Source organism: Drosophila serrata, unplaced genomic scaffold (genome assembly GCF_035046125.1).
Source record: "Drosophila serrata isolate PLE 108 unplaced genomic scaffold, ASM3504612v1 contig_184, whole genome shotgun sequence".
In the NCBI taxonomy this organism is placed as follows: domain Eukaryota; kingdom Metazoa; phylum Arthropoda; class Insecta; order Diptera; family Drosophilidae; genus Drosophila; species Drosophila serrata.
This window is the reverse complement of record NW_028257082.1, coordinates 9,720,229-9,964,021: the sequence shown is the minus strand read 5'-3', so window position 1 is coordinate 9,964,021 and position 243,793 is coordinate 9,720,229. Positions and strand designations below refer to the sequence as shown.

At 41.7% G+C, this 243,793-nt stretch overlaps 21 protein-coding genes, 1 long non-coding RNA gene and 1 other non-coding gene across 54 annotated transcripts; 11 read left to right on the top strand and 12 right to left on the bottom strand.

Moving 5' to 3' along the window:
• Nucleotides 1-7,099: 7,099 nt before the first annotated feature.
• Nucleotides 7,100-8,093, top strand: Pgam5-2 (Phosphoglycerate mutase 5-2). The gene has a single exon (XM_020947168.2). It carries the CDS (start codon nucleotides 7,221-7,223, stop codon nucleotides 8,046-8,048), a length of 828 nt encoding a protein of 275 aa, XP_020802827.2. The 5' UTR covers nucleotides 7,100-7,220; the 3' UTR covers nucleotides 8,049-8,093.
• Nucleotides 8,094-8,848: 755 nt separating this feature from the next.
• On the top strand, nucleotides 8,849-10,359 carry LOC110179398 (chymotrypsin-2). 2 transcript variants are annotated; one of them, XM_020946926.2, is made up of 4 exons: nucleotides 8,849-9,051; nucleotides 9,135-9,402; nucleotides 9,461-9,740; nucleotides 9,797-10,359. In XM_020946926.2, exons 1-4 carry the CDS (start codon nucleotides 9,045-9,047, stop codon nucleotides 10,187-10,189), a joined length of 948 nt encoding a protein of 315 aa, XP_020802585.2. In that variant the 5' UTR covers nucleotides 8,849-9,044; the 3' UTR covers nucleotides 10,190-10,359. The 2 variants fall into 2 exon arrangements, with proteins under 2 accessions (XP_020802585.2, XP_020802592.2); XM_020946933.2 differs by having other exon boundaries at nucleotides 8,850-9,051; nucleotides 9,107-9,402.
• Nucleotides 10,360-11,449: 1,090 nt separating this feature from the next.
• prom (prominin) lies at nucleotides 11,450-26,174 on the top strand. Of its 15 annotated transcripts, none has more exons than XM_020943149.2 (19): nucleotides 11,450-11,655; nucleotides 14,378-14,769; nucleotides 16,680-16,735; nucleotides 16,804-17,036; nucleotides 17,100-17,287; nucleotides 17,466-17,561; nucleotides 18,498-18,709; nucleotides 19,154-19,310; nucleotides 19,736-20,261; nucleotides 21,554-21,845; nucleotides 21,991-22,244; nucleotides 23,453-23,881; nucleotides 24,067-24,297; nucleotides 24,362-24,502; nucleotides 24,573-24,767; nucleotides 24,861-25,052; nucleotides 25,203-25,286; nucleotides 25,594-25,659; nucleotides 25,904-26,174. In XM_020943149.2, the coding sequence occupies exons 2-19, from the start codon at nucleotides 14,442-14,444 to the stop codon at nucleotides 26,004-26,006; spliced, it is 3,783 nt and encodes a 1,260-aa protein (XP_020798808.2). In that variant the 5' UTR covers nucleotides 11,450-11,655; nucleotides 14,378-14,441; the 3' UTR covers nucleotides 26,007-26,174. The 15 variants fall into 15 exon arrangements, with proteins under 15 accessions (XP_020798808.2, XP_020798823.2, XP_020798832.2 ...); XM_020943164.2 differs by having other exon boundaries at nucleotides 25,831-26,174; XM_020943156.2 differs by having other exon boundaries at nucleotides 11,493-11,587.
• LOC110176743 (UBX domain-containing protein 2B) lies at nucleotides 14,944-16,635 on the top strand. Its single transcript, XM_020943191.2, has one exon. It carries the CDS (start codon nucleotides 15,470-15,472, stop codon nucleotides 16,556-16,558), a length of 1,089 nt encoding a protein of 362 aa, XP_020798850.1. The 5' UTR covers nucleotides 14,944-15,469; the 3' UTR covers nucleotides 16,559-16,635.
• Nucleotides 26,175-26,221: 47 nt separating the features above from the next.
• On the top strand, nucleotides 26,222-27,544 carry LOC110180008 (serine protease inhibitor 42Dd-like). The gene is made up of 2 exons (XM_020947600.2): nucleotides 26,222-27,229; nucleotides 27,292-27,544. Exons 1-2 carry the CDS (start codon nucleotides 26,224-26,226, stop codon nucleotides 27,534-27,536), a joined length of 1,251 nt encoding a protein of 416 aa, XP_020803259.2. The 5' UTR covers nucleotides 26,222-26,223; the 3' UTR covers nucleotides 27,537-27,544.
• A 61-nt stretch (nucleotides 27,545-27,605) lies between these two features.
• On the bottom strand, nucleotides 27,606-28,377 carry LOC110180022 (uncharacterized). Its single transcript, XM_020947626.2, has 2 exons — nucleotides 28,090-28,377; nucleotides 27,606-28,021 (listed from the first exon to the last, which is right to left on the bottom strand). Exons 1-2 carry the CDS (start codon nucleotides 28,093-28,095, stop codon nucleotides 27,683-27,685), a joined length of 345 nt encoding a protein of 114 aa, XP_020803285.1. The 5' UTR covers nucleotides 28,096-28,377; the 3' UTR covers nucleotides 27,606-27,682.
• Nucleotides 28,378-28,499: 122 nt separating this feature from the next.
• Nucleotides 28,500-31,077, bottom strand: PIG-Z (phosphatidylinositol glycan anchor biosynthesis class Z). Its single transcript, XM_020947613.2, has 2 exons — nucleotides 30,773-31,077; nucleotides 28,500-30,714 (listed from the first exon to the last, which is right to left on the bottom strand). The coding sequence occupies exons 1-2, from the start codon at nucleotides 30,927-30,929 to the stop codon at nucleotides 28,775-28,777; spliced, it is 2,097 nt and encodes a 698-aa protein (XP_020803272.1). The 5' UTR covers nucleotides 30,930-31,077; the 3' UTR covers nucleotides 28,500-28,774.
• A 1,222-nt stretch (nucleotides 31,078-32,299) lies between these two features.
• On the top strand, nucleotides 32,300-41,135 carry SerT (Serotonin transporter). The gene is made up of 8 exons (XM_086829087.1): nucleotides 32,300-33,406; nucleotides 34,593-35,122; nucleotides 36,160-36,436; nucleotides 37,908-38,118; nucleotides 38,173-38,625; nucleotides 38,739-39,033; nucleotides 39,782-39,982; nucleotides 40,045-41,135. The coding sequence occupies exons 2-8, from the start codon at nucleotides 34,916-34,918 to the stop codon at nucleotides 40,288-40,290; spliced, it is 1,890 nt and encodes a 629-aa protein (XP_086685213.1). The 5' UTR covers nucleotides 32,300-33,406; nucleotides 34,593-34,915; the 3' UTR covers nucleotides 40,291-41,135.
• Nucleotides 41,136-41,270: 135 nt separating this feature from the next.
• Rpn8 (regulatory particle non-ATPase 8) lies at nucleotides 41,271-42,911 on the bottom strand. The gene is made up of 2 exons (XM_020942653.2): nucleotides 42,452-42,911; nucleotides 41,271-42,392 (listed from the first exon to the last, which is right to left on the bottom strand). Exons 1-2 carry the CDS (start codon nucleotides 42,624-42,626, stop codon nucleotides 41,557-41,559), a joined length of 1,011 nt encoding a protein of 336 aa, XP_020798312.1. The 5' UTR covers nucleotides 42,627-42,911; the 3' UTR covers nucleotides 41,271-41,556.
• Nucleotides 42,912-44,062: 1,151 nt separating this feature from the next.
• Slik (Sterile20-like kinase) lies at nucleotides 44,063-54,852 on the top strand. Of its 10 annotated transcripts, none has more exons than XR_015270751.1 (14): nucleotides 44,063-44,236; nucleotides 45,060-45,266; nucleotides 45,444-45,889; nucleotides 45,954-46,152; nucleotides 46,213-46,523; nucleotides 46,587-46,727; nucleotides 47,064-47,105; nucleotides 47,755-47,830; nucleotides 47,893-48,245; nucleotides 48,312-50,543; nucleotides 50,599-50,705; nucleotides 50,772-50,904; nucleotides 51,653-53,517; nucleotides 53,749-54,849. XR_015270751.1 is itself a non-coding variant. In XM_086829085.1 (14 exons), exons 3-14 carry the CDS (start codon nucleotides 45,566-45,568, stop codon nucleotides 53,896-53,898), a joined length of 5,130 nt encoding a protein of 1,709 aa, XP_086685211.1. In that variant the 5' UTR covers nucleotides 44,063-44,236; nucleotides 45,060-45,266; nucleotides 45,444-45,565; the 3' UTR covers nucleotides 53,899-54,848. The 10 variants fall into 10 exon arrangements, 6 of the variants coding, with proteins under 6 accessions (XP_086685211.1, XP_086685212.1, XP_086685207.1 ...); XM_086829085.1 differs by lacking the exon at nucleotides 47,064-47,105 and having other exon boundaries at nucleotides 51,653-52,641; nucleotides 53,490-53,604; nucleotides 53,749-54,848; XM_086829086.1 differs by having other exon boundaries at nucleotides 53,491-53,517; nucleotides 53,749-54,848.
• Nucleotides 54,853-58,331: 3,479 nt separating this feature from the next.
• Nucleotides 58,332-72,756, top strand: mAChR-A (muscarinic Acetylcholine Receptor, A-type). 4 transcript variants are annotated; one of them, XM_020947703.2, is made up of 5 exons: nucleotides 58,332-59,257; nucleotides 65,379-66,544; nucleotides 66,617-66,800; nucleotides 66,856-66,992; nucleotides 69,109-72,756. In XM_020947703.2, the coding sequence occupies exons 2-5, from the start codon at nucleotides 65,595-65,597 to the stop codon at nucleotides 70,241-70,243; spliced, it is 2,406 nt and encodes an 801-aa protein (XP_020803362.2). In that variant the 5' UTR covers nucleotides 58,332-59,257; nucleotides 65,379-65,594; the 3' UTR covers nucleotides 70,244-72,756. The 4 variants fall into 4 exon arrangements, with proteins under 4 accessions (XP_020803362.2, XP_086685202.1, XP_086685204.1 ...); XM_086829076.1 differs by having other exon boundaries at nucleotides 66,856-67,043; XM_086829078.1 differs by lacking the exon at nucleotides 58,332-59,257 and adding an exon at nucleotides 60,592-60,761.
• LOC110181075 (uncharacterized) lies at nucleotides 72,636-73,565 on the bottom strand. Its single transcript, XM_086829079.1, has 2 exons — nucleotides 73,130-73,565; nucleotides 72,636-73,074 (listed from the first exon to the last, which is right to left on the bottom strand). The coding sequence occupies exons 1-2, from the start codon at nucleotides 73,227-73,229 to the stop codon at nucleotides 72,764-72,766; spliced, it is 411 nt and encodes a 136-aa protein (XP_086685205.1). The 5' UTR covers nucleotides 73,230-73,565; the 3' UTR covers nucleotides 72,636-72,763.
• Nucleotides 73,566-74,969: 1,404 nt separating this feature from the next.
• bs (serum response factor blistered) lies at nucleotides 74,970-108,811 on the bottom strand. The gene is made up of 4 exons (XM_020946513.2): nucleotides 106,807-108,811; nucleotides 100,847-101,095; nucleotides 75,751-76,147; nucleotides 74,970-75,690 (listed from the first exon to the last, which is right to left on the bottom strand). Exons 1-4 carry the CDS (start codon nucleotides 107,422-107,424, stop codon nucleotides 75,512-75,514), a joined length of 1,443 nt encoding a protein of 480 aa, XP_020802172.2. The 5' UTR covers nucleotides 107,425-108,811; the 3' UTR covers nucleotides 74,970-75,511.
• On the bottom strand, nucleotides 77,417-77,490 carry TRNAN-GUU (transfer RNA asparagine (anticodon GUU)). The gene has a single exon. It is a non-coding gene; the product is annotated as a tRNA-Asn (tRNA).
• On the top strand, nucleotides 83,704-97,570 carry LOC147644437 (uncharacterized). The gene is made up of 2 exons (XR_015270747.1): nucleotides 83,704-83,982; nucleotides 96,101-97,570. It is a non-coding gene; the product is annotated as an uncharacterized LOC147644437 (long non-coding RNA).
• An 11,349-nt stretch (nucleotides 108,812-120,160) lies between the features above and the next one.
• Nucleotides 120,161-122,692, top strand: slbo (CCAAT enhancer binding protein alpha slow border cells). The gene has a single exon (XM_020944993.2). The coding sequence runs from the start codon at nucleotides 120,743-120,745 to the stop codon at nucleotides 122,126-122,128; it is 1,386 nt and encodes a 461-aa protein (XP_020800652.1). The 5' UTR covers nucleotides 120,161-120,742; the 3' UTR covers nucleotides 122,129-122,692.
• A 27,718-nt stretch (nucleotides 122,693-150,410) lies between these two features.
• betaTub60D (beta-Tubulin at 60D) lies at nucleotides 150,411-158,655 on the bottom strand. Of its 2 annotated transcripts, none has more exons than XM_020943731.2 (4): nucleotides 158,304-158,655; nucleotides 152,779-152,887; nucleotides 152,476-152,720; nucleotides 150,411-152,406 (listed from the first exon to the last, which is right to left on the bottom strand). In XM_020943731.2, exons 1-4 carry the CDS (start codon nucleotides 158,358-158,360, stop codon nucleotides 151,453-151,455), a joined length of 1,365 nt encoding a protein of 454 aa, XP_020799390.1. In that variant the 5' UTR covers nucleotides 158,361-158,655; the 3' UTR covers nucleotides 150,411-151,452. The 2 variants fall into 2 exon arrangements, with proteins under 2 accessions (XP_020799390.1, XP_020799398.1); XM_020943739.2 differs by having other exon boundaries at nucleotides 152,476-152,717; nucleotides 158,304-158,617.
• A 9,950-nt stretch (nucleotides 158,656-168,605) lies between these two features.
• Nucleotides 168,606-172,600, bottom strand: Fatp3 (Fatty acid transport protein 3). The gene is made up of 4 exons (XM_020961649.2): nucleotides 172,484-172,600; nucleotides 170,740-170,989; nucleotides 169,202-170,678; nucleotides 168,606-169,016 (listed from the first exon to the last, which is right to left on the bottom strand). Coding segments are annotated over exons 1-4 (2,037 nt in total). The 5' UTR covers nucleotides 172,485-172,600; the 3' UTR covers nucleotides 168,606-168,707.
• Nucleotides 172,601-176,820: 4,220 nt separating this feature from the next.
• Nucleotides 176,821-195,419, bottom strand: nvy (CBFA2/RUNX1 partner transcriptional co-repressor nervy). Its single transcript, XM_020944159.2, has 6 exons — nucleotides 195,035-195,419; nucleotides 183,878-184,145; nucleotides 178,572-179,887; nucleotides 178,325-178,504; nucleotides 178,137-178,262; nucleotides 176,821-178,015 (listed from the first exon to the last, which is right to left on the bottom strand). The coding sequence occupies exons 1-6, from the start codon at nucleotides 195,035-195,037 to the stop codon at nucleotides 177,653-177,655; spliced, it is 2,256 nt and encodes a 751-aa protein (XP_020799818.2). The 5' UTR covers nucleotides 195,038-195,419; the 3' UTR covers nucleotides 176,821-177,652.
• Nucleotides 195,420-204,618: 9,199 nt separating this feature from the next.
• On the bottom strand, nucleotides 204,619-212,070 carry LOC110187977 (sphingomyelin phosphodiesterase). 2 transcript variants are annotated; one of them, XM_020957536.2, is made up of 7 exons: nucleotides 211,626-212,070; nucleotides 207,757-207,950; nucleotides 206,396-207,698; nucleotides 206,120-206,328; nucleotides 205,766-206,060; nucleotides 205,513-205,698; nucleotides 204,619-205,087 (listed from the first exon to the last, which is right to left on the bottom strand). In XM_020957536.2, exons 2-7 carry the CDS (start codon nucleotides 207,839-207,841, stop codon nucleotides 205,030-205,032), a joined length of 2,136 nt encoding a protein of 711 aa, XP_020813195.1. In that variant the 5' UTR covers nucleotides 207,842-207,950; nucleotides 211,626-212,070; the 3' UTR covers nucleotides 204,619-205,029. The 2 variants fall into 2 exon arrangements, with proteins under 2 accessions (XP_020813195.1, XP_020813275.2); XM_020957616.2 differs by lacking the exon at nucleotides 204,619-205,087 and adding an exon at nucleotides 205,124-205,289.
• Nucleotides 212,071-213,371: 1,301 nt separating this feature from the next.
• Nucleotides 213,372-215,581, bottom strand: LOC110181273 (uncharacterized). The gene is made up of 3 exons (XM_020948988.2): nucleotides 215,192-215,581; nucleotides 214,741-215,097; nucleotides 213,372-214,590 (listed from the first exon to the last, which is right to left on the bottom strand). The coding sequence occupies exons 1-3, from the start codon at nucleotides 215,543-215,545 to the stop codon at nucleotides 213,673-213,675; spliced, it is 1,629 nt and encodes a 542-aa protein (XP_020804647.2). The 5' UTR covers nucleotides 215,546-215,581; the 3' UTR covers nucleotides 213,372-213,672.
• A 300-nt stretch (nucleotides 215,582-215,881) lies between these two features.
• On the bottom strand, nucleotides 215,882-229,791 carry nord (neuron derived neurotrophic factor nord). Of its 3 annotated transcripts, none has more exons than XM_020943283.2 (8): nucleotides 229,504-229,791; nucleotides 228,194-228,596; nucleotides 218,461-218,546; nucleotides 218,145-218,394; nucleotides 217,340-218,018; nucleotides 217,141-217,274; nucleotides 216,941-217,081; nucleotides 215,882-216,879 (listed from the first exon to the last, which is right to left on the bottom strand). In XM_020943283.2, exons 2-8 carry the CDS (start codon nucleotides 228,499-228,501, stop codon nucleotides 216,714-216,716), a joined length of 1,764 nt encoding a protein of 587 aa, XP_020798942.2. In that variant the 5' UTR covers nucleotides 228,502-228,596; nucleotides 229,504-229,791; the 3' UTR covers nucleotides 215,882-216,713. The 3 variants fall into 3 exon arrangements, with proteins under 3 accessions (XP_020798942.2, XP_020798951.2, XP_086685200.1); XM_020943292.2 differs by having other exon boundaries at nucleotides 228,194-228,570; XM_086829074.1 differs by having other exon boundaries at nucleotides 229,593-229,787.
• On the top strand, nucleotides 220,641-222,872 carry Ir60a (Ionotropic receptor 60a). Its single transcript, XM_020943272.2, has 2 exons — nucleotides 220,641-221,459; nucleotides 221,514-222,872. Exons 1-2 carry the CDS (start codon nucleotides 220,656-220,658, stop codon nucleotides 222,747-222,749), a joined length of 2,040 nt encoding a protein of 679 aa, XP_020798931.2. The 5' UTR covers nucleotides 220,641-220,655; the 3' UTR covers nucleotides 222,750-222,872.
• Nucleotides 229,792-243,793: the final 14,002 nt, after the last annotated feature.

The following is a 243,793-nucleotide window of genomic DNA, read 5'->3' as shown; positions in this document are numbered from 1 at the left end:
ATTGAGGCTATCAACTGCTCCTGCATACGTTGCGAATGCAAATGAAACAAAGCCAGAGCAGTGCTACTATATATACCAATATACTCGTGTATACCCATCGAGTAACGGAGATGGATGGCGCTGAGCTATTTAGCTAAAATACTTTGTAGGCCGGCTGCTGGAATAAATAATTTAAAGGAATTCATGTAAGCCTGGGGTAGAAAGGGAAATTGAACATCCGCTGCAGGGCGGAGAGAGCTAGAGCTAAAATAGGAGAACTAGAGCTGAAGAGGAGGCCAAAAAAAGAAGCGGACATGGCCACGGACGGAAGTCATCCGTAAAGCCCAGCTCAACTATCACACGGCTGGCATGTTCTACACACAGGCCAACTTAGCTTAACTCAACTGAACTGAGCGAGGATGCACCGAAAACTAAATAATGTTTGTGCTAGGGTGGCCCTTGTGAATGTCCTGCCAGTGAGTCATATGGCGATGAGTAACAAATTTAAATTAATATTTACTTATCAATTTCCTAACTTTACCATGTTCAATTAAAGCTTAAAAGATAAATGTTTTTTCAGCGCACCACATGGCGTATGAGTAATATCACTCATACGCCATGTGGCCACCTGCTTGCATTTATATTTAATATTCGAAAAAGAATGGAAGATTTTGATTGACATTAAATCGATATTATTAAAAGATTTTTTTTTGGTAAATCAAAGTTTTTCATATACCATAAATCAGCCAAAGATGCATAAAATTCAATTCGGAAACCCGTTCTGTGCTGGTTTTTGCAAGGTTAACAAAACTGCATATAAGTTTCAAAAATTTTTAAGAATTAAATATTTTGTAAAATTTTGACAATTTTTCCGATGCAACCTCTTTTTAGAATATTTTTCTTTCAAACCTAACATAATCGACTCAGCTTTCAATGCTGATCAAGAATATATGTGATTTATAGGGTAGCTGCGTTGCAAGCTTCTGACTGAAATTTTAGTACCCTGCAGAGATATAAAAATATCAGCTTTTTTCTGTGTATTTGCCAAGGCTCACCCCACCATATAAATATATATATAAAGTATATATATATATATAGTGGCTGATAATGCTGATGACTCCAAGCCTCTTGGAGATACTCGCATTTTCGGGCCGCCGTTGATGACGCTGCCGGCGGACGAGCGTGAGAAAATCCAAACTCAAAGCGGCAGGGGAAATGGATAACCATGAATGAATGAAAGGCGGATGTTCACCACCAAGCCGCCGTCAGCAGAGCAGCGATTACACCAACAATTAGGGCCAAAAACGGGAGCTAAGCGCCGGAATCAGATGGAGTAGAAAGAGCGCCAGAGACATTCAGCAGTTAGGAGGCCAAGTACCAAGGATCCAAAGAGGATGGAGGATGGAGGATGCAGGAGAAGTCCTGCCACAGTTTAGGACTGTGGGGATAAGCAAAATAATGTGACAAGGCTAAATGGCGGAGCTGACATTGCACAACTCCGGCTGCTTGGCTGCTTGGTTGGTCGGTTGGTTGGTTGGTTGACTTGGCATGGCCCAGAGCCAGGAGCCAACTGAGTGTGAAGCGGGAAGGTGACCTGAGAGTTGTCGTCGTCGTCTCATGGCGGCGCGGACTGGATTCCCATATTTTAAACTGACTAAGCCGAACTTTTGTGACTTTTAATTGCAGTTAAATGTAATTACATCCCGGCCCGAGTGCATTTTCGCTTTCCTTGCCATTCAAAAGATTGGGAAATCTAAGACTGGTAATTAAAATGGATTTTTGGAAAGCCAAATTACAATTCTAAATGGTTTTCCATATATAAAATCATATTTAGCTAGTCTTTTGCAAAACTTTGACTATTAGATTGTTAATAAATATTTAAATGAAACAAATCAAAGTCTTCTTTTTCCTGCGGCGTCCTGTCATCTGAAAGTGACTTATGGCCATGTATCGCGAATAAATGTAGATTCCTTAAAGTCATAAATTAAGCAAAATGTATTTTGTAAATTATTCTCCAAAAACTAAGCTTTCAATCGCCAAACTAAACACTAAAATCGATGCCAAGGCAGTCATGCATAAGACCTACAATCGACATGTTTCAATCGAGGATAAAACACTCTAGCACTCTTGCAGCCACACCCACACACAAGGCACAAGTCCTGGTTACAAGGATTACATTGCTTAACTGTCTGTACTTTGGAACTTGGTCGAACATACTTATTCAAATGCATTGTAACTTTACTGTTGCCGCTGCTGTGGCTGTGCGGATTGTGTGTGTGAACTGAGTGTATGTTCAGCTTAAAAAGTTACCACGACTTTCGGGCAGAACCATTATTAAGAGGTATTTAAAAGAGTCAAAGTACATTGATTTTTTACTAGGCAAATAATGTTTTGGAAATATAAATATTAATTCAATTTGATATAAAAAAAGGATAAACCAATAATCCAATAATAAATAGTACAAATTTACTTTGGAAAATAATTAAATATCAATCATATATTTTTATAGTAATATCCAATATTATATTCATAACTGAAGCTCAGTCGAATCTACCTTTTATTCCCCATTACTCCCTAAACTCCCAGTCAATGCCGCACTATATTCTATATAGTATATATATTTCACATATGCAGGGTTCGCCCCCAAAGAATTGTTCAATTGCCAGAACATAAACGTGTGCGTGCATTTTTTTTTGTTCGCCCATTCGCCCATTGTTAGTTTGATTTAGGCGGCAGTATATATGAATTATTATTGTTAAATATGAATATTTATTGCACTTTCCAGACCGATTGTTGTAATGCGAAACTGCAGCTGAGGCACAAAGCCCTTGATCTGCTGGACAATGTCGCAACACACACAGACTCTGAATATTCTCGTGTATTAGAATTTTATGGCCCAACATAATGGGATAGAATTTTCGGTTCCATTCAGCAGAACTTTGCCTCATTTCAGTCATATTTATTTCTTTCGAGTGCTTTGCCGAGTGCTCCCCAAAAATTTAATTGCACAAAAGTTTCTGTAGAAAGCCAAAAATGCTGATGATGAAATGAGCAAGTTTCTTCGTTATGGGCTAATCAAAAAATGTTGCCAGTAGTGCTTTTTAATTGAAAATTGTGGGTCCAATATCAAAGGCACCAGCTCCGGAGTGCAATGAACGCAATTAGTTTTAAAGCGCAATGTAATTTGATTGCCATTAGGCAGCCAAAAAGGGAAATTAAAAGTGAACAACCAGAGAGCCCAATTGCAAGTGCACAGAGGAAGCACAGCTTCAGCTTCAGCTTGAGACAAAACGCAAATATAAAATGTATATGGTGAGAGGAGCACATTGTAAATAAGTAAATGGGGGATAGGGCGATGGCTGCGTCCTGGTTTCGACCCGGATACGGACATAGCCCTTGGCTTGAGCCATAAATTGTAACGGCTTTTGGCCCTACCTTATGCAGATTTGTTTAACTTCAAAAGAATACAACAAATTGCCCAGATGCCGGGATCGGTAGCTCGTACATACACACTGTACTTTATTTTTATTCCCATTCTCCTCCCCCCTGAGCTATGCTGACTTTTATTTAGCTTTCGTTTCGTGTTTCAGTTTTCTTATTTTCATTTTCCACGTTTTTATTTCCCTCCTCTCAAACATTAATCCACTAAACCGTAAACAAACGAGGCAGTCAACAAAGGACCTACATGGCGTATGAGCTATTAAGTGTGGCCCATGTGTGAGTGTGCGTGGAGTCTAGCCAGGGACAACCCTGCACTGGGCAACCCTGCTACTTCCGCATCCTAAACACCGTTATATCGCCAGTGCAACTGCAGTTTCCATTTCCAATTGTGTATGCGCCTCCTGCGATTTATGATCCTGCGAAAGCCATTAAAATACAAATTTAAAAAAACAATTCTTCAAGCTTAAGGAAAGCTTTGCAGAAAAACCAAATATAAGTATGTAATTTAATATTTCTCTTAAAAAAACAAGTAAACTAAATAACGAAAGCAGCTCGAAGGATTATGAGCACACAAAGCAATAGCAATCACTTTAGTTTATTGTTTAATTTCCCAGTAATCCAATTTAATTCAATCCCAGCAAAGGCACAAAATGTTTCAGAATGCACTTGCGTTGTGCGAAGCGGGAACCAAAACTTGAAAATTGAAAAATTAAATATTTATTTGCTCGCTGAAAAGTTTGAGGACCCCCCAAAAGTGCTTATCCTTTCGGCACACTCGTACCACTCGCACAAGGTCGAACCACAGTTGGAAACTTGCCTTTCATTGGCAATCCCTATTCGTATTTGTGTTTCTGTTGTTGCTTTATTATACTCGGCCAAGTATTTTTATTCGAGAACAAACTGAAGCTGAAGCTGAAGCTGAAGCTGAAGCTGAAGCACAAGCACAAACAAAAGCAGCGGCAATGAAAGTTAAACAATGTTTGCGGCTTTGCTATCCGTTTCCGCAATAATTTCTCGGATCCGGCTGCGAGCGTTTTGTGCCCTTGACACGATTTCCACAGCAGCCCCGAGAGCGGAAAACTTTTGATTTCGCCACAAGATAATTTGCCCAGCTAGTCAAGGATCTGCCAGGGGTTGGGCTGCCAGTGGGCGTGGCACTGGGTCGCGGCCACTTAAAGTAATGCAAAAAAGAGAGAGAGACAGAAGGCAGCGCGGCAATCCAAATAAGGAAATCAAAATGGCAAAGCAACATAAAAGACGAGCGAAAATTGAACATCCTGCTGCAGGATGCGTTGCGGGCAGCCCCGGGAGGGGGGTTGCGGGAAAAGATGGCAGCAGGGCAAGAAGATGCTTCCCAGTGCCTGTTCCTGTCCCGGCCAAGACGAACACCATAATTATGGGTGACCGCGATAAGGAGCAGCTCTGAATGTAAGGGAATTGTGCGAGACCACTCTACGTTGCACGGGACAATTGCGGCCAAGGACTACCTCGAATAGTGCTGCCCAAGAACCTATTTCAAAAGGATACCTTTATTATAAAAGAGCTGCACAAAAAAGGATAGTATTAACAAAAGACGGATAACAAAATTGAAGAGAACCAATTGAAGGATATTATGATATTTGAGGGTTCCTTTATTATTTTAAAAGTAAGCCAGTTTGGTTTCGAACTACCTATGTACTTTATAACTAAATCTGTTAAAAAAATTAGAGTTTCAAAGTAGTGAATCAATATATTCTCATAATAAAATACAATTTGCCAGCACTATTTGCCTCTGGGTGTTCCCAGGCAAAACTGGGTGGCACTGGCTCCTCAATCTCGGACGAGTGGTCACCCTGTATGGAAGCTGCTGGTGTGCCACTTTGTGCAATGAGAAATTTCCGCTTGCTCGGTCCTTTTGCTTGAAGGATGACATTTTTGCAAATTGCCATCATAATAATAATCAAATTCGTGTAAATTTGTTTGCAAATTCAAGAAGGAAATGGTGTCAGCTGCCCCAGTTCCCTTTGCCAGTTACAGATGGTCTGGGATTATCAAGTTAATAGCTTTTCTCGTTCCTCATCTCGTCTTAATGTGGATGAAATTGAAAACATAAACTACCGAAAATACACAGAGCAGAACGTACATATATTTGTATGTAGGCAGACCTTTGTGGAATACAAACAGCAAATTATTTTCCATATGCAACGGAAGGATATTAATTAATTCAGTTTAATTGGAAAAGCAAAACGGGTCAAATATTGCAATTATAAATATTTAAGGGTACACTTAACTGTTCTGTCAACAAACTGATTTCATTTAAACAAACTATGAATATTAAATAAATAACCAAAGTTAAGTACAATTTGGTCTTTTTTACTTCAGTCGTAATTATAATATTTTAAATTGAACCAGAAGATTCACTTTTCCCAACTCAACATAAATAAATGTAAAGGCTGTAATGATTAATCCCATTTTCAGATATTAAATTCAGCACAATAAATTTACAAACTAAGACCGCAGGCAGGAAATATTTCAATGGAGCGCCGAACAAGTTGTCAGGATATGAATTACAACATTGAATTGACTTTCTCCGGCATTCATTTCCTGCTGCCTTTCACACCTACATACCTAATACACACTCATTTATTCAGACACCTTGCAAGAGTAATCCTTCCCTTCGTATTCTAGGCCACACAATGCGAGATCTGCTTTATGGCAACGTCAAGTGGCTTATTGCGAATAGGCCCTCTCAGGGAGCAGCAGCTGAATGTGTGCCAGCGGACAAGGACAAACCTGACAACAGGGCAGGAGTGTGTCCCCCAAAGCCTCTTTGGGGACTTTTAAGGGCCGATAAATCGGCATTAGTTCGTTCTCGTTCAGGGAAACTCGCTTAATTTCAATTCCAGGCGGCCGCCAATCGATGGGGTTGGACTTGCCGCTACTTCTGAACCTTGGCAGTCCGCACATCCCTCCGGTGGCTTGGTGGCATGTCAAAAGTTTCAGTCAACTTCATTAGGCCAAATCTGACGGCCAACAGACCAGGCGGCAGAAGGGAGCATGGTCAGCCAGCCACTTGTGGATATCCTTTGCATTTTTGCCGTTGGCGTTGAAATTAAATGAAGCAAAAACTTGGGCCAAAGTTATTTAACCAGCGATAGGCCGCCGACTTGCCCTTTTCTGGCTGACTGGCTGGCTGGCTGACTGGCAAGAATTAAATACCGTGGCGATTTAAAGGCAAACATTACTTGTACTCGAACTCCTTGTCCTCGTCCTCGTCCTCTTGCTAGTCCTCGTCCTTTGGTTGAGTGAATTCACAGTTCGTTTTCCATGGCATCACCTTGCTAACTTATTCGGCTTTTTGCCGGCTGATTGTGGAGGGCGCAAAGTTTGCCGCTCAGAAAGTTGTCCTCGAGTACCCTGCCGAGGGTAAAATAACTTTGACACAAAAGTTCCCCGGCCAGAACCTTTCAAGCGTCCACTTCCCCAAACTCTTTTGCCACGCCCCGAATGCTAATCAAGGAAGGGAACTTGAGTCCGAATCTGAATAAACTTTGAAAAGTGCAACAAGACTCACCGCCGGGCCCAAAGGAGTCGAAGTTGATTGCCATTGCAATGGAGCTTAACCAATAATTGTCCAATTCTTGGACAGCTTATTAATGAGTGATGAAAGGGAAATCTTAATACTCTCTATTTAGCAGTAATAATAAAAAATCCAAGTAGCCTTTTCTAGAATAAATATTTTACTAAAATCCACTGTATAAATCATTGCTTTTTTGGGGAAATAAATCAATTGGCATTAATACTGGCTTCACATTGTTTCAATGAGATTGAAAGTCCTTAGGCATTCGCTGATAGCCATGAGCTGCGGCTCCCTGGTCACCTACCTGGCCATTCGTCTGCTCGAAGGAGAAATGGCTACACTTCAGGATCGAGATGAGGCCTTGAGCCTGGTGGGCAATGGATCCTGGCTGCACCATTGGGATCGCCGAAAGCCCACGCTGGAGCAGTTAGACAGTAGCTTTAAAAAAAATGAGCCCTCCGCCCTGCGTCACATCATCCTGGTGCGGCACGGCGAATACTTCAAGACCGTGCACGGCAGCCACCTCACGGAACGGGGACGCCTGCAGGCCCAGAGAACGGGCAAGAGACTGCGAGAAATGGGCATGTCCTGGGACCAAATAGTAACCTCCACGATGACGCGGGCTGAGGAAACAGCAACGATCATCCTCAAAGAGCTAGAGATCGATACGAATAAGATGAAGCACGACTCGCTGCTGCGCGAGGGAATCCCCTATCCGGCGGATACTCTGTACAGCAATGGTCACCGCGAGAATTTGGCCTACCAACGTGATGGTCCCCGGATCGATGCCGCCTTCCAGCAGTACTTCTTCCGAGCCACTCCGGAGCAGAAGCACGATTCCTATTTACTAATTGTGGGCCATTCGAATGTGATCCGATACCTGATCCTGAGGGCTCTCCAACTGCCACCGGTTGCCTGGAAGCGTCTCCATCTAAACCATAGCTCCATTACCTGGCTGACAGTGCATCCAACGGGTTACGTGACCCTTCGCTGCCTGGGCGACACCGGCTTCATCCCCGTGGCCCAGGTGACCAACCGGAGGCCGAAAAAATTAGATAATAGTGACTAACATAGTAACTAGCTCATGATTAAAGCACTTCTATGCGGAATACGTCATTTTACATCAGGCGAAGTGGATACGTGACTTCCTGCGCAATTTTGTCGCAGCTGAAAAACCACTTTAACTTTGGCCAAAATCACTTGGCCAACACATGTAGCTACAGCTGCGTTGGCATTGGCATGGGTATGGGCATCTCTGCATCTGCATGTATGCATTCCCTCTCCAGTGGCCAAATCCACATTCCACATCCACATCCATAGACAGGCAGCCGCCTGGTCGTTGGCACATTTGCGCCACTCTTTTGGGATTGTCTCTGCTCATTAGTGCGGCTTTAATTTTGGTTATTGCGCCTGTCCCATGTTGTTCGGTTTTGGTTTCCGGTTTCGGCTTTCGGTTTTGCTGGCTTTGCCTTCGCTTGGGTTTTGAGTTTGAGTTTTGCCTGGCTTTTGCCAATGTTGCTGCCGTCTTTGCCGTTGGCGTTTCATTAAATTTGCATCCGTCCACAATTTGAATTTAATTTGTTGGGGTGGCTGAAAATTGCATTATACGTGGAGCAGCCAAAGCAGCGAAAGCCTCCGGAGCAGACCAAGCTTCTCAACTGCCACTCACAACGAGTGTCAGCTGCTAAATATTTGCCACAGAAATTCTAGAGCATAAAAAAAGGGAAAATGTTTACTTTATGGCCCTGTTATTGCTGCTGCGGTTGGCTGCCTCACAATGGCTGCCCTCATCGACCCTCAACGTCCCATAAATGTGCATACATAATACGGAAGCCGGGGAGCGATTATTCCATCAGCTGTGGATTGGGGGCAACAGAGTGGATTATTTAAGGGCATACTGATTTATTGACATTAAATTGATAAGACCATAAATGACTTTGATTTAAGGTCCTCTTTACTTAAGTTTTGAATTCCGGAATTTGAGATTTATATTTTTAGGGGGAAATCATTTCAATTTGACAATTTAAAAACATACACATAAAGGGACTATAGCTCAAATTTCAAAATGACAGGTAAGTAACACTCGCATTTAAGTTTATACTATTCATTTACATACATCTGCTTAAGTTTGTCGTTTTTCGAATTTACATAAAAGAAAGTCGAAAAATGCACTTCTGGTTTCTCTGGCTTACCCTACTTCGATTCATGGTCAGGGCGGATCACGGTGTCATTTCCGATGTTAGCGATGAAACCTTCGAGTTCCTGATCTCTGGCGGCTATAAGTCGCACGAAAACAGATGGAGCCGCCACGTGGTCTCCATCAGGACGATCAACTATATAAAGTCCACCGGTGACAATCACTTTTGCGCCGGTATCCTAATTAGCAGCCGAGCCGTGCTAACCGCCGCCCACTGTCTGACGGAGTAAGTGTCCTTGATTTCCTTCTATCTCTGAAATAATGGTAATAATAATCACTCGCAGCCAGTACAAGGCCACACTGAAACCGCGTGGCATTCAGGTGGTATTCGGTCACCTTAACCGCCTGGACAACTATAATATCAAGTCCGACAGCCGGACAGCAGATCGCCTGATGGTGCATCCGGATTACGAGCGCTACAAGAAGCACGATCTGGCCATCATCCGGCTCCATCAGCGAATCCCCAGATACAATCCCGACGTGCAGCCAATCATGATACGCAGAGTGGCAAACTTGACCATTAACAATACTTGTGTTACCATGGGCTGGGGTCAGCTGTATCAGGTGAGAACCTATGCTATTCATTCGGGAAAATAATGCAAATTGTTAACTACTTTCAGCATGGACCGTACTCGGATGAAATTCTTTTTCTGAACGTTCTGGTTAGTCCGCCGTCAGAATGCCAAAATATATTGGATACGTACACTGAGGGGGACATATGTGTGCATCCCGATACCAAGGGTAAGATGTGCGCCGGTGACATGGGCGGACCTCTTATATGTCAGGGAGCTCTCGCTGGAGTCATTGCCGGAACTCTAGGCTGTGCTGAGGGCCAGGCCATGAAGTTTGTTAGCTTTCTGCGCTACAAAGGTTGGGTCGAGAAGACAGTTTTACAATTCAGAAATGGTGGCGGTACATTCTCCATAGACATTCTGCTCTTTTGGAGTTGGCTGGGCACTCAACTCTACCTGCTCTTTCACTATCAAAGTCGTCAGGAAAGGAGAGAGTTATAGTTTAGTCCTGGCAGTAAGTGTATCGCTGATGTGCCCCCTTGTGAGCTCTGGGCATTGTAGGTCAGCATTACCAAATGGATCTAATCCATCTGGTAACTGGTTTCTTATTCAAGTAATCCCATTAGGGAACCACAGAAATCGCTTTTCAATAAAGTACATAAGAAACCAAATTTATACATTTTCTGTTAAGTAAATACACAGATTTCCTGTGCTTGTGCTGCTCCCCAGTGCCCCCAGGTAATTGCATTCACAGGAACTGACACAAAAGAGTCACATATATGTACATAAAGTACAATCAAAGGACCTATCAATGTGGTCTAGCCACTGTTTCCAGCCAGAAACAAACATACCTTTGCTGGGTCATCATTTGCGTTTGATACAGACTCCAGACTTTGCCGACTTTAAGTTTGAAAAGCCCTTCAGGGCAGCGTGCAAATCTGACATAAAATGCATAAATCAAAGGCAAATTGAATTTTAGCCATGAAAGGCACTTCTGGCACGGAGGCATTGCAGCTACCAAGGCCCACAGTTTGCAGGCAATGTCGTCGTTGGTCGTTGTCGTTGCCGTTTTCGTTGTCGTTGTCATTGGCGTCTCCCGCTGAGAGCTCTGACAATATGTTGAGGAAAATTCCGAGGAAAATGACAGTTTTACCCAGCTTTCGTCCCCGATTCACGCTCAACTTTATTCCGCTCACCGCTTTTGGATCTGGCTAAAAACTTTGCCTGGCTTGGCCCGGCGTTGATGCAACTTTAAAGTAAAGTCTACTTAATGCAAAGCTCAAGGCGCCTGCCGCTAACACAAACAAAAACTGCGAAATTGGTCGTTACTACTTATAAGATATATATTTGGCATTTTCACGAGAACTAAAGAGCTTTTAGTCAGGCTTTGCAGAAGATCTAGAGTGACATGGTGCATGGGTACTAAATGGCAGATGGTTCTCAAGAGGTCTTAGGAAAATATAAATTGCATTTTGAGAGGAAAATATTGTCATATGAGGACATATTGCTTTTATTGCCTTTACACCAAATGAGAGTACTGCAAATATACCTGTGATTCTTAAAATATAAAGATGATAAATCATATATATAGGTATGTAAACTTGTACTGTTTGGCGAGACTACCTTTTAGGTAAATTCTTTAAATCTAGTTTAAATATTTTCCCGCCATTTCATCCATGTGTTTTTCCCCCCACAACCGGAAAAGTGTCACCCAGCCATTATTCACCATACGCCTCTTGTCCATATTCACTCGCTGTGTCTGTTGACTAATGCAAAATAGTAAAATAGGGAAAAATTTCTAAGTTTTCTTCGCTGATTATTTGGGCCTAACACCTTTTCAGCGTTCAGTCGTCTGGCGGCGCTGGTCGAGCTTTGTGCTGAAATCGCGAAACAAGTCAAGTGAGAAGGATATATATACATATATATATATATATATATATTAAAACAACCATAATTGATTCCCTCTGGTACGATTCTACTAATTATGTGAACATGAATAATTAATTGTCTGACAATTGCCGGATATGATTGCATGTGCAAAGTAAATAGCGAAAAATTTTCGCAAAACGCGATCCAAAAACCCTCGTGGCCCTCGTTATATATATATTTGCAAATCGATATCGATATCAACTCAATTTCGGGTTTCGGTATTCGCAATGTTCAAATAAACGAAACGAATCAACATATCAAACTAATTGCATTCGAATTTAAATATAACGTTCAATTAAAAGCATGATTTGCAAAGCCAAACCCCCATAATCACACCATATGCATGGATGGGCAAGTGTGCAGGGAGTGTGTGCGTGTGTATAGGGAGTGTGTGTTCAGGGAGTGTGTGCGAGTGAGTCTATAGACAGAGACAGAGACAGAGACAGAGAGAGAGAGAGAGAGAGTGTGTGCGAGAGAGCCAGGGCTTTGGTTCGACATCAATCAATTAATTGGGGAATCCAAACGAGGTGCGTAAGTTCATTTGGCGTGCAATTTGTTAATTAATCAAATTCAATGCATTAGCAAAAACTGGAGCGTTAAGTCTGACTCATTATCGGGGAAGTTAAATGAATGCCAACAACAACAAAAGGGAGTTTTGTGGTTCAGTAATGTCATAAAATAAGGTTTAAATCAAAATAATGTTATCTTGAGGTTTTAAAACAATGCTTCAGATGCCTAAATGTAAGCCACAAATGAAACAATTAAATTTTCTTGCTTAGGAGAGTCATATTTGGCCATATTTTTAAGTAATTAAATTTTCATACCCCTTTTTTTAAGCAAACCTGTAATTATTCTACACACATAATAAAGTTTTCAAATCTCCTAACAATTAATAAAACACCTTTAGAATGCACATGTGTTATTTATCACTAAAAATATTTTATTTTACTTTATTTATATGTTCAATAAATTATAGCATACTTATACGAAACCCTTTAAAGTTCTTAAGATGTTCCATTATTCAAAATCATTTCTCCAGGTCCCAAAGTTTTTAGTTTATACTGAAATATACAACTTATTTGTTACTGCTTTCGTTTACTTACTACTCTTTTCTTGGTACAAGACAAATACCAAGCACATTGTTGAATAACTTTATTGTAAGCCCCACAGAGAAAAGCCCTTTCAGTCACTGTTGACCCAATGCATTGAACTCTGCCACCTCGCTCCATAATACTTCGTTTGTTATCATTGTAACGGCTTTTACTAATAGCTCCCTGCCAAGCATGGCAACAGCCACACATATAGCTGCAATAATAGGGAGATAATAGCCGACAACAAGTACCAGTATCGTTGCGTATCGAGTTGCTTTTTGCAATAGCTTGGTCAGCAGCAGCAGCAGCACATTCGAACGCCTTGACTCGTAGCCACTTGGCTAACATAATCGCACATGCAGAGCAAACAGAAGAGATCCATATGTACATATATTCTATATAGAAAGAGGGTTGGGTGAGTTGGGAAGGTAAAAGGTGCCAACACATATGTATATAGGGGGGCGGGGGGAGGACACATTGCAAGAACCAACATCAATGCATCGGGGTATCGAGTTTTAATGACCCACTTTCGGGCTCAAGACTATTTAAGTTTGGTCTAATTCTGCAAGTCCCACGACGGAGCAATTAGTGTGGCCAATGGCCAATGGTCAGCATGAATGGGCGATAAAGGCGGCAAAACGACGCACGTCGTATTGTCAAGGAAAACAAATGAGTTGAGTTTTCCAGCGGCGAAACTTGAGGGGCTTCTTCACGGCTTTGGCCGCCTCCCCTTCTAGAAGAGAAAGAGACATGTTCATTCCCAGACACAGAGAAGTCCAGAGATGTGGTAAAAGAGAAATGGAGAAAAAGAGATAGTGGAGGAGTCTATGAAAGTCATTACCCATTGATATGTGTGTGTGTGGGCGGTGAAAAAGAGACATTTTCGTTGCTTTTTTGTTTCTCTTTCGAAAATGTGTTGACAGCATTGGAAAGGGCAAAGACAGCGCAAGACAGCAACAAAAGCGAAACATGAAATTAATAGAATTAAGAGGTGAAGAATTCGATTCAAGGCAACATTCAGGGACGGCAATTAAATGGAACAGAACCTTGTCAGGCTATTCCATACAGCTGGTCAGCTAGCGGGCACACATGGCGTATACTTAACGTGCAAAACCCTTAAATTAAGTATACGCCATGTGAGTCTCAAGAGAGAATAGTTTACAATAGTTGTTGAAGATTTGTAGTTTTAGAATGTTATTACCCTGCAAGGGTATATGAAATAACTTTGAGGAGTTAAAGACCCACTATTTCTGGCCAACACTACGTATACGTAATATAGAAAACCCCACTTACGGGCACCTTTAAGTTGACCCGCATCAAAAAGAGGTCACTGCTAGGATAATAAATACAATGTAAGACCCACAAAAAATTAATTTGTTTGGAAAATATGTGAAAATTCCTCACGACTCTGGCATATTCATTAATTTGGTGAATGTCACATAGTTCCAGTGAGTTGCTAGCGAAGGCCCCCAGGCTAGTTACTTGGGGATATACCCCATACATACATATGAATGCATAATTGGAACATAAAATTCCGAAAATATTTTACAACATCTCCCTGGTACCCAAGCATGTTTGCCTGTGTGTGGTGTGTGTGTCTATTTTTTTTTTTTTTTTGTTTAGCTGGATCCCTCATGGTTGTGCCTGTTCCGCATTAATTCATTTGCAGGAGGCGAACCCTGGCCGACAGCAGCGAGAGTTAAGGCCAAGTTAAGGCAGCCATCCGGCCGAAGATGGACCAGCGTAATCTAACACTGCCAACGCCAGCCGCAACAACAATTATGTCCTCGTCATCCGCAGCAACAGCGGCAGCAGCAGCAATGGCCAGCTTCGTATCCGGATCCGGAGTACCGACCACATCTGCGATGGCGGCCACGACACTGGCATTAGCAAATGCAACAACATCAACGGCAACAGCAACGGCGGTGGCCACAGCACCAACAACGCCAGCCACATTTTTTACCTACAGCATACCAGGCATGGACATAGCGCCAGGACCATTTATATTCACCTACGTTAGTGAATTTTTATCGCTTATCACGCCCGAGGAATTGCCGCTGGGTGAGTCCTCACTCCTCACTCCTCCAAAATGGGCGTGTCCTTCTGGACTGTATAGTGTCCCTGAATCCATGTGTGTGTGTGTGTGTGTGTGGTGTCCATGTACCCATGGATGGGCATTCACGCCCTCTGGTCAGCACGACAACAATAAAGGCATTAGAGATGTAAATTCAGGACAGCATTTGGAGGATAGGCAAGTTATTCGGGACAGATGGAAATTCCCAGTTAAATAGTGCACAGGAATAAATAATGCTATAATTTTGGGAATTTAATTAATGAAGCTATACCAAGGTTTCAAATCATATTTACATACTTTTTTTTCATTGAAAAGCTTGACTAATACTATCAATAAGTACCTAAACAATATATTATATGGAATTTAAGGAAACATTTTTTCCTCTGCACTAATACTTTGGTTTCGGTTTAAAACAATCAAGGCTTAAATAGTTTCTGTTGCTGCAAAAACCTGAATAGAGGCTACCGCAGCCGTGAACCTTTTTCCATTAAATTTGCATGTAGGGCGAGAGGATGTGGCTATGGATGTGGCTTTGGTCACCCACATGGATTTTCACTACACAGCCTAGCTTAGGCGGCCTTGCCACAGTGGTCAGGCCATTAAAAAAAATATATATATATATTATATAACATGAGTCTGTAAGTTCTATCCATCGAAATTGCCCCAAAATTGGGCGTGCCAGTTCAGATGGCCGATGAGCAGAAGCTGAACACCTTCATGAAGCGCTATGGCGTAGAGAAGGAGGTAGCTCGTCGGTATTTAAGCTCCAACAACTGGTCTCTGGAGGTGGCCAGTAATAGCTACGAGTCCGAGATGCAAACAGAGAAATCCAAAACCACAGAAGTTCAGGAAAGACCAACCACACAGGAGGATAGCCAAAGGGACCTCCAATCACTAATAAGTCAACATTCCCGTAAGCGGGAGGTTGACCAAACTGGCTACCAGGCTGGCACTTCGAATGACTCCAACTCGGACAATGAACCCACCGTGGAAAAGCATGTGGCCATCGGCAACTCCACACCCGCCCTGACCACCATCGACAGCGATCGGAGTTTGCGAATCTGGGGCCATGGTGTGCCTCTGGGCAGTGCTCACCCCTTCAATCCACCGCCAGCGCGTCGGCCAGGCGAGGACTCGGACAACGAGAACACCGAAGATGAGCATACCATAGTGGTGTTACACCTCTGGTCCGAGGGTTTCTCCCTAGATGATGGGTCCCTCAGGCTCTATACCCTGCCCGAGAACGAACGCTTCCTACGCGCTGTTCTCCGTGGAGATTACCCCGAGGAGATGCTGGACCATAACCCCCGGCTACAGCTCAGCGTTCAGAATCACACAAATGAATCCTTTCGCAACCTATCGCGAAAGCAGTTTATGGGGCCAGGTCGATCCCTGAGCAGTCCCACTCCCCGGATTGCTGTAGGTGGCACCTCGCAGGTGCAGTTGCCAGTTGCGGTGCAAGTCAACGAGGGAGCAGCCATTACTGTCGTTCAGCTAAGACTTGCCGACGGAAGCCGCGTAACTGGACGCTTTAATCTCACCCACAACATAGGAGATTTGTATCGATATGTACGACTGGCCAGGCCACAGTATTCCTCGAGGAACTTTGTCCTGATGACGGCCTTTCCCCGCCAAGAGCTCCTCGAGACGGACACACGCAGCTTGGTGCAGGCCAATCTGTGCAATGTGGTGGTCATACAGCACCTGAACGATGACCAGGCAACGCAGCTATCCAGTGATAATTCCGAGCTTATACCGAAATCAAAGTCTATCTAGGAATGGGGTTACTCTTAGGATGTTTAGGTGTTTGAAAAAGTGAAATAAAAATTTAATATATGCCATTTAAGAAATTTAACTTATGGAAAAAGTTTTATAATTCTTTAACTATACATTGCAGATTCCATTCGCGATGTTCTACACAAAAATGTCAGCCTGCTGGACTTTGCCTCCAATGTGAGTTGCCCATTGACTTGGTGGTGCATTTCCAAAATTTCCTGTTACTGCTTCCGTATCCCATTTAGGCCATTAAAATCGAGTCCGGCTTCATAGCTCTGATGAGCGTGTTCGCCATTTTGGCCCTTGTGCCGCTGATTGCCACCTGTGCCTGGTGCTGCGGTCGTCGGTCCACGCAGGAGGAGGTGGACCACATACGGAATGCACCGTGCAACATCCGCGACGAGGCGCTGGAGGAAAGCTTGCGATGCCGCAAGAGTGCCGGCCTGGTTACCCTTTGGATTGTGTTCGTGCTGCTAACGTGGGTTAAAGCTCTTCGAATGGAACATTTACGAAGTAGTTGAAAGGTTCAATCCCATTGCAGGTTGAGCGACTTTAGTATATTCTACGCTAATAGTCGCCTATCCGCCGGAATTGAAATGACGCCCAAAATGGTCCAGTCAGCCGTTCACGATGTGGAGGTCTTCCTGAAGGACACGCATCTGCAAATCAAACACAAACTGGATAATGGCTTTCACGTTTCCGTGGAGCGGGTCGTCAAAGACTTGGAAGGTCAGTGGGGCGACGAATAAGTTTGTGGCATTCGGCATTCGACAATCGCTTTGCCAACTTTGTACTCGAAGCCGTGCACTTACGGCCTTCGATCCATGCATTATTCTCAAACTTTACCAAATGTATGAATTTATATATGAAGCTCATATGTGCGTTTGTGTGTTTCTCCTCTCCGCAGACGTGGACGTCCTCCTTGGCGAGCCGATTCAAGCGGAAATATCTGCACACACTGGCCTTGAGCTGGCGTATGATTCACTGACGACACTCAGCCTGGGTGAGTACGGATACGAGTAGTGGTAGTGGTAGTAGTGGTGGTACCAGGGCGCTCTGGTTAAGTGCTCCCATGCGATTGCCATGCGATTGTCTGGTTACGGACTTGACCCAAATTCCATTGTTCGTGGCAAGGCGAACATGGCCAGTAGACCTAGTAGATGTGCCATCACTTCCCTCCACCCTCGAACCAACGAACCACCAAAATCCCATTCCCCAGTTGGCCAAACATGACAATAAACCAGCCCCAATAAATTACAGCTAAAATGGGTGTGACCTTTCATTGGCGAGAACGGGTTGTGCCGGCTGCTCAGAGTGGGCGTTGTAAATTTTTCACATTTCTCTTGGTTTAATTTCCATTGATTCTATTGATTTGTGTGCTAAATTAAAGTTTCTATAAAGCAAGTTAAGGATTTAAAGAGTACGAATCTCATTAATATAAATCCTATAGAGTATAAAAAAAAACACTTTAAAAATCCACTAAACATTTTTTTAAACAATCTGTTAAGAAAGTTAAGGCTTCAAATAGTAAGAATCTCATTAATTAAAATCCTTTAAAAACCCACTCAACATTTATACGAGAAATCTGTACAAATCCCAACCAAAAACATCTTGAACACCGCAAATAGAAGGCTGAAAACCAATGGTAAATATATAGTATCTATAGCCAGAAACGATTGTTTGCGCCCAATTTCATTTTCGAGGAATGCAAACGGAGAATCGTGGAGGATCCGGCCGAGAGTCCTCCTCGCGCACAATTGCCAAGATGACAACTCCATTATGGTTCGCCTTCGAACACAATGTGTAATTTGGAATCATGCTATCCTTTGACTCCTTGACTCCCGTCCGCTGCTCCCTCTCTCTCATCCGTCCTGTCCAAATAAAACACGCTACAATAACGCTGCAAATAATAATATTTTCGTGCATTTGTCGCTGTCAGCGAACGCGGAGCTCATCTATCGCGTCCTCATGCTCCAGGAGACGGTCGGCCGGGCACTGAAGCTGTCCCAGGAGGCGGCCGCCCGGATGGAGGAGCTGCAGATCCAGTTGTCCGTGCTGCAGCGCCAGTGCACGTACCGCGACCGCCCGCTTTGCGATACATTGCGTATACGTAGCTTCGAGGAAAACGGCGTGGTGGACGCACTGAAGACTGTGAGTCCTTTATGGCATAGAGCATAGAGCCAGTCGATTATAAAACGTTTTTATACACTATTTTGTAGGGGGTACCTCTATGGGTTTGAGGGTTTTAAAGATACAAATTAAGATATTTATTAAAGCCCTTTGAATGCTTCATATCTGGAAATGGTGCTAGATATATTTTAACACGCAATAATTGTGGACTAAAACCACAGCTATATACTTAAGCTTATTCCGTAAAATTAACTCACCTTTAAGGGTATTCCAAGATTCGGTTATCGAGCTTAGCCTTCAATTTCATGTTCTACGTATAAATAATTTGTACTTTTACTTCCTGTTCACCCCTTTTTTTCTCCCTCCACTGCACTGTTTTTCTAATTTCACCCGCAATATCTTATTTCCTGGACAACTGCAACGACGACAACGACGACATCGCCGACATCGCCGACAATTTGTCAGCTGCAAGAGGACCAGAGCATCTTCCGTATGCGCTACTTGGGTGAAATTGAATTTGGGGCCACTGTCAAAAATCTGACATCGGAAGTTGGCGTGTCACGTTCCATTTTCAGCAATTTCCCGCAACAAGTTAAACATGACACGGCATATGAGCGGAACTGTGAGTAGAGCAATCAAAGAAAATGCGACAGTCGGTTGCGTATTAATAGAGTTCATCACAACATCCAGCAGTGGCAAATTTACCACTCTTGTATCCATCTCTCGAAACAGAATCCTAGTCCCTATTAATCGGCTTCAAAATCCATATTGTTGCCTTCGGCCCAAACTCAATTATGGGACCGAGCTAAATGTACAATTCAATCAATAGACCAGGTGTTGGGCTTCCCATTCAGGCCATAACATTCCCATGAATCTGGCAATGCAATTTCCGAAACACACCAACCAAAGAGATATCCAGATATACATAGAGCTGGGAGGGCACAAAATACTCATAACTCGAGTTTAGTCCCAATATTAATTAGTGTCATTCGGTTCTGCTCTGTGGCTGCTAATTGAATTGGCCACAAAAACTTTTCTATCCCGCAGACACGCTGGAGCAACTGGCGAGCATTCGGCATCGGACAACGGCCAATGCCCAGCAGCTGACCTCCATCGTGAACGCACTGCTCCGGCGACTGGAGGGCACATGGCCCTCTATGCAGCCGGCGTACAATGAGCTCAAGGAATGGGCGGACGCCTACTGGAGTGTGGGCTGGATTGCCGGCATGGTGATCGTCTGGGTGATGCTCTTCATGCTGATGTCCTACTGCTGTTTCCTCTGCGAGTCGAACTCCAAGTCGGGTGTGGTCTTCTTTATTGCTGTGATGCTCATCTGTCTGGCCAGCATTGGTCTTACCATTTATGGTGTGTTTTCTCTGGCCATTGGTGGCAACGCCGAGGTCTTTGTCTGCCGATCGCTGTACGATGAGGATTACTCCACGCTGAGCAAGCTGCTGGATAAGCCGGGCTACGCATACGCCCGGGAGCCCCAGACGGGCATTATTGGTGAGCTCTTACGTCCCGCTGGCGTCAATCGCTCCGTGGTCAATGTGGGCCTCGGTCAGGCCCTCAGGTGAGTTCACTAATGTATGTTCATGTGCGTGTGTATCCAGACTTCCCCCAGGTAGCCCAAGCCCCAAGTCCAAGCCAACGCCGAGTAACGAATTTTGTTATCCAATTACTTTGATACTGTACGTGCCTGTAATTTTGATTGCCCCCCAGAGACCATAGAAAAGACTTGCTGCCTCTTGGTGTGTGAAAGAAAAGCAAAATGTACTCCAAATTTTATGATCGAATCGATTAGCAATTGAGAGGGAAGTTAAGTCAAACAGGAAGCCAAAGTAATGGCAATATATGCTCTTAAATTTACTGTGATCTTACTTGAAAGCAAAACAAAGATTTCGTAATAAATTCTTTGCTTAAATTTTTCTCTTTTGGATTAGATACTACTTCCTATTCAAAATCAAAACATTTAAGGCTTATATTTTAAAGAAAATTTAAAGGAAATCCATAAACTTTCTCTTTTAATTTTCACTTCATTAAAATTTAATTGCAGCGTATTCTCAATCCCACTTAAAACGTATTTCTGCTCAATCTAGACCCTCGAAAAGCACTTAATCGATTCCACTGTGATTACCCATTTCAGTGATTATTGTTGCCACACTTTGAAACTTTTCCTTGCCTGAAACTTGGGCAACCGCAACGCAGTGCCAAGCACCACACTCTCTATCTTCCTACCGCTCTCGACTTGCGAAGTTATTCGGCTTCGAAATGCCAAGCGAATCCATGCCATGCCTTACTGAAGGGTACCACTAAGCACCTACCTAACTCTTCCCACCCATCTACCTACCTTACTACACAGCAGCCCCAAGCCACAAAGTTTTGAAAGCCCAATGAAATTTTGCTAGCCACATGGCACTCAATTTTGCAGGGAACACGCCAATGCCAATGCCAATTCAACTAGCCGCACGCACCACCCACGGACCGAGAGCCCAGTACCCAGTACCCAGAACCAAAAACCTATAGACCCAGGCCCACACCCATCCGACATCCCCGTTGTAACCGCAAATTTTAAGCACGATTCCAATTATCCGGGCAGAATACAAAATGCACATGCAGGCGGAGCAGTGGGGAGTAGGGGCATAAATTGCCAAAATTTGCCAGGATGCATAGCCGCAACCCTGCCCCTGTATCCTTGCTCCCCTGTGCACCCGATGCCACGTAGATATCATGGGCTTATCCGGTTCAACAACTGAGGACCCAAAAAAAAAACAAAAAAGTAGCTCCGCCCTTGGTCCAACCAGTGCACCAGTGCCTGCCCCTTTTGGTATTTTGACGTTTCTCTTTGACAACCTTTTGAAACAGAGGCTGCGAGCAAAATCAAGCATCGTACAATGTCTTTCAATTGGATGCATTCGTGAATACCACCAAAATAGCCGATTTGAAGCAGTTCCCCAAAGTGTCCACCGCCATCGATGCGATATCCGTGTCCGGGCGTACGCTCCTCTCGCTGACGCAGTCCATTCAGAACATACTGGAGAACATGCTGCAGACGTCCTCGTTCAATTTAACCACGTACCGCAGCAGCGTGGGTGCACCCACGCCCGAAAAGGATTTGGCCACGTTCATTGATCAGATGCAGCGGGTGGCCCTGCAGGTGAGTGCATCTAACAGGGAAAGAGCAAAAGCACCTGGCACCCCGCCTGATTAGTTTCAATTAAGAGGGTGGCAGCGGATCTACGTGCAGGGCATAATGTAACCGCCATGCCATTCAATTCGCTCATCCGATTTGTATTTGCCAGATTCAGGATGTGGCCACGTCCTCGCGCATGACCACGCTGGGTAGCAGGGCCAAGCGGTTACAGGCCGCGATTCTCCAGCCGCTGGAGAACCTGCAAAATGAGATACTCTATCACCTGACCGCACTGGAGCTGCAGCGGGATCCCTGGGCCAAGCAGGTCAACCAGACGCTCAACCACCTGAAGAGTATCCAGGGTTATTTGGAAAACAAGGCCGGCGAGATATGTCACAATATGACACGGACCTATACAGATCGGTGAGTTGATATTTTGGAGGAATATATAAAAGAATCTTGTTTAGTTAGAGTAAAAAATCCCTCAAGGATTAACATTAATCTTTTTGCTTAATCTATGTGTTAATTTAGAATATATATAATATTTGTATCCCTTGTATAATTTATAACAGAGAACTCTTTACCGATTTCAAAGCAATTTTTAAGCTTCTTAACGGATTACTTAATTTATTCCAACAATGAAGATACCTTCGCCTTTGAAACAAGTTCAAGTAATGGTTATTTAAATTAGAAAACTGTTTGTAAATTGTAATGAAATCCCCACAAACATTTAATATAAATACATAGTTAACAGGGCTATAAAAATATAACCCATAGTTATTTTGTTTTTCCACCTGTGCAAAATCAACTCACCTGTTCAGGCCCATGCACACAGTTTTGTGAAAAAGTTAATTGCGGTAAATTCTCAGTGATTTTAAACCGAAAAGTTAGGGGGTTTGATATCCCACCACCTACCATTCCGCACTCTCGAAAATGCTCCGCTTTTCCAGCCACTTTCCCCACCGCCTGTGGCACTTGGAGCTGCATTCTCCGTCTGTCCGTATGTCTGCGTGTTTGAGTTTTATTATTGTGTTGCTCTTTCGGTAGCTGGCAGAGAAACAAACAACTTGAACAATTGCTGTGCAGCTGAGAACCCCCGGAAAACTCCACATAGTTTCTGGCTTTATCAGATAATTGAAAGTCCTAATCGTTTGATTAAGTTTGCCAAGTGTCATGATTGCATTTTCAGTGTTTTTCCAAGTGTACACTTAAGGTGCCACACACATGCACTCAAAGGTAGCCCAGGAATGCAAAATATTTTGTTTTACTGAAACTGGTGAATGTGCGATGACAAATTCCTTGTGCAATTTATAATGCTTTTGAAATTGTTACAGCCACTTAAGAGATGAAGGTCTCTTCTCTAAGCTAAAGGGACAATAAACAAATAGGTTTTACTTTAATATTGAAGTGAACTTAAGCATAATCTTGTAAGTGCTTGGTTATTTTTTTAATTAAATGGAATTACTGGAGAGTCTGTCGATTGGTAAGAAACAATTTCTGATGCCCAAAGTTTCATTACAAAAATGGAAATTTAAAAAAATCAGCAGACATATTTTTCATCAAGCCTTTCCTGATTGATTCGATTACTTTCTGGAATATATTTCCCAACACTCTCTCCATCTCCATCACAGCCTGAAGGCCTACCTGACCAGCAGTCGTGCCACCATGGAGTCCCAGCTGGGCGATACCACCACCAAGTGCCGACCCTTCTACGACACCTTCGATGCCAGCCGCTCCTTCCTCTGTCGCAACATGGTGGACTTCATCAACGGCCTGACCTTCTTCATTTTCCTCACTCTGCTCCTCTGGGCCATAGGCACTCCGGTTGGCCTTAATTTGATTACCGTCCAAACCCGTCTGAATGCCATGCAGGCGGCCCAAACGCGCAGCAAGAACCGCCATAGGCGGAGCGACCGGAGTCCGGAGCAGGAGCAGCGCGGCGAGAGTCGTGGCAGGAAGAAGCAGCGAACCAGCAGTGCCGCGGCCAGCGGCAGGAGCGGCAAGCGGGAGAAGAGCCGGGAAAGGAGCACCAGCAGCACGGCACGACCAAAGCCACCACTGTAAGTCATGGGTAGGGAACACACTCTCATCAATCCAAATTGAAGCAGTCGGTGCTAGGGGTTTTTCTCTTTTTTGTAATATTAATTTTTATGTAAATTTAAAGGATGTCTGAAAAACGAACAAATGACCCGACCCTTGCTCTCTATACGGAACTATTAACATATAGACCTCACCTTTTTCACAGACGACGCACTGCCACCGAGGAAACCCTGGACCTGGCTGACGAAGATTCTACCCCATCAAGGGAACAGCAGCAACAGCATCAGCAGCAGCGGCGGCAGGAGCAGAACCAGCGGGAAACGGATAGGGAGCGGGAGCGGATCAGGGATCAGAGGAGTCGGGAGCGTGAACTGAGCCGTGGCCGCGACGTTTCCGCCTTGAACACGCCGGTGCGCAGCCGTAGTCGCCAGCAGCTGTGAGTAGAGTAGAGATTCCCCATTGAGGCGCCGCATCTCAAGCTCATTCAATCATTGCATTAGGCGCCACGACCCCGAGGATGACAATTGGGGTTCGTCCAGTGGACCCAGTAGGGCCAATTCCCATGAAAGGGAACGTGAAACCAGTCAGACTAGAAAGATTCTGAATATTTGGCAGTCGCGTAATAAGATCAAGCCGCCGCTGTAAGTTGAGGGCCGCCCGAAACCCTAGTAATCCCGCCTCTGATAATTATTCCCTCTCTCTGAAAAACAGTGGCCGGCAGGGCACTGAGGAGTTCGACTTTGAAGATCATCCCGAGGACAGTGGTTGGCGTAGCCAGAATCAGACTCAGAGCCTGAACCAGAATCAGAGTCACAGCCATACCCATAATCAGTCCAGTGTTAGTCCAGAGCAACGACCCACAGATCCGCGCAGCCATCGCCCCAATCTTCGTACTAAGCCAAAGTTGTAAGTGACTCTGACCCTGACCTCTCCCCTGATTGAGGTCCGCAGCATCCCACTCACTCTGATTGCCCCAAAAACAAACTCTCTGCATGCCAGACGTAGTACTCGCACCAACGCGGATAGAGCTAGCAGTGAAATGGTCCGGCGTCCTGTAACCCCCGTGCTTCGCGTCAATCCGGACATTCCGGCCGCCGTTCCGATGCCCCGCACGCCGATGCGATTGAAGAGCAAGGTATCACTGACCGCCCGAGCCGTGCAGGACATTGTCAACAAGCGGAATCAGCGCCTGTGAGTGTCCCATTGCCAGTCCCAGGACTCCAAAAAGCAATCCCTAGGCCAGTTAGAGAAGAGCACCCACTACACTCACCCCGTCCATTGGCCTATATTTATCTAGGAATATATATATTACAAGATGCACTAATCTTATATATTCCACAGCCAACGCACTGGCACCGATGAATTCGACCTGGACGAAAGCGATGCCTACGGTGCTGGAGCTCATATGGATGCGGACGTTGCGGCGTAAGTATGAGGGAGAGGGATAAGGGGTGACAGAAATCTTTTACAATAAGGTCTCTCCAAGACATTGAGTACCTCAAGCTCACTCCGATTTACCTATGAATGAATAAATATCTGAACAATGACGATATCAATTACTCAGCAAAGTTCTGAATACTCAGACCTCTAAACCTCATGGATTTCTCAAGGGGTTCAGCGAACCAATCGGTCTGTCGAGATTTCTGTGACACCCGGATAACTGAATAATTAGAGATAATGAGCTAATGGTAACTTATCCAATAACAAATATTAATATTCTCTCCTTTTTCAGCGCTCGACGCACTCCGCCCAGGGGCGCTCCGCCGCCACCGCCTCCGCCAGCGGCCGGCATGAACAGGTTCTACCAACGTTATTAACCGTATTCAGTTGCCAAAAAAATGAGTTTGTTTTTTGCCTTGCGTTTGATTTTGATTTTGAATTTTTTGATTGATTTAATCGAATCTTGTGCACATGCCAGAGACAAGAGTACCAACCGAAAAACACACACAAATTCTTATTGTGTTCACAGCGACAAAGTCTATATATTCTGAACTTACTTTCTCTCCCCGAAAACCGATCTCGCTTTCTCCCGATGGTAATAGCGATCGCACGGTGCGCTGGAACGAGGACGAAACCGAGGACTTTGAGTTCGAGGAGGCCGACGCACCGAAGAGTCCCATGTATCTGAGCCACAACCTTCACTGAGGAACCCATCGATCTTCTTCTCAAGTCCCCCATCTCAAATATATATTGGAGTTTCTTTTGTATTTCGCTTCTATCGCTCCCTAGTATATAAGTGAAATGTAGTTATAGTATCGAACCAATATGTTGTAGGCATTTAACAACCGTAATAAATCAATAATCTATAACGAATGAATACTTTACAACCATCAGTGGTCCATTTTGTGCAGTCCCCCCAAATATGTTGAAGATAATAGTGTACAGCCTTCTGCTCCTGGCTTGCATAGCAAATCATGTGCAATCGAAACGATTCACCTCCGTCCAAATGTTTAGTCAGGTGATAAACGATCTACCCGATGACAATGTTAACGTATGCCCTCCGGCGATAGAACTGGCCCTGACCCAACTTTACCTTGCAGCCGGAGGAGCAACCGAGAGCGAACTGAAAAATGACCTGGAAATCAATGGTAGCTCAAAGGGAAGTATATACGAGAGACCCCTTCCACCGTTGGCCTCAGAGGGAAATCCACGGATTCGGGTTGCCGGTCGATACTATACACGGAAGGGAACCCAGATCCAATCGACTTATCAGACTACCCATGCAAAATATCTTAAATCCGAAATCGAAAACGTCGATGACAGTGACAAATGGCCCGCGACGATTAACAAGTGGGTTACTTCGAAAACGGAAAACGATCTTGAGGACCTCATTGACCCGCTACAGGTCGAGGATTCGAGAAGTCTTTTTATGACTAGTACCGTCAATTTTTCTGGCTCATGGAAGCAACCCTTCAAGCCCACTGCTAATGCCATGTTTTATATAGCGGACGAAAGTCGTTCGGAATCGGTTAAAATGATGCAAGTGCTGGGCAACTTTAAATACACTTTTGAAACCGGCATAGACTGCCACACGGTGGTCATTCCACTTTCCAAATCAACAGTAGACCTGGTCCTGCTAATTCCCAGAACCTTTTATGAGATTGCAAAAATAGAAGAGGGTCTGAAGAACATAGATGTTCGTAAAACAGAATTCAGAAATGTCAATCTCTCCCTGCCTCAGTTCAAATTCCGGTATAGCCGAGATATGGTCCAAACTCTGATCGATATAGGAATAACTGAGACGGTTTTTGACGACACAAATCTCTCAGATCTTATCCAGATTAATAAGAAATTGAATATCGACAGCATAATGCACTCGACTGTCATTCAGGTTGACACAGAAGGAATCAAGTCATCTTCCGCCACAGGTTCGATATTATCACAAAGACATGGAAGTACTTATGCATAACAATTTTATCTTCATTTTAAGGCATCGACGTGCTATCCTCCTTAAAATCGCGCACTGATTCCAATCAGTTTCTGTCAGAAATAGAAAATGGTTCGATATCATCATCAATTTTAAATCAATTTTTAGATCGCAAGAAGAGGTCCCCACAAGCTGCGCAGGCACTATCGTATGTAAATTTAGTGGTTAATCGTCCTTTCTTGTTCATCGTAAGGGACGCTAAAACCATTTACTTCTTCGGTAGGTACAGTCATCCTTCTGGGATATAAAATAAAAAATAAATATAATATTCCGAAACGATCATAGAATCCAAGGTGCTCGAAATAAGTTCACATATATTCGCTTGAATAGGCGTTTTATTTAGTTATCAAATCGTTTGGATGGATCAATGGGTGCATGTCTGGCAACTTCCCGTTTACTTCTTCTTCAGGAAGGGGCTGACAATGGCTGGAGCAGCATAGGTGGAAATGGGAGCAGTGTAGGCGGTCACGGGAGCGGTATAGGCCGGAGCGCTGTACACCGAAGCGGTGTAGGCGGGAGCAGCGGCAGCATAGGTGGAGTAGGCAGGAGCAGCGGCAGCATAAGTGGAGTAAGCAGGAGCAGCAGCAGCATAGGTGGTCACGGGAGCGGTGTAGGCCACAGGAGCAGCGGCGGCATAGGTGGCGGCGTAAGGAGCAGCAGCATAGGTGGTCACCGGAGAGGCGATGAAGCCAGCCTGGGCGGCGGCAATGCAGAGAGCCAAGCAGATGAGGAACTACGGGAATACAAAACAGAATCCTTTAGCATTCTATCATTCATCCTGAATGGCAGGCTACGGCTTACCTTCATGTTGATTTGGTTGGCTTGGGTTTGTTGGTTTGTCAGCAACTGATGCTGTTAGCCACTTTTCTCTGCCATTTTATAGGCCAATTTTCGCCACTTTGGCCAAAACGGGTTTCCGGCTTAGGCAGCCCCAAAATTCAAAAAAATCTAAATTAGAACACAATTGCGTCCGCAGCTCAAGATTTCTGCCAGGTAACGTTCAATGAACGCGGATGCCGCGCCTCGCACCGGCGTGTCAAATGGATTACTCTTTTCCAGCATTCACGGCAAGAGATCTGATGGCGACAACTGAAATGGACAGGGAATTAGAATTACGATTCTGATTACTGATTACCTTTGACGAAACAATTCGGTGTGTGGGCAGACTCACCTCTCCGCTGGGATTTCCACTTCAGCTACTCCGCTTTATCTTTGGTCACTACCTATTATTATTCTATGGATTGGCTCAAGTACTTGTCAAAACTTAATTGATAGTTAAAGATTAAGTAGCTATTTGGTAATGACTAGGAGTATTTATAAAGTATTTTTAAAGTATTCTGTGCGGTTAGCAGGAATGTCTACGGAATATTGTCCGCATAGTTTATAATCTACCGTGAAATACAAAAAGGTAGCTTAGTTTTAAATGGCTAATCTTAGCCTACGACTTTGGTTCAAGGCACTTGGAATTATTGAAGAATAGGTCGCCCTACGCCTTAGTTTCCGGCAATGTGGCTTTTATCTTCACTTCCACTGAACTTGGCGGCTTCTTGCGTCTCACATCGATCTCGTAAAGTGCCAGTCCCAGTTGATGGACAAAGGAACTAAATTGCTTGTTCAAGTAAGCAAAGCTCAGAGCTGGCGGCTGCTCCACAGCGCAGGTTCCTCGAAGATCATCGTGAGCCCAGTGGGGAGCGTCCACATCGCAGGGATGTCTGCCCTTTAGACGAGGAAACGCCTCCGTGGAGAGATGCGGATAAAACACTTTCAGCAACTCAAAATTGAGATAGCTGCTGGCATTGGACTGAACTAGTGCCTCATGGAGATCGGCGCTGAGAGAGGCGGGTATGGCCAAGTAAAGCTTGTAGCGCAGGCGACTTGGTCCGGACTGTTTCACCTCGCAATTGCCACTGATGAGCTTCACCTTCTTCATCAGGGTATCCAGGGAGAGGCCACCGTATTCGTATAAATAAAAGTCCCTCTGGCGGCGATAGCGCTGATGCGTTTGCCTATTAAAGTGCAGCACTCGGGAGCTGGGAATGTTGAGCAGGTGCAGTGGCAGGCTGTAGATGTGCGAGGTCATCAGGTGGACGTGAGTGGCCGCCGGCTTGGTAGCCATCACATGCGACATGTCTGCTGCCAGGGGATAAACCCCTGCCTGATGAATGAAACCGAAGAAGAGGGTGAGCGCCACATTGCTCACATACCAGATCTTCAGGAGATACGGACCGGAAGCCTTGTTCGAGAGCCATCTGTCGTAGAACCAACGCAACAGCGGGTGTTCTTTCTGGAAGGGATACTTGGCACTAAATCCGGTAATCAGCTTGGGAGCGTGTAGCAGTAGCAGTGGGAAAGTCACTGGCAGCAGGAAGCGCGCCTCCTGATGGTTGATTAGTGATAGAAAGAATAGCGGCACGAAGATGGCTCCTGACATGAGCGACACAATGCTTTGGAAGCGCGGCAGCACTTGGTACTCAGCCCTGAAAAAGCGCAGCAGCAACTGGGCAAAGGCACCCAGCGAAGCCAGGGCCAGGACATTGAAGAGCATCGGCATGTTGACCATCAGATGAACGTAACAGGGATGCACACCATGGCTGGCCGTTTGCGCAGAGTCCAGGTTCGCTTTTATGAAGTTCCAGGGCGTGAATACAAAATTATCGATGTTCAGGTGCATCATGTGCAGCTCGCCCACGGTCAGGTGCTGGTAGTATAGCGAATCGCAGAAGATGAATACCACGAGAGCAGGCAGCGCACACAAACAGAAGAGCATTATGCGCAGATTAAAATCCCGGAAGGTGACGGTCCGCGTGCCCATCCCGCGCAGCAGCCAGAAGAAGACCATGGGTGCTCCAAAGAGCAGGAAGGTGGGCCGATTGAATACCCCGGCTACACAGATCGTGGACATGGCCAGCAGATGCTGCAGATTATGCGGCGGCAGGGCGTTCTTTAGCTTCCAGATGCGCACACGCTCGCTAATTGACTCCGCCTTGTCGTACTTCTCCTCGAGGAACTCCTTCTTGTACACCACCGTGTTCGTGCGCAGCATGCATTCCGAAACCAAACAAAGCAGCCACGAACACATGGCCATTTCCAAGCTGTTGGAGAAGGTGCGCGTCCCGAAGACTAGCAGCACCCAGGAGCTGCCCAAGGCCAGGAGACGGATCTCGAAGCGCAGTCCGTATAGCCGGCAAATCCTGTACAGACACCAATCGTTGCTGTACGAGATTAGGGTGTAGACAAGCCGCGGAAATACCACGTAAGCATACGTGCCCAGCAGCTCCACATCCCACCAGGTGCGCAGGTACATTGCTATGAACTCGTAGAAACTCCAAGGCACACGGAGCAGTGCAAATGGCAACGTTATGCTCCTCACCGGCATCGAGTTGTTGAACTCCCAGGCGCGCGTGTGCTCCAGCCGAAAGTGGTCGCCTGCAAAGGGTATATATTAAAGAACCACTCTTTACCTAAATTAATTTTCAATCCTCACCAGTCATTACTTCAACGCTCTGGAAGAACTCATCCGGGTGCACATAGCCCAATTGGGGCACGAAAACCAGCAGAAGGCGGACCGCCGCAAAGCACAGATATGTGCTCAGGTGACGGTCACCCGGTGACCGATTCTGCCACAGCTTGGTTAAACGCATTTTGTAACGGTTATCAACTATAAACTACGGAAACTCCACTAGTTTTACGGATATTTTTGATAAGAAAATTAACGCGATTGCATTTGTTTTGGTTTTTTGTTGTTTTTGTTTTTACATCAAATATCTGACCGCACGACTGCTGGTCACATTAAAATTTCGTGATGCCATACCTTGCAATAAAGTTTGCTCCTCTTTTCCTGTTTCCGCTCTTGTACCTTTTTAGCCAAAAAAAATCCTTGATATGGATGCGAATTTTTGGCCACGTCAGAATCAAATGTAACTTTCTTAAGGAAAACAAATAAAAGACCCTAAATAAATAGGCATTGAGAACTCAGAATCGTTAATAAAACGTTGCCAGACCCTGAAATATACCACCACACGAAAAATACTAACATTTGATTCTACAAGACAGTTTAAGGACAACTGTACGTATTTGGCGCTAAAGTTTGAGAGTAATTGTGAATTTAAAATAGAATGTTTCTACAATAAATAAATATTAAGCTTTCATTTTGAAAATTTTACAATATTCCTTTATTTTCATGTGCTTTAGGTTCGTTTTAAGAAATGTATATAATCCACTTGGTAACTATAAGGTTGTATTTAATTTTCAGGCTCCATTTTACCTTTAAATAGGCTTTGTTAGTAACTGTTGAATACTTTTCTATGTCTCTTAACCTTCATTTATGGTTTGAACAATTAATATCCCATTAATTTGCATTAACTAATCATTTGTTTTAACCCGTTTTAAACCTATCACCTCCACCACCACCTGATCCCACCGATCAATTGCAATCCATTCAGCTGTCGCGCCTTCCGTTTGCTTATTTTACGTTCGAGCCGATGACGTAGTTTGCGGCTTGGCTAGGAAATTTGATATTAAGTTACAGTTACATAAGCCCCAGGTCTGTGGCCAAATAGTTCATAAACGCACAGCGATGATACGTCGATGAATAATACTCGAACAACCGAGGCACTGCATCTGTAGTCCAACAACCATTGACAGACAGAGCAGCGTCTAAGGGCAGACAGGAAAAGTAAAAAAAAAGAAGTGTACATTGTTATTAAAATGTTAGAGAATAAATATACAAATATATTTATAACATATATAAGACTTTAGCTTGTTTTGCGTTTCTTGTTTATTTTAATTTGAAACCCAATAAAATTGACACTCATTTCCATTTAATAAATATTCCGGTGTATTTTTATATGGTGGGGATCGGGATCGGGATCGGTACCGCCTACCCCAACCACAGAAAACGTGTGCAGCCCATGACGAAGGCGGCCAGTTGACTCCATATGAGTCTAACGCCTCCGCGAAGTCCCCCGATCCGCGATTCGCAATTCGCGATTTGCAATTACGTAGAATTACCCACTTGACAAACCGTGTCGAGTGTGCGCGCAACGCTCGCGGCATCTGGGCTCGCAATAATTAGCAAAAATAAATACATATAAATAAACAAACAAACAAAAACTCAAATTAAATTCCAACTTTTTGTTCGAGAAAAAAAAAACTCTAATCATTCTCTCGGAAATCAAGTGAAGCATCGCCGACAATTTGAGAGTCAGATAGCAAAAGCTATTCAAAGGGTAAACAACTGGGAATATCCGCAACGAAAGAGTGTTGAAACCGATTTCAACCGAATTTTGACTATCTTGTTAGTTAATTGGGATTGTCAATCATATTTCTAGGGAACTATAAATTATTTTCTTATATAAAATTATTTAGAGAGTGAAAACTAACAAGCAAGTGAAGGGAGCTCAAGTGAAAAGTAAAGAAAGTGCCCAAAAATGTTCTAAAATGTTCAAGTCCATCTTAAACTAAATAAAATATGTGCTAAGTTGAATATTTTGTGATGTAACTAAGTGATTGTTATAATAACTAAATAAACAAAATATATACAATAATGTTTGTTAATTTACCGTGTGACCTGCTGCTTCCTCAATTATCTATTTCAACTTGAAACTGAATTAGTGAAATGAAACTTTTCCTCTTGTCAAGCGGATGGACAGTTTAGTAATGTGGCAAGCATTTAACAAGGCTTCTAGGCAAACTTAATGGGCCACGCCCCCTGCTCCAGCCCCCACCCCCCAGCGCCCATTAAACAACTTCGATGAGCAACAGTTGGCTGCAATTTAAGTTACACTTTTTGCCACCTGTCGGACCCAGTTCCTCACTGAGCCGCCCCAGCTGCAACCCCAAAAGGATAGCCGAAGCTGATTCGCCTCGTCGTCCTGCCAACGAACTCCTGGCGCCCGCCTGCGCAGCGCGTGTATAAAAGGAGGACTCCGGCCGGAGGATTCATCAGTTGGCCCAGCGGAGCGGCGCGCGTCTCTCAGATCGGACGCCAGAAGGAAGCCAAGCTCGAGGAATTTGTTTTAGTTTTGTGCAGTGCCATGGACATGTAATAAATTAAAGTGTTATCGGTTAAAAGAAATTAGTGCAAACTTTAAACATATTTAACAGTTTTATTAAAAAAGTAAGTGAATTATTTTACAAGCTTTTAAAAACACATTTAGTTTTCTTAAATTTATTATTTTATAATTATTTTGCCAGCAAATACTAAATTTTACATAGACAAATTTTACAAATTCTTTTAAAAACTCAGAAAGTAGAAAAAGATTTTTATTTATTATATATACTCCAGAAATATCAAAATTTTAAAGAATTTTGGAATAAAGTGTGCATTTTATGCATATATTTGGTAGATTTATAATATTTCGGCTTAGAGTTATTATTATTTCAAAATCTAAGCAATTTTTTTTAATAGAAAGCATTTCTCTTTTTATATTGAATTTGGATTATACAGTTTTTACCTTAAAAAGAAAGAATTTCTTTTTTATATAATTTAAGTGAACACTTCCCAAAAATATTAAACGCTATAAATCTCTTAATATATATACAACAGTCATTTACCCTATATTAAAATTAAACTTAGTTCGTCAGTGAAACAAATAATTTAAATTAAAAGCGTATTAATATTTTAATTCCCTTATCTGTTGAGAAGCATCTGGCAAAGATTATTTCGGCCACCATATCTCAAAGTGCTTTTTGATTGTTTTGCATTTTTTTTTAGCACCTCGGTTTGTATTCTTAGTACTTGTCTTATCAAAACGATTTAAATTTTGAAATTCCAACTTGCGTACGACTTTCTCTCTTGGCTTTATCATTGCTGTGGCTTCGCGTGTGGGTAACAATTAAATGGTAATTAAAAAGCTAAAATGGATGGCGATGGGGTAAACCCCGTCGCGTAGACCGTGTGCGCTTCGTTACTCATACGCCCTGGTGTTCCACAGAAGGTGTGCCATTTAGGATTTATCGTCAAATAAAATATAAGTTTAAAGCTGAACAATAGTCAGGGAATTGCATTTACCACGACATTGACATTGAAAGTGAGTTTTTTTATTTTTTTTTTTTTTTTGGAGGCCACCATTAAAGGACATTGCGGATGTTCGAAATCAGAACTCGATGCGGTCAGGGGCATTTACATTTTGCGATTTTTCGTTTTGTATTTACCATTAAAAATCTCTTGCTGGAACTGCAACATGCAAAAATATCTGTGTTAATTTCAATGCCTCCCTTGGGGCCGTCAATAAATGGCCACCATTAGCCAGGCCCCATTTAATACGGTTTTCGCTTTAAATCCGATTTCATTTATTGACCAGCCCAATCGTAGTTGTCGTCATCATCGGCGGCAGATCCAGCATGTGAAGTGAGCCGTAGGGAAAATGCAATTTCCACGAACGCACACACGCTAAACGGGGTGACGGGACAAGCGGGAAAAGTGGAAAACAGGAAAGGTGGAAGAGCGGAAAAGCGAGCGAAGCAGAACAGATCGCCAAAGGACAACGGTGAGTCGCAGTGTTACCTTCCTGGGCCGCGGACCGAGTGCAGAGTTCGGCTGGCTACGCTCGTGCCGCGATCGGCGTACACTGCCACGCCCCCCGGCACAACGCCCACGCCCAGGTCCCCGGCACGCCGCCTCAGCATGGATCGCAGCGGAAGCGCAAACAATGGCTCCGAATTTGGCGCCTCCGTCGGTGCCGCTACCACGACGGGTCGAGCCAACAACGCTCCTTGGAGCAATGACAAGGAGTCGCCAAATAATGAGGATGACTCCAACGAGGATGACGGCGATAATGCATCGCCAGCTAAAGTTACCGATCCACTGGCCCCACGATTGGCCAACAACGAGGTGAGTTCTGTGGAAACTACCCATTGCTTATTGTTAATTGTATATTGTTTATTTCAAAGTATACTTCCTTTATTGTTTTTAATAATACCTTAAGAAATATAAAAATTAAATTAAGTAAAAATAATTAATAGACCAATCTAAGTCATACATTATATAAAGTATATATCGAAATAATTACAACAGGAAAGGAAGGTAACTTCGGCACGCCGAAGTTTGTGTACCCTTGCAGACTGAAATTCTATGACTAGGAATTAAGCCAATATAAATTATATATATTTATCTATATAATTTGATGAAAATTTAAAACTGGAAAAGTTTGTATACCCTTGCTGACTGAAATTCAATGACTAGGAAATAATCCAATATAAATTATATATATTATATATATTTATCTATATAATTTGATGAAAATCTTAAACTGGAAAAGTTATAATTTTTTTTCTTTAAATATTTAGGTTGTTCCTATGGCAGCTATATATATGTATACATATATATAGTCCACCAATTCGCCATGCTCCCTCTTATATACTAGTAAAATTATATAGGCAAATAATTCCATAGTTTCATTAAAATAGCTTAACTTAAATTTGTTCCAAAAGAAGTCTCGCACATCTGTGCATATGATTCCCAACTGGTTCTAACATCCCCGGAACGAAGTGTGTTCTGCCAGACGAGTCTTAGAAATGTGTTGTGTTACAAAGTTGCAAGTCATTGTTTATTAGTGTTTAAGGATACTTACTGGTCATAGATACCTACTGGTCAAAGTTACTTACTTTTCATTGGTACTTACTAATCAGAGTTAATTACTGATCATAGTTACTTATTGATCTTAGTTACTTACTGGTCATAGATACTTACTGTTCAGAGTTACTTACTGCTCATAGATAATTACTGATCAAAGTTATTTACTGATCATAGGTACTTCAGATAGCTTTAAATCTAATTATATAAAAATATGTTAAAAACTTCCTATTATTATTGCATTTTTTTACTATTTAAAATTTATTTTCTAATTCATTTTATCCTTGCAATTACAGCGAATTTTGGTGGTATCTGTGACTGAGAGGACTCGAGAGACTTGGGGCCAAAAGGCGGAATTCCTGCTGGCCGTGATTGGATTTGCCGTTGACCTGGGCAATGTGTGGCGATTTCCGTACATTTGCTATCAAAACGGAGGAGGTGCCTTCCTGGTGCCCTACTGCCTCTTCCTCATCTTTGGGGGTTTGCCCCTTTTCTACATGGAACTGGCCCTAGGACAGTTCCATCGTTGTGGCTGCCTCAGCATCTGGAAGCGTATCTGTCCGGCCCTGAAAGGTGAGTGAAAAGCCCCATAAGGAAACCTGTATTCAAAATGGCATCAAAATAAATTCCATAAAAAACTCCGCCACATGAGTTTTAAAAAAAATGATGTACAAATAAATGTGATGATGCCTGGGAGCTATCAAATAGGATACAAGATTAAATGGCAATTTAAATGAATTACAAATATTGAGTTTTAGTCGCATATTATAAAAAAAGAAAGAAAAAAATGCGTGATTGCATATTGGTATCCATAAAGCCATTCAATATTTGCGCAGAACGAAGGCCTAACGCCGGAGGGGCTAGCATTTTGTAATGAGAAATTAAGTATACGCAGCGGGGACATGTGATGTTGCCGGGGCATGTGTGTGTTGTTGATGCCTGATATTTCGCGCTTGGCCGAGCATTATTGTCTCAGCCAGATTCTGTGTTAGCCCGCACTTGTGCTGGCCCAAAAAGGACAAAGGACCAAAGTTGCTACTGCATTGTTTCCCTTTTTCGGCGAAGGGATATATGGATATCTGACTTTAAAATCCGTAACCCGGGGAGGAAGCATACAATTGTGTGTCAGCGACATTATCAGGCAGTCGAATGGATAAGAGTCGCCAGTTTATGTTGCAACAATTAACAGCGCATTCAAGTGGAACGCACAAAGCCCAAATCAGGACCTACATCCGGGCCTGGGGCGCACCAGCTTCTCAGTTCTTCAACTCAAGGCCTAATTAAATTGTCCTCAAATTGATTTACAGCCATGAAAAGATACACCCACCCAAGGGGAACTTCTATTCAAAGTTTGCATATCGAGTTGATAATTTCATTAGGTGACAAACAAAATGTATTATGGCCGGGATCTGCGATGGTCTCCCGCTTAAAGCCTGAATCAAAAAACTTTGCCAAGTCACTACTGGTCTAGGCCAAATCCCACCCTCCTATTCAAAAGTCGAAGAGCAAACATCACTTTGTGGCAGTCATCATTTGCTCAACAAGTGTTTGCTTTGGCGAACCTTTTGCCAAGCGACTCGAGCGTCTTTAGTCCTTCGAAATGAATGGAAAAAGCAGCCGGAAAGCCGAGAGCAAAGCGAGTGGAAACTGAAAGGAGGGAAAAATCACGTGACGTGTCTTATTGGCCTCATAAGTAAACTGGCAGTAGAAAGTAAAAAAACGGTTTGTTCAATGGCTGAAACATGAGAATTGTCACGCGGGAATATTCCAATTTCTTTTTCCTTTCTGGGTCTCATTGTGCCGGCTTTCAATCAGGAATATTGGCATTCCCAGGCTAAAAGGAGCAGGCTTTTAAGTGCTACCTGTTGATTTGCATGCTGTTGTGGCCTTGTTAACAGGAACAATCAGCGAAATTAATGGTGAAAAATATGGATTCTTGGGGGTGCTTCTGAAATGTTTAACCTGTTGCTACCTAGAACTTAACTAAATTAATTAAGGGGGAGTCTTAAACTTAACCTAAATATTATATATTAATTTCCCGCAGGTGTTGGCTATGCGATCTGCCTGATTGACATTTATATGGGCATGTACTATAACACGATTATTGGCTGGGCGGTGTATTATCTCTTTGCCTCGTTCACCTCCAAACTGCCCTGGACGTCCTGCGATAATCCTTGGAACACCAATAACTGTATGCCAGTGACCAGCGAGAATTTCACCGAATTGTCCACCTCACCGGCCAAGGAGTTCTTTGAGTGAGTACCTCTTATATCCTGTTAAACGGTATCCTTTAAGGATTATCTTCACAGACGACGAGTGCTGGAGAGCTACAAGGGCAATGGGTTGGACTTTATGGGTCCTGTGAAGCCTACGCTGGCACTTTGTGTCTTTGGCGTCTTCGTCTTGGTGTATTTCTCTCTGTGGAAGGGAGTACGGAGTGCTGGTAAGGTGGTTTGGGTAACCGCACTGGCACCCTATGTGGTGCTGATTATCCTCCTGGTTCGAGGAGTATCTCTGCCCGGAGCGGACGAGGGCATCAAGTATTATTTGACACCGGAGTGGCATAAGCTGAAGAATTCCAAGGTGTGGATAGATGCCGCCTCGCAGATATTCTTCTCCTTGGGTCCTGGCTTCGGGACACTGCTGGCCCTGTCCAGCTATAATAAGTTTAATAACAATTGCTACCGGGATGCCCTCATCACGAGCAGCATTAATTGTTTGACCAGTTTTTTGGCCGGATTTGTCATCTTCTCCGTGCTGGGGTGAGTAAAGAGTTATTTAAATAATATATATGTAGAATAAAATTAATTTAAAGAATTCGTACAATACTATTATTAATATATGTTTATAAATCTCTCATATTTAATTTAACCAGGTACATGGCTTACGTCCAAAAGACCTCCATTGATAAAGTGGGACTGGAAGGTCCTGGCTTGGTATTCATTGTATATCCGGAGGCCATAGCCACAATGAGTGGCTCTGTGTTTTGGAGCATCATCTTCTTCCTGATGCTTATTACACTGGGTTTGGACAGCACCTTTGGCGGACTGGAGGCGATGATTACAGCACTGTGTGATGAGTATCCACGTGTGATTGGACGACGAAGAGAGCTATTCGTCCTGCTGCTGCTGGCCTTCATCTTCCTGTGTGCTCTGCCAACGATGACCTACGTAAGTGACCACAGTCTGAGGACTCCCCTGGGCTGTGATTCGGTTAATTAACTCCTAAGCACCCCTAATACATATGCATGGATGTCCAACTAGCCCATTTAACGCACCATCTAGCAGAGATGGCACCTCTCCCTCTTCCTGTTTAGATATGCCAGCTCCGAGTCGATGGATTGCCGTGTTAAGTGCTTTTTATCGTTCGCCAGTTAATCTCACACACTGGCCACCCTCCCAGCCGGGCGGCAAGCCACCCTACCTCTTCTGCATTTTTATCACCTGTCAAGAGCAGTGGGCTTGTTTGCCTTTTACCTGGCCAAACATCCACCGACAAGTTGCCAATGGCTGCTGCTGCTCCTGTTGCTGCGACGTTCAAACACTTGGCTGGCAGCCAGTTCGGTCTACCTCCCGCCACTTTATCTGATTACATTTGAAATTGTAATTTTCTGCCTTCTTTATTTCTGCCTGTTTCCTGGTCACTTGGCCACACGGAGTGACCAGTATCGGTCAAGGGATCAAGCTATTCAATAACTCAGCCGCCATCCATTAATCAGTGCCAGTTTAAGTGGAGATCTTCCTTCGGAATGGTTGAAGGTGTTATAAAAGTAATCTAAAAAGGTTATTCTTATGGAAAATAAAACCAAGGAAAAACCTTAATAAGGAAACCAAAAAGATAATTAAACACTTGCTAAAATTTAATATTACTCAAATAATTAATTTTAAAAAATATATATATGTTTATGCTTTCTTTCAGGGCGGCGTGGTGCTGGTCAACTTCCTGAATGTCTATGGACCCGGCTTGGCCATTCTTTTTGTGGTCTTTGTTGAGGCAGCCGGAGTTTTTTGGTTCTATGGAGTGGACCGTTTTAGCTCCGATGTGGAGCAGATGCTGGGCTCCAAGCCCGGCCTCTTCTGGCGCATCTGCTGGACCTACATCAGTCCCGTGTTCCTGCTGGTTAGTTTTAATCAAGAGCTCGACAAAAAGAAATATTCCAATACAAATTCTTCCCCTGACAGACCATCTTCATCTTCTCCATACTGGGTTACAAGGAAATGCTTGGCGAGGAATACTACTACCCCGACTGGAGCTTCCAGGTGGGCTGGGCTGTCACTTGCTCCTCGGTGCTGTGCATTCCCATGTACATCATCTACAAGTTGTTCTTCGCCTCGAAGGGCGGCTGCCGGCAGCGGTTGCAAGAGTCCTTCAAACCGGACGATAGCTGCGGATCGGTGGTGCCCGGCCAGCAGGGCACCTCGGTGTGACATGACCACGCCCAGGTACACCTCAACATCCGCACCAGCTGCACCAGCATCAAGATCTACAACCTCAACTGCAGCAGCAACAACAGCTTGTCACCAACAACCTCAGGGGCCGACGCTCTCCACACAAAAAATCTCAACTGCAACTGCAACCACAGCTTCCCGCTGCCGCCGGAGGATCCGCCTCAGTACCGTAGTAGCCGGTATCAGCATCGGATTAGCAGCGATATTATAAGTGCTAGTCTTAGGCAGTCGCATAGCCATAGTTTAAGCCTCTGCTCGGTGCAGAGCAATCCCATGGCGACCACAAGGATGCCACTTGCTGCCGAGGACAATAACTGCTCGCTAAGACTCAGTAGATTCCAGCCGCTCAAGTTCCCGCTGGCCAGCGAGTGGCTGGTCTAAGGGGGAGTCATAACCCTTCTGTTGGGAGTCCTGCAAAGCAGCCATTTTGCAGGGCTCCTCATGAATGGTACAATATCAATCACCACAGGGAGAGGCATACAAGAGGCCGAGGAACTCAACGTTAAATCTAGTTTGATTGCTTCGCAAGCACACATAGTGAACCTAAGTATTCTAGTTGTCCAGCCTTCAGTGGCAGTAGCCTTAGTTCGTAAGCGTTAACTAGCTTAGCTGTAAGTGAAGTGAAATTTGGTAAAATGCTTTCTAAGTAATAACTGCTCTACGATAGAGATAACGCCCTGTACAATGCATTACTCACACACACATTTTTCGCATGCCTGGGAAAGGCAATCGTAAGACAGCCACTTGCATTGCTTTTCCTACATGCTCGTTGATTTGGTTTTCAATTAAATATATAATTTCGGTTTTACGAAATAAGAAACAAAGGAGTAGTGTGGCTTTCTTCAATGGGAATATGATTGAAAACTCGATATTATTGAGAGATGTATAGTCATTAGAGATTTCTGACTTAAAAGTGTTCAACGTATACCCTTAAAATCCATCTTTAAAAAAACACATTATTTAAATTATTTAATTTTTAATTACATAAACTTGCCTTTAGTTAGTTACGCGTAGCTGGCGAAATAATAAACAGGGAGCTTGATTTCATGGGAGGAGCGACTATGAACGATGAAATGGTAGCAATGTTTGATTTTCGGAGGCCATTGCGCACACCCACGCCGAGTGTAGACACACTGTATATTTTGGAGGCGGCTGGTCCCAGTTCCTACGGATCGGAGGCAGCTGCTAATCCTGCGGCGCCTGCTTCTTTCGCTTGCGACGAGGCTTGCGCTTCTTCTTCCGCTCCTATTTCCGGGACCCCTTGCCGCCCTCGTCCTTGCCCTTGTCGGTCTTCTCCTCCGTCTTCTTGCCATCCTTGGTCTCCTTGTTATCCTTATCCTTGCTCTCCTTATTCTTTTCCTTGGCATCCTTGCTGTCGCTCTTGCCCTCCTCAGCGTCACGATTCGCCAGCTTGTTGTTGATCAGGTTATGCAGCGCAATGATCGAGCGCACCATGGAGGCCAGATAAACGACCAGCATCTGGTCGTTGGTCTTCACGTACATGGTGCCAGTGAACTGGTCGTTGGTGATGTCCGGCAGCAGGTTGAAGATGTCCTGAAGCTGGTACACAATCTGGTGGTTGATGGGCATCTTGCCATCACCCACGCGCTGCAGATACTGCTTGATGTCGCGCAGCTGGGCGTTCAAGCCCTTGAGACCCATCAGCTGGTTGGTGATCTTCTGCGAGAGGCTGCCCACCGTGGTGTCCTTAATGTCGCGCAACAGATGCTCTACGCCCACTTCCTCAGCCTCTTCAGCTCCGATTTCGCTGGGCACGTGTTCGAAGGTTTTGCTGGTGGGCGAACCGTCGTCGTGAACCTCCTCCACGGATATGTACGCCTCGGTGGGCAGTCCCAAATCCTTAGGCTTGGCGTCGATGATCACCAGCACAGAGTTGGGGCAGTAGCGGCGGATGAGCTCGTTGATGGCAATGTCGTTCTGGTGCAGCTTGGGACCCGTGTGGTACCAGCCCACGACGCGCTCCCTGGCGTTAACCTTCTTGAACATGCCGTACATGTTCTCCAGGTAGTCGTGGTCCAGGAACCACACCGACTTGTCTTTGTCGTCCTCATCAAACGGCACTGAAAAAGGCAGGAGTCTCTAGGTCATTGTTTCGCTTCAGATTCGACCATGTACTAACCTGCAAAGCTGTTGGACACGTCCAGAACTCCCTTGGAGCGCCAGCAGCCCAGAAGAACGCCCACGACGCGCTTCTGGTTGCCAATCTTGCCCATGCGATTGAAGTGATCCACCACGGACAGCAGGACCAGCGGATGCACAATCACTTTGTTTACGCTCACCTCCAGCGACGGCATGTTTGTTGTTTTTCTCGGTTTTCGGTTAAGGGACTCCTATAATGTGTGCACCGCTTGCTAGGTGCCAGGCTGCTCTGTGTTTTGAAGGTAGTTTCCTGCCTGGCGATTATATATTTCGCGAAATTTGTAGCGTTTTGCGGCAAAAATTGAGAGCAAAATGACAAGCAGAAACGATTCTTCCAGTGTGACCGCAGCACGCCTGTTCCGGTAAACCATGGTATTTAAAAATATACCGAAAGGAGGAGTATATTTGAACAGCACGTTTCCACTACGATCGCGTCTAAGCTGTTAGTGTTGTAAAAATATATACATATATATGTATGTATATGCTTGTTTATAAAGTCACCAAATAAGGAATAACCTATTAATTTATAAACACTTTGATTTTATTTATTTTCATACAAGAAACATAAATGTTTCCAACCTGTATCGAATATTCCAGGTCTCCCTGGAGGCCTAAGATTGTGATTAACAGAAGTCATATATATTTCGATTCGACATAATCGTATTATTAAATAAAAAATACAAATTTAAGAAAACAATTTAATAATTTTATTCGCTTTTGCAAAATTTTAAAAATTGGCAAAAATGTCAAAAATTTAGCAAAGTTTTCACAAAAAAATAAATAGAAATGTAATTAAGAGTGTGAATTTATTAACCTAATAAAAACTAAAGTATATAAGCTCTGCGAATTGATTTATTGACTAAATAATCATATTTTTATATTTTGATGTATTAAAAAAATTATTTTTATATATTAATTCCACATCAACTTTAATGTTTTTGGTTTTCTTGAGGATATAAGATTTCCGAAGAGCTAGAGATTTTGTTTTTATAAAGAATAAAATTAAATTAAAATAAATACAAATTCAGAATTCAGGAAAATATTGGTGCAGCGACATTGGAAAACACCCCACTTATCTTAGAACTATCGAAACAAAAAGTTTTGGACGAACAATTTCGAGTTTATATTCATTAACACAATAGAAACGTACACATGAAAGCTTTCTTAAATAAAACAAAACCTTTTTGGCTTAGTTTTGATATTCCTAACCTCTGATTTACTAAAAATGTTTTATAAAAAAAATATCGCTTTTAGCATATTAAGTGTTTTTTGAATTTATAAGATGTCCAAAATGCTTTCATTTATGTTTTTTACGTAACAAAAACCTAATATTAAAATAATTTATATTTATAAATTTCAAGGTTGTCAAAAATATGGGTTTTATTAATTATGAAAACAGCCAACCTATCTACGAAGTATCGAGTAGTTGAAATCTAGTAAAAGTTAATTTCAATGGATTTATAAATTCCTGCTGTATTTATTACTGTTAATTTGCATTTTTGTCAGTTAAAAAATCAGATACAAATTATGAATTAAAATCGAACAATATAATCCTATTATGATTTAGTGACACGAGTGCAGTCGCATCTCTAGTTCTAAATTTGTGGCGCAGCCAATTGGTATTTTTCAACGGCCAAGTCGCGGTCACACCGGTGCGCAATCTCGAGTGGAAAAATCATGAAAAAAACGCCGTGCAAACAGTTGGAAAGTGCGAAAATCAACAAACAGTGATCCTGCAATTGCTGCACTTCGACTAATTACAAAAGTAAACAGACGCTAACTGCCAAATTAATCATCTTTTCCGCCTGCGTGCGTGTTCAAGTGTGTGCTAGTGTGTGTTGTTTCTGTTTTTGCCCTTGGCGAAGGCAATCCATCGTGCCGTTCTCCTCGCACCCAGGGCTGCCAGATGACCTAAACGCCATTTTTGAGCGCAATGGCGGCGAGTTGGCAGCACCGGGCGCGAGAGAAATTACAAATTGCTTAGCTGCGCGTTCGCCCGATTGGGGAAAATACGTTTTTATCGCTGCCGAAAGGGTGCGGGCGGCAGGCAAAAAGGCCAAAACAACAACTGCGAGCGTTGGCGTAGCACCTGATATCAGCGGACAACTGGTGAATGAGGTGCGGATGAGGTAATTCCCTGGCTGCGTGCGTCTACAGTTTCACGCCCATCCGCCGTCGCCGCCACTGCCGCCGCTCGTAATTATCAATGAGTCGCAGTGCTGCTGCGTCCACTTTAAACTCGGATTCGTGCGCGTGTTGTTTACAAATTCCGGAGCTGCATTGTGCGATTCAAGGCGCCGTCTGGCCGTTAAAATTATTTGCTTAGTGGCCCCTCGAAGGCATCCAAGTTTCGCCGAGATTTCGGCCAAAAAACACAGTGGGGATAGTTCGTTCGCTTGTGAATGGAGATGGGGGGACTGTAAAAGCCCAGAGACCAGCTCACAAATACTTAGAGAAAGACGACACACACACGCGCGCACTCACACATGGACGCAGGCAGAGCTACGCTCTTTTGTCTACGTCTTTGACTTTTTCTCGTTTGTAATCATTTTCCTCCCATTCGTACGTGTTTTTTCTACAAATATTAGAGCTCGCGAGCTGCTAATTAAATTATAAAACATACAGAAGCGTTAAAGACTGCGAAGACGACGACGACAACGGCGGAATCCCAACCAAGCCCACAATCCCCGCTCGTTGGCCCATTTTCGCTGGAAGAGCGCACTAAACACTAAACACTGAATGCGGAACGCTCTGAAAGGCGAGGAGGAGAGAGTGTCAAAAGCAACGGCTAATAGGTGAGTGTAGTTTAAACTGGGCTACGGAATAGTTTCGCTACGTTACGCTTACGGGGCTTACTGCTCCCCCGGACTTGAAACCCTGCCAACTCTACTTCTACCGCTGCTGGTGCTGGTGCTGGTGCAAAAACCAATCAATAACCACTCGCCAATGTCCAATGTGTCGTCGCCCCGCAGCTTTCACCAAATCTAGTTTTCCTGGTTGGACTCTCGCCCAGGAGCTCAGCTATGTAGAAGCCAGAGACTGAGCGAACAGCAGCAGGGGAAATCTACAGAAAGAGACACCACACACCACCGCCATGTCGTTCATCACCAACCTAAAGAAGGTCTTCCACCTCGGCGGGGGTGAGGCCAAAAAGAAGCGACTGTTCAATAACATCAAAATGGACACCGATCCGGCGGAGGTCTGGGAAATGGTTGGCGAGCTGGGCGATGGCGCCTTCGGCAAGGTGTACAAGGCCCAGCACAGAGAGCAGAAGCGCTTCGCCGCCGCCAAGATGTGCCAGCTGGAGGATGAGGAGAATCTCAGCGATCACATGGTTGAGATTGATATTCTCTCGGAAATCAAGCACCCCAACGTGGTGGAGCTGTACGAGGCCTTCTCCATCGATGATAAGCTCTGGGTGAGTAATCGTTAATTGGTTTTTTAGTTTGGCTGCAGAGTAACCCTTCTGTGATCCCTACCAGATGCTCATCGAGTACTGCGATGGCGGGGCCCTGGACAGCATCATGGTGGAGCTGGAAAAGCCACTGACTGAGCCGCAAATTGCCTATGTCTGCAAACACATGACCGAGGGCCTCACCTTTCTGCACCGAAACAAAGTCATCCATCGTGATCTGAAGGCCGGCAACGTCCTGCTTACCATGGAGGGTGGCGTAAAGCTGGGTAAGTTTATCTTTTATCTTAATCTGAACTATGTTTCATAGAAGTTTCCTGACCTTTTAGCCGACTTTGGCGTTTCGGCCAAGAACAAGCACACGATGCAGAAGCATGACACCTTCATTGGCACTCCTTACTGGATGGCGCCGGAGCTGGTGCTTTGCGAAACGTTCCGGGACAATCCGTACGATCACAAAGTAGATGTCTGGTCACTTGGCATCACGCTCATCGAGCTGGCACAGATGGAGCCGCCCAACAGCGAGATGTCGCCCATGCGTGTGCTCCTCAAAATCCAGAAGAGCGAGCCGCCCAAGCTGGAGCAACCGACCAGGTGGAGCAAGGAATTCAATGACTTCCTCAAGAAGTCTTTAGTCAAGGTAAATAGCTTGCTCTTGTACTCTTCCTTTGCCATACTTGAATGTGTGTTTTGGCATCAACAGGACCCGCAAATGAGGCCTACGACGGATGTGCTGCTGCAGCATAGCTTTATCAGCAGGGATTTGGACGCCAAGCCTATTAAGGACCTGCTCCTCGAGTACAAGGCCGAGGTCGTGGAGGAGGTGGTGGACGATGAGGCCGAGGTGAGTGTGTGTCGCCATAGTGATCTCTTCCATCTCTGTGCCCTGCACTGCACCCTTGTAGTCCAAGTGCTAGATGTGATGATAATCTCAACGTTCTCTCACCTCTCCAACTGCTCTCTCTTCTCTCTTACACGCTGCCGCCTTTCAACCCAACCAAAAAAATCAAAATCTCGCACCGTGCGATAAATTATTCTTATACTTTTATCTTGGTTTATTCTCTGCCTTGCGTTATATTCGGTATTATTTTCTGTTGTGTTCTGTTCCACTCTGCCAAAATGTCGCAATGTTTGTGCTTATCATTTCTGTATGTGGTTACTTGGAAAATAATTGATATAGAAGCTTAAGCGCCAAGTGAAGCGGCGATCGCTCTATCAGAGGGTTGGTAAGTCGTTCTACAGCAACCCGTTTAGCGCGCTCCGTCCGTTCCTGCCACCAGCACCCCGCTCCAACCGTCTTTCCGTCCACCCAGCCAACCCATCCGGCACTGCATCCCCGGCACCGGGCATTCCGATAGCGGGCCCTCAGCAAATTAGTTTACTTATTTTTATCAGCATTGCCAAATGCTGCTTATCACGACGAGGCATTCCTCTTAGTATTGTATATATGTTGTGTATGTAAAGCCTTGCGGCTGCTATCAGTTTCTTGTGGTAATTATAGCAAGCACACTTTCCAACATACACAGGGTTTTAGGTTACTAATCAGTCTGACCAGCCAATGGCTGACAACTGTGTGTCTTTTTCACTATCTATGCCTATTAGATCAAGGCCCAGATATCTAGTTTGTGGGACAATAACAGATGGAATTTGCAAATACGTTTGAGTCTCACAGTTGGATGTAAACAATCATGCTTCGATATTTAAAAATAGCAATTACGCAAAATTGTCACCGTTCTCGGGCATTCGAAGAACTTTCACAATGCCGCTGAAGTAGTTATAGCCAAGTAGCACCGCTAGCTGAACAGCTGTTTTAGGAAGTAATTGAAATGACAATTGACTAATGGGGATTTCCCGCATCTTAACCCACACAGGAACCCCGCAACTCGGCGCTCCAGCTCGACCTGGACGATGACTCTGCTTCGCTGCAGAGCCAAGACATTGACAAACGTAAGTTTTCCTCAATGTTGTATATTAAGACAATCAATTTACCATTTTTTGTTGATCAACAGTTCCAGGTACACCTACATCCATTTTGCGGGATGCCAAAGAGCAGTCCCAACCAAGTAGCAGTTTACCAATCGCAGCAGCGGCAACAGCAGCAGCAGCAACTAAAGCCACCACTCCGGACAGACCAAACCACACAAAGGATGACAATGCTGAAGCGGCAGTCCAGCAGCCGCTGCCGCCGCCGCATACCAAAGTGCCTGCTCCAGCGCCGCCTTCGCCCCAGCAAACGCCTCCACCACAAGTCCAGCAGCCATCAACTCCGCCAGCAGCAGCAGCTGCTGCTGCGCTGCAAAAGATACCCGAGGATGGGGCAGCTGTCTCGGAGGCAACTGAAAAAACTGAGTCCGACAAGAAGGTATATTCCACTTTTTTGCATTTCACTTTTCCAAATCGATTTTAATATATCCCTCTTCATCCACAGCACTTTGTCAAAAAGGAAAAGGGCAAGGCGCCGCCACCACCTTCTCCCTTGGGCCTTACAAACTCAAAGCAACCGGCCCAGAAATTGGCCTCACCCGAACCCGCTGTTTCCCCGGTCACCACAGCCATTGAGGTGGCCATTGGCCAAGAGGCAGCAGAGCAGAAACCGCAGCCGCCCTCGCCCACCGCCTCGTCCATTGTGTCTGTGCAATCGGTGGCATCGTCCAGCTCCTCGGGCAGCATTTCCAACGCTGTCCTCAGCTCGAGTACATCCCTGATCACCATCAACAGTGATGCGCCAACACCACAACATCAGCAGCATCAGTTGCAACCACAGCATGTGGTGTTGCCAAACAGCCTGGAGTCAGTGAGCCAGATTACTGTGGTCACCAGCACTCATCCGCCGGTGATCATCGACAACTCTGTGCCGCCGCCGCCACAGCTGCAGAGCGAAGTGATTATTGTGTCCAACGATCTGAACAAGAGCACGCACTTGCACGAGTCCTCGACGGACGACGATTTCCCCTCGCTGGACGACAGTTTGGGTGATTCCAGCACGCCGCCACACAAACAATCCTCCATGATATTGGCTGTCAATGAGCCGGCAGGAGTTGTTCCCGTGCCGCCGCCTCAGCCGCAAAACTCTTCCACAGTCCATGCCCGCAAGTTGGACGAAAGTGAGGTGCTGATTGTCAGCCCCTCGTACGCGGATGATGATTCTGCCTATAACACAGCCTCTGGAAGTCACAGCCACGATCACAGCGACCATCTGATGGACACCAGCCACGTCTCGGTGGTCACAGTTGGCGATGAAGAGATCAAGGTGAAGGACAGCAGCAACGAGCTGGGAAAGCGACAGCCCAACGGAATGGGCATTGTGCCCGAGGACGTTAACATTATCGTGAACCGGTTCAAGCAGGAGAAGCGATCGCCGGACAGCTCGCTGAGCGAGAATGGCTCGGTGCGCGGACGCCGAGGCATCGAGGTGCAGGTGAGCGGCAGCGGTGGCTCCGACGTGGATAGCATTGGCACCAACACTAGTCAGGACAGCCGGCACGAGGTGGATCACAACAACAAGCAACACCAGCAGCCACCAGCTGCCGTGCTGATGCCACCGCCTCCTCCGTCGGTGACGAATAACCACAATCACATGACAATCGACGAAGAAGAGGAAGTGGTGATCAGACCCAAGGCAAGGGTTCCGCCCGTGGTAAAGTCGGTGAACGCTCAAGGTCTTACCAAGGAAGAGATTGAGCTGCGAAATCTGCGGAAGAAGACTCGCAAGCGTACGCGCAAGTTCGAGATCGATGGTGTGCAAATGACCACCACCACAAGTCGGGTGATCTACGGCGATGAGGAGAACGGACGAATATATGATGACCACGACTTCCGTAAGCAAGAGCTGCGCGAACTAAAGATGCTACAAAAGCAGGAGAAGAAACAGCAGACGGAGCTGCACACGAAGGAGCAGCAGGCCAAGGAGCAGCAAGATCGCCGCTTCGAGCAGGAGCGCACGTCGCTGGAGAAGACATACGAGGCGGATATGGATATGCTGGCGCGCCAGCACAAGCAGCTGGTGGAGAAGACTGAGCAGACGCAGGAGAACGAACTACGCTCTTCGTCCAAGCGCATCCGCTCCGAGCAGGAACAGGAGCTTAAGATTTTCCGCGAGAACCTGAAACAGGAAATTCGACTGCTGAAGCAGGAAGTTGACCTGTTCCCCAAGGACAAGCGTAAGGATGAGTTCAAGCAGCGCCGCTCGGCCATGGAGCTGGACCACGAGGAGAAGGAGCGTGCCTTCCTGGACTCCCTGAAGGAACGACATGAGCTCCTACTGAGGCGACTCAGTGAGAAGCATCGGGACCATTTGGCCACCATCAATCGGAATTTCCTGCAGCAAAAGCAGAATGCCATGAGAACGCGTGAGGCTCTGCTCTGGGAGCTGGAGGAAAAACAGCTGCATGAACGACATCAGTTGTCCAAGCGGCATGTGAAGGAACTCTGCTTTATGCAGCGTCACCAGATGATCATCCGTCACGAAAAGGAGCTAGATCAAGTGAAGCGTATGCTGCAGCGCAAGGAGGAAGACCTGGTGAAGAAGCAGACGCTGGAGAAACGGGCCCTGCCAAAGCGTATCCGGGCGGAGCGCAAGGCACGCGACCTCATGTTCCGTGAATCGTTGCGTATATCCACTAACCTGGATCCTGAGATTGAGCGCGATCGCTTGAAGAAGGTGCGAAAGCAAGCAGATAAATTGAAATTAAGACTAATTCCCATTTCAATTGCAGTTCCAGGAGCAGGAGAAGAAGCGCTACATGCAGGAGGAACGCCGCTTCGAGGTCAAGCATCAGAAGCAATTGGAAGAGCTGCGTGCAACGCGCGAGAGCGCCATAAGGTGGGTCGCCTGAAGGAATAAACTTTCTAAAGTTAAATACTAAATTTATATATTTTTAATTTACAGGGAACTAGAGCAACTCCAGAATGAGAAGCGCAAGGCTCTAGTGGAGCACGAGCACGCCAAGCTGGCGGAGATCGATGAGCGACTGAAGGCCGAGCTGCGCGAGTGGCGTGAACAGTTGGTGCCCCGCAAACAGGTGTGTATGACCAGCAGGAAGCTCTTGAGATTCGCCTTATTTCGTTGGTGTTTTGTGTTTTTTTATACCTCCTTAATGTACAAAGTAGATCAACTCGGTTGATATAAGTTGGTAATGATATATTGTATATTTGATTGGTTTACGGTGAACTGTGGTGTCATGTGCTAGCCTCTACCCCCCCTTTAAAAAACGAAACCCTTCCCGTTTCCCCAAGGTTGTGTGTGGCTTACAGATGAGCAATACTCCGAGAATTCACTCTTTGACATTGTATTTTAATGGATTTTACTCGCATTGTGAGCTGTCATACGATCAATAGATGGCCTGACTCATTAAATTGTGTGAAGTAGAGACAATGAATCATTTTCCAGTCAAGTGTAATCTATTTTGAATTACTGATACGAGAGAGAACTGGGACAAAAACTAACAATCGACAGGGACACAGCTCATCTTTAAGCTGCTACAACTGGGTGGAATCAAGGCTGAACTAAATCCAATTATTTTTTCAACTTTTTCTCTCTCTTTACACCCACGCAAATGCATTCACTTTGGTGGCCTACTGTACCTACTACTACCTACAAAACTAAACCAAAAAATATGAAAAACCGATAACTGATAAATAATTAAACAAAACAAAAAACCAAATGCTTACCGCTGTGCTTCCCAACTACTAACCAAAAATATACAAAAACCAATCGACGGACTTGGTCATGCATGTGTGTTAACAACAACCCCTTCGAAACGAGCGTAGCGGCTGAACCAATTGATCGCGACGGCCATCGATCAGCATGAGAAGCGCTATGGCCTGGTGGCCAATCGGGAGGAGTTTGAGGACCAAGAGGTGGAGCTTCCTGTGCGCCTGCGAGGCATCTACAACGAGCGCTCCTCGCGCCTGCTGCCGCGGAACACCTTCATCGATCCGCAGCACATGCCGCGCTCCCGCTCCTCGCTTTTGATGATGGGCGGCAGCGGCTCCGGCAGCCGGCTATCCAACTTCCGTGGATCCGCACCGGATCTCAGTCGCAGTGTGCCCAGTACGCCCATCCTGCACAAGCAGCAGCGATCGCAGATGATCAGTGACCTGGTGCTGGAGGAGGACGAGGAGCAATTGCTGGCCGAACAGATGAAGCGTGCCAGCGTGACCACGCTGCCAGCCCAAAACCAGTTGCGTCTAATCACCCAACTGCCGGCCAACGAGCTGGTCAAGGTGGTGACCATAACGCCACCAACGAACAGCGCCGAGGATGCAAGCTCCCAGCCAGCAATGAGCACTTTCCGGGCAAGCAGTACGTCACCAAGGACCCCAGATGATCTGGGTCTGGTGAGCAATCGATTCAGCAGCCTGGATGGCAAGGCAGCGGCTGAGGCCAGCGTGGAGCTGCGCATTCGCGAAGGACCAGTGCTGACCGCGCACACCCAGCGCCTGCTGCACTCCACCTCGTTTGCAATCAAGCGGCCCTCGGTGGCCAGTCGGAGTAGCGGTCGATCGTCGCTGAGCAGTGCCCAGTCTATGTATAACATTAACGAGCTGACCACTCGGTTTACCAGCGATGCGGATCTGATCTTCGACTCGGGACGCAAAGCTGCCGCCTTGCTGGATGAGGTGCAGCCACAGCTAAGGTCCTCCGTTAAGCCGGGACACAGCCGACTCAATGGAAGCGTAGTCTCAGCGGATTCGGCGGCCTCGTCCTCCGATGATTTCTACTACGATCTGTATGCGGCCAAGTACAGGCTGCCGAGGATCAACCAGCGACAGCACAGCTACGAGGAGGACTCGTCGGCCATCTAGGAAGGACGGACACGGATCATTGTGATCAGCACTTGCCACGTTCCAGCAGCAGCCAGTCTCCTGCATGCCCCGCAGCTACTAACCACTAATCAATCCAGCTATCAAACGCCTATACTCACACCTACTGACACTGAAGCAACAACCCGCTTTTCATTCCTCGCTTGGTGCTGGTTAACTTAAAGTAGTTTCCCCTTACACTTACACACTCCATACACACATATCATCTTGCTAACCGAATCTGTACAGCTTTCTCACCTTTTACTGCTCTGCATCGGAAATTGCCATGCATACACACATTCTGTCTTGCCAAAGATTATGTTTGTCCGTTGGAATCGCAACCTTTATTTATATATTGAATGAAAGTGGATTTTGTACTTGTGTTTGCCTAATTTTAATAAGAATTAAAGTATTCCCTTGACTTGGACCAGCCTTCCGCCTCAAAATGCATTCCATTTTAGCAGTATTATCAAAGTACTTAGTAACCAAAAGAAATGAATAATAAAGAATATAATCAAGAACATTCCATTCTTAGCCACATGCCAAGCATTTGTGAAGCCATATCTTACTATAAACATACTTAAATACAAACATAAATATATATATATACTTATTATAATCATATCGCAATTTTCATGATGCTTCACTGTACACACACCCACTCTTACATACATATAAACAAACACACACAACAACGCGCTGCTATTGAAAAAAAAAAAAAAACAAATCCAAACCAACAAAAAATCTGTATCCAAAAACTTTTCTTGCCGGCTCTCCTCCTCCTCTTCTCGTAATGTGTAAAGCAACTACAGCAGCGGCTGCAACAAGAGGTTAGTCCTTTGATCTATCCCCAGTGTGTTTCCCCACCAAAAAGGGGGAAATTTACTGTGTATTATAGTTACTCTAGCTCTCTAAACGTCCTTACTAATGCATGCGCTATATACAGCTCTATATTCTATCTCTCTAACTTGATATTGTCAGATTGAATGTTGTTTCTTTGTGAAAAACAAAACCTCCGGCTTAACCTCTTCTTACTAATGTAAAATCATGTTCTAAATTAGCGCCTGGAGGAGACCTTCGCCCAGCAGCTCGACGAGATGGAGACCCTGTATGGTGGCGCTTTGATTGTCTCCATGCCCTCGGACACGCTGCAGCGGGATCACTTCACTGGCTCGACGCGCAGCAGCCTCAGCTCCTATTCCGAGGGCTGATGGCCGACCAGCGAGGGTGCCTCCTGCTGTCGAAGAGGCAAACAAAGGAAAATGCAACGGCAGCAGCTACGACAGCTTTGCACAGAATATGAAACAAAACAATTGTCAGCCATCCATTAAGGCTTCCGCCGGCGAATGAGCGCCCCTGCCTTTGCCTATTATACATATTTATATATATGTATAGATATATATAGAGGAGGGTATATATTTTAGATGGACATGTATATGTATGTGAGTCGTGCCAAGCAGCGCGTCGGGTCAAGCTTAAGTTTTTTTGTGTCGTAAAAGCCTAATGCATAAGTTTAATTTTATTATTTTGCAGTGTGTATGTTAGCCTATTGTTCTATTATTATTATTATTATTATTATTACTCTTGTACATGTCTATCGATCTGCGTTAAAATGTCATCATATCTACGATTATACATGCAGCCATGTATATAACTAGGTATCAAATGTGTTATATGTGCACGAGCAGAATTAAATCTACTTAATATTTATCTATGTTTAACACAACACAACACAATACACACTCCCGTAAAACAAATGGACACACATAAATACGTACACCAAACAAATAGTTTTTTGTTGACCTTATCGCTATTGTAAATATATCTATTAAAGTATCTGAACTATGCAACACACACACACACACAGCCACGCAAACACTTAGAGACAGAGCCACACTCACGGGAAAGTTTAGCAAAAGTTGGAGAAATATATGTGAGATGTTTGGGATTCCATAAAGCAAATTGTGTGAGAAGACGTAGCAGAGATATGGAGATATGGATAATGAGAGGCCGTCGGGTAACGATAAAAGATATTTATATTTGTAAACGTTTATGCTTATATATTTTATATAAATATATATACTATATATGTATATTAATTTAAACAAAAATAATATTCAACAAAAAAAAATATTAAAAAAAACAATAGAAAAATGACAAACAAACATTAGTCTTTTCTTGGGAGTCGAGCGGACTTTGTTTCTATTATATTTATGTTAACGCTTTGTCTGTGGAATAGTGGTAGTTTAGAAAGTTTGTGCATATTTTTGCAAAGGTTCTTAACCGTATGCTCATCTGCAGCACGAATAAATTTAATTTAGCAAAGATTAAACGGAAAAGTTTGTCGACGAAACTTCCACTAACTTTACTGCAGTAACTCAACTCGACTCAGCTCCGCATCGCACTTAAAGTGAAATTGTCGGTCGAAAATATGCCACAACCAAAAATATCTAAACGAGCAAATTTCTGAACTCGAAAGGCATCTCAAAAATATCTGTCCACTGTGCTTGGCATCTCCTCTCGTTCAGCGGCATGCTGTGCCTTTCAATTACATGGCCAACGGTGCGTATGGGTGATGCGGGGAGGCAGTTTGAAGAATTTTCCGGCTTCCTCGACAGTGTCAGTACAAAATTCCAGCATATGGATGAATGCATTGGCCTGTACGACAAGCAGCACTCGATATTTCTGGCCATTTACTGCAGCACTAGTTCTTGGAACTTGGGGAAAAAACCCCACCCCCTCACTCCCCAAGCCTACTCGCAATCAATTCTCGCCCTAATCCATGCCGGCCATCCTCCACGCTCGCTCCCATCCTCCCAGCGGCACAGAGCTCTTACTCATCTTTCCTTTTGCATTGTCCATTTATGTATTTTTATATCATATATATGGTGTATGGTATGACGAGCATATAGAAAGTATCCGCAGACCTTAACACATGCCATGCCCAAGGGGATGTGCGGGCCTGTCGGTTGCCAGGATTTGGATGGGTGATGTGGGATGTGGGCCACCCTCTCGGCCGGGTTACGTTGGGTGTGGATGTGTGGGGGGTCAGTGCCAGTGCCAGTGGCAGTGGCAGTGCCACGTCAGGCGCGTTAGATCCATTGTTGTCCAGTTTAAACGCAACATGAGTTGCTATTAATAAAGCCAAGGCACTTGAGGGACCAGTTTGTAATTGGCAAAGGGTTCGAAGTTGGAGTACTGTAAGGTAATTACATTTGCGAGCTTGGTAATCATTTTTAGGCATTGTTTCGTAACAAAATTAAAGAAATAAATGAGAGGGCGTGTTCTTAGTAAAATTTAATGCGTGGCAGGTGCCTTAGGGATAAGCTATAACACCCAAGTACCTAGAATTGCATAGTTAGGATATTAGGAGACCCTTTTAGCAGAATGAAATCAACACATAAAATATATTTAAAGTAAAATTATAAGCTTTACTTAGTGTGCTGTTACAACGTAATGTTTTAAAGAAACCGGAATGACTTCTTCCTAAAATTGTAATACCCTGCAAGGGTATACAAAATCTTGCATGCATGGCGTATACTTAACGTATACATTATATTAAGTATACGCCATGTGTGTTAAAAATTAGTTTAAATTTGTATAAAGATAAGTAGTTCCAGTTAAAAGGTAAGCTTAGCAATTAAATTATTAGATCGAATCGGATATCGATCATAACTAAGATTGAAATATTCGTTATTTTTGGTATATTAAAAAATTGTTTAAAAAATCAAAGCTTCAAAAACTCATAGCTAAGCCAAAAAGGATTAATTTTAATTCGGAAAGCTGTTCAATGTTAGGATTTTATAGATTAACATATGTACATATAAAATATAAAATTTAAAAAAAATTCTAATTTTTATCAAATTTTGGAAATTTTTAAAAATTTAGAAAAAATTAAATTTTTACCTTACATAGCTAGATCGACTCAACTGTTCATGCTGATCAAGAATATATATGGTTTATAGGGTCAGAAACAACTTCTTCACTGCTTAGCATGTTTCTGACTGAAATTTTAATACCCACCAAGGGTATAATAAAGTCACAAAAATTCACATGTTATACATACATATTAATTATTTGAAAAAAAAGCTTAAACAATATGCCTTTAAATTATTGGAATTGTTTTATTTTTATTGGTTATCCTAAAGACATAAAATTCCTTTATGAATAGTGTCAAGTTTTGAAATTGCTCCGGAATCATTGAAACCCCTTACATATATTTGAATGAAAAATATTTCTAAAAGCAATTGTTAACCACTTGGGATTAAATATATATATTTTTTTTTTGGGAATAATACAAATCCAACAGTTAAAAACTCAACATTTATTTAAGTGCCCCCTTTTGTGGTTTACATTTCTTTGTGGCATTCTGTTTTCTTTCCTTTCTAAATTCCCCAGCTAGAGGTCCTGGGTCCTGGCCCAGTACGCCCATTGAACTGGCAATTGTGAACTATGCTCTGCTGCTGGTATTATTTAATTGAAATGTGAGAATGCGCTTTTCCAGCATTTCCACTTCACACGAACACCCTCGCAGCGGCACTCACACTAACGCCCCACTCTTATTCGCCCAAAGTCCCATTGAAAAGCCAGCGCGGACACAGGCTCTTGATGTTGCCGCTGTTAGTGTTGCTGCCTGCAGATGTTGCTGTTGCTGTTGCTGCTGCTGCTGCTGTTGCTGATGCTGCTGATGCCATTGCCGGTGTAGATGTTGCTGCGGCTCTTGCTGCTGATGAAGAGCGCGCAGAGCAGTCGTAAGCTACAAAAGATGGCACGGCAAGCATGCTTGAGCAATGCCCGTGGGCCTCGTGGCGGACTTGCCTTCGCCACCTGGAATTTGCACGCTGAAAAAGGGGTTTTTTATTTTATCGCATGGTGAAAACTATTCCCTACAGAACATTGGGAATGTATATTAAGGAACTTAAAGGATCTAGAAGTATGCAAGAGTTGAGAGTTTATATATTTTTAAGAGATTTACTTGAGTTCTTCGAGAATACTTTCTTTTAAATATTGAAACATCTTTCAATTGGCTTTAAGAAGGCTGAACATAGTATAACCTTCTTTAAATCATCATTTTTTAAATCTTCGAGGGATATTGCCGTAAATAAGGGTTTTTAAACCCATAAAAATAAGCAAAAAGCATACAAATAGGACATACTTACTCAGGCATCCTTGTTATTTCCCTTGTTTCCGTTAATTAATCTTATTTTTTCTCAGTGCAATCAAGTTACTAACCACCCAGGACACCACCTAACCGCTTCTCTGCTACCTCATCCCCTTTGCTGTTGGACTGTTGCGGCGTTTTCATTCATATTCTTCCATTAAGTTCCGCTGCCAGCACATTTTCGGCTGTGCAGCGTAACGCACACACAGAGACATTCCTGCAGGCGCGCAGTTTTCCGCTTTTCCGCCACCCACACACACAGAGACTCACACGAGCACGCACATGTCCTTTGTGCGAGGGTGTTCGCCAAAGGATGCTCGCCCATGTTGCCCAACAAACACAAATTCCAGCACAAAAGGATCCTGAATCTCGCGCTCGCTCTCCCGTTCGTTTTTGGGGTTCGGCACCTTCGGCGGCTCTTCGGCAAGCGCTTCGGCTGCTTGGCCGCTCGTCTCTCTTCGGCCATACCGTTATATACCTTAACTGAAATTTTCAGCTTCAGTCCCGGATGAGATTTAGCAACGTGCGCTACAGCTTCTCTGGCCGCGAAAAAAAACAAACCCCAGAAAAGCTGAGGGGAAGCGATTCGGAAGGCAGCTAAGACGCGTGCACAAACGCTTAACTGTTTTTATTACCTAGCCATAGAGTGAATTCCAAAAGCAATAATTAATGAGAGTTTATAATTAAATAATAGCGAATAATTAATAAATAAAAGTGTGCAAAGTTCTAGCGTGTTTCATCTATCTATATGGCGAAAATAGTAAACCCGATTACAATGTTAAATGTGGAAACTTTGGGCACGCAAAGCGTCGCAGCGTAGACGCCGACTGTGGCAGCGGGGCAGCGGCAGCGACGCCGGCGTCGCAGTTCTCATTGTGTATAATAAAATTGGCGAAAGGCGAAATGAATTGAGCAGGCCAGCACAGCTTGGAGGCGAAGAAGCTGGGGAGCAGCAGCAGCAGCAGCAGCAGTCGGAGCAGGAGCTGAGCAAGGAGCAAAGCGGAGCAGAGGAGGACTAGAAAGCAGAGCCAAAGATGTGCGCGCACAATACAAAAAATTACAAAGCATACTTTTGGGAGCGGCAAATGGCCAAAATCAACAGAAACAGCAACACCAACACCAACAGCAACAGCACAGCAGCAGAGCCAGCAGCAGAGGAAGAAGCAGCAGCCTCAGCAGCAGCATCAGCAAAAACAAAAACAAAAGCAAAGCCAAAGGCAAAAGCAAAAGCTCCAACAACAACAAAAATAACAACACCAGCGATGTCACCGTTACAACTGAAGCCGATGCTGAGCGTGCACAAATAAGCAATAGGTTAGAGCAGGAGGGCAAGCGGTGAAAGAGCGGTGAAAGGAGAACGGAGAGCGGCAACAGCTACGGCCAGAGAGAGAGAGAGAGAGAGAGCGCAAGTAAGTGTGTATGCGTGCGTTGGCAGCGCTGCTTTTTCCGTTTCCAGTGCTCTCGTTTTGATTAAACTTTGTGCGAGTGAGTAGGTCGGTGGGGCGCGGCTCAGGCCACCTCCCCCCCTGTCCCAACACCCCCTCCCTGGACCAACGACCACCGCCCACCAGCTCGCAAAAATCTTACAACGGAGCCTGCACGGCAAAAAACCCCCCTACAAAAAATAACAGTAACCATAAACTAGTTACTAGCTGCAAAAGGTCCTTTTAAATCGTGAAATATTTACTATACTTTTTTTTTAAGGTCTGAACTTGGTATAGGATATTTGTACTATGAGAAACCTTATAAAATACGTTTTGTGATAGTTATTATTTAACTAGGATTTGTCTGACTGTTGATCAAGAATATATATGATTTATAGGGTCGGAACCGACTCCTTCGCGACGTAAAAGGCTTCTAAAACTAAAATTATAATACCCTGCAAGGGTATAAAACTAGTTTTGTATATAAGAGAAATCTAGCATACATGGCGTATACTTAACGTAAAACCCCTACATTAAGTATACGCCATGTGTGTCTAAAGATTAGTTTACAAATTTATAAAGATACGTAATTCCAGTTAAAGGCAAGTTCAGTAATTAAATTATCAGATTGAATTGGAAATCGATCATAACTAAGCTTCAAATATTCGTTATATATAGAAATTAGTATATTAAAATTTGTTAGAGAAATCAAAATCACCAAAAATGCATTAATTTTAATTCGGAAAGCTGTTTAATGATAGTTTTTATTAGGTTAATAAATCGACATACTCAATTTAGAATTTTAAAACATTAAAAATTTTGGCAACATTATAACATTTTTTAATTTCGGAAAATTTTTGATTTTTTTTTTTACCAAACATGACTAGATCGATCGATCGAATGATTCCTCCATAGCGTTACTAGCTTGTGACTAAAATGATAAAGCTCTTCAAGAGTATAAATATACACAAACATACAAATGTCTTCTTTCAATTATTTACTATTAAAGAATCAAATTAGATCTAAAGTGAACTTAAAGGTAGGGGTAATAATATACAGCGTTTCTAAGAATATTGAATTGAAAATAATACATCCTAGAATCCCCAAGAATCTTAAATATCCTTAGAAGCATCCTACTGGTGCTTAGATTTTCTCCCTGTGCGGGACACATGGCAATATGCTTAGCGGACAGCCCTTAGCATAAGGTGAAACCCAGGGTCCGTCCTCCAGCAATTCAATTTCCGCAAACAAGCCAGGCAAAAGTAAGAGCGAAAGGCGGCCTGGCTCTCGGCTCGGACAGCTCGAAAGGGCCAAAAGCAGCAGAAAGCAGAAAGCTAGCAGCAGGCAAGCAGGCATCTAGCTAACAGCATCCGCTTGGCATCAGCAGCCATGTGGCAAGCAATTAAACTCGCGCAAAAATTAACATAAGCCAGCGGAAAGAAACGGAAAGGAGCGGAAAGGCAAAGAAGACACCGAAGGGCGCACAAAAGTATGCACTAGTTGGCCTTTCTTCTCCTTTGCAAAGAGTGTGTGTGTGTGGGTGTGTGGGTGTGTGCAAATAGGGGTGTAAACGTGTGAGTGAGCGTTGACAGAGCCCGCATAAAAGGAGGCGACCCATAACGAGAGCCCAAAAAATGCGAATAACCAAATATATCCAGTGCAAAATAAAGCCGACTGTTGATGAGCTGATCAAAAAATACACACAGACACAGTGACAAGTGACTAAGGACGAAAATATGTGGAATTTTGAGTTCTTTTGAAGCATATTCCAGCAGAAAACAAACGAAGCTTTATTGAAAAGCTTGATATAAGCGAAATAAAGCGTGTTTGTACAAGATTTGTTTGAGATATGGATATATAGTGGCCTGGAAAAAGTAATATATAGTATAGTAAAGCGAACCAGAACTCGAAAAATAAGTTATAATTTAGGGATAACATAGAACAAGCAGAGAACATAGGAACCAATTTCTGTAGTTATCTTTCAAGTTATATCTCCTGGTACTTCTTATTATTTTTGACATTTTCTTACCCTTTATAAATCACTTTTTAAATGCTTAAAAAATTATTGATATTTCTCTGAAACGAAAACTTAAGCTTTCCGAGTTATTACTTCATTTTTATCAAACAAAATCAAACACTTAATAATTTCCCATATTTAAATACCAAATACTTAAATACTTTCTAAGTATGTGTACTTGTGACTATTTAAATAAGTAATAAACTTAATACTTAATTGATTTCATCACCTATTGCGAAAGGCATTAAACAGAATTGAAATTCAGCCGAATTGTCAGAAACTGCATTAGGGAATTAGTAGAATGCATTATTTCTCACTTACAAAGGCAATTGTAATTCACATGAATTTCTCATTAGCAGCAATTACATTTCTATACATTAGTTAATTAGCAAAATGAAAGCAACTTTCTGGCGCCATTTGGCAACAATCAATAAATATTTCAGTTGATATTTAATCACCGGTTGCTAGGAGCGTGTAAGAACTGTATCACCTGATTGCCAGTAAGCCTGCGATAATGCCAAAATTTACAATTATCTATTGTACAGCTAATTAACTGGCTTTATTATTTATTTAGCAGCAAATGCTTTGATAAAAGCCAGTTTCGCAATCACTAAACGTGTGAATTTAATGAAATGTCCAAAGAGTCGCCTGTTAACATAATTCCACAGCACCTGGCGAACATTTTTAATAAATAAATAAATAAATATAGTATATAATATGGGCATATATAGTTAGTCATTGCCCCTGATTTGATTAGCGGTTACTTACTGTGTTTACTCCATCGTTCCACTGGCTCTCTCTAGCTCCGGCTCGTGGCCGTGTCATAAAAATAGCCTAATAAATGGCAAAACAAATCCGCGCGGGTCTCAGGTTGTGTGTGTGTGTGCCGCTTTTCAGCCTGTGGGTGCTGTTGTGTGTGTGCGTGTAACATCATACCATACGATATATATGTAGGTATCGTATGCGTATATGGTTACTTGTGTTTTTCGCCCAACGCATTTGATAATAAATCCATAAATCCTTTTTTTATGGCAGCCAAAAAGCGAGGCACGGCAACAAGAAGCTCAATTCGATTATTTGCCAAGGAGCGGTCCGTCGGTCCGTCGGTCCGTCGGTCCGTTGGTCCGTTGGTCCGACGGTCGCCTGATAAATTTGAATGTTACATGCGGCAGACAGCTATCCGGTTACCTCAACCCGAGTAGTACACTCAATAACTAGTTGGCCTCAAAGGGAGACAGGGGGCAAGGTACAAATGTCCATAGGTACATGGGGTCAAATCACGTAGCCGGAAAGTAACGATGCAACTATACTTACGGATACGGAATAACATCTTACTACAAGGATATAACCGCCACTCACTCATTCACATACATACATAGCTAGGCAGGCGGCACTCCTGACTCCTGCGATTTGTTTTTCATTTATTGGAAATGTTTCTGTGCTCTCTCCATTTGTTTTTGGGTTCTTGTCAATACGATACGTTGGCTCAATTTATGGCGCCCCATTGGTTTTAGCCCATCCCATAGCTCCCTCCCCCCTTTTGTTAGCTTGTTTTGCAATTGATTTATACGCGTGGGTGTGTGTGTGTGCGTGTTTTCAATGAGATAAACAGACGGATTTTGATTGATTTATTGGTTAACGCTGCATTTAATTGGGCATCGATTGGTGGGTTTTCCATAAATAGCCCCAGAACAAGAGCGGTCCCAAATTCCATTGAAATGATACACTGATTGAGACCGACATGAGGTCAATTACACAATCATTGCACACTTCCAATGAAACCTATCAGAATTTAAAATATTGCTATGCAAATACGAGATTCCGTTGAAGTGTATTTACCGACAATTGGTTAATTAATTTGCACGATTTCCAGTGCGGTGGAATCTCACAAATGATGCACTTTGGGGAATGACAGAAATTTTTTACAACTTCAATAGAATTTATAAACAATTCGGACTTTTAATTGAAAGAGTTTTCAGGAAAAACCTAAAAAGTAGGCAATGCAATGCAATTCCCAGCAATCATTGCTATGCAAAATGTGCGAAATATTACGTATACGCAATATTTGTTTTCTCTTTCATTCAATTTAATTGCCATCCCTTTGATTGATTTTGATTGCAGCCTTAAGGGCAATTAAAAATAATCCCAACAATTGAATGAAACCGACAAAAAAAATGAAATCCGCTTAGATGGGAAATTTAGTTTTCTGGTGTCCTGACCCTTTTGTGGCCCGATTTGTATGAAATCCCCAGTGACAATGGACCTAGCTAGGACACAATAACTTTACACTTATTGAATGCGAATCAATCACGGACGGCATAGTCACCAGGCCCAGCAGTATCTTGGCCCATCAATCAGGTGGCAGGCAGGCAGGCCGGTATCCATGGCGTATGCGTAACGTGGCTTTTCATTAAACAGAACAGAGAACTTTCCAAATCAAAGTCTTCGCGCACACAATGGCTGCCAAATGAAGGCGATATGTATAGGCATATGGCCAATGACAACATCAATAGTTTTGAAAAGTGTCAGAGGAAGCCGCCTGGAACATTTCCGTGCCAAAGTGTCGGAGCCAGGAGCTACGAGCCAAGTTCCTACTGCGACACTGTTGCACGTTGTGTTGCTATTTCTTTCTATTCTTTCTTATTTTTATTGTATTTTTTTGTGTCGTTTTTGCCACTGCCATTGTTGGCAACAGTAATAAACGAACAACAAATGTTGTGGGTGTGGCTGGAAATGGAAAGGCAGATGGATATGGAAATGGGGCGGCCTGCCAAGGAAACGCATTCAAGCCGTTTTCATTTTCATTTTCATTTACACTCAGACTCAGAGACTCGGGCTCACATTTACATTCGCATTTCCATTAAAACAAATCACACAGAAAATGTCATTTTGCAGAAAGGACAAAGCAAGTCAGGCCCCTGGCATTGTAAATATATTATTTCGCTTCCTTGTCCCACGATTCCTCGCCGCCAATCCCGCCCAGGGGGATGTGAAGATGTGAAGGGAGGGATATATCAAAGGCCAGTGACGGGGACAGTTTCTCATAAATCTCGCCCGTTGCCTTTATGGCTGCCATCCGCCGGTTTTGTTCTGACCATTTCCATTTAAGAATAGCTCTGTGCAACGATTCCGCTTCGGGATTACTGCATTTTCCCACACAGCCACATGCAATTGCTATGAGCCCTTAAGCAGATTACACGGTCCTTGGGCATTTATGAGCATATTTTGGTACTAACCATCTCAGATGACTTATCTTAATTAGAGATGCATCCGGCTTTAAGCCGCAGCGGAATCTTCATCTAGGTAATTATTTTACCACGCGCAAGGAGCGCTCTGTCTTGGTTCCTCTGTTACCAACATTTTGCGGTCTACATTACCACCATTAACTACATTTAATAATTTTCTCTTGGCGCCACTTTGCCACTCCTGGCCTCGCCGTAAGCACCTATTTTACTTTTATTACTGATATTCGAGGAGTCTATAAAGGCGACTAAGTTATGAGACTTTTAAGAGAGAGACTGATGGAAAAGTTGTTCAGTTCTTTGTTTACTTATATTAAGGAAAAGTGCTACAAAGGTATTAAATATAGAGAATTGGGGTAAAAAGTATTACATTGTAGAAGATTACAAGTCAAGGCAATGGAATGCAATAAAGAAATACTTAAAATCTTTAAAAGAAAACTATATTTTCAATAAGAAACTAAATAAATAAAAACACTTTAAGGCTACATAATATATATTATATATGAAAATTAAAAAAAATAACTTGGATATCAAACAGTTTCTTAAAAAATCAAGTAAAAAGAAGGTCTCCCATTATGAATTTGATAAGAATAACTTATATATCCAACAGTTTCCTAAAGAATATCTCTTAAAATGTAAGTAAAAAGTAGTATCTTTCTTATTATAATTCACGGTCCTAGGGAAGCTAAAAAAATGCCTCTAAATATTTGCTTGAATTCTGAATTAGCCACCAAGTATATCCTTATTTGCTTAAGAGCATTCCATGGTTGCCCTTGTCCTTGCCCTCCCCCCTAGTCCCCCCCGCTAAACTCCCATATTTGACACCCCATTTTTTTATTGCTTGCAGGGCCGGAGGAGAAATGGCCAACGCCTTGCGTGGGTGCAGCCAAAAGGATAAGCAGCGGATGAAAGCAAACTAAGCGACCAGCGACATATACACCAAGCAAGTGGGAGAGTTTCCAAGAGATTGCGAGAGATATAAGGAGCAAGCGAGAGAGAGAAAGAGAGAGAGGGAGAATCGTAATCCTTACAACTGCAGAGCAGATAAAATCACGTATCCGCCATGGAGCCAGTGATGAGTTTGGCGTTGGCCGCCCACGGGCCGCCCAGCATACTGGAGCCGCTGTTTAAAACCGCAACCACGAGCACAACGACCACCACGACCACGACGACAAGCACGACGACGACGACAAGTAGTCCAGCGGGTCTATCGCCCACGGGCACAACCCTGCTGACGGCACTGCTGGAGAACCTAACGACAACGGCGGCCAGTGGGATGTATGATCCATATGGAGGAGGATATGGCAATGGAACGAATGGAACCATGGGCTTTGAGACAAAGGGACCGCGGTATTCACTGGCCTCCATGGTGGTCATGGGCTTCGTGGCGGCGATTCTGAGCACGGTGACAGTGGCGGGCAATGTTATGGTGATGATATCCTTTAAGATCGACAAGCAACTGCAGACGATCAGCAACTACTTCCTGTTCTCGCTGGCCATTGCGGATTTTGCCATTGGTGCGATATCGATGCCGCTGTTTGCGGTGACCACCATTCTGGGCTATTGGCCATTAGGACCGATTGTCTGCGACACTTGGCTGGCCCTCGACTATTTGGCCTCGAATGCCTCGGTGCTGAATCTGCTGATCATTAGTTTCGATCGGTATTTCAGTGTGACCCGACCGCTGACATATCGTGCCAAGAGGACAACCAATCGAGCGGCTGTGATGATAGGTGCCGCCTGGGGTATTAGTTTGCTCCTGTGGCCTCCTTGGATCTACAGCTGGCCATATATCGAGGGCAAGCGAACGGTCCCCAAGGACGAGTGCTACATACAGTTCATTGAGACGAATCAGTACATTACATTTGGCACGGCACTGGCGGCCTTCTATTTTCCGGTGACCATAATGTGTTTCCTGTACTGGCGCATTTGGCGTGAGACGAAGAAGCGGCAGAAGGATTTGCCAAATCTGCAGGCGGGCAAGAAGGACTCCAGCAAGCGTTCCAATAGCAGGTGATAAGATTGGAGCTTGTAATTCCTTGCTAATCCTAGCTAAATCCTTTTTAATTTCTATTCTTTTTGCAGTGATGAGAACACAGTGGTGAATCATGCTTCTGGCGGACTGCTGGCCTTTGCCCAAATGGGCGGCAATGACCACGACACTTGGCGACGGCCGCGCTCTGAGAGCTCAGCGGATGCGGAGAGTGTCTATATGACCAATATGGTCATCGATTCCGGGTACCATGGGATGCATTCACGCAAATCAAGCGTAGGTTTCTGCAGGATCCTCTCTAATCCGATTGCTAATTAAGTTTCGGTTACAGATCAAAAGCACCAATACAATCAAAAAGTCATATACCTGCTTCGGCAGCATCAAGGAGTGGTGCATCGCGTGGTGGCACTCCGGACGCGAGGATTCCGATGACTTTGCCTACGAACAGGAGGAGCCGTCTGATTTAGGGTATGCAACACCAGTAACAATTGAAACTCCTTTACAAAGCTCCGTCTCCAGGTAGTAAAAACAATCAAAATTCTGAACTTTAATCGTCTATATCGAGTAAGCCGACACCGCACCCATCTCTCTCACTGTATCCTGTAACCGTGTATTGTTCGCATCGATTGCACCCAGAGAGCACTTTACCACTTTCACTTTTCACCGAAAAGCACAAGCACACACACACACAGCAATAGGTTTAAGCTTGGGTTTCTCGGCAAACGGAATGTGGGAGAACTCGAAATCCTTCGCTGGCCAACGGCCATCCATCCTGCACGAAACTGCAGCAGGTCCTTTATCACACCCACCGCACCCACTCTTAATCCCACAACCATCCGCAACCACCACCCATCCCAACCCACACTCACACACGAATCCATCAAAGTCGTAGTAGCCAGCACTCAAATAATCCACGTAGATGGAGGGCTTTGCACCACTGCACCAGCAAACACAAGCACACCAGCACCACCCGCCCACTGTTTGGATGTCCTGAGTGTCCTGGATGGAAACTAATTGAGGCTTACATACGTCCAAAGAGCCTGGCCTGGCCTGTCATGCTGCTCCATGGACTCCCAGAGTTTGCTCATTCCTTTGGCTGTAATTAATTCATGAAATTGCATTTAGATAACTGATAGTTTCAGCTTTGTTTTCAATGCTCCCTCAGAGTCCTTTCTGCATTTAAATTGTCTTGTTTACGGTCGGTGAGCTTTATGCCCCTAATGCCGAGCGAAGGGCAATTGCAATTGTTGTTTGAAATATTCACATTTGTTGCATTTAAATTTTGCGACTAAATAGTCATTTCAGAGTTGAAAGGTTGAATAGCTGAACAGCGTAATGATTGGTTTGTGTATAGTTTAAATAGGTTTTTGCGCTTTTGCAAAACTAAAATTAAAAGTTTATAAGCCATTAAACAGGGTTTGGAGAGGCTATGTGTATATTTACAACAGATGAATGAAAAACGAAACAGGCAGTTAGTGTGAGTTTATAGTCATAGTTTAAATATAAATAATGCAAAGTTCATTGGTCATATTCAGCTAAAATGTATTTTAATATAAATTTTTGTTAGTTTAAAGATAGAACTTTAATTATTATATAGAATTAAAGTATTAAAGCCAGATGCTGTCTTTAGGATCTCTAAATTTTTAATTGTTGTATTTCTATTGCATCTGAAAACCCCACAAAATACTAAACTAAAAACCATATAATATGCACATTTTGTCAAATACCATATGGGAATAATCAACACAAAATGTAGTTTGAAATTAATGGCTTTTTGAATAAATAACTAAATATGCAGTTTGAGGCTAAAACACAATTAAAAGGAATCAGCGTAAATTGAGCTTCAGATGAATCTACAAATAAAACCGCATACTAATTTGTATGCTAATGAGGAAAATAGCGTTATTTTCGCCAAAAAATCAAATGCATTTGAAAGATATATCTATGTACATATATATCTAGGATGGGGCGACACTGTTTGACCGCTGGACTTGTTTCAATTTATGTGTGCCACTGGCATTCGACTGGGTAATCGATTTGAGTTGCGATTTCCGGCCACTTGTTTCCATTTCAAAACGCACTTTGCAGTCATGTGTGTCACCGCAACCGCATTTAAACGGGGGGTGTGTGTGTGTAAGCTCCAGGCACTGGGAAAAATCTAAAAGATATTTTTAGAAAATGTTAAAAGGAGTTACAGCTCAGAAAATAAATATCCTTAGAAGAGGGCAGCCTTTAAACAGACTTGGAGAATAGTAAGAAATATGTATAAAATACTTTCACAAGGACCCTTTCTCTCTGTGCATCCTTGTGTGCCAGTTAGACGAGCATCTGCATCCTGAGTTCGGCCCCGGGCCGTTTGTTTTTGTTGTCAGCTTTCGTTACGTTGCCTGTCAGTGTCAGGAGTGGTCCACTCTAATGTATCTAGCGTGTGCCTGCCTCTGCATCTCTGTATATGTATCTCTGACTCTGTATATATGTATATATGTATTATGTGTATCTCTGTTACCTCTGTGTGCGTGTTAAAATGCGTTACCAACCACATCCTTTCTGTTTCTCGCTTCCTTCTCGCCCCTCTAACACACAGATGCACCTCGATGAACGTGATGCGGGACAACTACTCGATGGGCGGCAGCGTTAGCGGCGTACGACCGCCCAGCATTCTCTTGTCGGATGTCTCGCCCACGCCGCTGCCACGCCCACCGCTCGCCTCCATCTCGCAGCTGCAGGAAATGAATGTGAATGCGAGTGCGAGTGCGGCCAGTGGGAATGTGAATGTGAATTCGAATGCAATGGCGATTGCGAACCCCAATTCCAATGGCAACATCAATAACAATCACAACAACAACCACAATGCGAACGGCATTGGCACTGCGGCGAATGGAAATGGCGGCGGCACTGGAGGCGGTGGCGGAAACGGAAGTGCCGCAACGGCACGCGACTCACGCACACTGCCCGTGATCAATCGCATCAACTCGCGTTCGGTGAGCCAGGATTCCGTATACACGATACTCATCCGGCTGCCCTCCGATGGTGCCTCCAGCAATGCGGCCACTGCGGCCAATGGGGCCAATGCATCGGCATCGGCGGCAGCAGCATCCACATCCTTGAGCCTGCAAGGCGACTGTGCACCCTCCATCAAGATGATACACGAGGATGGGCCATCAACGACGGCGGGCGGGAATCCGAACGCGAATGCGACAGGGCCACCGGCCACCACGCGACGACCATTGGCCTCGCGCGACTCCGAGTTCAGCCTGCCACTTGGACGAAGGATGTCGCATGCCCAGCACGATGCTAGGCTCCTCAACGCCAAGGTTATACCCAAGCAGTTGGGCAAGGGCGGTGGCGTTGTGGGCGGGGCGGCTGGGGCTCATGCCCTCATGAATGCTCGGAATGCGGCCAAAAAGAAGAAGAAATCGCAGGAGAAGCGGCAGGAATCGAAGGCGGCCAAGACGCTTTCGGCCATCTTGCTTAGTTTCATCATCACATGGACGCCATATAATATCCTGGTTCTGATCAAGCCGCTAACCACCTGCTCCGACTGCATACCAACGGAGCTGTGGGACTTCTTCTATGCGCTGTGCTACATCAACTCGACGATCAACCCCATGTGCTATGCCCTGTGCAATGCCTCGTTCCGCAGGACCTACATACGGATCCTCACCTGCAAGTGGCATACCCGCAATCGCGAGGGCATGGTGCGCGGCGTCTACAACTAGATCTATCTATAGATATATATATATATATAATTACACAGACCTTAATACATGTTCAACACTCCCCCCAGAGTCCGGTTAAGCTACTAGTAGTTGCAATAAGTGTTGTGCGGGCTTAAGTTTGGAGGAGTTTAAGGAGGAGAAGTTTTCAAGGAGTTCGGCGGCGAGTAAACCAAAACTACGCTTAGTGATTACCCATTGACAAGCAGTACTGATTTTTTGATGTCTAGCCCCCGACTTTATACACAGAAACATATATATATAGAACACGAATATCCCAAATTCCGGGAGGGTTGCCCAGCAATGATTTGGAAGGATAAAGGTTTGAAGGAAACGAGATTAGTTTATAGTTATCTAAGAGGTTTACCTTCTCCTTCGGTTAAGTTCTCATTCCTAAATCCATGTTCAACCTAAGAAGTTCGACCAACTGCTTCCAAGTATGCCAAAGATCTCATTTAGGTATCCTTAGATTTAAAGTGATTCCCAAGAAGGGGGCAGCCCTCCCTCCCAGCACCTGGCCATGTTCCCCAGAGAAGCGAAAAAGAAGCTAAGAAGCAACAGATTCCATTTTGTTAGGCGATTATGTACTGTTAGGTAGGCACATGCTCCATGCAAGAAGAATTTAATACAAATATAATGGATTACGATTTGGAATTCATATATATTATATATATATACAACATATATATTATTATACACATGGCAAATGAGTTAGCTTAAGTTGTTGGCGGCGAGGCTGGAGAAGTCGGGCGAAACCAAAAAAGCTTTAATACAAGTTCAAAGTAGGAAGAGGAATATGTTCCGCTGGCAACGAATCGCAGCGCAGATCGGATCTCGGAAGGAGGTTGCACCTTGGCCAACCAATGGAATCGTTCTGTTCTCGTTCCGATTTTCGTTGTGTCGGTTGGGGGGTATATATTATATATTATATTATATATATAATTAATCGTAGGGGGAATATTGTGATTGTACTGCTCGTTTTTGATAGTTTGAATCAGTTTTTTGTACATGTGCGTAGAGAAACCAAGTAACAAATGTAACAGAGCCAGCATCAGCCGTGCTAAGAACAAAACAAGTTTGTAGACACATACCGCTAAAAAAATATCTGAATATATATATATGTATGTATAAACTAACGATAATTTGTATGTATTAAGAACGTAACCCACCATGGTTCAACAACTACGAACAAACCTTTTGTAACTGACGAGGCGAACTAGAAACAAAACCAAAAAACAAAAAAAAAGTAAAACAAAAAACCCATTGAATATGAAAGTAACAGCAGTAGCACAAGCAATAGATATCGAGGTACCAATATCGGAGAGATGGCCCAGTTGAGATGGTCGACAAGGACAAGGAAAAGGTGTAACAAGGACAATATAGTAATAAGATCTGCAGAGAGGCAGTTAACATTGCTCCGCATATCTTATTATTATATTATCCTTGAATATACCTTGTAGTTTGCTTTGGAAAGCTGACGGTACTGGGCACTAGACTAGGTATTTAGATATTTAGAATAACCCACACACGGTTGTGCTGAATGTGGCCAAGCCGTCGCCTCAACTGCAGGACCATCTCTCCTCGCAGATATAGAGCATCCTCGAATCGTACCACAACTCATAGTTATATTAAAATACCAAAATGCTTCTCCGAAGTGCACCAAATTCCAAGTAAAAGAAACATAACGTAACTAAAATAAAGTAATAACGAACCGCAAGCATATTTAAAGCATATGAGAGAGTAACTTAAAGAAATACATACAGTTTAAGCAAAACGAGACATCCAGGTACTACGATATATATATACTATATTCGAAGCGGAAACAAAGAGAGTCTAGCGAAGCGAAAAAGAACCTTTTTAATGAGTGTGTGTAGGTAACTAACTAAATTGAAGGATTAACAAATTGAATTGAATTAGACGCGAATCAAGCCGAAATCAAAGCGACATTTGTAGTGTCTGTGACACAATACGCATATTTATACCTAACGATACGATATATACAAGTACACCTACTATATATATATGTATGAATACGACAATTACGTTTAATATGAGAAAGTAAAACCAACAAACAACCAGCAAACCCAAAAGACATGATTTACAAAACCAACCAACCAACCACGCACACACATCCTAATGAATGAAGCATATATAGTACGAGAATCACAATATATATATCCGACTAAACCGATCAAGCCGACGAAGTAACAAATCCGAACAAATACCTACATATAGCCTTTAGAAATACATATTTAATCTCGGCCAGGGCCGATCTCACACTCGAATCGATTACCGAATAGATCACATTTTTGACTACCAGCGAAAAGGGTTTGACATAAATATATATCCTATATATATATTTAGGATTACAAAAGCAGAGCAGAACAGGACAGCATTTTGATGATGAGAGCAGATTTAATTGCATACAATCTAATTGTTTGGAAATATACTACGATATATAGTAATACATATATATATAATTTAAAGCTAACAATAAAAATGTGAATGAAAAAGAATCAGTTACTACTCGGGGTTTTCCTTAGCTACCTCGTCTCCATCTCCTGTTTCAGTTGCAGCTTCTGGATCATGACTCCGCATCATCATCTGGGCATTCTTCTGTATGATCTCCAGCTTCTGCTGCATCAGCTCCTGGCGCCTCTGCTCCGCCTTCTGCTGCTTATCCTCCAGCTCCTCCAGGGTGGGTGGTTCACAACTGGCCGCCTCCTGCATCAACTGCTGGATCCTCTTCGGCGGCTGCCTTAGAGTCTCATTAAGAGGCACCTCCGCATTATCGTTCTCATTGTCCAAGGGTATGGTGAAGGCCTCCGAGGCAGCTGAAAAGTGTTACTTGCCAGGCTTAAAATGTTATAGTTCTGGCACTTAACTCACGGTACTCCTTATGGCCGGCCATCTTCGTTGACTTGGCTGAAATTGGCTTGGCTTTGATATCGTCTACGGTGGCTGTGGACTTGGAACTGGAACAGCCCATGCTATGCAAAACCCGCTCAGGCGCAAGGCATTACGCCTAAGACTTCCGTTTGGGCGTTACCTTTACCTTTACCTTTTCCGACGGATAAAAACGATGCCAATGCCGATGCCGATGCTGATGTGATTTCCTGCTGCAGCCGCTCGGTTAGACTCAACATTCAATTTCCGCCGCTGACGCTGAGCTCATTAGACTACGGCCGACTGCAGCTGAGGCCACGTTTAATGGCTCATTAGTATTGATTTTCTTGGGATTTTCCAAAGAGACGGACAGAGCGTAACCTGCCAGGACACTGGGACACAGCCAACTGACTCGGCTGAAGGAGAAATCGCAATGCAAAGTTTTCCGCGCGCGTGACCATTATTAATAATCGTCGGTCTGGCCAGGACAGGACCGGACAGGTGAACGGAATAGGATCAATATTCACATGAGCTTCGTGTGGGTGCGGTTAATAACGTGGCGGCTAGCCAGGACAAACACAGACAAACATAGAAGCAGACAGAGAGAAACTACGACTCCACGGGGCCAGGACTAGCCCCCTGAAATGTCAATCAACTCGTAGGGGGCCATAATAAACGCTAATTGCGGTTCCATTCGCAAACACCGCCACCGCCAAGTTTAGTGACCCACTCAACTTTGACCGCAGAGAGAGAGAGAGAGAGAGAGAGATGGATGAATGGATGGCTTCAGCCTTTGATTTTCTGTCTCCACTGTCAACACTTGGCCATAAAAGCCCACATGGCCCAAACAACTAACGGCTTCCGGCTGAAGACCATGGCCAAAGACGAAGACCACGGAAACCGCGGCGCGTGCCAATCCACCGCACAGTGGTTTGGTTTCCTATAAGTTTCTGGTAAAATATGGAAACTATTCTGTATAAAATTAAAAGAAATATAATAATGGCTAAGGCTTGATTAAATTTTCAACTATAAGTTAATTTTAATACCCTCCAAGTGAGTTTAAAGCTGATTTCTTAAAGTTCTTATGGTTTTAAGTTAATAAATAAAAGATAAAGCTAATAAAAAAGAGGTAAATCTCACATATACCAGTAGAAAAATATTTCTCCCTCAGATTAAAACTCAAGATTTGATATCAAAAAGAAAGTCCAGAGTCCATTGTACGGTAAGTAGTGGCCACCATTAGTATGTGCCACACGTTGCGCCTTTTGTGGTTCTCCTGCATGCAAAGTGCCTTCGACGAAGCGGAAGCACTTGTCGTCCGTCGTTCCTTCACCGCTCCTCCGTTCAGGAAAAGATCAATGGGTAAGACGAGGGCCTCCTTAGCCCCAATCGAGGGCCATAAGCGGTAACAGGTGCTAGACGGCGAGCAGTGGCAGTGGCAGCGGCAGCGACTGGGACACCTACCTGTGCCGTCGGCAAGTAATGAGAGACGTTTAATTAGGTTAAGTGTCAATAAGATTATGTCGTCAATCAATCAATTGCACAATACCCACCACGGACACATCCATCAAGCGGCTAAATACCAAAAGGCATTTGACCGTCTCTCTTATACTGTGAGTGCTTAATCCAAGCACTCTCATAGATACACACTATATACTATATCTATGAGATATATATACTTGTAATACTGTACATAATTACTGGTGTGAGAGCATTGCCCTTTGCACCCCAAAGTGCCATTTCACTTGATTAAACAATAAATTTATCGACTTAAGTAGTCAAGTATTGAGCACAGAGTGCAACTTAACTTTAATCTGTAAAAAATAATTAAAGACCAGCATAATTTCTCTTTTCTTTTTATGCAAAAAAAGTGATTCATATTTATATTTTCTGTATTTTGTATAATAAAACGATATAAACTAGTAACAAAGCAACATGATCTCTGCGGTTTTAGGAACATCCATATCATCATCCTTATTTCCATTTCTCATTCAATCATTATCATCGATCATAATTCATCTTGATATATCAGTTTAATGCCTTTACGATTTATAACTTGCAAAACTTTTAAAACTTACATACGTAGATATGCCGCTGGGCATTGTGATCAGGGTTTCATTTCATTTCTTCACTTTTTCTTGTTGTATAGGTATAAAAAATAGTATGTATACGATATAGTAGATATAGTATGACTTAGAATTAGCAGGCGATCGTCATCATCATCATTAGATGGATGATGAAACGAAACTTTGGATAGACTTTCAGAGAGTGTGTATAAGTGTGTGGGTTATGTCCTGCTGATCTTTCAAATTGATGTGGGCAAGTGTGTGGATAAACGCAGTTCTCAGTATTGGATAAGCAGTGGACGTGGCTGGTAAGGAGGGGCTAATCGTATTCCTGTTTGATGGTCAGTGGTTTCTCGGCACTTGGTTCTGACTTGGCAGCGGTTCCTGTAGCTGTAGTTCCTGACCCCGATGCACCACTATTGGCCACCGATAGCTTATTGCTCTTGATCAGGTTGGCTGCTGTGGAGCTTAGGGGTATGGTCACATACTGATTGCCATCTGTAAGGAGATAGGAATTATATAATAAAGTCAGCAAATCTTAGCAGGAGTAAGACTCACCCTCTTCGGCGTGCAGCTGCAAATGTCCTGTCTGTATCAGTTGCCTCAGCATCTTCTGGGGTATGTTGGCAAAGGAGGCAGCCGGATAGACATACTTGCTGCTGTCCGCCGCGGATCCTCCGCCGGCTACAACCGCTGTGGCAGCCGCTGTGGACGTCGAGGGTCCGTTCTCAGTCTGATAGTTCAATGCTGGCATCGGCTTGGAGCCCGAAGAGGAGGCAGCTACTGTTGCAGATGTGGTTGCCGTGGCAGTGGCTGCCGGCGCTGAGACCGCTGTGGCTTCGACTTTGCTAGCTGGCAGCTTGGCGGCAGACGAAACCTCTGAGACCTCTCCAGGCATCTCCACATCGGAGGAATCATCCGATTCGTTGCCCGACGAAGTCGGTGATCGCTCATCCTGCAAGTAACCAAGAAAGACATTCGACTTAGTGGTGATGCAGCCAAACAGTCTGGTGGATCTTATGGCTAAGCCAGGTTTAAGATGATTGCGCCTGGTTGGGGAGGGTAGAATGTGAGTTTCAGGGATCTCAATCCTGCTCCAAGGCCTGGCCTGGCCTGCTGCTCTCAGGCCTGTTCTATATGCCGGCCAAGTGTGCAGCTTACAAAAAAAAAAAACAACCAATATGTTTGAACCAAATATGGCGCGAAATTGCGTATAAGTGCTGGCCAGGCTGTTCGCCGGCACGCATCTCAATGAGCTGGCGTTGCCTTAAATGTGCACACGCGTTAAAGAATTTAGAATATTGATTTCTGGCTCTCCGGCGAGAAGGGGGAGCTGGGGCAGACCCATCATCCTCGAATCGTATTGCCATGTCTGGTGTATCGATCGCGTCATTTTAATTTTGATTAGTGCCAGGGAGCCGGCAGGCAGACGCGACAGCACAACAAAAAATAAATCAAAATAATTGCAAACTGTAACAATGCGTTCGCCATTTTGTGTGAGGGAGATCGCAAATTGCATTGCGCATACGCCCCGTGGTCCCCCGTCGCAAAACTGCAGCAGCAGCAGCAGCAGCAGCAACTGCAACTGCAACTGCAACTGCAGCTGCAGACTTCCAATGAAATCGTAGCAGCAACAGCAGCATCGCGAAAGGCAAAATCGCATTGTTGCCGGTGACCAAAATGGGCGTCGTCATCGTCGCCGTCGTCGTCTGCCTGATCCACTGGCCAGGCAACTGCCTTTTGAGTGACAGCAGCAAGACATTTTAATTAGCAAAGCCAGCGGACGACAAACTGTCTCCAAGTAGCCATGATATACTTGGCAACACCAACCAGCATGTGCAACTGTTGTTACGCTCTCGGGTTTTCATGAAACAGAAAAAAAAAACAGAAGCTCAAGCCGGCTGAAAGTGGAGCTGCTCATGTAAAGGTTACCATCAAGCCCCTATATAGTGATTTAATCACTTAGGCCTGTCTCTCTCTAGCTGCCTATAAAAAATCTAAATATATATTCTTCCTACTTATCTAATCAATTCTTGACGAGCTCTGAGACCTCCCAAAGCGATTTGCGAATTCACTTTGTTAATTGTACCATTAAAATTCGCCACACAAAAACTGATAGATATAAGTTTTATTCGCAAAAACATTAAGGAAGCTATTTTGATTTTTTACTTGTTAACAAAAGAAAAAGAAACTATTAATAAAAAGGTGCAAAAAAATATCGATACGCCCCCGGGTGGACTCGAACCACCAACCTTTCGGTTAACAGCCGAACGCGCTAACCGATTGCGCCACGGAGGCTCTTGAAATCCAGCTGGCAACAAGCCCATCATCAACTCGAGGGCTGAGTTTTTCCATCCCATCAATCTCTAGGGGTTGGATTCAATTATTTAAGTGGATAATATGCGCCTTAGTTAATATAGATGTGTTTTTTTCTGGCTGCCTTTATTTAGATGAGAATGTATTTATTTGTTGTTTTGAGAGATTATTTCTTTGTTGTTTTCAGAGAGTATTTATTTGTTGTTTTCATCAAGAAAGAAATTTATTAAATAACCTGACCTTTTCAGTGCCAAGAAACTATAATAGAAAACTATTTTAAATACCTATTCAATTATTTTAATGTATTAAAGGCCAGAAATAAGAATTGAATTAAATATTATTGCCTAAAAATACACATAAATTATAAAGACCCAGAAATTATAATAAGCATTAACACGTAATAAAAAAAATATTTAGGGTGTGCTCTCAATTAATCAAGTGGATTATATACGCAAAAACAATTTTAAATAATTTCTAGTGAAATTAATGTATATAAATATTAAAGAAAAAAAAAAAAACAAATATATGGTAACAAGTAGTTAGTGCCAAGAAATGTTTATAAGATTCTACAACGTAATTAGTTATATTGTTAAAGGTTTGGATTTAGTTTATAAGGGATATGTGTGTGTTTAAGTAGTTTGCTTTAATAGGATAAATACAAAATTAATACATGATATATACAACATATATGCAAAACAATAAATAAATCCTAGACTCGTTAATTCCTTGCCTGCAAACATATTTAAACATATTATTTTGGGACACCATGTAAATGCACAAATATTTATACTATTCTGCTCAAGTATTTATATTTTGGCAACAATCAAAAGACAAAATAAGGCCCGGATATTAATACAATATATTTGAAAATTTCTGCATTTCAAAATATAAATTTTCAAGTTAACTAAATATAAGACAGATACACTAATTGTCATTGTCTGTCATATTGTTTTTTAAGGTATTGTACTTTTAGTCAGAAGCTTGAAACCCAGAGAAGGAGTCATTTTCGACCCTATAAATCATATATATTCTTGATCGGCATTAACAGCCGAATCGATATAGGTATATCAGACAAAAATTTAATTTTTTCAAAATTTTAAAATTTTACATTATTAAAATTGTAAATAATTGGTAAAAATTGTATTTTTCTTCAATTTTAAATTGAGTATGCAGGTTTATTAACCTAACAATAACTAGTATAGAATCGCTTTCCGAATTAAAATTAATGCATTTTTGGCCGTGTTATGATATTTGAAAAACTTCGTTTTTGACAAAAAAAAGATTATCATTTAAAATATGACTTAGTGATGCTTAATCAAAGAGAACTTAAAACGGAATGCCATTCCTATTTGCGCTTCATTAACATTGAATTTAGCTTCCAATGGCAACAGCAAAAACGCTCCTCAAGGCAGGACGAAAAGCTAACCTCGAGTTTGTCAGAAAATCGAACAGATTCATCTGTGACTTCGATTCCGATTCGATTCCAATACCGATGGCACTACTGCACACAACTTTGCCAAATTGATAGTCGTGTGTCGTGCGCAAATGCCGAGCGTGTCTCATTAAATGACAATTAGAGTTTGAGTTTGAGCCTGGCTAAAAGCAAAAGCAAAAGCAAAAACAATCGGAGCGAGAAGCGAGTAGCGAGCCCAGCCCCGGCTCTTGGCTTTTGGGATTTCAATTGGCCGGATGGAATGCCACCGGGCCGGGCCAATGGCATGCAATTTATATAAAAATAATGCCTGGCATTGTCCGATGGCCGATCTGGGTTCGCAGCTCCGAGGTTTTGCTGAGCCTGCGACAAATGCAATTATATAGAAATTTGTCTGGCTGTGATATGTGCGGCATGTTGTTGTTGCTGCTGCTAAAGCTACTGCTACTGGAGTTGCTGCTGCAACTGCTGCCACTGTAGCCACTGCTGTGTGGCCATCAGTAGCTCCAAAAATAGGCAGTTTGGGAAAGGCTAATAATAAATGTTGGCAATAGTCAGGCAGTCAGTCAGCCAGTCGTCACCGAGAGCACACATTGAATGAATGAATTTTCAAATTGGCCAACTGACATTCACAACCAAGGTGGCATTTTATTTGCCCCAAAAGTGAATGCGAGTCAATTCTGCAGCAAAACTCGTGTGGTGTCGTGTGACCTACACCACCGCCACCGGCGCGCCAAGCTGGACAGACTCAATTGATTGACGGATGGCACATTTGCCAATTGATTAGTTGTTCTTACCAAAATGGTTGCTGCCACAACAAAAGGCGACAACTTTGTGGCAGTCAGCCACCCGCTGCAAGGCCCGAAAGAGGCAACAGTCAGCAGCAGCAACAGTAGCAACAGCCGTTGCAACATCGAAGGGGCCCCGAAACAGTGTTAGCCCATTCTCAGTTTTAGCCAAGCTGCTGAGATCGTTCAGCATTTGGCCAATAAACATTTGCATTTTGCATGTTGTTCTCTGTTGTTGCTGTTGCTACTGTTGCTGCTACCGTTGATGCCGTGTACATCTACCGACACTGATAACTTTAAGCCAAAAACAAAGGAATAGCCAAATGTGCTCCACCGAACGAACGAGCGGCCAGGCAACAGCAGCGGGCTCCATTGATGCTGGCGCTTTCAATGAAAACATAAAAATAAAAATGCAAATTAAGCCTGGCAAACGAAAGCACTTAAATCTAACGCACAATTGCCCAGGGAACGAGCCAAAAAGGATAACAGTGGAGCAAAGGGATGAGAGTTTTGGCTGTGAGTTTGATTCGATTGAGGGGGTTTTTTCAGTAAAGATATGTAATACATAAATACAGAAATCAGCAAAGTTGATTGAAGGTCTTACAACCTTTTAAATACATGTTATATAATATTTTCTTTCAAATTTTTTAGGCGTTGGTAAGTAAGGGTTCAACAGATTCTTTAAATTATTATATTTTAATATGAAATACATTTAAAAGAAGACGTAAATAAAAGCATATACGCAATAACATTTTTTAAAAATACTTCCATTTCCTAGTAACTTAAAAAAAACTCGACTCTATTCCAAAATGATGAAACTATGTTTAAACTTCAATCTTTCTTCGCTTAAGACTTTTAAATTGTTATATATTTCATAATTTTATGTTGCTGTTTAGGTACTTAAAACAAAATATAGATTCAAAAGGAAAAATTCTGAAGGAAGCTAATAAGGTATTTATCCCATAAAGACTCATGGAGAGTTTAAAAACTTTTTGATAAGTTGAAAGCGTTGTATGGTCCCTATAAATATGTTTCCCTAATCTTTTAAGAATAGAAACATTTAGTCTAAAACTAAGTTACTCAATAATAAGAAGATTTCTTTGCTTTAAAATATATATCTAAGTCATCAAAATGTATACTGATAATATATAAAAAGAAGGAATTACATGCTTTAGCTTTAAGGCAACTCAAAAACCCATTTCCTGGAACCACTGTCGCCCCTAAATTTTGTAGGAGGAATCACACAGTCACAGTCACAATCACAACCAAAGGGGACAGGACAGGACAGGACAGCGGGCAACATTCTGAACAGGAAACGTTGGGGCGAATGTTATGGGATGGCTGGGCTAAGCAAAATGGGGCGGCTTGTGAAAACAAAAGCCGAAAGCTGTACTACCTCTTAGCTATGGGCCTGGGTATGGAACTGACTCTGGAGCTGAGGCTATAAGGCCCAACTCAGTTGACACGAAGCGGCAACAAGCGAAACAACAACCACATCATCATCAGCAACAGCAGCAGCAACAGCAGCAGCAGCAGCAACAACAGAAGCGGCAACAAAAGAAGGAGAAGCGACAACGCTGCGTAGACATTTGCCGGCTGGAGTCGAGTTTGGCCATTTGGTCTTCACAATTGTCGTCGTTGTCGCATCCGGGCCAGGCCAGGCCACAATATGGAGTTTTAAAGCGTTTATATCCGCAAAGCTTTCTGGCCGGCTTTCTGTTTTTGGGCAAATCACAGTTTTGTGTGCCTGTGCGGTTACACGGATTCACGCGCAAAGAAAGCGGCCAGCAGGAAGTTGGTAGCAGTGTCGTGAGTTTGCCCCCAATCGGTTCGACCATAGAGTTCAAATTCATTAGTTCAGTCAGTTATGATGGGAATTAGCATCTATTTAAATGTCAAAGCCGCATTAAGATGCCACGATTGCCCCGCAGAGTACAGCCACAAAAAGAATGAGCTTATTGTTTTCAGTTGGCAATTATTTGGCCTAAACCTGCTGTTTGCATTTGCACGTGACAAAAGTATGTAGTGATTAAATTTATCATTTAAATAAATGCTATTTTTGTATTTGGTAACATTTTAATGATAACCTTTAGAAATTTAAACACACTTCTGTATATTTTAATGTGAAAAACATTGACATAATGGGAATATATTTAAAATTTGATAAAAAACTTTATTTAAAAGTACTCCTTCTTCTGGAGAATCTTAAGCCCTCTGAGTTTCCAAAAAATCACGGAAAATATGTGCATTTTAGGGTATAATTTTCTTTCCGATTTCCTTGGGAATTTTCCCTCAGTGCACTTGGCTTAACGATTGTCCTCAAGCCTAATTATGCGTGTGCCGACAGGCGAACAAGCCGCAACAGGACAGCAGTTCACAGATGAAACGCCACCGATTAGCCTGCCCACTCCCACTGCTCCCACCGCAACGTGCTTATCCTGATCCCCAGTGGAAGGGGAACCCCAACTCCACCTAATTCTTGCAATTTATGATGGGCACTAACAACCGCAGAAACTTGGACACAAAACCGGCGGCGAACAAACAGTTGAATGGAAATTGCAATTATACGAATACAAGAGTTCAGCTTTGGCGTATGTTAAGTTGGTCCGGATCGAAGGGAGAGGAAAGTCTACGGATTGCGGATATTGTATCCCAATGTGGGTGCCCAGTCGAGTTCAATGTTTAGGATTGGATTTAGTTGGGGAGCAGGGGAACCTTAAACTGGTCATACAATCTGGAGCTATTGACAGCGATTAAACTTGGAAATGCAGACCCAATTCTTGTCAATTGAAAGATGGGAATCGAATTGTATATCTTTTATATAAGACAATTTAATAACGAAGAGATCTAGAAAATTGTATATATAATGTAAAATATAAGCGATTTTTAAAAGTCCTTAACTGAATAGAAATTGTAGCTTACCTAGACAATATATTAATTTGCTTTTGAAATATGATTTAAAAGGTATCAAAATACATTTAATTACTGCAAAATTTGTAAGAGTTTCACAATGAAATAACCCCAAATTAAACTATATTTTTATCTCTTGGTTACATCGACTTTAAAATAAAGACAACAAAGAAAAGACAACACCGTATTAATTTTTATAGCCAAACTAGCTAACAAAGTTAATACATCTACGCTAATTATACCCAAAAGTTAGGGTCTTAAATAGAGACCAAACTTTGCAGTGTTCGACTACAACTCCAACTAATTGAAAAATCAGTTTTGGCACTCCAATCGCCACCTTCGTCATTAGTCAAACACCACCAAGACGAGAATTATTTGGATTTCATTAAATTGTGTCATTTCTGACAAAAATGAACAAAGCCTGAGCAAAAACCATCCATCGAATGGGTGATCGCAGATCGAAGCGTGCCCACGCCCACATTTCAATCCGACAAAAATATTCAATCGCTGATTTCATATTTTTTTGTGTGTGCAAAAAACTGGTTACACCCAACAAATCGCAACGAAAGAAACATATATGTATATATGACTTGGATTGAATAAATTTCAATTTAATACACAGTCAAGAGAGTGAAATATACGTCATTTTGTAGCAGGTTGGTGTAAATTGAATTTTCATGCCGAGGAGGGGATCGAGAGACTCATTTGTTTGCCCATTTGTCCAATGTCCCCACGCAGCCCGTGGTATATAAGGTCCAACCCAAAAATGGAATTGGTTAGCAAGCCGGGAGCGAGAGTCTATAAAATCTAATACGCACACGAACGGATCGCTGCAAGTCCCGCCCACAGATCGTAGCTATATATATGAACGACTATATAAAATATAAGTGCCTAATGAAAAGCCCCGAGAGAGGCTTAAGAGAACCTTAAAGAGTTTCCAGTGCGATAAGTGCGAGTGGATAGGTTGTTTGTTTAACCTCTCCCTCACACTCATTACGATCAGAGCTGAGGCTTGCTCTTAAGTCTCTTTCAAAACTGGTTTCTTCACCGGGTTTCTCAAGCGACACTCAAGAGTTGCAACAGCCAGAGACACGGTTTCAGTCTGTGAGCAACTGCGTGACCTGAACGACGATCGAGAAGCGATTTAGGTTTTGCTTCAGTGATTGAAAGACGTGATGAAAAGTGTGATCAATCGTCAAGAACTGGCAAAAGTGTGTGAAGAAAAATTAACAAGAGAACACTGAAAGATGGTGACTTGAATACATAAGATCTGCTGGGAGGCAGACAGTCTGGGAAAACAGACTCGGAAGATCCGCATTAAATTAATTATTACTTATTAAATGGGTAAGTGCGTGGAATTATAAACTTATAGAAAGTAAATATAAATTAAGAGAAGTTTATAAATTAACTGGTCATTAAATAAGTTTTAGAATGAGGGAAAGTAATTGATTTAATGAACTTAAATAGGCTTCGTGAACTTAATCCTAGTTTAAGGGCTTTGTTAATATGCCAGACAAATTGGAATAATAAAGGTATAGAACTTTTAAACAAGGGGATAAGGTCCTAATTCTTTAATTCCTTTCTTATTAAAATTATACAGAAAATATTTAAGTTAAGTCTTGTGATTGCTACTCCTCTCGCATTAAATGCGTAACTATCACATAAAATCGAGCTCAGAGATTGACCCCTTCAGACTCCCGATAGTCTCAGACCTTAGAATAAAGCCAAACTTTCCCAACTGCTGCGATTCCGAGGCAAAAGATAAACCATTCTCAGCACTCGAAACTGCAAACAGTAGCCCAGCATGCCGACAACTCAATCATCGGCTGCTGCAATCACACAATCACAATCACCCCTGCCGACTCTGGGCCCAGTTAGAGTCCGGAGCCTGGCCAGAGTCTGACTTGGCCTATTGGTTAGCTGGGGGGAGGGGTTCAGTACGATTGTGGTTGGGCCTGCCTTTTGTGGGCCGCCACATTGGCGGCCACATTTCATAAATCAGCATGGGAGAGAGCAAAGCGAGCCAGGGAGAAACCGCCTGCTGCGAATCCTGGCTATTTATTGTATTTTAACAACATTATAAACGAGCGTTTAAGTGGCGAGTGTTGGGATATTGGCTGCTGGCCAGCCATGATTTGTGTTAGAATGCAAAATCGAAGACAATAACCAAATATCCCTCCCGATATACCGACAAAGCCGTTTCATAATCAGTCGCGTCGAGACTAGCAGGCGGCCCAAAAGCCTGGCTTACAGGCAAACAGGCAACAGGCAACAGGCTAGCTAGCCAGCTTACTGGCAACATGTGGCATGGCCATAACGTTGTCGTTTGGGCCGGGTCAAATGTCAAGCACATTATTTTTGTATTTACGTATAATAAATATAAATGCATGATGCATTTTTGATAGATTTTCATGCCAATAAACAAGCTAAACGAACCGCTAGAATGGTGTTTAGGCCAACACCACAAACAGCGACTCTGTCTTTGACTCCAACTGCGATTCCAAAGAGGACGGCGACGGTCTCAACTGTTTTGTTACCCCATTGTGTGGGTACATAAATTTCATCGACAAAAACAAAACAAACAAAATCACACAACAAAAAAAAAAAGACCAGGAAGCTGCGTTTTCGGTCGGTCTTGGGGTCTCGGTCTCATATAATTTTGTGTCTATGCAAATGTACGCGCTGCATTCGGTTTTGCATTGGCCCGACTTTGGTCTGAGTTTGGTCTGAGATGTTGAAAAATCGAAAATCGACGACGATCGGACGGCCGATCGAGCCTGTCAGTTGAGTCAGTCCTGAGCCAGCTCCGAGCTGGAGCCGTGGCTCCGATGGAGGACCAACCACGTTGACGTTCGCCAAACAATGCCTTGTTGACACTGATGGAAAATCTGCGTGTCACAAATATCAAAAATGCAATCGTTAGAAAGCAGGACGAGCCTCCTTCACATATATGATGGATCCCCATATGATCCCCAGTCCATCCATCGGAGTGATCCAATCTTGGTGGGGCGAAGGCAACTGTCAGCCGAGCTCGACGCGGGTTTTAGTTATAGATCTTTTCTGACCGATATGCTAATGCCTGATTGGATGGAAATGTGATGCCAAGTAGCCAAAATGGCAACAAAGTTTGCAATTGCTTGAAAATAGAAAATAATAAACTAAATTAGGTAACGTAGAAGATGTCATTTTATTTAAATATTTATTATATCCTTGCAGGGTATTATTATTTCAGTCAAAAGCTTGTAAAGCTGCGAAGGAGTCATTTCCGACTTCATAAAGTAGATATATTATTGATCAATATTAACAGTCAAATCGATCTAACCATCTTTGGAAAAAAACAAAATTATTTAATTGCATTTTTAAAAAATCTTAAATTGGGTATGCAGATTTATTAGCGTAATAAAAACTTAACATTGAGCAGGTTTCCGAATTAAAATTAAGGATTTTTTGGCAGAGTTATAAGTTTTTGAAACTTTGATTTCTCAGCATGGCTTCAAGGGTTTTTACGTTAAGTATACGCCATGTATGCTAGATTTATTTTAGATCGAAGACCCTTGCAGCAGGGTAGTATAATTTTAGTTAAAAGCTTGAACCACTAAGAAAGAGTCATTTCCGACCCTATAAATCATAAATATTCTTAAACAGCATGAACCGCCAAAATATCTAGCCGTGTCAGGCAAAAATTTGAAAATTACATCGTTACATCGATAAAATTTTCAAAAATTGATCATAATTTGAATTTCTTTAAAAAGTTAAATATATTAACTAAATAAAAACTAACATAACTAACATAGAAAAGCTTCTCAATTTAAAATTTATGATTTTTTTTGCTTAATTATACATTTTTAAGCTTTGATTTGTCAAACAAATTGTCATATAAAAATATCGATAAATACTGATTCAGAGAAAGCGAATATTTAAAGTTAGTTATGATCGATTTCCGTTTATGTAATTATCTTTATCTTTTCTCATTCACTCTCTGATTTGATCAACTTCTTACTGAAGGATCCAAAACACCTTTTGCCTAATTGAATGCCAATTTATTGCATTTATAGACACAATAAAAAATTCAGCTCACATAGAAGCTCTTTAAACAAATACGCCAAATGCAATATAGCAAAAACAATCGCGGAGAGTTAAGCAACAAAAAAAAGGGCCAACTAAATTACTTAACAAGCCGTTGGACTCGACGTTGGAACAGAGACGACGACGTCTTCGATGATTTACTTGTGCGTAATAATGCAACGCCCGCAATGCTTGCTGGACAGTGGGTCTCCTTCCGACCGAGGAGGAGAGCCAGAGCCAGAGTCAGAGCCACGTCCAGGTCCAAGACCAGGTCCAGTGGCAGTAGCAGTTAAAGTCATACTCCTCCGCCTCCACGGAGGACAGAAGGATGCCGAGGTAAATGCATGTGAGAAGAAGTATAACTGGGAATGCGCCTCAATTTAAAATGCGAATTACATTATCTGATCAAATGCATTCTTCAGTGCGCTCACCAGGAGGAGCACACACACACTCCATGTGGATCCACTCCACTCGGAGGCACTCCAGCCAGGAGGATCCCCATCTTGTGTGTGTGTGTGTGCGTGTGTGTGGAGGCTGCACAAATAAATAAATTTTAAAATACAAACAAGTAGCGCGCGCAAAAAGCGCCGAGTGGAAAATTCGTGACAGCAATTGTTGATGAGCAGCGTGTGAACAGCATCAGCCCCCGATCCCGTCGATAACTCAAGATCACAGAACACGGGGGAGCTGCAGAGCTGGAGGGAAAAAAATAAAAACAATGTTGTCGGGCAAACGCGTAATATTGAGCGACTAATAGCCGGGGCTTGACTTGAAAGCGAACGACAACGACGACGGATAGCTCTCGGAACTGGGTCCGTACACCTCCGCAGTCTAATTAACTCCTACGAGCAGCAGGCCACGGTTTTTTTTTTTATTTTTAATTAAGGCGCACACTAGCTCTCGGAATTATTTGCTATATCGTATATATATATATATAACAAGAATCAAATGCATATTAAAGTCCAATAACAACAATAACAGCTAAACAATCAAGCAGATCGTGGGTAGCTTAAAAGCTAAAAGCCACAACGCAGCCAAGCGGCCAAATCAAACAAAAGAATTGCACAATTACAACGAACCTTAGAACCGAGGGAGTACTTGATAGTTTAGAAGTGGTTAATGCTTGGAGAGCAGGGTTATTCCCGGAATAATTTTTTAGGAATTTAATTGAAGAGCTACAGACTCAAAGAAATATTACAGAATTTCATCAATTAGTCACAGAAAAATTATTGCTAAGGGATTCTCAAAAAGTTTGTCATAAATGATTGTAAAATTATTTATCCCAAAGAGTTTGACATTGATATTTTCTAATATATCATGAAATAACATTTTATTGTATTTTAACTTTAACTTATTTAATAGAAACAGAAATATAATCATTCCTAAATTGTAAACATTTGTGTGCTTGCTGTGATAGATTTCCCTTTTTAAATATTTTAGTTTCATTTATATAGTTCAAGTATTAATGGCAAATATTTCATTTCCTAAAATAAATCCTAAGTTTATTCCTTCAAGTCTTTGAGAATATTTGGCACGCTAATTTTTATCATTTTTGGAAAATATCCTTGAGCTTTGCTTTCGAATTAGGACAGTACTTTACAGACAAGACTTTGAACACAGTCTTCCATTGAATATTTCTAAAATAGTTTAATGACATTTTAGGTTTGTAACCATGCTTCCCCAGTTCCCTAAGCCTTATACTCACAGGCATTAAAAATCTGTGTTCCCCATGACTCTTGGGAATACAAACAGAGTCATTCCCTCCCAAAAAACACAAAAAAGTAGTTGCAGTTCCAGAGAAAAATGAAATGCCAAAGTGCGCAAACTGTGCCAAGCTCCTCCGATCTCCTCCCTGATGATTCCTCTTCTCTGATTCTGCGGGGATGGACTGAATCGATGGTCCAACGGACTGACTGACTGACTGTCTGACTGCAGAGACATCAATCTAGAAACGGCAGGCAGAAAGATAGCCGGGACTGACGACGACGATTGGCAACTCGTTGGGAGTTGACAATAATGACGATGGGACGTCGTCTTCGTTCGCGTCTGGCTCGCTGACTCGATGACGATGATAGAAAGTAAAAGAACGGAGGCAGAGCATCTTGCATTTTAACTGCAATTTTAATGAGACGTGGGAAAAAGGAGTCGGACATATATGTATGTACCACAACGAATGCCAAGTTCCTCCTTGCCGTTTGCCTCGTTTCGTAATTTGTAAAACTCGCACGTTGCTGGCATTAAGGACATGCAGATTTCACTCCCTCCCTCATCGGTTGGAACTTGTCCTGTTGTCCTGCCTGGGGGACAATCAACATTTATGGCTATATTTTTAGTACTGCTGCTACTGGCTGCTGGCTGCTGCACGAGCAGCAACAAATTAGCACTGACAGGCAGAGGAGGAGGAGGAGGAGGCTGCCGGGGAAAGAGAGACAAAGGACCACCGGCCAGCGATCAGTGACCATTGTCCAGTTGGTGGCACCATGTGGCCGCCATGTGGCATGACCATGATCGGCGGCTCTAGCCAATTGGACGCCTAGCGTGAGCTTTCTAGGTGGCATCCTTGGCCCAACGGACAGTCGATGCTTGTTAAATGTTTGCCGCCAAAGAGAACGGAACGGTTTGGCACAAAACAAAATGTGTCGACGACTCTTGCCAGTTGCCTGTTTGGCAACTCTTGGCGGCTAGCTCCTGGTGGCCATTCAATCCCAATGCCCAAGGTTCCCCACCCAAAAGGGTATAACAACATTCGTGAGCGTCATTTGAATGGTGTGATAATTTTTGCGCCTTCGCTTGGCAGCTGCCCATGTGGCAGTGAATTAATTGCGTGCCACATTATAAATTTTCGACTCCCTTATTAAAAAGACAAAAAAAAGGCTTCTCTATAGTGAAGCTGAACCTGGTCATGGACCCACAATCTCACCTGTGGAATTCTCACACGCCGCAACAGCAGCGAAAAATTCCAAAAGTGTTGTGGCATGTTGCAAAGTTGTTGGGTGTTGTTGTCCCCGGACGTGTGGGCATGTCAAGGCGTTGTCGCGTAAGTGGCAGTCGAACGAACGCCGCCTGATTTCCCTCAGATCTTACGCAAATATTGCGCATACGCCCCGTGTGGCGGGAGTAGATTTTAAGGGGAGAGAAAAACCTAGAGTTTAGCCGAATAAACGAGTCTAATGAGGAGATCCTGAATTTATTAGTGTGAACATTAAAGAAATATTCATAAAGGATATATATATCGGTTTCGACTCAACAGATAAATTATTCCTTTTAATTTTCCATCATAACTTGCAATCCCTATAATTTTTTAATTGAATAATAGTAAATATTTGATTGAATATTACCGCCAAAGAAAATGATATTGTGCTGTGCAATTATTAGCCACTAAATATACAATTTCCTAGGCTTTTTTGTTTTTTGTTGTCCTCGAATGCATATACATCTAATTTCCATATGTTGCCCCTGCTCTATAGCTCCCACAACACCAACAACAATTACACCAACAACTACAACAACGACTAGAGGCAGATACGATAATTCTGTGTCTCTTTCTAAAAGCACAAAATTTGCATATCAAACGCAGTTAAAAAAAAAGAAATAACAACCCGAAAAGCAAGTAAAAACAGACGACGCCGCGCAGTCGCCTTTCATGACAATAACAACAACAATATCAACTACAACTACAACAACAACTAAACAAACAATAACAACCAGAACGAACAACAACAACGATTGTAGCTAATGCATGGACAATGTTTTTTTTTTCTCTCCCCCCAACAATTTTTATTTTCTCGCTTTAACGCAAAAAATTTGCGTATTCCGAACGATACGAAATTAAGTAAATTACAATATTTGTACGACGATTGTCGTCGCAGTCTGTGCTATATTTGCGTAAAATTATTATGGCAATCGATTTTTGGACCACACACAAGCTGGCAGAGGGAAAGGAGGCACCAGAAAGTAAAGAAAAAAAGCGTAGAAGAAAAATAGTAATAAAATTGTCGATAAAATTATTATTGATTACTCATACGCCGCATGTAACGGGCTAATGAAAACGGGCAAACTGCGATGGGCTTTCTGCGAATAATCGATAACGATGACGATGACGCGATCGCCAGTTAGAGATAGCAATAGCCAGCAATTATTTTCGTCATAAGTCAGCCAATGCGGCGGCGGTGGCGACGACAACGACGAGACTTCTCCGCTGCACTCGCCTTTGAAATCAACTCAAAAGCTCGCCTTTTGGCCACCGACGCTGCACGGAGAGAAAATAATGGGTTGGTTAAAATAATAATTCCATGTTTACTTTAAATCCTTAAAGGATATTATACCATTAGCCAGAATGTTAAAAGTGTGTAATGCAGTGATTTCTGACCTTATAAAAAATATATATCATTAATCAGCATTAACAGCAGATTCGATCTAGCCATCTCAGAAAGAAAAAAAAATTGTTACATTTTTTCAAAATTTTATAAGGGGTTACATCGTTAAAATTGTCATTGAAATTGAAATTACTTATTTTTATTAATTTGTAAACTATTCTTAAAACACACATGGCGTATACTTAATTTATGGGTTTTTACGTTAAGTATACGCCATGTGTGCTAGATTTTTCTTAAATCGAAGACTTGCAGGGTATTATAATTTTAGTAAGAAGTTTCTACCGCTGTGTTTCATTTCTGACTCTATAAACTATATAGTTTGTGATCAGCACGAACAGCCGAGTCAATATAACTATGCCAGGCAAAATATGAATTTTTTCAAAATTGTCCAAATTTTTTTAGGGCTTACATCGTTAAAATTGTCAAAAATTTATTAAAATTTGAATTTTTAAGAACACTTAAGTTGAGTTTGCAGATTTATTAGCATAATAAAAACTAACATTGAGCAGCTTTCCGAATTAAAGTTAATGATGTTTTGGCTGAGTAATGAGTTTTTGAAACTTTGATTTCTCTAATAAATTTTACTATTAAAATTCCTATAAATATCAAATATTTAAAGCTTAGTTGTGATCGATTTCCGACTTGCTTAACTTGCTTTTTAACTGAAATTACTTATTTTTATTAATTTGTAAACTATTCTTAAAACACACATGGCGTATACTCAATTTAGTGGTTTTTACGTTAAGTATACGCCATGTGTGCTAGATTTTTCTTAAATCGAAGACTTGCAGGGTATTATAATTTTAGTAAGAAGCTTGTAACGCTGTGTGTCATTTCCGACTCTATAAACTATATATATTCTTGATCAGCACGAACAGCCGAGTAAATTTTTTTGAATTTTTTCAAAATTTTCCAAATTTTGTAAGGGGTTACATCGTTAAAATTTTGAAAAATTTATAAAAATGTTAATTTTCTAAATTCATAAACTAAATCTGCAGATTTGCTAACCGAATAAAAACTAGCACAGAAATGGTTTCAAAATTAAATTAATGCATATTTGTCTTATTTATGATATTTGAAAAACTTTGATTTGCCCCAAAAATGAGCATATAAAAATATAGATTTTAAGCCCCTATGAAACATATAATTTGGACTCTTTTGATTTTTTTTTCATAAAAGCTAAAAAGCAAATATAAATTTTTAAAGACATGGAAATACAGCTACCATAACTTTTTTTTTCAAGTCATTATATTTATAAAATTTTCTGATTTAAAAGTTTCTCACACAATCCCTTAAGTTTCTCCGTTTTCTCGAATATGTTTCTTAATCAGTAATATTATATATTTTCTCTCAGTTTATTGATGTTGTTGTGCTGGTTTTTTCTCTCTCTGGCGTTCAGCTGTGTGCGTTTAGCTTTATATATGTATTTATATGTATATATAATTGTTGCGCTTCGCACACAAGCTTCCAAATAAGGGACGGCACATGTGAGCTGAGGAAGCTATAACTATCGCTGCGGGCCACGCAAATCGCTGGCGTTTCCACTTTCGCATAGATTTCGGGGTAAACCAACGCATGCCGCCAAGCGGGAGTCCAGCGCGTTGATGCAACCGCCTTGAAAATGGTTCAGTTGTGCCAGGTGGTGACAAGTCGCCAGCCCCGAAAGCGATCACCGATCAATGGCGACCAGGAGTCGTCGTCGTCGTCGTCGGTGGTTGTTGGTTGTCGCCGGTTGTTTGCTGGTTGCCGCTGACGCTGCTGCTGCTGCCACTGCTGTCGTGCAACATATGGCAGCGATGACAACGCATGTTAACAGCTTTTTAAAGTCGTTGCACAACGCTGCGCAGGCGCAGAACAATGCCACAATTCCCAGGCCGATAAGGCCCGCCGAATCAATGTTTTATACTCGGAGCATATACAAAAACTTTAACCTCCCGAACCGCAAAAAAAAGGCAACCAAATTTGGCTGAAATCCGATATGAAATGTCCCGAAAGTGCAGACAGGAAATCACACGCGTGCCACAAAGCACTGAAGCGGATGGAGGTCTGTGGAGAGTATATTATCCAAAAATGCGGTCTGGCATGCCTTTGAATTAAGGTATCGATTTAGCCCAGACTTCAAGCTGTGACTGAAGCCCAAAGCCTAAAGCAGCTCCTGGCAGTTGGTCATCTCCGTCAGTCATTTTCATTCATTGTTGGCGCGCGCTCATTGTTGGTGTGAAATTTAGCACAGCAGCAGCAACATCACATGCAACAGCAACAGCAACAGCAACAGCAACAGCAGCAGCAACAGCCGCAGCGGCAACAAGTGGCTGCGGTTGCAATGAATCCGCATAACAGACATACAACAAACGGACGGACCGAGACTCTTAAAATGCGGCAAATATTTCTTTAGTTGCCTCGCTGGCTGCTGTTGCTGCTGCTGTTGTTGTGGCACGAAAATACTTTTTAAATGCACTGAAGCGTCAAGTCAAGTCGAGTCCAAGTCGCAGCTTTCAACGGATACGCACAGGATCAAGTGTTATAAATGTTAATTCGCAAATAATTGCAGCAGCAGCGAAAAGTCTCTTTTGCTGAATTGCTTAATCGGCGCCAATCAGACGTAGGTTCTTCTCAGTCTGAAGGAGAGTCCATACAAACTACATCTTTGGGTTTAATTGAAAATTTATGGCACTTTCATTAGCGCCCAAGAGAAACGTGCTATTAGAGTCAAGCCTAGCGCAAAATCTTTTAAAAATTGTAAGAAGCCAGGGAATGTGTACATCTTGTATATACTATATGTATATTTTTATTATATAGTATATTAACTCTCACATAAGTTGTGTGGATTTCAACATTTGACTTTATTGTGGGCAGGAAATGAGCTGAGCTGAGCCGAACATCGATTGTTGTTAACTTTTGTTAACCGTGCGGACGGACTGTGGGTAGAAGTCGGCTTGCCACTGGCCCGTGTGGGATGTCCGCGTGTGCTTCATTATATAATGAATCGGGAGATGGGAGATGGGCACAACGCAATCACAAATAAACCAGACGCCAGCAGCCAGTGTTGGCCCAAAGTTTTTTGCCTAGAATTTATTACCAGATATTTTTTTGTATTCTTTCTGACTTTTTTTGTGCTTCCCCCAAGTACAGTTTGGTCGGAGTTTCTGCTGGAACTTGCCACAGATTTAGATGGCAAGAAGCTTGCCAAGAGAAACTTGAAAGTTTATAATCATTTTTAGCAGATAAAGTTTTGCACAGTATTTGTCAACAGTTTATTGGCTAAAGCTTGTTATTTGGAAAAGCATGGAAAAATATTTTTTTTTAGAGAAAACCATAAGTGGGAAGGCAACTTCTTTCAGTTTGAAGGATTATAAAAAGGAGACTGGATCCTGTCTAGGAATTTAAGATCTTTAATGGCTTTAATAAGTCACTTTTAAGAGATTTATTATCTTTGATTCCTGTAATTTATATCACAAAAACTCGTTCTATATTTTAATATTTAATAAAAGCTAACTAACTTCGGAAGACTTGCAGTTTAAAATTTACTTATAGAATTGGAAATCGTTTATAACTAATCTTAAAATATTAACATTCTTTTTTATAACAATTTTCATCGAGAAATCCAATTTTGAAAAACTCCTAACTAAGCCAAAAATGCATATTTTTTAGTTGATTAATAAATCAACGTAGTCAATTTAAATTTTAAAAATTAAATTTTTAGCCAATTTTTGACAATTTTGACGATGTAATCCCTTATAAAATTTTGAAAATTAAAAAAATAAATAGATAAAATTAAAATACTCTGAAAGCGTAGAAAAAGAATATCTTAATGACATTGAGTATATCCTTCAATTTCCTTATTTTACTTAAAAGTTTATGTTTTTAGATGAAGGCATTTAAAATTCCTGTCTTTTCTTTTCTTTTCTTAAATGTTCATTAAAATAAACTAATAACTTTTGAAGAAGTACAAGAAAAGACCGAACGAATATGTGTACTTTAGGAAATAATTAAGTCCACCTTCAAAAACAATGATTTCATTGTTTAGCTTCAGGTTCAAATTCAATTCTTTATCTTATAAATTAAAGAGAGTAAGGAAACTATATTTGATTTTATGTATTGATAATTTTAATTAATTTCATTTATTATTTTTAATAACTTTCTTGAGCTTGGAAATAATAAAATACATAGGTGAAAAAATAAGTCATGATCTGTAAAACTTGAAAAGCAACATTTTCTTGGATGTTGTGTCTCAGTTTAAACTGAAATATTGGTTTAATTTTACCTAGTTTCCCATCGACTACCTATTTTCCTCCCCAGAAATCCCCAACACTCCTATAGTTTCCACCAACTTTTCGTTAACGCTGCCACAATTAGGTAAAGCAAACATCTTCATAGAAAAATCCACGCTGTGAGGCAACCAAGAGGCATTGGTGGAATAAAAAAAATATAGAAAAAACGAAAGAAAGAAATATTCTCAGCCATAAATTGGTCAGTGAAGCGGAGCTGCCTTTGCCTATATAAGTAGATAAGGCGGGGAGCGGTAAGCATGGCTTATAGGAAAATCCAAATAAAAAAACTGTAAGTTTCCTCTGCCACGCTCCACTGAATGGGCGTTGCATTGGGCGTGGCTCAGCGGCGCTAGAAGAGCTTAAAACACACAGAAAAAGTAAGATAGGGGTGAGGAGGAAGGTCGCTGAGATTTCAATGTGGATAGCAAAGAATTTTGATTAACTTGGAAAATCATTGGAGTAAGTCCGGGAGGAGAGAGGTAGAACCAAACAGGCACAATGTACGCATTATTTGTTTGCATTGCGGCCAATAATTGCTTAACTAAATGTGAGTCCTGAAAGGCCGAAAGCGCCTCGTTAAGGTCCCTCAGACTGGCTTTTAAATAATCACAATGAAAGCGGGCCTGTCCTGGTCACAAACAAAAATAAATAAAACACAATACACAGGGAATAAAAGGGTAAAATAAAACAAAAACCAAACGAAACCAAAGAAAAAAGCGCTCACAAATTGTCATTTCTTAACCTTTTCAGATTGCGAAGGCGGCGCAGAAGCGGCAGGAGTAGCAGCAGGAGTTGTTGCTGGTTGCAAGTTGCCGGTTGCCAGTTGCCAGTTGCAAGTTTGCCCAGTGGCCGATCGGTCGCCAGAAGTTTGCCGACTCACAATGTGTGTGCCGCGCAGGCTTTAAGAAATGCCGAATTCCAGAAGCTGCAGTACAATCAGTTGAATTAAAAAACGAGCGCACACAGACAGAGGACGACGGCTGCTGGCCGGGAATGGGGCAAGGGAACGGGGAAAGAGGTTGGGTTGGGAGGGACCTGACTGGAGTCTGGAGTCTCTTGGCAGGAGGAGGATCCACGGCGATATCATCGCGTGGTGAACGCGCGCGCAGCTGCTGCGGCGACTAGGAAATTAAGAGGACATTGTGGCGGCATGCGGTTAGAACTTGAAGCGGCGGCTTAAACACAAAATCCGCAAACTGGCCAAAAGATTCTTTGCGTGGCTGCGTTGTTGGTGGCTTTCGGACAGCTGGACATGTGGACATCTGGACGGTGCTGCTCCGACTGCTGCTGGCTGACAGAGGTCGCCCTCGTACGTAATCGACGAGCATTGCAAATGCTTTTGTCCTCCTGCATCTGCGTCTGCAACTGCGTCTTGTGCTGCGCACGTGGCCACAACCCCCCTCTAGTAGGAGCAGAAGCCGGTCAGGGAGCAGGAGCAGGAGCAGGAGCAGGAGCTGGAGAAGGAACAGCCGCGGGACCAGGAGCCGGAGCAGCAAATCATTGAAATGTCGTTAGAGGCTCGAGCGGCACGCAGCTTCGATAGTCAACGAAACCGCAAAATGCTTTTAATTTCTCAAACTGATATGCACCAAGGCTCCCACTCTTCGCAGGAGAAGAAAAACAGGGCCAGAGGTTCAATCTAGGTTGGTTTTTATTTTACTTTTTAGGTGGGAGCCGAGAAACAAGGAGGAAGGTATCTGAGAAGTACAGCCAAATCTATAAAAAGCTAAGGGGTTTCAGTTTTAATTTGGGAAAAGTTTAAGAAAAGTCTCAATTCATCATTTTATATGGAAATAAACCTAGTTTTTCATATATATTTTCTATACATTCAGGAAACCATATTTTAAAGGGAACTCTTCATAATATATTTACCTAAATTTTTTTAAAGGGTTTGTAGATACATTTACCAAGATAAACTTAAGCGAAGCTTTTTACTGGAATTTTATCTGGAATTTTTGATTTTTAGACCTCCCAAAATATATACTATACATTCCTTTATATAAGTAGAAATACTTTTCTTTACTGAAAAATCACCAAAACTTTGCCTAATCAACGATGACTACGTATTAATATGATTCCCAAGTAAATGAGTTCAGATTTAAGAAAAGTAATAAACGAATAAACCAATAAACACATTCTGTAATTTCAAATCTCTCAAAAACTAAGCACGCAAAACAAATACAATTTTGAAATAAATTCAAAATCATAAAAGCCAACAAACTTGCAGTGTTTTATTTATATTATTTATTTTTTTTATTGGTTGAGCCACGTGGGCGTCTTGGGATGATGATGATGATGCGCAGGTGAGCGACCATAGAAGGTAATCTATGTAGCCAAGACACCCGCGCAGATCGATGGATCGTACTCTCGATGCTGATATATAACGTACACATAATGCCAGCCAGCCAGCCAGATAGCAAATTTGTGTGTTGGCCAACTGCGAAACAGCAGCTGAGCTCTCGGCCCACTGCAAGTTGGCAATTAACCTTGGCTGGACAAAGAGTTGGCGGCGCGCGGAACGACCTACAGCAGCAGCGGTACAAGTTATGAATTTTATCAGTCAACTCTCAGCTGGCAGTCAGCCAGCAGTTACACATAAAGAAAATAGTTGGAAATAAAGAAAATCAAGTTTTTCTATAGATTTTTCATTACAAAAATTGCAAGTGTAAAACTTGGAAACTAAATGTTAAAGTCTACCAAACTTTAACTGAAGTTTTTGAATGAATTTTAAATTTTTGAATAACTTTGTATAGGCATTACTTCTTTATGATAAATTATTATTTATTATTTTCAAAACTCTCATAATAATATTAAAGAAACAATTTCATTTGTTCAAATTTCTATTCCCATAAAGACCCCAAAAAATCATCAAGTTATGACAAATATCCCATGAAATATTGCCTTTAAATGAGTCTACAAAATTACCATAATTTTCTTTGTGTGTAGACAACAAAAACAACTGATGACCTGAGCCGGCGTTGGTGTCACACCCACAACATTTTGGCGTTCATTCATCGTCCCAAGCTGAATGGAAAATGCTGAACTGCTGAGCTGCTGAGTTGGAGCCACCGAATGAGAGGGTTTCGGTGGAGACCGGAGACCGGAGATCATTGCTGGCTGGCACACGTCATCGGGGCAGTGGAAGCCAACCCATGAGTGTGTGTGCCTACGCCGAGAGGCTTTTGGCATTGAAAAGTACGAGCCAGAAAACGCGATTTGCATGCCAAGCCAAAGTGGCGGAGGAAGAGGTTGGGGAGTCTCGACTGACTGACTGACTGACTGGCTGTTGGTGCATGACGAGAGGGTCCCCATGGTGGCTCTGATCGATTTATGAACTCGTCGACGTGACGTCACTCGAACTCTACGATTGTGGAAGCGGAAGCTCTTTACAAAACTTGGAGAGGAAAAACGCAGAAAAGATCGGCACACAGAAATTCATTCATAGAGGAGTTGCAGCCCACTCGCAGATTTTCGGCGATGGTGTGTAGGCTAAGTAATAGCAAAAGTTGGACTTGGTTTCAAAGTTTTAGAGTCTGGGTTTTCGGGTTTATCTAAATGCTCTTAACCTTGCTCTTGAAACAGCTTTTACATACATTCCTTGATATCAAGTTTTTGTTGTTTTCTGTTTATTATTTTATAATATTGCGCTAAATAATATATATATTTATATACTTCTTGTGTAGATACTATTTTGTGTTTTGTTGTTTTTTAAACATATTCTTGATCGCTTATGGGGTAAATTGCTTTAGGGTTATTGCTTCGGCGCATTGCACGATCCATTAAATAATAAATTTAACTAGTATTAAGAGAATTACGTTGCTTTTTGCTCTCTGTTTGACAGAAATGTGATCGGTATTTAATATTAAATAATTGTGTGAGAGAGAGTAATAAATTAAATTTAACTTGAGCTGTTTTTTAATTTGGTATTTTAAATTTAAATGTACAATAAATATTAGTAGAAAGATTCGTAAAGCAAACAGCTCAAAGTTGAGTAAGTGGCGGACATGTTGCACGAAATAATCAGTTAAATAAAATATTCAATTTTCACCATGCAACATTCCAATTAGTAGAGGTCAATGGAAAATACTATAAAGCCAATTTTAGGGGCGGGATCAATCAAAATAAACATAACTATAAAGTCGTAAAGTATAAACTACTAACATTAGGCTAAACGAGTCCGGAAAATACGCTTAAACTTTATTGAGCACGCTCATCACACTCGCAAATACACACACACACACTCACACACATGGGACCCGGGACATCAGGAAAATTGGAAAATGGCCGCCGGCGCATTCGACATTTGTATTTATTTTATTTATTTACTAAACATATCAAACTTTGTTAACTATGTATTGTAAACGCAGCACACTCGTCGAGCTGTTTACCCATTTAGACTCTGTCCAGCAAATCTTTAAACTTTACGGAAGGGAAAGTTTTCCCCTAGTTCTAGTGGTTGGTTCCTCTGACTCTACTCCTTTCCTATGTTATTGCACTTATACTCGGTAATAAAAAAGGACTAACTAAAGCAGTCTCGGCTGTGTCTCGATATGTGTCCGTCTCTAGTTCGGTTCGGTAGAATGGCACTGGGTTTTAGGAGCTGCAGCTGATGCGACAATTGATCTATTGCTATTGTGATGTACATGGAGGAGCTGAGCTGTAGCTTTGATATGGCACAGTCGCCTTTAAGTAAGAGTCTTGACTAGTATACAAAAATAAAAAAAAAAATAAAATAAAATACATTTATAAACACAAAACACTGCGGTCGGTAAACAAGAACAAAACGAGCGGCGAGATCGTATTGGCCATGGATCCGAAATACGAGTATCGAAGTTCGATCGAGCCATTTGCTGCACTTTGGATCTGCTAAACATATATAAACTGCTGTCTAACTATTAAAAAAACTGGCTTGGTTTTTGCGGAACAGCACTGAGGTGTGGTTTAAGTTTTGACATTGTTTTTTTATTCTTTAACTAAAAACACCAATTAAGAGGTTTGGCAATGTTTATGAAGATAGAAGTTGCTTGTAGCCTGGTTTTTACTTTCAAAAGATGTCTTTTTGAGCTTTTTAAACTGAATAACATGTCTTATATTGATCTTTAAGTAAAGATTTATAATTTCTAATGAGGAAAATCATCTGGAATGTTATCGAATCTAGTTAGGATTAAGGAACTGAGAACCCTTTAGCAGGCTGTCCGCCAAAAACCAAGTCCCAGATATTGCCTAGAGAAATACGAGGATCACGGATCTTGTCCGGATTTAGCGCTGCGCATGCGTGTGGGACATGTGCGAGTGCGTCGAATGCGGCGGCGGCACGTGCGGCACATGCGCATGATGCGCATGTCCACCGTAGGCCTGGGCGTGGGACAATGGTGACGCCTGGCCGCCACTATACCCGGACTGCATCAGACTCTGCTCGAGGCTGTAGTGCGAGGGCGGTGCCGGCGGGTGTGCCAGATGAGCGTGCCCATGGTGACCGTAAATCAATTGTCTTACTTTGGAGTCCTCATCGGCGATGTTGTAGCTAAGCTCCGTCTCCTCAAAGCCGGTGGCCGACATCCGTTGATCGCCGCCACCGACGCTGGGCGGATCCGGTGAGTTAAGGCAGGTCTGGATGAGCTGTTTGCCCGCCTCCGAGGTGATCATCGGCTGGAGCTTGCGCGTGGCAAATGTGTACACGTGGCCCGTTTCACTGGCCACCAGCAGCATCACCTGCGTTCCGGTCAACGTGGATAGCTCGTAGGCCTGCAAAGAGAGGGAGAGATGCAAAGAGGATCGTGTTAAGCACTCGATGGTATCGGTTTGGTATCGGTATCAGGATTGGGTATCTGGCTGGGGAAACTGTAGACGCGTGTGTTGGCCAAGCGGCACATAAATTTACCCACCAAACTATGCGATTATGTTGGGGCGATAAGGAGAGGAGCCTAAGCGTGGACCGCTTGGATTTTAAATTACCAGAGATGGGAGCGTGACTTAAAGAGGGTTAAGTTATCACTGTAGTTTTGAGTTTTGTAGATCAAAATGGAACCAGAGAGTAAAATCTTAGGATAGGAGCTCTAAAAAGCATTTAAAAAGTGTCTTACAAACCTCAAACCAAACAAACTATTTATATAAAACATTCTAGAACTAAATACACCCCCTTTAAGTTTATTTACTAATGCCAAAATAACTAAAATAAATGTTATAAATAAATATAATCATATATGAGCGGCTAGGTTTTCTGTTCTATAATTAAGTATTCAGGTGATTCAGTTGAAATTGAATAAAGCAAACCTAGAAAGCGACATATTAGCCTGAATAAGTATATATGATCTACACTAAATCAAGACTTTTTTGTTTCTATTTCTGCCAACATAATATTATTGCCCTACTTTTCATCTTTTCGGCGCCACAACAATTGATATATATATATATAAGTACATACATATATGTTTTGTAAAACAAGCTTAATCACCTAATAAAGGCAACTATACCATTTCGTGTGTGCCTTTTTGCCCAGGCAAAAGTCTGCAAGTCAAACCCTACATTTCACCCACGCAAATCGGGACAGAAGTCACGCAACCATCGCGATGGATGGAGCTCTCCATGCTCGGGATAACACCTAGGAGACCCAGTGTTTGCTGCACATTAGACGGTAGCCTAAGCTGCCTATCAACAGCTCGTAATTACTATAAAAGCGATAAAGTCGCTGTCTGGCTTACTGCCTGGAGGGCAACAAGAGTTTACTCCACCATGGAGCAGGCAGAGCGCATAAATAACTGGCAAGAAGCGAACGCTTCGGGAACATTTATTAATATTAATGAAATTGTTGTACACATTGTTGGCGAACCTCTGGATGGGGATTCGGATTGGGATCGCCACGGATCGGATTGGTTTCGATTGGGTTGGGGGGGCTTTATGGCCCCATCCCATGGACACATCGATTGGCTGCCAATTTTATGTGTAACATGTGTAAATGCAAACAATTGACACGGTCCGAAAGCGGAATCTGAATCTGAATCGGATTTCGATTTCGATTCCAACGATTCCTGAGTAGGTGTCGATTGTATGTGAGCCGAGCCCTAGGTACCGAACATCCCAGGGACCCGAAACAGACCAACAATTCATGTCAATTTGAATTTCGAACAAAGACAAAAGGACACGACACTGGCGAGGATTGCTTAAGGGTGAGGTAAGGGTGAGGGCAAGCGTGTTGACAGGACAAGAAGGCACAGCCCCAGAGACTGTTTCTCGGGCCAGATGGAGAGTCATTTGTTAGAAGCCGATTGTTGCCTGTTTTGTAGGCAGCCTGCCTTCTGCCTGCAGTGTTGCATGTGTTGCATGCGGCCAAAAGGCAAGCCGACACGGCCCAGCCATGGAGGAGCCTCTCTGGGCCGGCTTTAGGGGGCTTATCTGGGCACAATCTGCCGCCGATGGTGAAGCTGAAGCTTCCGTGCTGCCCCGAAAACAATTCCCAAGCCAAAGCCGAAGCCAAAGCCAAGCTCGCTGCCTCGTGATTTCAATTTAACACCTTTTGGCGGCATTTTACGCCTGTGCCTCCATGCCTGCACCCTTTTGGCCATGGCCAACAATTGTTTGGGAACTTGTCGATGGGCTTGTTTTGTGCATTATGCAGGAGCGCTTTCGCTGCCGTTCAAATGGTATCGTATCGATCCAATGGAGCCCACGCAATTAGGCTGGCCAACAAATGAGATCACTTCTGATCTGGACATTAGCTCACTTTTCACTTTTGTGACCTTTTTTGGCCACCCTACTACAACCGCCCACGCCATAAGATCTGTGCTCCGGCATCGGATCGAAATGACCAAAATTGGCCAGCGGGAAAGCATGCCAACAGGTTGTCGCTGTGACCACTCTCTGGGCCAAGTTCATTGGCCGCAATTTGTTGGCTGCTGCTGCTGCTGCTGCTAGGGATGGCGGATTGCAGATTGCCATTTCGCTTTTTGCTCCAGCCGCTGCTGGTAGCGCCAAGTCGCGATCCCATTGTCTGCCTGTCAACTGTCCGCCGGCTGGACATCGGTGAGGGACCGCATCAAAGTCACCCAAAACGATACATATATACACTGCGCGTCATCAGATTAGCGCCCCCTGAACATTCTCGGGTAATGTCCAATATTATCCAAACTATCAAGGCTAAAGCCATAAAACTTTTTTTGACGATACTTTTAATAATATTCTTCAAAATAAGATAAGGTACATAATGATAAGTATAACAATAATATTTTATTTATTTGAAAAGAAAATGTATACCAAAAATATGAATTTAATTTTGCGTCATCAGATTAGCGCCCCCTGCTTAAATTTAATGAATTTTCACTTAATGCTTAACAACTAGTAGTGTTTTATGTTTTATCTTATTATTTACTTATTTTCTAATCAAGTTAATAGTGGGTGGTCCCGCCCCCATTTTCCAGGACCTCACAGATCCTGCTGGGAAGTGACTCGTACAATTTCTCAACGTATTGTAATGATATTGAAGACCAAGCTTCTTTAATCCCGTCGATGAGCTCCAATTTTGTACTATACTGCTTTCCAGACTCGTATACTTTTCTCGAGAGCCATCCCCACACGTTCTCTATTATATTTAAGTCCGGAGAGTACGGCGGCCACTCCAGGACATCAACGTTTTGGCCCTGTATCCACGATTTTAAAGATCGGGCAGTATGGATTGGAGCGTTATCGTGTTGAAAACGCCATTTAAGATTTCCAAAACAATTTTGGAAGTGTGGGAAAGCCGTTTTTAAAAGATTATTATACGCCACGGCGTTCATTTTTGGGGTGAGAAATTGTAACTCATAGGTGACAAATAGGATATGGCTCCCCATACCATTACGCCACCTACCCCGCTATGTAAACGATCTAAAATATGCTCTTCTTTACGCATGTCATGGAAATAATAATTATAGCCGTCAGGGCCTTCTAAATTAAATATGTTTTCATCGGAAAAGACTACAAAGCGCCACTCCTTCGACCATGTCCTATGCGAGCGAGCAAAATTTAGGCGCATTTCCTTTCGTAACTTATTTAGTTGTGTTTTTTTTTTTAGTTTTAGTCTTTTCAAGTGTTCTGCTTTTTTTATGATTCGTAATACCGTGGACTTGCTAGCTTCCACACCGCTTTTTTCTTTAATTTTGGTAGAAGAGTCGTGTGAATTAGACGCATGTTTAACTCTAGACCGAATGTCTACTTCGGAAAGAACTCTGTTATTACCGCCTTTCATATTTTTACCATAGCCTTGTTTATTTTAAAGAAAACTGGCTATAGTTTTTCGATGCCTTCCCATTTTTTCAGCAATTTTATGTAAAGATAAGCCACTTTCACTAAAGGCTTCGATCTTAGATTTTTCTTCTAAAGATAGGACAGTTCCTTTACCCATTTTGATTCTTAGTTTATAAACAATTATTCAATTAATCAGCACAAAAAATTTCACAACTGTACGCCAAAAATTACGCGAAATAACTAAATTTGAATTTACAGGCGCTAATCTGATGACGCAAAATTAAATTCATATTTTTGGTATACATTTTCTTTTCAAATAAATAAAATATTATTGTTATACTTATCATTATGTACCTTATCTTATTTTGAAGAATATTATTAAAAGTATCGTCAAAAAAAGTTTTATGGCTTTAGCCTTGATAGTTTGGATAATATTGGACATTACCCGAGAATGTTCAGGGGGCGCTAATCTGATGACGCGCAGTGTATATATATTTTTTTTGTTTTGTATTTTTTTTTTAAGGGACGCATATATAGAAGCGGGATTTTGTCTCGAAGCGTGCGCCTGTCATAACTTTGGCCCCCGAGAACAGGCAAGGAGGAGAACCTTTGTCGTCCCAGGGGTCAAATATTATGGATACCCTTTTGGAAATGGGGGATATAGGGAGATCTTTTAGTTGGTAAAAAGTGAAGTAAAGTTTTGACGTTACTTCCTACGATTTTTACTTATACTTCTTAATATATCAGGAAAGTCTTAACTAGACAAGTATGGAGAATGAAAATACTTTAAAACCTATTTAAACTAATACTTTTTAAGAGTATTTCCTAATTCAGTTTCTTAAATATTTTGTACATATTTTTTTTTTTTTAAAGCTCCTACAACATATTGGTTGTTTTTGGCTTGCTTGGGTCAAATATTTCATAAGATTTTGTGTCTTGGCCAAAGATCGTGCTGAGATCGTGATTTAGCGCCGCGATGTTGATGCTTTTTGTCTGATTTTGATCGCGGGCTTGGTTTTGTGCTGCGACCAGAAAAGGTCTATTTAAAAAATGTGAAAAATTTCATATGCAGCCGCCAGATCGATGGAAAGCAGCAGGAGCAAAGCAGGAGCAGGAGAGCAAATGCAGTGGCATTATGTAAGTTTGCGTGTGAAAATTGGTCATTTGAAAATACCAAAGCACTGGAGGCCGCATTGCATCGAGAGCCAGGAGCACGGAGCACGCATCAATTGCTGGGAGGGAGGTATTGGGATGGAAACTGGGAATGGGTGGACTGGTACTAACTGGTAGGCCTCCTTTGAATGCAATTGCGGCGGCAAATTAACATTTTATGAAGCCGAAAACAAAGGGAAATGCGGAATCGTGGGCTACCGTGCTTACACACAACGCCGCCAAAGAGCCAAAGTCAACCCGGCAGACGGGATTCGGCCGAAAAGCCAAGGAGGATCTTTGTGGCTACTGTTCTAGAGCGAGGGAACTTTACAGGGTACAGTGGTTCGGGATTATAGAATACATGTTCCTTATCATAACGACCTCTTAATATGCACTGCATGGGACTTAAAAATGGGTTTTTTATCGTCCGATTGCAATTATATAGAACATGTTGCCAAAGAGAGTTTGTCTAATATTAACTATATACTCTGAAGAAGAGTTTCAGTTTTAAAAACTGATTTATATGTTTGGTAAGGGTTCTTTCTTCAATTGTTAGAAATTCTTCAGTTCTTAAAGAGGTTTTTGAACATATCTTTTTTAAAATTGGATATTCTCTATTAAGAACTATTAATGTTGATCTACTTTAATGTAAATTCACTTTAAAATCATCTCTTAATTATTTTAAAAGAAGCTCTCTCTAGTGATATGTACTGAAGGCCAAAAGTTTTATTAAATTTAGTAATTTTCCAATGACAAGTCAAGGGTTTACAACAACAAGATAAGATACCTAATAACTATTCTTTCCTATGCTTTTTCCTATTGGAACCCCCTTGGAAACTGAACCCACTGTGCTCGATGGCCACATGACGATAAAGCAACGCTCTCTGTGGAGCCTAGGAGAGAGTCAGAGAACAATGCCAGAAGCACTGCTCCTCCTCCCAAGGAGCTTTTGACTCCGACAAAGTCTAAGCCAAGCATTTATTAATTGCACATGCGCTGGAAACGTGGCCCAATGTCAACATCCCAATTGCAGGCCCAATCGTGGTCAATATGGGTATGGGGATCTGGGATCTTAGGGAACTTACCTTCTTCATGATGCCCGTCTTGCGCTTGGAGAAGGTCGTGTAGCGACGCAGCTTGTTGTCGATGTATTCCATTTTGATTTTGACACGTCCCTTTGTCTTCTTGCCGTTGGCGGGCGGTGACTTCTTGTTGGGCAGCGGGTTATAGCCATCCACGTTGTCCTCGACGCCGCCGGCGCTGCTGGCGACGCTATCGAGTCCCTGGAGCGTCAGTCCGCCGGCGGATCGATGGTGATCCTCATAGCAATCGCTTCCCGATCGCTTTAGGCCGCGATGTTGCTGTTGCTGCTGTTGTTGCTGCTGCTGCTGTTGGTGTTGCTGCTGCTGCTGCTGTTGTTGCTGTTGCTGCTGCTGCTGCTGTTGGGAGGCGTGCTGGGGGCTGTGTAGGGTCTGGCACTGGGCGGCTGTGGCTCCGGTAGCGGGATTTGGCCGCTGCATGGACGGTACACCGCCGCTTGCGCCGCCGCCCATGCTTTGGAGTAGGCCGCCGGAGGGCGGGCGGGCGCCCAGGGCGGCCACCGCCGGGTTGCCGTACATGTCCGAGGGATCGGAGAGGCTCAGCCCGATACTACTCATCGAGTAGTTCAGGTTGTAGCGCGAGTCGCCCCGCGTCGGATCCATTCTGAGGTAAAAGTTCTCCACCGTGGAGCCGTAGAAATCCAAGGCACCGCGCGCGTCTATTATTGCTACCTTTTCGGTAGCTGTGAGAGTAGATCCGGCCGCGGCACACTTTCCCAGCCGCCACCTTCCTGCGCGCTGCCTCGGATCGGATCGGATCGCTCTTTAATTCCAAAAATAACACACAAAACACACACCGCGCACACAACGCGATTCGGCTGATGGCTGGCTGGCTAGCTGGCGTTTTCCCTGCCGCTGCTCTGGGCTGGCTCTGCCTGGGGGGGCTGCTAACTGCTCAGCCTGGTTTATTCCCCCAGATAACCAATTAATTGGACGCTTTTTAACCAGAATTTAACGCGAATTTTAAGTGCAACGCCGACGTTTTGCAACACACACGCACACACACACGCACACGGCTCGCAAACTGACAGCTGACAGTCCTGCAGTGTTGGGAGGCGGCGGAAACCAGGGATGTAGCGCTCGAGTGTTGCGAAGCAGTGGTGTTTTGGCGCTCAAATTTGAATTCGCATTCGTTGACTGTTGCAGCTGTTAATGTTACGCTTTTTAATGTCGCACTTGTAGTTTGGGGTGGTTTTGTGTTTTGTATTGCTTTATATTTAAGATAAAGTTCTAATTTGTTTAGCGTTTTATGCTGATAGGTTTTTGTTTTATTTCTTTTGATTTAATAGCCTTTTTGTTTTTAAATACCCTGATTTCTTTTGTATTTTTAAGAAATCTTTTAGCTTATTTGGGTTTACTTTATAGTTTTGTAATTACTTGACAGAATTATGAGTTCTTTCTGAAGTTTTTATTTAATTTTCTATAATATTTTTCCTTTTATTGTTGTTTCTGCTGAAGCTGCTTACTTTTGAACATTAATCTTTACCATCCTTTTTCTTTTATTTGATAATTATTTCTGGAGTTCATGTAGAGTTAAAGAGTTTATCTTGTAATTAATTTTTTTATTTAATTTGCTGTTGATTTAGTGATTTATTTTTGTAGTTTTTGAATTTTATTCTAAGTCTCCTTTATCTTGATTGATTAAGAGTTATTTTGATTGATTGATTTTGTTTAATTTAAGCTTGAGTCTCTCGAAAATCCTTTTTCAGCTGCGTTGGACTCGGCTTGTTTTGTTTTTTTTTCGTGTGCGCGATTATTATTATAGAAATTATATTTGGATATTTGTTGGCGCTGCTCTCCGAATGTGTTGCATTTAGTTTAGCTTATTTGTCGTCGCTCGGCGGCACTTGTTTGGACCGCTGTTTGCTTTATTTGTGGCGATTTTATTGTGGTTCATTCCAAATACGATTCGGAAAACGGAAAATACAGAGAGCTGAGGGCTAAACTAGCGATCGATGGCTGGCGTTGTGCTTCAGATGGCGTGCAATCACCTAATAAACTGCGGTGTATAAACAGCGACGACGTTCGTTCGATATTCCAAACTTGGCCCGGACCGGTTTTCTCTCTTCCATGCTCTCTTCTGCGAAAGAGAATTCTCCAAAGAGACTTCTTCCAATCCCCAGTCTGCGCTCCCCACTGGGGGAGTACATAAGCGCGGATGGGGGGGGGATTATTTCGTCTTTCATTTTGCAGAGGCGGCTATGTTTATGGCTTAATTAATTAGATATATCTGACAGAGCGTGTATCTGTATCTGTATCTCTCGCAACGCCCCGCCCCGCGATATGCATACTCATTCGTCGCGCATGCGCATAGATCGGAACGGAAAGAAAAAAAGCCCCAACAAGTGCTAGCTCCTCCCCCATGAAATGTTCGTGATTGAGTTTTGTAATCACAAAGTACGCCATTTTTAACGTTAGCTTATCAGCAGCTTAATTTGTAATTGTTTCTTATTTTTTGTGGTTGTATATTTCTCCTTTCTTTATCGATCGACAACATTTGAGGTCCCCACGAGAGACACAACGACAACGACGACAAACAAAAAGCGATACACTTAAACTATGCCAGGAATTTTTGTGAGCTCGGCCAATATGGTCAGAATGCTCTAGAGGATTTGCGTGGTGGGCCCCACTTGTACACAGGAGCACGAGTATTTCGCCATGTCCTTAAATAGAGGTTCGCAAGAAAATTCTGCCAAGGCAGGGCAGTGCGAGAGGGTGGCCACGTGCAGTGACTAACAGATAGCTCGAAGATATAGCCAACGCTGGATGAGTACATTTCGATACATCGATACACTCACCCGGGGGCTCCATCTCCATCGCCATCGCCATCTCCTCCAGCTTGAGCTGAGCTGTGCTCCTCGATGATGCATTCCTTGCAGCAACTGCGACTGCGACTGAGACTTTTCCCCCAGCTGCAAATGGTCATCGTTGCCTTTTCCAGCCATCGGTGTCGTTGTCGCCAGCTTGTCTCTTCCGCGAATAAGCCTGGTCTGCTCCGAGTCCCGAGACCGCGACCGAGACCAAGCCAGAAGCTAGAGCCCGTTGCCAGGACCAGGATGATGGCCAATGTCGATGATGTCGCCCCGCCGCCTCGTGCATTTAATTAGAATGAAATATAGGAACTTGCGGCTCGTCCATCTCCGCGATGGTTTGTCTACCTGCCCGGGCTGCCTAATGATTTAAATTAATCATAATGACTGTCAAAATAGAACGTTTGCCGCTGGCCTCTGGCTCATATAAGGATCGATACGCGCAGCGGGCACCCGGTCTTGGGGTTCAATTGCTTCCCCCCATAGATCACTGTGAGAAAAGGATAAGGATACTTTTGTAAAGGAAAAAAGGAGGGATAAATGGATAAGGATTCTCTGTAAAGGAAAAGGATACAGGATTAAAGGTAGTATTTGATGGGGCTTAAGAAATTATATGTATTACATCGTGTATCTAATAAGACCTTCAATTATAATTTTCGTTTTTATATTAAAAAGGTTAGATTTTAATTTTAGATTTGTATTTATTCCAAAAGTTCGGGGCTTTTATACACACAAATTGAAAGGTGACTTGAGGAAAAAACTTGAAGAGATTTTTGCATTATTTATTCACTTCCTAGCCAAGGAAGGTTCTTCAAAAGTTTCAGTTTTTTTTTAAGTTCCTATTATTTTGAAATAAAAATTCAGTGACACATAGTTGCTTGTACAATATAACCTATAAAAATCTTGGGCAATATTAAAATTGATTTAGTACATAATAATATGATAATTAAAATGTTTATATTAAAAACAATAAACTAGTTTTCTCCGTAAAGTTGGTACCAAAATTTGATACTCTTGTTTCTTGGTACTATCTTGTTTCTCTTCTATATCAAGAAAGATTTAAGATTCTCTGGGCAATTAATGAAAAGTAGACAATCTTAAGCTAGTTTAATATATTTTGCTTGTATAATTTATTAATACTTTTAAAGATATTCGTTCTTTTTCTTCATGTGCTCTCTGCTGCATCGCCTGCTCCCGCTGACATTTCATCATACTCACACGGCCCGGATTGGCCTGGTCTAAGGTTCTCACAATTGTAGACGCGTTCTGTGCAGCGCTTACTAATTGGTTAGTTGGCCATCGGCTGCAGCCTCTGGATCCCGAGTATGCTCCTCCTTTCTCTGCCCCTTTCTCTGGCTGCCTCCCTGGCAGTGGCTCCAGTGCGGCTGTCTTTCTAGGCGAACGTCAGCCTGTCTGGGACGTAAGGCAGCTCCTCCAGGCTCAGCTGGGAACAACTGCAACATGCTGCTGCTGCAGCTTCGTTTTATTTTTTTTTTGTGATTGAATTTTCCACGGAATTCTCTGCCGCTGAACATTTCTAATACTTAATTATTTGCGAGCCTTGGCTTGGCGATCTACGTGAGGGAATGGATGCTGCTCCTGCTCCTGTTCCTGCATTCCCCATTATGTAATCCTGCAGAGTTCACCTTCAAAAAACGGGGCAATGAGGTATTCAGTATATTCCCGAAAATATTTATAGCATGCGGGGAACAAAGTTTGTTCCATTTACGATGTTGAACTATTTTTTTTTTGTGTGTGTTTTTTTTTGTGATTTTGCCCATGCAGCCGGCTAGCTGAGATATGTATTTCGATATATGTATATATATAGACTTTTTTACTATTTATAGAGCTACTTGGGCATTTGCCATAAGCCAAAGCCAAAGTGTTTTAAATAGTCTAAATATGTAAATTTTTTTTTTGTATTTTGTCTTTTTAAGTATATTCATGGGGAAAGGCGAGAAAGTATCTGATAGATGCGGAGAATGGAATGTAGATTTTGGGAGATAAACCAAGTTATTCTATCGTAGATTAAAGTGATTAAAAAGGAGTTTAAAAGTATGACATAAATAAAACAAAGAGTTAAATCTGTTAATATGAAAGTGATATATAAATTAGAAGTTTATGAAATTGTTTAGAAATAATTTTATTATTGCAATTTTGGCAAGAACATCATTAATTTATATTTGCATAAGCCCAAAATCGATAAGCATAAGATTAGATAGTATAAAAGATCATTAATTATATTATACAATAAGTCAAAGTGTCACAGATAATATTATCTTGATGATAAATATACATTTTAAACCAAAATTAAATTTAAATAACAAACTAACAAGTTTATAATAATGTACGGAACGTGTCAACACCTATTTTGAAATACATAATTCACAGAAACGAAACGAAACAAGTCCCCAAAGACTTATTTAAATTAGGAATTCGATTAGTTTAGAAACTAGGTTGTTACACTAACTCAAGAACTGGCCACAAAACACACTCCTTTTATAGGTGAGATTCAAGATCAGGTCGCAATGAATATATCAGATTGAATAAAAACAACGTGCCACATGTGGCATGCATGATGCATCACCAAAAACCAAATCACAAAAAAAAGGAGGGAAAAGGAATAAACTCAGGTGTCTAATTGGGCGCTGGGGTGACAATGAACCACTTAAGCATGCCAACTTGGACGGGGACTAAGCCGCAGATTGACAAAAGCCGGCACAGAAAACCGCCAACGCCAAAGAGCCAAGAGCCAAGAGCCAACTCAAAGTCAAACCAATTGGCAATTGGTACAGGCGATCGCAATGTTTTCTTGCCTCATGAATAACGCATAAGGATTGCGTTTGGGGCAAGGAATCGGAATCGAAATCGGGATTCGGGATCGGGATAGGGATAGGGTTTGAGTACGGGTACGGGTTCTTCGGGGCAATTGACTTGGCCGTGCCTTGGGGCCTTTTGTGTTACAATTTAAATAAAATTGAGTTCCTCCCCTCTCACTCTCTTTCCTCTGCTGAAGTATAAACAAAAGGAAAAGCAGACTTCAGTTGGGGATTTGGGTTTTGGGTTTTTGAGTTCTTAAGCTCATATCACCCATTTCAATGGCTTCAAGTACCGTTCCGTTGTGTCTACAGCGGAAACAAAAGCACCGCTACACCGCTACAATCATAAAACGATTAACAGGTCGTGACCGTTTCACCTGATTACCGGATCCCAATCTCATTTGCATTCATCGCTCACCTCAGTCTTTGGCAGTGTGACAAGTGCACAGGCACTACCTGGACGGAAGTACGGAAGCCTCTTCCTCCCCTCACTTAGTTCTAACTTCCTTGGTAGCATTTCCACTCACTCAATATTTAATTATGAAAACGCACACAAAAAAAAAGAAGCGGACAAAGAGATTGGTGTATTGCTGCGTGCTTTGCATCCAAGAAGGCTGACTGAAGCTTTGACGTCAGGTTGGGCTAAGACCTGGTAACTGGAGGCCTCCACAAATTAGAACAGAATTATCCCACGCATCTCGGATAATGTACGCGAAATACTTGATCGATTGCCGGCGATCGATAGTTGGTTAGGCTTGTTCTTGCACAACGAAACGAGGAGGACCGTACCGACCTCATCGTCGTCGTTGTCGCAGACAGGCGGAGGAGCCATCAGCCTTTAGCTCCAAGATGAAGCTCCAGCATGAGGAACAGCAGCCAGCGGAGACAGAAAACAGCAGCTTGGGATCGTCAGATTGTCGATGGCACAACAAATTTCAGCGCGTAGAACGGTAACTTATTTTTTTATACCCGCTAACTAAGGGGTATTTCTGGAGGGTAGTTCTGACAGGAACAGTTTGAAAATAAAGATTTATATCTTGAGAAATTAATTTGGGAGATTAGCCTAATAATATATATAATAAAAGAAATTCTAAGAGAAAAGGCAGCTATAAGTTAGCCAATGCCAAGGGTCCTCTTGATCCTTCACCTTTTAATCGTCCTTCTCTTGATGCTCATCCTATTGATCCTCGTTCTCTTGGTACTTCTCCTCTTGATCCCTCTTCTTGAAACGCTTAAATATTGTTTAATATAGAAAAAATATCAGTAAAATGTTTTTAGATAACGTAAATGTATTCTTACCGATTTGATTTTTAACTTATTAAACAAATCGTAAAGCAGTATTTTAAATAAATTATGGATTAATTGCAAACATAGCTAAAACAATGATCTATACAAAGATATACATCTCTATTTTAACCTATTCCTTATTCACTTTTAAGAGGTATTCCCCATTCGTTTACCCCCTTTAAAACCCCTTGAGTTGGAGTCCACTTATTGTCAAGAGCTGAGGCGCAGAGGCCAGAGACAGGGTGTGCAGCCTCCGCCAGGAGTTGGAGGTGGAGGCTCACAGCCAGAGTCTCCAGCCTGGCTGTGATAAAATGTGCGTAAGTGATCAGTTGGAAGACAACGAAGAGACTCAGACTCAGACTCAGACTCGGACTTGGACTCGGAATCGGAATCGGCAACGCACTGGGACTCAGACTGAGATTCAGACACTGCCACAGCGACTACTGCAAGCCGTTGCGTTGGGGTTAAAATTCCTGGACTTGTGCGATTCTTAACGTTTATATATTTTTTTTCTTCTGAGCTGTTGCTTTCAACTCTCTCGGCACTCGGCAGCATTTTAAAATTACAAGTATGTAATTTTACTGAAATCAAGCGCTCATATGAAAATTCCATTGGCGAGAAGAGCCTGTCGAACGATCGATCTCGCTCGCTGCTGGGGCCAATTGTGGAGCATTTTTAATTTGTGCCTGGAAATCAGAGCAGCAGCCAGGAGTGGAGAGTAGGACTGCCACTGGACCACTGGCAGCGACCTTATCGCGCCCACTGTGCACAAATGCACACACAAAATGTCAATTCTGCGCACGTCGCTTCACCAGGCATCCCAATCAGTCGTGGCCCAGGCCAGTCATCCGATGAGGAGAGGGTGGAGCAGTAGCAGGAGCAGGAGCAGGAGCTGGAGAAGCTCCAGCTTCAGTCCCAGCTTCCTTCTGATGCCTGGCTGGCTAGCTGGCAGCTCGTCATCATTATCTCTGCGCTCTGCCAACATCACAAATAATATGAGGAAAGCGCAAAAAGGGTAAGACAATCGAGGGATAGAGCAGGGAAGCAGGGAAGCAGGGAGACAGGAGCTGGGTCCACGACTGGCCTGCAAATAAACTATTTCAATCAATGCGTTTGTCGTCGGGCCATCGCTCGATCGATCGCATGCCAAAGGCAGTTTAGGTACGATGAGTTGTGGGCTCTTCGACTTGCTTTTCTTCAAGGTATTTTCGGTGGCTGGAGAGTAAGAGGTGGAGATGGAAATGACAATGGCATCGAAGGTGAGAGGCTGCAAAATGCTTTTCTTTAAATTCCGGGGTTTTAAGTAAAAGTTTTGTAAGGATAGGTTTTAATAAAATAAACAAATTTCTTAAGTGCGAGAAATTTACATATTTTTCACTTGCTTTTATTAAGTAACAATTTAATGGTGTTATTTATATTTTCCAAACTAATATCAGTGATTTTAATTTAGTCATAAAATTCTTCTGGTTTGTAAACTTTAGCCCCGTAGTAGCATTTTTGAATTTAAACTTATTACGCGCCACCCAGCAAGCAGTTTGATCAACTGCTTGCAAAGCGGAAGTTCCGTCAACTGCTTACACTGCAAAGCTAGATGGCGCCAGAAAGATTATCAAAAAACTTTTAAGCTAACAAGCAGTTCGATAGTCGTATTTATAATTCTGCTTGTTAGCAGCTTTTTTAAAAATTGCGCGGTAATTTAAGATATTACAACATAAACAAGTTGTTTATAATTTACTTAAAATAATAATACATAATTAAAAAATCAAATAATAATAATTAATACATATATTACTTTTAATTAATACCTAGAAACCTAAAACATTGAAACCCTAAAATTATCCAAGCAAAATTAAGCATGTTCACTGAATATTTCTTTGAATTATTTTTAGTATCATATTTCAAATAATAAATAAAATAATTATTTATATTTAACGCTACTAAGTTCTGAAAATGTTAGAAGTAGGAACACTTAAACATAAAGTATACATAAATATAAAAAACTAACTTAAAAATGTTTTCTTTTCCTTAACCAACTAATTACAATTTCAATGGAAATCAATATAATTATCTTAACCTAAAACTTTTTTTTTTGACTATCCGCCTTCTTACAATTTAATTACGTATGTGTTGACTCATTCAAGACATCAAAATAAACCCTAAATAAACTCAATACCCTTCAGAACATTTTCCACAAATCCCCCGCTTGGGGAAAACTAAAATTCTGGCGATTTCCACCTAATTGCAGTGTACCTTAGCACCAATTCGAAATGCAGGCAGTTCAACGACCCCAAAACTCTTTTCCCAAAAGAGGGGCTTGGGATTCTCTTGGGTTCTACGTTGGCTTCTGGTGCTTCTGTCTCCGCTTCTGATTCTGATTCTACTTCCACTGAAAGCGAGCCGTTCGTTCCCCTGTGATTGCTGATGGCAACAGAAATTAATAATATTTTAATGCTGACCAGGCGTAATTCGTCCAAATTCACGCCAATGAAAGTTTGGTTCGCTCTTCGGCGAAAAGTTTTCGCTGCTGGCCAGCAGAACTGTCTTCTGGCCAGAAGCCACCTTAACAGGGCCGTGAGAATAATACCCACGAGTCATCCAACTTTCGGTTCGAGTTCATTGCGATCGGGTTCAAATTTAAGGAAGTACAAAGCCATCGATAACGCGTCACTCTTTCGGCAGATAAGGTGACTAATAATAAAAAAGTTGAATAGCAAAACAAAACACAGAAAATTGAAGACCGAAAGAGGCCCAGAAATCATTGGCCAAAAACTCTCAATTATGGCCATGTTTTGCTCTGCTTTTTTGTGTATGCTTTTTTGCATGTGTCAGACAACTCTTGGGCGGAGTGCAACGAACGCGGCTAAGAGTTGTGAATTTGTCTGGTTTGCCCAGCTACTCGTATTTGTTTTGTTTACGCGCCTTCGCGGCTTTTAGCCGTCTCTTATCAGTCGTTTGCCAAAATATAAATATATACTCTTTTTTTAGCGCTGCGCGTGGCGAGCACAGATAAATACACCCACCATCTGTACTCTTTTGGGCGAGAAAAAGTGTCAAGATAGATGGATATATAGGTGCCCTTATCTATATCTTTGGTTTTTAAAGGTGTTTGCCGGACTTTCACTTAGTGGGAAGTTTACTTGGTTAGTAATTGTCTATTAAATGTTTAATTTTGTAAGAGGAAAGCATTAACATGGGTTTTATATAGATTTTAAAATTAAATAGGATTTAATTTGGCATACATACTCCTTGATTTAGTGCCATATAATAAATGAAGTGTAGTTTCTTTGAATATCATCTATCTGACCTTAAGTTGATTTATTGTTAACTTGAAATAATAATTTGTTGATCGATTCGAAAATTGCATAACTAAGCCAAAAAAGCCTTAACTTTAATTCGGAAAGTTCTGTGCTAGTTTTTATCAGCTAAATAAATCTGCATATTCAATTTAAAATTTTAAAATTTTTATCAATTTTTGACAATTTTAACGATGTAACCCCTTATAAAATTTTCAAAAATTAGAAAAAAATTAATTTTTGCCGGACATACATAGCTAGATCAACTTGTCTCTTCATGTTGATCAAGAATATATATAATTTTTATCGGAAACTAACCCTACGGTCGTATAAAAATAGTGATCGATATAAATCTAGCATACACGGTGTATACTTAACGTAAAAACCACTAAATTAAGTATACGCCATGTGTGTCTAAAGAATAGTTTACCAATTAATAAAGATAAATAGTTCCAATTAAAACGAAAAATTAGCAATTAAATAATAAGACCGAGTCGGAATTTGAACTTAACTGTGCTTTAAATATTCGATATTTATAGAAATTTTTAAAATAAAATTTATTCGAGACACTAAAGTTTTTAAAACTCCAGGTTTTGAAATTTTACTTTACCAAATAATTCAAATATAAGCTATTTGAAAGATCGATTAGGAATCAAAGTAAATGCTCTTTGTTTTAATTATCAATGAGATCAATACAACAATATCCAAGGATAGGGATTACACAGAACTGATACGATATCATTGAGAACACATCGATCTTGCCTCATCTGCATGATTTCATCACACTGAACATCAGATAAACCCCCTTATCGATCAATTCTTAGGTAATATTGCACCCATAATGCAATTTGTTCAGAACAACAAAGGGTGCAGTTTGAAATTCAACATATTTTGAAATCAACATTGTTCTTATTTACGTACAAGGAAGCAAATGCAACCGAGATTTTGCACAATCCAACGATACGGTGTAGTCATCGATATCGCATCGATATATGTTATATTTTAAATTCGTCTGCAATAACTTGACTGATAAGCCAGAAACAAAGCTCTCATCCTGTCATCGACATTGCCGAGCAGGCTCTTATCGTCCAAGTGCACACGGGGCGTATGATTAATAATATCCAAATAAACAAAAGGTGGTCAGAGAGACAGATATATGGCGAGACAAGGAGTGGGCACAAAAAGAGAAAGAGAGAGAGAGAGAGACAAAGAGAGAGAGAGAAATGCACACACCTTTTGGCAGGTAAAGTTAAGTGACAACTTGACCCAAATTAAAGGCACGAAAAATCCAGCAAAGGAGAGAGTAAATGCGTAAGCAAGGAAAGGGGAGAGTGACAGACAGAGACAACTTTTACAAATCGCTGCATTTAAATAAACAAAACTACGAGGCGTGCTAATTTTTTATGAATTTCATAACACGATTTTAATTTTAATAAGGCAGCAGCAGCAGTGCCAGCAGCAAAAGTCCCAAAGCAACTCCGCTGCGTATTACGTGAAAGCTCCCTGATGCGTTGCGGCTGCAAAGTCACGCATGCGCGCCAAAATAAACCCCGATACAAAAACAACAAACTCCCAAACCCGAAACCCAAAACCCCAATTCAAAACCCAATGCAGCACGGGCCATAAGGCAGGCAGCTCTTCTTCTAAGGCACAGAAAAAAACAAGAGTCTAAACACAAATCGGAGTGGGCAAGGCACCAAAAATTGGACAGCGAACGAGGTGGTAGATCGTGGGGGGGGGGCTTACGGAGGGGGTTTCGAACTTCCCAGCGGATCGCCGGTTTATGAGGGCGTACATATACATACACACATATATATACAAATATATATATATATATATTTATTTGAGTATTTAGCTGCCGCTTCTCCCTAAAGAAAAAAAAGAAGCAAACGAAAATGAAAGCGAGCAGCAAAAGACGCTGGCAGCGACGTCAGCGTTGCCTTGCGTTGGTGTTTGTGGTGTGTGTGACTTTTATTTCTTTTTTTGTGTGGAGTGCCTTTGTGTGACGTCACTTGTCAAGCGTATAACGGTGCATTAAGGCTTTTGGTGAAATAAGGCCACTAAAGATGGGAGTTTTTTTTTTAATTTTAGGGGGAAACACTTCGATTTAAATTCAAATAATTGAAATATACTTTATACTTTTATTTAAAAATGTTTAAGTAGTATATGTTAATAATTAAAATTATATTTTTAAATCAATTATAAAATTGTATTCCGTTTATATTTATATTTTATTGATAAACTTCATGGCTTAAATCTTGAAAATGATTACATATTAAATTGTTATAAATTATGGAGAGCAAAGTAATATTTACATATACTTCATTACAACTTTAACACTTTAAAAAATTTGGTAAAATCTTAAGTTTCAAAAATATAAAAGGTTCTGCACTTTCAGTTTTAAATTAAGTTAAAATGTTTTTTATTATGCATCATTTAAGTTTCAAAGAATCATGCTTACTTGGGTACATAAAATGTATTTAAAAAATGTATTAATATTATATTCATTTAATGTTAGGTTAATTCCTTAATGACGTTTTGCTATTTTACGGTGGTTTCCAACTCTAAAAGGTTCTATAAAATCGAGTTTACGATAAATAATTAATTAAATATTAGCTTTTTTATTTATATTCTTATTTTCATTGAATTTTCTGTATTTTTCTTTGATTTTCTTTTCATTTACTCTCGATTTTGTTCGCTGTGACGTTGCTTGGAGCCAGCCAAGAACTTGCCAAGTGAACTGCCTTGCAACGAGAGTAAAAGTGATTGGGAAAAACTTTTGCTTTTGTTACCTGGCTCCGATAGCGATCTTTGCTCTCTTTCTCTCTCGCTCTCCCTCTCTCTTTCTCGGACTTGCTCTCTTGTGGCGCTCATCCACAGGTAGTTGCTGTAAAGGCAGCGCAGTAACGGCGACGCGTCCGAGTCATTTTGGGGGGCTTTCAGTGTAAGTGTGTGTGTTGTGTGTGTGTGTGTGTGTCTTACATGCGGCGCTGCCTTCTCATTTTCTTTCTGTTTTCTGCCTTTTTCTTTAACGCTGCCTGCTGTTGTTCGCTGCTCGCTGCTAGCAGCTTGCCGCTGCTGGCTGCGCCAAAGACTTTTGCGTTTGCGTTCGCCTTTTGTCACATTTGTAATTCACCAACTGTGAGCGACGGACGCGCGCTCAGCTCCGACTCCCGGTATCCGAAAAAACCGAATCCCCCCAAAGCGAAGACAGGCGGAAAAAAGCTCGCTCTGCTAACGGTTCTTCAGCAGGAGGAGCTTCAGCTTCTAATACCAAACGGTTGTCGGTATAAAATCTGTTGCATCATTGCTGCGCCACTTCAGTCGTTCGAGCGCGTGCGGCCCGAGAAGTGCAGTGTCCAACAACAACAACAACAACAACAATAAATAACACCACAAATCACAACAACGTACAATACAATACAACAATAAATTAATAAAAACAAAGCCCAAGAAAAAGTTAATAACCATGCCCGGCTGCAGTGCTTTACCAAAGGGCAGCCTAAAATGAAACCTAAGCAAAGTGTTTAAATATTTATACAAAAAAAATTCCAAACAAAAAATTAAACATTTCCTAAGAAATTGGCAATGCTTTAGGAAGTAACTCTGAGTTTATAAAATTACAAAAACACAAAATTAAGTTAAAAGAAAAGCAGCCAAAATTAGCGCGCTACAAGGAATCAAGATTTTACCCTCTTTTTCGCATTTGAAAATGCTGAACATGGAGTCGCCGCAGATGTACGCCGATGCCGTTCAGACATTGGCCCAGCTGGACCTCAAAAAGGAGCCGCCGCTGCAGCAGGCGACCATTGGCCAGATCACACTGACTGCCATGTCCACAGCCCAACAGCAGCAGCAACAGCAGCAGCAACAACAGCAGCAGCAGCAGCAGCAGCAGCAGCAACAGCAGCAACAACAGCAGCAGCAGCAGCAACATCAACAGCAGCAGCAGCAACCTCAACAGGCAACGGATGCCAATAATAACACCCCACAGGATGCTGCCTTGCTGGTGAAGCAGCAGATGCATCAAATGCAACAAGTGGCTGCCGCCAACAACAGCAACCTGCTGCAGAAGCAGATGCTGCAACAGTACACCACACAGACGGACCTCGATGAGCTGACCACACAGGAGATCACTCTGGATCTGCAGCACCTGATCGATGACCAGTTCCGGGATACCGAGACTCTGGGTATCTTCAGCGACATGGTGACCAGTCCGGGTGGACTTTCAGCCACTTTGCCACCAAGCGGAATGGTCAGTGCAGCGGCCAAGGTGCTGCAGCAGCAGACGTTGCGCAATCAACATGGTTATGGCGGCGGCGCCGGCAGGGGAGGAGGTGCTGGCGGGGCTCTGGCCTACATGCCCCAGCCGGTTCATGCAACGTACAACAACTCCAGCGATGAGAACAGCTCCGTGGGCTCCGATTCCAGCACTATCAAGGAGGAACCCATAGACCCCGAGTACAGGCGGCATCTTCAGGAGGCGGCCAACCAGCAGGCAGCGTTCATGGGCAACGGCGGAGGACTCTACAATGGCTACTCCACGGCGGGCAATGGATTGTCCAATGGCGGAGGTAATCCCCTGAATGGCAACACCACGCCCAGCAGCAATGGAAGCAATGGGAGCACCGGGAGCAGCAATGGCAGCCAGTTTACCAACCTGACCACAGCGAATGTCCTGGCGCATCACAATCTGCCCCATTTGGCGGCAGCAGCGGGTGCCCACAACCTGCTGAAGCAACACAGTAAGCTGCAACAGCAACATGCCCAGCATCATGGCCAGCAGCAGCATCAACATCACCGGAAGCACAGCAACAAGCATGTGGACAAGGGCACCGAAGAGTACCGGCGACGAAGGGAAAGGAACAACATTGCTGTGCGCAAGAGCCGCGAGAAGGCCAAGGTTCGGTCCAGGGAGGTGGAGGAGCGAGTGAAGAGCCTGCTCAAGGAGAAGGACGCACTCATCCGGCAGCTCAGCGAGATGACCAACGAGCTGCAGCTGCACAAGCAGATCTACATGCAGCTGATGAACCATGCCAATCCCGAAGTGAGTCGCGTCTGCCGCAGCTTCCTCAACACCAACGAGCATGCGCTGTAGCAGCAGCAGCAGCTCTAGAAAACGGATACGGAAACAGATGTAGATGCAGATACAGAGATCCGCCGGATGCGTGAAAGGAGTTTATATGCGAGCGAGTGCTTGAGAGGGTGTGTGTGTGTACATTGTGTGTGAAAGGTCCTGGAGCGACTCTGCTAAATCAAAGATTCAAAATGCTGTGTGGGTAGCTTGTAAGAACCATTTTCCTTTTGCTATTTTCATCGACTTTTTCTACTCGTAACTTACACTTAACCCAAAAACATCCTTGTACATTTTCTTCTACTCCCCAAAAAACACCCCTACTCCACCCCCTTCTTGTTATCATTGTAAAGCATATTTTTGTACTTAATTCTTAACGACTGTAACATATATTTCGCACATTTTTTATACACATAATCGTATACATTATATCTTTATCATAAAGTTAAGCCAAAGAAAAATGTTAAAAATATTTATGTAAAAAAAAGAGAGAAAACACAAGCAGGAAAGAAAACAGAAAATACAAAAACCTGAACTTATTTATACCACAAAAGAAACAAAAAAAAAAAAAAAACAAAAAAAAAACAATCAAAACAAAAAGTATCTAAATAAAATTTGTACATTTCTTGAATGGTGTGTGTGCCGCTTTGCGCTATGCTTCATGCCACGCCCACTCCCAGCCTCAGTCCCTGCTTGAGAAACCACAGAGAACCAATTTAGCAAAATCTTTAGTACATAAGTTCATCATCCCCCTCCCCCCCCTTGGAACATCGAGTAACCGCTTTACCTGCAACCTCGAAGGATTGCCCCGAAGATTGCCCGCCACCTGCATCCAGGGTCCAGCGATAACGCTGAAAAAGGCGAGGCAATTCGCTTCCACGAGAGCGTAGAAGATATGAATGCTATTAATTTGTAAGGCCAACGCAATGTTCTCATTTTAATTTATATATTCGTAAATTAAATATACACAAAACCACAAAGAAAACTGTAAAGCAAATCTAAATAAATTAAATAAAATTTACAATATACAAAAGAAGTTGAAGAGTTGTTTCTAATTATTTATTTGTAAAGCTTGTAAAGTTAAGAGTAAAAAACAAATAGTTAATTAAAGGGAACCTAAAACATTTCAATTTCACCTTACTTTCAGGCTTAAAAGTAGATAAAATCCTGCAGGTTAAAGGTTGTTTTAAATAGTAAGTCGTATACAAATATATAATATATAATATATAACATATAAATATTAGAAAATAAATCTTTCTTATAAGATGACTTCATTTCAATATGATCTTTCCTTCAGATTGAATATCAATGACATAGTGAAAAAGTTTCTTAAACAAGTAACTTTTTATCCAATTGAACTCAAAGATAAACTTAAAATTTTTAGACTTAAAATCATTTCTTCTCAGAGTTTATTCTCTTAATTTGAATATAATTTCGTTCAGAAAGTCTACCTTATTTTCGATCTAAACTCCTAGTAAACTTCTTCTCCTAAGCTTAATTATAATTTTCACAAATTATCAACAATTGGTAATTAGTTTTCCGACCCAATGAGAAGTGAAAAGCCCTGCCAAAAAATGTCTAATAAAATGTCTGCCATATTTAGGCGACAAAAACACACGATCTTTGAGTAGCCAAAGATACAACCGGCTGTCTCCCAAAGAGTGCGAGGGGATTCACATTTCTTTTGGGCCGTCTTCTGAAGGCGACACGGCAATGCATTTTGGGCTGCCAGCCGCGACAGCTGGGACACACGGGAGGGAAAAAATTGAGGGGCACATAGAAGGGACAATGTGCAGACCCCCAGACAATTGCAAGGCGACTGTGTTGACACGATTTGACAGTAAGACAAACCCGAAACGAAAAGCAAATTTATAAACGACAAAAGCGAAAAAGAAAGAATTAATGCAGCTCGGGAAAAAGGCAGACAAATTAACGCGCCAGAGAAAGCCCAAATAAAAAGTGGGGGGAAAACGCACTGCCAGTGCCACTGCCACTGCCCCATTGCCTCCGACCTGGGGCAGATAATCACTTACAGAAATGTTTGGGCTCGGGCTAAGCCCTTTTTGGAGACCCAAGGCGCTGGCCTAAGACTTTCTTTCCATCAGTCTCGGTTTATGTATCCGAATCCGTATATCTGTATCTGTATCTGCGGCTGCGGCTGCTGCTGCTGCGTGCGCCCAATTTGTCTAGCTGCATTGTTGAGTACTTTGATTGATGAAAGCTAATTGCGCATGCACTCTACCCAGAAAAAATAAAAAGTGAAAATGCCCCGAACTTGTGGGTGTCGCTGGCCCAACGAAAAACAGAGAGCCTTCAATTTAAAGCCCGACTTTGATAAGGGTTCTAAGCGGCTTAAGGTGAAAGCTGTGGTCTCTCCTCCCATTTTGAAGCCTAATGTAGGATCGAGTGGTAGATGCACAGATGCAAGATGCATCTGGGTTTTGGCAAGCGAACGAAAATTGCCGCACAATTACTGTTCAACTAAGCGCCAAGCGAGCGCGGCGGCCACGAGGCGTATGAGTTATGAGCGGCGGCAGCGAAAAGTGATAAATTCGCATTCACACACAGCGAGAAGACGATGCACATGTACATGCAATCTGGCAGCGCCTTTTTTCTTACCTGTCTTACCTGTGCCACAAACTGATAAATGTTAATTGCCCTAATGAAAGGGGCGGGGCTGAGACGTTGACAGGATTTAAATTAGGAAGGCAGCCAGGTGGGGCGGGAATTAAATTGATCTAAAGGGATTTAAAGTTATAAGATAAAGATTTAATCAAATTAAATAAATTAAGTAGAATATAGAATAACTACAATTAAAATTTAATTGCAGTTTAATGAGTAAAATATACAAAGTTATTTACATTAATATGTGTTTTAAAATTATGTTTACAAATGCAATTTAAAATGACTAAAATGAGTAATTATTAGAATACGGAATAAATACAGAAACTAAATTTATTCTGTTAAAGTGAAGTCTGAACATTATCATAGTCTATAAAAATTCCAAGTATTTAAGTTGAAATCTTCAAAAGGGTTTGTTATTAATAGATTGAAAGATTGTACCCTTTCGATCACCGTCACTTTCAGTTTTTTTTTACACACATTTTTGAAGTCCAATATTGAGGTGAACGGTTTTAGATGCAGATCCCCCGATTTTCCGATTCCCCGATGCCGAACCCGATTCAGTTGTCATCCAATCCATCTTTCACACTTCAGTTCCACTTTGTCCGCGCTGCGCATTGTTGTGCCTCCTCGTCTCCTCCAAGCTTGCTTTTTTCTTTAGCTGCAGCAACTATGGAAACCATAACGGAAAAAAGTGGGTTACTTCATTTTTATTTTCATGCCCCAGCACAGCGAAAGAGATGGAGAGTAAGAGAGTAAGAGAGAGAGAGAGGGACCAACTTTACATCTATCTATCTATCTTTATTTTTGTTTCTTTTTAGCACAGATTGAGTAATAGTTAGTTGTTGTGTGTTTGGCTTATATTTTAAAGCCTGGCTTCGTTCTCTCTCTTTTGCACTGGTATTCGTTAGCCAGTTCGCCTGGCAACGGGCAGCGATCGTGCGGCCAACTCGGTTTCACTTTCTATGCCGACTCCAGCGGCAACCGAAGACTGACTTTTGCTATCTAATACAGCAGCGGCAACAACAATGGGGCATCCAAGTGCACTCAGAGAAAAATGTTGAGAGATGTTTTTATACCTTTGCAAGGGTATTATACTTTCATTCAGAAGCTAGTAACTTTCCGGCCCTATAAATGATATATATTCTTGATCGGCCGAGTCAATCTAGCCATCTCTTAAAGAAAACAAATTTTCAAAAATTTTAAATTTTTTACAAAAAGAGAAAAGGGGTTACATCGTTAAAATTATCCAAAATATACAAAAATTTTAGTTATTTTAAATTATAAATTAATATGCAATTTATTAATCAAATAAAAACCAACAAAGAACAGCTTTCCGAATTAAAATTAATGATTTTTTGGCTAAGTTATTAGTTTTTTGAAGTTTGATTTCTTTAACAAAAATTTTAATAAAAAACTATTTATAGTTATGATTTTCGACTCGGTCTTATTATTTAATTGTTAAGCTTGCCCGGTATGCCGTATGCCCGGTAGCCACTATTACCCTTTGTTTCCGAGAGCTAAAATTTGTATTTATTAAACCTTTAGCAAGTAGATACTTATTCTCGCTGTGTATTAGCAGCTAGCTCACCTCTTTTTCTTTTGCGCTTTGATGTTTTCTTTCCACAATACATTGACTATTTTCTTTTCGACGACGCCATGTTCGCCGCTGTCTAAGACCCCAGATTCAGTCTCAGTCTTCGGTCTTCAGGTCTCAGTCCCGGTCTCGAACCCCAAGCTGAGGCTGGGACAGAGACTCAGACTGAGACTGAGACTGGGGCTCAGCTTCACTCTCAGTTTGCTGCAAAGTATCTGCATCGGCGCGAGTATCTGTATCTGAGAGTGTGGGTCTTATGTAATAGCCATGACTGCTGCGATGTTGTTGTTATTGTGCTGATGTTGCTGTTGCTTTTAAAGATGCCTTTTCTTTTGTTGTGCTGTCTGTCTGGTGCTGCTTGATGCCTGATGACCAAGTTAAGATATTATGTTCGTTATGTTGCGCTTATTAACGTGGCCCACAAAAATTGTTTAACGTTTTGTTTTGCTTAAACGAATTTTCCGTTATAAATCAAGCGACGAACCACGCAAAATAGAGATATTTGTGTGGTCAAATGGTGAGCCATCAAATAAATTGTCCATCCGCAGACGAAAATGATACCCTTACTATGTTACTATGTACATATGTATGGCCTATCTCTTTTCTTGGGATTTTTCACTTACGCAACTTTGTTGACTGGGGGGAAATGCCTACCTTCTCTCGACTCAATCATTTAAAACAATTACAGAGCTCCAGCAGCCATTAAAAATAAATAATTTTACGCATAGTAAAAGTATCTTTTGCGGGGAAAAGTATCTCACCCAAGGGGGAAATATAAAAAATGGTATTTAAGGGCTCTGCACTTGAAGAAAATTATTGCTGTTGCTATTTTGGAACTTGAACTAAGTTGTTCCTCAAGAAAACTCCTTGAATATCAGTAGCTTAAAAGTCATTGTTAAAATAGTACAAGTATAGGAGACTTTTAAATATTTGAAATTAAAGAAAATAGTTAATATAATAAGGTGCTCAATTGTGAAAACGATTGTATATAAATATAAATAACAAGATGGTAAAAAAGGCAACTTAATTTTATTTAAAGTGTTTTGGGAAAGATTTAGAAACTTGCGCTAAAAATGTTCTTATATTGAAGTTATCCTTAAACAAAAGTTTTTAATATATGATTTTAATAACTTAATGGCTATAAATAAAATATAACAAACTACTTATATATATTTAAAATTAACAGAAATAGATAAGAAATAACTTTTTTCAATGAACTAACAATCTTCCCTGCTCTTTTTCCCATTCTAAATAAAACCCCAATTAATTTAAACTAATTACCTTATGGAATAAATACCAAATAAATATAAAGATATAATCAAAGAAGCGAAACACTCCATTCAATAAAAAAAAACCAACAAAAGAATGGCGATATCAAAAGAAAGCAAGAGGAAGAGGAGACTGGGACACAACAAAACTAAATCTAAACCACTCACCCAAAGACCCATTGGCCTACTTTTCTTACGGAGCCCAGAGAGCAACAACAACACTACAAAAAATATAAGAAAAATACAATAAAAAAAACTATACAAATACAATAACAACAAAAAAATACTAGAAAATAATCTCAACGCCAACACACGCACACATGGCTAATCAAGGCGTATCTGTGTGAGCGTCAAAATTTACAAGGGGCGCCCTTTTTCCAAAAAGTAGAAGAAAAAAAACTAGCTGCGCGCGCTTCTATTTTCAGCTGCGCGTTGGCGTCGCTGCCTTTATCAATCTTCAGCTAAGGCGAAGGGGGATGAGGTGCAGGGCGGCGTCGATTTTTTGTTTTTGGGGGGGTGGTTGGGGGGTTTTTCTTTACTTATCTTAGGGCAAGACCCGCGTCCGTTGAGCGAGAGAGATGGCTGCCGAAAGGGCCAGACCAGACACTTGTTGCAAGCAGAACGCCCCAGCAGAGCGCGGCAACAACAAATTGACCCAATTTTTGTAAGTTTTTTTTTCTTAACTGCACACACACTCATACACACACCCAAGTAACATGCACATGAAATACAAACAAACCTAAATATGTGCCCTGAAGTCATAAAGAATGAACAAGAAATATATAAACGACTATATGTCGACACAGAAAGAAATTGGATATGAAAAGGGTATATTTGGGGGTTTTTAAAGTCAAATTTAATTGTTTATTGCTTTGTTACATATTTTGTAATATTTTAATATGTTGGAAATAGTGCAGTAATTAATTTAAATATAATAATTTGATGTCAAGAAATAATAAAATATAGTAACAAACATAATAATGTACTTAAAAATAATGTACTTACATATGATTAATGTACTTTTTGCTATGTCTCTGGCAAACATTTAATTAGTTACACTTATTTTGAGAAGATTTAAAATTAAGATTCTAAGTTGTTATAAGTAAAAACTACATGTATTAAATTTTTACCAGCTTTAAATATAACAAAAAGCAGAAGCTTGTATACCCTTTCAGCAATTGGATCAGGAAACCGATATTGAAACTATCACAACTACAAATACTAAGTCATAAATGCTTTAATTTCACTTTGGAAAACTTTTTAATGTTGGATTTTATTTGGTTAAAAATTTAACGATGTATATAAACCCTAATAAATTTTTTTTTATGATCAAGAATATATATGATTTATGGGGTTGGAAATTATTCCTGCACTGGATTTGAAGCTTCTGATTGCAATGATATTACCCAGTAGGAGTTTAATATACAATACTATTAAATAGAAAACTGTAGATAATTTTTCCCTGTGTATATTGCTCCCTTAAAAATTGAAATTGTTGTTAATTGTTGTTGCTGGTGTTAGTTGTTTGCTTTGCGGCATTGTTGAGTTGTTTGCAGAGGGAGATGGGGAGGTGTGAGGTGGTGCTGCAGCCGCCCAGCAGCAGCAGAATTCACTTTCAATTTTTGGTTTTTTTTTTGTTCCTAAAGAAATGTTCTATGCTGCAGGAACGATAGCAACAGCAGCAGCCAGAGCAACAAAATTTTTCTTGACTTTGAGCAAAGTAGGTCAGCAGCTGTAAAATATACTCCAATAGACCAAAAAGCCCCTTAGGAAAAGGCAATCAAGTCGAAAAAGAGACAGACAGAGAGAAGAGAAATGTTTGTGCATTTGCCAGTGGAATGTGTCTGGATATGTGTATCTGTGCGATCTCTGATCTCTGTTTAGACGGTGTCTATTTCCCCTGTTTTTTCCGGCTTTTCCCCCTTGCCATTCGGCCACCCGGAGTCTGTTAAGTAGGTCAGCACTTACGATCCGTTCTGCGGAGCCCAAGAACTTTTCATTATCATCATCATCATTATCATCCCATGTGCAGTCGTTGCACGGAACAAGAAATAGTATCTTTTAGTATCCAAAATGTGTGTATGTTCCGTGTTGTAACATCGTCGGGGTAATGGCAAAAAGAAATGGTTCAGAGACTTTCATGTCTAAACAATGTAACTCCATAAAATGTGTCTTTCCATAAGGAGGAGAGCGATAAAACAAATTGGAAATGTATCGTTAAGTACTAGGTTGCAGCCAGGAGATCTTGATAGATTACAACCAGAAGCATTTCTGATCTATAATGAATACTTTTCTATAATTTAAAGCAGAGTATTGTTATATTTTACTTACTTAATCTCTGTATAATTTATATTCATCGTAAAGATACTACTTGGTGGATGCGTGTATGTTTTTGGCCATTTCCCACATACATATATATCATTGTTTTGCCTCTCTAGATCTTTGTCCCCCTTAATGTTTTGGTTCTCTCGTCCAATTTATTTTCGCTTAAAAATAGCACCAAAAAAAGGTTCATTCTGGTGTCCCAGAGAGAGAACAATAAAATCGACAAAAATGTGTGATTTTCTGCGTCGCATTTCTTATGGCAGCAGCCAAAATCCCAAACCAAAGAAACCAACGACCACGAGCTGCCAACGAAATAAATAAATGAAATTAAATGAATTACATTTGAATGTAATTAGTATGAGTATACAAAATCCGCAAACTTGACGCAAATCATGTGTTTTATATTAAGCTAAAACATGTCAAGATCACACACAAAGTTTTTCCTATCACCATTACCAGGGTGATTTGGGGGAAGTTGAAAATGTTCAAGAGGAAATAGGACAGTTGTTGATTGTTGGTTTTTGTTTTCAGAGGGTAAGATTCGACACATTTTCGTTGAAGTGAAGAGGAAAATTTGTGGTTTCTGATAACAAAAGATAGTTGATTTCTGGGTATAATAGCATTTGATTGCTTATATGTATCTTATAAGTAGGTCAATTTAGTGGAAGACTTTCTGTATGCATTGGGGAAATGATTCAGCAGGGAATCATATTTCTCACAGGTGGGTTTATCCCTGGAAATGCACTTTATTCAGATTCTGCACGGAAAGAAAGTATTTATTTGTTATGATTTGGTTACTAGTAAAATATGGCTGATACTGACTTAAATGTTGAATACATTATAGAGTGACAGAGAAGGTAAAGAACTACATATCTATACATACAAAATATATATTTAAAAGTTAAAATAAAAACTTTGAAATATAAGGCTGAACTAATCATTGTTACAAGACCATTCTACAAAATATGTTTTATAACAAATGCCTTAAAAACCAAGTGCAAACTAATATTGCATTGCCCTTTCTATACTTTATTATTATACTAAAAGTCAGAGTATAAAACTAATGATTTAATCAATGTGAAAGTATTGTTTATTGTTTCTTGTGTAGTTGCATTTTGGCGCCAAAATAAAAATCATAAGGCAACACAGCCACCAAAGAGGAGACAACATTGCATTGGCATTGCCTCATTTCGCCGGCTTGACTCAACACACAAACCACTCCGACGCGACTCGGCTTGAGCTTGAAAGTAAAAGTGGTTTGGCTTTCTTTTGTGGCACACGCTTTTGGCGCTGCTTTCCAACACAACATTGGCCACCATAATACGGCAACAGCAACGTTGACGGCGACAAGTTGCCGTGTTGAGTCCAAGGTCAAGAGGAAGACTTTGAAAATGCCTCAACAATGCGGCCTGTGGATGTGGATGCGGATGGTGATGTCTTGGTGGATGAATAATGCAAAAGAGTGAGAGTTTTTTTTTTTTTTTTTTTTTGTGATGGGGGAACTGAGATCGGGCTTTGTCTGCTCACCGTTTTACCGTTATGCGGGCCAGTTCCGGTTTACGACTGGTTAACTGGTTGGCGGAGATTCAACCAAGATGAGCGGCGGGCTCATCTCGAAAAGTAGTCCATGTAACTGGCACGACGACAGTGGGTTTTATCTCTTTCTGTTTTTGGTTTTTATGATTACGCGAAAAGCAAAAATGGTAAGAAATCATTTAACTCAGGCCCCAATCTCCATATCTCTGTGTCTCTCTGCATTTGTATCTGTATCTTTTGGCGTGCGTGTATCTGAACCTGTTGTCGCCTAACACCAAAGCGTTATGCATAATTAATAACCGTTAACGGAACTGCAACCCGCAGGAAAAATCGGTCTGTTTTTTTAAGGGGGCCCCCTAAAATAAATATTAAATAAACGAAGGGAAAGACAGTCATTAAAAGCCAGACAAAAATGCTCACATTAAAATATGACAGTGCCAAAAATGTGTAAACTCATTTGTTGTTGCTTTGAAGCTGTTCCTTTGGTTGTTTTGTTTTTGTTTTTGTACATACTCATTAAAAATACCCTATTTATTAGTTGTGCATTCAAAAAAAATCAAAAACATTTAAAAAAAGGCGTAATTTTTCCATGCAAAGTCAAAAAATATTTTAAATTGTCAGTGTGTAAACAGTTTCTTGACAGTGTCAAAAATGTGAAAAGTTATTTTTTATTAATTTTTTGTTAAATCTTAAATTGTTTTGTTTATGTTTTTGAATATTATCATTAAGAATTATCCAATAAATAGATATCCATTGAAAAAAATATTAAAAATCTTACTAAAAGCGTTATATTTGCATGCACCGTCAAAAAATATTTTAAATCTTCAGTGTGTAAACAGTTTCTTGACATACTGTATCTGTTGCAATCGGCCTGAACTAAAAGAAAAATGCATAAGCGTATGTAATATTATTACGATTATATTTTTCATTTTTTTTTTTGGTTAGTTAAAAACAATTAAATATGTGAGCTCTGTGAGCGCCGTCTTATGACTTATATAATCGCTCGCCCTGTTAGCTATGACTACTGCCCCGTGTTATTTAATTGCCTTCAGCCGACGAGAAAAACGAAAACAAAACCCACAAATAAAATGTGTTTTTAACTGTTAATGCAACTGCTTATGAAATGGGGTTGCCTCGACAATTAACTTGAGAGTTGGCCGGCCAGGCCTTTTGCCGGGATTTTATGTAAATGAGCTAGTTCCCCTCCAGTCTCAGCCTCAAGAGCAAGTCAAATACTATAGTCCCGATCTGTAAGAAGACAATGAATGGAGTCGTGAAGGAAATAAAAACCAAAGTCTGATTTTAGTGGGTGTCGCGTGGGCACTGATATTTGACATTTGATAGTGACAACAGTCGCACGGAAAAGTGTCAGAATCAGTGCTCAGATTTAATTGCTATTTAAGTTTGTAATTTCAGACAGTCAGGCGTTCTGAAAGTAATCTATAAAGAGCATTGGATACACTTTGGATGCTATATTATTTTTATAAATATTAATATGGTATTAATTAAAAATTTATGGGGCGTATGGTGCTTCGCATTGCTTTATAGGCTTATGAATATCTTATAAATTATGAAACTGTAAATGAAGACAATTACCTACTTACTTTATGCAATAATAAACTTATTATTTATAAGATTTATATTTGAACAAGAAAGGAAGCTAACTTCGGCCCGCCGAAGTTTAAATACCCTTGCAGATAGAAATTCTATGACTAGAAATCCATACCATATAAATTATATATATATGTGTTTAAAAACAATGAAGTAATACCTGCTTTTATTTCATTCACCTATACATATTATATTTGCAGCTTTATATTCACAGATTTGTATTTTTCTTCTACATCAAACGATCGTTTGTATGGCACCTATATGATATAGTCGTTTGATTTTCATAAAATTTTACACAAAATTTTAGAATAATATGAAATGGCTATATCTCAAATTTGATTAAATTCTGTTGAAAACTAAAAATGTTATCGCCACCGCGATTGTCAGTCTTCCGACAACAGCCACCGCCAATCTCATTCCTCTCAAATTTCTCGATCGTTCCTATGGGAGCTATATGATATATTAGTCCGATTTTCATAAAAATTTACACAAAATTGTAGAATAATATGAAACGGCTATATTTGATGAAAATCTGTTGAAAACTGAAAATATTATACTTATTAATTGAATTAATTTCTCGATCGTTCCTATGGGAGCTATATGATATAGTCGTCCGATTTTCATAAAATTTTACACAAAATTGTAGAATAATATTAAATGGCTATATCTCAAATTTGATCCAATTCTATAGAGAACTGAAAAAGTTAAAATTTTTTTTGTAAAAATTTTCCGATCATTCCTATGGCAGCTATATGATATAGTCGTCCGATCCGGCCCGTTCCGACATATATACGAGTGAGAGTATATAGAAGGCTAACTACAAAGTTTCATTCAGATAGCTTCAAAACTGAGAGACTAGTTTGCGTAGAAACGGACAGACGGACAGACGGACAGACGGACAGACGGACAGACGGACATGGCTAGATCGACTCGGCTATGGATCCTGATCAAGAATATATATACTTTATATAGTCGGAGGTGCCTCCTTCACTGCGTTGCAAACTTCTGACTGAAATTATAATACCCTGCAAGGGTATAAAAATATGTTACATGTACAGAAAAAGGTATTCAAAACAACCCAGAAAGAAATTGCTAAGTATGTTTATGATTAGAATTTTTAACTTTTATTACTTTAAGTCATTTGGATAACAAACTATTTGTACATGGAACTTATTCTGAATTACTATACCAACAATTTCCATTCAAATTTAGACTTTAGCTTCATATAAATACAAAAATTTACCTAAAAGCTTATTTTCTTTTAAATTCCTCTATTAAATTATAAAATATATTCTTTTAAAGTATCCAGTTACATATCCCTCAAATATATCATTGTTTTAACCACATTTAACCTAACATAAAAATCAAATCTTTATTCTTTTGTCATTGAAGAAAACCCATAAGAGATACAGACCCCCACAAACTTTTGTTTTGATTTATTTCTTTGACTTTTTGTTGTGTTTTTCGAGAAAAAAAAGCGAAAGTGGCCAAGCAACAGTCGACACCTTTTCACTTTCAAGGCCGCGTAATCAAAACGCTTCGAACGTTGTCAATAAGCTTGTCCGCTGCCCAGAGACAGACATCGAAAAATAAAAAAGAAAATAAAAAATATACGACAACACACACACACACCCACCATGGGGAGACATCGGGGGGAGTCACGCGTGTGACCCACAGCACGGAAGTCGAACACCAAATAAAATTAGAAATAAAAATAAATAAAATATCTTTTCGAAGCGTTGGAAATAAACAAACAAAAGATACTATATCGGCTCGGGTCGCTTCGGCTCGATCGGCCGGCCGATCGCCTAGAATCATGAATGGGATGCAGTTTTATAGGCCACACGGCAGTTGGCTAGCGGATTATATAAGAAATGTTAAACAGTTGACGCAACATCGGATGACTTAGGTCAGTTACGTAAGCCGCTGTTTTGAAAAGCGTTTACATTGGATGGATGTGGAGTTTATCTAACGGATGCGCTTCGGGTAAGCGGAAGTTATAGGTCGATAGCTGCGTGTTGTTTGGCTTAGAAAGATAGTGTAGAGATTATAGCGATAAATTGGAAATTTAAAATGAGTTTAGAGCTGGGAAAACAGGTATTATAGGATATGGGGAATGCATTAATTGTCTAGCCATATAAATGATAAATTTTTTCAAGACTTATAAAAAGAAGGAAAAGGAAAAAAGAAATAAGGACTATGTCTGAGTGGTAAGGAAATTAGCTATTTACGTAGTAAATTATGAATTCGAGCCGTTCTGTAATATATAATATTATAAGGATTTAATTTTATTAAAATCGGGCGACTATATCATATAGAAATGATCGTAACATAAAGGAAATGCAAAACTGAAGTGTACAACTGAAAATTTCTCTGCCTCTCTATGATCCTCTCTCTCTCTTACTCTCATTCACTCTTTCTTTCTATCGATATTTTTCGATATATCTAACTTTCTCTATGCTCTAGAGATTGCTCTTTCTCTCTCGCTCTCACATGCTCTGTTCTCTTTACTCGGAGACTATAAATACAGGCGCAGACTTTGCGCTGACCTCATTCTGTCCGCGGCCTCCTTAGAGTTAACATCTAAAGTGATGGTGCCCTTCGACCCCAAAAATATCACCTATCCGAGGCAATGCATCTGGATAACCAGGAAGAGGCTTACTTCGGTGACACTATGGAGAGCCTAATTAAGGTCACCAAGAATATGAAGTAGGAGGAATTAAGAAATGACCGTGGTAAGTCTTAACAATGACAATTATATATTATGTACAAATATATATATGCTATAGGAGGGATCAGCCCTAGGTCTAGAATCAGCTTTTCCAATTAATTCCTATATTGCTATAGACTCCATTACTAGGTTAAACATTTACGTTTACTCAAAGTTGACCGCCTAACTTAATTATAAATGATTCAAGAATATTGAAACGGGTCCTGATTTTGGCACCAATTTTTGACACATTATGTTATTTTACCCTTTCAGGGTAAAGCATGATAGGCAGTGAATAAGTCACTTCCGACTCTATAAATCATATATATTCTTGATCAGAATTAATTGCCGAGTTGCTCTAGCCATGTTAGAAAGAAAACAATTTTTAACAATTTTTTCTAAAATTTACAAAATGGATAAAAACTTTAATTTCTTTAAAACTTAAATTGAGATTTATTAAATTGCAGATTTATTAATCTAATAAAAACTAACATTGAACAGCTTTCAGAATTAAAATTAATGCTTTTTTAGCTGAGTTATAAGTTTTTGAAACTGCGATTTCTCTCATAAATTTTAATATAATAATTTTTGTAAATGTAGAATATTTAACGCTTAGTTATGCTTCGATTCTCGATTCGATCTAATATTTTAATTGCGAAACTTTTTAACTGGAACTACTTATCTTTATAAATTTTTTAACTACTCTTTAGGCACACATGGCGTATACTTAATTTAGTGGTTTCTACGTTAAGTATACGCCATGTATGCAAGATTTTGCATACCCTTGCAGGGTATTATAATTTTAGTTCGAAGCTTGTAACGTCTTGAAGGAGTAGTTTTCGACCCTATAAATCACATATATTCCTGATTAGCATCAATAGCCGAATCGATCTAGAGAGTTGGTGAAAAAGAAAAATTGTTGAAAATATTTCGAAACTTCAAAATTTTATAAGGGGTTTCATCGTTAAAATTGTACAATTTTGACGTACAATTTAATTGCTTTAATTTTAAAACTTAATATGCAGATTTGTTAACTCTAAAAAAAGTAGCACAGAAATGTATCCGAATTGAAATTAATACATTTTAGGCTTAGTTATGATATTTAAAAAATTTATGATTTACCGAAAAAATAGGCTATAAGAATATGAATTATAATTTAAAAACCAATATATATATATATATATATTTTCCAGAGCATCCTGGAAACGCCTTATTCCTCGAGTTTCTCTATGTATCTCTCTGCATTCCCCCTTCCCTGGACTTACCAGTTGATAACTCCCGCCCAAGTCGATGAAAAGTGCACTCGGTGGAGTGCTCTCTGTGTGAAAATTGTGGAAAGGAAATACAACAAAAACTTGAACTCAAGTGTTGAAGTGTCTTGAACAAACAAACAAACGGCGGCAGCAACGACAACAACAGGAGAGGCATCGACAACCGAGACAGCAGACAGCGATGCCGACAAACACACACGGGACACAACAAGGGGTGTAAGGTGGTGTCAAGGGGGTGGCTTACCAAAAGGGAGGGGAGGGGAAAAAGGGGGCCTACAGAGGGGTCGCTGTCGCTCCACACACTTGTAACTGCATGCTAACATGTTTCACCTAAAAAACAAAAACGGAAAAAACAACACAACATTTTTTATTTATTTATTAAACGAAAAGAAACAAAAAATAGATATATAGGCAAACTTGTTTACAGTTGTTGTTGCTCGCATATTAAGCACACACTCACACACACAGGGGCTCTTTTTGGCCAGGCTAAGAGCTTGGATGTGTGCGAGCTGTATGTATGTAAATGGGAAGCGCCAAGCCATCCGCCTAAATTCATAAAGTTTTTGAGTTGACAGCAGCGGTTACATCACTCTCCCCAAACCGTTATGCGTACGACATTAATTTTTGCATACGGCGACAGGCATAAATTAATTTCTTCTCCAAAAAAAATGCCACCAAGCAAATAATAGCAATAATAATGCTAAAGCTAATGCAGGAGCAATTCAAGAGCCATTGATCATTTTCTTCCCCCGGGGGCTCTAGTCACGCCGCTATGATTGTGGTTCTTTTGCCGGCCGTATTGCAAAATGCTCGAGATTTGCCCAATATTTACCATTTCCTCACCAAAAAGCCCGAGCTTTTTCCTCCGCAGCTTAGTTTTCCTTTCGCTTTCATTGACGCGTGAAGTGGCTCAGAGCGTAGGGCAGGAATATATAGTGGAGTCTTGGAGTCTTGGAGTATAGTGCATACAATAGTGCCAGCAGCCAAGCAAAAGAAAAACAAAAGCAGTCACAAGAAACTGGAACAATTTTTGGGGGCAGTAAGGCGAAGTTTAAATACCCTGAGATTAATATAGTACATTTTTATTACTTTTTGAGAGAATATATTTATCAGAAATTGATTTAATTATATTTAAAGACAACATAAAACAAGCTTTACATTTTTTATGCATCAGATAATATTGATTTTAGAGTATATCATTAACAAATATACTTTAAAATTGAACGGTTTTTGAATATTAAATAGTTTCCATATCATCAGATTACTTAACATAATAATCTTCATCTTAAATGTAATATTTCGTTCAGAAACAAAGAGTTAATTACTTATTTCCAATTTTAACTTGAACTTTTAATTTTTGGAAGTTTGCGATACTTTTAAATCTTCTGACCATGCAAGCTTAAGTTTTTTACAAAAATAAAATATACATTAAACATTTAAATATAATATATCATATTACCCTACTAAATCATTATACCCTCCTGGTGGATAGATCATTTAAAAATGCTTAGTTAATGTGCATTACATTTTCGTGATTCTGATCGATATCGCCAAGCGAGCGACGTCTCGTCTCCGTAGTTAATAGAGCTTTTGTTACAGACATAATCAGCGAAGCGAAGAAACCCCTCTGAAGACCCCTGCAAAGACCCCTCTTCTTAACTTCCCTCCCATCAAATAAAAAACACACAAAAAACTCACATAGTCATTGCTATGCCATCCGCCGCGCTTAGATGCCATGTGCTCCCTTCCCCCTTTTTCCATTCCGATGACCGGCCAATTAAGGCAAATGCATAACTCAAAGATACCCGAATTTCAATTATTTGTCAGATAGGCCCACATGCTGCATAATATCGAACGATCGAATCGGATCGGATCGGCGTACGATAATTGATAATGGAAATATGTGGATGGCTCTCCACCACCCCCTCGCACTCTGTATGTTTTCCTCCTCTCTCTGTAAACTGCATAAGAAAACGAAGCTGAAACCAAAACCCAAAGAAGAAAAAGTAAGAGAAGGAGGAGCTCCGGACGCGGAGGCACGAAGCCAGCCAGCAGCAGCAGCAGCAACAGCAGCAAGAAAATCAAGCAAACCAAAAGCAGCAACAACAGCGAACGAACCATAATAATATTAATTCCAGTGTGTGCTTCCACGTTTGCCTGTAGTTGTATGAGAAACTGGGTCAGCGTGTCGTTTTGTGAACACACACACAGCCCCGTTCGACAAATATATGCACACATGTAAGTTGCTGCTGCTGCTGTAAGTTGTTGCTGTTGCTGCTGCTGCTGTCGGGCAGCGATAGAAAGTGAAAACGAAGCAGCAGCGACTACGACAACAAAATGGCTATGACGAACGTACGGCGGCAAGAAAAATCACATAATCACAACAACAACAACAACAGTCTCAACAACATCAACAACAGTCTCTCAACAACAAACACACTGTGAGTCTGCAGAGAGAGAAGAAAAAAGGGCGATCGTCAAGCAAATGAATTATAATTTAGGGAAAATTATGCATGCCGCACTGTAAATATAAATAAATAAATAACAGGCATAAAAAATCGAGGCACAAATTAAGCTCACGTCGCAAAATGTGGTGAAAATAAAAATGATACAAACCCAAAATTGTCTTTCAAAGCCCCTTTTAGGTGGCCCTTTCCCGAAAAAAAACAATTATTATAAATTTTTTAATGGCTTTTTGATACATAAATCACAAATGATCACATAACAGCTAGGGCCTTTCTTTAATCAAAGGAAAGTCGATAGGTTTGCTTTAATTGAAAAGTACTTTTTATATAGTTTTTTAATAGTATAAAAAGACTTTTGAATTAATTAATTAAAAAAAGTTATCTTTTTTAACAATTAATTTATATTATTTTAAGCTTAGTTTACCTATTAATCATTTATAAGCCCCCTTCTAATTTACAACTAACTAGTTCCCTACATTCTCCCAAAAATATCACTCATACGCCATGTAAGCCGATTCCCTTTAAGACTCAATAAATTCACAACGAAGATAGCACTAGTCCAAACTAAATATTGCATAAGCATTGAATCCCTGTAACAATAAAGATTCCAAATAATAGCCGAGTACCGAACAAAATCAATTTCATGTGAAAATTAGCGCACGTTTGTCGACTGTTTACCTTTTGGAAGGCTCATAAATTGATGTGCCCCGAATAAAAACAAATGAAATGAGAAGCCAAAATAGATAAATATGTCAACGGCAATACAAAGGGAATCGAAGTAATCCCCCGATCTTTCCCCCTATATATGTATATATAAATATATATCGCCGGCATGCCGATATACCCTGCAACACAATCAAAATCGTGACAAGGCAATTACAAAGCGGCAAAGCGAAAGGGAGCCAAGAGGAGATGCCTAACTCTATGCCTTTGGGCCACAAATCTCCGGAAAATGGTCAGAAAATGTGAGTGAGTGAGTCGAGGTGAGGAGCTCATATAGGATTTTAGTGACTAGACAGCGACCCCTCCAAATGCTGCAAGCTGCTAGTAGGTATGCAACCGGTCCAGGATTGCCGAAAAAAATAACCACACCCAAACAAGAAAGCGCGTCGAAGATTACAGGCCCGTGATTAGGCCAAACAAATTTTTCAATGTGTCTATGAGTGGGCAGAACTACAGCCCGAAAAGAAGCAACCGTCGACCAATATAGCGCTGGACTAACTGCCTGGGCTGCAAAAATCACCGAAGCGCTGCAAAACAAATGCAAAAAAATATATATATATGTATATGTATAAAAAAAGAAACAGCGGCAGCAGGCGATTACGAAAGCCTGTGAAGATACTCCAAGACAAGCCAAATCGCAGTCACAGTCACCGTTTTGGCGATGGCCACGTGATAAATATTAGGAATAAGTTGGCATCCTGAGAAGGTCGTGACACGAAAGCACGAGGTGTCTTACATAGTCGGGGAAGGTGGGATACTAAGTTTTTGTTAATTTCTTACATGCTAATTATTAAAGTGAATAAAATGAAGAGTGAAAATTACAGTATTGATATAATAGGGGAAACCTAACATATTAACCATATTTTTATATCCTTACAGGGTATTATCATTTCTGTCAAAAGCTTCTTACCCAATGAAGGAGTCATTTCCAACCCTATAAATCATATAAATTATTGATCAGCGCTAACAGGCAATCGATCTAGCTATATTTCAAAGAAAAACAATTTTTTCAAATTTTTTGATTTTTTTCAAAAAAAGGAAATGGTAACCCCCCTTTCAAAATTTCAAAAATTGTTAAAAATTTAAGGTTTAAAACTGAGGATGCAGATTTGTTAACATATAAAACCCTAAAATGGGAAAGCTTTCCGAATTGAAATTAATGCATTTATGGCTGAGTTATGAGATTTTTAATTTTTGATTTGAAGAAAAAAAAAATTTAATATATGAACTAAGAGAGGATCCCTCAATTCAATTGCAAAATGAAAGTATATAAAAACTTCGGCTTTCCATACGTAGTTTCTTATTAAAACAAACGATTTATAGAAGAAAGAATTTATTGTAACCATAAAGTTGATCATTTTCCACCTTACACATAGTTATAAACAAAAATTAAATTCATGATCTTACTCAACTAATTGATCCCCATTTTCCCCATGAATAGCTTGCTTGATTCGTTAATTCGTGATTTTCTTTTGGAATACCTTCAACAATTTACGAAAATAGCTGCCCTAAAGTCTGTGACCCAAATTAGTGACTGCGTGACTACTTTCTCGCTAATCACGACCCACTTGACGCCCTCGTAACGAATCGCCTTGCATCTCTGATCGCTAGTCTCTGTCTATAGTCACTAGTCGCTACTAAGTCACTAAGTCAGTCTGTCAGTCTGTCAGTCTGCCAGGCGCACAGCCCACGGTATGCGAGCTACATCCCTCCTTTCTACTCCCTCTCCTTGGTGGCCATTCCAAAACCCACTCCCGCTCCGGTCGCGATCCCCCGTTTGGCATACATATTTGTTAGTAGCTGGGTTTTGTTTTGTTTAGCGCTTTTGGCCTGGGCCTGGTTATATCATCGAGCACTCTTACGACGTGCCGCAGCCAAATGGTCAACAGCTTGGTCGCTTGGCTGGAGTCGCATTCGCAGTCGCAGTCGCTCCAGCCGACCAGTAGACCAGTAGACTAACAGCCCCAGTCGACCGACTTAGGAGGCTCCAAACGGCAAAGACAATGCACTGAGAGAAAATTTGTCATATTTTTTAAATCATTTTACTAACATTTTATTGACCAAAGTTTACCATAAAATGCTGAAGGCTCTCTGTCAAAGAGTTTGCAATAGAATTCATCTGAATAGGCTGGAATCATTATAATGTTGGGGAATACTATCTTAGAATATATAGTTCAGTTTTATAGTTTTAGGAATACTGAACATATACACATCTGTATATATACTCTTAAGACTGATTACCTTTTTAGGTTTCATATAGTTTAGATACATTAAAAGGCTTTAACGTGTATCTGAAAATAAGCTATCCAAAGTGTATTAAAGCCTTAATATTATATTTCTCTAGTGCAGCTTTCAAATATTTCTATGTAAATAAATCATAAATCTACAAATCATATGTTAATCATATGTACAAATTCTAGTATTTTATATATTAAATATATTATGTATATTTTTTTGGCGTGCATTTAGTGGGCCATTGGTATGGCTATAGCCCGGCTTTAAGCCAAAGAGCCCGAGCGCGCGCTTTATGCATTTTGCGAGGCGGTACGAAACGGGACAGCAAACGGCGCTAAATGGCCAAGTGGCCGACTGGTTGCTTGGCTGGTCAGCTGTCCAATCGGCGGATCGTCCGGAGCGGTGTGGAGTCCGGACCCCCGAAGGCCTCTGCGTCTTCGCCCCACTCTCACTATTCATTCATTCAGTGGTGCGTCGTCGCTGGCTGTATTTGAATAATGTTTGACCCAAATTCGAGTTTTGTGCGCTAGCTCTGGCAGCGTGTCTTTTTTTATATATTATATTTTTCCCCTCTCTTGACAAGAAAGTGTTAGATACTAACAAAAGCCTAGCCGAAAAGTCAACAATGTCTTTTATTTCATATTTTGATCTTTATTTTTTTTTGCTTTTTGCATTCAAGCGGCTTTTATCTTTTGGTGTAACAGACAATCGGCCATTTTTTGGCTGCGTGTGAAAAGTTGTCAGAGATCAGTTCGGTTCGCTTGGCTCGCTAAAAGCCGGACATAAAGATATCAGAAATATGACACCAGAAATTCGCTAAGTGGATTTTTGTCTTACACCGAAAACTGTAAGCAAAGTAAAAAAAATATATAAAAAACATTCGAGAAACGCAACGGCGCTGATTCAGACTAGTAAACAACCATCGTCCTTGAGAGCTGCGACGTCAACAGTTTATAAATAAAAACAAACCATTAGCAATGGGAAAGTTGTTGATAAATATTTTATTTTATTTCGGGGCAATACCCAAAGGGCTTGATCTCAATATAAGCTTGATTAATATCAAGAAAACATTAGGTGAACTATTAGAAAGGTAAAAGGTCTTGGACTTTGATATATGACGTTGAAGAAATGCAAATGCTTCGAGATGTTTTACACTCTCACACAATGTTAATATGAAAACAAACAATAAATTAGCAGGGCTTTACAAAATATATTAATTATTACAAGTTTTTAATGATATTAGCACATATTTTAACACATTTGCAGAGGTGTAAGGAGTTGGATAATGTTAAAGTTTGACAAGCTTTCATTTTCTTTAAAAAGCTAGTCTCGAGATATACAAGTATATATAGTTTTTTTTTTTTTTTTTTATTTATAAGTATATATAGTTTAGATGCAGCTTTTGACATATTTAATTTAATATTTGCCATATTAATTATTTGGGTTAATAATTTTTCCCAGAAACTGAACCCGTTAGGTTCGCTCGAACCCCCTTCGGGGTTCGTTGCCAAAAATCTGCTGCATCATTGGCAGCCGTTAAAAAACCATTTTACATATGACATAAAATAAAATAAGAGCCATGTGATCGTGCTTAACATATTTGGCTTAATGTGTTTGCTGCTTTTTGGCTGTTTTTCTGAGCTGGCCGAGGGAAAAATCCGTAGCCAGCACATTAAATCATGGAGGGAAAAGAGAGCGCTCGCTGGCTGACTTGAGCTGTTTACATGCAGTTAAACTTGATGAAAATGTCAAATGTTTCTAGTTTAAGACAAAGGCCATAGCCATACACAAAAATAATGAACAGGAAAAAAGCAAAAAACTTAAAAAAAATATCAGCAAGTGACAACAACCATAAGAGCTGGTAGAAAATTCGGACAACAACATTAAACAATCAAAAGCGCAAATACGTGAGCTTATGGACGTGGCTGAGAGTGTCAAATGTGGGCTCGAAAACGATGTTGGACCTTTGAGCCCTAAATGGGGTTTGTAAATGAATCATCATTCGTCAGTGTATATTTTTGACCAAAAAAAATTAGTAGTAGTATCTTTCAGATATACGTACTTATTCAACCAGGAAAAATATCCTTGATCTACACCAAAATCTTCAACAACGAAAAAGAATCCTCTAAAAGTGGCTTTAAAACCGGGTATATGTAGATATTAACTAAGGGACTTTTAACTTATATGATTTAATTCCTTTCTTCAATTAACGAACTCCACAAACCTAATCAAAGATGACCAAAATGACTGGACACGATTTGCAGATATTTAAAAGATGACTAACAGCTACCAGTTACCTTAGTGATTCAGCCAATTCGTTTAACCAATATGTTTGCATACAATTAGCCATTGAGGTATTTTTCTGGAAAAACAGTTGCATAACAATCGGTGAAGAGTCAGGTTATCTGTGGCAGAATAACTTATGGTAACTATTCCCGCGATACATTTAGCCTGAGCGACTTGGCCAATTTCACATCACGCCTGAGATTGATGCCACAAATTGGTTCACATGGCATATGCCTCTTCGGCTGACTGACTCCTCTGCCACCAAGGCACATACATATAGTACATATAGTACATACTGTGGTGCTACTGTTGTAATCTTACAACTTTAATTTCTGTTTTTTCTTGGGGTTTTTCCTCTTCTCCTTTACTTTTTGTATTTTGGCTAATTTCGGTGCATTCTCGCGCATTGAAGTGCCGACGTATGTTTTGTGATTATTGCATAGCTCTTTTTTGTGTCTCTCCTTTTCTTTATTTTTTTAGTCACTCTAAGATTTGGCATGAGTGTGAGTGTGTGTGTTGGTGTTGGCTGATTGTGTGTTAATTAACTTTGGCATCGAGTGGCAGGCGGGGCAGGTAAATTTATGCTGTTGTTATTACAGTGGATACTATAGAAGTGCATTGGCCATTAATGGTATCGTTTATGGCAAGGAATCTTGGAGATAGATATAGTTTTAAGCATGTATAATCAAAAAAAGATGTTAAAGAGCAATTATAAATTCAATTTTATGAGATTAAACATAATTGTTTTGGTCTCGAAAAAGGAAAAATCACGTAAGATCTTCTTAAGACTGCAAATTTCCATCCTAGACTTTAGGAATAATTTTCTATGACTTCCTCTACTTCTTTTGTGGAAAATCCCCAATTATTTTATGGCCCAAATTGTAATTAGCCATTGGCCACTGTTTACCAGACTTTTATCGCCTGACAATTCGTGGAATCTGTCCATAATGTTGGTCTGCTCGGCTGGAGTTTAATTTTGGGCCAGGTTTATTAACCGTTGACATTTGTATAACGCACGTCGACATACAGTTAAGACCATTTAATTTGGAAGACACTAAGTACTGGCCACTGGTGTGCCGTTATGGCACATTTTCCTGTTTTATACTTTACTTTATATATCTACTTATATATATATTCCCAAGAAAGGCAGCTCATCCACTCTGCCCCAATTTCTGAAGCCGACATTACAAAACTGTCTACTGACAACAAGTGGAGATACTGAGATACTTTTTCTTCTTTGGCCATTTGTAATTGCAATTGTGCCGCAAATCAATCAAATCGAAGCCGGGCGGGCAATTTGTCTAATGAGTTGTTGCCACAGGTAGCAGCACAGCAGGTAAATAGGTGCTAATAACTATTGCCAATTGAATTGATTCGAAGTAAAGTGAAGTGAAGTGACCGGCAGATCTACTGAGCACTATCCATCCAATTCCCCATCGAATTGAGGCAGACTCCCTGCCATTTCTGGCCCGAATCGCGGCGCTCTGTGTTGCAAATCTGCAATGCGATTTGATGCAAATGCTATTTTGATTGTCCCAGCTCATTGCACCGATGCGATGCCGCCGCCAGTTGCTTGATTGATTGCCTTGCCTTGCCTGTGCCTTGCCACCGGAGTAGATACTTTCGCACCTAGATACCTCTACATTCCCCTTCGAATAAATGCGCATTTCGATGAAGCATCAACAGCATCGCCAGGCAAAATCACAACAGAAAAAAAGGAAGCAAGTTCTTAGACTTATCGCCGTCGGCATATATTGAACTCTGCGGCTGATAAACAAAAGATACTCCAACTTCGCACAATATTGTATCCAAATGCAGTGCATATTTATGAGAGAATTGTAAATTCAAAACAGTGCAAGGTAGCAGCTGTATAGGATTTCCAGAAACAATAGAATGTTTTGGGTCCATGAGATTACGCAGAAATGCCAAGTCGATTTCAAATTTAAAATTGGAAAACCATTTACTGTAATCGATTTAATAAATCAAAATAGTTTTATTATAGCAGGTAAGGTGTTAGTTGGAGTTGAAAACAAGCTATAAACATATGAGGAGAGGAGAAGAAGTACATTATATAAATTTATAAAGTGACATAATGTCTATTAAACATTTTTGGTCATTAAATTTGTCAGTAATTTAAGCTAATAAACCAAACAGGTTCTTCTTAAATTAAGTTTTTCAGTGAGGCATATAAATTCAATAAATAAATTTAAACTATTAAATCCAATCAAGTCAAGGAAGTTTACCTACTAGGAAATTAAGTTTATATAATATTCATAATAATATTCATAAGAAACAAAGGCAAAGAATCTTAATCTTAATTTATTTTGAGTTATATGAAATCTATATTAAATCAGTAATCATTTGTTTGCCATTTATGTGTGTTTAAATATGCAAGTAAACCCATATTTATTAACCAAGTTAATGACAGTAGCAGAACTTAAAGCCCCCGGAGAAGTGATTTATGAATAAACATCACTAAAACTTTATTATCCATGGGAATTTATACCAAAATAGTGTTGATTCGTCCTTGGGCAATCGTTGGCTTTTAGTGCATTGATTTACACCAATAATAATTTGCATGCAGCTAAGCTCTGAAAACCATTCATATATCACTCGCTTATGACAGGCATCGAGGGTGTTTGTTGCTTATTAAAAACTCGAAAAAGCATTTTCAGAAGGCCCGGCCCAGGTAAAGACTCACCTGAAGCACTTCCGCTGCACTTAGTCAAGCACTTGTTATTGTTGGCCAGAAAAATACGGCGAGAAACTTGGCAACACCGCTCTAAGACTAAGTGAACGTCTGCCAGCCATGTGAGCTGCCTTTTGGCTCTTGGTTAGATTTCGGTTGCTCTATGGATTTTGGCTTTATGTTTTTCGGGCCTAGACACAGGCTGTGCTGTGCTTCGCTGTGCGGTCGCATCAATGACCAAGTCAAGCGTGTATTTTCGTGTGGGCCTCCGACTCTGTCTCCATGGATTTTCCTAGCTGCAATTTGTCTGGTTATATTGTTGTTCTACTCGTGTTTGTCTGCCAACCGCAAAAGACCACAAAAAAAAAGAGGGGAGAGAAAAAGCCAGGCCAGCACGTAGTAGAAAACTGATGGCTGGAACTCAAAATGCACAAAAAAGCGGCGTAGATCGCTTGTCTAAGTCCAATCTAAACTAGTCGAGGCGTTTGCGTTTTGCGGTGGCTACCACAGAGTGCATTGACGTGTTGTTTGCATGTGCCTCCAGCTTAGAGAGGCACCACCCCACCACCTCCTTTTTGGCCACTTCAAGCAAGTTTCGTTGTAGTTTTTGGATTTTTTTTTTGTCTTAAGCTTTCCGAAGAATCGGCAACTAGCTGAAAGAAACAAGATTTTTTCCGATCTTTTCTGCCTGCAGTTTCGGCGAGTGCAATGCACTTCCCCCAGCGGGTCTCACTCTCCAGCTTCAGAGATACAACTTTGCTTTCGGCTTCAGATACAGCTACACAGATACATATATAAATATCTATATATATATAGCTATATAGCTTCAGCTGAGTGAGGAGGATCGGCGACTTGGCGGCAGGTAAGCGCGGCACGTAGGAAGGTAGGTTGTTGTCGTCTCGGGAAACTGGGTCAATCACTGCTGCTGCTGCTGCTGCTGCCTTGCTCCGTGTTTTCTTGCCTGGACTGGCTTTTGGATGACGGCGCCAAATGAGTGTAAGTTGGCAACTATTTTATTGCTTTTTCATTTGCCTATTTTCAAGCAATGTTGCTGCACAAGAAAAAATATAGGGATGTTTGATTGAATAGAGGAAATATTACCTCATTCAAGGAAGACATGAGAATAAAGATACACGTACTATAAGATACAAGAATAAATAAAATAATTATAAATTATGAATTAAGCTATATATAATAATGTCCTTTCTAATCTTTTATATCTTTTACAGTTCCTGCACATTAATAATGATCCCCGGCATCATCTTCATCTGACTTGTCCCACATTTTTACCGAACCCCACGTTCTCAGCCAGAGTCTTTAGTCTTGGCACTTCCGCTCTGCTTATAACCTTTCCTTTGACCCGGTTGAGTGATATAACTAACGGTTTTCCGCACTTTAACCGGTCACTCTTAAGTGACAGACGGAAGAACGTGTTACCAGGTTTTTGTAGATTTTTTTACCGGCTTTAAGGGGTTCTCGACTCTCCGAGTTCTCAGTTCTCATTCAGAAATGCCGGCCGGCTCCGTCGGCTCATTGGATTTAAAAACAAAAATAAAATAAAACTGGTTCCCTCTTGCATTCGGCTCTTCTAGCCGTATGTCTGTTGTTTTGTTCTTAGCCGACTGTGTTATTGCCTTTATTTTTTCGTTGTCGCTTTTTTATGTAAAGCTTTGTTTGTGTCACGAGACCGCTAACGTTGTTTAATGTCTTTTAATTCTGATGAATTTGTCACATTGTATACATATATGAGGTCTGCGAGAGTCAGTTAATGGAAAGGTTTGTGCGACTCTGAGATCCGTCGGAGATTATCATATCGCCGAGCGTATGGCACGTTGATTTTTATGTGGAAAAATTACGGTTAAAGGGGTTGGCATTATTATTGTTTTTTTTTTTTTTAATTATACTACCCACTTATGATCACAATGAAGTTTATTTTGACAAATTTTATTGCTTTTGCAGAGTAATAATAAATTCATTTAATTTAATTGAGAGCAATTTTTTTGTTAGTTTCTTAAACAAAACATAAAGAGCAAATATTGCAACTAAAGGTGCGAAAAAAATAATTGTTATTATAGTCGAATTCAAATTATACGACCGTACAGGAAATCGAATAATAACTATAAAAATGTATCGTTATTTTTATAGGACATTTTTTTCAACAAATCAAAGTTTAAAAAACTCATAACTAAGCCAAAAAATCATTAAATTTTATTCGGAAAGCATTTTTTGTGCTAGTTTTAATTAGGTTAATAAATCTGCATAATCAATTTAACATTTTACAATGTTAAATTTTTTTTCAATTTTTTACAATTTTTGAAAAATTCAACAAAATGTCAATATTTTTATTTTCAACCGGACATCGCTAGATAGATTCAGCTGTTCATGCTGATCAATAATATATATGATTTATAGGGTCGGAAATGACTCCTTTACTAAAGAAATCGGGGAGACTGATTATCCGGGATAAAAGAAGCTTGGAGTATTTTTAAAATTTGAAAAGCAATACCGGTTTTTAAGTTAGATAAATGTAGCAACACTGGTCATTTTCTTTCCCTTTTAAAAAAGCTTTTTACATACTTTACTCGACATTTGTGTTGGAAAATATTTTGTCATTATACATCAACTATACATTTTCTGTTTGTGGTTTTAATATTGGATGAAAAATGATGTAAAGTGTAAGTAAAAATTGCTTTTAAATTATGTTATTATTTTTGTAAAGCTAGTTTTTGTAAAACATCCCATTGATTTTTTTTAAGAAATTAATTTTGTCTAATTCCTTAAAAATAAAGTTCGTATTTGGAAAAAGTTCAATTTTTGTTACTATAAACATATAAAGACCGTATAATATTAGTAATAAGTAATAACTTATAGCTTCATCATAATTATACAAACCATTTTTCTGTTTCAATGTGAAAAAAGATATTTTTCTTCACCTAAAAATTAGCCATCCCCCCAACAAAACAATCACTTTATAATTTTAAACAAATTCCATTTATTATTTCTCAAATATATGTTGCCGTTATTAGTAATTTATTTGGGTAAAAATGTATTGTTTTTTTTAATATTTTTTATTTATATAAAACTACTAGAGAAAGTTCTGCACACGAATACAAAATTAATAAGTTGTGCCCTAAGATTATGTAAATACAATTGCGGATGATTTTTGAATTGCTTTTATTAGAGGATCTCGTGAGAGTTGTCGATTATCTTTGGATAAGCTCATATCGTACCATGTCGTATATATCATATATATCTCTCTATATTAATATATATATTTATTGCCAAACTGTCTTCGTCAGTCTTGAGTGCAAACTTCCTTGGACATTTCTCGAGATTTCTGTATAAATTCGTTTTTATTTGAAATACTAGATACTTGTGGTGCTTGATGACGTTTGCCATATAAATAATTGTATAAAAATGTTTTGTCAGATACAATAAAGGTGAACTAAATTAGTGAAAAGCAGTGGAAAGTAGTGTGTGAAAATGGTGTGAAAATGGTGAAAGAATGGGTGAAAATGGCTGCGAGAAATGCGATAGACGTGCCTCCGTGTAAAGTGTTGTAGCGTAGATGAGGAGGGTGACAAGAACCGAAAAATAGACGAAAAGATGATGGAGATGATGAAGATGCTGTGGGGAGATGGGAGATGCGAAATGATAGATGAGATGGGAGATGAGCTGGTAGGGAGATAGAGCAGGGTCAAAGGCTTGGGGCTGGGGCTGGGGCTGGGGCTGGGCTACCGGAAGCTGGAACTTTGGAACATTTCCGTTTGACGTTCTAACTACGCTTGACCTTCCTGTCTCTCTCTCTGTCTCTGTCCGTGTTCTGAGTGTGTGTGTGTGTGTCAGTAGTGGTGTGTGCGGTGTGTGTGTGTATTGTGTGGACGGTGGCTCAGAGGATGCTGCAGTGCTTGGCCGACAGCTGCTGCCGCATGCCGCGCAGAAACTGGCGCTCACCTCTGAGCCCCGATCCTGGTCCCTCACGCACGCTCCTCATTCCTCTGGCCACACCATTAAATACAATCGCCCTCGACCTCCTCCTGATTGACATCCGGATCGAACTCGTCGTCGGCGGTGGCCTCCTGATACTGCTGGTACTCGGACACCAGGTCATTCATGTTGCTCTCCGCCTCGGTGAACTCCATCTCGTCCATGCCCTCGCCGGTGTACCAATGCAAGAAGGCCTTGCGCCGGAACATGGCCGAGAATTGTTCGGAGATGCGCTTGAACAGCTCCTGGATGGCGGTGGTGTTCCCAATGAAAGTCGATGACATCTTCAAGCCCTTTGGCGGGATGTCACACACGGCCGTCTTTACATTGTTCGGTATCCATTCGACGAAGTACGAGCTGTTCTTGTTCTGCACCGCCAGCATCTGCTCATCGACCTCCTTCATGGACATGCGTCCACGGAAGACGGCGGCCACCGTTAGGTAACGTCCATGACGCGGATCACACGCCGCCATCATGTTCTTGGCATCGAACATCTGTTGGGTCAGTTCCGGAACGGTGAGAGCCCGATATTGCTGGGATCCACGCGAGGTGAGGGGCGCAAAGCCGGGCATAAAGAAGTGCAGACGCGGGAATGGAACCATATTGACCGCCAGCTTGCGGAGATCGGCATTCAGCTGGCCAGGGAAGCGCAGACAGGTGGTCACCCCGGACATGGTCAGCGAGACGAGATGGTTCAGATCCCCATAGCTGGGATTGGACACCTTGAGGGTCCTGAAGCAGATGTCATACAACGCCTCGTTATCGATGCAGTACGTCTCGTCTGTGTTCTCCACCAGTTGGTGGATCGACAGGGTGGCATTGTAGGGCTCCACCACCGTGTCCGATACCTTGGGCGAGGGCACCACCGAATACGTGTTCATAATACGGTCCGGATACTCCTCACGGATCTTGGAGATCAGCAATGTGCCCATGCCAGAGCCAGTTCCGCCGCCCAGCGAGTGCGTCAGTTGGAAGCCCTATAAGGAGAAGGAGGAAATTATGTTAAAATCAGGATAAGGAGGAGGTTTGAAGGTAGGTGAACCCACCTGCAGGCAGTCACAGTTCTCGCACTCCTTGCGCACCACATCCAAGACATTGTCCACCAGCTCAGCGCCTTCGGTGTAGTGACCCTTGGCCCAGTTATTGCCGGCTCCCGACTGGCCAAACACAAAGTTATCCGGACGGAAGAGCTGACCATAGGGCCCAGAACGCACCGACTCCATGGTGCCCGGCTCCAGGTCAAGGAGGATGGCCCTGGGCACATACTTGCCACCCGAAGATCTTGTAACTGCTGATAGAGGTTTGGATGAGCCAAATTGTGTGGAATTTATGATATGGCAAAGTGTTACCAGATGCCTCGTTGTAGTAGACACTGACGCGCTCCAGCTGCAGATCGCTGTCGCCCACATAGATGCCATTGCTGTCGATGCCATGCTCCTCCGAAATGATTTCCCAGAACTGAGGAAGAGAAAAAAGGGGTTAATATATGCAGGAATTTAATAAGGTTTTTTAAAGGAGTTTTAGAACTTCTCTGAGACTTATATTTAAAGAAGTAATTAAGGAACTGAATGACCATGGAAAATAACTTTATTAAATTTTATGTATCTTTGTATCTTTTATTAAGATATGTGAACTAAGAGTGAAAATTAGAACAGGCGGTAAAGACACGTTTTAAATTAAAATCTCTAATTAGTATGCCACTAATTAAAGACTATATATATACTTTAGAACCATTAGGAATATCTCAAAAAGTTAAATGTTTCCATTGGTGTCTTTCTTTTCATTCTACTCTCTTCAAATATTTGCGATAAGCAGCTGCATCCCGCATCTTGGCAAGCTCCTATCTGACCTCCTCTCAAGCGGAGATCATTCATCCTTATCATTCCAACCAAGAGGGCGATATCTTTATAGCCCGATGCCGACATCTATCCGTCAAGCACTTGGCCAGCTTCCGGATTCTTTAACTATATATATAGCTGGGGTCGGGGTCGTTTATCAAATTGAATAAATGTGCCCGCCCAGCCATGTCACAGTTCATGTTGAGCCTTGACATATGGCCACAGTTCCAGCCACGGAAAACGCCTCAAAAAAATACAAAAAAAGAACAAGAAAAAACCAAAAATAATAAACTGCGAGAACAAACGAGAACAATTCTAACAATTTCAGAATTTCTGTTTCTGCCTCCTCCGATGTGACAATGTGACAAACAACAAGGCGCAGCCGCAGCCCATAAACTCTGAGGTTTTTGGAAAAATATACAGAGGAATATACACATATATGCTGGGGTATAAATGGGATGCCCATATAGGGGGATTGCGGCATCAAAAGTGAGACAGATTGCCACGAAACAAAAAAAAAGGAATAGATATTTAGGAATAAAAAGGGAAAAAGTAAATTTATGTTTAGTTTTTCGAACGTCAGTTTTGGACGCCGGCGAACATGCCCTGATTTAGTGCTAAATTTAAAAGATGCGTCCGGGCCAGTAAAAAATAGTTGCCCTGCCCTGCCCTCTCCCCTCACTCTCACTTTGTATGGGACAGAAAATTTCCACCGCCACGCTCCTGGGGTGCTGCAGGGAAATGCACTTTAAAAATAGACCAGCCCGTGGGATGGCATCGCCAGAGATACCATATAGATATATAGATGTAGACTATATAGAGTGACTGCTGTGACTCATACCGGACTGGGGATGGGGGTCTGGCTTTCGGTTCCAAGGAGTGATCCGAAAGTTCTGCAGGCCAACGACCCAGCAGACGACAAGATCATTAGAGGGGCCATGCCAACCCATTCCTACCCCATTCCCGATTGAAATGCGATAAATTAAGTACAAGTATCTCATGGATACACAGAAGCAACAATCGAAGCGGATTTATTGAGGAAGCGCTCTGCAATTGCCGTGCTGCGTTTAACAAAGAGCCAAATTCGGCTGCCGTTAGTTGCTCATTAGCCACTCGAATTGGGATTGGTAGGGAGGAGGAGGAGGAGACCTACTATTTTTGGGGCTGGGTTTGGGATCTTCAATAGAGTTTCCATCGAAGCGAAACGATGCTACTTCTAGCTACCACTTCTGCCTTGGCAACAGTCTGGCTGGCTCTGGCTGTCAAGAGGGGAAATAATAAAAATGTTAGCGATTCCCCAGCCGAGCAGACACATTCCTCTTGTCGCTGCTCCAATGTCTGAGTTGTTTCCCTTTGGCACTTGAACTTGACGTGTGCGACTATAAACAAAAAGAAGAGGGGCTGGGGCTCCGTTTTGGAGCGAGATCTTTTTGAGGGGAAATGTACTGCATTTCTTTGTTTATTTAAAAAGTAAAGAAAAGAGTAGAAGAAGAAACTGAATCAACAGAAATGAATCTCTGGCAACTGCAATCTTAGCAAGATCATCAAATTTAATTGGAGTGTGGCCGCTGCAATTATGAAGCTAACCATGGCAGCGGCTACAACAATGAAGCTCGGTCTAAAAGGCCTTACTAACAAACAAAAGCCACACCGCAGCAGCAGCAACTACTACTAATACTACAATATAAAAAAAAAAATATGAAAACTAAATTAGCACACAAAACTGTTGAAGTGAAAAGTCGTTTTTCACTCGGTCCCCTTCCCTACCCCTCCATATTTCCACCTCTACCAGTGCTCGCACGACTATCGCTGATCGCTTTACTTTTCCATTCAACTAATTTTTCATTTCGGATTTTTCGTTTTGATGATAATGGTTTAGTGTCGGAAAATGACTTTTTTTTGGTGAATGGGAGTTGCAGCAGCAGCAGCGGATGGGGATTGTGTGTGATTGTGGCCTCACAGTTAGATTGTAATTATAGATGGATGGCTTTTTTTGGCAGGATTTATTTCGAAGAAACACGATCTGACCCAAGAAATCAATTTGGTAAGAAAAATTGGGCCTTGATTGGTAAAATCAAATTAATTTAAGTGTGTTTTTGGGCTTCGAGATAAGTTGAGAGAATTCTTATGAGGAAAAGTGCCATCTGTGGGGATTTTAAAGTTAGAAATATAGTAAAAAAGCTCGACTGTCATTATTAAAGCTATGTTCATTATAGGAATCTTTCTTAGAGTTAAATAGAAAATACTGAAGTATACATATTCCATCATATGAAATATACTTGATATAAAGAAACCAATCTTACAGATTACAAAGCACTTTCTTCTTGGTTTCTTTTCATATAATTTCACAGCTTTTCTTTCTTTTTGTACATCAAACTCTCTTCCAATTAGAGGCAACATCTGTTCTAACAATTTCCCTGCCCCTTGAGTACCAAGTCTTACCCCGTGTAATTAATTTCAAAAGCTCTGCCCCTGGTTGCCTGGCAATGGAATGACCCCCCTTTTTAGTTGTGGTCCGTTCGCTGGGACGCCCCTGGCATGCGATCATCTGGCGACTGGCAATCGAGACGCCCTCATTAAGTGTTGCATGTCTGGGAGTAGCCAAGAAGACTCCTCCACGGCTGCACTCTCGAGTCTCGCAGAGGAAGTCACTCGGGCGTGAACTTGGATGGAGCTGGAGCCGGGCCAGTCTTTCTTTGGCTGGGTTTCTTTGCTCGCCGGAGCAGGATTGCTATTGCAGGCTTTGCAAAAAGAGACAGAGAGTGGCATTTTCACAAGATATAAAACATTTGGCATCAAAAGAAAATTCTTTTAATTCAAAGCAAGGAGTGGGAGTGCTGGGAGTTCACCCCCGGCCATTAACCAGCTGCTGTGGGGTGTCAAAAAAGAGGCGATAAGACAAGACCGACCGGGTTTATTGACTCCCTCAATTCCTCTCAGTTGCATGGCCTCTCGAATTCTTTATAATAATCTGGGATACTTAATATGCATTAATCGTCGTGGCGCATGCCTGAAACGGAAACAGAGAATCGCATATGGAATGTCAGAACGCCAGAATGCCAGAGTCGCCACCCCGATATCCTGTAACTGTATACTATAGTATATAGTAAGCAGGGAGCCTTCTTGGCCGGTGAATCACTTCCTTTTGGCTCCTGCACTTGTGCGGTTTTATTATTTACGTATTCCGGTGTGGACATTCTTGTCTTAAATGTCCACTCAGCTGTTCCTACCATTCTTTAGTTTATTCTGTATTCTCTACTTCTCACATTACGTTGCTCAAATTACCAAGACAAACTTCCCATCGTGCGTTTATATATACAAAAACGCTTATTTACCGACGAGAGCTGCTCCATAAAACCATTACTATTGCCCAAATTCCGGGAACCACAAAAAAAAGCAACTAAGAAGACGAGGCGAGTTTACTTTTAAATTGAAGCTGCCGAGTTGCTCACTCTGCCGCAAATTGACTCATATCAAATGATTAAGATTCGTGGGCTTATCTTTTGTTAACGTATGAACGTATGTACCCATATTTGCCCCGTGATTTGTTTACTATTTTATCAGCATTTCGCTGGATGGCTCAGCGAATGTGACCCACTTTGCAGGGGGTGACGATGATTGAACATTGACATTGATGCCACTGAAAAATGCACTCAGCGGGGACCCACTTGTCCAAGTCTCGATCCAAAAACTGGTATTGCCAAAAAGCCAAGAAAAATAAAAACACAAAAAGAGTCTGTGGCAAGCCGGTTAACAGCCTGCCTCCTTTTTTCCTTAACCAAAAATTAAACAAAAAAGAATTCAACTGCACTTGGCATACTGTACGGTTTCGGTTTCGGTTTTTCGGGGCTTTGCTGATTGAGTGGACTATCCTATATATGCGATAATTGAGAATCAGAACTTAATTGCTCTGATTCGTTTGCATTTCTCAAGTTTCCGTTTCTCATTCACTTAATGCTGTATTTACTGATCAGTCATTGCACACTCTACTTGCAATTCGAGTGATTATATAAGTAGGGATTAGAACAGCTGCGGAGAGATTGCACCAGGCACAGAGTATTTGGTTTTATAAATATAAAAGGTCTTTAATATGTAGTTTTTATTTACTTTTTTACATGCTTTTTCTAAGAAATGTGGTTCAATGACGATAAGATATCGAATGCAGTTTTTGTTTATTTTTAGTGGCCCATTACTAATTGTTTCTATTTCAATTTAGAGAATTTCTTAGCTTTGCCTTTCCTCTTTATTTACTGCAAAACAGCTGCTATAATTTAATCAATTCTTGGAATAAGCATGAAATAAAGCAATAGTTATAATAAATATTTATATTTTTGAGTCAGTGATTTTCTTTTTAACTTTTCTATAAATAAATTACTGACTTTCCACGAACCGTTTCTTTGCTAATCATACTTTAATAATCATTTTTGCCCAGTACTTTTCGAATGAATAACTACTTATTTTTATTGCAGTTTATTATACTTTTTTCTTGTTGTTTTTTGTGGCTTTCTTTGGTGGTGCAGGAAACTCAAGCAAAGCGAAAAGATTTCGCCGCTGAGATTATGCGAAAGATTTCCCTTCTTCTTCAGGCAAAGTGCAAGGCAGAAATCTTAAGGTTTTCTTGCTGTTTTTAAGGAGAATAATTCTTAAATTTCTCCCTTGGGGAGGGGTCCCCAATGAATCACTTTTTTTTTTGATATTCAGAAGCCCAACCCGTTTTTTTTTTTTTTTTTGGAAAGGGCATATCGAGTGCCAGACAAAGTTAAAATAAATTTCTTTGCTTGTCCAATTTTTTTGCATTTTGCATTTTATTTAAAGTTTATTTTTTACGACTGCGTTTTTGTTGTTGTTAATTTTCTTTTGCTTTAATTGCTGAATGCGCTGAAAAAGGCGGCGACATCGAACCGAGAGACTCGGCCGATCATTTTGGAAACTCATTGAAAAACGTTTTCGGTCAAAGTGAATAAATTAAGTGGCAGCAAAAAACCAAAGAGAAAAAAATAAATCAAGCTAAAAAATAAAGTAGTAATGAGACCTACCTTAGCGCCGATCTGATTGCCACACTGGCCGGCCTGCAGATGGACAATTTCTCTCATTTTGGGTTTGCTGATTTGTTCCTGGAAGCTGAAGAGACTAGAGAGCTGGGCGCTGTATCCGCTGCTGAAGCTGTAGCTGTATCTAAATTTGAATCTGAATCTGAACCTGGAGCTGACTCTGGATCTGTATCTGGATCTGGAGAGGATGCACCGCACAGTTCGAGTATCTTTTGGCTGGATTTTCAGAACGAAGGCGCAACTTCACCGCACAACGCACAAGACTCAACTGATCGCCGGACCTCGACTCGAAGCCGAATCTCTGTTCTGGCGAGGCACAGGCGGCGACGGTGACTTCGACTTCCACTGTGTGTGCCTGCCGGCGCCGGCGGCCAAAGCGAGACGGAAGATCGCACACTCACACACACATACTAGCAGAGTGGCAAACACACACAGATACTCTCTCGCACAGTGGGCCGTTTCGCTGAGTTCTTCACAGCGATACTTTCCACATGGCACTTGGGTTATTCTAGAAGGAAAAGTAAAGTGAAGCCTCTGGCAAAACGAACTGTTTTTGGTTTGAATTTTTGCTGAGGTTAAAACAATGAGACTATTAATAAAGAATCTAAGAACTGCAGAGTTTACTTTAAAGAATTAATACCTTAAATTTAAGAAGGCTTTCTTTGAAAAACAACTTTCTTTTTGAGTTATTTATATTAATATTTTTAATCTGATTCTAACAACAAGATAAACATTATTATTTCATTTTTGTGTTATTAGGTTCAAGATTAAATATATGTTTGTTATTGAAAGGTTGAAAGTATTTAATGACTAATCCCTCCCATCATAAAAGTCAGTCTGTATGATTGGTCTATAAATATATTTCCCGTCGAGGGGATTGACTTGGGGTGAGTTCAAATATTTTTTGGTAATTGGAAAGTTTATACATCAATCGGCGGAAGTTAATAAAAAGTTTTTCCTTCAAGTTATTGGGGTTAAGTCACGGTATAACTGCCAGTTAATACCTAAGTCACTGGCAAGTGCAAATTGGCAGAGCCTTTTCGATTTTATTCTTAATTCCGATTTGGTTTATGTACTGCTGCCAGGCACACAGACACATTTAGTTAGGTATATAAAATTATATATATACTTACATACATATGTATATATAGGGATGGCTGGCACCCCGCCGACGTTTTCCTGTTCCTAAGTTCACACATTTTTACGCTGTCAACTGCAGCGACTTTCACGTTCTAATTTTATCCGGCAGAATGCACAGGTATGCAACTCCCCGACCCGAGTTTTCCGTGTATCCATATATGTGCACTCGGAAAATGGAAAAATCTCCTAATGCTAAAGAATTTATTAAATGAAAATAGATAGATTTAAACGTCTTAAAAAAAGGTAACTTGAATAGATACATTAAAATAATAAAGCTACATTAAAAACAATTAATTAATAAAGCGTTATGTACCATAGATTCGTATCTTTGAACAATATATTCTCTGTGGTATTTCTTAGTTTATAAAAAAAAGTAAGTGATTATTAAATCATCCCCATTTTTCATTGTGCATCTGGGAAATCGTATATGAATCTATGCCGTGGTGTGAGTATGCACTTCCACAAAAGTGTCACCGCAGTCATTAGAAATGTTTCGTCTTCTTACATGTGTTTTTCCTTTCATTTTGGGACTGCACTCCTAAGGCACTGGGGGAAAAAATAGGTGGTATTTATAGAGCGACTGCCTCGGCGACATCGACTCGCTCGGCTGCTGCTGTTTTGCCACTCCGAAGTTCGGGATCTGCGGCGTCAATTTCCCCATTTCCTTGGAAATCAATCAATGCCCCTGGCAAGACAATTTGTAGTCGTTTTACTTTCTAATTGCATTCAAGTTGAAAGAGCAAGAGCAGGCCTAAGTGGCGAGGAAGCCAGAAGGAAAAGGAGAAGGGGAAATGGATTTTGGTTTGGAAAGGCTCCTCAAGTGCCTCTGTCAGGCCTATTTTCATCTCTCGCAGTCAAACCGCAAAATTCACTTTAATTTCAACGACGGCAGGCAGCAACACAAGCACTAAGAATCGAACCGTTTGCTCCAACTTCTATGTATATTTCCCAATCTGTCTATCTATCCATCTGACTATCTGCCCTTCTGCACCTTCTGTTCCTGTGGTTCTATACCCTTGCGTGGTATTATTATTTTAGTCAGAAGATTGTAAAGCAGTGATGGAGTCATTTCCGATCCAAAAAGTATAAAATTTTATCTCTTAATGTTTATTTATATGTCCATGAAAAAAACTTAAAGTTACGGTTGTATAGTCCTCTTAAAAATAATTCTGTTTGGCTATTTAGTAGTTTATTCTTTCATTTTAAATACTAATTACACCAGTGCGTATACGAAATATTTTGTGACTGTGCTGAAACTTAATTAAAGTCATTATACCCCCTGCAGTTTGCAATTGAATTATAAAATTAAATAGGCAATCCATCAAAAGCAAGCTTTAAATACATATTTGTATTCTTTGAATCAAAAGTGATCGACATTTTTATATGACTATTTTTTCGACATATGAATTTAAAAAAATCATAATTAAGCCAAAAAAGTCCTAATTTTAATTTGAAAAGGTTTCCTATGTTAGTTTTTATATGATTAATAAATCTGCATACTAAATTTTAAATTTAAGAAATATCAAATGTAACCCCTTGTAAAATTTTGAAATTTCAAAAGATTTTAGAAAATTTCTTTTTTTGACCAGACATGACTAGATCGATAGATTCGGCTATTGATGCTGAGAATATATATGATTTATAGGGTCGGAAATGACTCCTTCACAGCATAAAAAGCTTCTGACTAAAATTATATTATCCTTTATATAGTATAAACAGTCGTTGCAATAGATAGTTTTGACATCATCTCGGAGGCCATCTGGCGGCCAAACAGTGAACTTTGTCCCATTGTCAACTAAGCGCCAAATGCACCACAAAATAATCTCGAATTTACGAGCTCGAATGGACAGAATGTTTTACATTCATTCGCAACAAGAGAACTACAATCTAAACGCTCAATGGGGCTGTGGCGACAACCGAATAGGATAATGGCGAGGGACAGGGAAAGGATGGCAAAAGACATTGGATCGGGAAGGGAACACTTATCCAGGTCTCCAGGACCAAAGTACAACAAAAACGAATATTACTAACATTTTTAGTTGACCAAATGGAAACGGGAGTGTGCTGAGTTTTTTAAAAAAAGACGTGCAATGGAGAGGGTTTGATCTTGAAATGTAAATAGATTTTAGCAGGAATGCCAATGAAACATTTTAAACAAAACATTTTTTTGATTCTACATTTTAATTAAATTTCAATTTAAGTTTTTCTTTATTCTACAACAAGAGAGGAAGCTAAATTCGTTAACCTTAAATTTCCATACCTTTGCATTGAAAATCGATCATAACGAAGTCAAAAATTCATGAACTTCAGTTCGAAAAGCTTTCCCACATTACTTTAAATTATATTTAAAAATTGGCATCAATTTAACATTTAAAAAAATAAACAATTTTGACCCCTTTTTATAATAATGGATAGAATTATTGTTGCCTTAGATGCCTTGGTCGACTTGGGTTTTGATGCTGATCAAGAATATATATGATTTATAGCGTCGAATCTCCTTTACCTGCTTTTCATGCTTTTAACTAAAATTATAATACCCAGCAAGAATATATAAAAATAATAGGATTAGCCTATCTTCCAGGAAGGTATTTTAAACTTTTGGTACAATAACACGAATATTAAGCAATTCTGTGAAAGGGTTTCATGTCCCCCCTCTCTACTGTATCAATGGGTAAGGACTACGCTTATGGCAAAACACAACACACATCCCTGTATTTTCAGAAAGCCCACCAATACCAATGGGTTGCATTATGTTGTGCGAGATGTGTGTGTGTGTGGTCACCCCCGTGCATTGGGCCAAAACCCTCCGCAACCCCCCACTCTGGACCCTCAGAAAAAGTAACAAATGTTTTTTTAGGATTTGTGTTTTGGGAATTTTTGCACTTGTGTAAATGTAAGCTTTGCCACACGCACAAAAAACATCCACACGAACGCATACATCCGTACGTCGTCCGGCATTTAGGCAAATATAAATGTATAAAACAAAATTGTAGCCAGCATTTGTCTTTTTTCCGTATTTGCGCATTACCATAGTTAAATTTATTCGCATCTACATATGCATATATATAGTAGTATGGCATAGGATGCGTGTGCAACAGTGTAAATGTTATTATCGTGTTTACATAGCCGCCTATGGGCAGGCAATTAGGTTTGATTGATTTGCCAGCGAGGCTTTTAATTTATTTTCCAACTCTTCATCTCTTAATTACAATTTGTAATTGGCATTTTAAATTCTGCCACTGACAATCCGCCCTTTTTGTTCTATTTTAATTTGTATATGAAATTATTTTTCTATAATTGCATTTTGGTTTCCATGCTGTTTCCCTTGTTATTTTTTTCCATTCTTTCTTTTAGCTCTTTGGGCATTTTGTTGGCTCCTTTTTGTGTCCCTGGGCTGCATTTTAATTGAACTTGATTGATTTTTGCTGATGTTGATGATGGAAAAATAATATTGTTGTAAAATCATAACAATTTGGAGTGCGATGGGGCTGACGGAAGGCCGGCAGCCACAGCTTTTATCTGTGGACACAAGCCTCGGGAGCTCACAAAAATCGAACAAAGCATAAACACCTGTGCGGCGGAGCTTATATCAACCCCATATTTACTGTCCCCGCGTATATCCTTTTTTTTTACTACATAGAGATGTATTTGGAATATAGCTGGAAGGGTTTAGCAACAAAAATACTAAAGTTTATATGCTAAAAATTTTTAATATAATAAGTACAACAACTTCATTAAGTACAACATTCATCTAAAATCTCTAGAAAAACTGTCTAAAAAAATATCATTCCTTTAGACAATTTTCCAATAAATGTATTTTTATAATATGAATAATAAAAATACATTTAATATTTGCTATTTACGGTTTATATATTTAAACAAAACTCCCACGATTACCCACCGCCGCACAGTTGCAACTTTTGCTAGAAATTTATGCAACTAATTTTTCGCATACTTTTTTATGGATCCCTTACCAACTAACAGCTGCTGCTGCTGCTGGCCAATAGTTTTTGTTGGCAATTAGTTGTTTTAATTGCAAAAACGTTGCCAATTATGCAACACGAGGCGAGACAAGTAGCAACAAGCGTTGCACCAACGAAATGACAATTTAATTGTTATCCCCCCAAACCCATTGAGGCCCACTAACTCTCTAACTCTCACTGCCGTAAATCGCGTATACGCCTTGTGGTCGATGGAAGACCTTGCACCTTTCCCATTGCCCGGAGACAATCTCGACGTAAATGTATGTATGGCCTGCGTTTATGGACGAGCCGCAGCCGCAGCAATTTCAATAAATCTTGGCAATGCCCTAAAAATATTAGCATAATAAAAGGCGCGACAACAAAACAGAAGGGTCAAGTCAATATTGGAGCAACTGGCAGAGGCTTCCAGCGCATTTGGCACATTTACACAAACAGACACAGGCAGTAGTAGGAACAGCAGCGACAGGAGCAGCAGTAGGAGCAAATTTATGTCAGCAACAAGCTATCAAGCAGTTCGGATACAGGATACACCCACCATAGCCGGCCCCCCAAACGACCTTAATACGCATAATTTGGCGGAGGCAGGGGTCCTTGGCTATGGCCCACAATGTGCTGCAGGCTTCGATCAGCAATAAAAATTCAAATTTTGCACAGAGCGCACAAAAATGTTCGCTGTCAAGCGGTGTTGCTCTTAAAGAAATACCCTGTCATGTGGGGTAATATGATTTCTGTGGTCTAAAGAGGTGAATTAAAAAAATTATAATCTATAAAATATATAAATAATAAAAAAGTATGATTCAAAAAGAGTCGCTTAAAGACGAAATGCTAACTCAAATATTTAACTATAATAATACTAAATAACTGGTACTCTTAAGGTTTATTTTAATATAAATTATTAAGCCAGAACTTCTTTATAATTTAATTATTAAATAGTATAATTTATGTTTCCAGTACTAAGGGCACAGTGAACTTCGTCGCGATGCTAAAATGTAGCCTTGTTTCTTCCGCTCTCTCATATTCGATAATGTGTGTGATTGCCCAGATATGCAGATATGTCATATCTTGTCTACAAATATATATATATATATTTATATATATATTAAATATAATATATATACAAGCATATTGTCCCGGGAGAACACCCAAACTCAGCTTCATCTCCTTTCCATTCGAACTCAGCTGAGTTCTCCCGCCTTCACATTTTTGCCAATTGGCCAACAAGTGTTGCCAAATTGCGTTGCGGTTGCTGGCAATAAATAACGGTACTTTTGTCATTTATACACATAAATTGCAGCAGACGCTGAAACGCGAAAAAAAAACGAACGAACGAACCAAAAGCCAGTAAGCCAGTGCAGGAACCGTTACTGGCCATGTCCTGCTTTGGTATGCTGTTGGGCTTATACAAAAAATAGGCCTCCTGCTATTCGTCCAGCCAGAATGCTGGATACTGCGATGTTGCTGCTGCGATGTTGCTTCTGTGCTGCTGCTGCTGCTGCTGCCCACACTAACGACATTGGCGACACAACGCAGCTGTCGCTTGCCATTTGGCAATAATTGTTTAATATGCGGGCGCATAAAGGCGGTCGCCCCATAAAAAAGCACCAACAGCGGGATTGGAAGCGCACAGCTGCTGGCGGATGGCAAAACTGGAAATGGCTAAGCCCGGAGTCCTGGCGGAAAGGAGTCCACACACGTGTGCGTTTGCTTCCGTGTCCGGGCCTGTGTTCCTCTTTTTAGCTCGTGTCCACTGGCGCTGGCTGGTTGCAGCTGTCACGTACGGCATATCAACTTGATTCGAGGCCAAGACCCAATCGGAAGTTGAAATGAATGGCACAAAACTTTCAAGAGTCGTACCAACTAATTGCGTTACAAAATGCCAATGAGGATTGAGGCGCCCCAAAGTATGCAGCACTCTGCCGCTTCCTACTGCAGTTAATTACAAAACTGTCAAATCCAAAAGGTGCCACGAATCAACGATGAAAAGCGAGGAAAGCGCACAAACGACTCGCACACACACTCATACAGTGTGCTGTATGCAGCAGCAGCAAGGAAATGCGGCCAACAGAGAGAGAGAGGGGAAGAGAGTGAGATGGGGTTTAAACCAAATAGGCAGATCAGCCAACAGCTGAACGAGTCGAAATTCCCAATAAAAACAAACAAAAAACAAACAAAACAAAGGCTAGGCAGTGGGCGGTGTCCTGTGTCCTGTGTACTCTGTTGCATTGTGTGTGGACTTTTGATGCTGACGCATATGTATGTGTGTGTGTAAGTCGGTGTGAAATATAATTTTGCTGTATTGTTGTATTAAATGATGTCAACAACAGCCGCCCAGCTGAGCTCGAGTCCCGGAGTCTCCAGCCGTCGAATGCCCAACCAAATCGAATTTAATTGCATTGCCGCCGCACGTTGGCTTTTAATTAATTTTTGCTGCCTTCTGTTGCTGCTGCTGCTGCAGCTCAGTCAGCGCCCTAAAAGGCCAAAACCAAACAAACTAAGCGCATACACACTCACATTTACACACATACCAACCAAAAACCAGCAACAACAAACACTAGCGACAGTCGAAGCTCGACAGGGCAACATCAAACGTCATGCACAGGTGCAATGTAATTAGCACGAACTGACAAAGCTTGCCAAGGACCCAAGGGAGGCGAGGGGCACAGTGGCAGGACTTGGCGGTGGCAGTATGAAATATAAAAACAAAAGCAAGCAAAACCTTTAAGCCCAAATGCATACAAGCAAAAGCGGAGCGATCCAAACCAATTCAGCCAACGAGAGCAGCAGCAGCAGCCAGAGCAAGTGGCAGAGCCAGGCTAAAAGGATAAGGAGTCTAAGGTGAATATTCAGATACTCTAAAGGATGCTGTCAATATTTTTAATATTTATTTTTGGATGCTTATCTCTGGGTATATTTGTATGATTTTATGCTCATATTCAAGAGTTCTCATTAATTTTAATGCATAGATATTTGAGTCAAATAAAAAATAGTTTATGGTATTTAGATTATGGAATATGTATATTTATATAAATCATTTTAATAAATATATTCAATATCAAATATATTAAACATATAAAGCCCTAAAAGCAGGCAACACATTTGTGCCACTCTGCCATATGAACTTCCTGTTTAACTTGAAACCCGTTTTAATCACTAGAGAAATCTGAGCTAAAGCCCCACAATCAATTCACAATACCCTTCGTCCTCGGTTAGGGAAAACCAGGCAATGGGCAACAAAGGGAATGGCAGCGGAAGCAGCAATAGCAGCAACAGCAGCAGCAGCAGGAGCAGCAGGAACACTGGTGCCCGTTTGGTCGTAGCTCCACTGGCAGCGATTTAATAGCTTTGGAATTCCAATGGCAGCTGTGGCGCCATCGCTGAGCTCCGGCCTTTTGCCACCCAACACGCCCAGCGCCCACAACTCCCCCTGTCCGTCCGTCTGTCCACCGAAAAGCTTTCTAAATGAGCCCAAAAAGAGAGGAGCGAACGCATTGGAGTAGGAGTGTAGGCAGCGGGTAGCACAATGGCAACACCCCCAGGGCATTCTCTTGTCGAACATTTCGAAAAATTATTGAGAAATTTTTAATTTTCCCACTTACGCAGGCGAGGCGCACGCGAAGTTACAATTACAACAACGTCAGCAGGAACAGGAGCAGCAGGAACAGGAGCAGCAGCAGCAGCAACATCACTTGCCTGTTGGTGTCAGCTGCAATGGCTGTTTTTGTTGTTGCTTTTATTGTTATTAGCTATGCGAACGTATTCATGCACTCTGCACCCACAACTGCCATTTTGTTTATGACATCGACGATGGCGCCGCGAAAAGCAAAACGGGGGGCAGGGCGGGGAAGGCGAGTTTTTGGGGGTATTTTCAGGGGGGGGTTTAGCTGCAGCTGCTGCAGATGCAAGTTTATGTGCATTTGTAGCATACGAGGTTCGCCCTTTACATTGTAGATTTCGCACAAAGGATCACTGCGAGAATTGCGTTTTTGGAAGGGGAAAACAAAAGTAGGAATGTCCTTAAGGATGCTGCACATGGGTTTTTTATTTGTACCATGATTGAAAATTAACAATGAAACTAACTTCTAATTAATAGGATAGAATTGGAAATAGCTTGTAACTAAGTTAAAAATATTTACATTCTTTAAATCGATGTTTTTATGACAGTTTTTTTGACTTACCAACGATTTAAAATTTCATAACTCAGCCAAAAATGCATTAATTTCAATTTGGAAAGCTTTTCTATGCTAGTTTTTATTTGGTTAAAAAGTCTGCATACTCAATTTCAAGATTGTAAGAGACAAGTCGAAAATAAGTTCAAACAGAAGAGATTAATTAATAAATTCTTTCCAATTTCCAAAAGATCTCTTTGTAACTTGTGCTTCAGAGGAGTCCTTGAATATTTATATTGTCTACTGAAATACGTTTCCCGCTGGGCATGAATATCCCAAAATAAAAGATATATTTAAAACATATCTCCTTCGAATATCAATTAAGATCCTGAGAATGGCAATAAGAAACAAGAGAAAACCTTATTCCTTTACCTGAAAGCACTTTTGGCCATTGAGGAAGTTGTGGCATGCCAAGGAGCACAACCAATCGCCACCCTGCAAATGCCTGCAAAATGGCGCCCAGCTTTGTTTGCCATTTCTTCGTTTTTTATGATTGCCTGCCACAACTTTTTCGCCATCGACATCGATATTGGTGGCCGCCGTCGTCGACGATGTTGCAGCCACGCGTAGCTTGCGGTTGCCAGTATCTTGTTGTTGCTGCTGCTGCTGCTGTTGGTGTTGTTGCTGTTGTTTTGTATGGATTTTGCACATCGTTTATCTTAGGCGACGGGCAACGGAGTCGCAGCTGCCGCTAGCAAGCGGAAATGGCGTTAATGTTGCAACAGCAGCAACTGCAAAAGTAGCGAGGCAGTAACGCAGGCAGCAAACGCAGCCAGCAAAACAGAGGCAACAACAGAGGCGGGCAACCTACAGCAGCTGCCAATGAGCGAGAACTTAATCTTGGGGATTTAACACTTTCGATATATCTTGTGGCGGTAGCAGCATCTTCTGGCCGTAAAACGTATTGGCTCCCATTATCGGTTAAGCTGCCATTTTATGGCCAAGAAACGCGACCGGCTTTCCAGCGCACAGTGAGCAGGGAAACATCTTCATCACCATTTGGTATCAGTCGTTGTTTTAAGCGTTAAAAATACGAGTACATCGGAACATTCATACATACATTAAACATTTAGCTATCTATACACACACACAGATTTTCCTCAGAGACCCGACTTGCCGGAAAGCAAGGCCTCGAACTGCTCCTGGTTAAGAGGACGATAGACGCCATCCCGATTCAGATAGTATATGGGATCCTCCAGCTTCTCCAGATCATAGCCCTCTAGGGCCAGCTCCCGTTTCTTTAGCTTGAAGGTGGCCGTACGTGGAATCTCATCCAGCAGGCGGATGAACAGAGGTCGGGCGTAGGGCGGCAGACTGCCCCGCAGCACCACCGACAGGTATTCCATGTCCACCTTGCGTTCGGGATCTACAATCGCCGCCATTCCAGCCTTGCCCTCCACATGGGGGATCTGCAAAGATAAGAGCGTGGTGGTTGCGTAAAGATAGTGAAAATCGAGAAACGAGTTTTATGGGTATGTTTTAGGTGCCGTCTTATCTAACCCGTGGCGGTGATTCAACTTGTTCATGGGAATATGCTTTTGGAATCGGTTTATATAGACTCTGAAAACGAGTTCCCATTTCCCAATAGACTCACCTGCACGCCGTACACCACGCAATCCTCGAGACCAATGCAATTTGTAATGATGGCTTCCACCTCCTGGGTGGCCACGTTCTCGCCCCGCCAGCGGAATGTATCACCCGTGCGATCCTTGAAGTAAAAATAGCCGAGTATATCACGCACCACCATATCGCCAGAGTTGAAGAAGACATCTCCAGATTCAAAGACATCCCTCAGTAGCTTCTGCTCCGAGGCTCCCTTGTCCGCATAGCCATGGAAAGCGCTCACAGCCCGCCGAGCATCAACCTTGCCCACAAGCAGACCCGTCTCCCCGGGCAGACACCTGATGCAGTGACCATGTGAGTCCTTTATTAACTCGCCAGTCTGCTCGTCGCACCGCAAGATTTGGACGGGATACAGTCTTGCCCCATATACTGGGACAAATCCAATGGCACCCACACGATTGGAGATATTGATGAGGTTCGAGTTGCCTTCGGTGGCTCCGTAGATCTCCCCAATGTGAGGTATTCCGAATCGTCGCACAAACTGCGACCAGATCTGCGGCCTGAGTCCATTGCCATACATTAAACGTAGATTGTGTTGCTGCTGCTCCGGTGTATAAACCGTGGCCAGAAGGTAGCGACAGAGTTCTCCTATATACTGGGCCACAGTGCAGTTGTAGCGGCTGCAGTCTAGCCAGAAATTTCTGGCCGAGAACTTCTTGCGAAGCACCACAGTTGAGCCATTGAGGATGGCATTGCCCACACCCACAATTCCGCCGGCGGTGTGGTACAGTGGCAGGGGATTATAGACGACATCTTTGCTGGTCATTCGCAGCATGTAGAAACTTCCGGCGGACATGAACAGGAAACGGAGGTTGGTGATCACAGCAGCCTTGGGCAAGCCCGTGGTTCCCGAGGTGTAGACATAGAGCAGCTTCGAGCGAGCCTCTTCCTGTGAGTTTTTGGCTGGCAGCTCCAATCTCAGCTGGGTCTTTAAGGCTTCACTCAGGTCCACAGCTTCCGGCAGCAGCTCGTGTCCCTGGATGTTTCTTAGCTCTTCATCGGTGTATTGATAGATGGGCAGACCCTGAAGCTCCTCCTTGTCTATAAGGGATTGTAGAACATCCAGCAGTTCGCTGCCCACTATCAAGGCCTTGGCTTTGGCCACCTTTATGCTGTGTTGAAGTGACTCCCCGCGCAGATTGGAATTGATGAGGGCAGTAACTACGCCCAGCTGGGAAAGGCCCAGCCAAATGCAGGGATACTCCGGTCGGGTGTCCATCATCAGAGCCACACAATCGCCCTTCTTCAGGCCTCGACCTTTGAAGTAACCCGCTATCTTTTGGCTGAGCTCCAAGGCCTCCGCGAAGCTCAAGCTGCGATCCTCCATCACAAAGCAGGCTTTCTTAGGCCGAGACCGAGCCTGATCCTGAAAACAGCGAGCCACGGTGAATCCTCTGCGATCTTTGAGGAACAGGTAGATATTGAGGGCTACGAAGCGATGAAGAGCCCTAAAACAGGGGAATCAAGTCAACTATACATTCTCGTTAACTTATCACAAGCTATACTCACTTCAAGTCCCTTGATGCGGTCATAATTAGGCCAAAGACGAAGATGGGATTCCTCAGCAGCAGGGCCACAGCTGCTCCGAGCGTGAGACTGGCCACAGCGTTGTCCCAGCAGAAGCTGGCGAAGACCAAAATGGCCAACAGAAGTGTGGCCATCCGTGTGGCTAGCTTCTGCTTGGGGCTAAGCTCCAGCAGGATCTCCATTTTCTCTTCCTGCGGATCCTCCTGATCGCCGCGTTCCTCTTTCCCGCTCACTTCGAAGCGCAGAGATAGACAGTAAAAGCAAACATGGTCGAATTAGTAACTCAAACAGCTGGATATTAGTATTGTGACAGCTACGGCAAGGCCTAATTTTGAAATTTATGGACTGACTGTGGGTACGGGACCCTACACACTTGCGCCTAGGGCAACCGACTGCGAGCGACTGCCTGTGATAAGCCTGACAAGGCGTTGTCTGATACCGATTTACTATCGTTTTGTGGGTCGCAAAGTTCTTATCATCAACTGCCATGAGCAATACATGAGGTTTCAAATGGGGTTTTCGAGGGAGTGACAAATACTAAAGGTATCAAGTTGGATTGCCGTCGAAAATCCCACTTATACACTTAAAACAATTACGACAATAGCAACAGAGACTTAATGAATTTATAATCAATTTATTAATTATAATAACTTGAATGGAAAACCAGTACTTGCACCTGCAATTATAATGAACTTTGAAACAATATAAATTGTCTGTGCTATAAAGAACAACTTTATAAATAAGTTAACCCACTTTGTTTATATGAATGTATTTTTGGAAATTACTAAGCAGAACCGAAGAGAGTCGAAAACTTTTTACTTTAATAGGGGACACTAAACAATAACAAGTTTATAGTTAAACTAATTGCCAGGGTTGTTAACCACACTTAACTGGCACTAAAGTTGGCAAGAAAATTATGAAAAAGGTTATTACTTCTATGACTTTAAGTACTCTTACTGTTTTCATTTCCCGTTTACATGTGAAAATGACTAATTACTCTACATTTTACGGCATAATTTAATCGGATTTTTTCATGGCACTTCACAACCCATTGATCATGGAAATTTTGTTTCGGATTGCGAATAATCTGTCCGCCTATTTAGATTGGTCTGTGGGTTAAGTGGAGCCCCATTGAGCCTTATCAGTCCATAAAAACTGCACCATCACCGAGACGTTGAACCTGCCCTGGAGCAGAGCGCACAGCTGATAGCGCAGCGCCTGGTTCTTTGTTATGCCGGCTTATCGCTAATTAATTCAGTTGGCTGCCAATAAACAGGTGCCAAAACACATGGCATCTCTGCCGATAAATTGCCTTAACTACAGTAAATAATTTCCAATGTAATTGCGTCCACAGGAGGGCTAAGAAATAAGCTATCAAATGACGTCGCTCCAAAGTTCATTGCTACTGACGAGATTCCTACATGGACAAGGGCGCTATCTCTACGAGTCTCTGGGAAGCATGAGTTATGTTTTCTGGCGTCTATGATATTCGGTACCCAGGGACCTTGACTTATTGCGTATGCCAAGCACACACACAGTTGTTGCTATAAGCAGTTCTCCACACACCACACACTGTTCTTGGCGCTGGCCACGCATGCCCCATCGATTTACATGGCCAAACCGCCACCGACGGACTCGCTCTATTGGCGCCCTGATCGTTATAGTTAACTTTTCAATGTCAGGTCAGTGCAGCTCTCCTCCTCCACTCCCCCCACAGTTGACATACTTTTGATTCGCACGATCTCTATCGGTTCTTGGCAGGGAGAAGTAAACAGTAAACAGATATAGACAGGCGACGCACGACCGATCTGAAAGCACGGAGGCAGATCGCGTAACTAACTGTAGCCGCGAGTGAGTGGGGGCCTTTATAACCACAGCCGCACTGTGGAGTTCTGGATGTATAATTTGAGAATTTTGTAGGAATCTGTGAGATATGGAAATCACATACATTTATTATAATAAAATATGCAATAAAAAAGAAGTTTAATATATGATTTGGTGATTTGGTGGTAGGGATTTTTTTATAAATACGACATTATAGTCTCTAAAAATTCGGTTCTTCTATTTTATATTGCATGGTATAAGAAATTGTATTTATGTTTATTATATATACAATTCTGCTTTATAAAACTTGTTCTACTTTACCTTCTCCAAGTCTTTTAAATTTTAGTACATTTGTCTTCCAGTTCCCCACTGTTCTTCGAGCCCCAAAGCCAGCAAAATGAGAATAAGAGTTGATAAAAGAGAAAATTAGCGATCACAGCATCATTCGCTTGAGCAACGAGAGAGAAAAGCTTGAAAGTATATACATACTTACAAATATATATAAAATATAAAGAGAGGTAGAACAACATTTGCCTGAGCTTTAGAGGTAAATATGGAGAGACCCAGATTCTCTTAGTGTTGATAATGTTCTCTTACCGAATAAAAAAAAATAAATTGTGTTTAAAAAATGCTTAAAAGATAAGGGAAAATAATGTTTTGATTTAAAATAAATTTAAATTAAGCATTGCGTAGATGTTTCCATAAAATATTCGCATTGTTTAAATCCATATATTATATGAACATTTTGATATGATAATTTTTTGGACAAATCAAAGTTTAAAATAATCATAACTTTTCCAAAAACGAATTTATTTCAATTCGGAAAGCTGTGCTGTGTTAATTTTTATTGGGGTAATAAATCTGCATACTTAAATTAAAATTTGTAAGAAACTCAAATTTTTGTGAATTTTTGACAATTTTAGCGATGTAACCCCTTTTAATATTTAAAAAAATTCGAAAATTTTTAAAAATTTTGTTTTTTTTAATATTTTAATGAAATTTAATTAGGATTTTAATTGCGAGTCGGAATATATGTGACTTTTGGCAATCAAATGAGTTTTACGGATTTTATGACCTCCAGAAAACCTGAAATGTGCCTTAGAAATAATATATAATATAATATAAGGTTTTGATTTAAGCTTAGCTTACAAACCGTTATCAAAGTTATATTCAACTTCAAATTCCAAAAGTTAAGCAATTGCCCGAAACATCCTACTTAACAGTTGGCCCTTTCCACCTGTTACAGTGCTTCGAGAATTTTTTTAATTAAGCATTTTTTATTCGCCAACAAAAACAAAAACGAGCCCCACAACCGATTGCTGCCTCCCCCTCCCACTCCCCTGCTCCCCCACACTGTCACACCCGCCAGCCAAGTGCTGTGTCAAAATAAATTAACATAGGGCAGCGCAGCTGGCGGCGACGCTGGCGTCGCTTAGCTGTCAAATGCCGGCAGCACAAATATAAAAAATATGTGCATACTTTCGCTTGGCGCATATAAAAAATGTGCGCATACTTTTTGGCAGCTTTTTGAGTTATCGACGGTATGAGAGACCGAAACTAAGTGAGCGCATACATATATATATATATGTTTGGGCGAGTATGTGTGTGTGTGTGTGTGTGGTTGTGCCGGCTGCTTTCAGTCCCAGTCAGCAAGTGTATACGTGTGTGTGTGCGAGTGTGTGGGTGCCTGTAATTGACACATGTTACGCGCACAAAAGCGGCTGCGACCCGAGGCTCAGTCCATCGTTATTATCGACAATGGCGCCGCCGAAAACACACACAGTAGGAAAGTAGCACTCGCAGCCGCACACACACACACGGAGGCCATATTTCGCCTCTTCCTCTTCCACGAGCAACCGTTATTCCTTCATGCCGTCAGATGCCTTTGCTGCACAGCCTTCAAATGCAGGCTCGCAGACACGCAAGCTGGCAGCCTCAGTCAACTTTGTTTGTAGCCGGCGAAAACAAAAACACACACACACACACCACATACACAGAAAACGAAACAGACACGGCACAGCACAGAAGAGCTGGCTAACACACACACAAAGATACAAGAGAGGCAAGGATATAAGGTAGAGGCTATCCTATACCCAGCAAGCTACGGAACATGTAGCATACTTTTTTGGGTTTTGAAGGTTTGCCAGGAAACCATGAAGAAGCAAGAGAATATATCTTATTGCCAACCAAGAATATATGTTAAACGAACAAGGAAGCATATCCAACATCATTAAGTTTTTATAAACTCTATTATTAACATCAGACAAATCGATTTTACCATGGTAATCTCAACCAACTTTCATTTTTCAAAAGAAACACCTAGATTTTAGAAACAAAATAGGGAAAAGTCAAAGACTATTTAAATAGTTTCTTTTCATTTTTAAAATATATAAATTAACAAAATATCCCTTAACTATATTTGAATACACCCCAATTAAAAGGGTATGTATAAGCACACGTACCAATCAGAGAGCTACACACCGGCACAGCGGCTTGCTGATAACGTTAACGTCAGCTGTGCGGCACTTTGGGCCACACGTGAGTTCTCTGGCCCAAGTCGTGCGCAGGCAAGCGTCAAACGGTTTGTACCTTAAACCCCCGGGCGACGGCATCCTTGCCCCCGCCGCTGTGCCTGCACTTGGCATTTGTTTGTGTTGTCAACAAAAGTTTCTTTGAAATCAGTAACAGATGTCGATTGAAATGGCACAATTGCTGCCAGCGCCGCAGCTCGGCTGCCCTGTAATGTCGAGCCATCGCCGGGTGGCCGCCACTTATGCTGAATATTTTTATGCCAGACACACACACATATACAGAGGAGCATAGGACCAGGCCAAGATATCCGGCGAGCGGGCCCATTGTGCGCTAGTTGCCTGTCACATTTTAATTAAAATTTCTGCGCCCAAGTTTTAATGTTAATGCATTGGCATCGATTGGATTGGAGGAGGAGCAGGAGAACAATACAAGATGGGAATCGGTTTTGGTTTAGAAGTGAGAGATATATACTTGGCTAATTGGTGGTATATATGAGAAGGATTTGAAGAAGTTATAGGGATGAGAACTGGGTAATAATTAGTATTTATTAAAATTATATTAGAGGAAAAAGTGTTCTTAAAATATAAGCAAGGGTTGGCAAGAAATTCTATAATATATAACTTTTAAGTAGGATAACCTATACTAAGACCTAAGAACATTATAATTAGAACCATCATTACCTCCATTACCTCTCCTTTAAGTTCTTACTTTCCGAAATAACTTTAAATTTAAAGAGCATCTAAGCTTCGCCTTGGGTGCCATCCTTTATGCATTGTGTTCCCCCTTGTTGACATCCTGCGCCTCGCTCTCTCTATCTCTGTGCCAGTTTGGTTTGTGGCTGCTGGCGATAACAAACGATAACTGCATGTTAAATAGAAGCTAACGGTATACAAAGGGGCAATCGAGAGGACGGTAGCCGGGGTTAGATCCATGGAAGGGCCAAAAGACATCCCGGGGAGCAGGGACAGCCAGCACATGCAACCTGGACGCTGGACGTGCAGCCATTTGAATGTGCAGGCATCTCGCTTCAAACAAAACGGAAGTGGGGACACCTGGAGTAGCTGGAGTTGTGCTTTGGGAAATCACTCAGGTAGCAAATGCCACCATCATCATCATCATCGTCATTGTTGTTGCTGTTACTGTTGTTGGTAGTGGCCGAAGGGTTGCAAAAAAGCGCAGAGCATCCTAGACAAAAGGCAGAAGTAAAGGCAAGCTGCTGCCGTCTGCTGGCTTCCTGTGTGTACGTGTGCGTGTGGGGTAGCCGCAAGGCATGTGTGCCAGTGTGTGCGTGTGCAACAAATGTTGTGGGTGGCATCGTCCTTGGGGGAGAGGGGCCGACGCAGGCTAGGGGGCTGCGCTGGGATGCTCCCTTAACGAGCTTTTACTTGGTCGCTTGCAATGCGACAGCAGCAGGTGTGCCATACAAGCACACAGCCACAGATACTCGTACTCACCTCCCCCGCCACGCACACAGATACTCACCCACACAGACGGTGCGCACAGCTGAGTGACGATAATTGAAATTTCATCACAGTAGTTTGTGGTTTTCCAGCACACACTCACCAGGCACACCCGGGCACACCCGCTCTCACACACTAATGCGCAATTCATGGCCTTCTTTCGGGGCTGCCAATCGAAATGTTATTTTCTAATTTTCTAATATGGCAGAAGGACGAAGGGTAACTGCAGGACAATCGGATCGAAATCTTTGTTTTGGTTTAAAACACTTTATTTCTTGGGTTTTTCTTGCGGCCTGCAGCCTTTTTGCTTTTTGTAGGTGTAACATTTACTTGGTATTTGTTTATGGTAAAAGTACATTAAGTTTTAGTTTAGGGAGTACAATAAATACTAATCAATAAATTAAACTCAATCAATAAATTAGCCATAATCGTAATCATATCCATAGTAATAATATACTGTATTATTATTAATAAAATCTACTATGTTCAGTTTTTTGTTAATGCTTTGCTTTGGGTTGCTTACTTACACAACTGTGTGGTGTTTACGGTTTATGTTTATCAAATGTTGCTTTTAATTTTCATGATTTTACTTGCTTATGTAATCTTCAATAGTGTGCACATATTGTTAGTAATATTTATTCCTTTTTTGTTTTGTGAAAGTGCTGACTTTAAAGTGGAATTTCCGTACATTAATCCAGTAAGTCAGGGATTGAAGGATACAAATCTCGGCGTTTCAGTAATACTTCTTCTCCTTCAATTCCTTCCTTAGTTCTATTCTGCTTAAAACATTGAAATGTATAAATTGTAGTGAAAATGCACATCAATCGAATCTATTTATGCCTTTTTGTGGATGTCAAGCATCATCTAGTTTTTGTGTCTTTAAGTGACGATGCGGACAATATATCCTTTCTTTATTTACTTTACTTAACTTTCTTTTTTTTTGGTTTTTGGATAACTCTATATTAGCTGCATAATTAAGTGTGTGTGTTTGTGTATATGGTTTCTTATCCGCCTGACCTCCACTTCCTTTAATTTGACTAGCACAAGTACTTCTTCTTGGGTTTCATCATGCGAATGCGTCATTTGGAGCCCAACCCGTTGGCCACCAGAGCACCTGGAGTGGCAGCTGCTGCGGCTGCAGCTGCAGAGGATCCACCGCCGTTGGTTCCTCCTCCACCGCCGCCGCCACCACCACCGCTGCTTACTCCTCCCCCGCCAGCCACACCTGGAACTGGACCACCACCTGCCGCTCCAGAGCCACTGACAGCGCTGACCGCTTCACGGGCACCTGCAGCCGCAGCTGCCGCAGCTGCTGCCGCCGCCTGGAGATGAACGGCCGAGTTGGGAGTGGGTGGGGATCGGGTGGCCATGGCGCTGCGAAGGCTGCTGGCCGAGTGCAGATGCTTGGCGCTCAGCTCAGTGGCCCGCGAATTGCCGCACACCTGGAATGGAAATATAAACAAAATTGGTTAGAGTTGAGTTTGAAATTTAGTTTATATAATGTAATTCTTCATAATTTAAACTGGAATTTATAGATTTTATTTATTAATAAGTAACCCCCACCTGGTGATGACTATCCCAGTCCCTGTACTGACACGAGGCGCTGCAATATCGAGCCATGTTGCAGCCGGAGCAGGTTTCCGTGGCCTTGCGACCGCAATTCCAGCACTGCTGCTGCAGATTGCTGCCCTGCAATTGGAGAATAATTAAATATACATCAAAGTATATTATTTGATTTTAAGTAGACTTACATTCTGGGCACTGGTCATTGATGGTGACTTGTTGTCCAAATCTCGTTCACCGCTGGAATGACGACTCATCTCCATGAAGAACTTCTCCATGCGCAGGCGCTCCTGGGTCATGATTTCCGCGGCTCGCGTTTCAGCGGCCACCACGGCTCTTTGGATCTCAATTACAGCTTGCCGTTTGACCTGTACAAAAAATAAAAATAATGATAAGTAATTAATAATTTCTTGACTTAACGAACACTAAACCCACCTGTGTGACAGCATCTTCGGCATTCCTCTTAAACTCGGCCACCTTCTCCTCTGTCTGCCGTCGCAGCTCGGCCATGGCCGCCGGAGTCACCTCCTGACCACTGTTCGGATGCTGTGGCTCAATGCCCCGCTGCTGCAGGATCGTAATGGCCCGCTTTGTCTTATCCACCATGGCCGAGATGCAATTGAGCATGGTGTGAATGTTCTTCCACTCTTCTTCGCCACCTGCTCCCGCTCCTGGTGCAGCTGCATTCGGATTGGGGTTTGGGTTCGGATTGGGATTGGGATTTCCCGCACGCTGTGGTGGAGCAGGATGCCTGGCCTGGGCTTCGCTCATTCGCAGATCTCGCTCATCTCGCTGCAGGAAGGCGGCCGCAGAGGGCAGACCCTCAGCAGATACACCATATTCCCCATAGACCACGGAGTGACCAGGATGCAGGGTCAGCCGCTTGCTAGGAGGCGGAGGATAGCCAGCTCCACCGCTGGCCATGTACTCGCTCCACTCCTGCAGACCATTGTGCCCACCGTGCTCCATCATGGAGTCCGAGGAGCGACGCTTGAAGACGCCACTGCCGCCATTGGAAGTCGGTGCCTCCAGCTGGATGAATATGTCTCCAAACTCAGCACTTTGAACTCCGTGAGGAGTGAACTCCATCACCGCCTGCTCGTTGTTGGTTACGTACTGCAGCGCTGACTGGTTGGTGGCCCGGGCCATGGCCAAGATCTCGCGCTGCACCAGCGCAATGCTATTCTTGAGCAGCGGCACCACGTACGGTCGCAGTGGCAGGTTGATGGCCTCCTGCAGGGCCAGCCGGAACTCCTCCACGGAAATACTGCCGCAGCAGAGCGATAGCACCAGGGCTCGCACCCGCTCACTCACCTCCGGCTGCCCGAGCTCCTGCGAGAACTGCACCAAGGCGCCCAGGAACTTCCGCATCTTGGACACCAAACGCGCTTGCTCCACATGAGCGGCTGCTGCAGCTGCGGCGGCGGCAGCCAGGGAAGCGGCATGCTGTCCACCTGGTGTGGGCGTCGGAGAGGTGCCCGAGGAACCCACCCCGCCACCATTTACCACCGGAGAAACGCTGGCCGTACGCTGTGGTCGCTGGTGGAGCTGCAAGGGCGAGTGGGGCGAGCGGGGAGCCAGGCTGCGCGAACTGTCCGGCGGCGAGTCCGGCGGAGTTCGACAAAGACGATCCCGTTCCCTCTCCCGCTCCCGTTCACTCCGACTGGAGGATGTGTGGCTGCTGTCCTTGCTGCTGCTGGACGAGGAGGAGCTCTTGTCCCCACCGCTGCTGCTGCTGCCGCTGCTGTTGGCTAAGAGAGAGAGAGAGAGAGGAAGAGGAGGAAAGCAGAGTCAGGTTGTTAGTTGCATGTCGAGTGCGAACAAGGGAAACAAGTGCAAGTCCAAGTTCGAGACCGAGGACAGGATGTGCAGCCCGGGCGCATTACAAATGCATTAGCAGAAAGCCCAGGGAGGAGCGGAAACATATATATATATAATGCCACCGACCACAACAAGCTACAGCACTTGTCCCACAGAACTGACCCGGCCGGAGTGGCAAGTACACAGATCCAGCCAGCCAGTTAGCCAGCCAACCAACTGCCGGCATTAACAAATTTGTTTGAACATGGGAAATAAATTAGCAAACATTTTTGGCCCGGCCGAAGTGTGCTGCTGCTCTGCTGTGGTTTCAGCCCAGTCAGGCAAGCAAATCAAGCACCACATAACGCACTAATTGCCGGGCCAGCGAGGGAGCGGCTTCGGATGAGGATGTTGATGGTTGGATGGTTGGATGGAGGAGCACTGGGCACAACACATTGCGGTACGTGCTGTCCTATCGCATCCATGATCCTGCCAGAGCGATGGTGTAGCTCAAAAATGAAAAGCTTAACGCAAATCCGCAGTGCGCATCTGGACGGAGAAGCTGCTGCTGGGAAAGCCACTAACCAGGCGACAAATAAGTCAGAGAGGGAATTGGTAGCAGGACTTGAAGGGTATAATATATTCCTAAAAAAGGTGTAGATAATTGTAAATTAAACTATGGTTCATTCTATCTCAAGACAAAGATTATTTAAATTGTATTTTCATTAATGAAGATTTCAAGAACCAATTAATTTATCACAAACTATTTTGTTTCCCTCAAAGGTATTTCCCACAAAAGGTACTTGAATTCCTATTGTTTTTTCGTTGCTTTTAAAATAAAACCAAAAATGCTAAGGACACACTTGTCGCCTGCGATGGCCAAACACACACAAACTTTGTTTGCACAAGCTAATGGAAATTGTTTATGGGTGTGGGTTGCCGGGTTGCCGGGTTGATGGCTATTGGGCGACGGGTTGGATGTACAGATGGGTGGCTGACAGACACTGTGGGTGGCGAATGCTGCTGATGACCATGATGATGAGGACGATGATGACGACAACAACGACGACGAAGGGAATGGCAGTCAGTTGATGTTGCCGCTGCTGCTGCTGTTGCTGCTACTGTTGCTGCTGCTGTGCGGCTGCTGCACGGTTTGCTTTTGTGATAATGATTGTGGATACAGCTGCAACTGGCTGTGTTTTCACAGCCATTCAGGCACGCCACCGCCATGCCAATCGAAGGGACATACACAGACACTGGCGCACTGGATAGCCACCACTCCGTGGGCCGGAGCAGGCACATGGATGGCCGGAGACATCAGTCAACCGAGTCGTCGTTGGCGGCTCTTATCAAATGCCAAACATAGACAATGATGGATCACATGGTCCCCGTCCCCGTTCTCTGTTGCTGATCCCATTCCCAGTTGTTCCCACTACTTGAATCCCCTTTTTCCTGGCTTAATTGGCTGGCATTGCCACATCCCGGCATCCCTTTTGGCCTGCGCACCCTTCCTGCCTGGGCTGGTGTACAATTGTAAAATATTGCACTTGACCGGGCTTAAAAGTTTTGGTTTGTTTTGGTTTGGTCCTGTTGTGGGAAAACCTCAACTGACCCAAAGTTGGTGCGCCCAGGGAGACCGACCGACCGACCGAGCAGCAGCTGCTACCAAGAAAGCCCACGCAAAACCGAAAAACTATTTACGAAATTCTGTGTTGACAATTCACATATTTTCTAAAACATAATGTTGGCCACTTTTTGCGGTGGAGTGAGGGAGAGGAACCAGTACAGACCTGGCAGTGTGAGAGGTTCCAACTGCTGGCCCAACATTTGCCAGCATCATGAGCTCCCTCCAGCACCGACATCGATTTAAGGTTACGTATACGCAGCGTGGTCCCAGTCTCGAACAGCCTGCATGCTAACGGTATGGTCTTTGTACAGACAGAGAAAAATATAGTAGATTTATTGGATCTAACTATTCATAGTAATTTATTTAATTTGAAAGACATTTATACAAGGCTTTGAATAAGGAATAAACATACCCTTGCAGGGTATAATACTATTATTCAAAAGCTTGTTTTTGTGTGAAGTAGTCATTTCCGACCGAATAAATCGTATATATTCAGCATCGAAAGCCAAATCGATGTAGCTATATTTTAAAGAAAAACATTTTTTTAATTTTTTCGGTTTTTTCAAAATTTTCAACGGTTGAATTTTTCAAAAATTGTCCAAATTTTCAGGTTTTTAACTAAGTATGCAGATTTTTTAACCTATTTAAAACTATTATAGAAATGCTTTCCAAATAAAAATTAATCAATTTTTGGCTTAGTTATGGAATTTTCAAGCTGTGATTTATTAAAAAAATATCACATACAAATATAGATAAACATTTACAAATGTAAAAATGAAAATGTTCAGGTCTTTCGGAGGCCATAAAATCCGTAAAACGCCACGGATTACCAAAAGTCATATATATTCCGACTCGCAATTAAAATCCTAATTGGTTAATAACAAAATATTAAGAAAACAAAAGTTTAAAAAGATTTCGAATTTTTGAATATTTTAAAAGGGGTTACATCGTTAAAATTTACAAAAATTGATAAAAATGTCGAATTTTTAAAGTCGGAAATTAAGTATGCAGATTTGTTAGCCTAATGAATTCTATCACAGAAAAGCTTTTCATACTTAAATTAATGCATTTTTGCCATAGATATGAGTATTTTTAATTTTGATTTTTCAATTAAATCCTCAAACAAATTCCCTGAAATTTTATTTGCTAATCCTAAATTTTCTCAGTGTACTTTCCTGCCTGTGTGTGTGAGTGTGTGCCTCCTCTGTGATTGTGTATATGTGGGCAACAGAATTTGCACAGCTGCGTCCCATAGATTGCAGTCGAGCGCACAAAACGAAACGTTGGCAAGTTTAGTTTGTTGTTGCTGCTGCTGCTGCTGTTGCTGTCATTGCTGTTGCTGGCATAGTCATTTGGGAAAACAATCATTTTGGCAAATATTCATCATGCACTGCTTCTGATTATCATCGGCAGCGGCAGGGGATGGAACTGGGCGAGAACTGTGGGCGCTTAAGAGCCTTTGCCATAGCTCGGCTTGAATGAGGCAAATGGGCATCCAATAAGCTCTCGCCCTCAGCCTTCCCGCTCGGAAAATGCTAATTGCTGGCGAGAGGAAAGAAAATCGAGCGACTTAAATGCTGGGCCACACATCATTTGCCTGGGAACTGGCACAGGTAGCGCCAATCAAAGCAACGACCGCCTTTGGGGTTCCCCGAGAGGCGAAAGGCAGGCAACAAAATTCTCGTCTGCGTGCGGGCTGCTGCTCCTGGGAACAATGCCAGCAGCGGTTTTCCCCACTTTTCCTTCTGTGTGTTTTTTTTTTTTACTGGGGTATGCGGGGTAAAAACTAGCAAAATGCTCTTGGCCCTTACCATTTGCAAATTTGGGGAACTTTCCTGACTGTGGGCTGTGGTCTTTGCCCCAAAAAACCATTTAAAAAGTAACGAATTTCCAATGCTCTGATGTGCAGTTTAAGTTTGCAATGCAAAGGATACAGACTCTCCGACCAGATTCCTCTGCAAAGTAACGATTTAAAGCTTGTGGGGACACTCACAGCTGCTGGAGTTCACATCATTGAGGGTACATTGTAAAAATACAGGACTATGAAGGACTATGAAACAAAGTCTTTTTATAGAGATTTTAAGGTAAGTGAGGTATGAATATAAATAAAAGATGATCAAGAGCTTGATAAGGATAATTCTATTAAAACTTTAGGAAGCATCCATTAGAAAATCATATTGAATTTCATTAAATGATGTGGAATTCTGGTTTAATTTAAGGTAATATATCTGACACATTTTCTCCCGATCTCGAACCGCATCTTGCACTCATATTTTTCTCTCTGTGCATGCGCATTGATGTATGCTACACTTACCTTTAAGCCTGCGACTAATTGCTGCCGCTGTGGCAGCTGCCGCTGCTGTGTTGTTGGAGGCCGCCGCCGCTGCTGCTGCTGCCGCTGCCGCTGACGCTGATCCCGCCGATGACGAAGACGATGACGCGGGCGGCACTTGGACAGCCTGGACAGCTGCGGTGGCCACTGCCAGTGCGGCACCTGCTGCCACTGCCGCCGCTGCTGCTGCGTCGTAGGCGTCCTTGTCGGTAATCTCCTCCTTAATTATCGCCTTGCCGTCGAGCGCCATCTGGAAAAAGGTCGGAAAATAGTTAGCCAAGAAAATTGGTTAGAAACGGGTCGGTGGGTGGCTTCCCCCCACGCACAGCTAATTTTCCACCCTCCGGGGCAGACTGCACAGGTTCCCAGAGCGGCGGGCGATAGACAAAAACATCAAGTGACAAAGTTCTCACATTATGTTTTCAACTTATTTGATTTCAATTTGATTAAATGGTTGTCTGACATGCAAATTGGGCGCGCCAGCACACAAATATACACACTCGACGGCGAAAGAAGACCTTGGGCCGTTCTTTGTTCGAGTCGTGAAGAAGAATGAACAGCTGCCGCTTTAATTTGGCCAAATTGCTTTCGATTTTTAAGAGGTTAAAATGCAGAAAATTCAGATATGCAGAGACAACTACACAATAAGAGTTTGATTATATTAAAATATTAATTAAACGCTTTAAAACTAAAGGGCTTCTGTTGTAAAATGGGTGTAGTGTTGTCTTAGACTTATTTATTATTAATTTTCAAAATAGTTTTGTTTCTGAAACAGAGACTATTTTTTGTATTTTTCTGACATATTGTAAAACCATTGATAGTTATAAAGTTTTAATGTTTCAATTTTCAATTTAATGAACTAAGTTAGAGCTCAAAATTAAATTTAAAATCCATTCTAAACACCGAGAAATTAATTAAAATATATAAAAATATAAATATACCTTGGAGCACTTATTTACTCATCCGTTTCATTTTATCCCCCTTGTCTTTAGAGGATTAATTTGCTTTAGTGACATTTAATTTTCGTTTATTTTCAATTCTCACAATTCCTACAAATTTCAACAAATTCCTTGGATTTTTGGGTTCCTACAAAAATAGGCAGGAAAAACATAAAACAATTTTCAGGCAAAGAGCACCGACAGCTGCCAACAGTCCACACGCCGTCGACACCTGTTCGGTAATTGAGTTGAAGAACTTTTTATTCGAGGCGGCGCCCCAACTAAATGAATTTTCCCCATTGGGAAATCTTCACGCTTTTGTCGAAGGGAGGCTGGGTGTGGGGGGGGGGGCAGTAGTCTTGCTAATTGACTCGCCAACTGCATTTCCTGTTTACCCCGCAATTCGAACTTTTACGTGTGGGGGGGGGGAGTTCCGGTCACCCAGTCGGCATTAGGCACTCCGCACTCTGTGCTCAACCCCACCTGGACTCGCTCATGTCCAGCTCGCATGAGGGGAAGCATTTTTGTGTTGATTTTTATCACTAAAATATGTAAATACCTTTGCGGACTGTGGGAGTTTGTGCAGCTTGCCTTGCCTCTGCGTAAACAAGAGCGGGGGTAAAAACAACAAGAAAAACACGAAGGAAAGGCGAAAGGTTGTGAGGGGCACAGGGGCAAAGGCAATGTAAACCTGTTCGTTTTCATTCATGTTTTCGATCAATCTCTTGCTGCTGCTGCTGCTGCTGCTACTTCTACTGCTGCTGTTTTATTTTCGCCGAGGTGCAAGAAATGTTTAGAGCAATTGTTTAAAGTCAATCGTCGCGTCCGCCTAGCAATATTTACAATCGAGTGGGGGTCTCGGATCTCGGATCTTGGATCTCAGGTCTTGGGTCTGTGGCAGACCGCACTGCCGCTCATCAGTTGCCGCAGCTGTTTGGCATCAGAGCGAAATTACACACAAATGCCGCAAATGAAATTCTATTAAAAACAAACACTTGACACGCCGCCAGCTGCCGACTAATGACGACCCAGGCCCCATCGCTGGGAAAGTCCAGGCCCCAGATCTTAGGCTGAACCCATCCCCGTCTGAGCACTTGACAACTGTTTTTGCGAGGTCTTTTTCAGAGCAGTTTGCAAAAAAACACAAAAACATGCGTGGGGCGTGAGGCGGAGGAGTAGATTGGGATGTTTCCAAAGGGGGGGCGGCGAACAACAAGTGTTTGTGAAAGGCGGCAGGTGAGCGTAATTGTGAGCAGGGAAAGCAGCAGCAGGAGGAGGGTATAGAGGTTGGCTGACTCACTTAATAGCCCCAAACCGAACCGAACCGAACCGAACGGAGGCAGCCAGCAGCTGCCGCTTTTGGCCCTGGCTATGACGAATGAATCAAATGTCAGGAGCAGCGGTGTCGTTGTCGCTCAAGCAGCTGTCGCCTGTCGTCGCCAGAAGGCGCCCCCAGTGCCCTCGGCTGCCTCATCCTCCAGAGCCACACCATACACCCCACCTTCCGGCGCCTGTGTGTAAGGCAAGCACTTCAAAGAGCTGGAAGAGCCTCGCAAGCTTCCATCGCAGCAAAATGGAAAATGTCGCCCGCAGAAGTTTTTCCCACAAAACTTGGGCCAGCTGAAGCTGAAGCCGTAGCTGGAGCCCGAGTAGCGCCAGAATCCCTGAATGTGGGAGACGGAGGCGGAGGCTGGGGCTGAAGGCTGAAGGCTGAAGCCTGCGACGGCTGCAGGCGAAATTGCCAAGAGGAAAAGTAATTATTTAAGCAAAAGCCCACCACAGTGGGACGGGGCGGAGCAGCTGCTGATTTATAATAAGAGTCGAAACTAAGGAAAAATCATTTTGATTTGATTATTTCGATAGATTTGATGCATATTTTTACAAGAAAGGTTGATTGTCATGATCTTTAGGGTGTTGACAAAGCAAGATCAGGGATTGAGCAAGAGTATTTTATTTTAAGGCGATATAATATATTTCTTAGACTAGTTTTAAGGATTTACGTGTTCTGTTTTTGAAACTTTATAGATTTGTAAAAGTCTTTTTGAGTAGAATATATAAGAGACCTAATTAAATTTCATTTACAGAAATCTCAAATATTTATTTCTTATCAACTCTTTCAAAATCCAGACATATCTCAACCCCTATCTTTATTTTTTCCACCCTTGAAGGTCCAGCAACTGTTAACCAGTCCCGTGCTCAGCAATTTGACAAATGAATAGCAATCGCAAAATACAATTTTCACTGCATAATTTTCAATTAGGCTGGCAAAGATCATAAAAAACAAAAGGACGAATTTTAAAACGACATTCATTTAATTCCTTTGTGGGCCAGGCACTGAGAGGGGGGCGTGCCAGTTGCGAGCCATGTGCTGGACACACAGCAAAGCATTTTATACTTTTATCCCTTTTGCTAACAAAAACACACTCCAGCACACATAGAGCAGGCGGGGATTGGGAGCCACAGGACGCAGGACAAGGATGAAGAGTGGTTAGCGAAAAGGCGCGCCAACTGAAATAACAACAACAGAAGCGCCGTGGGAATGAGGGTTGAAGGCCAGCAACAGCAGCCGTGAATGAGGGAAGGTGGGAAATGGGTGATGGGAGATGGGTGATGGGAGAGCTTGGAAAATCACAGCACAGCTGCATGTGCTTTCCCGGTAAGCTGCCCATTTTCCTGACCCCCGCCGCCTCCGACCCATCCCTGTCCTGCCACATGTGTGTGTGTGTGTGTGTGCGAATGACAACCAACTGGACCTCGGACCTCGAACCATGGAACTCCAGGGCACTTTGTATTGCGGACTCCGCATTGTGCGTCATTATGCGCAAGTGGCGCCACTGCCCCTGCTCCTGCTCCTGCTCCTGCTGCTTCCTGCTGCTGCTGCTGGGAGGGATTACTGGCGACGACACCTGTGCAGCAGCAGCAACATCAGAGCGATTCCCTGCCGGAGCCCCAGTGTGTGTGAGTGTTTTACAGTTAAAACTTTTTTGCAACTTGCTGCGTCAGCTGCTTCATTACACATGGAGCTACAAATGTATGCTGGCGGAGGCGGCGAAAAAAAGCAGGAACCGAATGGGTTGCGCGAAGAGTTCTTGGGGTTGGGTAATAAGCATTAACAGCTGTGGGTCGTCCGATAAGGGCGATGCCGGGTGCTTAATTATACACTAAGCGCCGACAATTATAGCCATTCGAACATTATGGTTTATTTTCCATGTACTGTGAGGAATGTGCCAAAGCGTTTACTAAGCTTTAAGGCTACAGAAATCGATGCGTGGCCTAAAGTTCAAAGAGAGCTGTAATTTTAATTATTATTTGTTACCACTAATTGGTGAATTTGGTGGGGATTGAGTGGAGTGTCTGGGTCTTGTCTTATTATACTTTAAGGGTCAAGGTTATCTAGGGGAAGAGGTGGGTTAAAACATAATTCTTCTAGACTTAATTACATTCCATAAATCCTTTTCAATTCCCAGCAAAAGAGACTTTGATGTATTTAATAATCTTCTTCCTATTATCATTTACCATCTAAATTCTTCACTCAACCAAAACTAATTCAATAAAGGGCTGAAAAACCCTTTAATTTACCATCATTAGCTTGCAATAAAATTACGTAATTGGTTGACTCTTTGAGGAAACTTCAGCGGCAACCCTCGTCAACTATTTGCTAAGCGCCTCTTCGTCTGCCAGAGTGTCTGTTGGCAACGTGCCGCAGCATTGGCGTCATTTTAAATTACACCTCGCTCACACACACACACACAGAGTCGCTTTGCCAGTCAGCAACAGGAGGGGGAGGAAGGGAGGCCGGGGTTTTGACACCAACATTTTTGCACTACTCGCCGCACGTGCCACACCCCCCTTGGACCGCCCCTTGATTCACCCTTCATTTGCAGCCAGTGTGTGTGAGGCATAATAAGATAATGGCTTGTCACAGGACAGCAACAACATCAGCAGCAACAGCAACAGCAACAGCAGCAGCAGCAACATCAACAGCAGCAACTACAGGGGAAAAACAGTTGAACGAGTGTCGCGCTTAATCGGCTTTATGGTCTGTTTTATTTCCAATACGAACTGCTTTACGTTGAGTGTGCCACAGCCACGAGGGGGGAATGAATACTGGAGAACATTTGGCTGCCACATGTTGCCCGCAAAACGTATTTAGGCATCCCAATTATGCCACAGCCAGCAGCTGATGGCCGCCAGCTGCCCATGTTGCTGATGATGCTGCTGCTGCTGCTGCTGCTGCTTCTCTTCCTGCGGCGCGCTGCCTGAATGCAATTTCCCAACGTGCTCCGCAATTGAAGATTTTCCAGCTGCCACGGCTGCCGGCGCTTGTTCTCGTCTGATTGGAAAATCATTCTGCCAGTCTTGCAGCACGTGACGCTATTCAAGTTTTTCAGCCAACTTGTCTGCCAGTGGCAGCACCAGCCAAGTAAATGCACTCAGGGAAATTAGGGTTATATGTTGCAGGTAAAAATAAATTACATAAGAAATTTCACTTATATCTTTTAACTAAATTTACTTACTAAATAATTTGATGGCTCTAAAATGCATATTTCTTACCAAATTTTAAAATTTCTCTCTCGTTTTTATTTCGAGTGAGGCAACACATGTTGGCACGTGTCGTTGTTGATGTCTTTTGGCCAAGTCTGTACTAGACAGCAGCAGCAGCGGCAACAGCAGCAACCGCTGCCGTTTTCAATTAAAAATTGCGAATGACAGTAGGTGCTTTTGATGGCCCCGACTGCAGCACCTGTGTGCGGCTGTGGCACGTCTAATAAGAGAGGCTCACCTTCTCCACAAGCCGGGGCCATTAGCAGGTGCAGCAGGCAACGGCACTGGCACTGGCTGAGGCCTGGTTATGTCAGGGATGAGATAATCATCCCCTAGACTTCGATCCAAATGCACAAATCGATGGATATACGAGCAACACTGGTCCCTGCAGCACCACCAGTCCTGTTGAGTTTTTCCACTCTTTTTTCTTTTTTGGCACAAATCTGTTGCAGACACTCGAGGCAGCAGCTCAAACAACTGTGTCCTGACAAGTTACAAGAAGGGCGATTGTGCCTGGTGCGAGGAGCTGAGGCGATAGGGGGCAGGGGCAGCTGCTGCCACTTGGTCGCCGCCGGCATCATCTGTGTTTCATCTGGCGCAAGAAATATTGCGGCAGCTGCTCGCCTGTCGGTTTCAACCCAACGCCCCTTTCCTAGAGATTGTAGGGAATTCTTGGGAGACTCTGTGAGGCTGTAAGTGTGAGACAAGGTCAGTCCCACTCCCCTTTTTCATTCGCGTCTGTGGCTGGAGATTTGTGGCTGCTGAGCTATGTCGCACCGCCTGGCAAAATTCAATTCAAATACGCGCAGGAGCTGAAGCGCTTTTTGGTTGCCTGCCAGCGAACATCGTCTGCGTTTCTGGGCTTCTGCGATTGTACTGGACACGCGGTACTCGTGGACACGAGTGTTTTTTGTCCCAACTAAATGTTTAAAACATAAGCGAGCAATGGGCTAAGGATTGCAGCTGGCACTATGCCTGGGCGGTGCTTTTTTCCTCCTTAAGGAGGGGGAGGTGGAACTAAGGTCACTGGCTAAGACGTTGAAATGGATGGCGATACGAAAAGTGTTTCCCATTGGACTTCAGTTCTGGAGTCAGATCGCTAGCCATTAGATGTAGCAAAAAATATAATGGAGTATTATATTTTACTATTAAATCGCTTAAGCTTGTGAAAACTTAATTAAATTGATTAAGAAATCTACTAAACTGCGGTTTATCTAATGCAACTCTTAGACAAATTTTGAAAATATTAAATATCTTAACAAAGTTCTAAATGGTACTTAAATATTATTGCTTAACAATTTATAGTATACCCTTAAAGTTTACAATTGCATCAGGTATCAACATTTTAAATCAATTTTGTGCTAGTTTTTGTAGGCTAACAAATCTGCATTTTAAGTTTAGAATTTAAATTTGAAATCTTTTGTTCGAATTTTTGAAAATTTTAACGATGTAACTGCTTATAAAACATTAAAAAAAAATGGGAACATCCTCCCAAAAATGGCCAGATCGATTCAGCTGTTGATACTGATCAAGATTATATATGGTTTATAGGGTCGAAAATGAGTTGGAGGCTTTTGACTTAACTGAAAATACCTTTCAAAGGCATAACTAGGTTATTTGAAATCACAGAAAGCAATCAAGCCAATAGCTAATATTTCTAGCCACTAAATAAATATATACATATATCCCTGCCAACCACCAATCCGACTTTATTTTCTCCATTGTTTCTGCACAACAAAAAAGAGCGCTCGTTTTTTGCGCTATGACATTTTTGCTTGCCCCCAAAACATTTTGTGCTTCGTTGTGGCCCACGTCTTTTTAATAAGCTGCCACTTGCAGCGACAACAATTTCGCTGGCAGTGGCAAAAGCCACAACGAGGGGAGAAGCGGAAAAGCGAGGAAAAGCGGTGGAAAAAGGAAGGCAGCCAGGCGAACAGAAGAACTAGGAGTAGGAAAACAGGATGCGAGCGTTGCGGCAGCGGCAGCGACACCGAATTTTGTTTTTGACTTTTTCGATTAAGCGTATGCAGCCACACACAGACCGACACAAATGAATTCTGGGAAAGGAAAACCGTTAGTTGCTTTTCTGTGTGTGACACTTTTCGCGATTTTTTGGCTTTATATTTTCCTTTTTTTTTTTGTCTCTCTCCTTTGCTTTGTTTTGTTTGCTTTTTTGGCCCACCACCCCTCGGAAGAACCATCTCTTTGGGAGTTTGCAATGTTTGCGTTTGAGCTTTGAGCAGGGTTTTCCATTCGGCTTCGGTTTCTGCTGCCGCCGCTGCCATTCGGTTCGGTCGTGTCAGTCTAATAAGCAAATTGACTTATTTCCGGTCGCCATGTTGTCTGTTGTCTCAGCTGGCCCAGGCCGCAAACAAAATGGCGTCTCATTAGTCAATGTCGTCTAGGCGGGGGCCCAGAGTCGGCATCTTAATTGCAAAAGGTGTGAAAATCCAAAAGTTTTTTTTCTGTTTGTTTTTGGCTTTTCCTCCAAGCTCCAAGCTGCGAGCTCTGTTTTTTCTTGTATTTTTTGTTGTATTTTTCGTGCGGCAAAGTTTGCCGTGCTAATGATTGATTGAGCCCTTGATGGATTGCCGCCGCCGGCAGTACGGTTGGGATTTTGGCCGGCGGAAGGGCGGCGGGCACATGTGGCCGGGACTAATTTGATGCCAACAGCTGCACTTGTCATGTGCATTTTCACCTGTTCCACAAGGTACTCTCCTCTCTCTCTGTCTATGGCTGAGAATGGGTGTGTGTGTGTTTTGTTGTCGTCGACTATTACGCTAATAACTTTGGCCTTTTTCGCCGCTGTCCATTTTAAATGCAATCCCCATGTGCAACCGGCAACAAGAGGCACCGCCTCCAAAGGGCCTAACCACCAGCCCCAAGTGTGTGTGTATGTGTGTGTGTATGGGCCCAATGCATTATTTAATAGAACTTTGTTGAACGCCTGATTGCTCGCTGATTACTGATTAGACAAGGCTTGGGGCCAGCTGAGCTGAGCTACCCACCGGCCAAAACAAAAATTAAATTGCTGACACTAATTGGATTGCAGACTGAACTGATATATATTCGATCTATTCGCTGGATCCAATTAAGCTGTCTTGTTCTGTAGGCATTCGAAATGCTAATGATTGGAGGGCAAATCACTTGGACACGAGCCGATAAGTAGGCCATTTAAGGACCTAATTTTAATATTATTTGTTTGCTATTCATGATTTGTTAAGGCTCATTTGGGTAACTCCGAGTAGGTTAGCCTTTCATTGAACCTTAATTGATTTATTATTAAGATTTGTAAAGAAACAAAATAGTACCCACTACTTAAGATCATTGCTCACCTTCTGGCAGAAATGATCTTTTTTAATATAAATACATTTTATCCCTTTATGAGAAGTTGTAATTAAGGCATTATTTTAAAGGCTTAAAAATAATATTAAACATAATTCAATGAATAAGATTACAATATTGATAGCATCCTCAAAGTTAAAGTCTCTTTTCTAGGTGATAATATCTATAACTATCTATGTATACATATAATAACCATATATTCTGATTAAAGAATTATCGACCTATCCCAATTAATGTTGATCAAGCAACCAAACTAGGTATCAATTAGTCCAACCCCTAATTAGGGCAAACTCTCCTCCTGAGATGTTTTCGCTTCTTTTTTTTTGTTGTTGTTTTGGTTTTGTTTTCTTTTTTTTGTGGTGGCTTTGCGTTGTTTAATGAGCAGCGGAAAAAAATGGGAAAAACAGAAAACAGACCGCGGCCTGAGCCTACAAGCTGTTAAAATGTTTATGCAGGTGTCATGCCAATGACAGCGCCGTCGAGAAGAGGAGCTGGTATGATGGCGAGAGATGGCCGAGATGGAATAGCAACCGCAATAGCAATCGCCATAACAACAATAACAACAGCAACAACAACACCAACTAGGACTGACGACGGGTCAGGAGAAGAGGTAAAACAAAAAAAAAAAAACAAGGCAAAGAACACAAAAGGCCAAAAGGCAGCTGGCCTCACTCTTGTTTCGCATCCCCCTGCGGGTTCACCTCGACGATCATCAGCTGCAACAGCTGCCACCGAAGGCCAGATCGGCCAGGTGATTTCCAGGCTGAGTCACCAAGCAGGTCTCTCGGTGCAGTTATCCCCGAGAATTTCGACGATCCTTTGCCAATAATATTGGTATGGGCCATATAATTCCAATCAAGTGTAAAATGGCATATCAGAATATTTATATTGCTATTGACAGGGTAGTTGAGTGAGTGTGAATATATATTGTAATCAGGGGTAATTTAAAATTCTAGGAAAATAACAGAGGATCATGGGGGAAATAAGGAATTTATTTACATTAATTTCTTTAATAAAACATAGCACATAGTACATTTTTAAAATGCATAAAACTTGGCAAAAGTTTATTCTTAATTTGACAGCAAATATGATTTTAAAAAAATACAAAATCCTTAATCAACATTTTATAATCATTGTACTAAATAATATTGATTAGATCACATGTAAATATTATCATTTGCATTATTATTTAATACTTTTGTATTCTCTCAAAAGATAACATAAAATACAGAAAACTATATAAAACTAATCTAATACCTTTCTGTTTAGTTCTTAGCTCTCTTCTCTCCCATTATAAATCCAAACATGTCATAAAGTAAGCCTTTAAATTGCCATTTCCCCCCTTCAACCCTTTCTTTTTTTGCTTAGACCACGACGATAAACAATAAAGTTTCGGCAGGGAAAAAAATGCCCACATCTGGTCATAGGCATCCCTGATTTTTCCGATTCTTTTGGAGGCTGTTGCAGTGGCAGCAGTGGGGTTCAACTCTCGACCACCGATATATATTCGGTTATAAGCAGATGGAATCGACAGACGGTGGAAGCGCCAGAAGCGGCGGCGACACATGGCAGCCAGCTGCAATTATTTGCAGTTGGAAGTTCTGTTTCTGTTGGGAACGCGGGCGCACAAGGCCATCAGAAACAGACGGCGACGGCCAAAGTCATGGACCAAAAAGCCAGTGTGGATGTTGCTTCCGGGCCCCGGACCCCGTCCTCCTCCTTCTTCATCTGCTACCGAAATGCGGCAAAAAGAGGGCAAATAATTTATAATTTCGCACGTGAAACTGACAAAGCAGAGGGAAAACGACGACGAGATTCCCCTGTGTGTGTGTGTGTGTGTGGGTCTTAAACTATTATTTGAGCACTTGACAAACGAATTTGTATCTGCAATTGTGCTCGCCGAATTTGCTTGAGCAAATAAAAAACAGATGCGACCAGCAGCTCTATCTCTTGGCCCGTCAGATCTGCATATATATATCTGGATTTGTGGCCATATATTTGTATTTGTATCTGTATCTATCATTGTATCTGTCTCTGTAGACGCACTGTATCTGTACTGTATAAGGCCAAAGACACTTTGAGTGGCAAGAGACAGCTGGCCGCAATCAACATGTGTTGGCCATGGCTCATACAGCAGCATCTCTCGGATACCATTTGCATGGACTCAGCATACACTTTATTTCGAGATGCATCTCTACCATATTTTGGATCTATATAGTTTTTATTTAAGATAATCACTTGCTGGCATTAACTTTAGTTATTGTATCTTATATATCACTGAGTTTGGTTGACATATCTCCAAGATACTCACCATTTTGGCCTGTATTTTTTGGCAGATCTCTTATGTTATACTTGGATTTCTGGTTAATCTGTTGCTGACTTTGGTTTCGTTTAGTTCTTAAGTTGCATTTTCGCGTTTCACTTGTGAGGCTTTCAGTACTTCGCGACCACTGACTTTGGGTTGTTGTTTACTATCGAATCATAATATCGAAGGCGGCGAGAGCAGCGCGACACGCGAACCGGCATCTCGGAGCAATGCCAGGCGACTGACTGACTGACTCTGAATGAACGGATGCGAAAGTATCTTGAATGGCGCGCTGGAGATACGAGATACACGCGGAAGTCGGAATGCGGAATGCGGACTGCGACGGCGACCGAGGGACGTCCGACCAGTTGAAAGTTGGGTTTGTTTGTGAGAGGAGAGCAGCACAGCGACCAGGTAGCTCTGGCCTCGGCTCGTCCGCCGTCATCGTCTTCTGGTCTTCGTGGCCCTCGAGGCGCCTGCGCAGTGGCAGATGGAACAGCTGTTCCGGACTCGCTTGGGTTTCCCTTGCCCCCTTGCTGGCTTATCGAGGGGCAACAACTGCCAGACGCTCGCCTGCTCGTGTTGTTGCCGCTGCCGCTGCCGCTGCCACTGTCGCCGGCATTTGGCCCGCTGGGCTATTAACATCAGCTGCTGCTCTCAGGCCCCTGCCACTGGTCCCGTTCCCGTTCCCGTTTCCCATTCCCATTCCCCGTTTCCATCTCCTTGCTGGGCAGCAGCTGAAAAATTCCTTTTTGGCAGCAGCTTGTTTCGTTCTCGTCTCTGCGCGCTGCTGTTTCACATTTATTTCCACTGCCTTGGCATTCCAGTTGGCATTGCGTTTCCAACTGCGTGCCGATATTTAAATAAATTGCCAACCAATTGTGCACACACTCCCAGCCCTCCTCCAAGGCTGGATTTTCCTTACCCCCTTTTTGAGTTTTCCATTCCCTTTCCCTTTCTCTTTCAGTTTTTCCCCGCTGAAAAGGCCCTTATGCTTGTGTTCACACCATGTCAAATGCTTAGTCCTTGGTTCCTTAGGGAAAACTCCGGAGTAAGGCGAGAAAATTAGAGGCGATTTATGTTAGTTTTTGTGAGGAAGGATCTCCAGATGCTGCTCCAATTGGAAATGGGCGGATATTGGTGGGTTTAAGAGATCAGTTTGCAATACAATTAGTTTAGGGGTGTAATAGAAAAACTTATAAAGTATATATGGTTTAAGATTGAATATGGGAACTTTGTGGGATTTGTAAGAGTGCAGAAATTGGTTAGGGGTAATCATTAAAATAAAACAGATCATTATAGGTAATAGAGTTTTATTTTTGTTATTAATATGAAAGTGCACAATTATCATTTAACTAATTTAATATAAATAATAAAAATATAAATCAATTATTCAACAATTATTTGAGATAATAACATATATGAAAATCCAATTTGTGACTCCTTAATTTCTGCAAAACACTATTCATTAATAGAAGATACTCCCAAGGAACTTAATATTTGCAATTCAAGGACAAACCCCTAGGGAACTTCATATTAAAAGGTAATCCTTACACCAATCAGTTAATACTTGACTCCATGCTCTCTTCCTAATGCACATTCCCTTCCAATCAAGAACCCTTACCCTATAGTAATTAGCGACCGATTGACATATCTATCACATCGCCATCTCATGCATATCCATCCAGCCAGAGGCAGGAGCAGCAGCAGCAACAGCAGTGGCCATCTGGTGGCACCATCAATCTACGCCTGCGAAGACGTTTCAATACGTTCCATACAAATTGACCACCACAATTTAAACAAAACCCGCTTTTGGCCAATAAGTGGCCATTCATCTTGTCCGGCTACCACCCACGCCCCACCTCTCTCTTTGGATTTCCTCGAATTTGCTCGAGGAAAACTTGCCACAAACGAAAACCCAAGCACCCTAAACCACAAAACTCTCGAACGTGGCGGGGCAGAGTGGGAATATTTGGCACTCGAGCTGGGGTCCGAGTCCGGGAAATCCTGGGTAGGTTGGGCGTTGGGTGGGCATGACAGGGGGAGTTGGCCTGCTTCTTTTACTACTGCCACTTGGTAGCAGTTGGCAATGGCAGCGACGTCGTCGTCGTCCTCATCCTCATCCTCAGCCCCATCCTCAATGGAGCAGCAGCATCAGGCGGCAAATAATGTAAAACGCCATTAGGCGAGATTTTCTCATACAAACAACAATTGTGCATTGGCACACCAGCCTGACGTCGTCGTCGTCTGCGACTCTGGGAAATGCGGGAAAAGGGGGAGGGAGGGCAGAGAAAAACCAGGGGAAAGCTGCTGGGTGGTTGTGGGCGTTGGACACAGCATTTTTTTATGCGCATTTCGCACAAGCGAATGGAAAAGAGAGAGCGCAGAGCCGAGCCGAGGAAGATTCTCATGGAAGAACGTAGCAAACGAAAACAATTTTGGGCCGCGCCGCCGGGCAAGTGGCAACATTTGTTGCTGCTGCCGCTGTTGCTGTTGCTGCTACTGCTGCTGCTGCGACAAATTGAATGAAATCACGGCAATTTGGAGTGGCATACATCGGCAGGCAGCAGCTGCGACCAGACCGGGCCAGCTTCTGTCCAAAAGTCCGCTCCCAAATGGCCAGTCGCAAAAAAAAGTATAAATATACACTCAGGGAAATGGCGCGCATTCAGAGTGTCGGTATAAATATTTGGATTTATGGGTCATTTGGTCGTATATTGAAGGTCTTAGATATAGAAGAATATGATCATAAAATCACAGGGTTTTATTATATGCTGTTGACATTCATATTGATACTATACTTTTTCTTGGGGTTTAATCCATAAAGGTTTTATAAATATAGTTAAGATTCTGAAATTATTATGACTATATTTTAAATTCCTTTGTTTATATAATTATTCATTATACCCTTGTAGGGTATTATAATTGTAGTCAGATATTTGAAACTTAGTGAAGGAGTCATTTCCGACCGTATTAATCATATATATTCTTGATGAGCATCGATATTTAATAGCAAAACAAAATTTGACATTTTTTCAAAATTTTATAAGGGGTTAATTAAGTATGCAGATTTATTAACCAAATAAAAATAAATATAAAAGCTTTTCGAAATGAAATCACGGGTTATTTGACAGTTATGTTATATTTAAACTTTGATTTTGCCGAAAAACATGGATCATATACAAATATCGGTTTTAAGTGTAAGGATATAAAAACTTTTTCCTTTCTTGTTCTTTATAATTTTAAATACTACACTTTAAGTCAAAAAAGAATATTGTATTTCCTTTTTATAATATTTTTTTTTACATTTCAGATACATATGAACTTAACTACACATAAATTTTATATACTTTTCGATTTATTTGAAAGAAACCCACATCTTTTAGGACTAGAATTATTTTTCTCTGTGACAAGGAAGGCGGTCAAACAAGAGAGCAATGTTTTCCTTGGCTGTTGACGCATAATTGAATTATTAATTTTTATTTTAAACAATGAATGACACGATGTTGCTGCTGTAACTGCTGATGCTGCTGCTGCTGTTGCTGTTGATGCTGATGCTGCTGCTGTTGATGCTGCACATGCGTCACTCGTGTTTATCTGGCGACGGCGTGTATCGTCCCGATAAGGAAGTTGTTTGCTCAGCGCCAATTCAGCAGCAAACAAAATCAGGAATCGTAACAGGAGCCATAGCACGAGCAGCAGGACGAAAAGAGCAAGCCACCCCCACACTCACCGCCCACTTGATGCGTCCTCTAGGCCAGCAGGTCAGGATGAAGCTGTTTGTTTGGGTGTCTCTCCCCATCCAATACCATCCTTCTCTCTCTGTGTGTGTGTGTGGCATTGACTGACTTTTGATAAGGGTTGGGGGAGTGGAAGGAGGAGGAGGCTGGCTGACTGGGAATTCCCAGATATGGGAATCGGGTAACGGCAACTGAGTGCCGGCAGATAACACTCCTCCATGGATGGTAATGGCGATGTTCGCTGCTAGTTGGCCCCTGTCACCCCCACTGGGAGGGATCTGCCTATTAAAGTTTGCTTTGCCCTTTCCTTGGCTTTCCTTCGCTTGCTCCGTTCTCGACAGTTGCTCAGCGGTTGTCCGCGCTAAAATTGTCGCCGTCAGCGGCAATCCTGCCGCCTGGCCTGTCTTGGACATGAAAAGCCAAGAAGGGACTCGACTCTCCTTCTGATTCGGATTCTCCTTCTGCTCCTGGGCCAAAGTGAAGAGCGTAAAAATGTCGACTGCAAGTGAAGTGTGGACAAAGGCGAGCCGTTGAGAAAAGGGGAAAAGCGTACAGTTGATGGTGCAAAGTTCTGCTCTGATGACAGCAGCAATTACACACTTTAAGTTGGCCAGAGGATTATATAGAGAAGAAGTATGAAATTAGTCATGGATCTACTGGTTACTTTAATTACTTATATATTTATACGGAACTTGGTAAATGTCTAGAGGTCCTTCTTGACCATTGTCAGACTAGGTTGCAACATTAAACGATAATTGATTCTAAAAAGTAGGCAGGTCGGCTGTCAGATCGTCCTCCTGCGAAACCGGAACTTGTGCTCTGTCTCCCTCTCTCTATATCTGTCATTCTGACAAACAGCACCTAACAATGACATATTAAGGATCTCCTAATTAATAATTATACCCTAATTTTCCTTTACCAAAACAATCCTTTCCATTCCTAAATGTTCTTAAAATATTATTTAACCAATGAATGTGATTTACAGCTTGTACTCAAAGTAAAAATACATTTAAAGCCCAGACAGTGGAGTGACAGCAGCAGCAACCAGCACCAGTAGCAACTAGCAATAGCAACAAGCAACAGCAATATGCTTTACGCTTTAGCAACCGCAATTGAATGCCCCAAAGACACAAAAACTCTATAAGGATAATGCTCGTACATGTGTATATGTGTGTTTGGTAATAGCAATGGCAACTGGCAACTGGCAGCTCTCAGCAGCAGCAGCAACAGCAGCAGCAAACCAGCAAGAGTAACCGTTATTAAAGATTTTGAATACCTAATTATGAAAATGTCAGAAGCAAACTTTTTTTTGTTGCCAGAAGGGAGAGGGAGGGGAGAGGGCTAGGAGGCAATGACAAGAGCGGGGATATAATCTCCGACAGGACTCCTACGCTGTGCGTGCTAGTGAGTGAGTGAGTGAGTGGGAGGATGTGGCTGAAATCGCTGCCAGGCGTTTGCTTTCGCTTGCTCTATGCCAGGATACTATTGCGGCTAACAACAACAGCAGCAGCAGCAGCAGCAACAGGAGCAACAACATGAAAACAAACTGTGTTTGTGATGTGCCTGGCAGCCAAACAGGAGCTGCTGCTGCTGCTTCTGCTCTCTCATCTCATCTCAGCAGCCGGAGCAGCGGGGGGAATGTGAAAAATTCCATTTTCATGTCACTCAATTGAATTTCCATTCAAACTGCTTCTTTTTTTCTTTCCTTGGCCAGGATTCTCTGATTTTTTTTGCGACTGACGGCGATGGCAGCGACGACGAGCGAGAGCAAGAGCGCGGTGCCTTTCCCATTTAATATTTTTGCCTATTTTATACACACGCACAAACACACAAAGAGCACACATCCAGAGCTCACACACACAAACACACACACGCCGAGCAATATGCGGGTGTGTTTTGTATTTTTGGGGTTTTCCAGGCAAATTAATTGCCTACGGATTTGTAGTTAGTTGCCATAGTCATCGCTTTTGTTGCTGCTGCCGAAAGCTCAAACACAAATACAGGCACAACAAAATGCCTGCCACACACACACACAGATACACACACAATCACAATGGCTCTGGCCAAAAGTCCTTTTTGCCTTGACTGCATTCCGGGTTTATGGTAAAAATAAATAAATTTTGGGTTTATCTCAATGGCACACAAGTCATTTGCAGCTGAGATTTTTTTTCTTCTTCCATTTCGGTTTTTTTTCTTCTCCTATCTCTACTAGTATTTCCCAACGCCCCCATGTTTTCGTCCTTTGGTTATTTTTTGTTCGTCCTGCTACTCCCCTGTGGTTGCTTTTTGATGGCAAAGGTGAGCACATGTGATGATGGTTCCGGGCACCGGCTTCCACTGGGTATGGGAGGGTGTGATGTGTGTATGTAGAGAACAATATGTGGGGAACAATTGAAGCATGACGTGGAGATCTGTGGATTCCGGACACGAGCTTACATCGGATTAACATTGTGCTCGAGGCGTTCGAGTCGTTCAAGTCGGTCTGTCGAATCGAATGCATTACCTTTCCAGTGGCATAAAGAACACTATGTAGTGGCATAAGGAAACAGAGGGAGAGTCCACTATAATCGATGTGCAGCCAAAGGAATTTTTGTCATTTGAAAGGGAATATTTTAAGGATACATTAGATCTCATTAGGTTTATGTTATGGGAGCCTAGGATATGTCCGTGGGAGAATCACTTCCCAAAGGTAGTTAAATTATGACTAGGAATTCAAATGAATGGCCTTATAATATGATGATTTTTTAAAATACTCTAAATGACTTTGCATTCTATGATCTTATATAAAACCTAGGTTCTAACGACCAGAAATCTTTTCATATTTGATCAATTTCTTAACTTAAACTAACAAGAAATATGAAAAACTAAATAATACCAGAAAAGAGACCCATCTGACCCAAAAGCAGACATTCCAAAAACGTCCTTTTTAGACACCCTGCCAACACCCCAACCACCATAAATAAGTGTCCTGCGATTTTCGGCCAGCGAGTCCTGGATGTGTGTGTGTGTTGGAGAAGGGAGAGGGGGTGGGAGACAACACAGTTCCTGCTTTTGTTTAGTGGCCAACAGCGATGCCAAGTGCAGCCACAGTCCACTTGCTCGTGCTTATGGCCAACATGGCCCGTGCCTCATGCAGATTTATTTATAGAATTTAAATTTAAACAAAAGCAAAAGCAAAAGCAGAGCGACAACGACAACGGAGAGTGACCAATGCGCCAGCGGCTTTGGCAATGCCGCCTGCTCCTGACAAGCTGACAGGCCTGCTGAGCCTGACTCTGGACTCAGGGACTCTCGGTGGATCCTGTTTGCCGGGCGACATTTTCACTTGTCATGCTTCTGCTTGAGTAATTAAATATAATTTTCTTTGCGCGCTTTACACGCCAAACGGAAGTAATAGCGTCAACGGCATTGACAGTCACTGAAATGCTGAAACTGAAGGGCAGCAGGAGCAATAAGGTCCTTTATTGTGTAGTTAGGTCAAGGAATTGTTAAAGCTTTGGAAATTGGTGTATGTTCAGTATATGTTATATAGTATATATTAAGAATAATTCATAAAATCATGTATTCTCCAATAAATATATTATCAATTTAAGACTTTGAAAAGATCAACAACTACACCCTTAAAAGTATAAAAAAAATTATACTTAAATCTGTACAAATTTAAAATTTTTTTATTGCATTATTCCGTTCCTGTGTTTTTCTTGCCAGCTTGTAACAATAAATATTGTGTGTGTGCAGCTGCAGCAACAATAGATGGAAAAACAGCAATGGCATCAATTTTTTGTAACATGTTGCCAAACATGGCCCAAGCCGCCACGCCCACCGCCCATCGCCTAGAGCCTGATACTGCCACTGATGTTGCTGCTGCGGTGGCCACTTAAATGTCGTTATGCTGTCGGGTCACGCGCCGATATGGACGAGGTCTAGGATTTGGCCCCCCGGGTTCCGTGTGTCCTTTTTCCTTTTTGGCCAAAACAACTTTATTGCCGCAGCAATTATGCGTAGCTAATAAAACTCTGCGGAGAGGTGTTGGCAAGAGTGGGGTGTGGAAAACAGGAGGAAAATCACTACTCAATTTTCATAGGGGGCATAGAGGCAGGCATTGAAAGCATCGACAGCATCGACAACGATTTATGCATGCGAGAATAATTAATGCGTTGATTTATTTAAAAACGTGTTCCGGCATTCAAATGATGGCGACAATTCTAAAGAGGACTCCGCAACAAACCGAACCCTGTGTTCAATGGCTGTCAAAAATTAACCCATTGCAAACAATTTGTATTCAAGCTGCAGGCAGTGCCGAAATATATATATATTTATTCGGATCGTAGTATATATTGCGTGCCACAGATTGGGCATTAATGGGTTAACATGTGTGTACCTCCGCGCTTTGTCGAAATGCAAATTTATATGCCAGCTTGACAGCAACAGCAATCCAACAACCAAGGCAAACACAATGGCTAACAAAACAAAACAAAAATGAATGTATTGCAAAAAATGAGAGAAAAATCAAATATGTTAAGCGGCATTTAAGCGCGGCATCCGGAATCCTGTGAATCCTGCGCCTGCCGCACGAGATAATGCTCCAATCCCCCCTCGAATGCCGCCTCACTGTTTGTATATTTTTCTAAAAATTTGCACGCATTGCATTGTTGTGCTTTTTGTTGTTGTTGTTTCTCTACTGTTTTTGGGGCTGTGTGTTTGCTTGTTTGTTTGTTTTTTCTTTGTTTGTTTGTCGCACACACATGTGTGCGGTTCCCAGAGGCAGCGTCGCCCCGAAAAGTATGCAAAGCAACAAAAACGAGCAGCGAAATCAGGAAAAAAGTAGGCGGCACACGCCATTACCAATGGGTGTGGGTGTGGATGTGTGTGTGTGTGCCAGCGAGTGTGTGCGGGTGTGAGGGATGTGGGAAATGTAAACGGAATTGTTTTGCTACCACGATGCTGGCTGTGCGAGTGTGGGAAAACGTGCGGGTGTGTATGTGTGACAAAGGGATAATGACTGGCAGCCAGGAGACCCACACACACACACCCTCCACACAAAACCCCCTCGCACACACACACACACACACACACACATCGCGCTGCGTGTCTTATCACCAATGAAGGAAAACACGCACGCCCGCCCAGCAAGCTCAAGGCAACGGCCACTCGGGCGTATTGACAACCACTAGGATATCCCTTCGCTGTCGCCGTTCTTTATCTCCTTCCCCCCTTCGCTTGGAGTCTTGCGTTTGCTAATAGGACCAGCGTCAGCTTATCCTGCAGAGAGGTTCGAGTAGGTAGCGCCAGCCCTGAAAGTGCATTATGATGAGAGGTGAAAGGCTTTATCAATGAGCAGGTGGGAGTCTAATTACTCCTTCAACAATGCTCAAGCTCAAATCCAACCTCAAGTGTGAGACAATGGTTCTTGAAAGTGATTAATTTCGAATATTCAATGCCTAACATATGTTACATAAAATCACAATTGTTTACTTTGTTCCTATTATTAAGCTTTAAACAATTTAATAATAAACAATTTAAATACATTTTTCTAAAAACTAGGAAAATCATCTTGTTGGGTAAAGCCATAATTTCATATTCATTATTATTCAAATACTTAATTTTATATTGCTTTTACTAACATTCATAATTTTTTCTCGAACTTCAAACCTTATCACACTCCCCTTACTTTAAATTTCCCGGCAATTCCCGATACATTTCTGGCATTCACAGTGGACTTCAGCAGATTTATCGATTGTTTTCAGGCAAGTTAACAACTCTGTACTCTGTTACAGGCCATGTTAAGCGCAGTGTTAATAAACAACTCGCTAAACCACCTTTACAGCACTGAAATATTTGAATTCAAAATTGACTTAAATAACTTGCATTTATTTTTGATAAACACTATATTAAGTTTAGAATTACGCTTCTAAAAAGTAGTTTGTTCAACAATTTCCTTTTAGCAAATGAGCGCATATTGCCACGCCCAATAATGCAGCGGCAATAACAACGACTCTATCGATTACATTTAAATGACTATTGTTCACTGACTCAGTTTGCGCGGGCATTGGGAGATATATGAATATATATATAGGCCAGTCGGAGGTCGTGGGGCGGGCATTGCGACGTCGTTGCTTCGGTTACGTTAACTTAGACAAATGTGGGGTCATTAAGCACTAGTTATCACATAGTAAACTTAGGGGGTAGGCAATTCCTCTCGCTTCCTCTTGATTGCTATTGCATTGGCTTGCAGTTGACTGATGATGGATGTACGGATAATCAGCGATACCCCAGTAGGTATTTGGGCAGATAAGTGATCGAGGACAACAGGCTATAGCTATAGTTACGGCAGGGAGAACAAAGAGTTGCAAAATAAGTGTCCATCTTAAGCTTTATTACTATAGATTAAACATTCTCTCGCCACCAAAGGTATATAGTGTATATACAATCCTTAACCACCTTAACCACCAATGTTCACAATCACCAAATCGTAGGGATTGTCGCCATCTGTTGCAGTATCTCCTGTCCGTTCCTCAGACCTGTGCAATCATTAGTTTTTGCAATATTTTAGTTTGTTGAATGAACCACACCAATGCAGAGAATAAAATGTAATCGTTATTACAAAGTAAACAAATAAGCAAAAAAACACAAGAAAATATACAACAAACATAGAAACTAAAATCAAGGGTTAATTAAATGATTTAACTGATTAGTGCAACCATCACCAGAACAACACGTAGCTATCAACTAAAAGGTGCTTACGAGTTGGTCAGTCCTCGATAGAACCACGACTTCCAGGACTTTGAAGACTCCCGATCGATCTTTGACTCGACCTCGGCACAAAAGTGTTTCCGGTCATGAGAGCGTCCACTTTTGCAGTCACAAATTAGTCGCTTCTTGCACTCGGCATCGCAGGTGGGTCGCGCCGGTGAGTTCTTCCAGTAAAATCTGTTTTTAAAAGAGATTCACTTAATATCTTAAAGTGATCTTTAACTTCTAAGACGACTGAACCCACTTGTAGTACAGCTCAAAGAGCTCCTGATTGTTTGTCAGCTCGTTGAGCAGATTATTCCAGTCACTGGGACGCAGAGCCTTCATATTGTAGGCGGCTCGTGCCGTATATAGTTTATACCATATAGGATAACCATACAGATTGGCCTCCTTGAGATTCATTATCCAGGACTCGTGGTCGATGACCAGCCGTGTGGTGGCATCGTGATCCCCATCCACATAGTAGATTCGATAGCCAGGATTCAGATCGTAGTAGGGTGAAACAGAAGGTCCTATGTAGGCAACGCTATTGGGATGATCTGTAAAATAAAGATCAAAGTTAATGGTTGATTTTAGAGTCTAGAAATAAAACTCTTACTCAGATCATGCGGATCGTAGAACATTTCAAACTCATCGTAGTGCGTGTGTCCATAAAACTGGGCTGTTATGGTGCTCTCATAGCGAGCAATGATCTTGTAAAAGTTTCGAGACCAGACCTTCAGGCAATCCGAATGTCCTGGGGGAATGTGACCAATTACATGCACCTTCTCATTAGAGAACTCGGCACTCTGCAGCTCGTAAATGAACCTGGAAAAGGGAATTAAAGGTACTTAGTACTTTTATAAGTTTTTAACTTCATATACTGCATTCTTACCACTGTAGTTCGGTGGCTGGATCTGTGGAGTTTAACAGGAGCCACCAGTTCTTGTTGTTGCAGTAATTCATATTCATTGAGATGATGCGGAAGCCAGGACGCACCAGCACTGAGTAGAAGGCACCCCGCCGCACCGTGTGGGATACACTTTGTGGCAACCAGCGACGCCACTGGACATCCAGTTCATCATACAGCCAACTTATTGAGATGTCCACTTGGTTGACGTAGGGAGGCGGGAAGCTGTTCACCGGAGCACTCTCGTGGTTGCCCAGCGCCGGGAAGATGGGCACGCCGGGGAACTTCTCCACCATCTGCTGCACCGTCTCCTTAAGGATGGCCAGGTTCTCCTCCTTGGTCTGGTTCCAAACATCGTGAGGCGGCAGATCACCGGTCCACAGGATGTAGTCAATATCCTTGTGGGTCTCTGCAATGTGGGCCAGCATATGATCCACCGTCCTCTTGGGTGTATCGCACTTCCTGTAATCTCCCCACTTCCCGGCTGCTGCATTCGGCGTGGCTGGTCGTCCACTGCTGAGACGACAGCACAATGGCTCATTGCACTCGGCATTGGAGCCCTCCGCATAATGGGGATCATAGTGGGTGTCGGAGATATGCAGGACCTTGAAGAACGGAGCAGCCTCCATGGGAATGGGCAGATCGGCGAGACGCGGTGGCTTGGGCACCGGCGGGAAGATCACCTCCCATTCGTGGTACGGGTTGTAGACATCCGCGCAGCCATCGCCAATCACAAAGCTGCACAGCTCGTCGGGACTGAGGTTGACTCGCTTTAGGACGTAAATCAACTCGGTGCCAAAGAGCTGGGCCACTCCCTGGCAAACCCTGGCACTCTGGATATTCAGATTCGTGCAGTAGTCAGTGATCATTTGGATCAAGTCGGCGTCCGTCTTGCCAGACTGAATCTGATGCTGGATCATACCGGCACCAGCACGGCAGGCGGTGCACGTCACCTGTGACATCAGACTGTTCTCCACCTCGAAGGCCACCTGCTTGAGGTTCAGCAGTCTCAAAGCCCTGTCCACGAAAGGAGGATAGACCAGACCATCTCCGCCACCTGCATCGTTCCACAGCATTCGGGAAGTGGCTGTCTGGTTCGCCAGGCGCTGGAGGAACTCTGCATCGGAGGCATCCGAGGCACTGATCTTAGTACGATTGGGATGGGGCACCAGTTCCAGATGCGGCTCAATGCTACGCGGCTGCTCCTCCACCACCCAGGGCTCTGTCTCGAGCTGCGTCCAGTTTATCTGAGGCCGGAGATGTGTGAACAGAAAGGGCAAAGCTGCAACTGAAAGAGAATTTCTTCGGTTAACCATGTCATTGGAGGATGCTGTATCTCTACTCACCATCCGCCACTGTCAGAGTGACCAGCAGGGCGATGAGCCAGCAGTTTGCCCTGCTACATGGCCACGACAACTGGCGCTGTGTCATAATGTTTGGGAATGGCTACGCCAGGTTCGCAGCTGCGTGACTTCCACAGCTCCAGAGATTCACAGAGATCTACAGGCGGGTCTCCTCCTCAAGTAGCAGCCGGCTTGACCTACATTGGAGGGTTTACCCCAGACAAGAAAAAATTAAACAGAGGCCGAAAATTGGAGAGTCATTATTTTGGGGAACAAGTTTCATTACGACGAGCAATATACAGAGGCTCGTCAACATGGGTTTTGTTTTGTTTTTTGTCTTTCAACATGCAGTTTCTTTTTCCTGTATGATTTATGGCAAGTGTCATTAAAGTTTTATGTAATATAAATTAAATATCTCCTCAGCTGGTAAGTCCCCGTAATACGTTCCTGAGAAAGTTGAGCCTGCTTATTTATTAATTCTACTTATTTGCAACATCAATTTCCCTTAGCTTGTTGCCACATTAACTGGCTTAGAGCCACAAAATCCTATTGCCTCCATCCACCCTTGACCTTTTCCTAGCTCCCTTAGGGACACTTGTTCCAAAACCCTAAATCTAAATTTCCATTTAAATCCATGCGTGTGTTTTTCGAGGGGGGGAATTTGGTACTGCTTTCATCAACATTTGACAGCACTTAAAATCTCGTTAGCTGTAAATGGCAGATGTTTGAACGCAGCAACATCAGCAGCAACAACATCGGCAGCAACATCAGCGATATATATGCAACATCAGCAGCAGTCAAGAACTGTCAACTCCCTCCCTTTGCTGCAATGCATGCCGCATTAGATGGAATTGTTGCAGCGCTTTTATTTGGATTGACAGATACATTTGTAGCTCACTGTTGCGAGTGACTCATGTGATGTGTCTTCCTCGCGAGAGAGTTGTTTGCCTTAAGCGAATACTGTTAGATATCACGGTTCGCATGGCATTAACTCGTCCGTTTGTTTACTGTTTTTCCCAGCTGAGTTGAAGCGAAAGATGCCTTATCAGCATCTGTCACTGGCTGCTTTTATTTATAGCAAGTTTAGTTTATTTTTCGCTGTAGCTTATTTATTTTTTTAAGACTCTCTAATCTGAAGGAGATTGCCTAATCAGTGTGAACTATATACTGAGTTGTATTTGAAAAAGAATAAATCAAAACTGAGGGAGCGAACACTATCAATAAAATAAGCCAAGGGAAAGGCTGAGAAAGAGTTGATGGAAAACTAAGTTGTATTGCTATTATTAACCTTCAAGATGTGCCTGAATATATATTATTCTTACATAGGAATAGCTACCTTTACCAAGCTGACTTCAAGTAAAAATGCTTAAACACCCAATAATTCCTTAACCCCTTGGAATTTTTGTCTCTCTTTCTTTAACGCCTTTTGACCCTGACTCATCTCCAGCCGAGGCTTTGGCCAGTCAGTCCGTCAATTGCCAGGCCATCACATGACACGATATAAACATAACAATCATGTGCGAGTAAACACAACAACTAAGCGAATTGATTTGTTTGTGATGGATGGCGGGAGTGTGTGTAGTGTGTGGTGTGTACTGTGATGTGTGTTGTGTGCGAGATTCATTATGCACCAGGCTCAATGCCAGACAATTGGCGTGCTCCCGCATCAAATCGGCCGACAATGTCTCATCTATGTATGAGCCACGGGCAGACGGCCTGTGGACAAGTGTCGCCAAGGTACATTGGCCTGTACGGAGTGAAATCGTTGGCGAGGCTTTTTATTTGCCTTTGGAGATTTGAGCGAAAATCGAAAGTGCCTTCTCTAGGGCCTAAGGTTCAAGAAAAATGCATTATTAACGCATTTGATAGGGGGTCTGTGAGGGTAAGCTCAGAAAACTCGTTTCGCGGACAAGGTTAACCGAGGACAACACTAATTTCCAACTGAATGCAGGTCAAGTTACAGTCATCAAAAGCGACTGAACCCAACAGAAAGACATTACAAAACTATAAAAAAATGGGAGCCTTTCGTTAAACAGGTTTCCAGAGCTCAAAGCTCAGAGTTATAGCTGCAGCACGTGGCCAGAAAAATGGATTTTTGGCACAACAAACCATCTGCATTCGACCGCATTCAGCTTTCACGCTCACAATAGGCCTCCCACCGAAAAAGGGCCGCTACCGCTGGAGGGGAAAAATATGTATGTGCAAGCCCAAAAAAAAAAACTATATATATATAAATATGTATAAAACTTTCACTTTCTTTAGAAATTATTTTTTGATAATATCATTTTCTTCTTTCTCTCCTTTTTGTTGTTATTTCGAAAACACTTTGGGATGTGAAGTGCTAAATGGAGCGGATACCAGCCAGGTCCCACGCCCAGAGCTTAAGTCATTCCGCTCAATCGTGTTGGCTTTGTCTTTTAGTGTCTATTGTATAATGTTGCTGCTGCTGCTGCTGCAGTCGGTCACGCTGCATGTAATGTTTTAATGAACATTTCTTGTTTTATAATAATTAGGAAAGAGATGGGAGTCTATCTCACTGTGTGCCACCTAACCGAAAATGAAAACGAAAGTGCGTTTCTTTTCTTTCTTTCTTGTTTTCCCCGCAGCAATTTGGTTATATGGAAATTTTCTCAAGAAAAGATACCGTTTATATTGATTTGACAAAAGAAAGCTTTAATTACCGGTAGGAATGTGTAAGAATTAACCCACTTAGATCACTCGTCTTGAATTTGTTACAATAAGTAGGAAATAGTTGCCATTTCAGGCACGTAAATATTAGAAAAGAAATGTGAATAATGCCTCGACGATCTCCCCCAACTGATCAAGAGATATGTCCATCTTCATTACACTTCTCAACAGTTTTCCCAGATTTTATTATTCATTGTCAGGCTTTGGGTTAGGGAGTGCGTGTGCTTCTGATTCGCCATTCGTATGGATGGAATGCTCTGGCCAATGGAACAGCCTCGTCATGACCAAATAGTGGCCTATATCTTGGTTGTTTTTGTTTTTATATATTTGTTTTTGTGGCCCCCGTGTTGGTTTTGGTTAGCGGTGGCTAATTAAACATGCAGTCGCCACCGTACCAGCGAGCCACCGAACCACTCATCGTACCTCAAATACCTGTCACGCACAGCGAACTGCACGCAAATAGCAACGGTTACTCTGGTTTTGTAAAGAATGGATATTACTATAGGGAGAATGGTCTTTAAAATGCCCTTAAATACTATAGGAATATTTTAAATACTTTAAAATAAACTAAAACTAAGTCTGAAAGTACTTCTGGTGAGGCTTACTTCATTTACGAACAAATTAAGAGTTCATGGGCTCCAAATATTTCTAAAAACATTGTATAAATTGTATATATTGTTAACCAATATTGTAAATTTCAAAGGGCTTTCTTCTGACATGTTTACATACCCTATAAACCCTCATACTCGATGATTATAGGGTACTCTTCCCATTGAAAGAGTAAAGCTGCGTGTAACCAATAGAACCCACAAAGAGAGCTAGCTAAAGGGACTGTGTCTATATAGAACCTGCTGCACAAAAGTGAGACAAAGTGCAGACAGTTTACAACTTGGCGGCATAACTGCAGATTTTGCAAGCGATTCATAAGCGTGGGGAGTTTGGAGCTGCGACGCATGCGTGACGGCGGAGAGCTGTGAGAGAGCTGAAGTGAAATGCGCAAACGTGTTTTTCCTGACGGCGCCTTCTGACGAAATGTGTAACAGTAAATCACAAACTAACACAACTGGTTTAATACAAACTAAAGCCGAATTAAAGCGAATCAAAATTAAATCAAAATTTAAACCAATCAAAGTCAAAACCAAATCAAATGAAACCAAAAACACTTTTCTTAACTAAACCTTTACCTTTTTCTTGAGGCCGAACTTTCGTTCTTGACCCACAACGAAGGCGCTTTGTTCTTTGTCGTTTCGTTTTCTTTTCTTTTTTTGATATTTGTATATTTATTCGGTTTCTTTGGCTCTTTCCCTTTTCTTCCACTTTTTCTTTCTCACAGTTACACTTTTTTATTTATATTTATAGACAATATTGTGCCATAATTCGCAGCTCTCGGTTGCTGATTATTGCCCTCGTTTATTTGCGTTTCATTTACGAATTTCTATAATCACACAATGCGATCCGAACTTATATATATTTTTTTCCTTTGGCGTGCACTCTACACTTGGCATTTGTTGTTTCTTTTTTTCCTTCGTAGATTTCACCCGCCTTCAAGCACTGTTTTTCGCGTCTTTCTCCGCTGAGGAAAATCCAACCGCTCGCCACGAACCGCCGCCACTGAATGATTCGACCAGCTTTTGAGTCGAGCTTAGCTAGGCAGCTGACGGCTGAAGAGAGTCGCCAAGAGAGAGTGTATTTCTCAGATCACCAGCTACCTAGAGAGATGGGTACTAAGCAAAGGGGGAGAGACACCTAGAGGGAGGTATAAAGAGAAATGTAAAGAGAAATATGGAGAGCTAACCAGAGAACACACTCAGCTTGTGACATTTAATTAGTTTGATTTGTATCGCGCATGAAAATCTATTAGCCATTGTTCCAAAACGGAAGTTTATGTAGTATAGATATAGAATCTGAACAACAGATCATACATTGTTTCGGCAACGATCTGTGGGTTTTATTATGAATGGGTTTCTTAGTCAGGTTAATTCTGGGAATAAATTAGTTTTGTATATAATTAAAATTAGTTTAAATGGGTTTTGAAATGTAGAAACATAAGTAATAATTCTAATTGAAATGAAGTGATATAATTATGGGGTTTCTATGTTATCTTAACCATTATTTAAATGTTTGTTAACCAGTTTATGGGTGATTCAATTTCTTGGCAAATGAAATAAAATTAGTCAAAACGAGTTGAGTTTAGTTAAACTAGAAAAGAAATAATTTTTGGCATCAAGCAGTAGTTTCTGATTAACACCCAAAATTTATTTTTATAACAAGCTTCTTGTCGGCTCAACTCTCGGTAAGAAGTTTGTTTAAATGATTATCAGTCGAATTAACTTTATTAAACTGATGTTTATTATTTAATAATCTTTGATATACTTATTAATATTACATCAAGCTTTATGAATTATTTATATTATATTAATATTAATATATTTACCAGAACTATAAATTAAACTAACTGAGGAAAGTAGCATATTATAAACCTTGCAGATTGCAAATTAATTATGGGCTTCATAACTAAGCTTAAAATATTCGCATTCTTTAAATCGTTATTTATATGACAATTTTTTAGACAAATCAAATCTTATAAATCTCATAACTAAGCCAAAAAAAACACTCGATTTCAATTCGGAAAGCTTTCGTATATTTCGTAACTCTGTATATCCTATAATATATATATATATATATGTATATATATATATAAGATTGTATAGATATTGTAAATATATAAAAAATACCAAAAATATTAATAGATAATTAACTCACTTGCATATAACTTCGTATAACAATAAATGTTTAAATAATCCGATGATAGTTCCCAAGCTAACTCCGTAAAAAATAGTTTATTTATTATAAGCACTGTAAAAACCGGCCGAAAAGTGGTCTTGATTTCTCAGTGTTAATGACTTAAACCTTCTTGATTTTTATATAGATTTTGCTTTAATGCTCAGTGCCTCCCTACACTCATGTTTTTGTTTATTGTTCTTGATTCTTTATATTTACACGTTTAATGAGGTACATAATATGTGCTCTTATATGCGATAGGTGATATGCCCACAATGACAAACAGTTTTTTTTTTGCGGACTCTAGATTTGATTGGAAGAGGTGGAGTGCAAGAGGAGGAGGAGGTGTAGTAGATAGATCCATCAATCAAATTCTGCTAACCGTTGGCCCCCGTATCCGACAACTGCACTCGGATTGATTTATGGCCATTATGGCTCCAGCTCCGGCTATCAGGCGGAGGACTCGATTGACGCACTCGACGAGTCATCGCACTGCTTGTAAATGGTGAACACCTCACGCTTGAAGCTCAGGAAGCTGAAGCGCCGCAGGCCACTGGGCTCCGAGTGCTGCTGCTGCTGCTGCTGCACTTCACCCGAGGGTTGGCCAGGTAACTGCAGCTCCAAATCCTTTATCTCCATGGTGGTAGCTCCTCCTTGCTTCTCCTTGGCTTGATAGCAGCGCCAGCTGAAGGTGGGTGCCCTCAGGCCACAGCAGCACCTGCTCCGGTTCGCCTGATCCATTGGCATAACTCCATCCTGTGGTTTGCCATTGCTGCAGCCAAAGAATCCACGGACTTTCTGCTTCATCAGCGTCACGGTGCGTATGGTCTGGGTGAGGAAGGTATAGAAAAGCGGATTCAGAGCACAACTGAATAGGTTTAGGATGCCAAAACTAAAGTACAGGAGCCAGTCAACGGGCTCGGAATAGGAGCCATAGAGACGCATGATCAAGAACACCCAGGCAGGCAGACGCAGGCAAATGAACACAGCCATCATCATCAGGACCACCACGACCATCTTCCTATGCCTCGCCTCCCTGGCCACAGCAGCTGCCGTGGTCTTTCTCACAGGTTCCGCTCGAAAGGTATTTGCTGGGGGCAGCGGACCTGCCTTTTCCAATGCAAAGGGTATGGCCACTCCCATGGCACTAACCAGGGTGGAGGGCATTAGGAGCTCCCCATTGCCCGACGATCCCAGTGACTTGAAATGACCCTCCTTGGGCTCCTGTCGCTGGACATGCTGCTCCTGGTGGTAGTGCCTGCGGAGCCACAGCTGCCTGGCTATTGTGGCATTCAGCCAGAGGAACGACACGATGCAGGGCAGAAAAATCAGGGTAAATAGTATGACGTAGTAGAGTCCAACGTCGTGCTGTAAAACAGAATATTAATAGAATTGCATAAGTTTATTCACACAGCGGTGGAGATAAGATAAGCCGAACATTGATTCAACAAATGTCAAACTGTCCGCTTTAATCGCTCTGTATTAGCGGCGATAATCTCTCCTCTTTCCCCAACTTACGTCTCCGGCCAGGCACATATGGACCAGCTCCAGTTCGGTAACGACCACCTCCTCCGGCTCAACTGTAACTATGCTGGTTGATGGCTCCTCCTCGGCCTGGTCGCACTCCACCTCTAGAAGATATATCCAGCGGTAATCATAGATTCCTAGTAAAGGTCCTGAGGCGCCTATGGAGCAGGCCCAGATCAGCAGCATGCAGAGGGTGCTGAAGCGATAGTCGGGATTCCAGAAGCCCAGAACAGGTCGCATTACAGCCAGGTAGCGATCCAAAGCGATGGCCACCAGGGTCAGGCTACCAGACAGCACCGAAGTGGTGGTAATAAAGGGCACAAACTTGCACATGAAGCCGCCAATTGTCTGAATGATATATAGATTAATTAAATTGTAGAAATAGAAAACATTCTGCAGCTAACTCTAAAAAGGAGCCAGTTAATCCTTAGTTCCCACTCACCCAAAGCTGCAAATACTCCGCCTGAAACTGTGCCATGTAGGACACCGTACAGAAAACTGTGGAGGCCAGATCGCTGCAGGCTAAGGATATCAGGCAAGCCCGAAAGAAGGGACGCAGCTTCCGGCGGGTGTTGACATAGAGAGTACCCAGATTTCCGGTGAAAGCCAGGACAAACAAAGTGCCCACCACCGCAGAGAAGGCATTCCGCTTGAAGGTATTCAGCTGGCTAAGATCACCGACAAAGACGCCAGGATAACGAGCGGTTGTAGGACTCTCCGTGGACTCGCCATGCTTGACCAAAGCCCACTTCAGGTATAGATCCAATTGCTCCAAGGTAAAGTGTATAAGGGCCATTTCCCGTACCGGCCCGAAAGTATGCCGCAAAACGGTCCGGACCCAAAAGCTTGCGCCACTAAACTAAACCCGGCAGATTTATGGCCAACGATGGCTACCGATGGATGGGTTTTGTGGTCTCTCTCGCTTCTGGTTTAATGTTTCATTATCGGGCGACGCTTATCATCGTTAGCTTCACCGTTAACCGATGGCTATCCGCTGTCATTATTATGCGCAGCTCGGTGCACACGCCATCGCGATGGAGGTGATAATGATGATGGCAGGTGTAATCGCTCATCAGAGAGCCATGCCCCCGCAACCGAAACAGTTTAAGAAATAATCGAACACCTTGTCAAGTCGATTTACTTTAGCTGTGGTTTCACATTTATTTGCGACACTTTCTCCTGGCTTTCTCTCTCACTATCTCTCTCTCTTGACCACCCTATATAGCACACTTTGTTTATTGTCCTTCCTGCCTGTCGGCCTTCGGTTGCATAGGTTTAAGAGCTTAAAAAAATACAACGCCTTCAACGCACACACATTACGAATAGAGTATATCTATGTGGTAAGCTTAATGTACAAAAGAACTACAAAAAACATTTTGTTTACGGTTTAAACTTAACAGCGAAAGCTTAAGAAAACCTAACTTTAAACTAGGAGTGGAGCTAAGCCTAAGAACTAAAGTATCTAAAAACGATTAAGCGGTAAGAGGGAAGGTAGGCTTTTTAGGGAAAATGGTTTAGGGGTTCGGAGAAACCAATTAAACTGTTTCTTTTTATTTTTACAAACATTAACGGCTAGCTAAACATTATAAAACTATATAGTAAGCACTCGAAAATACTTGGAATCTGTTTCTTTTTTGGCAAAAACACAATCAAAAGTCACACACGCACACTCACTCGCACACACAACATTTGCCACGAACATCTGTATACATATCGGTATATATCTGTATATCTGTATATCGGTTTATCTGTATATCTGTATATATATGGAGATAGGTGTATAGTCTTTTAACCAGCATAGCATTGGTAGGCTAGTGTAGTAATCATAGTGGATAAGGTAGCTTTACAACGACGGATAGTTGGGTGCCTTGGCCTTTTTTTGTAGTTTTGTATTCGAAAAATGCAGCGAAGCTTTTTGTTGGGTTTGCCGGAACCGGAAATAAAAACCCCGGTAGCCGTAACGCCTAGTAGAAGGACTCATGGGATCCATCCAAACACTGGCTGGCCATGTGCAGGGTGAGTGCCTGATAGGGCAGTGGTTTTCCCATACTCAGGTTGGCGGTCACATAAACCAGGTAACTGGAGCCCGGCATCAGGTTGAGTATAGTCTCCGTTTCGATGTTATCGGGACTGAAAAGGATATAAGTATAACATCCAAGTCCTCAATATCCTATTGAAACTCAAAACCCACCTTGGTTGCCTCTCCCGGCAGGTCATCCACTCAAAGTTCCTGTACTGCATCACCCGCTTGGGCACAAAGTCCATGCAGTAGTTGGTGGAATCCACCACACTGCGATTACGCTGCGGCAGATTGAACACTATGATGCAGTAGCTAAAAGTCCGGAAATTGAAATATATTATATCTAAAAATCCTTAATCTCAAAGTCTTACCTCAATTCCCGCTCATCTGGCGAGCCATTCCAGGCTATGGTGGCCCTATTGCATCTCGTTCGCACATTGAAAACGCTCGCATTCTGCGGCAAGTCGGGCAAATCCCGGAACCGTGGTTCGCTGCTCAGGGCCACCTGGAAGAAATACATATTCCTTCTTAGGTATCCTTAAAATTTCACAATTTTCCAAGGACTCTTACCAACACTTTCTGGGCGCGGAAGGCCTCATCCTCATTGCTGGGCTCGAAGCGCATCAAATACCGCTCGCCCGGCTGCACGCCCTTCTGCCTGATGTAGGTGGGACTGTAGAAGGCTTCCGTCCTGCCCACCTCACTTCGCTGGCGAAGCAACCGTACCCGAATCTCGCTCCCTGAGCAGGGTATGAGGAGATGCCTCACAAATGGTTCCGCCACTTGCGGCGGCGTTGGCGGCACCTTGAAGCTGTACACCTGCTTCCCATGCTGGCCACCGATCTTGAGCAGGAGCAGTGCCTGCTGCCTCAAGGCCAGCGGCTGGGTGCGATTAAAGCTCACCTGGCTGCTGGCCAGACGCAAAGTGAGATTCTGGCGCGTCTGATGGACCCCAAACAGATCCAACTGATAGGTACTCCTTGGATGCAGGCGACGCAGCATTTGCTGGCGCCGCTTCCCCGTACAAACGACATGCAGATTCTGGCGAGGATTTAGTCGTCGCTCCCGCTGCGGGGGTGTGGCCCAGACCAGGTCCAAGGGATTTCCAGCAGAGCAGCTGGGAGCCATATGCCGCTGGTCCATATAGGTGGACACCGCCTCACAGAAATTGGCTAAGGATATTAGCGGTGAGTCTGACGTCAGGCGCTGGATTACCAGGCAATAGTGCATGGCATGGTAGTCGAACTTGCTAAAAGGATTGGGAGTACATAAACAATAAATCTAATTTGTTTTAACATTTAAAATATATTTAATTAAATTCCACTCTATTATCCTGCATACTTTTAGGTTGAATTCATGCCAAACTACCACTCACCTTCTGTCCCACTTGACAATCATCTCGCGCTTCCGCACTCGGTTCTGGGTACGGATGCCAATCCTGTGCGTGGCATTGAGCAGCGGCCAGTCCCTCTGCGGATGCTCCGCCAGAGCGTCCACCTTGAGAGCGCCGCTGTGGCGGGCCAGCACAAAGAGATCATAGTGACCGCGCAGGGCGCAGGGCAGAACCAGGCTGCCCACAGCCACACCTGGCCCAGGTGGAGCGGCTGCCGGTCGCAGTAGATTCGCTGCAAGGAGGCAGAAGCCGGTGCTTAATGGCTACAACTGGACGAAGGCCAAGGAATCGGACTTACCTGTGCGATTGTAGTACATCTTGCGGCCCACGGGCGCCGAAAAGCGAATCGTCAGCGGCGTCGAGGCGTTCAGGTTCAACACAAATCTGCAAAACGAGATGAAGGCGGCTTTTGAGGGGCGGAGTAAGTGAGCTGTTAACGCCCTTTGTCAAAAATGATGACACTAAATTATCACACGCAATTTGTTTTGCCGCCTGTCTGGGACCCCGGACGAACTGAGCCAAATGAGTCAGCGGCTTTGGTAAGTTACCCTGGCCAAAAAAAAGGGTAGCTTTGCTAATGGTACATCTTAAGGAAGATATCCCTGACTTGGTTGTAATTTACGATTTTATACATGTTTCTCTTGACACATTATATTTTAATCATGAAGGTATATATTTCTAATCCTCTTAAGAGAATTTTTCCTCAAAATCCAAAAATTATAGATAATATTCAGTTCATATATTGGATATTATCTATATATTAAGAATGTGTTAAATCGTATTCTGTGTGAAATATTAAACTTTTACAAATAAAAGTGATATAGTTTACACTACACTTAGTTTGAATCATGATAAATAAGTTACCAAGAATTAATATTTAAATATGCTTTAAATAGTATGTAAATTATTATTGATTATATTTTCAATATTTCAAGATGTGAAATATAAGAAATTTAAGATTTAATGTAAAGCGCTTTTATTGGAATATTATATAGAACTTTTCAAGTCGATATTCATCCTAACTTAATTTCATAAAAGCTACTTTTAATATGTATTTTTAAGTTTAAACTCTTCCATCAGAAATTTCAAAGGGTATCCCCGACTCGACTGGCACAATGATTCCCATCCCCGAACTTTGTTTATCCATCTTTTTTGCTCCGAAGCTGTTGCAACTTTGTTACAGCCAAAGATTGAGTTCAAGTCCCCTGGGCAGCGGCCTGTATGCTCTGGCCTGCCAGCATTTTGTATTGTAATTAAATGCGAAATTTACGAGCAATTTTTCTAATGACAAACTGCTAAGACAAATGAGCTCGCCGATACACCCACACCCGCACACACACACACACACAAAGAGACATACAGGATGTCTAGGATGCACTGCGGCCCAAACAAAATGGAGAAGGAGGAGCTTGGTAGCAGGATGGCCATTGCAGCAAATGACTCATTGACTTGGCTTATGGCCGGCCATCTCGAGTTTTATTTTTATGACCGGCTACTTCCGGCCAACGCCATCTCCCCAGCTATTGACCATCATCCCCCGCAACCGGGCCAGAGTCGGTCGTATATATTTCTTTTTTGGCCGCCCTGCCAAAAGGTTCCGCCGCTTCCCAGCGGATCCGAATCGGATCGGATTGATGGAGTGTTTTAATGCATTTGCGACCATTGTTGCCGGCGGCGGCGGCGCCTTGTCGACTGAGCAAATATTTGCTTTAATTTAAGCCTTGCATGTTGCAATGGCGATTGTTTGTCATTCGTTCGGGTTCGGGTCCGGGCCATATCCTTGTTGTCTGCTCTGCACGATGATGACAGCAGTCAATTATACAAGGCAAACAACATCAGCCAAAGACGAAAGTTGAATGCGCTCTTGGTCTTTGGGAGGAAGTGATTTAATGGCCACTTGACCAGGCCCCCAAAAAGTAAGTGGGTAAGTAGGTAGTAATATTACTGCATTTATGCAGTAATAAAGTTTATGGTTTATGGAGAGAAAATGGCTCTTTAAGTTTATGAAGAAAGTTAATTTAATTGAATCATTTTATTTTATATTATATGGGATCTATATAAAATTGTATAGTGGTAACTAGGGTTTAGTTTTTGATTAGAAGTTAATCTATACTCTATTGCAGAACGCCATATTTATTTTTAAGAAGTGATTATTATTTATTTAGGATTCTATTATTAGACTCTAGAAAACGTGCTCAAAATAAATATTTACTATTTTAAAAACGTCTCTAAATAATATTTAAATTCCTAACTTTTAAACTCTCCTAAACTGTCTAGCTCACCCATCTTTTGGCAGGGCATCCATCGTGTATAACATGCACCACAAAATTCACACCCTCTGCAGTTAATTCGCAATTGTCGAACCTGACAGACACGACAATGATGATTACACCACGTAATCACCTGAGTGTCATCCTCCCATTACTCCAGCTCTTGGAACTGGGCATGGGAATAGTGAATCCCTCGAATGAGACAGCCAACACGGTGATCTATATGCTGCCGGCCAAGGATATTGGACCAGAGGTTTGGCGTGCCGGAGTCGATTGCCTGGATAGCTTTGCGCAGATCTTCTTCTATAGGAAACCCGCTGAGAGATTCACCAGAGCCTACAACCTTATGCTGACCCATGCCTTCAATCTCTCCAGTCCGGCTGACCAGATCCAGGAGGGTTTCAGCAAGCGTATCAACGAGGCAGCAACGGATCCTACGGAACCAAGGAGAGGGGAACTCTTCCAGATGAGAGTGGTCACCGATCATACTCGCAATGAGCGGAGCAAGATTTTCGGTGCCCTGATCTACACGGATAACTATGTGATCATTGTGGACTCAGTTGAGCGTCTACTCAGCCTGATGAGTCGCTTTGTGAGCAAGATGCGCTCCTGGAATCCGGGAGCCCGCTTTCTGGTGCTCTTCCACAATCCGCACATGCGTAATAGACCCTGGACCGTGGCCTCCCAGATCTTCAACGAACTGATGCACAGCTTCTATGTACATCGCGTGGCCCTGCTCTATGCCAACTCCTCCATGGACTACAATTTGCTGGTCAATGATTACTACAGCAATGTGGATTGCCGGATTTTAAGTGTCCAAAGTGTGGGTCAGTGTCACGATGGAGAGCTATACCCCAGTCCCAATGCCGTGCATGCTTCTATGTTGGATTATACGGCGGGATTTAGTCCTGCATATTGCACCTTCTATGTTTGTGCCTCGATCTCGGCACCGTTTGTAGAGGCCGACTGCGTGGCGGGTCTGGAGATGAGGATACTGGGGTTTATGAGGAATCGAATGCGGTTTAATGTGAGTTAAATCCCCAGAATAACAACAATGTTAAGCCTTCCTTTATCCTTCCAGGTAAATCAAACTTGCAGCACAGAGTCTCGTGGAGAGATAGACAATAATGGCGTATGGAATGGCTTACTAGGAAGGCTAACTGACAACGAATGCGACTTCGTTATTGGCGGCTTCTACCCGGACAACGAGGTGGCCGACTTCTTTTGGGGCTCCGATACCTATCTTCAGGATGCGCACACTTGGTACATAAAGGTGGCAGACCGCCGACCCGCCTGGCAGGCAATGGTCGGGATCTTTGAGCCCACCACCTGGACCGCATTCATCTTGGTGCAGCTGCTCAGCTGGTGTTCCTGGTTCGCCTTTGTCAAGTTGCTACCGGAACCAAGGTACTACCAACAGATTAGCCTGACGGCCATCAACAGCATGGCCGTGGCGATTGGCATTGCAGTTCAAGAACGTCCCATATGTGGGGCCACGCGGGTCTTCTTCGTCGCCCTTACCTTGTACGGCCTCAATGTGGTGGCCATCTATTCGTCCAAGATGATTGGAACGTTCCAGGATCCCGGCTACCTCCATCAACTGGACGAAATCACAGAAGTGGTGGAAGCTGGCATTCCCTATGGCGGTCATGAGGAGAGTCGTGATTGGTTCGAGAACGACGACGACATGTGGATCTTCAATGGTTACAACATCTCACCGGAGTTTACTCCGAAGACAAATAACCTGGAGGCCGTAAAGTGGGGTCATCGCTGCATCCTCAGTAATCGGATGTACACGTTGCAGAGTCCTCTGGCCGATGACATCTATGCGTTTGAACAGAATGTCTTCAGCAGTCCGCTGCAGATGATCATGAAGGCAGGGTTTCCCTTTCTCTTCGAGATGAACAGCATCATCCGGCTGATGCGAGATGTGGGCATCTTTCAAAAGATCGATGCCGATTTCCGTTACAACAACACGTACTTAAACAGGATCAACAAGATGAGGCCACACTTTGCAGACACTGCCATTGTACTGACCACGGAACATCTCAAGGGACCCTTTTTCATCCTGGTGGTGGGCATCTTTTGTGCCGGCCTCACGTTTCTCGGAGAGCTAATCACTCGGCATTGGCGCTGCCAGGTGGTCACCAGGAAGCAGCAGGACAGGATTAAGCCAAGCAAAAAGAAGAAACGTGGCAAGGGTAAGGCTAAGAGAAAGGTTAAATGGAACAAGGGATTTCAGGGTGGCAATACCATCCAAGTTCAAGTGGCTCCAGTTGTACGATTTACGCCAGTCAAGCGACGCAAAGTTTTCTAGGGACAAACAAGAGCCAAGAGAGCCAAGGGAGAAACTAACCCAAACTAATGCCCCTTCTCCTCCTTCCTCCTGCCTGCCTGCCTGCCTGCTGCGATAAAAATTGACTCAATTCACATAAATTTACAATTGAGAGACACTGACTGTGACTCTGAGACTCCTCACTCCCAACTAGAGACTCCATCTTGCCCCCTTTGGTGCCCCGTCTGCGTCTGCGTCTGGGTGTTCTTCTGTCTGGTCCGTGGTCTGGTCTGGTCTAGTCTCCTCTGCTCAGTTCTGTTACTTTTCACGCGAAATACTTAAAATCAGAGACGAAATTCTATTTTTGCAACAATCACCACAGGCAAAGGCAGGGAGTCCGTCCGTGTCCCGTGCCGGCACGGTGCCGATGCCGATGCCGGTGCCGGTGCCTCTTCCTCCTCTGGGAGGCGGCTACACCCTAGCTGGTGGCTTGCTGCTTTCCGCAAATTGACAATCAGCTTCAGCTTTTCCCCAAAACTGAGAAAAGTCCAGAGCGAAAACAGAGATAAAGAACGAGTTAAGCAGATATTCCCATAAGTGGCGCATTCGCTGATTGCACAGGAAGTTACTGCAATGCCATGCAGTTTCGAGCCAAACAAATATCGCGCCAATATCAGATGGCACAAGTTTTGGAATTGAAAATATCACAAATGAAATTGGAAAGCATATATAGAGAGCCAGAGTGAAGATAGAAAGTTTTCTTGTCGAATTATGTGAGTTACAGGATATAAATTCGTAAATATCTCTCGGAATCCCATTTAATCGATAATGCTTTTTGGGAGAAAAATAAAGTAGTAAGCTTTCTTATTTTCAAATTGATTGCTATTCAGTTTAGTTGTCTAGATTATTATTTAGAAAATATAAGATATTAAAAAGATTAAACATATAAAATAGATGCTTATTAAAATGATTTAAAGGTGACAATTAAAACAAAGTGATGAGACGCAGCAACATCCAAGTTGATTAGTTTGTTTTTATTATATAGAATTAAAATTTTAGTCAGAAGCTTGTTAAAATATGAAGAAGTCATTTCCGACCCTATCGTTAAAACTTTCAAAAATTTTAAAAATTTGAATTTTCTTAAACTTTAAATTAAGTATGCAGATTTATTAACCTAATGAAAACTAACACAGGAATACTTTTCGCATTAAATTTAAAGCTTTTATTACTTAGTTCTGAGTCTTTTAAAATTGGATGTATCTACAAAATTGTCATATAAATAAAGATCCATAGAATGCAAATATTTTAAGCTTAGTTAAAAAGTTAGTTTCCCTTTTTAAAATACATAAAATAAATAAGCAAATGTTCAAGTTTAAGCTTGCATTTCCAAGGTGGAAAAGCGGAACATAGAAGACAAGTGCAGCAGGTTTTTCCTTTCCACTTATTTTCTGACAAATACAATCTGTAAGTAATCTGTATTATAACCTAGTCTCAACTTACTTCAAAGAAATGTAAGCGAAAACACTCATTCTAAAATAAACTTTACACCTCAAGTTAATTTTCTAAATACCAATTTAAAAATTCCTCTGGAAACCATATTTCATTTAAAAATGTACAAGAACAATTTGCAAATATAAGATTGTCGATAAATCAGTTTTCTTCTTTCAGAAAAATCGCATTAAATTATATTTTCCCCTTCGGGAACCTTCCCTAACCTTCCCCAACTTGTTAAAGCCATTTATCATATGTTTTCATTAATGGATAGATCTTCTTTTGCCCGACATTGAGTGCTTTTGAATTACTCATTCATTTTAATGAAAGTCTCATCCATCCATCTCGCATTTCACCCCTGTGATCCTGGCAAAGACTATAGCAATTATTTGATAGCTCTATCACTGATTATGGGAAGTGATTCACACCCAAATCAACCAAATAATAAAAACAATGCCCCGTCATAGAAAGACACACTCAATTACTCACACACACCGAGAGCACTTAGTGTTTGTAATTTGAAAATTGCGCTTCCCTAACGTTGATTTATATTTTCCCCTTCTTATTTTGTTTTGGGGAAATTTTAGACTATTGAACTATGGTGCGTTGAGGAGACATGTGAGATGAGACATCGTCTTGATGGGATGCCGTCTGACTAAGAGACCTCAAATCGAGCGACGCCCCTGTGTCTGTTCTGTTCTGTTTGGTTCTGTCGATTCCGAGTCCCATTCCTATACTTTATTTTTTTTCTGATTCCGATTCCAATTTCAGCGACTCACAATCAGTCTGCCACCGTCTCGACCGAGTATTTTCGTACTCTGTCAAGTGCTAAAAATATAGATACTATACCATTCGTAGGAGATCTTTTCTTGGCGGCGCAAAAAGCAAAAAGCATTTGCCGCGAATGATGACGACGTACTAGCATTGGGGGGGCATTGGTCATTGTGCGAAATTTTCGAGGCGCAGCAAGGTCTGCGTAGTTTTGGTTAAAACCAAGCCGAAACACACACTGGGAATTATGCTCCGCATTTTATGGCAATTTGTTGTAGTCACTGTAGTTGCTGTTGTGGCTCCTTTGATGCGCTTACAAATAAATAGTTTCACGCCATAAAGCCGCACAGGCTAAGAGAGATGGAGGCGGTGGAGGTGGAGGTGGCTAGTGGCTGGCCGGGCAATAAAAGTTGTTTACATCGCCTGAGCCTGCGGCGCACATAAAAATGCAACGCCAACAACAATCAAACAACAACAGCATCAACATATTAACAACATTTTGCCTTCATTCCACCATACAAAAATGGTGGGGTAGCAGGGCTTACCTAGTGCCCCTGGAGTGTGTATGTGACGGGGCTTCAAGTTTATTTAATAATTATATATATTATTTAATTAGAAGAATATTAGTGTATCTTTTCTAGTAAAACTTAAGCCTTTTTTCATAACAATCATAAAATTATTAACTAGATTTTATGGCGAAATCTGAAACTGATTAATAGGGGTCTAGAAAAGACAAATCCTCTGACAAAAATATAGCACTCAATATCATTTGTATTTATGATACGAATATTAGATATAATTCAATAATTACTATCAACAAATATAGAATATAATACATTAAATGCATAAATATTTAACAATGCGTTTTATATTATTATTATTATTATTATTATTATTGCTCCTATAATCAAACGGAATATCCAATAATCACTAGACATTTACATATTAAAATAACAAATATTGATTTATCTATCGACTTTGTTTTCAAACATCAATAAGAATTGGTTAATAAACAAGCTAACACATTCCTAAGCTAAATCAAGATGTTAAGAGTAATTGTTTTATGTGGTTTAACTTCAACTATAAATGTTTAATATTTAATAAGTACTGTTAACTCAAAGTTCAAATTTATTCAAGGTAATTTTTGTAAATTGAATACCAAAAGAACTTAAGAAACTAAACCAGAACTGTATTCAAACTTCTGTAAGGTAAGAGGTATTTCCCCGTCGAGCATATTCCAAAATGCACAATCACATTTTTTACAGTTTTGGGGTTTATTTTGATTTGAGGCCACTGACTGGCCTGGACTGTCGGGCGAAACTAGCGAGCGGGTGCCACAGGTGGCAGCCAGTGGCATCCGCGTCCACGTTGATCGAGCTCCGAATGCGAGTCGCGGAATTGAGCATTGGGAACTGCGAATCGGAAAATGGGAGTGGGAATGGGAATGGGAACGGGAGCGCGTATTGCGCCGTCGAATTAAGTCGTAAAATTAATATTTATGATTTGTTTGTGCAAAAATATTAACGCTTGCGCCTTGATTGGCAGGCCCAAGGCGGGGGAGCGACGGACTGTGACCGGTTGGAAGGATATGCACGAGGCCCACTTCGCCATAGGAATGGGTATCGGAATGGGGAATGGGCATTGCTGATTCTAGCGAAACGCTTAATGGCTGCACGCGCCATAAACGCGATATTTGCCATTGCCACTTTTTTTGCTCAGCCAACTCGCTCCTTTTCACACGCTCAGCAAACTAGGGGAAACTCGAGCCAAACGTCACGTACTCTGGTTCTGGCTTTGTGGCACTGGATCTGGGATCTCGGATACCCAGATCACCACCGCAGTCTCCAAGCCGAGTCGGTGGTCACTTGAGCTCCACTTGGGCAATTGGAGCTCCCTCTCTCTCGCAGCATCATTTAAACATGTACACAGCATCATTTGTATATAGAGTACAGGAAAAACGAGAGGAAAAAACTGGGGGAAAAAGAACCGAAAAAAGGAGTTGACGACAAACCACGACATTAATTTGAATGTTTGCCGGCATTCTATGGCAAATGATCGAGTGTTATACGAGCCCCGGGCTTCCTTCCACTCTGCCCCACCCTGCAGCACGGTTGCACGTTCTGCACTGGAGATGATGGAAACTGAAATCCCGGGACCATCACAGCCTAAGCGAAAACGTGACGGGCCGCTTTTGACCCAGGCCCAAGCTGGTGGCCCCGCCGGAAACCAATGAAAAAGTAGAAGAGATGAAAAAATTCGGAATGTTACTCATACGCCACGTGCAACTCAAAGGGGAACGAACAGTGGCTCATTGTTGCCAAGGGAGCTTAAGTTAAATCGCGATATTTAAGCTATACGAGATTTATAGGTTTTGAAAAAGGTTTTGTATTGAAATGTTTGGTAAAGCTTAAATATTATATTTCAGGTATAATTAATGAGACTTTTATTTAAATAAAAATTAAGCCATGAAGTAATCCCACAAAAAAACGGTAAACTAATTCATAAACTTGCTGGAAGTATTTTAAAAAGTTGAGGCTTCTATAAATGTTTTAATACTTTTTAAATTGATTAATATATGTGATTAAGATATATGGTAGAAAAAACTTGTCATTTTGCCAAATTACACTTGATCTAAGCAAATCAAAGATTAAATTCCATACTTCTTAATAATTTTAGTAACATTTCTAGCATTGTTTATATCTTCTTAGGACTATCTCCATTTCCTTAGGTATTAATGGATTAAGTTAAGCATCTCAAGCTTCACAAAGCATCTTCTTTTCTTCCCATTTAATGCCCATTTTCCCACTACCCCCCCTCTATTCACCAATAGTTTAATAGATTTTGGAAAAGTTTACTATGAAATCAGAAGCCAGTGTGCGATGTGTGGCAGCTGTGAAGGCAACAAAAACTCGCACACTAGACAAGAAGGAGAGATGTGGCTAACACACACACACTCGCAGTACACACACACACTGTGCACGTTTATGGACAACTGTAAAAAATCTCTGGCCGTAGCGAGTTTTTTTGTTTGGCCAGCCACACGTCGTGGTTATAAATTATTTTCTTTTTTTATTTTTTTCCCCTTCTTCCTTCTCGGAGGCGCCCCTAAGTTCGGGTTTTTGGTTTTGGCCATCTTCCGTATTTGTTTGGCCATAATTTGATTTGTGTGGCAGGCGGCGTCGCCAGCGCACTTAGCCATATTGCACCGTACTACAACTACTCACCGCTTCTTCTGTCGCTCCGCCAGAGCAATGTGCATGGGCACATCCACATAGAGGTCCTCCACATCATCGATGTCCTTCAGCATCTTGCGGTAACGCTGCAGCGACGGACAGCGTTGCGGCGACACCGGCGTCGCCCTGGCCGTTGGCAATGTCTCCGCATTGGGATCACGATTTTGGACCAAGAGCGGTTGCAGCAGCTCGGTGGAGTCCAGGATAATCCGGTTGCTGGCCAGCGGTGAGTGAGAGATCTCGGCTAGAAGCGGCGGGCTGAGCAGCACCAGCAGCAGGAGCTCCACTCCTGGCAGCATGGCTTGCGGTATTTTGTTTATTTATTTGATTTGTTGTATTAATTTTTCACTTTTTAGTGTTGAGTTTTTCTGGGTATTTAAGTGAGAGTTTGTTGCTGGTTAAATTAATATTGAAATGAACTTGGTTTTAGAGATTTTTAAGAGAGATTTGTGATCGAAAACTAAGGTGCATTTCCCACTCGTAAATATCCTTTTATATTTTAAGAATCAGGTAACATTTTTGGCTACTTTCCCCTTGTCTTTTAACTGCTTATTAGCCCATTGAAATCACCATAAAGTAACTAATAAAACTCAGCAGTTAATTCCCTAAAGTGTGTCCCGACTTTAAGCCAAAAATCCAGTAAGCCGAATAACCTAGAAACTCCTACTCCCCTCGACTGATGCCAGGCAACAGTGTCTCAAAGCAACTCTTGTCTCTGCCCTCCGTTCCTGCTCCTCCTCCTGCTGCTGTGGCTCCTTCTGTGTCCTCTGCACAATTAAGGCCTGTCAAACCTTTGACACACGTCGCCTGCTCAGCTCAAAGCTCCTTTTTCACCCCACGACAATTTCTTTGATGCTTGTGCTCTGCCCCCCCAAAAAAAAAAAACCAAAATCAAGAAAAATAAAAGGAAAAAAGAAAACACATTTTAGGGGGAGTAAAGCTGTGCGTGGTCGGCTCCTCTCTTCTTGGTGAGTTTTTTTGGGGCAAGCAATTAATTGGGGGCTGCTGCAGTGAATCGATTCTCGGAACTGTTAGATTTGCTAATTGCGACTGCCCGCCCGTTGACCTTTCCCCCCGCCCAATACCCAAAAAAAAACCATTTAATTAAGGTTCTGCGAATTTGCGTGTGCCGCAACAATTGGCCAAAGGGGATTGTGATTCCCCTTGGGGGATGATGGTGTGCCAGTGTGCCTATAAAGCGTTCTTTGGGGGCTGTGCCACCACCACCACCTGTGGCTGTGGCACACACACGAGCAATTAGCCGAGGGCACACGCACACGAGACGAGAGCTTTACTCTTACGCTTCGAATTCGTTTACACTATATTTTTTGATTCACTATTTTTTACGCGTATTTTGATTTTGCAACAGCGGCATGCATAGTTGGAATACTTTTAGCGGGCTTTTTTGCCGGGTACAATCCGAAGCACACTCGCTCCCTCTCTTACACACGCGACACACACACGGCTCACTGGGTGGCTACACACGTTTCCCGGGCTCCGTGCGGCGCACACACGGCACTTTACGGAAGTCTGGCTGCTGTTTCCGTCGTATTTCGTCCGCCTGCCTTGACGTGCGGACGCAAAATGCCGAGAGTCGTGCGCAAAGAAAGCCAAAAAGCCCGAGCGTTGAGAGCAAGAAGCGACTGCGATTCAGTGATGGCGGAAAATTTAGGAAGCAAAAATTTGCTAGATGTGGGAAAATTCATCAATTTTCAACAATTACTCAAAAAGTAATTAGTTCAAATAAATATATTAATTAATCTAGGCTTAATCATGTTTCTTTTATTAACCCCTTTTTTCGAACCGTTTTCAGATATAGTAGAAACTATGCGCGTTGCACATCCATTGGTTGAACTCAAAATCAAAACATTTTGTTTATACATTTATTATATTTAAGCCCAATTACAATATACAGGAAAATAATATTTATAATTTATATCCTTATACCTTATATCTTTCTAATTTATTATTGTTCGTAATCGAAATAAGTATACAAAGTACATAGGTACAAATTCTAAAATAATTACCCTTCAAATAAAGTTGTAAAAAATTACAAATAATTAATTTGGACATACATATTAAAATTTTATAGATTTTTCACAAAAAACCATTTCACAATTTAAATTGAAGTTACCTTATTTAGCAACAAAACTGCTAAAATGGCAGCACTTCTGCCACTGCGACTGCGACGCCAACGCTGGCCGAGGCAGCGACGGCAACTGAGGCAGCGACCGAAGAAGGCCCCACTAAGACCCGAAGACGACACGAAGTCTCCCCCACGCACATACACACACACACACATAAACAGTCTCAAATAAGCGTAAGACAAAAAAGTCCTAAAAGCATATTAAAAAGAATGAAAGCCTTCTGCCGACTGAGAAATACCCTAGAGGTAATATCCTTTTAATAAATAAATAAAGGTTTTTTAAGTATTTAAAAAAATATATATATTTTTTCCATAATCAATATTGCCAAGCTAAGCATTATTTGTAGACACCAGCCTAAGAAATACTATATCTTCCCCTAGTCTTATCAGTGAAGAATATGAACTTTGTGTTAATAAGCTCCAAGCTAATCATTGCCTAATATAATTGAATAATGTACATATACATATATATTGTAACCTCTGGTTCAACAAACCAATAAGCATATACGAACGGGCCTTAAATTATGCACTTCAAATATTAATTAATCTGGGTTTATGTATATACTACGAAGTTCTAAAAGTTAATTATTATTATTTTTATAGTTTTAAAGATTTATGTTGAGGCAAAACATGAATAAATACCAAAAGTAGTATTACAAGGATATATATTATTTCTAGATTAGGAACTGTTAAACAAAACATAATTTTATTTCACATTTAAGAGGTTTTATTTTCAATGATGCTTAAAATCTCTTCAAAAATACCCTATACCCTTTAGCAATACAATTAAAGGGTATTAAGCTCACACAAACAATACACATTCAATACATTTTCTTTTTTGTTTTGCCTTAATTAATGTTTTTGCTTTGGGCCTGCCCCATTGATGGCTTGTGTGTTGGTTTTTTGTTTTCTTTTCTTATTATTATTATTTTTTTTTTTTGTCGCGCCAACATTTTTTGATTTTTGAATTTCGTTTTCAATGAAAACCAGAACAGAACAAGAGAGGAGAATCCAAATCAGAATCAGAACCAGAATCAGTCGAATATCATGATGTGCGTTTGCTTTTTTTATGTGCGACACGTGACTTTCAGTGCAAACATTGAGCGCCACTCGGCCGCATCTTGGTTACATCCCCCGGGGATCCCCCCATCCCGGCCGACCGCATGCAAAGTGGCCACCACATGAAATCGGAGCTGGACGAAACACGGAAGATAAACATTAGATCCAAAGTGCCGGACAAGAAGGAGGAGAAGTGCTGCGATGTGCAGCATGCGATGAGGCGATGCTCTGGCCACGCTTTGACAGGCGATTCGAGTGCATGTCCAGCTGGATTTTCAGATTGGGGATTGGAGTATAAGGTTTCCCCAAGTGCCCAAAGTGCTTAAAGCTATTTAAAAGTGCAATATCTTACATTGATTCTAGAACTATCCTTAATAGAGCAACAAAATTTAAATAGGATCACAAATATTCAATAATTTATTGAATGATAAGGAAGATAAATAAATACTTTTAATACTCTGCCTTCCTGTTTACCAAAACCTAACCGTTTCCGCTTTATATAGACCTTATTCATCAAACTTTGCTTCCTAGTTAGTTTTACTGCACAAAACAAAAAACCTCATAAATGTCAGACAAAATTGTTATGAATTTTTGCATTTATTTTTGCTGATTTATATAAATTGCGTTCTTTTTGCCATTTTCCCTGTTGGCTTTCCTGGCTTCCCACCTTTTGCTTTATGTATGTGTGTGACGGCGGGGTTTTCCCGGAATTCTGACAGCATAAAAGCGAAAAGCTGAAATAACATTTTTGCCCTGTGACAGGAAGGAAATGAGTTGCGTCTGGGCCGTAACGTAGCAACAAATTAACAGCAAATTAGTTAGAAAATCAGGCAGCAATTTTAGTGACTTAATCAGGAGCAGCAGCAAGAGGAGGAGGAGGAGAATGAGCAGCAGGAGGATGAGCTTGCAACTGCAACTGGCGGCAGTAGCAACTCGGGTTGACAAAGGCCAACCTTGGAGAGGCGCCCCTGCCGCGCATTCCTCAAGGGGCCCCGTAGCCAATCCTTGGCTACCATCTCATGCATAATGCAGAGGATGCTGTCCGCCTGTCAGTGGGCCTCTGTCCCAGGGTCCATTCCCTCCGACGCTGATGGTGGCCCCGAGTCGGCGTTGCATTTTCAACAAATTAATTATTGGCGAAGAGGTGGAACAAGTCACTTAGCTGCCGTCGGAGTAGAATATATACCCTTGGTTCCCAAAAGATCGTAGCATGAAGCCCCTTAAAGATTGAGAGCTTAATTAATCAGAAGCCTGGAAACTTGAAACTGATTTTAGTTTTTAATTAAGTTATTAATTCGAGGAGTTTTAGGTGCTTATCAAATATTATTTCACATATATTTAGTGACAAATATTTCGACAAATTTCTATTGATTTTTCTTTAAATTGCTGTCATCGATGGGTAAATGCCGCGTGAATTCAGATTGAGTGCATTTCTCGCTGTTGACACAATACTTCAGTTCGCTCCATTTGTGTAACGATAGAGTCAACACTCTGCTCCTGACAATCGATCAGCGTTTTTGGGGGAATTGAGTAACTGAGCAACTGAACGGCATCCTGGCATCCCACGTTCCATCACCATTGAGGGAACTTATTGGTACAACATTTTTGCCTCACACTCACACTTCATCAACGCAACATGATTGGCATGCCAACGTCAGCCGACACAGGCAGAAGCTATATGGGCTATATAGACGACGAGTTGAGGAGTCTCACCGGAGGAGGAGGATGCGGATGAGGATGAGGACGAGGATGAGGAGATGTAGTGTCCAGGGGATGAGAGGAGTCGGAGTACGGTGTAGCAACTGCAGCGGCAGCAACAATAAATGCGGCAACGTTGGCGGCGAAAGCCTCCGACATGTGTAAAGGAATCGTTTAAAATAAATGACAGGCGCAGCCCCTATACCCCCGCCCGTCGTGGTCCTGGTCCTGGTCCTGGCCCTCATCCATATACCCTACTCCCGCAAAAGAGCACCCCGTTCCCCGGTGCTCCGTTGCCAGTCCAGGTCCCCTGGCTGCATAATTACCCCCAGAGGAGAGCACACGGCAGATCACAATAATCAATACGGCCAGGCCGATGTGGAGTGGAGGTGCAGGGAGCCGGGTGCTGGGAGTTGGGAGCGGGGAGCATGGCCGAGTTTTTGTTTTCTCTTCCCGCTCCTGGACGACCCGTGCGTGTGTGGTCCAGCTTTTCGCTTTTTACATGTTTTCGGTGGCTTTGGCTTCGTTTGAACTTGGGCGGTGCTTGCTGCCCGCTGCGCCAGCTAGATTATTTGTTTACACGCATCGGCAAATCGGCAAGGACTAGGGATGGAATACCAACACCATCAGAAGGAGGAACTAGAAAGATATTTGGAAATTTTTTGAATAGGAAGCCTAAAATATTTATATTACCAAATGCCCCCTCCTTTTGTGGGTTAATATTTAATTCAGATTTTGTTATATCTATAAGATTTATTTATTGATTAGAAACTACTACTAAAACAAATACATATAGTTTTTATAATAGCAAAACTTAAAATCGACTGGTAAAAGTAACCTACATTTATTCCCTGAAAGGGTATTATAACTTTAGTCAGAAGCCTAAATTACAATGGAGTCATTTCCCACCCTATAAATCATATATATTCTTGATTAGCATAAACAGCCGAATCATATCAGCCAAGAAATATATATTGGTCAATTTTATTAAAATTTTAAAAAATTCGAAAAAAAAATTTGGATAAATTTATAGTGTAGAATTGTTAACCTACTTAAAACTATCAGAGAACAATTTTCCGAATTAAAATGAATTCGGCATTTTATTGACTTTGATTTACCCACAAAAACTGTATTCATATATATCGATTTTTATTAGTTCCTGTGTCTTCTATAAAAACGACGTTTAACATGAAGAAATACTCTCCTTAATGTTAACTTAATATAACTTTAATAAAAATCCAAACAAGAGCAATTTAGAATTTAATAAGTTAAGGCCAAACAACAGCTTAACCATTAAGACACACTCATTAACTACCCATTGAGTGTTCAAATCCAAATGACCTTCACCATTATAATGCAGCCCTCGCTGAGTGAATTACCCTGCCATCAGCCTGGCAGCAGGACAGAAAAAAGAAAATAAACGGAGCCTCTCAAGTTTTAGCACCTTACAACACCTTTGGATGGGAAAACTTTGCCGCGGGCAAAGGCAGGCACAACACCTGGATACCGAGGAGGCCTGGACAAATTGTTGCCACGCCCCCCACGCCACTGATTGACAGCAAAACTGAGGACAGGGCGTGGCTTTTGGCGAAATCAAAAACTTGAAAAAACTTTCGGCTTATCCCTAACGCCCCGCAGTGAGACAGCTCAGTGAAAATTGTCAACTTGGCACGCATTTTATTAAATGAAAGAATTTCCCTTAGCTGCTGCTGCTGCTGCTGTCAAACTTACGCAAAACAAATCGGAAAAGGCCAACTCACACAACTGCCCCGTCAGACGGGGGAAAAGTAAGTGGAGGAAAAAAAGAAGCATTTTCCGCCAGCGACAAAGTGAAAATTTTTTAATTGCATTTTTGCCAACTGTCGCAGCGGATTATTGGCAAGCAATTCATTCCAGTGGAAATTGCAGCGTGAAATCTTTTCGCATCGCCAACACAAAAATTGCATTAGGCTTCCGCTTTCCACTACCTCTCTTTCCCTTTTTCCCCCCCTTGGGGAAAAACAGGAGGGAAATTTAATGTACAATTGTGCTTTGGCCTTAAGCAAACTATTGTTTCCAGGATTTTCTTTCTGGTTTTTGTTTTCTAAAGGATATTGCTACTTATGCTAATGATGAATGGGAGTGGAAGCATGAGAAAATTAAGTCCTTTTCGGTAGCAGCTTTTGAAATAGTTACTCAGGAAATCAAAAATAAATCTGGAATCTAGTAGAGTGAGGAAAGATTCAAAGAAAACATTATATTATACTGTGGAATGTTTTGATTTCAGAACTTTTTCTATCTTGGCAATACCTTATAAAAGGCCATAATCAAGTTTTAAGTATTTATTTATCTCCACTCTACTTTTTGCGATCCTTTAAAATATAACAAATAACAAACTCTTTAAAAATACATGTGCTCTTTGGAAAAACACTTTCCTAATCTTAAATCTCATCTATTGTCCCGCTCAGATATTTATGCGCAACTTTACTCTACTCAAAATCTGCAGTTGAAATTGTATCTTGCATCAAAGAAACTTTTGCTTTCATTTCAAGATTACATTTTTTTTGCCTCAAGTTTCGTGCCAAATTAAAAGCAAAACACTTGCCAACACACAAAAACTCTTGCCAACGAGACCGAAATAAATAATAAAAAACAAAAAATGAAACAAAGAAAATAAAAACAGCAAGTGGAAAACTTTTCTTATCTCTTTTATTTTTTATTGTTGTCATGCTGACAATGTAAACAATGTAATTCGCTTGTCGTTAATGATATTTCCTGATTGTTGTGGCCATTGCATTGTTTATGTTGTGTTTGGGGCATACATATTTTAATTTTTAATGCTAACACAGACACACACATCTGTATCAAAACCAAAACCAATTTTTGTCCGTATATATATTCTTTTAGCTTTTTTGGTTTCAACTTGTTTACCGCCTTGTTTTTTATTTTGTTTTTGCTTCTTGTCTTAAACGTTTCGGCCGCCTGTCATGCGATGAAAGAGCTTTCTGCCATGTTATGCGACGCCACCCAGAAGCTCAAGTTTATAAGAGCCTGCATATTCCATCATCATCATCATTATCGATGCGGCACCATCGTGATCATCATGGTCGGTAGCCTCCTTCCTTGGTAAGTTGTTGCCGCCACGCAATCTTTGGGCAGGGACAACATATACATATATATATCCATCCCCATAATGATGATCTTGTTCCGCATCCTCATCTTCATCATCATCATCATCAGCGATCATGATCGATGCGAATGCCGGCAATAGGAACCAACGCTGCTTCTTGGCCCAAAGGCAAAACGGCGTCTGCGTTTGATTTGTTTGCTGCCGATTCGCCTGCCACTGGCCATTAAAAGTACAATGACCAGAGAAAAATAACGTTATTAAGCCATCCGCAGGCAACAAACACCAACAAAAGGAAAACCGAACCTAAAAAAAACCAAAAACAGAAAAAAAGGAACTTGGATTTGGGATCAAAACAAACTCACCGAGAATTGCCCCAAAACACACACGCAATCCTTGGACTTTGTGTGGGAATACATCCAGCATTGGCAAAGGTCTCAGTTTAGGCATATTTATTTAATGGTTTTCGATATTAATTCCGAAATATATTGGAAAAATGGGAGTAATAAATTATATATTTATTCACACTTGAAATAAATTGTATATTAATATTTAAAAAGAATTCTTGGTAAAATATAGCGAGAGAGCTTGAAACTTATTGACTTTTTATATTCTAGAATAAATCTAAATAAACATATAAAATTAATATTTCTAAATTTAATATTGTTAAGTTAATTGTTGAATAAATCTAGGTAAATTATTAATTATATTAAATCTAAAGCTAAAGCATATTTGAGAATACATTTACATAAAATAATATTTCCAAATAATTTCTTTGGTTCGTGGAAGCCAAAACTACTTATTTTCGAGGTGGAATATGATATTTTCTTAAGAAAGGTTCAACTTCAAATACATCATAATCATGTTGTTTAAATAATATAAGTAACACAAGTATCCTTAATATAACGCCTTGAAAAATCCGAGTTTTCTGTCAAAAGAGTATCATACAATAAAATACAAACAAACCTATTTAATATACTTAATAAAAGGGTAAAACTAATTCGTATCTCTTTTTATAAGAGCTGACTTGTATTTTCAAAACTTTTTGGTATATATACCTTTATTTTTTTAATTCAGGCACGATCGAAAGCGAAAACGTTGGAGGTCCCAGGCCTACGTAAACAAAACGCTGCCAGAACAAAGCCTCTGAATGCGAGTTCCCAATTCAATCTCGTTCAGATTTTTTGGTTTTATTTTGGCCTGGGCTAACTGTTTATCGCAAGGAAAGGTCCAACTAATTGGCTTTTGGGTCTTTGCCATTTTGAGTTGGGTATTTTATTAGAACATTTGATTAGAGAATTGGTCGAATTAAAAAGCGTATAAAAAACGCAACTTTAAATTGCTTAATTGGGGAGTAGATTAGGGAATTTCTAAAGGTATTTTACAGATATTAAAACGTATCCTTAAAGTATGCAAAAGTAGCAAAAGTATCTGTTGGATACATATGCTCCCCCTTTATAGTCTCTGGCCACCCCTGCACAGTTGTGCAGTCAACTCAATTTCCATTGAATTTCCAGTTTCCAGTTTCCAGTTTGGTAATTGCAGGCAGTCAACTGCGAAACGGCTAAATTGGTTACCCTTATGTCGCTTTGTCTCTGGCTTAAAATTGATTGAAATTATCAGCTTTGCTTTTTGGCATACCCGTGTCTCTCTGTCTCTGCGCCAGGACACTCCGCCAGGACACTCCCCACATTAAATGGGTTAAACGAGGCAATGTGTCGTCGTTGTCGACATTTGGCAAAAAGGCTTACGCTTGTTACTTAATTGGATTTGGTTTAAGCTACAAAATTACAGGCAAACACAGCTCACAATAACAATAAAGTTGTAGTTAAATTGCTGCCATCCAGAGATGTGGCCAGTGCTTGTGGCGGAGAGTGTGTGTGTGTGTTTGGAGTGTGTAATGATTGTCCCGAATCTCCGGCAGCTGCGCTTATCGCAGTCCCACACTCGTAGATTTGCTCGTACTCTGGCTCTGAAGGCTGTCAGAAATCCGGCTAAACAGAGCCCCAGTGTCACTGCACATTGTAATTAGCCATGGCAGCGGACGTATGTATCTCGAATTACTATTTGCCAAAAATTAAACGCTCTGCCAGCACAAAACAAAGCCAATGAAATGCGGGAATTTATTTTAGACAGAACATCAACCATTTAGTTTGACAATTGAAATGGCAAATCGCAATTTGACAGCAAGCCTTCAAATCCTCAGTTTGTCTGTTGTCTAACGAACATATAAATGATGTATATTAAAGGCTTAGAACTTGCACAATACATTTAAAGAACCCTAAACTTGGCTTTTGATATGACAAATAGCAGTTTGACTTCACATTTAAGACACAAAGACTGCCAAGTGTCATGGAGCTCTTCAAAATAACAACTAAATAAAGAAGCTATTCAATTATTTAAAGAAGAGGACTGGCATTGAAAACTTTGATTTGCATGTTACAAAGAAATCTTTTGTTGAATTAATTTTCAATGAATACATATGTGTCAGTTGCTTTCAAATTATATTTGTAAAAGCTGATGTATACAAACATGTTGTTGTTTAAGGAGCACCTTAAAATACGCCTTAAAACGTGACAAATATTTCTTCATTAGGCAAACTGAAATAAACAGAATATATCTTAATAAAATAGTCTATAATCCTCCCTAAGCTCCTGATGAAATTGTATAAAATGCTGACCTCAGTTTGGTGAGGTCGTGGAACTGGCAAATGCTGGTTAGTTAATGGCTCCTGAATTCAAAATACCTCATTGCCGGAATGGTTGCCATTCAAATGGCAAAACTAATGCTGCTTGAAGGAAGCAGAAAATTTTTGACATGCCTTTTACATTTCCAGCCAGGATCTTCGACTCCCTGACTCCCGACGTGCGGTCGCGTGGCCAACTTGGAAGTTTTTGGAACAGAAGCAGCATGTTGGCAGCTCTCCCGTCAGTCTGTCATATTCCTAAGACCTATAAAATATATATACACACATTCCTAGTATACATATAAATATCTAAATATGTAATATTTGTGTATATTTTCTAACTGGGTTCCATCCGTGCGCTCCTTTTGTTTTGTGCGTTTTTGTTCGTGTGTTTTGTGTTTCCTTCGCTGTGGCAACATATTTCACTGCATAATTTCCTAGCTGATGGGGACGCCTCTCTGCCACTGTCGCAACGCATGCAAATGACAACAGCAACATCACGAGCGGGAAAAACAAGCAACACTAAAAAAGTTGACAAGGGGCAAGCCGCAACAAACGTCTAACTGACAGTTGTCGTTGGGTCCCCCACTATATATCTATTTTATATTTCCAAAAAGGTATATTGAATATATGTAACTAAACGAACATAGATTGTTTGCTAAAATAAATCATGTCATAAAGGGAAATATAAAAGTGCTGACCAGATTTTATTGGTTTCAAATGGGTAAAAGGTTTGGTCATTATATGTGATTCAGTAATAATACAAAGCTAGTGCTTGAAATAAATTACAAATTAATTGTTTCTGATTAATATAATCCTAGAATAAATAATGTTTAGATCCAGAAATTCATAATTACCAATATATAAACAGTTGACAAATTATAGTATAACATAGTATAGTACTTCCCTCAATATATCGCCAAGCTTCCCCTATCTTCCTTTTACAGGATACCAAGTAGTCGCATTTCCTTAGACAAAAGCCCGCTTGGCAACCATTTTTTTCTGCTCTGCGCTTGGCTTGTTATCATTTTTTAATAACATTGTTGCGCACAGCGGTAAAATTTGCATAAAACACACAGCGGGGCGACTCTGACGGGACAACAAACGATGGCGTTGGAAGCGGCAGGGCGGCAGGGGAAGACGGAATAGGAAATAAGGATACCGGAGACAGCGGCCAACATGTGGTATGAGTAATTTCTTGCTTAAGCACAAGACAATGACACGAGCGTGGTTTATGATTGTGCTTTTCTATCTATGTGTGTGCGTGTGGGGAAATGACGGGATTGAATAAAACAATTTTCATACAAATTCCGTGCATTTGCATAAATTTCATGCACTACAGAGGACGTGGCGATGTCGTCATTTTCATCATTCTCATCTACTTAGCAAAGTGCGATGCAGCACGCATCCTCCGCAAAGGACATCGGCAGAGGACAGAGACTAACGAAGGCATCAGAGCATGACATTTCAGTGACGCGTCGAGTATCTGGCCCCCACCTCAACCCGATGGCAGGACCTGTCCTCTACGGCGCTTCACACGCCTGCAAAAGTTTTGCGGCAAACTTTTTTGTCGCTTTGGCAATAATCATAAAATTTCACTGCATATGAAACAAAAAACCATAAAAACCGTACAAAAAAGGAGCAAAAGAAACGTGATTGCAGCATAAAAGCGACATTTACATGCCGTTGTCGCTGCACTTGCATCACTCTCCAAGCCAGCCAAGTGTCCTGGCTGCCATTCTGGTCTTGCTCCTGCTTCTGCTCCTGTTCCTGCTCCTGGTCCCCGTTCTCGTCCTTGTCATTTGTCGTGTTCCTGGTCCATTTGCGCATGCGTCACAAACTTTTCCGTTTGCCATTTGCCGCCTCAATGGTTGTGCCAGTGCCAGGGCCCACGGCTTTATTGAGGTTTTGTTTAAGCTTTTAGCGTAGTTTCCACTTTTTGGGTGGATTTTGCCGGGGACGGGGAATCCCCATTCCATTCCATTTGGCCGAAAAAAAAAGTTTTTTTCGCTTGTGACTGTGTGTGTGTTTGGCCGGCAGCATTTTTGCAATTAGGCAACTGTTCTATACGAGAGAGAGTGTATTTCTTTTTTACTTTTTCCCTTAGTTTGCCAAAATGCAATGGAACTTTTCATTTTCGGCCACAGTTGCACAGAGTTTTCATTGCTAACAGCATTCAGTACACACACACATAGAGAGAGACAGAAATTGGTGCGTAATTGAGACCGAATGTAAAGTGGACTCTGTTGGAGGCCATAACAGCTTTTTCGTATCCTTTTTCTTTAGTCCCTTTTTTTTGGTAGAGCAATTTGAAGAGGAATATTTATTAAATTATGAGTGGGGAATATATTTTTTAATTGGATATGGTTTTTTTTTCGTACGAGTTTCAGGCGAATATTTCATATTATAGTGAAAAAATTGTAAACGAACTCGCGAGGAAGAAATTATACAAATAGAATCCTTTATTGATAAAATTCGCATATTACAAACATTAATTTTTTATAATCAAAAGTTGATTGAGCGCCTGGGATATTTAATAAAAATTATAATATACATTATTTTTATACCTTTACGGGGCATTACAATTTCAGTCAGAAGCTTGTTCCTACGTAAAGAAGTCATTTCCGACTCTATAAATCATATACATATATTATTGATCATTAATATCCAAATCGATCTGGATATCTCAGTCCAAAAAACAGAATTACAATTTTTTTTTGATAATTTTATGAGGGGTTACATCGTTAAAATTGTCAAAAATTGTCCAAATTTTTAATATTATTTTAAATTTCAATATGATTATGAAGATTTATTAATCTAATAAAAACTAACATACAAAAGCTTTCTGAATAGAAATTAATGCATTTTTAACTTAGGTATGAAATTCTTAAAATATGATTTTCTTCCAAAAATAATATATCTCAAACATAGATAATCATTGATGTAAAAAGTGCAAATTTCCAGTACATCCTGAGGGCATAAAATCCGCAAATCGCCACTGATTGCCAAAAGCCATATATATTCCGAATCACAATTTAAATCCTAACTAATTAATAATAAAACAAGAAAGGAAGCTAACTTCGGCACGCCGAAGTTTATATACCCTTGCAGATAGAACTTCTATGAATAGGAATCCATACAATATAAATTATATATATTTGTGTTAAAAAACAATGAAGTAATACCTGCTTTCATTTCATTCACCTATACATATTATATTTGCAGTTTTACATTCACTGATTTGCATTTTTCCTCCACATCAAACGATCGTTTGTATGGCACCTATATGATATAGTCGTCCGATTTTCATGAAATTTGCCACAAAATTTAAGACTTATATAAAATGGCTATACCTCAAATTTGATGATAATCAGCTGAAAACTAAAAAAGTTATAAATTTAATTGTATTAATTTCTCGATCGTTCCTATGGGAGCTATATGATATAGTAGTCCGATTTTTATAAAATTTCGTACAAAATTGAAGAGTATAGTAAAATAGCTATATCTCAAATTTGATTCAATTCTATTGAAAACTGAAAAAGTTAAAATTTTTTTTGTAAAAATTTTCCGGTCATTCCTATGGCAGCTATATGATATAGTCGTCCGATCCGGCCCGTTCCGACATATATACGAGTGAGAGTATATACAAGGCTAACTACAAAGTTTCATTCAGATAGCTTCAAAACTGAGAGACTAGTTTGCGTAGAAACGGACAGACGGACAGACGGACAGACGGACGGACGGACAGACGGACAGACGGACAGACGGACAGACGGACATGGCTAGATCGACTCGGCTGTTGATCCTGATCAAGAATATATATACTTTATATAGTCGGAGGTGCCTCCTTCACTGCGTTGCAAACTTCTGACTGAAATTATAATACCCTGCAAGGGTATAAAAATATGTAAAAATAATTGTTTAATTCTTTAGAATTTTTGAAAATTTTAAAGGGGTTACATCGTTAAAATGTTCAAAAATTGGCAACAATTTTAAAAATTGTAAATTTTAAATTAAGTATGCATATTTGTTAGCCTTGTAAAAAGAAGAATAAAAATACTTTCCGAATTGAAATTAATGCATATTTGGCTTAGTTATGATATTTTAAAAAATAATGATTTTCACAGTTAAAATGTTCAAAAATCTATACAAACTTTAATATATTTAATTTTATATTCAGATTCATGCAGTTAGTTTCCTTGTTTTTTTACCAACAAAAGGCTGATTGAATAATGTTTTTTTAGAAAATATATATTTATATAAAGATTTTAAAGCTGAGTTATGTTACCTAAAGCTAAAGATTTTCACAACTTCACCCCAATCTCTACCTTTACTCCTCACCTGCACCACCTGCCTTTTGGTTTATACAATACAAACGTATATCGGGTTGTGTAATCTATTTGCTTGTTGAACTTGTGTTTGTCACTTCATTCCATTTAGCGCTAAGCAAGCGGAAGCCTCATCAATATGATGGTCGTGCCGCATTATCAAACGTATTTATTTGGCAAACAGCTAGAGATAACATATAAGCAGAAACAAGACGCCGGCCAAAGCCGAGACATAAAGATAAACTAAGACGCTCTTATCGCCGGAGATGAAAGCAAGAAAAATGGCAAAGGAATTGCCAAAAAAAAAGATACACGCACGCACACACACACGCCAGGATGCGGATGCTAGAAGTGGCACGTGGACCTGGAAAGGAAACGAAGGGACAGGACAGGACAGTAGCATTGTGGATACAAAAATATTGCCCACGTTGACAGCTTAACGTACATAATTAATGTGACAATCTAAGGGTATGCGTGTGTCCGTGTGTGTGTGTGCGGACATTAATATATGGGCATTGGGCCAGATAAACATGTTGCCAAAATGATCACAAACACACAACCATGTGTG

What these genes read in the sequence shown, in the direction of transcription:
- Pgam5-2 (XM_020947168.2), top strand. Translation starts at nt 7,221, where the DNA reads ATGAGATTGAAAGTCCTTAGGCATTCGCTGATAGCCATGAGCTGCGGC.
- LOC110179398 (XM_020946926.2), top strand. An exon ending in GCCGCCCACTGTCTGACGGA is followed by an intron (nt 9,403 to 9,460) that starts GTAAGTGTCCTT and finishes AATCACTCGCAG; the next exon opens with CCAGTACAAGGCCACACTGA. An exon ending in GCTGGGGTCAGCTGTATCAG is followed by an intron (nt 9,741 to 9,796) that starts GTGAGAACCTAT and finishes AACTACTTTCAG; the next exon opens with CATGGACCGTACTCGGATGA.
- prom (XM_020943149.2), top strand. Translation starts at nt 14,442, where the DNA reads ATGGACCAGCGTAATCTAACACTGCCAACGCCAGCCGCAACAACAATT. An exon ending in CACGGCATATGAGCGGAACT is followed by an intron (nt 19,311 to 19,735) that starts GTGAGTAGAGCA and finishes TCTATCCCGCAG; the next exon opens with ACACGCTGGAGCAACTGGCG. An exon ending in AATAAGATCAAGCCGCCGCT is followed by an intron (nt 24,503 to 24,572) that starts GTAAGTTGAGGG and finishes TCTGAAAAACAG; the next exon opens with TGGCCGGCAGGGCACTGAGG.
- LOC110176743 (XM_020943191.2), top strand. Translation starts at nt 15,470, where the DNA reads ATGGCCGATGAGCAGAAGCTGAACACCTTCATGAAGCGCTATGGCGTA.
- LOC110180008 (XM_020947600.2), top strand. Translation starts at nt 26,224, where the DNA reads ATGTTGAAGATAATAGTGTACAGCCTTCTGCTCCTGGCTTGCATAGCA. An exon ending in CAAGTCATCTTCCGCCACAG is followed by an intron (nt 27,230 to 27,291) that starts GTTCGATATTAT and finishes CTTCATTTTAAG; the next exon opens with GCATCGACGTGCTATCCTCC.
- PIG-Z (XM_020947613.2), bottom strand. Translation starts at nt 30,929, where the DNA reads ATGCGTTTAACCAAGCTGTGGCAGAATCGGTCACCGGGTGACCGTCAC. An exon ending in GAGCGTTGAAGTAATGACTG is followed by an intron (nt 30,715 to 30,772) that starts GTGAGGATTGAA and finishes TACCCTTTGCAG; the next exon opens with GCGACCACTTTCGGCTGGAG.
- SerT (XM_086829087.1), top strand. Translation starts at nt 34,916, where the DNA reads ATGGATCGCAGCGGAAGCGCAAACAATGGCTCCGAATTTGGCGCCTCC. An exon ending in CACGATTGGCCAACAACGAG is followed by an intron (nt 35,123 to 36,159) that starts GTGAGTTCTGTG and finishes TTGCAATTACAG; the next exon opens with CGAATTTTGGTGGTATCTGT. An exon ending in TCAGTCCCGTGTTCCTGCTG is followed by an intron (nt 39,983 to 40,044) that starts GTTAGTTTTAAT and finishes TTCCCCTGACAG; the next exon opens with ACCATCTTCATCTTCTCCAT.
- Rpn8 (XM_020942653.2), bottom strand. Translation starts at nt 42,626, where the DNA reads ATGCCGTCGCTGGAGGTGAGCGTAAACAAAGTGATTGTGCATCCGCTG. An exon ending in CGTGTCCAACAGCTTTGCAG is followed by an intron (nt 42,393 to 42,451) that starts GTTAGTACATGG and finishes TGCCTTTTTCAG; the next exon opens with TGCCGTTTGATGAGGACGAC.
- Slik (XM_086829085.1), top strand. Translation starts at nt 45,566, where the DNA reads ATGTCGTTCATCACCAACCTAAAGAAGGTCTTCCACCTCGGCGGGGGT. An exon ending in CCATCGATGATAAGCTCTGG is followed by an intron (nt 45,890 to 45,953) that starts GTGAGTAATCGT and finishes GATCCCTACCAG; the next exon opens with ATGCTCATCGAGTACTGCGA. An exon ending in GAGCCAAGACATTGACAAAC is followed by an intron (nt 47,831 to 47,892) that starts GTAAGTTTTCCT and finishes GTTGATCAACAG; the next exon opens with TTCCAGGTACACCTACATCC.
- mAChR-A (XM_086829076.1), top strand. Translation starts at nt 65,595, where the DNA reads ATGGAGCCAGTGATGAGTTTGGCGTTGGCCGCCCACGGGCCGCCCAGC. An exon ending in AGCAAGCGTTCCAATAGCAG is followed by an intron (nt 66,545 to 66,616) that starts GTGATAAGATTG and finishes TTCTTTTTGCAG; the next exon opens with TGATGAGAACACAGTGGTGA. An exon ending in TTACAAAGCTCCGTCTCCAG is followed by an intron (nt 67,044 to 69,108) that starts GTAGTAAAAACA and finishes TCTAACACACAG; the next exon opens with ATGCACCTCGATGAACGTGA.
- LOC110181075 (XM_086829079.1), bottom strand. Translation starts at nt 73,229, where the DNA reads ATGGGCTGTTCCAGTTCCAAGTCCACAGCCACCGTAGACGATATCAAA. An exon ending in GGCCGGCCATAAGGAGTACC is followed by an intron (nt 73,075 to 73,129) that starts GTGAGTTAAGTG and finishes AACACTTTTCAG; the next exon opens with CTGCCTCGGAGGCCTTCACC.
- bs (XM_020946513.2), bottom strand. Translation starts at nt 107,424, where the DNA reads ATGGATCCGACGCGGGGCGACTCGCGCTACAACCTGAACTACTCGATG. An exon ending in AGACGGGCATCATGAAGAAG is followed by an intron (nt 101,096 to 106,806) that starts GTAAGTTCCCTA and finishes CTCTCTTTGCAG; the next exon opens with GCCTACGAGCTATCCACGTT. An exon ending in TCGCCGATGAGGACTCCAAA is followed by an intron (nt 76,148 to 100,846) that starts GTAAGACAATTG and finishes GGTTACTTGCAG; the next exon opens with GATGAGCGATCACCGACTTC.
- slbo (XM_020944993.2), top strand. Translation starts at nt 120,743, where the DNA reads ATGCTGAACATGGAGTCGCCGCAGATGTACGCCGATGCCGTTCAGACA.
- betaTub60D (XM_020943731.2), bottom strand. Translation starts at nt 158,360, where the DNA reads ATGAGAGAAATTGTCCATCTGCAGGCCGGCCAGTGTGGCAATCAGATC. An exon ending in CTACTACAACGAGGCATCTG is followed by an intron (nt 152,721 to 152,778) that starts GTAACACTTTGC and finishes AACCTCTATCAG; the next exon opens with CAGTTACAAGATCTTCGGGT. An exon ending in AGAACTGTGACTGCCTGCAG is followed by an intron (nt 152,407 to 152,475) that starts GTGGGTTCACCT and finishes TTCTCCTTATAG; the next exon opens with GGCTTCCAACTGACGCACTC.
- Fatp3 (XM_020961649.2), bottom strand. An exon ending in ACCGCATCAAGGGACTTGAA is followed by an intron (nt 170,679 to 170,739) that starts GTGAGTATAGCT and finishes CCCCTGTTTTAG; the next exon opens with GGCTCTTCATCGCTTCGTAG. An exon ending in GCGTGGTGTACGGCGTGCAG is followed by an intron (nt 169,017 to 169,201) that starts GTGAGTCTATTG and finishes TTATCTTTGCAG; the next exon opens with ATCCCCCATGTGGAGGGCAA.
- nvy (XM_020944159.2), bottom strand. An exon ending in CCGAAGATGCTGTCACACAG is followed by an intron (nt 178,505 to 178,571) that starts GTGGGTTTAGTG and finishes TTTTTTGTACAG; the next exon opens with GTCAAACGGCAAGCTGTAAT. An exon ending in CAATGACCAGTGCCCAGAAT is followed by an intron (nt 178,263 to 178,324) that starts GTAAGTCTACTT and finishes CTCCAATTGCAG; the next exon opens with GGCAGCAATCTGCAGCAGCA.
- LOC110187977 (XM_020957616.2), bottom strand. Translation starts at nt 207,841, where the DNA reads ATGACACAGCGCCAGTTGTCGTGGCCATGTAGCAGGGCAAACTGCTGG. An exon ending in CACTCTGACAGTGGCGGATG is followed by an intron (nt 207,699 to 207,756) that starts GTGAGTAGAGAT and finishes ATTCTCTTTCAG; the next exon opens with TTGCAGCTTTGCCCTTTCTG. An exon ending in CTCTTTGAGCTGTACTACAA is followed by an intron (nt 205,699 to 205,765) that starts GTGGGTTCAGTC and finishes TTTTAAAAACAG; the next exon opens with ATTTTACTGGAAGAACTCAC.
- LOC110181273 (XM_020948988.2), bottom strand. Translation starts at nt 215,545, where the DNA reads ATGGCCCTTATACACTTTACCTTGGAGCAATTGGATCTATACCTGAAG. An exon ending in CGGAGTATTTGCAGCTTTGG is followed by an intron (nt 215,098 to 215,191) that starts GTGAGTGGGAAC and finishes TATATCATTCAG; the next exon opens with ACAATTGGCGGCTTCATGTG. An exon ending in ATATGTGCCTGGCCGGAGAC is followed by an intron (nt 214,591 to 214,740) that starts GTAAGTTGGGGA and finishes TCTGTTTTACAG; the next exon opens with CACGACGTTGGACTCTACTA.
- Ir60a (XM_020943272.2), top strand. Translation starts at nt 220,656, where the DNA reads ATGCTGCCGGCCAAGGATATTGGACCAGAGGTTTGGCGTGCCGGAGTC. An exon ending in GGAATCGAATGCGGTTTAAT is followed by an intron (nt 221,460 to 221,513) that starts GTGAGTTAAATC and finishes TTATCCTTCCAG; the next exon opens with GTAAATCAAACTTGCAGCAC.
- nord (XM_020943283.2), bottom strand. Translation starts at nt 228,501, where the DNA reads ATGCTGCCAGGAGTGGAGCTCCTGCTGCTGGTGCTGCTCAGCCCGCCG. An exon ending in GCGGAGCGACAGAAGAAGCG is followed by an intron (nt 218,547 to 228,193) that starts GTGAGTAGTTGT and finishes CTCGTTTTGCAG; the next exon opens with ATTTGTGTTGAACCTGAACG. An exon ending in TCCGCGCCCAGAAAGTGTTG is followed by an intron (nt 217,275 to 217,339) that starts GTAAGAGTCCTT and finishes TATTTCTTCCAG; the next exon opens with GTGGCCCTGAGCAGCGAACC.